The sequence below is a fragment of the Zosterops lateralis genome, assembly GCF_965231275.1.
Source record: "Zosterops lateralis genome assembly, chromosome: 4".
Lineage (NCBI taxonomy): Eukaryota > Metazoa > Chordata > Aves > Passeriformes > Zosteropidae > Zosterops > Zosterops lateralis.
The window spans coordinates 34,683,103-34,971,460 of NC_139765.1; the positions used below are offsets into that span (position 1 = coordinate 34,683,103).

Sequence of the window (288,358 nt, forward strand, 5' to 3'; positions counted from 1 at the left end):
ATTAAATAGCAGTAATGACCTTGAATATTGTATCCTGTTGTTACGGAAACTTGTTGCACAGCTGCAAAACTGTTTTAGGCTGTGAAGGTCACTCAGTTATTCATCTGTGTGACATTTAAGGTACATGGTGATGTACAAGGTTGGTTACCTGTAGTCTGACCCTCCAAGAAATACAGAGGTCTGTACTGTACTCCTTTGCCTCTGTATTCTGTTTGTGTCTCATAATTTCATTTAATAACTTCTCCATGTTTATTTGCTAAGATTTCATTTGATTTGGTATATCTGAAGGCTCAAAAGCATGTTATTTAAGATACACTCGAATCTAGATGTTTTAACATCGTTTCTTGAATGTGCCATGGGTATGTGGCACAAAAAAAAAAAAATCTGCAAAATAATTTTTTTTTGAGATTTTTGAAATAAGTAAATGGCTCTGATGACTACTTCTTAACCATGTTAAAATACCCTGGTGATGTTCCAAAATCCAAAGCAGTCTAATGGTCCTTCTTAAAAGAGAACATGACATTTCTCAAGGTATGGAAAGAACCTTGGCTCAGCTGATACTCTTCCTTCCCCATGCAGTTCAACTGGCAGATACGAAAAAAGACAGGAATGAAAGCAGGATAGTATTCAGAGATTCTGTATGACAAAATGGGTCTTACTCTTCTTATTCTAGTCAGATTTCAAAAAAGCATGCCAAAAAAAAGTTTGAATTTAGTTTTTCACTGGACTACTCTGGATAACATTACAGAGAAACTGCATAGACTAAAAGATTGCCATATGCTCCCTTGGCCTGCAAAATATCATCCAAAATAAGGCTTCACCTGAATTGATGTAAGCATGTGGATTTTTTGAGAAAGTGTATTGATTGTGTTTTTTGGAGATATTATTTGAAAATTAAACACTGAGGAAAAGTTTAGAACAAGAAACATAATCTACTCTGATTAGATGAACAATCCCTGAAAAAGTTATTTTAGATCTGTGTTTTGAAACTGGTAACTGACAACTTATATCTATGCTTAGACTCTGAGAAAATAGTAAGAAAAGAAAAAAAATTGTGAAGTGTAAACCAGCTGGCTTATAACAGAATCTGTCAACCTGTAGTCTCATTATTTGTGAACAACATTCATGTATTAGAGCAGCCTAATAGAAGTGTTTTCCTGGAAGTGTAAGCTTTACAGTTATTACTTTGAAGTATTATTGACTACTCTAATAACTAAGAAATAGAATGTGCTTAAATTATTGTGCACTAGCAGTTCCTAAATAAGCTCCTCATGACCAATAATAAATTAATTCTATTTTGATAGTTCCAAACATAGTGGCCTGGTCATGCTCTGTTCAATGGGAGCTGCTGAGTGCTTTGGACTTCTAAAAAGCCCACTGTACAAATGAGATGAGGTTCTATCTTTTATCTCTTTTAAGCTGTGAAATCCATCCTGCACAATATACAACCCTCAAGGACATTGTGGCAAAGAAACTGACATTATGAGGAGCCTTAGAGAGACTTTTTCTACAGTGTCTTTTTTCTTTTTTTCCAAGGAAATCACTTTATTAGTACAAGAGAATTAGAAATCAGCATCCAAGGTTTCAATGTCATTAATGAAGAATTACCAAGAAAGACTTCCAATGCATTAATCAATAGTTAATTAATTGAAATTTCTTTTGGAGAAGAGAGAACCTGAAGGTTCTGGATCTCTAGGATTGTTCCATTTGGAGCTCTAGGATCCAGCAATCCAGCTCTAGGATCGCTCCAAAAGGCATGTCATATATATATATGTATGTATATACTCTTGATCCAGCTGATTCTAGGCCTGAGTATTTCATGGAATAAGGAGTTATTAAATGATCACACAAGTGGCATCATCATTACAAACTGCATTAGTCATTATACTAAAAGTGTGTGAGCACACTCAAGCAGCATCAATGCCTCATGGGTACTGATATTTAGCTGTCTTTCCAGGCAGAGGATGTGTCTCCTGAAGTTGATTTTATACAGGCAGCAGCAACAGTTTATAAACAATAGAGAATCTGCAGAGGCTTGGATTATCACCTCTCATTGTGGAGCTTTCTCAGTCAAGCATCTCAAATTTGGCATTTCCATGGCCCCAGGAATTTTGTGACACTTCACATAAAATATTTTCCAGAATCCCAGCTGTTCAGTATTGTATTTATGTCCTGATTTAGTTAACAGTGAACTTGCTTAGCATTTTTTGGAACTTCTAAGCTGTTTGTGAAGTCATGTATCTGAAGTAAGAGAAGAAAATACAAGGCTAGAAAAAACAATGTCACTTTCTTGAGACATATGGTATTCTCTGACAGAAGATAAATATGTGCTCACAATGTCCCTGAACTGAAAGTCAGGCAAGAATCTTACAATCAGCAGAGAAACTGCCTTACGTGATCAAATAATTCTCTTTTTCCTGACCAACATGAGCTGTCTAATAAAGAAGAAATTACAGCTGCATTTTTATTTCTGAAAAAGGTCACTGAGTCACCTCTAGTTATAGCACATTCAAGAACTGCATACATGCACAGAACAATAGTCATGCCTGTGACTCAAACTGACATATATCGAGAGTTGTAAATGAGGCTAGAGTTAGTCAAACTTCTTGATGTGACTTTTCCAATGCCCCAAAAACTCTAAGTAAGCCATGATCCAGAATGGTCTTATCACCTGTACCAGGTTCTTGCAAGGAATTAGCTTTCTGATTGTGATAGCTTTTGGTTTTAAGAATTTTAAGATTATTTTAATCAAAAAAATCTGGGGCAGAAATATGAAATCTTTGTGATTTATTTGCAACTTTATTGTAACTGATAACAGAAATTATTTTCATTTGAAGAGTCCAAGTTAGACCAACAGCTTTTTCACTTGAGTTGTCAGTGCACACTGCTGAACCCAACAGTTGTGCTGAACTGTGGTGAAGACAAGAAATGCATAACAGATATTTCTGAAAGAGATTGCATCATAAGACTTGTGAAGTTCTCATTGCATATCACTTCTTGATCATTTACTACCATTGGTTCAGCATGGTGGCAATCCTAGGTCAGAGCCTCATGATCTTAACTCTGCTGTAACTGAGAAAATGCAGTACTAGGAAGAACCGATTGGATTAATCTCAGCCGTCCTTACATTCCTTTTTGCCATAAGAATTAATAATCCATGATAGCAACTATTGACCTGAACCAAATGGCTTTGAGACATAGATTTGAAAAATCCCAGCAGATCCTTTATAGTAGATTTAAGAACATATACTGTATGATAGAATGTGTTCCAAGGAGTACTTTAGAATATATGAGATCGTATTTTAGGAGACTTTTAGTGAACACTGAATGCTGTGACTGTTAACCTTTTGCATATTTTTAAGCACTACAAGTACTGGGAGCCTTGGCAATAGTCAGAAGAAGAACTAGCCTAAACAGCAAAGTAACAGGGCTAAGGGTGCAGATAAAGAAAAGAACACAGACTCTAAGATGGTGTGTTCCCTTGAAAACGTGCCAAGAGGGCCAAAACACACATGGGAGAGATAAAGGTGAAGAGGTGAGAGACCACCACCACAGCCCAGAGACCACCATCACAATGAACTGAGCATGCCCAGAAGGGCGTGGAGTTAATTACCATACCAAGCGAGGACAGGCAGGGTCAGGGAATGAATATGTATGATGTCATGCATATGTAAGACCTCAGGGAATAATAAGGGGGGCAAGTTCCCTGGTGAGATGCGTGTCTTTGGTGAAATTATTCCCCACACATCTTGATGTTGATAAACACATACCGCTCTAACGACTATTAGTTGTAGAGTTCTTTCTGTGGCGTTTCAGCTTCTTTTAACAAATATGACACAGACATCACACCAGTTAGGCATAGCCTGTGTCCATGACATGTAGTCATGTATAGTCTGTATCCACCATCCACATACTTGCTCTTGGACACAGTGAGCCTACAGAAATAATTAATGGATAAGTGTGACTCTTCCAACTTTCTGTGTTACAGAGCACATCCTTGCCTACTTCAGTTAGTATCCGTTTACAGACCTGTTGCCCATCAATTTATCTAATCCCTTTCTGAGCATCCCAAAAGTGTCGCACCTCCCAAAGTATTTTTTGCAATTACTTACATCTGATAGGGATTGCAGGATCAAGTCCCAAAGGACAAGCCAGCGAAGGGAAATCTAGATAGATAATCCTTCTTGTACTAACCATGAGAAGGGTCTCAGAGCTGCCAAGAGACTTGAGGCAGTGCATAGGTTAGCACATGCCAATTAGCACTAATGCCATCAAGGGCCTGATTCCATATGGGATTTATGTACCTGTGTCCCAATTTGAATGCCTAAATTCACATGCAGTTTCAGGCCTTGCTGTTGCAAGACCTTAGAGATTCTGGAAAAGTATATGTGCTGCATTTTTCATCAGTAAATTTCTAGAGGTATCTAAACGTGATCTGGATGTCTGCAGAAATCACTCACTGCTGGCTCGGGAGAGCAGCTAGGGGCAATATTTTTCATGTGCTGACATATTGACAGGACCTAGAACAGATGGAGTCAGAATACACTTTCTAGATTGAACCTCAAACACAACTTAGCCAAGGGCATTTTATGTGGCGGTTCAGGAGTTACTTGTCATTCTTGATGAGACTGTAACTGCCTCTTAGTGAAGCCACAAGATAAATGGCCATCTTGACATACCAAGGCCCTGAGTAACCTGATCAAACTGTGAAGTTGGACCTGGGTTAGATGACCTCCACAGGTCCTTTCCAGCCTAAATTACTTGAATACTCTTGTTCTAAAGCTGAGGAAGAGCAGTCGTAAATAACACAGGGAAAAAAAATGGTTGGGAAAGAAAGGATAGCATAGACATATTAGGACAGAATCAGAAAGGCAAGGGACAAATCAAGAAATCAATATCAAAACTCATAAAAATTTAGAAGAAACTTCTATTAGGGTCTGCAGTATCAAGAGAATAAAGTGGACCTAAACAGACAGAAAGCCATTAACAGATGAGATGATGCTGTGCTTAATCTCTGTCAATTCAAAATGCAATTAAAAAATTAAGTGCAATTTGCTGGTTAACAAAATTATTAGCATTAATAGCAAAAGTAGAAAGAGTCAGGACAGGACCAAAAAACCAAGAGGTAAAATTATTAGATTAACTTACATGTTAAAACTGGTTTGGCCTCAGTGTAATTAGAGAATTGCCTGAAATTATCTTTGCCATTTTCTGACGTCTTTGAGAACGACTGGTGGATAAGTGAGCTTGCAGAGGAGTAGAGATGGGCAAATGTAAAGCAGAAACAGAAGGAACACAAGGGACTTGTAGATGAGGAGTTCAACCTAAGTTTCTCTGAAAATATTGGAAAATTATACAATATTTGTGTACACCTGTAAGAATACAAAGAGGTGGATAATGCCAACATGAAGTAGTTTTGTTCCTGTTAAAAAAATCTTCAAGATGAAGCTGTTCCAAAACAATTTTTCTGTCCTGCCATGATAGGTGCTATGGAATAAGCAGAAATATGGGAGGATATAAGGAGAATAAGGAGAAAACTCTTACTTGAATTAAATGAAGCTTTTTCTCCATTTTCACATGCCATCCTCATATGAACACTATGAAAATGAAGACTATAAAATGAAACTCATATGCATATTCAACTCCTTGCAAACTCATCAAAGCAGAACTCTTAAATGAAGGACTTCCCAGAGTTCTGCTCTAGGAACTTTCGTTTTAATTAATAACTCATCTGGCTGAATTGAAAATATGCTCATCAAGTTTGCAGATATCACAGAGACATCTTGAATTATCACCTTTTGAAGGACTTGATTTGTCCCTTGTAGATTTCAAATTGTTGATGACCTCAATTCAATGAGGACAAGGGCACAAATGAGCACTTCAGGGAGGCAGATCACTGCAGAAATTCAAACTGAGTAACTGGCTAGGTGGTAATTCTACAGAAGAAGGAAACTGATAGTTACAGTGAGTTGTAAGATGAACATACATCATGCTGTTTAGAAAAGAACCCCACACATCCCACTAGGACATACAAACAGCACAGAGGCACATGAGGTAGTCCTTCCCTCCTGTTCCAGCCTGGGAAGACTTAGCTGCATTCCATGTCCATTTTCAGGGACTGCACTGCATCTCAAAACTGATACAGCTGGTACAACTATCAAAAGCACAGAATGGGAAGACAAAATTCTAACAAGAATGATGAGGTGCTTGGAAACATTGTGTAAATGTTGAATGAATGTGGTGATAAAGGGAATAGAAAAGTCAAAGGAAAATGCTGGCAGTGATCAAGCAAACAGTAAAGATGCTGCAAAGAGGAACAGAGTAAACTGATTCTGGTGTTTATGTGGATGGAAACAAATAGATACAATTAGTTATAGAAAGGCAAATTTATGTCAGTGTCCTGATAGAAAGAAAAGCCCAGATAGCTTGGCTGCAGAGAAGCAGCAAGTCAACTTCTGCTAGAAGTGATGTTGCCTTCAAGCAAATATGCAGACTATGGCACAATAAATTCCTTTTGTTGCCGTATTTTGCTATATAATATGTTATGACTGTTCCTTATTATGAAGGAGTCTACTTTTTTTTGGGATAACCAAAGAGCATTAAAGGTAGAAGAAGAAAAGCAGTCAAGGTATCAATGCTCTTGCAAGGAGGGAGAAGATCCAGCCAGGCTCCTGTAATTTTTTTATTACTGTACTTCAGGTTTTGAAAACTTGCCTTCCACATTTCAGGTAAGAGCCTGCTCCCCTCAGGGTACATCCCTTTCTGAAGGAATATCTGAATATTTTTGAAAATGGCACTACTGGGATAAGACAGATAATGCATGTGTGATTCCCTGGTGTGATGATTCCCTGAGATGTGATTAACAGGGATAAACAGTTCCCTGTTCTGAATCAAGAAGAGGATGAAAGTAAATCAGTGCTTAAAATTTGAGTGCTTAAAATAAAAGCCTAGAGGTTTACTTCTGGATTTTTTTTAGAAGCAGAATTCAGAATTGGCAATTCCAGTTGAATTAGCTAACAATTTTTATCTACATCATCCGTCCTTTTTTCCCCCTAAGTCTCATTCATAATTTCTGAGAATGCCTTTCTTAAGTTGCTGGTTTTCTGTGTGCTTTGAGTTTGAGCACTTACCTGTCAGCTGAGGATTCTGCCTAAGAGCTAAGCACTGTAACATTTAAATGTCCTTGAAATTCTCTGACACAACCCAACCCCTATTTTGTGTCATTGCTCCTTTCTTAATACCTTCCTTTTTGATCTTCAGACAGAAAAAAAAAAAAAAAAAAAAAAAAAAAAGTCCATTGAATGTGAAGCAGATTGTAATCTACCTGGTCTGTATACTGAAAACTTCCTGTGCCCAAGAGCCACCAGTGTTTCTGGTACACAGAGGAGCGGGAGAAGAGCACTCATTTGGAAAGGCTGGAATGCAGGAGATTGCTTTGGTTGCGCTGTGAGCTCACTGCTTCATTGTGGAACATGACTGGGCTGAGTGCCTGGGCTATTCTGATGTTGTTGGCATCATCAGCTTCCCCTGACTCACTTCCTCCCAAAGGCAGGTTTGGATTACCCAGCAATACCAGCAGACCCTCACTGCCAGTCATGTGCTATGTCTTTGGCATGGATCTTTATTTGAATTGTGTTGACCTGTGTGCAGGACAAGGCTAGGCTCTGCTGAAATATAGAGCCTAAAATTATTCTTGCAGTCCTTCTCCAGAAAGAACTGTTCATTGTTCTTCTACAGTATATACTGAATTGATTTCCTAAATGTGATTGCAAATATCCTACAAAGATTACAAAGACTTGTTTTAAAATAGGAATTGCAATAGAAAACCTAATTTAATTTGATTTATATTCTCTTAGAAATGACACCATAAAGTCTTGCTCATAGATTTACATATTTGAAAGGGGGACTTTTTAGCCAAGTTCATCAAAACACTGAACTCTGATTTTTATTTGGAATTTCTCTTTCAGGAAAATGCAAAACACCTCATATGATGCTGGATATAAATGGAATATAGTATTTCTGTATTTAATTAATACAGTATTCTTTTCTCCTAAGGATTTTAACACACATATTTCAAACACATCATTCAAGGTACTTTTGCTAAGCACAAAGTTCTTTTCATACAGATATTGGCTCAGTTAACATGTTTTTATCAAGCTCATGTCTAAGTTTTAAATCTTTCTGGAATTGACACCAGCTGTCCATTCTGACACTTTTTTGTTAGTTTTACCTCAATGGAAACTTTCTCCTTCTTTCAGCTGTTGGAGAAATTTTGTTTCACAAGGTCTGCTTAAAGACACTGCTGAACATTCTTCCTGGTTTTGGAGAACCAGATAATATGACAGCCCAAAGTTTATTTTTAAAATCAGAATCAATTACTTCTGTAGATTCAAGACTTAATAGTCACAAAACAAGCAAGTCACACCTGACATGACTGATTTACGTGTGCTTTTAGTTTCAAGAGCTTGAGTAGCTGCTTGTGCATGCATACATAATAAAGGATGTGGGGATGTGATATATCGTAACAATGACCACAAGCTAGAAAAAGTGATCTTCAGTTAATTCTTGTTGTTTTTGTCATTTTTCTAGTACTCCAGACACAGAGCTCGGAGATTTTTTCCCAAAGAATGAAAAAGAAAGAAGATGCCTTGGTTGACAACTTCCTGCTGTACTCCTGAAGTGCTGATTTGGAATCTGTCCAGAAAGATGAAGTTAGTTCATCTGTTCATGAAGAACATTCAGTCACACTCTTGGTGTACAGGATATTTAGTAGATATGTGTTCTCACAATACTGGCCTTATCACAGGCTGTAGGTGTATTTTTTAGGAATTATAATAATCTGGCCATTATTATAGAACGTTTTTTATCAAAGAGTCCTCCTAGTGACTGTTTTATCAGGACAGCTCGCTATTTTCCTAAGATAACCTGTAACTATTTAAAAGTCATATCTCCAAATCCCCACTTTGAAAGAGAAAAAGAAAGATATAAAGGACAGAAAAGTGTCAAAATTTAAGTGTACTTTAACTGCAAACCATGAAGAAGACAGTAAGTCTTTATAAGTTAAAAGCACTATTAAAAGCAGTTAAACAAGAGGTTTGCTTCTTGGTGACCTAAGCAGCCAAGATGGGTTGCTGACAATGACCTGAATTTTCTTGTTTATCCTTAGCAGAGAAAGGTTCAGATTAAACTCCTACATATAAATGTCAGACAGCTTTGAGAACATTTTCTGGACTTCTTGAATGGGACACTGCATCGTCAGATAACTATCTTGTTCTCAAAGGGAGTAGGATTACATGGTAGGCAGCCACTCTCCTCAGGTCAATTCCTTGCCCAGGCCTGGAGTGCAGTATTGTATCAGTGCAGCTCAGTAAAGAATGCTGTGCACAATATTCAAGCCCAGATTCTCACTCTCTGTATTGTCTCTGTAATACTAACTGAGAATTAGTAGAATTCTGTAAGAAAAATAGTTAGATGGGGCTATTGTGAATCCAAACAGAAGGCACATGAAAAGGCACAGTTCTGTAACTGCTTTATGCTGGATTCTGAGAAAGGGATTACCAATGCAGGAATCAAATTAAAAGTGAATTATTGTTATTTTTTAAATTAATATTATTCCCAGCTGGTGAGCACATGCACATAGCAGACTGAGGAGAAGAGAGGGACATACAGGTTTAATTAGTTTTATGCTTGTGCCTCCACTAGTGGAAGAAAATCTTCCTTGTTTATATACTGTCTGTCCATGTTCTACACTTGTGGTGTCCAAGTATTTGTTTCTGTAGTTACAATTACTGAAAGAATTGACTAAATAGAGTCTTTTGGTTCCTAGCACTAAGCTGAATCACAAAGGGTGTAACCAGCTGTCATAATAGGTGTTACCTGCATCTGTGTTTTCCAAGTAAACCAGGGATATTTTATGGTAAAGCTTATTTAAGTTCAGTCCTGCATGGATAGCAAGAGTTTCCTGCACCGCACATTACCCAGCTCAAAGGTGTTATATTGTCCCAAATATGCTCTGTGTGTTCCAAGACACACCCCCTGCTCAGCAGGCTTCACAAAATGCAACTGTGAATGGTACAGCTTTAGCTGCATATTAGGTTTCCAGTATCCAAGTATTCTTTTTATATCATTCAGAACTCCATCTCCTCCAAAATATTTTGGGAACATCCTTGTAGAACTTCCCCCAGCTCTCACAGTATTGACTGTAAAGAGTACTGGAATGGTTTATTCATGATTACAGTGGATAGCTGGCTGCAGCTGTCATCCTACAAAAAGATTACCCTGGTAACACCAATCAACAAGCAGAGTAAGATGATCCAAATATATCTGAAACCTTCTAAATGTTGTCTTTCAACTGAAATACAGACTCGTAACTTCATTGCAAGCTGCCTGATGGTGTGGGATCTATGAAATTTGTCATACACTGTTACTCAGTGGTGAAAAGCCATTGATTTTCAGTTTTGTTTACATAGAATCTGAGAAAGGGCCTACATGATAAGGGAGCTGTGAGAAGAAACAATTAAAATAAGTAATTAGTTCAGCATTGTTTGGGAAAGGTTATTGGGAAAAGAGAATCTCCATGTAAAATATCAAACACTGAATTCATCCCACTTTATTCAACTCACACTGAATAATGACTAAAATTTAAATACTAAAATTTAAATACTAAAATTTATACCAGAATTATAGCAGTGAGAGGAACTTCTGGATAGGAAGGCAGCTTACCCTTACAATTGTATACAGAGCTGATGCTGCAAAGACATGCCACTGGTAACATAGCCCAGCTCTGGAACCACAGAAATAGCTTTGCACTTGCATGGTAATCATAGCCACAGAGAGGACAGGGCAGAAAATGTATTGAACAGGAGTCAGAGCAAAAATGCGTCTGGTATTCCATGATGCCATCTGGAAATCAACTCATAGGAAAGAGACAGAGAGAAGGTTTGCAGTAAGACCACTACCCACCTGTAAGACCATTAACTGCAGATCAGGCCTGCAGTACTGGAATTCAGATGAGCCATATTACTGCTTGTAATTCCTTCTAAGACAGTCACATACAGATAAGAAACACAACATTAGAAGAGAAGAAAACATGGAGAACCGTGTTGGGAGGACGTTGGGTTTTTTGACACCATACATAGAGTGGTGACACAACAGTCACAGAGAAATCGTTGAAACAGCATCAGCTTTCAGCATATTTTCTCTCACTCATTTCCTTAAAATCAAACCCAACAAAGACATGTTCAGTGCTATGTGTCCGTGGTTTCCAGCTACAGTCTACTGTAGTCAATGTATTGCAGATATTGCAGCACTGAATAGGCACATACCTTAGTTATAAAACAGCCTTGAATTCATTATTACCATGCGAATATCCTCTAAACCAGGGGCTAATTAAATACTTTTTATATGTCTTAAAAGAAAAATTATTTTGGATCTATTTTTACTGTATATTTCTATGGACAGACAATAATCTTGTGTTATGCTTAACACATATGTAACCCTCTGAAACAGGTATGCTTCTCAAATTTTATTTTAAACTGCTGTCAAAACATTTTTTTTTTAAATCTCCTTTGTTCACAGACATCACAAGGCTTTGTATCCTGAATCTCAGCAAATTCATATCCACATCTAGTTTGCTTTTCAGTTTCTGTATGCAACCAAGAAAGCTCCCTGTCATGCTACCTCAGTATGAAATATGATCAACTCATTGTTCTTTGCTGCTTTTTCTTAGTAACTGTTAACTGTATTGCAGCAATATATAGATGGTACTACACAGATTTTAATCAATTTTTTTCACAGTATAAGAAGTGCTTTAAATTCAACAGGAACTTAATATTCTGCTGTCTTTCTGTCACCTTTGTCAACAGAATAAGTCAGTATTTTAAGTGCACTGACAGTAGTCTCTTGTAAGGATGTCCAGCAGAACTGGCTATAAACATATATATATATATATATGCACACACACATATACTGCTTATTCTCTGTATGGAGAAATATCTAGAAATTTCCCAGATAATTTAATACAGTGTGACATAATTTCAGTAATCCTGTAGAATTTCTGCATTTTGTCTCCAATTTTTATTCAGTCCTTTTCTAATTTTGGCAGAGTACACTCTTGCTATATTAGTGGTGCCAAGAATTTGTAGAAAATTGAGTGGTGACATTAAAAATGAATGGATGGGCTGCTTCATATATATAAATATATTCTTAAAATAGCAATTGGACAAATTCTGCTTGACTCCAGCTCTGCAGTGCTGTCAGTAGCAGCACCATAGGTGTCATTTCATAAGGGAAGGAGGGGTGGGAGACAGAAGACTATGTGGAAATTCTTACTTCATCACTGAACTGAGATCTGGAGGAATTTATTAATATATGGATTCTACCCTATCCCTGTAAAGCATTGGCAGACACACAGGACTGTTCAAACTACTGCTGTGTTTGTACTAAAAAACCAGTATTGGAAAGAATTGCTTGGGGATACTTCTTTCCCTTACCTTGTACCTTATGAGTTGTGGCCAGTTTATGCTGAATATTGTCTTTTAAAGGGGAGACAATACAAAATGTGTCAAGGTGGCATATATCAGATTGCTTATGTCAAATTATAATTCAAGTAAAGTACTTGAATTACTTTTCATAGAGAAAAGGAGTCACATTTTCTAGTCTCTTACTAAGTTGTCAGGCAAGCAGGTTACTGCCTGCAATGTAACCTGCAGTGTAACCATAAGCAGGTTCCCTAAAGGAGTGTATAGAATCTTCACCATTAAGTATTTTATAAAAGCCAGAGAACACTTAAGCATGTTTAGAACTTCTGGAGTTCATCTCTAAGTGGCATAAGGCTTAGCTTTTTCCTCCAGATATTCCACCATTGTGGATATAAGTCTATACAAGATTATGACTCTGTAATGTCAATTTATCACAGTGCTCCCTGTACTGCTACCAAGTACAACCACAAATCATGAAAAACATCTGTAAGTCCCTATAAGCAATTTGTCAGAATACTTTAAAGTGCATGTATAATAAATGAAGAACACATGTTTCATAGGAACCAAATGAAACTAGAGCTGTTACCGAATGCTTTGCCAGGGACTTGAACAGCTGTGGACATCACCTCTCTCTCCCCCTACGAAGCTTTAAAAGGCATTGTTTTCTTTTTAGCCTGACAGGTGATGTTTACAATAGCGTTGATCTTCCTAAAAGACAGATTGCCCAAATATCTCTGTAGACCACTTCTACCTCCTTAAATGTTGTCTTTTGATTTTCATTTTAGGTATTTGGCACTTTCTATGAAATTACAAAGGGTCTTCACTGTACCATCCTTGCCAGTTTCTAAAAACACCATCATTTAGTTGTGAAAAAGCACCCCGTTACCTTCAGCATAGCATTTTCTGTCTGGAAGCTACAGTGAAGAAATGGAAATTTTTGTTCATTGGCTATTCTATCCAGAGTGTGCACACACAAGAACAGCCCTTCACACACATATTTCAAGGTTCTAAAGAGTTTTGTATGACTTTCTTGAGCTTCAGATCTCAACAAGACAGCTTGGATTTCTTCTGTCTAAACACAATATGATGGCAATTCCAAAGTCTCTTTACTATTATGTTTTGCATCTCAGATTAAGGTTACAGCTTTATTGTTATTCAGAATGATGATACATTTCTTTACCTGAGAAAAGCTTAGCAATCCTTATAATATCAACTGAATATTGTCACTTCCACGTAAAACCAGGGCACACAGTTTCACTATCTCTCTAGAGTTCCTACTCCACTGATTTTTGCTTTTCTTCTCAGATACAAACTTACTGCTTCTCTCATTCCTGTTTCAGAGGTATTTCCAATAATAATAATAATAATCATCATCATCATTGTCAGGAGTGGAAGACATTTTCTTTTATTAAACCTCTAGATGCTCGCATAATTTTCAGTGTCTGCAGTGATTTGCCAAACCTGAGGAAGGTGCAAAAACTTTTTTGCTTGACAACTGTGTTATAAAATACATTCATATTAAATTTTGAGCAACCTTTCAAAATGCTGAAGAATATTATATTCAAAAAAGGTAAATGAATTCTAAACATTCTATTAAATAAGTAAATCTAACATTAATTATTACAGGTAATAGATTTATAGTTTTACTTTGTTTTATCTGCTTGAAAAAGTAGCAGGAATGTAAACCACTTTTTTCTGCACTGAACATATGCAATCATCATTATGTATTTAAAAAACTCAACCTGCTGATTATAAAATAGTTTAAATAGCCCCAAGTGTCCCTGAAGAGCTACTGTGTGCTGTGTAAAAGCTGAATAATCCTCCCCATGTCAGAAGGTGACTCTTCAGCTGTTCAGGATCATGAGCTGATGTACTACCACTTGTTAAAAAAATATTCAAAACACAAGAACATACACTTAGGTAAAGATCATTGTGATGGTCTTGGAATTAATCTGCAAGAACTGACAACATTGAAGCCAATCTATCAAAAATGAGTAAAGGAACCTTAGCTTTTACTTGAAACCAAAACACACACAACACAGCAAATTCACATCAAAATAGGTTCAATGGAAATACGAAATTTTTACATCCTATTTGGCTCATTTTTCTTTTACAAAGATAGTTTGAAAAAAAGGAATTTATTCAAATACACCTTAAGTACTTTCTGAATGCACTATTTATATAACACCAGAAGTGCAGTCTGTGCAAAAGTACTCCAAACCATTATTGCTTGGTGCTCTGAATAAAATACTTTAACTTATTTATGAAGGCACATTGATAGAAGAAAAGATGTCTCAATCATCTGTGTTTCCTTTAGTCAACAAAATAGGGGAATGCGGTTTGGCCCCTGTGCTTAGAAAAATATGACTTTGCTTTTCAAAATCTCCTTTTCTGCAATATTTACTCCTAGTATTTACATGGTTGTTTCTTCCCATTCAAGCTCCACATCACCTGCAGAAGAAACAGATACATTAAATTATCCTGATTGTAAACAAATAGTAACTAAAGGCAGATAACTGTTTTTTGCTGAATTTAAAAAATCATGCATGGAAAAAAATGGGGAAAGCTTGAGGAATGACCATTATTGTGAAGGGGAAGAAAGAGCAGCAAAAGGCTAGGTATTTATACTTTTAAAGCAAAAAATGCATGTCAAAGAACTTTTTTTTTCTGTCTGCACAAGTCATTGCACCTGCTGTGAAAAAATAATTTTGACACAGTCTGTATCTCCTTACCTTCCATGGCATCCAGGGAGTCCATCTTTTGCAGTGCTGAATAATTTACAAAACATAAGGGCTGACTACTTCCCTTGGTTGTTAACAGATCCAATACACATTGATGTAAAAATATATATTGTGCCTGTAAGATGTGAATTTAAAGATGCTTGATTAAAAGAAAAATGTACTTGTAATATTAAAAAACCCCTTTTTTCATTTTTCGATAACACCTAGAAAATCTCAAAGTAACTGCAGTTTAACTCAGCAATCTCAGTACCTCTGTGATCATATAATGTATGCCTGATCTGATTTCAATTATTATGAAATGTAATGCTTTCAATCTGTCAAAACATATTAATCCTTATGAACAGTGAGATATATGAAATTAGGCTAACCATTACTGAGATTAATAGGCTACTCCACAATTTTCTGTATATGTTCCATGAAAGGACATTTTGCCATGAGATGCAGACTCAAGAGACTGAACCACATGAATGTAGTATCTATATAAGAATTTTTTCCTCTTTCTACCATCGAGAAAACCAGCAGGGTGCACTCATATGCAGAAGTTCAAGTAAATCTAAACCTATATGTTCTAGGAGCTTGCACCAGTGCTAGGAGCAAATTAACCCAGTATTTTGAGCAATACTTCTCAAGCTGTAGCCTCATTTTTTTAACATATGATAGCAGAAAGAATAGGCAACTAAAGTTAATTTGACATATTCAAGGACATCAAGTATGAAAAGAGGGAAACAAAATAAGGCAATGTAAGAATGAAATAAAGGAATGAAAACAGATAGAAATACAATAAATGAATCAAGCATATATTCACATAGGAGAAATATTGAATATGTAGATGCAGAAAATAAGCCCAGTACATTTAGATTGGAAGAGACCTCATGAGACCACCTGGTGCAACTACCCACTACTCAAGCTGGGTCAGCTAGAACATGTTGCCCAGGACCTTATTGAGATGGATTTGGAATATCTGCACAAATACTCTTACCCTTGACTTCTACACAGGTAAAAATATTTATGCATTTTTTTTACTCAATAATTGCTATTTTGTTTCAGAACTGCCATCAGTTTGCTATTCAAGTGTCTCAGATATATGAGAGAAATTTGCTTACATGGATAAGTTTTACTGTCACAGCTCCAGAACTGTGGGTAATTAAAGCAGCTTGTCAGAGGCCCCCTGAAGCCTGCAGCACCATAACACTTTTCAATAATTTTCTTACTGAAATAATAGCATGACATTACTTCAAACTAGCCCTTGTACTTGGCAAGAAGATAAACTTTGATCTATCTGCTGAAAAAACATGGATTTCTAGAATGAAGGTCTTAAATTTTGGTGGAGTTTAGATTGGTTATTCCAGTTCAGAATGCAGGCTCTGTAATCTCTGTAGCTGCACTCATGCAGCTACATCTGATAATGTAGCAATGGAAACATTTCTGGGTTTGCCAGGTGAGAGGGAAGCAGGCTACCTGGGCAATTTATGTGTAACTAGTTATTTTCCCAGTTAGATTCAATGAAAATCTTAACTATTCTCATCCATTGGTTACAGTAACAGATCATGCTTCTGTTAGCAAAAAGGAACATTATTTTGAAGCTCTAAACAAGCAAAATACAGGTCTGAGAGGAATAAGCTTTTATTTATTTTACTCCTAGCTCTTACAGACAGTTTGACTGAGGGATTTCTGTACTGAGTTCTGGGAGGGAATTGCTCCTCTCTTTTATATGTTCTGTGCTGATCACATAAAATCTGATTAATAGGCAACTCAACAGTGTTTTATAACAGAACTCTCAGCTTGACTTTTGAATCTACCATAAAACTTTACAAGATTGATTCCCTTTGGTCAAGTTTTGTTGCTGATCCGACTTTTGTAGTCTTGCAAATATGAGCTAGAAAAGACCTGGACAGAGAACAGGCTATCTCAGAATTTTGCAGCTAGCATAGAGATGGATACTTAATTTGTTAGGAAGTCTGAACTCTGACACCATCATCTTGTATTGCATTTTGGCACACCTTTTCCTAGCCCCTGCCAAAACATTCAAATGAAGAGATACACAAAAATTATGCATATTTTAAAAAACATACAATAATATTATCAAATGTCTCACTGTTTTGAGATTTTATTTTGGGAGTGCTTCCATTAAATTGCCTTCAAACCTTTGATTTATTTCTAGATGATTCTACTTCTAGTCAAAAATGTAAAACAAGAACCAAAAAAGTATTCCCAGAATTCATCATCACAAGAAAGTACTGGCAATTGTTTAGCTGGATCAAGACTTCAAAAGGAAAAAAATCGAGCACATGGTATCCAGACTGCACCTTACAAGATACATCATGTCAGAATATCCCCAGAAAGTCCCATAAAATCTTCTGAAGAAGGGTTAATTGCTTTGTTTATTCTGACACACTTTTTACATATTCTGATGAGATATGGAATAGCAGAATTTCATTCCAAATGGAGCAAGTCTCCTTACATTAAAAACAATTTAAATCCATCAGTCATGTGAAAGTTCATCCTGAAGCTACTCATCCATACTGAGAAGTTGCTAAGTCATGCTGTAGACTCAAAGGATACTCAGGCTGCCCTGGGTTAGATATGGCCTGCAGGAGACTTATGCCAGAAGCCTTATCCAAATAAAGCTGGTTTCTGTTCCACTGGGCATTTAGGATCAGCTTTAAATTCTTCTGTTATTCCTTTACATATACTAAGAATTCCAGATAGAGCAGAAGGAGGTCTTCCTCACCAACAGGTCATCACTGACTTATATCCATACAAAGAACGTCTGTCAGAAATGTATTTTTTTAGACCCAAAACCCAGGATTGATTTTGAACAGTTTGAAATCTGTGATTAAATCCATCCATATGTACTATTATATTGGAAGCAATTGAAAAAGAATCAAGGAATCAATGAGTTTAAAGGTAAACAAATATTTTAAAGTTTGGTGGGCTATGCCACATATGCATACACACACAAAAAAATACACTGAAATAGTATATAAAGTCAAATCAAGTAGTGAATAAGTGAATCCATTTTAAATCTATCAATTGTTCTGCACCCAAAACTTGAAATAAACTTTCTTAGAGACTGAGAAATCACTATTTAGGTTTAAAAGTAAATAGCACTCTTTTCAGCACTTGTCAAGACTTTTCTGGCTAAGTGTACTTAGGTGGAAACAGACAATATATTTCCACAATGCTTGAAATAAATAAAAGCAGGATTGGCAGAAAATGTATTATAAAGCTGATTGTTATGATCTTTCTAGTCTTGTTTTGTAGATCACATGAAGAGATGGCTAATTTTTCAACAACAGGAAAACAGAATAGATAAATCTTACCAGATTTTGTACCATACACATTCTTTCACTTCTTAGCTCAGCTACAAGTCCATAGATATCCACAAAATCATGGTCATTTATGTGTTGGGTTAAATGGTCAAGTGCAATATAAACACCTGTTCTTCCAACACCAGCACTGTAAACATGATAAACAAGATAAAATAAAGCTTTTATGTTAATGTTTTTATCATTTTCTTAGAATATTCTGGATAAATTGTTTATTGTGAAAAGAAAAACTTTTGAAGCAAAACCTAAATCTTTTTTTCAGTATTTACATCTTGTGAATTCCTTTCTGAATTGGATCAAGTGAAATCTGGATTTGAGCCATTTTCTAATTTTGATTTCACATTTTCAAAGTTTTTGATTTCTCATTTTCATCAGATAAATGAGATATTACTCAGATGACCCAAACCTGTTTGAGTGGAAAAAAAGATCTTATAGATTTCCTGTGAGCTTTCTAGAGCTCATTAACTGAGAGAAAAAAAAAAAATCACAAGATTTTATGAAATCACACTGGTATTCTGTGATTCTTTTGGTATTTGAGACAAAACAACATGGGATCTAGCAAAAAAATTATAAGAAAACACTTTTTAAAGGAGGATGAGTGTCCAAGATGTGCTGTTAGTCAGTGTTTTATTTCAAGGTCTTATAATGAATAGACTCATGTCCAAATGACTATCAGACTTCTCTGCAATTGGTGTAATAAATGCAGGGTATATCACTGCAGATAATCAAGAGAGATATAGCAGAACTCTTGAGCTTGCCATATCTAATGAGCAATAAGTAATGAATGAGTTTTCTGGATATGAGAATACACAGTAATGCTTTACACCATCAGGAACTGGAGCACAGGTGGAGTATCAGGTCCATGCTGGCCTCTTTATACATCTCCCTTCTGAAAAGAATATTGGGTTCCTTGCAGGGTTGCTACAGAATACAAGTGTCCTGAAAACATGAAGACCGTGTTGTTCTCTACTGTCGAAGTCTCTCTGGCCCTTGCAGTAGAGGGAAATGTTCATCACAGACAGCAGTATTAAATAAGGCTTTTACTAGCCTTTGTGGGTGGCACCCATAGGATGCTGAGGACAAATAAAAAGAACTCCCATGCATGATAAATTGGTTTGGGAAAATATTTGTAGCATCAAAGCCATCTTTTCCTTCCACTTATTTCCAGAGTCATGCCAAGTGAGAATGAGGCAAAGACTCAGTAGCAGACCTATGAGTACAGATCCCTTTTATGGAGCAAGCCTACTCAGTCAGTGGGAGCACTGACCTGCACAAAAAATGCAAACACACTCATTGGTTTCCTTAAGACTTAGGCCTCCCCACCCACCTCCTCTTTGAAATAGAAGTTTAAGGTTATTAATGAAATCAGTGGAAACTGTGACAGCTGAACACCTCTAACCACCAGACCATTTATTCAAGAGCCTAAATATAGGTTTTGCTGTTTACTGGCATCCAAGTTTGAAATCTAGCCCTTATGCAAACCCTTACTTCCATTTGCCATTCTCTGTGACTTCAAATAGTTTCTTCCTTATGATGTGTGACATGTACATTTTAAATATATTTTTAATACTTGTTTCTTAAGAAGAGCACTAATTATAATAGAAGTCATTTAAACCAACACACGTCATTTGCTATTCCTCTTCTTATGATTAGGTAGGAAAATTGAGAAAAATCCACCAGTACTTTTTGGTAATTGTTGAAACTATTATTTTCCTGACATGACCTTAACGGATTTCTATAAATGGAAGACCAGCCATTGGCATTTTACCTCCTAGAAAGAAGTAAGAAGGACTTCTAGAGAAACTTTCATCACTGTCCATCACTAGAACCATACCTGTGCACTCAGTCTTCATGGCTGTTCTTTTGGCAACTTCCCGTGCATTATTATGCACTTGAAATTTGAAGCTACTAGACTTCTATGGTGAATATACTTACCTGCAGTGTACCACCATTGGTGTGTTATCATGTGCTCGACTCGCACGGATAAGTTTTACAAAATGGATAATTGGGGCAGTTGTTTCAGGGACTCCATGTTCTGGCCAAGAAGTAAAGTTACACTGCCTCACCATCATGCAGTCTCCATGCTGAAAAAATACACAGAAATGCAGTTTTTACAGAAGAAATGCTACAGAAGGTTCAGTAAGGTACATGTAAACTTCTCTGTAATTTCATCTAAAAAATAAAGTTAGAACAGCATAATAATTATCAGATTACTGGAATGAAGGGATAATTTGTTGTGCACAGAACTTCTGGCAGGTTTTTTGAGGGATGAAATCAAGTCCATCTTTCAGGAAATACTAATGACTTTAGTAGTGACTCTTTATTTGACTTTAGTCATTATATCTGTAATTTGTAGATTACAGGTTGAAGTTTTTATGGCTCATTTAGACGTTTAATGAGCTGGGATGACAAATTTGTTCAGGAAGAAGCAACCACTCTAAGAATGTTCCAATGTGGTACAAGCAAACACACGTCCACTGGTAAACACAGATATACTTTCTTTCATGCTCTCTCAATAAGAGCAGCAACAGTAATCTCAAAAAGGAGGTTATTATCTAATACCCAGATTACTTTTGGAGGATGTAAAAATGAAAGAACAGGATCATGCAAAAGACCTGTCTACATCAATATGCTGTTTCCAACAGTGGTCAAGAAAAAATGTTAGGGAACATTATAAAACATGACAACAATGATTCTATAGTTCCCCAGAATATTCTTTCCATTCTTAACAGTTTGTGGCTTGTGAACTGCCTTAGTGAGAGATAGTAAATGGAAATTTAATATTATTCAATAGTATTTTCTTCTACTAATTTATGCAGATTTTTTTTAATCCCTGTAAGTTTTTAGCATTCACAACATCCTGCAGCAAGAAGTACCAGAGTTTAATCAACTGTTGTGTAATGAACCAGTTGGGTTTTTTTAATCTCTTTTTAACCAATCATTTAGTTCTTTCATATTGCAAGAAATATTGAACAATGGTGAACAATTATGTGTAGCAGCTATTTTGTAGTTGTACTATTTTTTTTAAAAGCTGATCAATGTAAAAATGGAAGAGAAATTACTTTGGATGCACAATGGCAATGATTTTGAGTTATTTGGTTCACATACCTTTTTATCTTCACTGGAAGATCATCAAGCATCCACTCACTTGTGAATGGACATACAATCTTAAAACCAGCAATACAGCACATTTAATGACATGCTTATAAAGGGCATAGCTTCTTGTGAAGGGTAGTTCAGCTACCGTAGATGGCTCAATTCAGATTATCTTCTTTTCAGTCTCACCCTCATTAACACAAGTGACTTGGTATTTTGCTGGCAGTCATTTTTATTCTAAATAGTCCTTTTTCCAGTCTTGTTTCTCTACGTTCTATTTTTAGCTGAAAAAAGGTTTGTCTTCTCTCAATCATTTTTAAATATTCAGTTTCTCTGTACTGTGTGCACAACATATCCCTGTGGAGTGACCACTGAGATCAGCCCCTTCCTGCTGTGTGCCCTTTGTCACATGCACATGCTACAGGATGGTAATGCCTGCATTAGGACATGGCTGCACTATGTACAACACAGATCAATGCTGGGAGTGCAAAAGAAAGCTGACTTAATTTTTTGGTTTTATTCGCAGATTGCTTTTTGAGCACTTGACTTAATGCTGGGTTATAATTCTTCCAAAGCATGGAAACTGCAGTTGTGGGTCATAACGAAGGTGAAGATCTCTGCCGCACCCCTACTCCTCCTTCCCAGCACAAAGAGTAGGAGTAGTACTGATGATTCTCATTTATATTACGTGAATCTCCTGGGGGTGGAGGCCAATGGCTGGTACAATGCAAAACAGCTGCACCAGAGAACCTTGCCCTTTAATCTGAGAGGGATACATTCAAAGGGATTTGTCTGATCCCAAAACGGTTAGGATTACTCCTTTCTAGAACAGACACCAAGGTGTCCAAGCAGAAACTTCACCTCCCACCAGACCAGAAGTTCAGTAACCTTAGTAGGCCCTTCATAGCATATTGGATGAATATCTGAGCTACTTGTGACAGAAATTCTCAGGAAATAAAACATGGATGAAAATAAAATGCAGGACAACTAGGCGGTATGATGCATATGCACTAAAAGATTAAAAGAAGAATATCAAGGGAGTAGTTGGGCAGGATATAGCATATCTGATGTTCTTTGGAGTGTTAGATGAATCTTTTTTTATCAACTTATAGTGCTGGCTTACCCTTTCAATTTTTAGATCTCTGATAGTCCAGTCTATTTGAATATCTTCCATCAATTTAGTAATCACTATATCCCCAAACACAGTGACAGGTTTATTATCTTCTGGCCAGTACTGATGACATCTTATCTGCAGGGAGATGATTACTAATTAATTAACAACTATCATATTATAATCTTGACAGAAACTACATATAGAATTTCCAATTACATCAAATGCTTTAAATCATTTCACTGGTAACTTACACGTCCTTTTTCAAAACATTGTGTGAGCATCACAAGTGTTTTAGCTCTTGTCTCCCACACCATTCTCCAGAAATCACCCACTGTTCCTGGTAATGGTCCCTGAGTTGCAATAAACTCGTTTGGACATAAATAGCCCTAAGAAAGAGAAAATATTTAATACATAATAGTTGGCAAGGAAACAAAAGAGTTTGCCTGTGACTCATAGTTGTGCCTGTATCTGCCATGCCTAAGGCTAAAACCTTGTCAGATGTACTAAACAAATTGGCATATGCCTGGATAGTCACTGCATGGCAGGCCGCCTTGGAAAACTAAGAAAGAAATGGCTTTTTTTAAAGTCCAGTTATGAACCAATACTCTACTCAAGTATGGGAAGGGCCATGGTAATAGAAATGCATTTAGCCAATGTTAATGCATTACTTTTAAATGGTCATCAATTCCCATTTAAAAGTATCTAAGCCTTTGTATTATATTTACTGCAGATCCAGCCAAATGCCACCAAGAGCTAAATCAAGAGCTGGCCAACAAAGTATAATCAAATACTGCTAAGGAGCAGTGGAGCCAGGGAAACAACTAAGGAGCAGTCTGAGAGCCAGTGCAAGCAATACACACAATAATGACCTTGTTCTTTGGTCATTTGGTCTGGGATCTTCTGTAACATGGGGCTGAAGCTTACTGAAATAAATGGTTTCTGATGAAAGATCTTCAAGAAAACTACTGGAAGTGTTGAGTTTTATTTTAGTGTTGGCTTCTGCTCTTTGGTTAATTTATAAATTGGTGAAAAAGTTAGGAAGAAGGAAGTCTATTGAAAAAAATCTACAGATGCTCTGAGTGCATGGTTTCACATGGATCTGGTTCCTCCTAGAAAAGAAGTGCACCTACAGGAACTATTATGTACTGCAGAAAATCTAAAACAATAACAATAGCAATAATAACAATAAATTTATGCCATAGAACTAGCAGTTTATAATATCACAGTGTTCTGCTTATTGCTCGAAACAAATGACACAGTGGCTTATAGCACTACCAAAGCTTCTTGTTGGAATTATAGCCCTATAATTCACAGCTGCCTGTTACTTACTCCATCTATAATATAAAGAACAGGTGGCAGTGGGAAACTATGTTAATCCTCCTTAGTTTAAGAGTGAGGTGAGAAACTATAATTCAGGGATGCAAAGCTCAGTTTAGTAACTTGGTTTAACCAAGGAAAGTCAAAGTAGCAGCAGAGTTCCCATTTGTTAAAACTGTGCACAAGACTTCTCTTTTCCTTTCTTTACAAGCCTGCATATGTAAATAGGCCTAGGTAAATACACATACACATTGCATGTTTATGGCAATATGCATTTATATATTTATACATCAAAAAACATGGAAAGTGAGAGCATATGAAGGGCAAAACTTTAGCCTTGAGAAACCATAACACTGGAATTGTCTGTTCATTGATAGTCATCCAAAATCACACACACAAGCAAAATCTCAGCAGGGAATACTCCGTAGCTAGCTTTTGCTGCAAATTTTTGGAAGTTGCTGTTAGTGTTCCCTTCCTAAGGCTTGGCCTGTCAGTGACAAGAAAGGTAAAGACTAGACCATGGTCCAAGATGCTTCTGCTTTCCTTCTCAATCATTCTGTGTATAGTCCCAGCATCAGATGGCATGGTTCTTCCCATCTGCTAACCCTCTGAGCAAAGGCATAATGGGAATAAATACCATTTGCTAATAAGAGAGGAAGCTCTATCTCCTATCAGCTCTACTGCTTATTCTCTGTAATGTCTCTTAGTTACCTGCAAATAACTATTTCTACTTTCCTTTATGTCATCTTTTTTGACTGCACTCTGCATTGTCTTGCTGTGTTTGAAATGTACTTAATGTACTTTTCATTCAAGTCTTGACCTCATGTAAGATCACCAGCCACTGCTAGAAGAGATTAGACACATAACTATAATTCACGCTTTGAGCTTTAACAGGACAAAAATGAAATTAGAATATAGATGAAGAATTTACTGAGCACACAATAAGAAAATGGGAAAGTCCGTGAAGAAAGCTGAGAATGAAAAATATAGCATTACTTTCTTCTTTAGGAACCCTACTTTCATTTTCCTCCATCATAACTTTCAAAAAATAGTAAGGAGCATGCCACAACTGTTAGCCATTTCTGTGAAATTTTTCAGTTCAGTTATCTTTGCATTGTCCTATTCATATACAACAACTTCAACTCCTGAATCAAGAGGCCAAATAACACCTATCTAAACAATTGACCTCAGTGGGAGTTCCACTATTGGCCTTTATGATAATAGTATGAGATAATTTATAAAAAACAATTTCCTGGACACCGTTTTGATTATTACTGGAAATCATTGCTTAGCAATGAAATGGGATATCTATATTTTTAACTTGTCATGCTTAGTGCCACAAGGGTCACTTGAACAATGTCATGGCAACAGTGGCTGTAGTGAATGAAAGAAAAATTAGAATACTGTTTTTGTTGCAAGTTATCTTTTTATTCTTCTACCAGAAAACAATAAAGTAAAAACGTGAGAGACCTTCTACTTACAGACACATAGCTGGCATTAATGTAGTCAGATCCAGGAATACCAGCATCAGGCATCAGCTTTACTCTGTTGTTATTATCTATCATGGAAGTAAAGTCCAGTTAACTAAAAGATTGGTTCAAAACCCATTAAACATGTAAAAAGTGTTTCTGGAGTGCTAAGAAATCAAAAATACTGTTATTAACAGTAACAATATTTGACAGAGTAGAACAATAATTATAAAGGCAATTTAACCTTTTTCTATTACTGTATGGTCTTCAGTGTTCCAGACATGTTGCATATAATACATTTTAATTTAATTTAAATGGTGAATGAGGCAAAACCTCCAATTTGATGTATATGTGGGAGGATTCTGTACCTAAAAGGAGCCTGTGTACTTCAAGCTATGTTGTTCTAGTACACACAGCTTCTGTGTGAATCAGAGGGCAGAGGCAGGGACTTGATAGTTTTTTCTATATAGTTGCTGCCCAGGCCACTGAGCCAGATTCTGGCACTTTTCTATAGTTTTACTTCTTTACATAAGGCTAAGTCATTATTTAAAACAAACAAACAAACAAACAAACAAAAAAAAAAAAAAAAAAAAAAAAAAAAAAAAGCTAGGGTTTCAGGTTTGGTCCCACAGTATATATGCAGAAATTACAAAATCCAAGAAACATATTATGTGTGTAACACCAGAATTTTGGTGTTTGGTTCTCAACTTAGTACAGAACATTAGAATACAGAGTTAAATATTTATTAAACATATTTATTTATATTTTATTGTCTGTCATGAAGATAAATTTTTAGTGACTGAAACTTAGAATATGTCTTGAACAAGGCAATAGATTGCAGGAACAGCTGCTCTGAAAAGTTAATAGCACAGAATGTAGCATTATTAACCAGGAATGCCATGCACTCCATCTCACATCACAGCTAATGCCTAAAATAATAATGACATTTCTTGTCTTATTAACTGAAAAATGAAGCAGTGTTGAGTATAGAGAGACAGACTCCTGTCTCCTGTGATAATATCTAGCCTGGGCTTACAAGTTATCATACAGTCACTCTGATCTTCTGTGGAGCCTTTGTAGCACATGTACACATATCCACAAGAAAGCATATCCAGACTCCTGAGGTAGCTGAACGCACAAACATGTGGATTTTATATGTTTAAAAAATTGCTTCTTACTAAAGGGGGAAAAAAAAATAATGAGGAAGAATTTTAAAGAGTTTGCTACATGGCTTGAATTACAAAGCCAAGAAACTATTGAGGGTACAGTTTCTTGCACCTGCATATTAAAGCTTGTGAGAGCAAGTTGAAAGCTTCTTGCAAATAAAACTGGGTCTTTAAAAAAACCCACAAAGTAAAGACGGATTACTTGACAGAAAATTATTTCATAATGTGGACATGATTGTACTGCTATTTCAAAGACAGATCAAACAAAAATACGCTTGTATTCCAAATATCTGTTACACTATTGAAAGTAAAGAGCAAAATGGAGGATTTGGTCAGTAAACACACGTACATGGCTTTATGTTTGGGAAACGATTCTTAGACCTGTTCCAAGGCAGATCAGCATCCGTTGAAGCAAGATCTTCAAGAAACTTGGGGAGTTCCTGCAGAGGAATAAATGCTTTTTGGAAACATTTTCCACTTGAATTTAAAATATGACACGATCATCCAGGAAGAGGAAAAACTCTACAGTTCTGCAACAGTGCATTTCTAAGAACAGCTGGAAGCATTACAGAGCTTCCCACCTCACTGTCAACCCCAGTTACACCAGCAATGTTAGATACAGCACTGCAGACAATGCTGTCAATTAGAACAATTAAGCTTACTTGAACTTTCACCTCTAAAAGCCTGGATAAAGCCAATCTATCACCTTTTGCAGTTTTCTGGTTTTTTTCATGAAGTCACATACTTGACTCAGACTTAGTCTTGAATAATGCCTTTTCCTGACTCCTGTAGCTTGGGAGAGTTTGTGGTACAGCATGAGAACTGATGAGAATTTAATTAAGTTGAGAGAACTGGCAATTAGTTATTGTTCATGATACTGTTTGTGAAAAGGGTAGGAAGAGTTATTTTAGATTGTACTGCAGTTTCATAACTGGTTGTTCATTCTGTTACTGGAGGACAGAGATGAACAAGTCATTCATGCTGAGGAACTTATTTGATGGGGATGTTTGTGTGCATAACCAGGTATAATTTACACAGTGGATTAAAAGAGTGGAGACAATTCCAGGACTTGTTAATGGAGAAAATTATGACCTTGGTGTTAAGAGAATAGAAAACACAGAAAATACAGAATTCAAAACATCACACACATTGTTAACTTCAATAGAATTTTGCTTTGTTTAACAAATGTTATACACAAGTTTGTTTTTTATATCTAAGATATAAATTAAGAGGTCTATTTATTGCTTTGAATGAGTACAATAAAAAATTTTGCTGCTTATGCAGAGTAAACCCTTCAAATTTTTCTTTTAGTATTAGCAGTTACTGTCTCCATGGGCTACTTCCAAAAGCTGGGTAGATAGTCTTACTATCAGGCTCAATATTAATTGTGCCCTTTTGCCCAGGTATTTGAGACAGTCTGTCTTTTATGAATAACATTTAATGGGAATCTCCTAGCAAATAAATAAATAAATACATGAGAGATGTAATTTTAAAAATGGAAAACCAGGACTAGTTTATTACAGTGATTTTTTTTCATTGTTAATTCATATGTTTTGTCAGCCTTGTGTGTAAAACACAGTTAAAGGAGGACATGTTAAAATTCCTCTCATTCAGAAAGCTAAAACTCTCCCACAAATTTTCTGTCATTGAATATTTTCATGAAGGAAAGAAATACACAAAATGCCTATTTTGCAAGTGTTTTGGGCCCACAATCATGTGAACTTTAACTTGCCTCATTTGCCTCACTCCTCTGAGTTTTAGCCTGCCAGTTAACTGCTGTAGGAGTAGCACCATTATACAGCACTTTGTAGTGGAGAGGCTATAGAGAAGCAGATGTTGTTATTTTCATAAGGATGCTTCCATAACTGAACAAGTGCTCAAAAGCCCTGTACCAACTCTCTGCAATAGTAGGGATTTCAGTTTTATCTATTATTTTCAGATTTGGGGAAAGACTATTTGGGTTCTAAGACTCAGTAAAAACTTGTTACAGAAACCATGTTTCTTTGCAAACTCAAAAAAAAAAAAAAAGGAAATGAACAATTTGCATTTTGTTTATTGTAGTACTTTTGTGACACTGGTGACACTTTGAAAGATTTCATTTTTTTTTATTCATGAGCAGAACTTAACATAAAACAAGTATTATGCAAGTATTTTTGTCTCAGTAATTTGCCAGTTACTAGAAAAGCATAGGTCTCCAAATGTATTGAGAGACTCAGGAATCAGCTGGAAAGCTGGAAGTTTGAATAGCGGTGAGGTGACACCTGTCATCAGTTACTTTGGCTCCCTATGGTTTCTTTAAACTTGTCTTTTCTGACAAGAAATGGATACATATCCATTCTGAGGTCCAGATTCCCTTCTTATCACATTTACACACAGGCCATGTTCACCTGAACCGAGATTGGCCCCTGAAGATGTCCTGGCACTGCAGTTTGGTCAGTCAAGCACATTAGATGAAACTAGGAGTGTCCATGGATTACAAGAGTAAGTGAAATGGAAAGACTCACATTTATGCTGGAAAACTCCAAACCATATTTGTTGTCCACAAACTGCCTACGGTAAATTATCCCTAGACTACTTTACCTACCAAAGCATATCTTGGAATTGTCCAGGAAGACTGCTAGGTGAAACAGTCCAAATCCAACTCAGGGAATATACTAGCTGTCTATTAATGTAAATTATCATATTCTCATATTCCATTCCCAGTAAACTTGAATTTACTCATCCAGGGACAGACTGAGAGCCCAAGCAAGCTCAGCACTATGCTTTTCATAGAACCAAAGAACAGTTTGAGTTGGAAGGGAAATTAACATAATCTAGTCCAACTCCATGCTGCCATGGCAGGGACACTTTCCACGAGACCTGGTTGCTCAAAGCCCTGTCCAACCTGGCCTTGGACACTTCCAGGGATTGAGCATTCACAGCTTCTACAAGCAACCTGTTCCAGTGTTTCACTACTTAGTTATGTGCTGCAGATATGGGTTTACATCATATTCAAAGGTTTGTATCTTGAGCTAATCTTTCCTACACACGTTGCAGGACTTTCAAGTCATTTATGTAAAAGTAGAATTGTGTGTGAATAAAAACAATGCAGATCATGAGGTCTGCTTGTTTATTAGGTGCATTCCCTGTTTCTGAGCATTGTCATTACCAACATCATTTCAAGTGTGCTGTCAATCCTATTGTTTACCTGTTAAGACATGCTGCAAATAGTACAGATACACTCGGATTGAGGGATGGAATCTACCTCAAAATTCTGCCTGCCTTGGACAAGTCATCTGGGAAAATATCACTACACTCTGAAACATGGAAGTTGAAGTTCAGAGAGAAAAAACACTGAGAACCTAAATGACATATAAATATGTCTATTATAGTTTGACTATAATTTGACTTCAGCTTCTTGTATTTCTCTAAATTTTATGCAGGTTGCCAAGATTTTGGTTTGATAAAACATTGTTGTTTAAGAATTACAATGCTGTAAGGCTTAGCCAGTGTGAGTCACACCTAAAGAAAGTAGTAGTAGAGACTTTCCAGTAATGAATGTTAACTGTGAAAGTGTTATTGATATTAAAACTTTTCATCTTCAGTTCAGTCATGCATAATTTAACTATAATCATTTTTTGCTCAAGTGAAATAACACTTCTGGTTTTAGGAAAAAATATTCTTACTCTATTGCTCTGAGAATTTTATGGTGCTTTTTATTATGAAATCCAGACCAATTTTGCCTAATGAGCATAACAAAAAAATCTGTAGGAAATACCATTAATCTTTAAACACTTTTGTTAGTGTTCCCTTGGAAATTGAAGTATTATAATCTAGCAGAAGAAAAGCCAATTGTAAAGTCTTCATTTTTGTTAATCCAACTGTAAATTATTCATGGTAAATTTATAAATCCAAACTAATAAAGTCACTGGACAGTGACAAATTATTTTTGGGCAAACGACTGCATGTGTTAAGAAAGATAATGATGATAAAGATTCTGAAATAACAAGAAGTTATTGTTGAGAAAAAAATATGATAGCCATAAAATATTACTTAATGAAAATAATGAAAACGTTGAAATTTAAATTTGAAACTATGCATTCATTATATTATTGGTAATGTATATTTTGAGAACTAGGCTCTTTCCAGAAAGAAAGACAGTCTTGCTGTGTTCATCTGCTCATGTAAGGAAATGGAGGCTATTCACATGGAAGCTATTCTCAAGGGCATGAGAAATATGACCTATTACTTGTAGAGGAAGAAAAACCAAAGTACCATGTGCAAACCCTTGACTTTCTGCCCCAAAATCTATGAAAGAAAAACATTTCTGAGTTTCACAGTAGTATGACTGGGGCCTGAAAATTTTACGGAGTGAATATTAACTCTGCTTTTGGAGTCATCATCAGGAAAACAAACATCAGGAAAACAAACATATTTATAGCAGTTAAATATACCTGTGTACATGTTAGAAAACTCTAAATAACATCTTTTTCGATAACCTACATATGCAACACTAGATACATAAAACATAAATATGGTGCTCTTGAAATGTTGGAGATTCTCTAAAGATTCTCTTTGGCTGACACTAAGGTGAATAAATCTGACCAGGTTGTAGTATAGGCTGCAGAATCCAAATCAGTGTACTGTTACATTCTAAACAATCAACCTGGTAATTGGGTATTGATTATCAAGGCCAGAGTCCTTCATGGCCTTGCCTGCTTAAAATGGACATGAAATGTGACACATGAAACGACTGAAGGCCTTGCGATGTTGTGACAACTGCTAGCAACATACCGAAAATTCTTCCTGAAACTTTAGGTTGTTGTTTGTGCAAAGCTCTTCAACATGTTGTAGAAAGGATTTCTTGTTTATTGGCCTGAAAGTAAGGACAGAAAAATTAGAAACCCATAGAGAATATCTTTGTCATTCTTGTTATTTTCCTGTAGTTTATTAATAAACAATATTTTCCAGTTCAATGGAAACTGATACTTATAGGTAGAAAATTATAAATTGCTTACACTGTGCTTATTTGATTTCTTTTCAATCACTTAAAAGAGAGACATTTTACTCCCTTGTTGTTCCCCCCACAAAATATTTAAGGCTGCTAATGTTAACAGTACTGTAGGCTATGATTGTTTTTATAGGTAACACCATTTCAAGGTGAGGTTTTGACATTAAAGTAAATTTGTAAGCCTATTATTGCATTCTAAGGTACATAATACTTCTTTGTCAGACAGAAAACATTTTACACATTGCAAGGTTTTAGATGCATAAAATATTGCAGTGACCTCATTCTCATAATGACATGGTTTTTAAGTCCTGAGGAGTTTAAATAACCCTGTATTACTTCTCAAGCTAAAACACAGACATGCAGGCTTCACCCCAGAGAGAGAGAAAGCTTTTCTCCAGTTACCATGCAATTAGTCATGCTTTTATGATTTATACGTAGCTTGGAGTTTTTTTCTAATAAACATAGAGGAAGGAACCACACATTGAGACTCGGTGATGAACACAACATAAAAATTTTTAATAAACTTACTTGATGGATTTTCTATAACTAAGTAACCTGAAATAGAAATTTTTGTTAAATGTAGCAAGCTGAGAGTTAAGAAATATTGTGCATTTTAATAGGTTCTAGATTAAATACCATGTACCTAAAGATTGGTTTCCCTTATGGATTCAAAATGACATACCTTGGGTGATTGTCTTTATTAGTTTTTATCTCAGGTATCAGAAGATATGGAAAACATAGTTACAGTTTCTATCATTTTCTTTAGATCACTTTACAGTGCTCTGGGCTCATATGGCCCTGGGAAACTCATACATGCTGCACACCACTACATACACATTGAAAGGCTTAATTTTGCATTCTTTACCGAATATCATTCTTCTAAGCACCATTTCAGAGCATCAGGATAGGATCAACCTGACTGAACACAGACACCTATTTCTCAGTCACTCTAGATTTCTTTTAAAATCAATGAGGAGAAATAGGTGTAATTTCATCTCATTTGAAGCAGATATCTAAAATGAGTCACAGATGAATCACGATACTGGTGATATCTTCAGAAACCAAAGCTGCGGTTGTTCTTCTAAAGGTTTTAAGAATTAGTGTCTTTTCACATGCTCATGGCTGTTTCTGTATATGTCAATTTTAAAACCTATGATACATATTTAGTCTTTAACTGGATCTCACGGCAGGTTTCATGAAGATAGTACATGAGCATCTGTACTCAGGGGACTTTCAGATAGCCTTGAAACTTGGTCACAATTGCCTCTGAATAGATTTAGAAACCAAATTTTGAGCCCTCAGAAAGTTTGTCTGAAGGACCAAAGAAGTTTGTAATAATTTAGTTTAAAAGACAAACTGGTCCTTCAAAAATCTTCAAGTACCTCTTTTATGTGTCTGTTCCTCCAAATATACATTCTTACAGAAAATATTACAAAAATTATTCTATAATACAAATTTCTACTGTGTTGCTGTCATAATTCTAGTAGAAAAGGAAAAAAATTGCTTTTAAATTAGTCGGCTTAATAAATTATTCTTAATTATTTAAATTTAATTGAGATAATAAAATGAGATTAATACAACTATTAAATAATTTATTATTAAGCATCAGAGAAGTTAATTTTAAAGCTACGAAGGATGCCTTTGCTGTACATACTTTTTTAGAACATTATCCTAAACCAAAGCAAACTAGCTATGAAAGCCTCACTGGATCAGTCTCACTGGAGTTAAAATTACTCACAGAAATAAAGGCGCTTACCAAGAACAACTGAAGGACAGCTTCAGAGCGAAAAAAGAGGCAATAAGATAAGAAAGCATTCCACTCTATTTATTCAGAATGTTTAGACATGTAGCTTATGCTTATTGTATCACATAAGTTGTTTCCATTATGTGGCAGATGAAACTACCTTCTAGTAATATTGGCAACATTACAAAATGAAAGTTTTCTAATAAAAATAGGATTTTTAATAGCTGTACCAAAGTATGGCACACAAATATATATTTGTCTTTGACTAGAACAGAAACTTTTTTGTAGGCTTTTTTTTTTCAGGTCAAAATTATAAGCAGACTTTGAAGGTAAGTTACACTTCTTTTTACATTGAATTCACCTATCCTCACCATAGAACAACAGAAAAAAGTCGTGTCCCAGTTGACATTCCAGTAATTTTTCAAATACTCTCCTCTCAAATTTTTAGCAATGAGGGTCTTAATGCTATGAGGGACATAATAAGTAGTAAGAAAATATAGTTTGGTCATTAGGGAGTAAAAATTACTTCTGTGCTGTACATAAGCAATCCAGGTAGGCCATTTAGTGTTTCAGTGCTGAAGATACACAGATCCAGTAGTATAAGTTTATTTTAAGAAGTGAGGCACCTATGAGTTGACACTTTAACCTTTATCTGTAGGAATTTAAGTGATTTTTAGAACTACTGAACTGTCACACTTTGGTTAGCAGCAAGTGCACATAGCAGTGGCTTGGCACCTCAGAAAATAAGTTGATTTACTTCAAAGTGCTTATAGGAAAGTTAATGTCTAGCTTGTCTAACCGTGGCAAAGGTGTTGGCTTTGTTGTGTAAGGATCTTGAGAAGGGATGAATTTTGTGTTCTCACTAAAGTCTTAGCAATTCACAGTTTCAGCATCCTTAGGCTTAAAAAAATAGGTTTTTTCTGTGTCTCTTGACTTGAAATACATAGTAATAATCTTACAGTATTTTGTCAATGAACAAATACTCACCTACCTGTAATCTTGTTCTCCACATTTCCCACTGTTTTGTATAAAACTTAAAAATATAAATATCTAGATCTTGATGAGCACAATTTAAAATCAAGCCATGAAGATGAAAATTTCCCTATTTCAGCTGGACCATTTCAGATTCCTACTTGTCTGACTTTGAAATGAGGAAAGAAAAACATTCTCTAAGATAAAGAATGTTTTATAGCCTTAAATCTGATTTTCTTTTAAAACAGTGTATTGTTTCATGTGTGGGGTTTTTTTTTGAAGACTATCAAAACTCTGAATCCCACTCAGATTACTTATGATAGAGCTAGAAAGAAGCCATTTATTTGTGTTGGCAGAGATAACTGAAGACGTATTGTCACACAGACTCAGCTTTCTCTCTGGGTCAATCATCTAAAATCCACAGGGAATTAAAACTTTGTCCAACCAGAAAACTACAGAAGTTACTATGTAGGCAAAAAGCTTAACTCATAAGCACAACTGACACTTCCTAGGACCAACAGAGGAACTAATTTTTAACAAGTTAATTGAGAGCAATATTGGGCTTAACCCTTCCTACATATTAAAGGCCTAAGGAAAGAGAATACATGGTCATTTTTTCCATTGTATCAGGACATATACATTCATAAACCTTGTTCTCCTGGAACACAAACTTCAGGAAGCTATTTTTGAATAGCTGACTACTAAAGGGAAACTTGTTGAAGAAAAAGGCAAGGCAGAACCCATGCCTATCTCTACTCAAAGGAAGACAGGTCTGTCTACACAAAGAAAGTATTAGGCTGGTCTATAGAAATAAACATGTGTGCAAAATTGTTACCTCAAATATAGACACCCACTGAATGCGTAGTGTATTGGAAATATAAGATCAGACAATAATTTTCTATACAATACTTTTCCATAAGGAATTATAATTATCTGGTATTTGCAGGGGCTACAATGTCTGTAAAGCAGAAATATTTCTTTTGACCCCACTGTCTTGACAAGCTGCCAAGAAGTGAAACAAAAGCCTCAAAGGATCAACCACAAGGTTCAACTTCTCAAGGAAAGATTGGAAACAAAACGGGGATCTAAATGGCTTTGTTCTTGCTGCGGAAACCACTGCAAAAGTAGGATGCCAGAGAAGTTCTTTCCTAGGTAATCACCCGGAACAGGGAAGAGTTACTTGTATCTCACCAAACCTGGTGCACACTGAAAATTTAAGGATAGAATCTATTCACAGAAGATTAATGTCTGCTTTGAAAAGCAACTTGGCAAACCCTGTGGATCTGTTGTAAATAAGGCAAATAATGAGACCATCCAGCATATGTATATTCAGTGCGCCTAATGAAACGGTGTTTAATCCAATTTAGATTGATGGGCTATATGTGTTTTGAACAAGGTTGTTTTCTACTATTGTCTCACACCATCTCCACCATCATGGAATGCAATGTACATCCCAAACATTCAAAATTAGCATTTTGGATTCATAAATATTGCATTTTCCACCAGATTCAGGGCAACTCAATTCCCAGCATGCCCTCTGAAACTACATCCAATTGATTAAATGCTTAACAAAGACTTGTTGAAAGTGAGTGTATACATACTAGCTAGTATTAGTAATTTTAGCCACTGAAGTTTGTCAATAATTTTTTAAATGATTTTTATTATAGTTAAAAGACTACCACTGGAACTGGGATTTCCCTTTAATTTCCTGGTCCAAAAAAAACCACGTGTTACCCACAAAAGAGCTTCAAAATTTTCAAAACTGAATGGCTGGCACTTTTAAATTTCTCTTTTCCTACTAAAACTGACTTTTGCAGTGCAAAACAATATTAAAAAAGTTATAAAAATGTATGAAATATAATGTTTTGATTAACCTAAACTGAATATTTGCTGAGCTTTAAGCTGTCGAATTTTTAATCTAAGAATGACGAAAAATATTTCTAGTCATATTCATACAGAACAGAAAATTTTTTTCTAATTTATTGCTTTTCTCATGAGATACCAGCTGTAAAATTTTTCTGAGAATATGAGCCAAGACCATAAGCTGCGATCCACTAAGTATGAGAGAATGTCTGAAGAGACAACGAATAAGAGACAGGCAAGAAGGATCTCATGGAGCAGGCTAGAGTGTTTTGATTCTGTGGATGAAGTCTGTCAGCTGCAAGTGTGTGCCTTTATTGATTTATAGTAGCTAAATAACATAATGTCAGAGAAGTGACAAAAAACCCCTGTTTTCCAAAATACCCCCTTCAAATGAGCGCTGAATGGGATAATTAGTAGGTAGAGGGAATAAATCTATATTGTTCTGTTCTCACCTAGAATTTTCACACAAACTTCCCATTGCCCTTTCAGGGTAGGAAGCTGGACCAGATTTCAGTTGATTTACTGCTATCCAAAAAATACAAACATGCCAGTGTGATAAAGGAATCTGCCCATCTCTGCCCTCCTCATACACTTGCAAGATGCCACAAACTGTAACATGACAAGCATTGCAAACACAGCTGAGATAGCTGCCTAAATGCAGCCAATGTAGATTGTGCAGATGCAGCGATGCCCATTCCAAATGTGTGGGAAATTTGTGAAGGTTAGACTGTAGTTATCAACATTAAGTACCATAATTAAACATGCTAACATGTCACTACTTTAGCCACAAATCATGAGAATGATAGGGTTGACACAAGAACTGGGACTGTGATTGACTTTAGCATAGCTGTTCCCCAGTGGCAACAGGTACAAAAGTTCTTTCATGGTGCAAATGTGGAAGTCTAAAAACAGGAAACAAAAACATTTTAGTAATTGGGTTTTGCAGTAAGCTGTCTTGGTATATGCTGCCATGCTTCTGCCAGCTCCCTGGTATAACTCATCATTACCAGGAAGGATGAACTGTATTAAAGACAGCACTGGAGACACCTAAAATGTCCCTTTTTGCCACTGACTTTACCAAAAGTGAAAGATTCTTCGAGGCTTAAAAAAAAAAAAAAAAAAAAGGCAAAAAAACCTAAAATTTTGAACAGATAAAGGACATCCTGCCCCTCATTACTATATGTATGTTATCTAGGAGAATACCTTGGGATAATTTCTGTCTTCCAGATGAAAAGATGTAATGAATCATGTCCTGAGGAGCTCTCAATAAGTGCCTGCACTTCAAGAGTTTGTCATAACATTCAACAAAGTACCTGGGCAAGGAGCCTGCTGTACCTTCAGTGACACTATGGTTTGAAAAATAATAATCTAAAATTTTAACAGCTGTATCCTGAACATTACAATGACAGAAGCAGAAAGTCTTTGGTTTTGGCCATTAAAGGACAGTTGGAAGGAGGGAAGAGGAAAAATACAGATAGAAGGACATGACAAATTTCAAATCAAAAAGTGAGACTGACTCAATAAAATAAGTGTAATGTAACTAAAACTGCTGAAGCACTGTTCAGTAAAGTTCTTGTTGTGCATAAATCACATAATGAAGTGTATATAAGTATGAAATATTATAATATTCAATTACCCTTTAGAGTTTGAGACTGTAAAAATTTTAAATACACATCATTTAGACAGAAAAGTGGCAAAATGGTACCTGCAAACCAACAAAAGATTTGACTGCATGGATATGTTGCTGAGATTGTAGAGGCATAGTATGAAAAAACTGCAGTCTGAGTACAAACGACAGTTGAGGAAAAAAAAGAATTTCTTTTAAATATATATATATCCTAGATTGCAAAGGAAAGAAACAGCATTTACACTACCTTTGTTTCAAGGATAGGTTGTATAATCAGGGCTATATTGCCACAGTGTGTTATAATTTCTATTTAAAAATCACCCTGATTTATTTCCAAATACTTGTGGACTTCCTACAACTCCACATTAGGGACCAAAAATATGCATGATTTCATGATGAAAAATACCATTGTTTGTCATTAGAATATCTGCAAAGATTGAAATTTCATTTTGATTAATTATATCATCCAATATAGTACAGTAACACACAGGTTAAGAGAACAGAATGGAAAACACACCATGTTGCTTGAATAATACAAAAACTTACTGGATGACAAAAATCTCCTTGCGTCTAAAGAAAAATGAAGAGTATCTGGAAGTAAAATCCATTAACACTTTAGTACATAAACAACATTAGCACTATTTTTATTTAGCTAACAATGTGGAAACAAGGTAATTTTGAAAATCCATCAAGATCATTTATTTGAGGCACAGTTACTGCAGTGCATTGGCAATGGTTCTGCCTTCAGAGGATGCTTTGCACTGTTATTAGCAGGTACTAAATTCTGCCCTCTGAACAAGTGCCCTGCACAGGACATACCCCAGCCGTTACGTCAATGAATTCCAGATGATTCCCAGTATGTTTTCTCATCTGTTACAAGCAGCCATTCTTGTGTGCTCTATTTTGAACAGGTTTGTACATGCAATTAACTTACTCTGTACCACACACAGACATACACAAAAACCCCAGGTCAACAGCTACAACCTTTCATCTTCCAGCTATTCCTAGTCTGTAACAGTAGGATATTTGGCTACTAGGGCAAGACTATTTTAGCCTTCTCATCTTTAAGGAGACTGCCTACCACAGTGTTTCATCTGTGATACAGCCGGGAAAATACAGGCAGGTGAAGAATGTTCACCAAATATTTCTAACACAGTTGGATGTCACATATTTATTGATAATCATCATTATATTTATTTGTTGAATAATACCAATATTTCTGGCAGTCAAAATGCAGTTCTCTTTCTGATAAATATTTCTTGTAAGATACAAAATATGGATTGCTGCATGAACCTTAAATGAGTAGATATTAGGATAGCCAGTGTGCTGAGCTCCACAGAAACCCAGATGTTATGCCAATCCCTTTTTTAAAAAAAGAAAAATGTTTTCAAAATGTCAATTGAACAATGACAGATTTGTTCTTGAGCTAGTTGATTTGTTCTTGAATTAGTTGACATGGACGTCTAGGAGTCTGGCTTTTTCAGAAAGCTTCTGTAAGTTTGCAGCCTACACAAGAAATTGGGCCATTAAAAATTTCAGAAATTCTGCAGGTTTTAAATATATAGCCCTTCTTTGGCTAATACAATTAAATAGTGATTTGCACTAAGTTTTTTATCTTGTTGTAAAAAGAGTTAAGATGAAGTGGTTTTCTAAAAGCTAGTGAGAAGTGTCTTGAGGATGGAGGTCACTCTTTGAAAAAGGATCTCAGTGACCTGTGTAAATAAGAACAGCACAAACACTTCCAAACAAGCAAAGGTCAGAAAGGGGTCATGGCTACAGACCCTTTGGACTACTGTTTTGCCTAAGGAGTACGCTTACCGTGTAAATCTCTCATCCTTCAGCTCCAGGTCTGCCACTGTGATCAGCTGATCCAGTTTGAATTTCGTGTCAATAATTTCAGCATCTCGTGGGGAGTATGTGCCTCCCTCTTTTTGCTTTTGCCGAATTCTAAATGGAAAATAATAGTGAAAAATACACATGCAAAAGATTTAAGATTTATATGTCAATACTTTGATTTGACAGGCTGAAACTGAAAAATGGTTGCCAGGAATCCTTCCTTGGCCTTTATTCTTGTCCCTCTTCTAACAGCGTATTTTAGTCAAATACTGAATTTATGTTGTCTGAAGTTGAGAAGAAAGGATCTACACGCTGTATTCTTTTAGTTTTTCTACAAAAACTCTTTGGTAATGCCTGAATAATGCAGCTAAGAACAGAACTGATGAATGAGCAAACTAGCATCATGTGAGCAGTACACAGCCTGCTTCTTTATATGGGCATTTTGTTCACTATTTGAATTAAAACTCGATTTGTGTTCCCCATGTGAGAGGTCAATGTATTTAATGAATAAATTTATTAGGAAGACAGAAAATAGAATTGAGAGTATTTACATCATATTTAGCTGTAGATAGTATAAGCCATCATGATAACTACAACCAGCTGACACTCTGATCTGTCAATAGAAAAGTGGCTCTGAAAGGTTAAGGAAGGCTACCCCTCTGATTTACCCTCTGGAGAAGTTGGATTTTCTTCATCTGTGGAGGTTACCCTCACTCAGCTAAATTCTTTTGTGAATCTCTCCCTAAATTTCTACATAAAAACCGACAAAAATCAAGACATTTTGAAATTACAGCTTAGTTCCACTTACGGGACTTTTTCAACTCTTCTTTAAACCCTTTTTCAGTGTTTTCAAATGTGCTATGGCAAGGATATATAAATCTCACCTTGCAAAAGCATATACTGCAGCCACCAAAAGAACAACTGAAAGTATACACAAGGTAACAGCAAGAACAACTTCTACAGATCTTCCTGTCGGTCCTTCACCTGCAACAGAAAGTGGAAAGCTAATATATCATAGATTTTTCAGAATTTTTAAATTTCTGACAGAATGAAATTAGGGAATAATGAAAGACAGACCCTTTTAGTCTTTGTGTAACTGCACCCATTTTATATTTGTTGAAGAGCTGCTTCAGAAAGAAAAGTATAACAAAACCAGAAACAGTTTATGTAAGGGTTCCTAAGCACTCTGATCTATCCAATACATAATTATAACACAGCTATATGTGCAGGTGTTGCCTGCTGTTTTTCAGCAGTTTTGCCTGCTAAACAGTTTAGGGTCAATCTATACTGCAGTAACATCAGTCTGAACACTGGCCTGTGTTCAGCTCCTGCTTCAGTCTCCGCAGGACTACTCCAGCTCCTCAGGTGGAAAAGGAGGAGCACTACTCTAGAGCAATGAGACCTGCAGCTGCCACTCACAGACACGAAGTAAAACACATTACTTTTAGAGGTAGTCTAAGGGTGCTGAAAGAACTGAACTAGTGATAAGATCTGAACTTTCTGGATTATTCTGTCTCACTGACCATTAACTCATGTTCCTGGTTTATATGAGTATTGGTGATATTGTTAGGAATAACCATCAGTCGGTCAAAATTAATCATAAAGGCCTCTATGATAGAAAAGTGAAGGTGCTGGTATTCTAATCAGTCCTTCCAGGTGAGAATGAAAGCTCAGTCAGAAACTGATGAACTATTTATATTAGTAATTTCTAGGCCTCTTTTTGAACTTCTATAATTTCTGGGATTCATTTAATTTTCCACCCTTCCTGTAATCCTGTACCTAAAACAAAATTCACCAACTTTTTCTCTTAGGCAACAGTGAAAATAAGAAAAGCTAGGGAATATTACTGCTGGTACAGTTCCCACGGGACTCCCCAATAATTCCCAATTACCACAGTTATCCAAGGAGTGGGAGAGGAGTGACCAAAGGAACTTCTGGTATTGTTCCCTTTTGTTGACATTCACCTCCACTTGCTGATCCACTGTAGAAAAACTTAGCTCCTGCTTAGCCTCAAGGAGAAGGAGAAAATGTGCTGCTTCCTGCCATATGAAACTATCTCCCAGACAAGGGATGGCATCCTCCCAAGGAAACACTAGGAAGCACCACAGTCTTGGCTTTATGATTTTTGGATTTGAGAGTATATTGCAGATGATCTGAACTGATGTACACAGTCCAGATGTGATAAAAAAATTCAAAATTATCCTGATTTATCTGAAGAAGTCACTCTAAAGCAGTGGGATGAAATTTTGTAAGAACAAGTGCATGGTTCCACATGTAGACAGGAATAATCAGCTACAATAGCACAGCACAGGAAACAGTAGGCTAGGTAGAAATTTATCAGAAGTGTGAGATTATTGTAGATTGACATCAACATGAATAAGCAATATCAGGTCTGTATGAAGTGACAGACAATAGAACTCAGTATAGTTTGAAAACTACCTGAAAAATCCTTCCTCTGCATTAGTAAAATTTTAGATGCAACACTGGACATTACAAGGTAAGAAGTAATTTAACTTGAGGTAAAGATAATAGAATAGAAAAGCAAGTACATACAAAAATGTTTCAATGAGAAAATGAATGAAAAAGTTCCTGCCACTCACTTTTCTCTGTGATAGGGCAAAAGTATTAGCAATCTGAAAGAACAGAAGAACAGCCAAAGAAACCCCTACAGAAGTCCTATCTATTTTGCACTGAACAGTGAGTTCTCTGTTAAAATGTACAATTAACATTAATCCAAAAATGCAGATGTTAGTAAACAAAACAGTGCTGCTAAAATGCCAACCGAGATTTAAAAAACATTTTCTCATGCTTCTTTACATACAACAGGGGAGGACTAAACATATCTCTGTAGACATGTCCATAGAGATAATCATGGGCGTGGGAAAGGAGACAAAATAGAGAATATCATGATGTATAATTCTGAAGTGCCTCACTCAGTACATGATGATATCAAACTGGAATAATAAAATACCATAAGGTTGGTTTCTATGCAAAAGACAGTGTCAGGAAAGCCCATTTTGATTATTTCCTCATCAGATTTACATTTAACATGGAAAAGATACGCTTACACAGGACTACCAGTTGCTCCACAGTCCAGATGCCCTGAACTAGCCATCAGTTCACAAAAAGGTTACAAGCTGCCTTAATATATTACAAGTTTAAACAGTATTTATCACTATATCTTAATTATCTCACGGAAAAATTGTGATCTTTCATTGTAGCATGAACATTAACTCTGCAATGACAGTCATGGATTGGAAGGAAGAAACTCCACCGCTCGAACTCAAGAGGAAGGTTGTGGTACACCAAATATGATTGGGTGGGTGTGCTCTATTAATATGTATCCTTTACTACAATTAAAAAACATTATTGCAGCTGTATATTCCCATAACTCCTGCTTCAGTGTTCCTCCCGAACAAGTATTATTTGTTGTTATTACTATTATTTACAAGAGTATCTGACATGTCTTACAAAATGATTTATCAAGGTTTTCCATACTTTTTTCTGCTTCGAACATGTAATATTAAATTGCATTGAAAGGTTAAATTGCTAATTTTCCAGATCAAAAACCTTTTATATCAGTAGATTTAGAAACCAGAATAATGTAGGGGTTTTTGAACTGTTATGAATACCTCTGCCAGAATTCAGATTAAGGTTTTAGCTAATAAAATGAAAGTGTAGTGTTGGAAACCCACAAATTTCAGAGATTATTACTAAAGAAGCTAAGTGATTTAAAATCAAATTGCAATTTGTATTTCAGGCAGCATAAGTTTCTCCTGGAGAGCAGTTGATGTTATGTGTGCAGTAGGAGTAATTGGGTTGGAAAGATTCATAAAAGCTGACTTTTTGGCATATTTTCTGAGTTATATTTCTAGAGCAAGCAGAATGTTCTTATAACTAAGCATGTTCTATAAGGAAACTTTTGGGCAAGGTTCCTCATGCAATGTGTCTCAAGAGAGTGCTCTATCTTCAGGACCATTTAACTGCAGTACCTAAATCACTTGTGATGTATCAATTTGATATTGATTTCCTAGCTCTTGTAAGAAAGCATGCAAAGAGCTTTTGATTATCTATTCCATGTAAGATGAAATTACTCTGAAATTTAGTAGCTAAGATCCGACAAAAGTATGCTGTAGTCTGGCCTTAAAAAGCAGTGCTTGATGTTAAAGTTCCACACAGAAGGCATTGGATGGGATGAGGAGACATGGATATCTGAGGAATTTATCCCTGTTTTGGTTTTTTCCCCTCTTACATTTTATTCAGCAAACAGATCTTGCTTATTTATTGTGTACAAGTTAACAAATGTCACAAGCTTCCAGTAAAAATATGTAAGGCAACAAATTACACTATCTGCCTGCCACTAAATATTGCAGATTTTTCTGTTAGAAAGGAGAAAATTGCCCAGAGGACTAGATATAGTTGGACTCATTTCCAGATTTTTTTTCCCTGATTGGACACACTTTATTTCCCTTACTGGGAAAAATATTTGCTTTATTTGCTAAAACCTTTAAAACTCAGAACATATAAAGACAACTTTTATGTTGCACTTTCCATAGTGTTCTGGGCTGGAGAAATAGTGCCAGATCCTTTTAGAATATTCAGGTAGTGAATTAGCATTTCAGGGTCTTCAGTATCAGATCATGTAACAAATTCCTAAAATTCATTAGATGAATAAGGGAGCTCATATCACAGAAGAAGAATGCCAAATGAAAAATATGTGCTCACTAAAATTCTTCTGGGTACTCATCCAGTTGTCTTGATATCCATTTTCAGACAGTCAGGGCTAAAGCTTAGCTAAGTGTTTTTGACTTACAAATATATTAAAGGAACTTACAGAACTTACTGCAATCTGCTACAAGAGATGTCATTCCCAATTTTGGGGGTATGTCAACATGGCCACAAAGGATTTATGCTTGATTTCAGGCCAAATAACTGTTGGTCTATTGGCTAGTGACTTTAGAACCAGATGGATTCTATTAGACAATATTTATTTATTTATTAATTAATTAATTTATTTATTTATTTATTAATTCATATGGAGCTTTGTCTATATCTAAAGGATGAAGGGGCTAAAGGGTCATGCCCTCAGATGACCTGCCATTAAGATCACTGGAACATAATCATAGAATGATTTAGGTTGGAAAAGGACTTTAGGATCATCAAGTCCTACTGCTAACCCAGCACGGCCAAGGCCACCACTAAATCCTGTCCCTAAGTGCCACATCTACACATCTTTTAAATAGCAAATTACAGTCTTCTTACCCAATGTTTTGACAGGGTCAGAATAGTCAGAATCTGTAAACTGCCCTTTAATATTAGTTGCTCTGAACTTAAATCTGAAAAAAAAAAAAACAAACAGGAAAACTAATGAAATAAAGTTTATGTGCATTTTATTAAATATGGTCTCACTTACAAACTAAAAATAAGTTTAGTATAATATAATTTAAAATCATTATTCACCTGCAAAAGTGACATTATGACAGACATCAAGAACTCAGCGTCAAAATCTTAAATGTATAAAAAATCCTGATGTGAATTACTTATCTTGAATTTGGATTTATTTAATTTAAGAACTCAGTAAGTGTCTTCTTTTGCTTGAAAATTTTTGTAAAAAATTCGTCTCCCATATCTATGCTCAGCCAAAACCAAAAAAATTAGATACTTATGATGATCAGTTCAACCTCCTCCTTTTCTAATTTAACTATATATTTTGAATGTTTGCATAAATCTGTCTTGGACTTTAATCTTCCTATTGGACAAACATGGAGATGAATGTACTTACAGATACTGTTTTCTTGGTTTCAGTGGGCCATTACATATTTTGTCGTGACTGCCTGGTATCAGACATGTAGTATCAGCACCTATGACATATATCTCTTCTCTCCCACTCAGATCTTCTTTTCCTTCTGTGCATGGTGGGTTTGGAAAGCCTTCATTTGTAAAATATGGCCTTGGTCTGTTGAAGTAGGCATCATACCACTTGGTAACATTCCCATCATGCTGAGCTATTGTCAAGAGAAGAAATAATAGGTACAAATTACATTCTAACCAGACTGCAATTAAAGAAGTTACATAGGAAATTATTTTTTAAGAGCTTAGCATGCTCTTGGTGCCCTTAACCCAAATTTCCTTACTATCCACACCATTCATGTTTTGTTAACTCTGAGTAAGCCAACTAAATCACATCTACAAAACTTGAGGGGCAATTTCACACAGCAGTTCTGCCTGCAGAGTAAATTACTTGTGCAAGACACTTGACTTTGAAGCTGAGCATGGCTAGCTAGCAAAGCCAGCAAAAACTCCTTAGTCTGAATACAGTAAGGATTGTTTCATAAATCAAATTACTAGATTTCCATGCATGCATGCTACCCAGCAGCTCATGAGAAAGATCTTCACAATGTTGCTTAGTGTGGTATTTTTTATGTTTCAGTTCAAGAGAATCATCACAGCAATAGCTATGAAGTAAATGTCATTAGGATTAGTGCTAAAATGCAAAATTCAGCAAAAGGCGAGACACTTAAGGTGAGTTCACTCAAGGTGCATACTTTACTGCTATACTTTGAAACCAAGTAAAATAAGGTATTTAAATACTTGGAGTTTATGCTTCTTAGATAAAGTAAGCCTGACCATATGATGTCCTATCATAAAACTCCCACTCGCATTGGTGACCAATTACTCAAAAGGTTTCCTAGAGCTGTTCATACAAGTAAATGTTCATCAGCCCATACAAGGGAATAAACATTCCTACCCACAGTCTACAAAAGGGATTTATATAACTCCTGCTGCCCCCGTAATGAAATGGAAATATCAACTGCACGTGGCTGCATTCTTTTACAGGCAGCACTAATAGCAACAGAAAAATAACCTTGACAAACCCCCAAAGTTTCACCTTCATTTATACTCACAAATGTTGAGACATTTTCCAAGGAAACAGAAAATAAAGAACTATAGTGATAAAATTAGGGATAATATTGGTGGCTTCAAGCAGCATGGAAGACACTTCACTGGAAAGCATTCCCAGAATCCGGTACCCAGCCCACAGTTATTGTGTGCCCTTAGGGCTGTTGCCATAGCAGAAGTGACTTTGTCGTCTGTCTTCTGAAATGAAATTACCAAAACCCAACAAAACCCAAATGAAAAAGACAGACAGCCTGAACCTGAAAACAATTTTCAAGGGAACTTGTTAAATTCTACCTCCAGCTTCCGCAACAAGAACTTGTATCTTCTTGATAGGGCCATGATCATCACTGTAATAACATATTGGCATTCTGATTGTAATTGTTGTAGCTGTGACGAGTAATGCTCCATTGGTATCATAAACTGGTGCTGGTTTCTTTTTGGGCCTTGGTGGTTCTGTTTTTAAGCAAAGATATACCACAGGGTTCTGTTTTACAACATTTTCACTGCAGGTACATTGTTCAGGCACACAGCTGAGTTATGCAAAAAAAATCTCCAGCATATTTTCAGGGATAACTCAATGTTCTTCTACTTATTGTCTTAAGCTTCCAAAAGCTATATTTTGATAAATGCCTATATATATAATTTTCAATTAAAAGGAAAAACAATAAAATGAATGAGTTTTAATTTTTCAATTAATATAAATCAATTACTTTGTCTATTTTGACAACTGTGGTACTGCATACTTAGCTATTCCTATGTCATATTCTAAGCTGTTTGCTAATGGTAACTAAAACAGTGAACTTGATATGATTACTTCAGTGAGTCTGCATGTGCTTACAGCATGATTCTGACACAAATAGCAAATGATCAGCAAAACTGAACACTACAATTCAAGGAGATCAATGATAAATTGCTGTTCCTACATTACGCGGCTTCTAAATAATAGCTCAAGGCACACAGCTGTGTACTCATAACAATTTCTTCAGAATTTATAGAGATTTTAGATACAGCATACTTTATGGGACATACCTTTGATATCCATGGTTATTTTCAATTGAATTTTTGGCCCTGCACCAGCACCATTAATTGCATACACCTTAAAAAACACCAAAGATTTGTTTTAATGAGTATTGTAATAGATTCATATTGGCCAATCCTGGATATATCTGTAGCAACAATGACTGCCAAAATAATCCTTTTGTCATTCACACCAGGCTAGAACTTACTTTATATTGCTTTGAAATTCTAAGTGTGGTAACACTTCATTGCTTATAATGTAGGTCTTAAAAAAGGAGTAAGCAAGCTCATTTAAAGAAGGATCTTTCCTCCTCTCATGTCCCAGTCTCTGACTATCTGAAAGTATTTTATGCACATACAAGCTCCCCTTCCAGAACTGGACCTTTCACGTCCAGAGAGCAATGCCAATTAAGAGAGAAATTTAGTCTTGTGCTTGTGACTATGTGTCACAAATTGCTTTGCTAAGCACATGAACTGATCATGCAGACTAGTGATACATCGTGCTCCCACTCATTCTATCCTGTTCATTGCCTCCCTTATTCCTCAGACTTGCCTCTCCTTGCACCCCAGCTAACATTCTTGGCATGAAAATCTTATATTCAGCCAAAGCTTAAAAATAATCTCACATATATATCAAAGAAAAAAAATATCCTCCCCCAAAAAATGTATCAGTTCTTACGCTGACATTATAGGTATGTCCTCCTTTTAGTCCTTCTATCATGGCAGTGACTGACTGATCTTTTTTTTCAATTACACTAAGGTTGTGGATCTGGATGGCAGCAGGGTCATCTTCATTGTAAACCATAGCCTGGTACACTTGAATATTTCCATTTGGTTCAGATGGTGGCACAAACGTTACTTGGAATTTTGTTACTTCATCTGGTATCTTCTGAAAAGTTATGTTGTTAGGTGGGTCTTCAGGCACTGAAATAAATATTTCAATGACCCACTTAATCAGTTTACTACTACTACTATTAGAGTAAAACCTGAAAAATTTAAATTATATTTTTTAAATGTCAGTATTATTTCACTGATATTTTCTGTTTTTTATTAAGAATTCTCAAATACTTAATGCATATGCACATATTCATAAGCACAATACAATGTCAAATATCTACTGAAATCCTTTTCTTAATGATGGGACTGAATGCCACAAATTTTTAAAATAATGATAACAGTCAGTAGTCTCTTCTCAGAATTTTTTTTTTTTTGTTTGTTTCTTTATCTACTCAAAAAGCCTGAAAACATCATTATACCTTGAAACACATCTGGGGTAGACAAATCCTTGCACAGGCTGACAAGCAAGAAGCAAGAGTCAGTGAGCATTCCTTTCTAAAAACAGCAGAGTATTCCTCTGTTAACAGCAAGCTTCCCCCCAACATATAAACAAGCTACTGTGCTCCTAAGAGTCTCTGCTTATCATAACTAAATCTTTAAGAAAATTTTTTCCACTAACTGATGCCCAGACACAAGCACAACATGCATTTTTCCTGGAGGCAGTTCCTTGTCAAATGCTGATTCCAGTAGCTTATTCTCAAGACAGCAAAGGTATAAATCATTTTCCCAATGTCCCTATCTGAAGGGAAAGGCTGTAACATTCTTTCCAGGCAGCTAAATATTTATTGCTCTACCTGAGCAGACAAGTATGTAGCGTGACCTCTAAATAGTGAAATCAAACGACGGAAGGTAAACACATTCCCTTGGCTGAGGATTTAGATGCAGTTGTCCTATTTCCCAGGATTTTTATACCATACCATAACAAATGCTTACTGAGGCTTCTCCGGAGGAAGTCTGTGTCAACTGGTCCTAACTAAGCCTTAAGCTAAGCTGTACAAACCAGATGAAACTAGATGAGATGAAAAAAAAAAACTGTTCCTCTCTAAAGTTACTGACCTCCTAATGTATCACATATTTACATAAGGAAAAGGGCTTCCAGAAAAGGTACCACAGGATGCTGCCTGTCCCAGAATAGACTCAGCTACCATATAGTTTAATCTTTTTCCACAGCAAAAGAGCATCTTCCAGGGATAGAAATAAGTAATGAAATCTTTAGAATTTAACTTATTTAAAGCACTGGGGATACATATACACATACACACATACACATATATATACACATGCATATATACATATTGTATCATATCAGTAGGGACCTTGGATTTTCATACATCAAAGGAAAGATATATGATAAATAAAGTCATTGTGTAGTATATTTGAATCTGACATTAACCTGAATATGTAACTAAAAAAGCTGTTCTGCAGCAGACCTCACTAGAGATAATATAATTATGCTTTATGTATAGGTGATAATTAGTTTGAATGAAACAGAACTTTCATAACTCTTGAGAAAGTATTTTTACTGTTTTGCTTGTTTGTTTTTTTAAACAATGGAAAACAATTCAAAACCAGCAAAGACAGTAGACAGAACATAACCATGATCTGTGTATGTAAAGTTAGGACTGTATTTTCCCCATGTACATATTTATATTTTTGTACTATTTATAGTTTTCTTAGAAATGCAAATGTTATCTACTTTTCTGTAATGTCTCATTTCTCAGTTTTACTTCTCTGACTTATTTAACAACAACATCTACTTTTATCACCTTAATATCTAGTTCATTCTCCAGATTGTTTAGAATCTGTGGAACAGCTGACTCAAACAAGAATTTCCTATTGGCCTTCACTAGCAACTTCCTCCCACTGAGAGCACACAGATAATGTCCTCAGGTCTGCACAGATACCATTTGTAAATGTAGGATTCACTTCACCTAATTTTTTAAGTTTAAATTTTGCACCAAACCAAGGATGTTGTACAGAGTCTCCCATAGTCTCTTAACAGGTACCTCCACAAGAGAGTCATCCCTGCCTAAGACAGGTATCTCATATAAACATGCTAATGTATAGATAGAACCTCTCTCTTCATTGGCTATAGAAGTAATCTAGTTGGCTGTGTTCCACATATCTAAATTTTACATGGAGCAAGGTAGCAACCCAGCATAACTAAAGGTAAATCTCAGTATTTATAACCATCCCTTTTTTGTTGTCTGACACCTTTTTAAATATTAAAGAAAAAATATCATGAGGATAAATCTGCATTAAAAGCCCACTTCATGTTCAAAGTCCTCATGTATTTGTCAAATTAAAGAAAAACTGTGATTTTCAATCTGTATAAAGTAGAAAAAAACTACAAACCTGCTTCAAAAGTGGAGACAATTACTGGGGAACTAGCCTTGCCTTCTAAGAGTGCAGCATTAACATCCCCCGTAAAGGCGATGATCACTACAGAATACCTCGTAAATGCTTTCAAATCAGAAATTTCTAAGACTTTGTCCTCTTCATTTTCCTTCAAAAACTGAGCTTTATAGTTGTCATTATCCACCTATTAAAAAAAATAAAATAAGTTGTTACAAGGCTTGAAACAGCAAAATAAGGAAATTATTATTTGAACATCCAATTTAACTGTTATTCTTCTACTTTCCTAACTAGTTTTATAGAAGCATTCACAAGAAGTCTCTGGACACCAAGAGCATAAAGCCATGCTGGGGAATGCACTCCCATCTAACCCATGTGTTGCCTTTCTGGCCCCTCATGTAGTTTGTGGTTAAGGGAATGGGCTCTTGGTTGGTGCTGTCTCACACCAAGCAAACGTGAAACAATTTGGCCAGGGCAATCATACTGACCTGAAATAGACATCAAACTAGGCAAAGATCCAGAAGATGAGCAACTATATAGCAGGAGATTGTTTGGAATACAATCAGAAATTTGGGCAGCAATAAATAATGTTGATACAACAGCAAAAAGTGTTTTCTTCTTTGAATATGTTAATAGAAATTATTTTTTATGAGAGAGTTGGGAAGGATTAGTTCTCCCACTCCGAAAGCTGGAAAGCTTTAAGATTCAATCTAAAAAAGGGAGGATTATAGGAGACCTATTAAAAATTTTAAAATATGAAAAAGGCTGTTAATGAATTGAAAATAACCCACTGTTTGCAATGTTCACAAAAATACAAATAGAAATTTTACTTACACAAAAACCAGCTAGAATTAAAAATTGTACAATCTGCAATGATATACCTAAAAACATAACTAAAACCATGACTAATGATTTAGTTATAAACAAAAATAATCTATTGAGGGTGGCTGGCAATTTTCAGCACTGGATATTATATGAAAAAACAATGAATAATTTTGGAAGAATACTTTAGGTACACTTGTCTCTGTGTTAGAGCAGGCTACGGGTTGGATTGTGGATACATTGTGGATACCTCTCACCCTTACATCTCAAATAATCTGTAGTCCTGCAGAAAAATTTCCAGTGTTGGACTTTATCTCCAATTAATCACTTCTAATGGTAGCATCAAAAACAAGAAAAAGGAAAAAACTGGATGCTTTTCTGATGTTTGAAATATCATTTCCAAAACTGTATTTATGTATATTCCCACTGCTTCAGTTAATAATGTTTTTATTATTGTTTTTTCAGTGTAATTTGAAAAGAGAATTAGGTAGCCATACAGTAGTTTTCCCACTGAAAAAAACCTGTATTAAATGCAGCTGATAAAACATTAGAATAGCTCAAGCATACCATTTGTTTGACAGATAGGCATATATCCCCACTGAGAATTAACCTGAACTAAACTTTCTGATGAATTCAACAGACATTCATTTCCTGGGATGGCCATTAAGAACTAAAACATTTTCTTTTTTCTGACTATCAAAAATCTGGCAAATAAATATTTATGTAACAGCTCAAGTACAATCATAGCACTACATCATTAAATCTATTTCTATTCTTTATGGAGTTTAATGGTTAACTTCCATTTTCCTTACCCATTTCCAGGAATATTTTATTCAGAAGTACTTCTAATTATAGTAGACAGTAAGACAAACTAAAACATGGCTTCGAAAAATAATTAGTTTTTAGCTTTTCTGATCTTTAAAACAGCAAGGGGCATCCTAGTAATTTAAGCAGACTCCTAATACATTCAGTTATGAATAGTAACTAATGACTTTGAGTTTATAATGGAGGAGTCCTGAATTATTCTGTTCAATGATGCCACTTTTATAAATAGTTAAAGATACTCAGTTGAGAATAAAAATGAGTAAAGTTATACATACTGGAAGTTTGTGGAATTTGGAATCTTCACAAAAATTCCCCACTGGGACAATTAAATATATTACTAAAAAATTCACTGAAAAAGATTGTGCTTTTATGGTTTTTAAGAAGGAATAGATTTGTCTACTAAAGTTCTACAGAACTGGCACCTGTAGTTACTGATCATTAGTCCAACAACATCTAATTACAAGGAGTCCATAAATATAAAGCTGGTTATCTGAAATATACTCGGAAAAAAAAAAAAAAACCCACCAAAAAATCACTTTGTAAAAACAAAACTGGTCTTCCAAACTGAAGATCTGAAACAGTTTTTAAATTCCTTTCAAATTCTGGCAAGTTTTATTATAACTTATAAGGTATTTATAATATTTTCAAAGTGTAGATTGAGATTATATAATTTATAATTTTGAAATTATCAGAAAGAGAGGAAATTGTTTCAATGCAAATTGATGAAATATTAAACCACAAAAAATCAAGCTTTGAAAACTGAATTTTTAAGTTTTATAAAAATCATGAAATGTTTTCCTACTGATGCACTAGATTGTGGTTTAGTCAAACATGAGAGGAATTTTTCATAAGGAAGAAGTCTTCTCTAACTTTATTAGAGAGGAAATAAAACTTGCTGTGTAGTTTTTAGTAACCTACCCGTTGGGCCAAGCAATCACCCCTGCAAGTCCTGCCCTTGTACATCTTTCATCCTGCCATTTTACTGCTGCAGTAAGCACATTCAGAAATGAGCAGATTTCACTCTACATGCTGTTCAATGAACTTAGGAGAAACTTACAGGACTACACATTACTCTCTTATAACTTCTCTGAGTAGCTTAAAAATACTTGGGTTTTTTTACTGATCTCCTTAGATGTTTTAACTGCAGAAATATCTCAACACTAATATATTAGCAGATCTATAATTATTATGACAGATTCAGCAAAATTAAATATACATAAATAGACTTTCTTCTCAGAAAACTTTCTGTTTAAAGGCCTTAAATACTTTGAAGTAGACTTTAATTTTTTTCCCACTACCTAACAGACTGATTCAAAATTTTTGAAACTGCAAACAGCAACTTTTCCTAGGTAATGTCTGGTAAACTACTTCCTGTCTTCACTTATAGCCCTGTCTATGTAATTCCTGGCAGAACACGGAACCTACATCCTACAGCTCATGTGCTTGAACTTAGAAAGATGCCTATCTTGCCACAGGGCAGGAAATGGGGTTTATTAATGGTGGTTTTAAAGAGTTTTGTAAGTGCAATAGAGGATGAAAAGAGAAAAGCCACTAGAGTTTTTCTCTTACATCAGTTTTTTTTTGGTTATATACATCAAGGAGAAAGAAGTGTTATTACTGTACTACCAAAATACAATTGATCTGATGGACAGAGCATCAAGTGCAAAGTGGGAAATCTAGTTTGACTTTAAAATTTGCCCTCTGGTGCCATGTAACTTTGTACAAGTAATTTCCTTTTGCTAGGCTCTCCACTTTGGTTTGTAAAATCACTGTGATGAACTTTTCCTTCCTTTGAAGAAGAAAAACTCATTATGGTTAAAAAGAGGTCCACTTCCACAAAACTCAACTACTGTTTTCCTGTGTACATTTATAGATACATGTTTTTTCCCTCCAAGACCTCTTACTAGCACATGCTTTTTTAATATGAAGCAATTAATTTATCTCCCATTAATAAACTAATAAATGAACAATTAAATCTTATGTGGAATTTATGTGGAAATACACACAATCATATGGTTTTCAATCCAGTTATGTCTGTCCTGCAATTTCCTTAAGAACATCTGCTGTGGTATTGATATCTCCAAACATCTCTATAACCACTAAGAGTAAAACAGAGTTGCCTTACTGAAGTAACATCTATGAGGTAGCTCATTGGTCCTGTAATGACGGCAGGTTCACTCCAGCTGACATTAATACTGTGAGGAGATGTAGCTAAAACAGTCACATTTTCTGGAGGACCTTCTGGAGCTGTAGGAAAAAAAATCTGTATGTGAATCATGGCCAAGGAAGTAAAAAAAAAAACAAAAAAAACCAACCCCAGTATAATTTTAATGGCCAGTACACATTTGAAAATAAAACTTTGTCACACAACTAAGATTACACACTACTTAAATAACTATATACTATATATATAACTATATTTCTCTTTTTTTCATATGTAAGATACACCATGTGATTTAGAAATACATCTTTCATTGCAACGACAATTTTTCTAGAGTATGGACTGCCTACGACTTCAACTTAAATTGAGATTATAGGCTTATTTAATTAAAGTTTTTTATAAGTAATTCACATGACAATAGAAAAATATAGGTGAATATTTATACAATTAAAAATGTATAATATATTTGTTTATGTCAAATGAATCATTCAAAGAACAAGAAAATGTGAAAAGACATCATATTCTCCATGCTAGAAAAAAATCCCAGCAGTATCAGAAAGTAAAAGTAGAAATAATTTTCTACATTGCTTTTCAATTTATTCTTAATTTGTTGAGAAACTACAGAAAACCCAAACAAAAGAAGTGATAAGAATTGAAAGAGGGCAAGAATATTCACATTAAGAAATGAGATTTCTCTAAAATTTCCATTTGTTGAGGTGATATGTGAATTAACCTTGTTAATTCTTATTAATGAGTAAAAATCTAATGAAATCTTAATAACAACTCAGCAATTCTCAGTAAATGCTATTATTTTTTCAAAATAATTATTTAAATTTCAGGAAAATAAAATTTGGAATAGAATGTCAACAGATTCATAGATAATCACAGAACTTGGCTCCAGGGTGCCTTGTTTTTGGATCTATTACTACAAAAAAAGACAACTGTAATAAGTATTACTAAATAGCCTGTTAAAAAACAACATATTTCCAGAACTTGACTTCATGCTGTCTTCTTTCCAATCTACCACAAAAATCTACATGTCAGTTACCAGTGTATTATAAAAAATTATTAAAGCCGCCTATGCTAATCAGGACATGCAGTCTCTTTTCTCAAACAAGATTAACACATGAATACGTAGTTTGCCACCATTAATCATTAGGTAAGAGGGATAAATGAGGAAAAAAAATTAGAGGATATACAAGGCTACTTAGGAAGAAAAAACTGGAGGGTATACAAGTCTACTGTTCTTCTTCAGGAAGAACACAGAGTAGGAAAAGGAAAAGAGCACAGAATGAAGTATGTAGCTGCTGCAGTTGTGTGTGGAAGATTAATGAGGAAAATAAAAATTTTGCACTGTGGAGGTGAAAATTTGGCACCATTGTTGCAGAACAAAACAGAAATATTTGGGATTAGATAAGGTGCTATGATGAGTTTAAGGCGTTGGATATAGGAATTAGATTCCTGTGCCGGGATTAGCAGGAATATACAAGACTTTATAGGCAGGATCAAATTCAATCATTGGAAGCAGTCTCCAAAAATATTGAATAGCATGGAACAACTGAAGAGTGTAACTGAATGAACTGTGAGTGCATATGAGGGCTGATAAAAGAGCAGAGTGCTCAGAGAAGGCTGGCTGTCAAGTGGGAAGCTACAACAGATAAAACAAAATACAAGGGCAAGCAAGTTCCCTGAAAATTAGAATAAGCACAAATTTTATTTTTCAGGTAATGCATGTCAGGCTTGTTACCAAACACTAAGCAATGCTTCCAGTAACTATGGCAATAAATATTATATTGGCTTTTTGCAAGATGAAATTTCTGAGTAACAGTATAAAATTACATATGTATAGCTTCTTGAGCCTTAGTTTTCAAACCAACCAAGTTTCCGAAGACAATTTTCCATTGTTTTCTTATAGAAATAACGGACTCTGCAGTTATGCATTAGATGATGTGAAATAATTTTAAAGCATAATCTTATCTACAAATTATCCAGTCTGCAGTTACTTGTATGGTTGATTTCCATATACAGTTTATACTCAATGTATTTGTAGATATTTGAAAGAAATTTCTGATTGAGTATGCTATATTTAAGTTACTTATCTAAAGTATGTCTGAACATTAATATCTGGTTTATTTTCATTATGAAAAGTAAAATTCCAGACATTAACCAAATCATAACGAAATGTAGGAAATTTTTCTGAAATAGCATGTATCATTGGGGAGAAAACCACAACATAGAAAGTATCTGACATGTCTCATGTCTTACAAAAAACATCTTTTTTAAAACTATGTTTGATTCAGTGGATAACTGCCGCATTCTGATTTAGGTTTGTTTGTGAAATGAATCTGGTCAATATGAAGCCGTGATATCACTACCCCCTTTCTCTTATAAATCACAGCAATTTACTCTGGAGAAACGACCTAGTCTTATTCTCTCATTCCCCTATAATCCAATCACTTCCTCTCATAAGCACTTTTCTCCTGGTTTTCACAATAATGCATTTTCTGTAACTAATAACCATCATTTCCTGATTATCATGCTTCTATCCTTGCACAGGAATGTGGGTCTTATGGAGGTCAGGGTCATCTTTCCCATCCATCTGTGTCCTGATGCTAAGGCAGCAGTTAAGTGAGTTAGTTTGAAGATAAGTCTGGGTAGCCCATCATTTTGTATAATCCTCAAAAATAAGACTGAATACTCCAGTTTTCTAACAGAAATTCATGCTTGCCAGCTTGTTTAGGATCAGCTCCTTTTTTCCCTTTCCTAGCAAAAATTAAGTGTGTGCTTCAGTTATTTAATTTTTAATTATCTAGGTTATTTTTACATAATTTTAAACAGTTACATCTTATATTACTACATAATTATTTTCAAATGTTTGCTTTTGGAAACTTAACAAACAACGAAAAAACAAGTTCTCCCAGGCAAAGCTTTCCAGAACAAAGTACACATAACTAGACATGAAATTCATTACTTTTCATCACACAGAAACATTTCTTTAATAGTACCAAGCAACTGGGTATCAGCAGGGATGGGGAAAGAAGGCACTGAAAGGTACTGAAAAGAGAAGGCACGCTCTGCCCCACACTTCTATGTCCTAGCCTTCATGGGACATTTGAACATCTGGGATTTTCCTTTGTACCTCAGTATACCCTGGCATTAGGAGACTTGGCTGTTTACCAAAAAGCACTGCATTGTGTAACTGTATGAGATCCAAAATGAGGCCAGTGATCTCACTGTTATTTGTTTTCCATCTAACACTGACCCTCCACGATTATTTTTCTCTCAGAAAACCTAAGTTCAGCCAATCTTATTCTCATAAATGTAATAGTGAAAATTGGGATGAGTGCAGGTGTGAGGGAACAAAATTTCCATAGCTAAGTAAAACATTTTTTGCCCTTTCCCTTACTGTGACACAACATTGTGATCTTCTGTGCTGGTAACTATATAAATCTAAGTTACGATGAAAATATTTAATTTTGTAGAATAGATTTGGCTCTTGGGCAATCAATCAGCTAAGTAATAATGGTGCCATCACTCTGCTTTATGGGAGAGTTAGACAATTCCTGTGAGGATAATCTGGAAGACAGAAGGTTGAATAGTTTATCTGTGTGATGTGAGAACTGGGCTGTACTAACAATCCATATTATTTTCATGAAGTAACTGTATAACCACTCTCAGTACAGAACACTGCCATAATTTTTGTCTGAAACTTGCAAATGAGTTAAAGAATCTTGAAAATAATTCCTGTGGCCTTACATTTGTCTTTATAATGAACAACTGAAATAAACAGCTAAGATCCTCACCTTATTCACTGGATAGTCAGAATTATTAGGTATGTCAGCTTTAGCACAACAATCAAATCCTCAGAACTTGTAAAAAAAATTGGTATTTTTTTAATGTAATTTTTGCTGCTCTTGAGGTTTATTCTCTTTATATTCTGGGCAATGAGTCTAACAGTTTTCACCTTAAATGCTCCTCCTGAATATGATAATAAATAACCTCCTGAATATGATAGCTTAATATTTTCTCTAAGATTGAGAGAAACACAAATTTCTGAGAATCCAATGAATTATGAAGAAAAAAACCTTTTACTATTATTTTACAACAAAGATAACTTTACCTTTGGTAGAGGCAAGGTCTTACAGAGGCAACTCCTGAAAATTAAGTAAAACACTGCCTAACTTCTGCCCTCAAATGTGCAAACACAGCTCCCATTGATTTTATGGGCTAAGTACTCAGGGTATTTTACATAGCAGCTAAGTACTCTTAAGCCCTAACAGACCATGTATATTGGCTGGGTATCAGCAGGCTAATCCAGAGGATGCTTGGCCCTGTCCATGAGGGCAAGGAGAGGGAGATCAACACCTGTTTTCTGCATACACTTTGCAAGGCTGCCCATTGCCAAATCTGCTTGGTGCATTCTGAATTTATATTTCCTTAAACAGGTTGTATCTTTTGCAAAAGGGCATTTTAAACAATAATTCTAAAAACTAGGCTTTCAAAAGTATGAGGTACCTAGAAACCTGGACTTGCTAAAGATCAGCCACTGCTCATGGAGGCTCCCAGCACTGCTGAAGCATGACAGAGCTGCCAGCTGGCTACCCAGATGTGTTGTGTCACCTTTATCTTTTTTTCCTCCTCAGCTGATTGCCATTCCCCCAGGAAAAAGACGAATGCCCAGACATGACATTTGGAATAATGCCCATGCCTCTTCAACTCCACAGCGGTGTGTTTTATAGGCAGCTTATCTCCTGATGTGTTATCAGTTTAACTCACAGATACAGGGCAGCAGCCTCAGCCCTTGGGCTGGAAGAACTGGTGGAACTTTCATACCTTTGACTCCACCACTTTTAAACTATCTAACACACCAAGGACCGGCTGCTGAGAGGGACACTGAATTGGCATAGGGCTTGTGCAGTCTATTGAGATGTTTATACTTTTAACTACCATCTTCTCAGTGGGACTGGACAGGAAACTAGCTCTCTCTTAATCCAAATCATCACTGTCAAAAGAGGAAATCATAAAAAGCATCCTAAACTTATGCAATTACATGTGCTTTCATTATCTGCTTCTCCATCCAGTTTAAATCCCTAACTTTTAAACTCAGCAACAATTTTTTGAAAAGTATTTGCATTCATCAGCAGCTGAGTTCTATCAATTTAATAGTAAGAAATCTCCCCAGAGCTTCTGCCTCAAGAGTTGCAGAATTTCTATTATCTATTTTGTGCTCCATCTGGGTTAGTTTTTTTTCCTTCTCCTTAATTTAAAATGTTGCATTGATTTACAGGCAGAGCTTCCCCATGAGAGTCACAGAAGAAAGTGCATGTGAGAATGACTCTGCAGCTGATTCCAGTCCCAATCAAAAGGACTACTTCTGAGCTTTATAAAAAATCAGGGTGTTATGATGTTTACTATCACAATGTCTAAAGCCTCCTGTGTTCACATCAGATGATTTTAAAAACATGAGTGGGACAAGGTGAACATCTGGACCACTGAGTAGTCTTTGGTATACAGCTGTTTAAGTGCTTGGTACCTCTATTATCATAAGTTTGTAAGGAGAAATGATGAAAAGAGCTATGATTAAGTCAGGCAACTCATGGTGATTCTCACTTGTTCTACAGAGTCTACAGGCCAAATCTCAGATATTCTCTACCCTAGGATGGCCGCAAACTGGTAGGCAAGGCCATATATCCCCATGGCAACTGCCTAAATAATTTATATTTCATGTCCCCTTCTCTCAAATATTTATTTATGAAAACTACCTTTTCTCTTACTTGGAAACTTAAATCCTCAGCTGAGGCATGCGAGTTCTATGTGTCACAGCAATCCTGTACATGTTACATGGCTATTCTGATTAGTAAACTCTGTAGGTAGATATGGTTTACGAAAGAAACTATTGCTTAAATTCCATTGCCAAAAACACACAACAGAATTTCAGGAAAGTTTTACAGTGTTAATGAACAGACTTTTAATCAAAGAATTAAAAAAATATTTTTTTCATTGGCACACCCCACAGGTGAAATTGTATTGAAAAATGGTATATCAACTCAAGCAAAAATTCAGACTTACCAAGTCTACACGTGCAGTACAGCTGAGGATTAAAATTGTTGTTGAGTAAGCAGTAAATATAAAAGGGTATACAGAATACATTGAAATATTTATCAGTGTTAGGAATGTATATTTACCACATGATTTATGTAATATAAAATATGTATAAATATAGATATCATAGGTCAAGAGTTGCTATAAATCCTTGTTGACTTCACCAGTATTGTAAGTCCTTGAAGAAATAACTACTACCAAGAATTCTTGTGTATTTAGATGAACATCACATTGTTATAGCATTATGAGACATGGCAGACATCCTTACTTACAGCCAGGAAGGGTTTGAGTTGAAATCCAAGGTGAAGAACTGCCATAACCAACATTCGTACTGGCAGCAACAGCAAATCTGTACCATCTGTATTTTTTCAGTCCATACACTGTGTCTTCTATCCAGTCATCCATGACATTTTCATATAAATACTGATGCATCTCATATTCAATACATTCTATAGCTTCCCAGTCACTGCAGTGGATGGATTGTAGCTGTGTGGTAATCTTGTAGTTTTGAAAGTAGCCAAGGATAGATTTTGGTGATCTCCAATGCAAGGTCACACTTGTTGATTGCACATTGGAAAAAACAATATCCCTGGGAGCACTAGGAACTACAGATAAAAATACTTGTAAGATACCTTAATTTGAAAGAAAAGTGATTGCAACTATACTACTTTTATTCACTGTTGAAAAAATATTTAAATAAGCATATCTAAAGACCGAGATTCAACTTCATGTATTTAATAAGCAACATTTCCAATGGCCTAAATAACACCGCACATTGTTAGATGGCATACATTTACTATAGTTTTTGAAATAAAGAAAAATTCTTTCAGCTGTGGCATGTAGGACCAGCTTTGAGATGTGTGATGTTTCTATTGCTACTTTGGGGACTATGTCTCAACTAATGGACGGAATATTTCACTGAGTTATTTTTGGCCTACCCACAGCATCTTTTACTGTGGGTTCTAACTGGGATTCTTCACCTCTCATTTAGAAATACTCATGTGTCTCCCTCTCTCTTGCTAGCATATGAAATCCTCAAACAACACATCGAGGTAAGTTTCATTAGTCTCCTGTTTCACCTTCTGAATAAAGAGTGTTCGTACACACAATACGTTTGTCTAGCAGTACAAGAAGAGTGCTTTACAAGAGCACGAAGAGAAAGAGCTGAATAAAAGATAAAAAATAAACTTTCCACAAACTTTTATTTCATTTATTTAAATGCAGGTTAGATTCATGTCCATGAGACAGAAGCGGCACCTATATGTACATATATATACATGTACACACATTTACTCAGTCTATATTGAGTTGGCAGTGTACTCCCAGATTTCACAGACTAGTGGCAACATATGGTTTTGTGCTATATCACATAGTCATAGAGAAAGCTAATATTATCTCTAAGACTCTGTAAGGTAATACTAATACTCTCTATGCAAAAACTGTGCAGAAAAATCAGCTCAGAAATCATTGTGAGCACATAGCTTTAAAAAGTGCTTTAGAGTCTTTGGGGGAAGAGGTATCACTGGTAAAAGAAAAACACACGATACATCCTCAAACTGAAACTGAAGAAGTCCCAAGGCTTACATAAAGAAGAAAGGGATCTCAGGCCAACATTACTGGAGAAGAAAGAAAAAACACTCCTTTTTCTTTTCTTTCAGCCTTATGGGAATATCTGATCTTTGCTTTTGTCTGCAACAATTTGTTTATTAAAATCATCACTATATAATAAGCTGAAACTTCTCCACTAAATATGGATGTTTTACAAGGAATGTAAATTCTGAATCAGACAAAGCTGTGCTGATGAAAAGGTTGAGAAATTAAAATCCCTTCAAATGAACCCAAAACAGGCGGAGTCTGCAGCAGGGAAAAAGAACCACGGGCCTTCCCCTGTACTTACACTGAGCTCTCACACACAAGTACACAACATCACAGCATGGAACAGTCCCAAAGGCCCCCTACTTGCTACACACTAACCAGACACAGAACAAGAGCGAATTATATAAAAAAGCCCTTTGCTAAAGACAGCTTCCATCATTGTACTCCATGCTATCAAAATTAAAGTTGCTTTTCTCTGTTGTTATTAGCATGAAGATAAGTACAGAAAATAGTTAAAAACCTCAAAACATGCAGTACCATTCTTAATTGCTCAGATTGGGAGATGTAATACTTAGTTTATTCACTTACAAAAAGTAAAGCACTGCAATATTTTCATAAAAATTCTATAAACTGTACTATTTGTGTAAATTACAAGAAATGTCCAAGTTTGACTACTAGTTTATGGAAAATAAAGGCAGAGAAATGTCACATGGTTAGTAGAAAATACTTGCATTTTTCCTCCTTCTAACTCTATTAATATCTGTTAAGATACTGCAAAAAATATGAACTCTTACAAACCCAAATATGACAATGATAGAATGTGGGATAAAATAGAAAACTAACTATTGTGCTATATTCCAATACAGAAACTAGAGTTTGCCATAAGGCAGACAGTAACTGGTACTTGCTGGGTGTTAGTAGGAAGGTGGAAATATATACCTTCACTTGCTCAAATGTGCAGCTGGTTGAGCCCTGTCTGGCACAACTGCAGTCTCTGCACCTAAAACAAGGCAGTTTAAAGAGGCTGATCACAGATACAGGAAGAGCAGTGCCCATGGTCTCTACACCATGATGGCCTTTCCTTCTTAAGCAGAGTACCTTGCTCCCTTATTTTCAACACGGATGATGACACCAAAAATAACTGAGAGTTAGAAATTTTGTAGTAAAGAAGAAAAGGACACTTGACTTTCATAGAACTAGAAATTATATCAGGCAAAATTATGGTGGCTCTGATTTGTGGGGTCTTCCACAGACTAACAAAATTCTAATAAATCCAGCCTCCATGAGCTTTTCTTGTATTTGGAGAGACAAACTCACTGTAAGTGGGGGAAGAATGGAGAGTGGAGAAATGTTTCTCTTTGTATCTGTCTTTTTCCCCACTGACTGCTGAGGGTGCCCATACACAGTATCTTCACAAGGCTGAAGGTAACATCTGTGATTAGCCCAGTAAGTAGCACTACATGAAAACCACCATTTTTAAAGATAAACTTGCAGGTATCCTGGTAGCAGACAATCAGACCAGCATTTATTCTTTCACACAAAAGCTTTTATAACTATTTTTGTTGTAATTTTTCCAGTTTATGAAGATCCATATAAACAAAATATTTTGAACCTAAAAATCAAGGATCAGTCAGCAGAATTCAGAGTAAAATTTTCTCTGTCATTGCCTAGACCTTTAAACCAGACCTTTAAATTGAGTCAGGGCCCTAAATGTTAGTCAGTTTAAAATCAAGGTAATTTTGTCTACTTCTTTACATACACAAATCAAATATAAATGTAATCACTTATTAGAACAAATGAAAAGATGTGACCTGAAACTGGAGCAGATCAAAGAGGTTTGGTCCTAGGGCCACCGTGAAGAGCAGTGACACCCAGTGGCACAGTATCTCTTGGGCTTGGTGATTCTGTTCAGAGACAATTTCAAGACAGCTATGCTATTGGGTTACAGATACAAAGAGGATTACAATTACTCTAGCATGGAGAATCAGATTTCCATTCCTCAAGAATGACTAAAATTCCCCTAACTTTTTCTGTCCACAGATGGTACTGATTTGAACAAACCATTCCATGCTTCCTAGAGTAATCATGCAGCTTGTCTAAATTTTCTAAACATGACTTAACAATGATGAAGTGATCACTGTTCACACTAAAAATTACGGAAGCTAGAAAATACATATTTTTCAATTATTATTTCAGGTTACATTGGAACTGTATAAAGACTTATTATTGATTCTTACACACTGACAATTCGATTTGTAACTAATGGCAATTGTATTATTAATCCAAATTTCCAGAAAGGTGCACTGAAAGAAAGGCATGAAAAAGGTTGTGACTGTGGTATTGTAAGATACTAATTGCAGAGGACTGTGCTCTGATAAGCTTGTGGGAATTCTCATACTAATCCCAAGTTTAAATTTCCCAAGAATCATACATAGGATCCCTTAAGTCTCATTACATATCTCACGGTTTTCCCCTATTGTATTATCTTTGCTATAATTCAACTGCTCTCTGGGAGTAGGGAGTTTTTCTAAGTCTGAAACATTTGGTGCAATGCACTCTACCTAATTTTCCATTTAATAGCTTCTAATTCAGCTTCTAAAAGCCAGCCAGGGAGGTGGCAGAGAGGCTAACCATGAAATACTGGTGAATTCAGTTTCTGGACTGGAAGAGGAATGAGGCATTTTCAGGTTCATCTACTGTTGTTCATATGATGCCTAAATTTCAATGAAAAGTAACTGATATCAGATTCACATAGGATTTTAATCTCCTAAAGCTTTTTTACATGCCTGAGCTCTCACTAAAGTTGACAGAAAGTTAAACACCTAAACAGAAGTTAGTTTGGCAGATCTAGGCCCTATGCTTGTCTGGGTACAATGCTAATCAGCCCTTCCAAAGCTGGTGAACTGCTCTGGCATTAAGTTTTTATTTGCTAACATAAATTAAAGGAAATTTTTGGTAGAAAAAGCACTAGCACGGCACAAAGATTCATATAAAGTTGAAATTCAGCCACAGAGCTGGTTTAAACTAACAAAAACACGTGGTAGAAAAAACCTTATTCACAATGCAAAGATAACCTAAGGGCAGCAAAGGACACACACACACAAATCTACTGAAGGAAGAGAGGTTATGGCTTTCTGTGGAGACTTTTGTGGAAAGCAACAACTACAGCTGCACGGGCCGCGAACAGAAGAGGGTAATATGATATGGCATAGTTCCTAACAAAGTTAATAAAAAAAAAGCCTGCCTACAGAACAGCTGCTTGTAGCTGGAGTTTGGATTAAAAGAATTGCGGCAGCCTAGAAGTCTGTTGGGCGGTATTAAGAGCATCAATAGGAGGAAAGTGAAGAACAAAGTAGAACCGACAGCAGTGGGCACACACCAAAAAAAGTCTTCAGAAAACAGAAATAATTGAAAAGAAAAGAAATATGCCGTATTGATTATCTCTATTAAATTTTGAAAGCTTAGTTGCACAAATGAGTTCCATGGGTTAAGCTGATAACCTTGATCATACTAAATACTAATCAAGTATAGAATGCTAACTTCAGGAGGACTCATCATGATATAAAGTCCTCCTCAGTATGAATAAATACATCATGAATAGGACCCAAATTATTTTGCTAACATAAAAATGTAAAAAACTGTAGACTATTTTTCCCATGACTTGGGACTGACATTATCAGACATGCTTTAAAGGAAATTGCACAGCTGAGTGCATGTCTTAAAAGAGCCTCTCTGGACCATGTTTCTTAGTCCTCAGCACATTAGAAAATTCAGTCTCCAACTTTGGGATCTAAGTACTGAAAAATCCAATCATGCAAATCTAGAGAGAAATGCAACTCTTTAAGCTAAAAAGAGAAGTGGTGAAAAGCTGCCTGTACTCAAGTCTTAAATGTTCAGCTTTCTATTAAACTTAAACACTGTCTACTTTTCAGTAAATATTGTATTTGACCTGTAGAGGCTATCCATGTCAGCTTTGTAGATGAATGACACCACCATTTCTTATATATTAATGCAGAGTTGACCTAGTCCCTATAAAAAAGACAAAATTTCCTTTTTCCTATACTATATGAATAATCTATTTTTATCAATCTTCTTGTAAAAAACAACACCAGCACAATTTCATTGGCAGCAACAAAGTGATGTTGCATTTTTCTAGTGAAGATTTGCCACCAACCTCAAAGCCATTTACTTAACTTTGGACCAAACAATTAATCAGAAGATGTAAAGAAATTCATATTACATAAAGAAAATTACATCTGGGAAAAATATCAGTCCTCTTGGAAGTGTTTCAAAGATTCTTATTCCTAATTCAGTCTGAAATTTTTGGATGATTCTCTTTAATACTATTTCAAAAGGTGAACTTGCACCAGGGATTGAACATTGTGAAACACATAAAGTTTTTCTGCACAGGGGACACTGAAGCTCTGCCATTTCCAATACAGTGGCTCTGCAGGAGGCTGATTCCCTAGGATAACTAGAGCAACACATCTGCATTGCACATCTTACTTGCAGCCCTAAGAACCACTTGAGGGCATGGGTTTAAATATTCTTCCAGTGCATCATGGTCATCTGTCATTTTCATCACTACTTAATGAGGAAAACCATGTAACTCCAGCTCAGAGCTGTCATGAACTGCCAGATCCTGAGAAAAGGATTTATGGTGAAGCAAAAAACATTTCCTTGGATGTGAAGACGGCTTTAAACTCTTGCTATGTTTTGTGCTTCTCAAAGGTCTTGATTTTAAAAAAGCCCACATTTTCCAGTGAAAGCCTCCATACTGGAGATACAAGGAACCTTTAAAGTGTTCCTTGTGCAGAGAGTAAAGACATTTTGTGCACTTGTAACAAAAAATGATGCTAATTTGCAACCTCCACACCAAAAGACCTGAGAAACTTTCCCATCGCCAATTCTTTTAGGCACTACTCTTTTTTATTCACAAGGCATACTTCTGTGAATAGCTACAAGTTGTTAATGGCCTGGAAAATGAAGCCCAGATTAGATGCAAAAATGCTTCTTGGACACATTTCTAGTCATATTTCTTTTAAATGTAAGATATGAATGAATTTCTGTTTAGCATAAAATAAATAGCAAGGAGTGTCACCAGAGTGCAGTGGGAGCCTCAACCTCTTCTAAGATTGTGTTCAGGTATATCAGGTATGACTAGTAGTAAGGGCGAGAAGTAGGGGAATTACTCTGTGTGCCTTAATACTGCAATCAATATGATTAATATTCTCCAAAAACAATGAAAAGTCTATAAAGAAAAATCTAAATAAAAAATAAACAGAAGCAGTTTTATTTTTTATAATTCATGCTTTGGCCACGCCCAAGTGGCTTTTTAATTGTTCTGTTTTTATTGTAAACTGAATGACTGTTACACTTGTCCCAGATTTGTGAGTTAACTGAATATTCAGCTTTAGTGTGACTTTTGGAGAAGTTTCCTACTATTTTATGGCTGTTTCTTTCTTCTAAAAATTCACTCAGCCTTAATGAAATTTCATTTTAGCATGTGCATTATCTTGAAAACAATCCAAAGATATCTATTCAGCCATAAAATCCTAACTCATTTATGCATGTGTATGTATACTATATTATCTTTCGTATCCCTTATAATGTATTTAATCACAAACTAATACTACCACTACAAAACTGACAGCTTTTATAACATACTGCAGCCTGGCAGAGGTGGTTTACCGTGACAATGGAGCTAGATTAGACACAAAACACTACTAATCTCCTCATAAATTTAGGCTTCATGATTCATGTTTAATTGTACCCCGATATGAACAAATTTACCTTAAAAAATGGCAAATAATCTTGCCAAGAATTTAAAGGTCAAATGCTATGCAGTGAGGCACTGAGCAAAATTCGATTTCACTTTATGTCAGAAATAAATGCATTGCAAGTGACTCAGTGCTGGCTACATATTCTGTGACTAATCTTAGACCACCATAAATAAGAAGCTGACAACAGCTATAAAACTGTTTCCATTCCCATCCATGGATCTCCAATTCCTAGTATCCAGTCACTACAAAACTATCCATGCAAACACGCAGCTAAGGAAATGTCCTAATAATAACTAGTTTGTTGTAAATATGACTAAGCAACAACAAAGCAAGAAAGGGTCAGTGCAGAGCTTGTGGCAAAAAGTACATGTGTAGTATAATTCCTTCACCTAGGAAAAATCCCAGTGTTAAGACACATAGAACAAATGTTGTTACAAAATAAAGAGTGGTTTGGGCTCTTTTCCCTGCTAGCACAACTCTTTGTAACATGGAGACACTACCAGTCGCTCCCTAAAGTCCAGGCTTAATCCACAGCTTTTTAAGACTTTCCTCAAGGACTAATTAATAGCCAATCCCAAATTTCTCAGAAATCCCAACAATTAACTTTCTCAGGTGTCAGGCTTCTTTAGCACTGCTAGAAGCCTTTCCCCCATCCTCCAAGATGAGAAGCACCTGGGAAGTCTCCTGTGCCCCTCTGTTACCAGAGAGCAACATGCCTCCTGTGCAACTATCTCCAAGTCTGAACTCCACCCCCAAGTTCAGTCTTGCACTAGCACTGAGGCTTGCCCGTTCAGCAGCCACGGTGTAAAAGAAAGCTTTGAGTGTTCTGACTGCATTTGAGAAATGTCCAGAAATGCAGGAGCACACTCATCTATGTTGAGCACAGCAGCTCAGCTCATTACATTATTTCCAGTCAACACTGTAAAATGTTAAGAGTATGCTTGTGTCTAATACTTAAACAATGCCTTTGCCTTTTCAAAGTTGGATTTTGAGCCTCCCTGATGAACAGAAATTTCTGAACAAACAAGAGGAGAGATGAACTAGTCTTAAACTGCCAAGGTTCTGGACAGAAGGGGACCAGCAGGGATCACTGGCAGCATTTGTAGGGGAACTGTTGATGAGGAAGCCAATTTAGACAGAAAATGTCATCAGAAATGTGTATGAATGTGCCACGTCATAGTTCAAATAACAGATGTGAGCAGGCTTTAGTGGGATAGACTGTATCATGAGGAGGGGTAGTCATCAAAGTACTACCCTGGCTATTTTCACAGTGTTGGCCAAAATATGCCAGCAAGGGGCTTGTCCTCATTTGGAGCTCATCCAATTGATCTGGAACCAAAGCAGCAGTAGCTCAGCTGGCAACACAGACATGGTCTAGATTCATTCAGATATGCACATCCACAAATCTAATTTTAAGAAGTGTGGAAATCAAAGCTCATAATGGAGACCAAGGCTTTGTGGACAGGAGGGATCTGGTGGAGGTGCGTGCCACTCAGGGACCTAGCAACTGGAGGTCTAAGAGTAAGGGTCAGTCTGACCTCCTCTAAGTTCAATGTCTGATCTCCTCCAAGCTCAGGTCTGCATAGCCAAGCTGCTCCCCTCCATTTGTCATTCTGAACCAAAAACTTGCTGCTGACACAGATTATTGTGTTTATTATTTGACAGATCTGAGAAAATTCACTCTTTCAGTAGAAGTATATATGAGAATGAGTGTTGCAATTCATCCTTTAAGTTATTCAAAAACTTAGTAATAAAGCATTACAAAAGCTAGGTTTGATTTTTAAGCCTCATGGGGTACAGTTGTGCTTCCCCATCCCACTCCTGTTTTCTAATTATCCAGCTTTTCTGAAATAAAGATCTCCTCAATTCCATTGCGCAAATTGATGTTACTTAAGAGAACACAAAAAATAGAGCTAAATGCAGTAATTTTTCTTGCAATTTAGTAGAAAAGTGAAATCTAATCTGGATGTTTCTTACTTATTATTATATTTAATTATCACCAAAGAAGAAAAAGATCCCAATAAATAGTCCTAAAAGTAAAAATTGTCCCTGACTGGAGGACTGAAGCAGGCCTTTGCTTCCTGGATTCAGATATGAGTGAGCTCCTCTCCACTTTCAGTTTAGAAGATAGGTACACAGCTATTCACACAGAACTGACTCTATTTTGCACATAATATCATCTCCATGTTTCACATGTCAAGTGAAAGCACTGGCAAGATTAGGTGAAGTGTGAAGTGGTTTTGTGGAGAGAAAAACCAAGATAGACTTTGGGTAACAATTTTTAATTTCAGTGCCAGAAAACCAGTCTAGAGTTCTCTTTGAAATTAGCTCACAATTTTCTTTCCAGTTTTATAAAAAATAATCTATGAAAAGTTATGACAAAGTTTGCTTGTAGATGCTAAATTATTCTCAATTTCCTGAATTCTGAACAGCTTTATTGTCAATGAATTCATACCACTGTCAGTCATTAAAAGCAAAACAACAAAAATTTCGCTCTCCAAATGTTTTTCAGACATAGTCTCAAATATGCTAAATACATTAGGAACAAGGCAGACATTATAAGACAAAAAATAACAGGTGATCATAAATTAATAAAATAACTATTCAAACTTACATAGAAAAATCTGTTTTCACTGTGCTTTTAAAAATGGAAATTTATTCTCATCACTAGGTGTGTTCTAAAACAGGAGAAAGAAGAAGCCCTGTTTCTCTTCATTCACTGTTAGCAAGAAATTTAAACAACAGAATGATTTACCTGCCTGTATTGAAGCAGTTTTTTCATGTCTGCTTGTTTCATAAGTCATCATTTAAATGAAACAAAAAATTAACTTGAATAATTATTTACCTTTTTCTGGAAGGGTACTGGCATTGCATATCTGTTCTTCACCATCACCAGCAGATGTTGCAGCTTTTATTTTAATTTTATAAGTAGCGTTGGAAAGCAGATTTCTAAAAGTATGCAGTGTATCATAAGATGACAAATTTGTAGAATTTCCTTCGAGTGCTATGATGTAATGTGTAATTACACCATTGGCTGAAGCAGGAGGGTCCCACTGCACCAGGATCGATTGCCAGCTCGTTGCAATACAATGAATGTTCTGTACAGCATCTGGCACTTAAAGGATACACAAGGACCAAAGATTAACTTACACACACAATTAAAATTGTAATCACAGAACAATATCACTAGAGAAGCAAACCCAGCATTCATAGCAAGAGTCAAACACTGCAGTGTCAAATTAATAAAGAAACACATTGAAAGAACAAAAATAGGACTTTGTCTTTATTAGACTGCTCATTTACAACTACTATGAATGCAACTGATGTTAGTACTTGAGACAGAGAAGGCCATCTGTCTGACTTCTTCCTAATAGTATGCTTCAGTTTTGTTTTCCCAACAAAATTTTGGCTCATATTTTCTCATTTTTTTTAAAATATACACAATATACCTACTCCATATACCTATTCCATATGCACAGCAACAACATCAACAGCAGAAGTTCCTTATTTATCTGTTTCCTTATTTATCTGTTAGTCTTATTTCTTTCAAGCGCTATATCACACTTGTCCGTACAGAAATCACTGGGCATGTTTCAGAGCTGTCATATCAATTCTTTTAATTTACTGTTCCCCATTTATTTGCTGGTTCCAGCAGAAGAATTTTTTTAAATGCTCATTAAAAAACTTAATGAAGGTAGAAAGATTATAATCATGTTGAAAATAGAGCAATTATTTATGAACAATTGGTTAAAGAGAACTGGAGAAAGTACTACAAGTATGGAATGTCAGTCATGAAATGAAACAACTGATGGATGACCATGGCTCTTGAGGAGGACCACCCTCAGCTGCAGGGGTCCAACAGCCAAACTGAACCAGCTCAGTGATGCTCCAGATTTCTGATGGTGTTGTAACTCTCTGGTACAATAAACAGCATAACTTCTTACGACCTGCTTTACAGGTTCTGGAAAGAATCTTTCACTTGAAGTGTGATCTTAGCAAACCTGTGGATCCCATCATATGGGATCTTTTTATTTTGGGGTCTGCTCCCTTTGCTAACCATGTAAAGGAACCTGGGAGCATGCTAACCCATGTTTGTCCCCTGGCACTGGCAGCACTTGCAGAGCCTGGGGGTTGCTCTGACCTGGCAAAGGAGCTACAGTTTTATACAACAGACAGTTTGACAAACCCATAGGCTCTCTTTAGTGAGTGTTAAGTATTTCATTTTTAGTGACTAGCTTCCTTCCTAAAATAAATTATAAAAAAGAAGTTAAAAAATTCTATTTGTCTAATATAATTTCCACTACATTTGCCAATCTTTTGTCCAGCTGCTTTTGATACTGCTAATGTTTCAGTTATTTCCACTGGGATCTGAAATACTGCTTTGATCTGCAAAGACTGATACCTATCTAATTTTCCTCCCTTTATCTTTGTTGCTATTAAAAGATTTATAGTAGCCATATAAGCCTCTCATTTCAGATGAGGACATTTTTAATTCTACACTTCCGAAATCAGACTTCAAACCCAGTCTACAATAGGAATGTGAATCAGTGCTACACAGGCAAGAGACAATGAGATAGTGTTAGGGTATGTTTTCTTTGCAGAGAAGAGGAAGACTTTTGTTCAACCATACAAGGAAAATAAATATAAATATGTTGAAAACTGTCAGAACTGCAGCTTAGAAAAAATAACATCTAACCTGATTCCCTTGTTGTAAATTGGACATCATTACTGAATTGATTGCCATTCCCAAGCTTGGTAAATGCAGAGACACTGATAAAATAGGGGCTGTATGGTTCCAATCCCACAAGGTTTGTCTCATGGTTTGAACCTGAAATGTTCTTAAGGAAGGAAATATTATTAGTACACAATCTCTAGAAACATTGTGGCCTTCACCTTGAACCTACTGAAATGGACAGGAGATTTACAGCCATAATTTTGCATCTTCCACTCTGAGTAGCTTTCAGTCAAATACTGAAAACTATTTCCAGCTTCACATCAATCCCTCTCACCTTTTACTTCTTTACTACACCATTGCAGTGGAAGAGGTCATGAGGTCATGGGTCATAGCCTCTACATAGATTATTGAAGAGTTAAAAAAAACCCCCACCACTCCCCCCCCAAAAAACCAAAAAAACCCCAAACAAACAAACAAAAAATAATATAAAAAAAATCCACCCAAAAAAATCCTAAAACCCACATCTCAATTCCTTGGGTCTGTTTTTCCCAGACCATGCAAGGCTTAATTGTTTAAATGCTGAGAAGACTGTAACAGCAGGGAAAGAGCTGAATTTCAGCAAAAAAAAAATCTGGTAAACATCTTGTGGGATCCAAGTTATAAGAGAACTATGGTACCTAAATACAGTATTCCTATATAAATTTCTTTCTCTGCCTTGCTGCCACCATCTAATTTCTTGAACATAAGACACTACAAAACATGAAGAAATGGAGGGCATAGATGACACATTCAAGTGCTTCAGCCAGTTTTCTGTATTCTAATTTATTTTGAGACTGGCTCAGATGGACAGATCTTTGGTGGTTTCGATGAATACCCAAAAAATGTATTTCCAAAAGATAGCTGGCTTTAGAATCCACAGTTCCTCTTTTGTATGTGCATTGTGGCCTTTCAAGCATTATGGAAGAACTGGGATGATGCCAGCACTTCCTTCCATGATGGGGAATAACAGCAGACCTCACTGCATCAATGTCTTTTCCTACAGCTTTTGCAAGCATTTCAGATGAACAAGGCTCGCTATATATAGTTTCTAAGCTTGAGATGCAATCCTGACCTCAGCTTGCTGCCTTTGCATTTCATGGAGCATTCTTGAGGCCACTCAAGCAATCAGATTTAAGCCTTGATCAAATTTTGTATTTCATCAAATTAGATTCAGAGAATGGTTTGGGTTGGAAGGAACCTTAAAGACCACTCAGTTCCAACCCCCATACTGTGAGCAGGGAATCTTCCATCTCAGAGCTGCAGCCAACCTGGCCCTGAACATTTATACAGCACCTATTGCAGTTACAATTTACTCAGTCCTTATTCAGCTTTTTTTTTTTTTTTTTTTTTTTTTTTTTTTTTTTTAAATGAAGACTCAAACTCTGAACATTTTTTACTATTTTTTAAGATGACTAGGAATTGCTGCCTTTTTTGAATCTTGAAAGTCCATGGGTACTAAATAATTAAACAAAGGTAGTCACAAAGCAAGTATCTTCTGTCATTTTCTAACATCAAGCTTACACTAAAATACAAACTAAGATTAATAAATCTCACTGTTAATGAACCATTAGAAACTCAAAGCACATTAAAAACTAACAAATTTTCCTGTTTAATTTGAAAAAATTGGATTACAGGTATGGTGAGAAGGAAAATAAACTGTCTTAGCAAATAGGAACTTTTAGGAACATCTTAATTCTAGGAGCACAGCAGACATTAAAAATATTTGGCATTTTAAAAGATTATACACTCTTAATTATAAACATACCCAAAAAAATAGTTTTTCACTGTTGTTTTGATAAATCTTAAAATTATATCTCACAATAACACCATTTGACTGGGGACTTGGATCCCATTTTAGCCACACAGAATCTGCAGTGTAGTTGATAATGGTCAAATTCTGGGGTGGAGCTAATGGCACTGCAAAAGAGAAATCCCATTGAGTTCCAAATCACAAATAATCCAAACAAAGCATTACACTTTGGACATGCAGGAGAACATAGGTGCTTTTGTTAACATTTGCATCTGAACTCAATCTACCAGTACTTCATTGCTATTTCAATCTTTTTCTTTCTCTTTGACATGAAATGAATTCCATTAATCCAGAATACATGTTTAGACAGCAAAGGATCTTCTTAGAGATCTAACAAATCTATTAATCACTTAGACATCCCTACTGTCAGAACTAAGACATTTAACAGAAGTCATATTACATATATAACTGGAATGCGATATATTTTGCTTCTTACACCATATATGGAGCCAAGTCATCATATATTTAAAAGATGTGTAATTTACCATGCAGGGGAGAGGAGGTCCATGTAAAAGAGAACTGTGTGAATGTGTAAGAAATATTTCCATGTTTTATCATTTTTCAATTACACGGCTGGAGGAAGAGAAAGGTACTGTTGCTTGCTTCAAAATCACTGACACTTTGCAAACCATAACACATTCCAAAGGCAAAAGATATTTCTTCATGGAGTTATTTTTGTAATCCTATGCAGAATGTGACCTCCTCTGGCACATTGTGGCATGAGGAGGAGCACTCAAGAAACACTTGCCTTGCAAATGTTTCCTTCTTCTGAAAGCTCTTCACTCACAGATTAATGGAAAATAAATCATTCATATCAACAGGTCTGATGATCAGATCTAAGATGCAGTAGCATAGGGTAATTTTTTGAAGTTGGTTACACCTGAATTTGCTCACCTGATTCATCTGTGTAGAACTGAAGCACAGCAGATGGACCACATCCTTTTATTGTTCTGGCAGCTACATAAATGTTGTACAATGTGAATGGCAGAAGGTCTTCCAAAATTATAAAATTATTTGTGGTAGAGAATGAGTTATTCCTTTCTGGCCCAAATAGATTTAAATCATAAAGTATTATAATACCATTTGGCTTAACAGGAGGGTCCCATGAAAGCATAACTGAGGTAGTTGAGAGATTTGAAAATGTTTTGATTACAGGCGCTGATTCTGGGACTATATGAAGAAATAAGAAAGAGAAAAACAAGGATAATCTCAGAAAAATATGAGTCACAATGAAGAATTCTATTTCATGGTTTTTGAAATGTGCAGCAGTTGTTGGTGTCACTGTATAACAAAAACATTCAAGTGAAACAAGAAAAATAAACACTTTTTTTTCTTTTAGAAAGTTATTTGGGTTTTTTTATGCATTTCCTTAGGAATTAATAAAATATCTTAATCTTACCATCTTCATCAGTTTTTATATGAAGACTTAGAGCGTGCTGTTCAGAAGATCCTTTATCGGTGGCTGGTATGATTGTCAGAAGGTAATCAGTATATTTCTCCAGATCATCAAAAAATATGCTTGTGTTGTAAGTAAGGAAAGATAATATCTTACTGGTTCCCAGTTGCATTGAACTTAGAGAAACATGAAAGAAGACTAAGCCATTTGGCTGGGATGGTGGAAGCCAGCTTACATTTACAGAAGATGAGGAAATGTTTTGATAGACCAGATTTTCAACAAAACCTTCTGGGACTATGAGAGATAATAAGCAAAAAATTAAATGCATGGATTACAGTAATAAAACATCCACACCCTAACCAGAAATAATTGTCCAAAATGTAATTAGACTGAAAATGTCAGTTGTAATATTTTTACAACTTTTAAAAATATTTTATGTTTCAATATCAAATGCAAAATAGTTGAAGGCAAATATGAATAATCATTTCTGTTAAATTTGTTTAGGAAAAGAGTCTTAATGATACCTTAAGACAATAATTTTATTGCTTGTATCCACAGAGGCTTGTACTCTATGTTCTTAGTACTTCAAAGACTCAGATCAAAATGCCTTCCTTGCAAAGATAAATATCACAGCATTGAAAACCACAGTTAATAGTATTTTTTTAACTTTGCCATCATAACAGTAAAATAATTTCTAAGTTAGAGAATATTTAATAAATATTTAATAAAAGCAATGATATGAGCACTAAAAAAGTTATTAACTTACTATCCTGATCTGTATACACCTCTATTTTTTCACTGGTTTTGTTTCCATCTCCAAATGCTGTGTTTGCAGTTAACCACAAAGTATAATGGCTGTATTTTGCCAAGTCATCCAGCACTACAAATGGAGACACACTGACGTTGCTGTCATTACCATAACTTGTGAAATTCTATAGATAGAAAAAAAGAGAAAATGTTACCACTTAAAAATATTTATTTGTTGATTTCTCTGTCTAGTTACCCATTTAGCCATCACCACCACCAGCAGATATGATTCACCTTAGTACTCAGAAGACATAAACCTATGCTTTGACTCTTAATGAGTACTGAGTTTTTCTGAAATACTTGATTGTATGTCTACTGTTACTCCTTGTAAGTACCACAGAGTACATAAATGGCTTGCTCTGATGTTTGTAATTGTTGAATGCCAATTAAGAGATTAAAACTGTAATATTGTATTGTGTTTATCCATATTTCATCAAAAAAGCAACATCTTCTACTTGCTCATAGATTACATGAATCACATATGCCTTGGCTGATCATTGTCAATCAAATCAAAGGACTTCTCTCTCTTTAATCTATTTTTATGAGAGTAGATTTTCAACTTAAAACTTTCAGTGGCAGAGATCTCACTGCATCACTTGATAAGCTGTTCCTTTTGCTAGTTGTCCCTTGCAATAACACCATGCCACCATCTCTAAGGCAATGTCTATAGTGAGTGGACAATGTTAAACTGAAGGTATCAACAGAACTATTTTCCTTTGTGCAGTTACTTGATAATGAAAGGATAGCAGCAGAATCTAGTCCCACTGTCTTTTGAACTATATAAAAAAAGTAATTAAAACTGTGACTACAGCAATAAGTTAGTCCTTCAGATCAGCACCTCTAAGGAGGCTGTTCCTGTTTAGAATCAACCATTTTGGAAGATGAAAAGAAAAAATATAAAGCATATTATTTATGTATGTTCAGCTGTACCACATAAGTGAATGTGTTGCATCATCCAAACTTTACAGGAACCTGACTTAGATGATCCAACACAGTTTGGTTCATGGTTTGTAAATTGTTGAAATGTTATTTGGCCCATAAGTATATTCAGCTCAAGCACTGGGTAGGAAGTCAAATCTTCGCTGCTGATTCAAAGAGCCAGTAGCATTTCCCTCTGGCACCCACATTGTCCCATTGAGCAGATGGCATGGACAGCATTCTCAGAACAATAGAAGTTCTAATTTTTCTACATAGCAATATTTTCAGGGTGAGCTGTGTTTTGCCCAACCCCCTGATGAATTCCAGATATTTGGCCTGCCCCCTATTCTTGGTGTTAGATCAAATCCACACATTCCACTTCTTTAAAATCCAAGTTAGTTTTCAAGTAAACGTTTTTCTGAAAAAGAGAGGCTATGAGAGCAAACTCACTAAAGCAGGAGAAAGGCAACAGAAATATTTGGATATTAAAATTTAGAAATGCCACATACAAGCACAAGCATGCTAAAACTGCATACTGAAAAACTGATTATATTTCTCATGAGGAAAGTTCCTACTGAAGTCACTGTGATATGCTCTATCATACACTTGAATCAGTACTGTGCAAACTGATAGTTCAGTATGCAATCCTGATGTCTGTCACCAATACATATCAATTTATATATCTAATACAACACTTCAACTTTTTGCATGGGCAAGATATTTTATTTTTGCAGAAAATAGGTGTCACTCTCATTTATTTTCCTGAGATTTTTATACCTGTATCTGAAGACCTAGTTTTGCCTGCAGTCACTAGTACTGACATAACATAAGTAAACAGTTTGTTTGGCAATGAAAACTTAAGCCTTTATTTTGAATGCAGAGCAGAAGCTGCACAAATTTTAAGTATAATTTTTTCATATCCACTCTTATTAACTGACTATAATCACACTGTTAGTTTTGCCCAATAGATTAGTTTAAGTCAACATCAACAAAAAAAAAATCACCTTAATATATTACTTTCTTCTAGAAGTAGTTTGGATTTCATACTAGCTTCATATTTAACTGAAAAAAGGCTGCAAAGCTTTGTGTTACATTTGGTAAGTTAAAACACAGGAAAGAGTTGATCAAATTCTAACGTATTTAATTAATTTTTCTGATACCCAAGCAGGGTATGACAGAAAATGTCATCTGGCCCAGAAGAAGCATTCTAATACCCTCTTGTTGTTACTATTACTATTATTATTATTGCTAGCAATAATTAGTAATTTATAACAACATCCAGTAACCATAATTTTTTTCAAATAAGACCTTAAATAATTACATGAGTTTTCAAGGTAAAAATATCAAGGCTACCACATCAAGTTTTGAGCCTAGATTTAAAGGGAGCTTATTGGTATGAACAGCTAAAAGTTCAACTCTTCGTTTAAAAAGACCTTTACAATTTAGCCAGCTGTTTGGCAGTTAAGGACTCAGTGAAGCAAAGTGAGTATTAACAGGGTCAACAAAAACTATTTTAAGAGGTAGTTTCTTTACTAGGAACTAGTACGATGAGGAGCCCAAGGAGTGGAGATATCTCAAAGTACTGACACGACAAATATTAGGAAAAGAAAAAGAACACATAATTAAGAGTAACAGTGAACAGGAAGAACTGTGTGGGTACAAACTGAGAAAAGATGAAACTTGTACTAATTGTACCCTGGGGATAGAACACTATAGGAAGTTTTACAATTAACTGTGGTTGCAGATGAAAGCAAACAGCTTAGGATCTTTGGCTGTAGCTGAAGAAATTCTTCCTTCTATCCCTTTCTTCATCCATACATGAAAGAAGTTTTGACATAGCAAAGTATCAGATTATTAAAAGCAGCTAAGTGTAAGCAATACACTCAAGCCCTGAAAGTGTCAGCAGAAACTAGTATCTTCCTCAGTTCAGGAAGTGGCAGATATTTCCAGTGGCATAAAGCTGTAATTAGCTATATGTGGAAAACATGGTGATGCTCTTCTTCACCGTCAGCCTTCTACCCCTGTTCTGTTTTCTTCTTTAGGTTCATTGTATTGCATTCTTGTTTTGAGTCAGAGGATCACATACCTGACTCTGGGAATCAGGTGAGAATGGTGACACTGTGAAGGCTAATCCAAACCATCCTTTAAGGAGCATAACATTGACTGTTCCAGTGGAAACCTAAGTGAAGTTATTTCCTTTTTGTCTGCTGTATCATTCTGAGACCACCTTTTATAAAATTTGCAGTGTATTGTAAGGAAGTTCCCTTTTTTATCCCTACTTTAGTCATACTGGTGAAATGTTTGATTGTTAAGTAATATAGCACATATTTTGCATCCCTTGTCTGGATCCCAAGGTAAATTTCACTCTGAACTGTATCCAGTCATATTCATTCTGCTTGGCTTGAGGGATGGTTTGGGGCTGGCTATTCAGTAGCTAGAAGGTTCATAGGCATTTTTTCAGTTGTTGCCCTGGTTCCCCTGTCTGGTTTGTCAGAGCAGAACTGTTTTCATCTGTACTGGGGAAATCTATTGAATCATGTATTTCTGTTTGTAATTAGCACTTTTCCCACTCTCTTGCTAATCAAAACACAAGTATATAGAGATTGAATAACAGAGTTCATTCAAGCCAATGATATCTATCATAGATTGATACTTAGCCATGAGGCAAATACTTCTATAGAGTCTTTGATTTATTTCCTTGATAGGACAGAGAATATGGGCAGTATGATTGCTTCAACACCAGGCAAGACATCGTGGAGCATAACTTGCAAAGCTGCTATTGCAAACAGTGAAAGCTTGAACTGTAGATGCTCAGCAGTGTCACAGAGAAGTGATGGGAAGAAGAGGTACAGTATCATGTCATCTGTGAAGGAAGTACTCTTTGTCAGCTTACATGTCATGTATTTACTGTACTGAGACAGGGTATATACACCAAGTAGCATTTTCCCTAGACCTACAAAAAAAGAAGATTAAAGACAAAGCTGAACTGGAACCTAGGCTACTGCAGGTGATGGTTTCTTCTAGTTGGCTACCAGTCATTCCTCCTTCTCTGACACATTTTCTTTTACAACTGTCAGCATCCCCATAGAAACAGCCCACTCATCTACCAAAATCCTTAAATCTAATCTCCATCACTAAATATTTCCTTCTGCTATTCTGGCCTTGAACCTCAGGTCTGAGCATCCCAGGCTTTCTGACTGGACAGCTGCAGTGTTATTTTTCATGTAGACTGGTAAAGCGAAGAAACTGTACATTATTTTTCTGACTGATGAAGGTACATAAATTTTCCCTTTTTGATGGAAAATTCAAGTTTCTGCATCATGCCAAGGAGTAAACTGTATGTATCTTTTATATCAGGTCCTTTTTTATATTTGGGCTTTTTTTTCCCTAAACAAAATGCTTCACTCTACAGCTACTAACTTCCTAGTTTTAACATATTAATAGTCAGTGGTTTATATTAATTAGGTTTTAATATGCCTGAGCATTTTGAGAATGTGTGAGAAGTGAGAAATTGAGACAATAGAATAGCACCAGTTTTAGTATGGCTTTTGTATCTATTTTAGATTATGAGAGCATTGGGAGATGTTAATTTGCTTGATATTCTTCAGCAGAGGTGTTTATTCAGGCATCTAGAAGATATGCTTTAAGACTTGGACCTCTGGCATTATGTCCTGACAAAGAAGCAGAGGAAAAACTGATAGAGAATGGTTGCCCACAAGGTGAAAATGTGAAATGTGGAAAGATGACCCACTTTTTCAATTCTCCTGTATAATTTCTTAAACTGAAACTACAGTTTGGTTCAACATAAGCAGAATGGTGACCTCGATGCAGAGTATTTCAACTGAGAATTCTTTCTTTCCAAATGTGTGCAATACAAAACTTAGCAACAGACCCTGCAATTACATGGTTATACTTCTAAGTTACAGATAGTTGTAAGCTACATGTATGCATATTCATACAGCTTAAAATGGTCTGCATATATCAAACACTAAACACACACATACACACACACACACACACACACACACACACACACGTATATATATATATAGTCACATGCATTTCTCTTTTGTAAAAAGAGTAATATAAAATATCTGACAGAAATTATTTGGCTTTTTTTGCCTGCTTGAAATCTGTTTTGCATCCACAGGAATTCCAAGGTACAGGTTGGGACTGTGGTGTAGATATGGTAGTTGCCATGCTAAACAGTGAGCAGAGAGGATGTAAAGGGCAGAAGGAGTTAAAGGGAGCAGACAGATTAAGATTTGACCATGGTTCAAGAGATTAATGTTCATATCCCATGGGTAGTAAGAGACAGATGTAACAGCAGCTGAAACCTATCTTCTGATGGCAGAGGGATGGGATAAAAATCAAAGTCAAAAAGATGACAATGGTAGTTTCTACCCACAAAGGTAGAACTACTGTCAGCACTTTTCTCCTGACAGTGCATAATATGCAAAAGCAGCATGAATTTCCACTTGCGCCACCATCCTTTCCAGGCCTAACTACATCACACGATAATAAAACTGGACCCTCACCTTGCTGGGCCAATGCTACTGTGCTCCATCTTCCCTATCTTCATACTTTATTTCCAAAATCCTGGGCACATCTTGGGAGTGGGGGTTATCTCTCTCTCAGTGTGTCACCTTTGCCTTACGCATTCATCTCAGAGTTGCACCTTCCTAAAGGCAGGAATATTCCAAGTCCATAGTCCTCTAAAATTGCCTGAGATGTCCTTCACAGGATGGGCTAGTTCAAGTGATGCACTGATGTAAAGGTTTGTCCAGAGATTTAAGAAAAAAGCTGTTGCTGTAGCAGTGTGTGCAAACAGGGTCTACGTTTTGAACTCTAGCCCTGATTTCAGTCTCATTAGAATGTGAATTCATGGCACAGTCCTGCTTGCACCTGAAACTATGCAGAGCTCAGCAACTACATACCTTCATAGAAGTCAGAGAAGTGTATGCACTGAAGTATGTCAGCAATTATTTGCTCACGGTTATTTGTAACTTTTGTGAATACTTTTTCTAATTATTCTCAAAAACGTGCCTACCTCACCCTAGACATATCTTCATCATAAATTTATGCAATTAGGGTTATTTTACACACATAATTTTCTAAATGAATTTAGAAAATCATATACACACACACATATGTATATATATAGATATAGATAGATATAGATAGATATAGATATAGATATATAGATATAGATATAGATATAGATATAGATATAGATATAGATATACATATACATATACATATACATATGTGTGTGTATATACACATATATATATGTACTCACATGTAAATATAAACCTTGCATAATGGAATAGTACACAAAATCCATTGGCTTTAATGCATATGATATGAATGCTCAGTGAGCTGCACAATGTAACATATATGATTACAAGATGTGTTTCTGTCTTTGTAAGTTTAAAAACGATGTCATAATAAAGGAAGTATGAAAAACCAATTTATTGATTATGATAAAACTGATTTAATCTTCAAGTAATTATTAGAACATTTAATTGACCTCTATAAAAGAATGTAAAAAAACCTTACCTGTATGAATATTCCTGAATTGTTTTTGAAATAAACTGAGTAGTAGAGTATATTTCCATTAGGCTTTTGAGGAGGAGACCAGAAGAGCATTATTGATGTGGAAGTAAGGTTTCTGTATGTAACATCTTTTGGTGGATCACTTGGTGCTGTAAAAAGGTAAAGTTTTAGCCTTCCTAAAGCTTTTGTACCTCAATGTTTTATACACTTTTGTGCCTAAGGAACATCCACTATAGTAGATTTTGCAACATCCTATGGTAAATTAAATGCATTTCTAATTATGGTATAGGAACTGCTTCACAAAATAATGAAATAAAACTGTACATGTAAAAATGAATTTTTAAAACGCTTTTTCAACTATATTTGTATTTAGCTGCATTTGTAAACAGCTAGAGTGTTCTTACAGAATTGGTTCTGTACTTACTGCTTTGTGCACATAGAAAACCTGATTTGCAGACATGGAAGTTGACTGAGTTAGCTGTCTATACTCCAAATACAGTTAGTAGGGGAAAAAAAATATTTGTTTCACAAAACCTAAATTTAAAGCCTTCTTCTCTCTGATTATAAACAGAATTTAGGCTCCCAACTCATGTAGGTAAACCAGATACTTAATCTTGGACAGTATGATAATTTCTCTTTTTCCTTCTTTTCTCAGCCTATTAAATGTGCAGGAAGACCTCTGTAAGGCTTCTTCCATTAGTCTCTCCTCCTATTTTACAAGGAATAGCAACATTTGGTTCTTCTCAGTAACACAGTGATGTAGGAAAAGTAAATTCAATTCCTTCAGTCAACTTAGGAGAATTTAAATCCATATTTCTCACCATCCAAGAAAGTGCTCTACTGAACATGCAGTAGAGGGCTGAACACTGTGATTTATGCATCTCTCTTGCTTTGTGCTGCTCTAGTTCGTGTAAAATATTAACTGGAGGGGGGAACCCCAGGACCAGATCCTTAAAGTGTGTCCCTATAGAGTTAATTCATATTTCCATACCAGCTTCAGTAGCAACTGTGAATATCTACAGCCTGATGATGTAGACAGACTTTGGAGGAATGGCTCAGATGGATGCTAATCCTGCCAGTGGTTGTGCATTGGGGAATTGTTTATATCTATGCACAATGATTCTGAAGTATGCCTGCATACTTTCTATTTTGGAACAGATTACAGCAATATGATTGATGGAAAGCCAGGAAAAAAAATTAAACTCAAGAACTTTCAAGGCACAGTATATAGTATGATCATATAAAAGTCACTTTCCGTGTTGGAAGTATAAAATAATTCAAATAGAATAAACAAACTTACAAAGTTCATTTTCAAATTAGAAATATTTCAGACTTGAGAGGGATACTCTAAGTATTTTCCCTATCAGAAGTTGTGTCACAGATGCTTAAAATAAGGGTCTATTAAAATATATTACAAAAATCATTTAATTTGTTTCAAACTTTAGAATTAAATTATTTGGATCTTATATGTCCTGAAGAGAAATTACAATTTTTTTCTCAGTAAATTCATAGAAATACCTATCATAATTTTATAGAACCATAGATACAGGTATACACAAAGAGAGAGCCACACAGACAGGTAGAATGTCTATTCTTTAAAAGTCAAATGTCACTTCTACTTCAGTGGCTTTATTAACTCAAATGAGACTGACGGAATTTTAAGGCTGAATGACAATAAGGGTTCATCGTGTATATAAGCTTACCTCCTTCAGAAGTTCTGAATGTTATGGTATCACTTTTTATGTTCCCATCTCCAAACCTTGTACTTGCTGTTAGGTAAGCACTATACTCAGAGTTATATTCTAGGTCAGTGAATTCCAGTGATGTTTCTGTTACATTTACACTCCTCTTTGACATTTTATTCCTAAAAAAAAAGTATTTTATTTATTATACACCCACACCATTTCTCTTTATATATATAATTATGGCATATGTTGCAAAAATGAAAAGTGCAATATTGTGTTAAATACAAGTAGTTTAGGTTTTTAAAAGAGGCTAGGATAACTTCTTGTCTTTTACAGTGAAGAGCTAACTTTTTTACTGTGGCATTGCAGTAGGGTTCTTCATTTTGTTTCTTAAAAAACAAATAACACCCCAAAACCCCACAGAAATATGTTTGCAAATTACATCAACAAAGACAATAGTTATATGAAATCTTAAGGAGACGTATTTCTATTTATTAACTTCTTTCAAATGGTTATGTGGTACCCTTGGGAAGGACACAGTAGGACATAACTAAACTGTCTCCCTGGACAGGAATAGCGAAATATAAAAAGATTATAGCTGGGAGCATGCCCTACTGTGACTCTGTGAAATTGGTCAGAAGGCTGAAGTTATAAATGGAATAATAGAAGATGATATGGAACAGGAATTAGCTGGTGCTGAGTTAATTCTGGTGGAATGTAGCAGAGGATCAGAATGGAACTCGAGTCAGGTCAAAACCCGCCTAGAAAGACTGTAAGATGTAACATTAATAAAACACTGGTATTAGCATAGGTATGAAATGATTATCAGAAAGTAAAATAAGGTACAGAAATAACTAACTTGAATTCAAAAAGTCTTATACTTCTTGCAAAGTTAACATAATCTTTGAAGAAAAAAAAATCAGGAAAATAAAAAAACTAACATTCCATCCCTTCAAAGATTTTTTTTTGTGAGTAGGTGTCCTGTGTCTCTAATAGGATTTCATACAGAGATGATAATTTGATAAGTAAAACCAAATATCTTGCCCCAGGAGTCACCGTTAATCTTCACAAATGATAATGGGTTCTAATACTAAAAAAAGGAAAAAAGTATTAAAATTACTATATTTTCATCTTTTGATGAAAATTATCAAAGTTACTAGATTTTCATCTTTTGATAGCTGAATGACTGTCCCATTAGCAAAGATCACCATCTAATATATCTGAAATTAACAAACAACTGGAATGAGAAAATGCATGAGAATGAAAAAAAAAACCTCTCTAACCCTCAGATTTTGAGTGGAATGTCACTTGACATGGGAAACACTCTTGGTAACACAGAAAGTTAGCATTTACATTTTTCCCAAACTTTTGACATTTTTAATAGTCAGTAAAATTTACAAGAGATTGCAGCTGCAGTTATCGAACTCTATACAAAGATATTTTTTCCTGGATCTTTGCCCAAGGTATTCTTAGTATGGAAATACGTATCTGGTTATAATTTAAGTAAGAAGAAAATCCACAGCTTAGTGTTGCTTTCTAAGCAACTGAGTAACTCTGAGTAACTGCATTCTTACATCTGAGCTGCCAAAAAACATTTCCACAACCAGGCACAGAGAGAAGAACAAAAGCTTGAGGTATTTCAAGACAAGTCGATTTTCTGTTTAGAAATAACAGAAATTGCAATAAAAATAAGAAAACACTGATCAAAGTGAGTGCAGCCTTCAAAGACAGTGTGAAAGTACCTAGAAGAATAAGTTAGGCCAAGAAGTTTTACTGAAGAAAAATAATATAAGGTTTTCAATCACATTGCAGAAGACACAGATTCTAAGAGATTGCATAATTCCACTTGACAAAGACAGGTGCTATGGTACCATATTTTCTCAAAAATCTGTACCTCAAAATAGACCTAGTCAAGACGTATCTCACTAAAAATTTGCAGAAAAGGATAATGCCAAAAAAGAATAGCTACATAAAAGTTCAGCAATTTTGTTAATTGCACCTTTAATATGCTAACATTACGTTTAGGGAGTATGAGTTTTTAGGCTCAAGGAAGGAAGTTGCTTTACTACCTGCTAGCATTTAAAACCACCTTGTCCTCTGACAAATTCCATGAAATATAACTAAAAACATTGCAAATACCACCTTTTCTATTCTATTTATTGTGGATTCTTGTTCCAAACCAGCTAAAGAAAGGTTACCAAATTCTCTAACTGTTGCAAAATATTTAAGTGAAGTGAAGGAACATTTATTTAACAACTGTAATAACCTTCCTCTTTCTGCTTTATTAAGAAGCACTGGGATTAACTATCTCCTCCAAAATATATTGAATACCTCCCAAGAGCAGCAACTATATGGCACTACAATTTGCCTTGTCAAATCTCCCCCTGCAAATGGATTTGATGAAACTGTATAGAAAACTCTTTTAAATACTTAAAATTACCCTCCTTCCTCCACACCCCTCCCTCCCCACCAAGGAAGGAGTGAAGTTATGACCCCTTTGAAGGCAAAGGGAGTTTTTCTCTGATGTCCTTGCCTTAACATGATACCTAAAGCCTCTCTAAATTTAGGTATGGCACAGTAAGGACAGACAAGACAGGACAAAAAGAATGTGGGGCAAGGCTTACAGCAAGAAGTTGTGTAGTTTCTTAATTGCAATATTTAGAAAGATGGATCATGTAAGAGTTTTTTTTAAAAATAATTCTGGCTGAAACTTTTCTCACAGTAACAAAAGCAGTAAGTTATAAAGGAATATAAGGATGAAAAGTTGCATAACCTCCAGTCTTGAACACAGCATGCATCAAAACCCCTATCATGCAGTATGCATCATAGCCCTTATCATGAAGTAACTCTTCCCTAGGTTGAGGACAGTCGTATTTTAAAGAGCAACAGACATTCCCAGTAGAGTAGAACTAAAAAGAGAAGATAAATTCAACTTTTCTAGAAAGAAGAGCTTGCTCCTCTTCACTTCATCATCAATTAACTAGAAATTATAATTAGAAAAAAAAAAGCAGTAGTGACCGAGGCCAAACCCTACCCCCAAAATGTCAAATAATAATAAAATAATGTAAGCTCAAAGTAGTATGCCCATAAAAACTGAGGATTTTCACGTCTGGTTCACATCCTATAACATGCACTTTAGTATTTGCTTCCTACACCTTAGTAGTGGCAATAAAATGGCAAAGTATAAATGCAGTATATTAAAAGTGATCAATAAAAAATGTTTTCATTCCCAGTAGAAGTTACAGGTCTTTGAAGAGATGCCCATCACTAGACCAAACTACATTTTGCAAGGAATAGGACAGAAGCTGTAAGTTTTAAAGTAACAAAACTCCTTTGTAAAGGTGAAAAAATATCACCGGAGGATGTCAGGGGAAAAAAAATTTAAAAGCTTAGATAGAAAAAACTAGAACACAATAAACAAAAAGTATCTGTTAAAAATACCTGTGTGCTATGAATGTAATAAATACAAAATATAACAGTGGACATAATTGATAGCACATACAAAAACTCTGAATATGGCTTTTACACACTGTCTTTAAGAGGAGGCAATAGTTCTCTATTTTAAGCCTATTTCAAATCTCCTTGACAATTCTGCATGGGTTTGTGCCCTGCCTTGCAGCAGGCCTAATCGGCATATAATGAAAATAGGCACCATGCTCTAGTTTAAATCTGAATTGACTTACCATAGCATAACCTTTGGAAAAATTGTTGAAAATGCTTACAAAATGTTGAAATTGTTTCTCCAGTTTTTGGCTACCCTGAATTTGCATATAAAAAAAACTCCAGTATCTTAAGTGCTGGATGAATATTTGTTCTCCCAAAACATGTAATCAAAACCTAACATTCCTGATAGGTTACAGATTAACATTTATCCTCAGAAGTACTTCCAGCAAAATCTTACCAGACGTAAACTGTGTAATAGAGGATAATTCCATTTGGCTCCAGCGGAGGTTTCCATGACAACTTCACAGTGACACCCAACAACTGTTTTACAGAGAGGGCTTGTGGAGGAGAACTTGGAGCTATAAAATGAGAGAACAGGACACAACATCTTGTTAAACAGCTAAGATTGGTGGGATACACAGCATCCTTAAATAGGCTTTGAATTATCTGTGGTAGAAAGTTAACCTTGTACCACACTGGTAGAGTATGCATCAGCTAATGTTAAGAGACAGCTTCTTTTCCTTTTTCTGACAGATGATAAAAGAAGATTTTGCATGGTGGTGTTAGAACATCTGTTTCTGTGATTCAATGGAAAAAGTACTTCATGAGAAAACAGAGCAATGGCTAGGTCACAGCGATTCACCTACTGCCCAAGTACATTGCTGTAACTTTTTTTCCCTTCTAATAAAAGCAAGAACTTTATAGATATGAACACATGTAAAATACAGCATAATAGTTCCCCTGAGGAAAAAAAGGTACTGTAAAGAATTATACAAAGTGCCAAAAGGTGGAAAAGTGAATAAGCATGCCACTGAGAGATGATAAAATTGTGGGATACTAGACAGCGATAAAATCTATTCCCTCTGTCAAATAAGGACCACGTTCGTACATTTAACAAGTCACGAGGGCAAAAGAAAAGATAGACATTCATTGACATCCTTAAAATTAATTTTAAGATGATCCCTAGATGACACCGTATCCCCACTCTGTAGGGAACCATTGTAAATAAATGAAAATGTTAGACCACGTTTGATTTTGTTCTATGGTTCTTATTAATTTTACTGAGGAAAAATAACTAATGTATGCATAAATGATACTGCTTTATTATCAGCATGTTACTGAGAAATGAATCTTTAGCTGCATGTTGATTCATGGACCTATGTATCACTATGAAGTAATATTAGAATTACATTTGTTTTTCTCAAATTAAACCAAAGAGCATCATGCACTAAAAATTCAGGTCATAGCTGTAGTCATGCATGAAAATTGAGAATATGAGCATAACTATTAGCAAATCTATGAAACATTTGGTCTGAACCTTGGAACACTGTGTTCCTGTGGATACAGAACATTTGGTGCATTAAAAATATTGTTGTTTTTCACTTCTTGTTCCTTTCACTATCTTGAAAGTCAGCATAAGGGGTTTATAACTCTTTATATTTAGAGAAAATGATTTTATATTTTTTATTAACAAATATTCACTGAGTGTATTTACCAGTGAAAAATGTTGACAGCTGTATTTTGTGTTTTACTTGTTATATTATCCTCAGTGGCTATACAATAAAAGATCTGTCATACAGTGAATGTCATCTTTTTGATATATCTAGTCCATTCCACAATTCTTATTCAGAGAATGTTTAGGGGTTTTTGCTAAATAATAGAAAACACATAGCTCTAAATAAAAATAGTCTCTGCAAAAAAAATGGATTTATCCAATCTAGCTCTTTTCAGTTGGCTCCAGCAACAGAACTCTTGGGCAATTTTTTTTTTTTACTGACTGTGTGGCTGGTGGGTTGCTTGTGTCAATGCAACTTTAGATAGGTTCCCAGAGATTTCCTCCTGAAGCAAAGGAGAGGAACAGACAGAGCCTTTTCTAAAATGTGACTCAGAGCACCTAAGTTAAGATTATTGCTATGATTTTTTTTTTCAGGATTCCTCTGAAGAATCTAGATAACTAGATAATGATAACTTTGCACAACAACAGTGTGTACTGAAAGTACAGCTATAATTGTTCTACCCTCAGGCTGTACATGCCCCAGCTCAATTTGGAAATCCAGTGCTACAGATGACAGACTTTTCATATTATCAATAATTTCATGTCTATCTATGTGTACCTGTACATGCATCTGTTTAGACTAATACAAAAAATCTCCCCCCAAGAAACCCCACAGAAATATCCCTGGACCATTCAAATTGCCTTTTTGTGGTTTTCCCTTTCCCCAGCTCTCACATGACTGAAAAACCAAATACAATATTTAATTCTACCATGTCATGTATTAGATTAAAATAGTATGAGTAAATTAAGATTCTTCAGAGTAATAAGATATTGGTAAGATCAAAAATCCTTGCACAAAAATGGCAAAATTTCATACAGCTTGTACTGGTAAATATATTGGTAGATAGATGGATAAAGAGATAAATATGTTTGTGTGTAGATACATAGATACAGATAGAAATGGAGAGATGTAACTTCCAACAAAAGTGCATCAAACTTAGAAACATCTGACATGAAGTGTAAGAGTAAATTAATAAAGCAGGTAGAAAATAATGCACTGAAACTTCTGTTCTGACTTACCATCTTCATCAGTTAGTATATGCAGAGGTGAACTATGAACACCCTCCCCCATTCTGGTACTAGCAGACACTTCTACAGTATATTCTGTATATTTATTTAAATCTAAACAAAAAAAAGAATAATTCAATAAAAAAACCATTCAATAGGACAAATTATTTTTTTTAATGGACTGTAAGTATTTTTGAAACAGTGAATAAGCCTACCATACTGATCTGTGTCATTAGAGACTGAAATAAGCATCGGGAGAGCTTGAAACACAAAACATTTTGCAAAAGAAGGGGCAAACCCTAATTACCAGTTTATACTTCACATTCCTAGAATGCTTTGCAGTTTGTCCTTGGCTGTACTCTGAAAAAGTAGCAGTGAAAGTACTGAGCTCCCAGCATTAATTGCTGTGCCATGCCCCAGCAATAATGACAGAACTTAGGAAAAGATGCAAAGGTGAATGGAAAAAGAAATTTTTTTATCTAGAATAAGATCAGAAACATACACAGGTGACTTGAGGGCTTACTTTGTTATAATGATAGGTCTGCAAAGATATCTATTGCAGTTTCTTGTACTTTAAACATCTAAAATACAGTGAGATATATGTTAGAGGCTCTACCATTCAACCATTTCACCACATTATGACAGGTCACAAGTTATTTCTCAGGACAGGGAGTAAAAAACTTTCTGTAATGGCAAGAAGGATCAGGTCCAACCAATGAACTAATATATCTGTCTGTCTGTCACATGCTTCTCAGAAAATCTCACAGTTGCCATAAGTTCCAGATCATTATATACTGGCCTGTAATACGTAGTGTCAGAAGAGTAGTGTTTATAACTCTTTGCTCAGTCCCATTAGTCCTCATGAGATATATTGTGTAGGTCTGTATGATTCCATTGGGAATGGATGGTGGAAAAAATGATAATTCAATTTCCATGGATGAGATGTTTCTATAGGTTATGTTTTCTGGTGCAGAATCAGGAACTAGAAGAAAAAAATGATAGAAGATTTCAGTCAGCTTCATTGATTTTGAAAGAAATTTTATAAACCGGTTTCAATGAAACATATTGTAAACATTTGGATTTTTATCTTATGTTTTTATGAGATGCATTTTAAAAGAGGCTGAATTTGAAGATCAAAATCACTTAGACACACACAGTACCAACAAGGTAATTAAAAAAAAAATTATAGAAATCATCTTAATTCAGCTTCATTGTTCTCATGGCTGTGCTTGGCCATGGACCCACTTGCATCCAGTCCCTTCCTGACATGGCAGCCCAGCCTCAGCTTGGCTCCCCCACTGCAGGCCTGTAAGCAAATACTTCTAAAACTATTAAAACTTATCTCCCAGCCATCAAAAGTTATAATAAAGGAACTTCTTGTCAAAAATTTTCATTTTTTAAAAGATACTCACCTGTTTCAGAAGTTCTGACCAGAAGCGGAAAGGACGACTGATTCCCATAGCCAAGTCTGGTGAATGCCCTTACTGAGATACTGTAGAGAGTATATGGCTTCATTTCACTTAGTGATATACTTGTAGATGAGGCATTTTTAATAAAAATATCGTTGGAATAGCTGTACAGAACTTCATAGTGAGTTATGAGACCATTAGGCTGCTCAGGTGGTAACCATCTCAGATTTATTTCTGTTGCAGTTACATTAATTAATTCTAAGTTTTGAGGTGGCGAATCTGGTTCTGTAACACAGAAATCAGGAAAAAAACCTTTCCAAATAATTGAATACAGGACAGAGATCATAAACCTATTGGATCCTGGCATTGGATCCTAGCTGTACCAAATGGGCTACACTCATTTCCTCATTCACCTTCTCAAAAAGCCTTACCTGTTTTTATCTCAGTTCATTTTGGTATGTGTCTTTTCCATTCGTAAAACTAGGCATCTTTTTGTATTATGACACTAACTTTTCTGGAATTTCTTCTAACTCTATCTGCACTTATTAAGAAAAAAAATACTTCTCTCTACCAATCTCATTCAGACTGAGCCCTCAAATCCTCTCATTGTCTTCCTCATAGTGAGTTCTTTAAATTTGGAATAATGTCCTCTTACTGTTTTCTATGTAAATAACTACCCTTGGTGCTTCAGTCAATCAACAATTGAACCAAGAAAGGGACTGTATGCACGGTAACTAAATTTCCTTTAGTGAACCCTGTGTAAATCTTGTGTACTCTGGTGTGAAGGTCAAGCACAAAACAAGTCCATCTCCAGGGTGGTGCATGCCTAAATCTACTGGCAATGTATGAGTTCATGTGACTCCAGGGAGCTAATAAGGGATGGAAGTGTTGAAGGACTGAGTGGGCTGCACTTATGAATAAAATCAGCTCTGAATGTCAACTTTGATTCCTCTGATGGCTTCACCACTTCACCCCTGAAATAATCTGTAAAATCACGATAAATATACACTACCTACTCAGGATCCTATGATTCAGTTTGTGTACAAATATCCACTTGCAGATATTTCAGAATTCATTATGAATTTTTTTGCCTAGAAGGTCTCACAAATAATTTTCATTTCTGATTTCTGAGCACATGAAAGTGTTAACTGTAACAGATCACTGCTCTCTGGATGACAGGACTACCCACACGAATATTTCCCATGTGAAGAAGTTTAATTTTTAATTGAAATGCATTTTGCCATTTATCTTGCATGGTAAAATATTTAAATGCAACAGCCTAGTTTCTTCCATCCTAATGCAAGTTATCTAAGACAGTTGTAGTGAATCTTTTATTTGGAGATATCTGTCTTTTCAAGAGTCAAACACATTTCTGTTCTGAGGTTGGCTAAAATTAGGACACATGAATCTCAGCCTGAATTACTTCAGGAAAGCTAAAAAACAAGAAGGAAAAGATAAACAATTATGCATAGCCTTATAAAAAGGCAAGAATTTTTGGTGGGTTTCTCACTAGTTTCCTCAAGCCTTACATAGCTCTTTTATGAATGAATGATCAATTGACTGTTGGCTCTGAACAGAGAAACTCAACTCTGAAAAATTTCTTTAACATTCACGAGCAAGGGATTGTAAGCTTTCAGAGAAAAGAATATTTATATAAGAAATTTTCTGTTCTTGTGATATGCCTTTCTTCTGTAAAAAAATAACAGCATAGGAGAATGAAAATTTTAAAAATATTTGCAACTATTTTAAGTTTCACCACTTAACTGATATTTTGTGTGGTTATTCAAATCACCTAAGCTTCATAAATACCCATGATTTATAATCCTGTAGTTCTTTTTTCTGCTTTATTGACACTCGATTATGTTTCTTCTATTGTAGTACATTTGAAAATGAGAGAGATAAACAACAATTGGCCAATCACCCTCTGTATTATTTCAGTAAACCTGGAAATAACTTTGCTGAAACCAGTGAAAATACAAACTTGCTACAAACAAGAAAAGACTAATATTCATGGCTCTAGTCTGCAAATGAAATTCCATGTTTTCATTGCAGAAGCCAATGACAACTCCAGCTCTTGCCCCAATACCTTATTGGGTTAAAACTGCCTTGCAAGTAAGAAAATAAGACTAAAAACCTTCATGATGTAGTATTATACCTGACATTAAAATTATTGACCAGTCTTAAAATTAATAAAACTTATACAAAAACAACTGCTTATTATATTCAGCATTAAAAAAACACTTCACTTTATCAGCATCTTTGCCTACAAATTGAAATATGGCCTCTGAATTGTTGAAATGTCCATATGCTTCAAAACCAACCTAATTTGCACATGATAACAAAAATAAAGAAGATAAAATAGAGTCACAAAGGTTATGATTTAGATGAGTGCAAGGGACATATTGTTTAGAGAGAGAGAGCTGCAGGTCTGCAGCTTTCTTTCCATTTGTCTATCGCATTTGAAATTAGTTGATTGCAGGTCATGCCGCAGCTTTCATTATTATTTTTTTAGCACTTACCAAAAAATGGTCTGAATGAAGTCACTGACTGATAGAAGACTAATAATTTCAACATTGGTTTTATTTATACACTCTGTTCCCTCTTTTTCGTATGTGCCAGCCTTCTTTTTGAACAAACACAAACTTCAGTACAGAAAATAAATCATCATTGCAAACAACATATTACCGTCCTCAGGGGTTCGCACAAAAACATCATTCTCTTCAGACAAAGCACTTTCTCCAACTGCAGTGGAGGCTGTCACTCTCATTTTATAATTTGTGTACTTTTTTAAACCTGAAAAAATTAATTTAAAAAATCTTGACTCTTAACATCATAAACAAGACTGTTGACTTCTTTTGTCATAGCTACTTATAAAACTATAGTACTGGATACTGTGCTGAGAGTTTTTTATACACCCTTGTCCCCAAAAAGAATATGTACAATACCATTTATTTGATGGCAGTCAAACAGGCATGCAGTTAAATCAGCAGATTTTGAAGTAAGTCAACTGGCTTCAACACTGTAAATAGCTTAAAGAATTTGTCAAGGACATCAAATGATGTCATATATAAACATCCAAATATGGGGGTTTAGTCTGTATGTATTATTCTGATTAACATCAATTAATAAGGGAAACTCCATTATTATTGTGTTTGCTTCAATTACTATAAAAAATTACCACCTTAAAATAAGAAAATTTTATTAATGTCAGACAAATACTGTGAAAAAAATTCAATTGTGAAAAAAAACTTGACAATTTAGGAATATTTTCCTATGGGGACACAGGAGACTGAGGCATATATTCCAAGGAGAAATTCATTTCACTAACTACTTCTTGTACCATTTCAAAAATTACTGTTTATCTTAACCAGTTCTCTTCTCCCATCTCACATATCCTACATATTCCTCCACAGTAAACAAGTCTGAGTAGTGTCCCAACCTTGTTTTCACATGCAGTTTTGTTGTGTGCTTGTGGACATGTGAATGTGTGAGATTTGATCTAAATACATATCAAATGGCAACATCATATAAAATTGGGGGGGAAAAAGTTTCTAAAATGTACAAGCTTAAATTTTTGCATTTTTTTTTAATCAAATGACATTGTACCTGTCATGAGTAAGCTGTTGTTTGAAGTTGTTTCATGAAATGTTCTTTTTGTATCCAGTTCCATTGCATAAACAGTATAATGAATGATTTTCCCATTGGGATTTGCTGGAGGATCCCAATACAGCAAGATAGAGGAAGAGCTAATATTCTTGTAAGATATATTTTCTACTGAGCTTGGGACTTAAACAAAAATATAAAAACATAACAGTAAGTAAATATAATTAGTAAAACAGTTCAAACATTCAGTGAACTAAGTCATGTATGTTAACTTTGATAATACCAGATTTACAATTTACCTTGTTCATGTGTCCTGACTGTAAGAACTGATGGTGGTCCTTCTCCAACATCAGTGAACGCGGACACACTAATTGTGTAATCTGTGAAAGGTGTGAGGCCCTTTATAGCATATGACAGTTCTTCAGCCAATATGTCAATGTTGTACTGATTATCTGTGAGTAAATAGAGAGAAACAGCTACTTACTCATAAAGTCATTTTATTTCTTATGCATTCTAAACTCACTTTGGCATGGCAACCTGGAATTATTTTATTCTAAAGTAATTAATTTTCATGTCAATTATAAAAATATAAAGAAAAGTCTACATTCTACCTCTTAACTCCCTAAAGGAGAGTGTATTATAGGTCCATTTTCATGTGTACAATAGATAGATTGGCCTAAGTGAAAAAATGAATGAGCAACAAGTAGAATTGTGAGGTTTTGTGAATAATCCCCTAGAAGCTAGAAAAGGGTACTTTTGTATAAGCCCTAATCTCTTCAGTGATTTCAGAACAATGGCTCCTAGACTGATGGAGCTTTTAAAGAGTTTTAAATATTTTTATTTGAGAAAGACAGATTCCCTCTTCCAAGCCCTCCCAGTGGTGCTAGAACAATAGTACTTGGAAAGGCTGCCTTCACAGATCCCTTCATGCTGGTATTTTTAGTAGAAGAGTTGTGGCCAGTAGAATGATGAAACCATGACCACAAAGAGATTTTGGTGCACTTACAATGAAATTCGAAGTCAGCCTGTGTTAGCCAAAGCCGTGTTAGCTAACACAATTCAACCTGTGTTAGCCAAAACCGTCTGCTATAAAGCAGTCATTATGCCAATGCAACATGAAAAGGTGTGTGTTCTTCACATACCTGAATATCAAGCTCAGAGCTCAGTGAGAAGGGCATTAAAATGAAGGCATTGAAAAATCAGCAGAACCTGTCAAAAATTTGGCTGTCAACAGCTTTAACTACTATAATAACTCCTATAAAATAATACTTGTATGGTAGACCACAACAAACACTGGCTGAAATAAATTTTCAGCAGCACAGACTTCTTTTAGCACTCAATACCTCAAACTGAATGAGACCATAAAAAGAAGATTTACATTTAAAACATTGTACATTTCTTGTGTATGACAAAGAAGATCTTTCAGGATTAACATAGCACAGAAAATATCCACTGTCATTTAAAATAATGGATTAAAATGTGAGGTTTAAATACTAGTGCATATACATTAATTCAGTGACTTATTTAAATCATTAAAAAAAACCCCAAAAAACAAAAACAACAACATTATTTTCTCCCCACCATAAAAACACTGTAAAAATTTAGAGTGATATTTGAAATCCCTGCCTGTCAGCTGAGGGCTGCTTAATGATTTGTAAATATCCATACATGGTAAAGAAACAGTGGTCCATTGATAATACAGAACAAGTGTACTCACTAATGACATCACCATGTCATGGGGTCATCTCCACCTGTTTGTAACCCATATAGCAAAGTTGTAACTTTTTGACCTATTTACCTTCACTGACATTTGAAAACCTATTAGTCAAAAGGCTTAGAGAAATCAAGGTCTCTGAAGGGCTTGGAGATATGTTAATCCCTGACAATCACACCTGCTTTGGCAACTGTAATAACTGATTGTCTATGCAGCTTGGCTGATGGCTTTCGGGGGCTCCTTTCACTAGGAAGAAGGTCAGCTGGGTGACAAGGGGCTAGTTCCTGCCTGTGTGGCATTCCCATTTGCTTCAGAAGGTTATTTGGTAGTAAAAAAAATCTGACTCCAGCAAATGACCCATTTATAATTTGCTTGAACCATGTGCTAAAGATCATATCTGGGACAGTGATGGGGGTCCTTCAGAACAAAGAAGCAGGTAGAAAGATACCCTAAAATATCTTACCCAAAGCAGAATGTAGTTCTGCAGCTCCATTTATATCAGGCAAATTATCACCAGATACACTTGTAAATGTTACTGGAGAAGTTGTCTGAATGCTGGAAAACATTTCAGCTGAACCTTCATACAAATCGTCTGCTTCCATTGAATTCCAAAGGGGAGAAGTTGTTTTGATATTTTCATTTATTGTGTATGGTTCCAAAGAATCAATCAGATACTATAAATAAGAAATATAAAAAGAATTACAAACCTAGTAATCACTAAATTATATAATTAAATTTCTATATAATATAGATATAATGCTTGAATGTTTGTGCATGCATAGAGGTAGTATATAAATGTTGGCATACAAACATTTTTGGTCATTAGAATAATTTAAAAATATAATCTTTGTCATAAAAATGTTCAGCTGCCAGTAGCCTACAACATTTTATTCTGCTTACTGTTTAACCAAACACCTCTTCTTCAAAAAAAAATTTAAAATACATATTTTATATTAAGGTGGTGATTTTAAAGTAAGGCCTTTCATTTTAAAGCTATATCTTTGGAGCTATATTGAATAGATACAAATTTGAACTTGGGAGATTTTATTGTACTAACTATATCCTGAAAGAAATTAGCAAGCACTGAAAACAAGAGGCCCTTCCAGTCCCTCAAGAAAAGGATTAGCAGGCTGACTAGAACTCTGAGAGGGAATAAGAGGAGAGGGAGAAAACCAGAAGCTAATTAAATAAAGGGGAGATAGAAATAAGGGGATATATATGTGAAAAGGAAGAGTGAAAGGGAGGTAAGTGACATGGGGCCCGTAGGACAGAAAACGCAAAGAACAAACATTGGAAAGGGGTGGCGGCAGATATAAGCGGAGCAAGAACAACAACGAGAGGAGAAACGAAAGCAGAAAAGAGAAGAGAGGCTAGAGCATTGGTACAAAATGGTGTGCTAGCACCAGATCTTCACGCCCCTTCAAAATCTGAGACCAAATCCAGGACTCAAGTATCTCTGAATTGTTCTGCTGTCATCGGGAACACTCCCCACTCACACATATGGCCCATCTCATTGCCAGAAAGAGATGATTTTATAGTGGTGTAACTAATGCACATTAGTCCTCTCTCTATGGACTCTGGGTAGAGAAAGGGCAAAACCACTTTTTTAGTCCTTTAACATGAGGTACATTAGCCACAGGCACAGATAGAGCATCAATCTCACCTGGAGTACCAAGAAGTAAAACCTGTGTATGACTCATATTCACCAGCATTTTACAGAAAAATAGTAGGCCACATGGAAATACTTTTTGCTTAGGATTTTCCACATGTAAGACAACAGCTTTTTATTGCTACTGGTTATTGAGTACCATTAGCACTGTGGGTCTGCCAGTTCAAGTCCTGTAGCTGCTCTAAGCTGTGGTCAATGCAGTTCTAGAAAAAGCAGGATTCTTTATGATTTGCTTTGGTTTTTAATTAGAAAATTACATTCAATAAATTATAATAAAGCAGCAATGATACTACAGTAAGAACTCAAAAATTACAAAATTCCATAACTAAAACATTTTTGTGCAGACTACTTTAACTTTTTTGTGTCTGGACGATGATACAATCTTTAATTACAGATTTATATACTTTTTTTTTCCAAGGATGCCTGCCTGGTCTAATGAATGGATCCTTATCCTAACTTTTTTTCCCCTTGCTCCTTATTTAACATTTGACTCCAGGGCTCTATTTAATATATATCGCTCAACTTGAAAGTGAGCTCCTTCCTTGAGCTCTACATCAAAAACTTAGATTCCAATTCAGATCCAGTGAAAGACATCACTGAAAAAATAAAAAAAATATGCAGACTTTGGACACCTGTTTTCAAAATTCAGCCCAAAAAGCCCTACCTCAGAAAGAATTCAATCCTGAGCTGAATGTTTGACGTCTACAGTTGGGGTCTACAGTTTCGTGCTGCATACTCAGAGCTGCTCCTCTAAGCATATAAAGCACATCAGCACACAAAATGCAGAAGCTAGACTGACAGTCGAAGTCCCCTAAGAGATTTGATCCCATAGATGTGCAAAGATATCCTTAGTATGTAACCACAGCATGGAGTTAAGCATGTAGCATCTCACATGTGAACCTAAGGATACAAAAGGAGGCAGGAAGTCTAAGCCTGTCTGCCTTGCTAGTAGAACACTTAACCAGCCTTTGGATATTTCTGCTGAATTCACAGGGTTCATACCCACGTCTTCTAGAGATTTGACAGAGTGGCTGTGTATCAATCTAGGCACCCAAATCTTTACTCTTAATAGTCTGGCCACTCTATGCTGAAAAGAAGTCAAGGACTCAGAAGGACAAAACTGTGGGCTGTGGCTTCCTGCCTTCAGCAGCTGGATCATTCCATCAGAATGATTTATTTTTTCATGTTGTGGAAACAACATTATTGGAATCTTTTTGAAAGCCAGTCAGAGAAAGAGAGTGGACTGAGGAAGCTGGCTTTTAAAAATATTGACAAATCCTCCGTGGGAGCTAGTTCCACATTCTGTAAATGTCAGATAAGGCAGAGAGCAAATTCAATCTAACATAAAATACATATTAAAAAAAAAGAAAATAATACCTTATTTTTATCTGTAAGAATAGTGTTTTCCAGAGTGACAAGTGTTTCCTGCACATCTACTTTAACTCTGTACTGGGTAATGATTCCATTCGGTTGTTGTGGCTTCCTCCAAATGATTTTTATGTATGTGGCTTCCACTTCTGCCACTTGTAGATCTGATACAGCACCTGGGACTAAATATTCAAGAAGAAATTTGAGTTCATTAAACGTTTATGATTATTACAAAGTTTTTCAGCACTGTATAAAAAGTACAATAGACAATCAAATTTCATATCCTTATCTTCTCAGTTGACCCTGTGCAGGGTAGAGACTTACTTCACATGTTTTCTTAGCAAACAAGTTACAGTTCTAAAAATATGTACACTTCTTTTAACGCATAAGATGTTTATGAGTATGGTCAGAGACTAAGATGATGTAAACCAGGACAGCTCTACTGAGGATTGAATCTACTCTTGATTGGAATCAAGCAGACCTTTGCTATTTTCCTATATAGAATCTTAAGTATACTTGAAAGGTTAGCTCGAAAATCATCAAATCCATACTAGAATGAAGTAAAGAGCTCGGAAAAACAATTAATATGATACAGCTTATTAATGTCCCTTTTACAAAAGGCTTCTTTAATCTTATTTAGGTTTACATAATTTTATTTATATTATATATATTTCTATGTGTGTGTAATTATAGATATAATATATATATCTATAGCAATTATAGATAGAAATTATATCGTTTATATAATTTCCTCTTTAAACATCCAGTCTTTATTATATTATCATTTCCATAGGACCACCAGAGATAAAATGCATTTATATTCAATAGAATGACATTCAGATTTGATACAAAAAAGAGGTTTTTTTCCTAATACACTTCAATAAAAGACAATTTTGAAATTACTTGCATGACAAGGATTTTTGGATTTGGCATTAAAATAAAACCCTCTATATTATGCTGAAAAAAAACCCCAAACACACCAAAATTCCCTTTGGCTTCTAACAGTGCATTTCAACACAAGATGAGAATGAGTGACTGTATTTAGGTAGGTCATCTCTGGAAACTGTCTCTGAGAGCTGCCAAAAGCAGATCATTCGGGAAAGAATGCAATAAATAAAGATAGGTTTTCCTCCCAGTGCTACACCTTGACAACAAACACTGCCAACGTCCCTGAGGCAGAGATTCTCTAAGTTTGTACTGTATGGCATAAGACAGAAATAACCATCTTGAAACTGCCTCTCTATTGCACACCAAAATCAGTTTTTCTTGCTTGCATCCTCAAATGATGACCAAGAATCCCATACAATCTCATACACATGTAAGACTAATCCACGCAGCCGGGGACTCTGACCTGGTGAGACGACTATTTGGGACCCCAAAGCCCAGAGCACAGAACCGAAGGTCTCAGAGGCAGAACCGAGCACTTGGCTGTACTGGGACAAGAGCCACGGTGGCTGGTGAGGGTGGCTCCATCAGAGGCGGGGATGGCCCTCGGGTGTGGTGGGAATGAGTCAAAGGAGAGGCTCCATGAGGACCGTGGGGCTGAACGAGGCAGCAGCGCCAACCTGCGCTGCTCTTCCTTTCCTCTTGCTGCCATCTAACGGGGGACAGGGGGCCCTGCCACTCGATTACTGTGTCTGAAATTAACTACTTTCATTGAGAAAGAAACTACATTTCTTTCACAATCTCTGAAGGCCTATGATAGCAGACAAATATACCGACAGAGTATGAACTTGACAAAAACAAAGAAATAAATTACATAGTGATATTCAGCTGAATTCTTTTCTATTTGTCATCTTTTTCATCTCTCGTAGTGCTCTTATATCCATTCTCTCCTTTGTGAAGTACCTTAAAGGCTCTGAAGGGAAAGCTGAAGCCCTTTATCACTTTCAATGCCTTTGTTTTGCCCCTCTGAGCTTACTCACCATCTGCAGGAGTGAAAACAGTGAGGTTGGTCTTTGGCCCCAGCCCAGCACTTGTCTCAGCGCTGACATACACCTCGTATGTCGCAAACGGCACAAGGTTACTGAACACAAACTTATGGTCTTTTGTACTGTTATCCAGAACGTGACCTGGAATTAAAGCCAGAGATTTTAGGTCTAAAACAGAAACACTCTATGGCTACTTTCCAGTATGATGAACCAATGAAAGGACCAATTTGTTTGGGGAAAAGGTAACCGGGAATCAGCTTCAGTGGAATAATGCTGAATATATGGGGAATGAAACAACAAACCAACCAACCAAACAAGCCACTGCAAGGAGGTGTGAGTTTTAAGAGGAAGAGATTAAAAAAAAAAGGTGTCTGATTTTTCCTGTGTGGGCCCATAAAAACATTAGAATACAGCTTATGTCTTACTTAACTACAGGCATTTCTATAACTTCTGTATATATACATGTCTGAGCCCAAAAAAAATTGCAAAAAAAATCAAAACAGACTTAAGAGTTTATTGTATACTGCATGAGAAGTAAAATTCTCCAGAAATCTTTAACAGAAAGAGAAAAAATAAAGGTACAGAATGATTTGGATATATAAGCACAGCCATTCAGCTGTGCTTAACCTGTCATCTCCTGAAAGACTGAGGAGAAGTTGATTTTCTACATTCTTAGGAATATCTAATGTGAATTTACTTTATACTCTTCCTTGTGATAGACTGACTTTTACCTTAAAATTAATCTACAAACCATTAAAACATGTAATAGTAAATAGGGATACATAACACTGCTTTTGAAAATGTATTTTTGATTGGCAGGCCCAGAAGAATGTGTAAGGAAATAATCACAAAAAAAAATCAAACAAAATGGCAACATCAACTCTGACTTACCAGATGGTCCATACAGCTCAACTCTGTAACTAAATTTCCCTGTTACTATGGCTGGTGGGTCCCACATTACAGAGAAAGACTTTGCTGTAATGTTGCTCTTGGCAAAATTCTGTGGTGGGTCTTCTGGAACTTAAACAATATTGAAAAACTCTTTGAACATAAAATACTTTACATTAGGATGTCCAAGAACACCATATCAGGCAAATAATTTTAAACATAAACATGAAATATTCTGAAGGGAAGCCATAAAAACATGTCATGAAAATTACTTGATTTCTGTTTTAAGGTAATTCTCAGCAAAGGTATCAAGATTGTTGATAGCATTAAAATAATCTCTAAGAGACAAAGGTCAAAAATAAATTGGAAATTAGCCCTGAAATCATTAGAAAGGAAATGGACCAAAATTTCATTAACCCTAGACACAGCAGCAGACTAAGGCTATTGAAATTCTATCAATAACTGAACATTTCTAGGAAGAAATATAATTTCTTTTTATCTGAACAGTGCCATCTATTTAGTATGAATGGGAACCAAGTAACATCAAACCACGTCAAGCAAAAGAATTACGTACTAGAAAAAGCCAGAAAGCCAGAATAATATTCCTCTGGAATGCCTTTTTTCTGTAGCTCTATTAACAGTGTTCCCACTACCTAAGCCATTATAAAAGTGCTACTCATGGACCATTGTTTCCAATTCCAATTTGTCAGTGCATTGCAAGTAATCAAAAATCAACTTCACCTAGTGCCTCAAGATTTCTTCAGCACTGAAGATCTTTCTGCAATAGGTGCAGATTGGCAACATAAGTACAGGAGTTTTCTTTATTATTCTTATTTCTCTACAAAGGCAAAACTTTAAGCACATTTCTATGTCCACAAACCTCATAATTTTAGAATATTGTTCCTGACAGCTATCCCCTTCATCTTTATTTTCAATTCTTCTACCATTATTCTATTATATGCAGTTCTTAAATTGTCCTCAGTTTTTCATAAACTTTGATCTATCCTGAGCATAATTTTGGTATCTTTGACTCCTAACAATAAGTGAACTCTCACTCACTGTGCAATATTAGATACATAAATATATATATATACATTTTCAATTGATTCCATCAGGTAAAATTAAATGATCATGAAAATACAAAAGCATGATGCAGATAAAGACAGATTAGGATAAAAGTATCTTGCAGCAGAAAATCACACCTGTATTTTGAAGTTTTTCACAAAAATCTGAGAACTTTATTGCCATTTTAAAGCCATATTTATTTAATGCACCTGATTCTGGTGTCCGGACAATTGCACTGTCGATGTAGCCTGCTTCAGTGGTAACTGCAGAGACTTCAAAAAGGTAGGTGGTGTATGGCCTGAGGTTGGTTACAACAAAACTGATTGGTTCACTCCAAACAGAGCTCATTTGACTTGGTGCCTCTGTACTCGGTGTCACTGTAGTCTGTGAAAAAATTGTAGATTTCCCAGAAGTACTTGAAGGAGTGGTAGTACTCCACAAAAAAGATTCACTCTTATCCTGTAAATAGAAAATATGAAACATAATAAGGTGCATCTATAACCAATAATTGTAAGTATAAGTAGATAAAAAAGGCAGACCATCTTTGAAAAAATTACCCTAAATTGATTCTCCTTTTTGTACCTCAGTTTCCAAATTTAGGCAGACTGGTAACGCATCCTGTTAGAGACAGTGTTATAATGTCCTGCCTTATTCAAAAAGATCTCAAATTTGACTGAACAGAAGCATCTCTCTAGGTTCCATTTAATTATTCCCAGTTTCCACTTTCAGCTTTCAGTCTCTTGAAAAGAAGTTCCCTAGCGAGGTCCTTTTGCATCACATATGTTGTAGGTATGTGAACACACATGTACAACATATACATATCCAAACATCACAGATAAAAGCAGACCAGAGTTTTTTAATCCATCATGTCAGGAGATAACCCTGAAAAACTGGTAGGCATTGTGGTGACCAATGCTTATGGTTCAGTAGGTGACAGCCTGCCTCCTCAGTGCTGAATTAAATCAGCCTGGTGTCAGGGACTTTTGCAATGCCTAAGATGATTTTCTAAATAAAAACCGAAACCAGAGTTATGATAATTCATGTCATTTAAAACTTCACTTTTTACTAAAACACTAAGTGTAGGAAATTGGGGGGGGTAAAAAGATAAAAGGAAAAAAAGTTTGGTTACTTGATGTTTTAACATTTGAGTAATTGCAAAGCTGTGCTCAAAGTAAGAAGGAAAAAGAGAAAAGAATACTAGAAGAGAGAATTTTCTTCAAGAAATTGCAAAAGGATACAATGGTTACAGGTATGAATTCAACTATAAGAAGAATTCAGACTACAACCATATTTTTGAAAATCACTCTGTTAATCATGTTTGGTTTTTATTTTCATATGAGAAGTATTTAAAAAATATTAAAATGTGGTACATAGAATAAAGCATACTTTTAAAATACAAAAAAGCATTATCATACTACATAGAAAATAAGACATTAGCAATACTATATGTCTGCACTGACAAAAAAACCCAAACTCGTAAGTTCTTGGTTTTTTCTAATTGAATAGTGTGAAAAACAAAAATCCAAACAAACAAACAAAAAATTGACAGCTGAAAACCCCAGAAATTTTCTATTTCATGATTTTCTGTTAAAAGGGTGCCAAACTTAACTTTTCATAGTATTTTTACTTTGATTAAACTGAACTTTTCAAGCAAAGAATTTAATTTAAACTTTTTTGAACAGAAAGGTTTTTCTTCGTCCATTTTATCCTGTCTTGGGACTAAGCTTGTAAGGTTTTTGGAATTTTTCTGAAAAGCAAGCCTCTACATTTTTATGTCTCAAATTTTAAATGTAAATCTATATTCTGTGGGTTGAGTCTATTTCTAATTTAAAAGGTTTATAGCACTTACATTACATTCTGGTAACCTCGCAGACAGAAGGTCCTCTACTTTAGCCAAGACATCTTTCACTACAATTCCACTTCTTGCATGTTTCACACTAATCTTGAAACTAGTTATCTTTCCATTTGGTTGCCGAGGGAGAAACCAGATCAGATTTACAGCTGAAGAATTTAAGGCTTCAACTGTGAGATTCACTACTTTGCCTGGAGCTTGAAAACAAAACAAACAAAAGTGTTGAGATAAACTTTTCTTCTCAGCACTGAAAAATAGCAAATTCTTTTTCTTTTAATGCCATTTCTAGCTTCCAAATTCTGAAGCAAACACATAGAAATCATTCACAAACACATGTAAAGTAGCTGATATACAACCAGCTATTTTTCAATCTGGTTTGAGTGAAAAATATAATTATCCATGTGGCAAGTTTACTACTCCTCCTTATACTGGGTCATTATTTATTGCATTATTTGTGCAGAGTGATGATTACTGCCATTAATTATCATATCTCACTCTGTAGTTTGCATAGAAACAGAAAGCAGCCCAAACACAGATAGACAGTCACTGCCTTGACAAGTTCTGTATTCCACTGAGACTTGTTCCCAAGTGGAGCTTGTCAGCCAAGGCACAACTGCTCCTGGAGCACGAGCAAGATCACAAACACCAACTAGTACAGATTGTGCAAAATCACTACATTTTTTAATCTTCAAAACCACCAACTCAGATTTTCATTTCAGACTTTTTACCTTTAGAACTAATACATAAAATTTTAATAAAATATATTCTGTTCTGAGCTTCTTAGAATCCATCACTAAACAAATACAGATTGATGTAGGCAGACAATGGCAGAGATGATCCCACAACAAAATCTGTCTCCTAGAACTGTTGCAGGCAACAGCAGATGGATCCACTTGATAGGTATCTCTGCTCTGCTGTGACCTTGCTTTCTGGAAGCTGGCTACCTAGAAACTGGCATAAGAAAACTCCAAGAAAAACAGACTTTGTGTACAACAAATACCCCTATGGGCACACCCTAAGTGCTGCTGTTAGCAAATAGAATAAAACAAAGTTTTGTCACTGAGTGACAGAATAAGGATTTTGATCTAAATGCGTTGGAATTTGTTCAAGCATGAAATTTATCATGGAAATTTATTTGAACAAATTAGAGCAGCTTTAATCAAAATAATTAACAGCTTTATTAAGTTTACCACTTTCTGCAGTCTGAAAAAGGAAAGGATCACTAAACACTCCAATACCAGCACTGTTCTCAGCAGCAACCTACAGGAAAAAAAAAGAGAATCTACATTAGAAAATCTACAGAATATACAGTTTCAGGGAATATGAAAATCCCAAGGATACACTGAGATACAGCTTTTAGCTTTTAAACTATAAATAAACAAATGAATATGCCCTTTATAATTGTATTGTATAACCTATACTCAATGTTTACATATAAAAAAATAAAAGGGAAAAGTATGTAACAGCATAGGAAACTGAGATGCACTGTATGATGGAGATGCTTCAGTGCTCACCATCATGAATGAGTCTTCACACAGAAGAGCAATATATCAAGACTTTGCTAGAATTTATGGAGATAAATAAAACAACAATGCCATTTGCTCTGCCATATAGGATGTGGTGACAATTCAACTCAGTGATGGGCCATGGCATCCAGTAGTTACAAAGAAGGAGGAAGAAAGTTTAACTTCTTATTTAGAAAATAAGTAAAACGGAAAACAAAAGGTAAACATACGTAAAATTCCAGCAGTGTCTGTGAGAGGTGTGGGAAAGAAGAAGCAGAGTGAAAAGCTCTCCAGCAAGGTTAAAGCTGGTAGTGTCAGACAACAAAGGTGTGGCCACGGGGTTTAGGGAGCTGACAGTGCAGACTGTGGGGAATGCAGGGTGGGAAGGGGTAAAAACTAAGTGTGGATCACTGTAGAAGTGACAGACAGCACACAGAGGGTAACAAAGAGCAAAAATGGCCTCAGGCCAGAAAGGTAAACTTGTTCTAATCATTTCTTGGCACTAAACTGTATGTTTTTCAAAGACTGTAAAAATTAAACAAATGGACAAAGCTACAACAGACAAACACAGTAAAGGAATACAAGGTAGCATCAAAGACTTAATCTAGGATGCCAAAAAGAACCTGTGTGACTGGCTAGCTCCTTCCTAAGCCACACAAACACAAGCACACCCACCTCATGACTACAGCCAACCCTACCTACTTTTGCTTCACGGGGACAATGACTTGAAACATCTTTAGGCATTGATGAATTCTATGGTAATTGCAATGGCTGAGGAAATTGACTGGAGATCTTCAGGGACTTGACATGCAGTCAGGAAATCTGACAGTATTTAAATTACACTGTATAAATCTTAAGCTATGTCCCCACCCAAATATTTTTTTTGTTACCTCATCTCAAGATACATATTGTAGAAAGACCACAGAAACAAAATTAGCATTAAGATAAACATGGAAACTCCTACCACATATGTGCAGATTCAAGGCAACTGAATGGAATGAAGCAAATCAACACATAGTTTCATTTAATTCCTGGTATTTAAAAGAGGTACCTCTACAAGGTTTTCATGAAAGACTAAAGCAGACAAAGAGTTGCTTGACAAATATTGCCAATAGAGTAGCAGTTAATTTCTGTCCACCTGAAGTCATCTATAGTCAAAGAGTTCAGAGATGGATCACGAGTGCCTAATCTCAATGCAAACAAGTTCCATATATGGAAGACATGCTTTTTTGGATATGGCTGAGATGATTTAGTAATCTACATGTAATATGCAAAGCACATCAGTAATTTGAAAGATAGAATCTCAATGAAGATAAGGTAGGATTTAGACATTTCCAAAAATGCTACCCTTTGCTTTTTATGTTTTACCACATAACGTCATATGTCAATACGAATATCAGTAGAAGATAGTACATTTCAGTGCAAGTTTGACTGGAACATTTTAAAGCGGATTTTAAAAACAGTACTCATATAAACTCAAGTAAACAGATATCTCACTAATATACTTAGGTATATGGCAACATTAAATAACTTGGTTCCTCAGAAAACTCTAAAGGAATCTACTATAAACTCACAAAAATTCACAAAAAATCAGAATTCAAAATACTGAGAGGCATTTCTAAAGCTTTTACCATAATTTCATAAGTTGTTCCAGGGTTAAGACTGGTGAGAAGAACTTCCAAACTATCTGGCTTTGTTGTGACCTGTGTATAAGCTGTTTGCATCCATGGGCAGACTTCTTTATATTTAACAATATAGGAGAGAATTCTCCCATTTGGATAGAGTGGTGTGTTCCATGACAGCAGAATCCCAGCAGAACCCACTCTTTCACCTGCAAGGAACACAGGTGGCCCAGGATCTAAAAAAAAAAAAAAAAAAAAAAAAAAAAAAAAAGGTTAAAAATTATAAATATATATGCACATTCACATACTTACACACACAACACACACAACACATACAAGCAAAAAAAAAATTAACTAAGATTCATAAGAGTGGAGACATTCAAAAAATGCTATAGAGAAACTGATTCATCTGCCACCATAATCTCATAAATCTACTGAAAACTGATGTACTTCTGAATAAAAAGCTTTTTTCCTGGCTAGAGTTCTGTTAGAAATTATTAGATAATTTTGGAACACCAGAAACATTCTTTTATAAGAATGTAAAAAATATATTGCTCACTATCTTTGTTAAAAAACAGAGCTTAATGCAAATTTGACATCTGATGTATTCTAGCACTCAATTAAAGTGTACTCTCTTAAAAAGCACATCTGCTTTGTCTACATTTTTTTGGAAATAGCTCTGAACATTTCTTTATGTAATACTATAGATATAAATCAGAGTCTGGATATGATTACATGACACAATAGCAAATTTTTCAAAAGTTTATAAATTCTTAAGCTTTCATAGAACACTTCAGATTCAGTGTATTTTTAAATGGTTAAAGAAGATGAAAAATTTTAATGATTGTTCAAAACTGATTATAATTTCTTGGACAGTACTGTGCACATAACAAACATAAGAAAGCACAGTTTAAAAAATGAACAAAATTTCATCAGTCATTTTTAACTCACTTGTCACATTTGTTGTCACTGTTCTACTTGCAGGTGAACTATAGACGGAAGAAGAAACTGCAGAAACTGTAACACTGTATGTTGTTCCAGGAATAGTATTAGAAAAATCAGCCTGAAATAGGACATAGGACATTTAAGCCTTTTACAAAGAATCACAAAAATTAAGCCCCTCCCCTCAAAAAAAAAAAAAAAAAAAAAAAAAAAAAAAAAAAAAAAAAAAACCAACAACAACAAAACATAAAATGCCCTTAAAAACAAAGCACAAAAACCTCACAGAAAATTCTGAGTAATTCATTACTAAAAATAATTGTTTATATTTGTTAGCTACAATATTTTGCTGTCAACTACCCTTCATAAGATTCAATATTAAGAACAACAAAGTTAACTATTAATTTTATCCCAGAGTCCCCTATCAATGTATCTATAGAGGTTTTTCTGTATTATCATCATCAAAGTAAATATGAAGCATTATAAAACTCCTTTTTGAAAGAAAGAACAAAAAAGCAACCCGAAAAACAAGTTTTTGACCTTTAAACTAACTCATCCTCTTCATTAAACATAATTATTAACTTTTTGAACAAGAAATTATATAAAATACCTGTATCTTTGCAGTTCCAATGAAAAAGAAAAGCAAGATTTCCAGAACAACCATTATTTCTGTTAATATTATATGTTCCAGACAGCAGAATCAAAAAGTGCTCCTATATCTTTTTGATGGCTTAGCAGTGAAATGTTGCCTGCATTAATGATTTAAGCAGAGATCTTCCTGGCAAGTGCACAATTAATGAGTCTGTACTACTCAATAGCTCTGCCCTTCCCTTGTTAAACTATTCATGAACGCTTGGATGACGGTCTGTCTCCTTCTAGTAGACTTTAAAAAAGGAGTGAGTTCACTACCTGTTGTTAGGTAGCAAACTGTGGATGCTGAAATTTTTTCCCATCCCACCAATTTTTCGTAAATACTTTCATATTCATATATGCATTAAACAGTAAAGAGGAAAGCATGAATTCCTCATCAGCACAGTGCATAAGGAAAAGCCAGCCCTGCTAGTCCTGTAATGAAAGCACTTACTTGATACTCCCTAAGTCCAAGATCTAGGATAACAACAGAAGCCTGATTAGGAACAAGATCCACATGAAATCTGTCTACAAGTCCATACGGTAGTCTCCAATACAGTGAAAAAAAATATGATGAAACATTGAAGAATTTAAGACCTTCTGGCTTTGCAGGTTCTGAAAGAGAATTGTGGAATAAAAGACATTAATGTAAATAACTCAATTTAAAATATATTAGTAGTTGAAACTGAATAGAAAAGCATCCAAGAAGAGTTTACTTGCTATACAAAGGATTAGTCTGGATACGGCAGCATGTGATCCTGCACTTGCTACACTACTTCTGGGATTTGGTTGATGGCCTCCCAACTGTGCTGGGATGCTTGTTCACTTGAGCAAGCTCAAGTGTCTCTGCACAGTGTTCAGTTAACAACAAAATCTCTGCACAGTCCTGGGGTTTTTGCTGTCCTCAGCCTTAAAGTTAGCGCTACTGCTGACGTTATTACTGCTACAGTTGAAAATCATGATATAGTTTGGCTGCTAGCCACAGGGTTGGTAACTGTTTCATACATTTCATGTATTTGGAATTTCAGTAATTACATGAACTCTAGTCAGTTAAGATTCCAAAATTTGGGTAGTCTACTCCTTTTATTAAAGCCAGATTTCCACCTCCTCATATCACATCTCATTTTCTTCTTCCGTTAAAGCCACCTTTATATGTCTATTATTCACTCTAAGCCTAATAATGAATCAAATTTTAAATTCTTCGGTAGTTCATTAAAATATTATCTACATGTAAGACTGTATAATTTGTTCACCTGTACAATCTCTAGCCATGTTCATCTGTTTTCTTTCCACTTTGGAATTCATGTACAACTATCAGCTTTCCCTAATCTCACCTCTCAGTGCAAGCCCAGTCAGTGATGCTCTTTGTCTCATTTCAGATTCACCTTTGCACTCAGTCCTCTGTCTGCCTTTCTAACATGGTTCCTCCAAATTCAGACTAAATCTTCTGGTAGTTTATACAATCGTATCATACTGTGCAGTCTGAAAAATGCATAGCTTCAACTCTGAAAGTTTTCCTTTCCTTTCTTATTTGCTATAAATCTGCTAAGATTATATATCTTTGATGAACTCTTTACACAGACTATGCAAAGTTGCAGAATTGTTTCAAACAGATTGTTCCAGTTCTGCCATCAAATAATCTGAAATAGTAACATATTCAAATATAAACTTTAGATTTAATATTCCATCTGCATTTGTCTCATACATATGATTTTTAACTCATGGTTTTATTTTGACACTAACAGAACAAAAATATATATTAATAATATGTGTGGAGGCGCAAGTTTAACTGAGAGCATAGGTTCTCTTACAGGTTTTGAGTCCTACTGCTCTCATTGGTATTGGTCTTATTAATTGCATGGATCTCAACTTCCATTAAAGTTGGATTTTATGTTTATAGAGGTCTTCTTGACTAGACCCATAATTAATTTCTGAGTGTAGTTTACAATTCAAAGCCTTAATTCTACAAACATTTCTAAACCTATTTAACTTCCCTCACTGTACAAAAAAAAACCCAAAACCCAAACCCTACTGAAATAATTGTAAGGTAAAATTCAGCTTGTGTGTAACTCTTTGCAGGATAAGATCTGAAATACTAAAAATGGACAAAAGAAATGCAGCACAGCTAAAGACATGTTTCTGACTAATGTTTAATTCTGTTTCAGGTATTACTACATGCAGGTTGAATGGGGTATAAGTAATACATGCCCACAATGACAACAAACTGTTACATATAAGATCTCTTGAAATTTCGGGGTTATTCTACAAAGTTGGATGTACATAGATAAACATGAACTGTTAGGGACGGCTACCATACACTGGCAGAAGAATCAGGAAACCACACTGACCTGTTACAAATTCAAGGAAAGAAGAAGCTCCTTCAATATTTCCTTTTAGTCTTTTCAGTGTGAAATTATAAATGCCCCCAGCAGTCAGGTCTGTAACACTGAAGTCAGTCATTGTTCCTGGAATTCTGAACTTTTTAATGAAGGTGTTGTTTGACAAAGATGCTTTATAAGAAGTGAAGTTAGTCTTGGTTGGATTCCACATTACAGTTGCAGATGAAGTATTCACCTTTTTTAATGTCAGACCACATATCCTAGAAGGTTCTACGATAAAAATGAATAAGGATATTAATAAAGAAAAAAATAATGCCTAGCACTTAAAACATAAGAAAATAACAGCTTTTATAAATAAATGGTTGTTACTTAAATGAATGTTTCGAGACTTCAAAACATCATGAAACATGGATACAAATTTTAGAAATCTTTGTATGGATATACAGAAAACAGTGCCATTATGTTGCACAGAGTAGATATAACCTGGGGATGTACCTCCTGTGTGCATTATGAAATTTATGGAAGAAAATTTCAATTCTATCAGGTCTTCCCTAAGAACAATAACATTACTCACAAGGACAACAGGATGAGAATGGAATACTTCATAAGCAGAAGTAAAGAGTTTAGTCACTCTAAAGTTTTCTAAAATATATTAGATGCCACGTAACTTTAGAAAACTTCATCTGCTCACTTAGGGACACAGTAAGTAGCACAGTCACTGTGATTATACTTTTTTTTTTACTTTTTAAATAGTATTTTTTATTATATCAAGATTCTTAAAATCCAGATAATTCCCTACACTCCTATTAATCTGTGCAGCACAGCTGCTTGGGAAAGAAAAATGTTTCCCTTCCTCCTAAAATGTGAATCTCCCACATAGTTGGTTTATGTTGCTTGAAGTTTTATGAAAAATACTAGTTAACATATGCCTATTACTCAGTATGAAAAAAATCCTAAGAGTTTACGATTAAAATTATAGAGTAAACTTTCTGTAATCTGAGCAAACTCAGGACCCATCCACAGTTCTCTTGAAAATATTTACCTGAGGAAATAAAGCATCTTCAGGAACATGATAATGAATATTTTGTTGCACATTTCATTCACAAGAATCTGCAGGACTTCTATCTTTCTTTTTTTCCAGAGATTCACTTATCTTTGAATAACTAAGTGCAGAGCCTCCCTGATTATTAACTATTAAGGAGTTATAGTCCAAACAAGCCATAGAATATCCATCAAAGAAGAGAGGAGATCTATGACATGCATGTGTACAAACCTGGGAGTTGATTAATTTTCTAATTACAACCAACTACTCTTTATCTGCTTTGGCAGTCCAGAATCAATATAAATCTTCAAATTTATGCTGCAAATAAATTTCCCTCTATTTTATGTTGCATCACAGGAGCATTGGAAAATACATGTTTGCTCAGAGACAGAAAATGAGTGCAAGATACTGGTTTCTGGACCTTGTTAAGCTCTCTGAAGCACAATTCCTTCTACTGTCTTAAACATTTTGTGTCCTTGCACAGGAGCAATGCTCCAATCTGAGACCATGGGACTGCAAGAACTTAGGAGATACAGAAATAATTGTAAACAAAATTACAAGGTAATTGTAAACAAAATTCTAGGTAAGATCTGGCAAGATCTTATTTTTTTAGATCTGGAAGCTTTTTTCAAAGTGCTATTTTCAGCATGTCTAGACTCCTAAACCTAAATCCAGTGAGTTATGTACAAGGCTCCGATTTAAGCAACTATGACAAGAAGAAGCACAACTCTCCTCCCAAAGTTGAAGTTTCATTTTGAACTCTGTGACCTTTTTGAGCTACTTACAAACAATGATTTAAATGACTCTGAATATTTACTGGTTTTCAAAAAGACAATTTATAAGGTATTTCCTTACTTGTGATAACTTTTTTCTCCGCAGCCACAGAGGAATCTGAGCCTTTAATTGTCCTTAAGTGAAAAATGTATTCTGTCCCAGGGGTCAGATTTTTCACTACAGCTCTGGTGTCATAAATAGTTCTGGTAAGCACCTTTTCATTATTCATCAGACAATATGAAAGCTATCAAAGCAAAATAATTCCTTATATTAGACTATGTAAGTTCATAAAAGTAATGCTCAGAGATCTTATACTACCTGTTAGTATAAAAATATTTAGAATGTTTTCCACATTTTAAATACAAAAAGAATCAAGGAGATTTATATTATGCTCTATCAATGTGAAACTCCAGCATTCCTTAATACCCCGGTAGTGAAAGCAGTGAGTTTAATATCTAAAAGTAGATGGAAGAAGAGAAGTGAAATCGAGGCTTACAGGTTTTTGCTCTTGAAGGATAATAAAGTGTACTCAGACTGTTCAGTCTCACAGCTATGCTGATGAACTGTACAATTAAGTAACTCTGTACCTTTCTGGCCAAAAAAACTCAAATCAAAACAAAAAAGTAAAACATAGCAAAACAAAGAAAAAACGCCACAGTTAAAACTATTCCACCAAAAAATCCACCCACACATTGTTCAGAGCTGAGATTCTGAAAAGACTCCCAAGGAATCAGTCACTCTGCTCACTGTTATACTTTGAAAATTCATCTGTTAAGAGGCACCACAGAGAATAAAAGGGCTGGAGATATCAAGACTTAACTTATGGGGACTTAACAGAGGGACTTAACAGGGACTTAACAGAGGCTATGAGGATTCCTTCTGACCTTCCAGACAATTTTATGGTGACAATTTCCTGCACCACTTCTTTCTGAGGATATAGAAAAGTGTCCCTTTTCTGGGACTGATTCCTATCTGCAGTAGTAAGAGGCAAGATGCAGGCTGTGCCTGCCCTGCAGAGGAGGGCACTGGGCCAGCACCTCCAATAAACAACACACATTTCTCAGTCAGGCCTCTTAATACTGAGACCAAGTAGGGTTGCAGCTGCCTGCAGTGCGTCCTCTCCCGCCCCTGGTCATTTCCTCCAGCAGAAGGGGGATGTTATACTCATGGCAGTGACCTGAAAGCACTGGCATTGGCTGCTATTCATCAGGGGAGGGATTTAGCTGCTATTCATCTGGGGAGGAATGACCCTTTTCCCCTCTGTCTATTTTACCAGCACAGCGCCTCTTTATACAAACAAAATCTTGGAAACTGTCATCACCTTATTAGAATTACAGCACTGCAAGATGCTAGAAGCAAAGCTATAGATTAAAGATTTACATCTAGTATAAAGAAGTTAGGAAAGTACCTTTTGTGCACTCTTTGCTTTACAAACTACAATATATTGCATAGAAAGTTGGTCAGCAGGGATGATTAATTTTAAATGATTAGTAAAATGATCCCTTTTATGCATGTGCACCTTACTAAGCAGTCTACGAAAGCCTTGCTCATTAAAGATTTAAGGATAAGCTCATTTATACAGACAAAGCACTGTCTAATGTGGCTGCTTGCTCTATGAGATGCTGAACAATACTGTGGCATAAAGATCAGTATTACAGATGACAAATATTTTCCACAGGGTGGCAAAATAGCATTATCATATTCAAAAGTGTATCTGAACAGGTTCAAAATATGAACAGGATAATTAAATTTAATTTTAAAATTTGTAAATATGCTCCAGGTTGCACCAGTGAATAGCGTGAGACGTTAACGACTGCTCATATCCATTGAGATCAATGCGGCTTTACAATAATGGAGAGAGAAGAAATGTCAAGGAATTTTCCTAAGGATACTCAAATTTCAAAATTTAGGTAAGGATATAATTGAAACCATGGAAGAGCAGAAGGAAAAGAATTGGGCACTGTAATATTGGGGTAAAAACCATGTAGATCATTGAAACAAAGTACTTTGTCTCATGATACCAATTTTGTACATGTACCAAAGAATATCCCATTCAAGTAAGTTAATTGTGAAAGATTTCACCTAGAAATACATATTGATTCAAGTGACATGTTAAAACAGCGGTATACTAAGTTTTGTTGACCACATTTTGATACATTTTTGTGGCTACATGACAGGCTGGAAAAACCAGGATACATAAGAGAGACTGGTTGCATGTCATAGTAAAATATGATCCATGCTACTTAAATAATATTGTGGGTCATTCTTGACAGAGAACTGAAATAATTAATGATGAGAAATTGAAAAAAATGAAGTTTATAAAATCACAAAATATATGGGTATGCTGAACAGGGAAGTACTAGCTATTTCTAATGCATCAAGAACCTAAAGAATAACAGGTTTAAATAAAGAAGTGTACCTTTTTTAAACAGGGCATAACAAAATTGTGAAGTAAAAATAATGAAAAGGAAAACAGGAATAGCCCCTGTTTTTCTTTATGTATATCCAATTTCACTCAGGAAATCCCTAAACTGATTACTGCCCAAGGCCAGAAGAGCAGTATCTGAGGTTTGCTGTTTAGTCTAATAAATTGCTATATTTAAAAAAAAAGCCACACAGTTATTCTGTAATTTTCTAAACAAAACATTTACATTCTTCCTTAAGGAAGGTGCTTTTTATTTTTCACTTCAGTTAAATTAATTTGCATTTCAAATTAGAAAAGCTAAGAAAAAATGTCATATTGCAGTCATATTCAACCCTTGACCTGTGATCTTTCTTGTTTCATACTAGTTGAAAAATTAATTTTAAAAGTATAATTTTTAAATAAATTTTAACACTTTTATGTAATAGGAAGTACATATTTAGCTGGCCTTTTACAATAGCATTATTCCTTCCAATACCTACATGAGTTATAAAAATAAATATTTATTACTGGGTTGCAGCACATACAGAATAATAATTTAATTGAGAAATTACAAAAAAAAAAAAAAATGCATCCACTTCTTCTCATTCCCATCTCACTTGAAACATATCAAATTCTCCTCTTGGTAGTTTCCAAGAAAAATAGACTGTATTTTCTTCTTGTCCAAACACTTGTATATCTGATGGCGGATCAGGATCTGAGGATGTAAAATTAAATTTAAAATAATCTATATTTATTTCAAGGAAATTGACACCTACAGAATGCATAGCTTTAATTCATTATTTCATAGTTCCATCTAGAAAGAAATTTCATTTTGTACTTAAAAAGAATTCCAAATAAATGAAAATAATCTCTAGCATTAGAAACAGAATCAGAAATAAAGTCAACGTCTGTCAACATTTATGGAAAATTTTTATCATCCTAACACTACTGTTGATTCACTTAATTGTAAAATCCCATTTAATGCAGAGGAAACTTTTAAAAACATTTAAAAAGCTTTTATATGCTTAGCCACTTTCAAAGATGTTTAGATTTAAAAGAAAATCTTAAAAGCATTCATTCAGTCACTGTCAAGAGGCATGGATTTAATAAGGAACAGCTTTTCTTAGAAAACACCTTAAAATATAAAAATCTTAATTATCTGTAACCATGAAAAGTCTGAAAATTTAATAAACTGAACCTACAGGTGCTGAGCTTGAGGACAGTAGGGCGACTTCTTTTTAATCCGTTGGTTGTCACAATATTGATCAGGAATTCAGTGCCTGGCAGAAGATGCTCAAATTTGTGCGTTCTACAAAGATTTAAAGAAGAGATTATGTCCTTTGCAATTCTAAAAAGAGCATGTATGTTCATATGTTAAACTTTATAGTTTTATGGATATTATTTACACATGATGTGTATACATGTTGATATCTTGTGAGTCAAAAAATATTATAGTACTATAAAATCTTAAATAGGGTTCATTACACTGTGGTTCACAGCAAGTTCCAGTACTAAAAAGTTTTAAAGTATTGATTTAAATATCCAGAGTGGCACACAGGTTCTACTGGTGCTCACCTGAATGCAGTATTTTGTTTGCTTTTCTTTGCATAAACACATCATATGAGAACTGCAATTTGATTAACAAATTTCTTAAAGTACATGGGCAACTAAACCATCAAATACATATAACACAAACATAACAGCACAGGCTACTTATTTTAAACATCCAGGGAAACAGCTGCTTTGAGTTCATGTCAGTTATTTTTAAAATTTAATCATCATACCTCACACCAGAAGGTAGCATTTTCTTCTCATTGAAGACCTTACTGTTTATTGAAAGAACATATCCATCAAACACACTTTGGGCTGGTGGCCAGGTAACAGTTATTGATTCAGAATCTCTGCTACCGTTCAGATATTTGACTGCACTTGGTACTGTGTGGCAACAAAACAAAATGCATTGATTCAAAAATATATTTTAAACATTTTTCTTTATGACAGAACTCTCATCATCAGAATGAATAAAAACTCCACACCAATGATGTCATGTTTTTCCCTATCTCAACGACATACAGACTACTACCATTGCAGAAACATGTACAGTGATTTTTGTTATCCAGGAAATCCAGAGCCAAGCTCTGTAATGCTGCTTAGCGCAGTTTTGACATCACTGATGTGGATTTCCTCAAAAATGGACAATTTCTCAAGAAAAGAAATGTCAGTATAAGTGGTAACATACTATGCAGACACCTAAGTCCTGACTAGCACATTATCTTTTATTCAACAGTGCCCAAAAGGAAATATCTGCAGAAAAAACCAAAAATTGCATAGAGTGATAATTCCTTTCAGTAGTCCCCCAGACTGCAGTTTGCAGCCCAAGGATTTAATGAACGAAAGGTGATTTTTATTTCTATGTAATAAATCTCAGCAGATTTTTCTTTTATGAATGTCCACTTGAACCTCTGATCACAATCATCAGACAAAATACCTTGTGGCAAGAAGTTCTGCAATTTATCTATAAATTAATAAACAACCATCTGCTTTTGCTTCTTTTCTACTTTATGTATTTGCTCTCTCACAAATGATTTTACATTGTTCCTCTGTCAGTTTTAAGCCAGTAGTTCCTTAAATGCAAAACATTACATATCTTTGATATCATATGCTGAACCTTTTCAATCACATGTACTATGCTTGATTTTTTCACATTAGTGGCCTTTAGAGGAAACTATAACATGCCAGATCTAATAGCCTGAGAGGCTATGTCAACCAGCTAGAAGTACTAGAGCAGAGGAAAACTACACTACTTGAGAATCAAATGTCCTAACCCAAAGTAAAACTAAATGTAGTAAAGCCCAAAATTACTCGTGATGTAAGGGGAGGCCAATGAGAAAACACAATAAAATTAATTTAATTCTGGTCATGTAAGTATGTTCAAAGTCATAAATGAAGAGAAAAATTAAAGCATTAAAGAGAAGTATGAGAAAAAAATAATTGTTTTCTCTAATATTGATAGCCAGACACTATGCAAGTATCAGTTACTGGACTGTAGAACTTCTTTAATCAACATTAAATTAATCTTGGTATCTCATTGTACACAGGAGCCATATTGATATTCTTAATGGTCCCTTGCAGTTAAAGAAAAAGAAGAAAATTACAAAGATAGTTGAATTACTCTTTTTAGTTTGAGAAAAAATAAAATTTAAGAAGAAAGCAAGAGATATGGATGGAGTAAAACAAACACTGAATTTGACAACATTGTGGTCTTACCTGTCTCTATTTCTATTGTCACAAAAATACTGTCTCTGAAACCTTCCTTCTCTGTCCTAATTGAAAAACTGTACAGCTTACCAGGACTAAGGTTGGAAAACATTGCTGTTTCTTGCTTGACCTTCTGGACCTAGAAAACCAAATACAGCTTTCACAGAACTGCTTACAAAACTCGTTTATTGAATGTAAACCACGCATCCAACTATTTTAATGGGGAATAAAGCTTTTCATTCAGCCTCTGACTACATAATAGAGGACTGAAAAACAGCAGCAGTGTGTATCCAGAGGTGGTGCTCTACACATCATACCTTGAAAGCACTCGCACAATTAGTACAGGTAACCTCGTACTGCTCAAAATCGCCACCAGCGCGGTCCCAAGTGACCTGTATGGAAGTGTCAGTGACATCACCCTCTCGTACATTCAGGGGGGCTGCCAGACCTGCAGGTGGACATAAAACACATCTCTGTTCAATCCCAGGCATTGTTCAGTCTAACACTTTTCATATCTCCTGGGGATACATAAAAGTGAAGATAATCACTAACAGAGTAACAGAGGGCAAAATCTGATTTCAGGTGTGCAGACACACAGCAATTCCAAAATAGAGAAGGAAAAAATAGAAAAAGAAAAAAGATAGAATAAAGACACTACTTAAGAAAAATTACTTGCATTTTTTCTTAAAATTACTTGAGTTTGAAATTACATGTGGTTGAAATTACATGAGGTTGAAATTACATTGCTCTCTGAGGACAGAGCTGGCACTCCTGGGTGGGAAAGTTCTCTAGGATGAAACTAATCCCTCCAATAGCACCACCACAGTGGTCAGAATGTACCTAAATAAAGGTAATAAAGGCTTAGCAAAACTGGGTAGATCAGGCTAGACAAATATACTTTAACCCTTACTAGTATAGTCTTGTTAGGTACAATTCAGATCACATTAAGAGGAGAATTTACAGTCTTCTCTTCATCTCTTTCACCCCCATCACAGCCATTTCTGTCTGGAATGTATCAAAATTTACACTTTTTCTAAGGAAAACCTGTATACATGTGAGGTATCAGGATTTCTATTTCTTTCAAATTTTTGAGGCTCCAGAAGAGTCAGAACAAGACTAGGTTTTGTGAGGCAGTTTCCCACTTGATTTAGGAAATGCTCTCAGAAGATTGATTAAACTCCAAATTTTCATTAAAATTATATTGTAAGAAATATCAGCTTTCAAGACTTTCCTTCAAGGGGACAATTTTTTCTGCTTTGCCCTCATTCTCTTCTTCTTTCTTCCTTATTTCTTTAGATCCTATCTTTAACTTTTGTTTTTACAATATTTCTACCCTGAAAGAAACAGAGAAGGAAAAGAATTTCAAAGGAAAATGATAAAATGGAAAAAAAAAAAAAAGCTTACGGAAGTATAAATACAATAAAAAATAGGAAAGTAAAACCACAGACTTTCAGCAGACATTTTTAAACATTTTTTAAGTTTCTATTAAAATTCTGCTTTCAAAGGCCTTGTTAAAAGTTGTCCGGTCCACTACAATTATTTTAACCTCTTTGTGAATTAATTTATTACCTTGGAGTACCTGAACACTTTTATTATTTGATTAAAGATGCACTAGGAGGAATAAACTTAATAATTTCAAGGCACAGGAGTAACTTCATTGACATTCATCTACTTGTTTAAAATAAGTGGTCAAAATGTGTCTTGTCTCCCACAAGGACAATAATTTAATACAGCCTAAATTCCTGAAATGCTTGCTAGACATTTTATACACAATATAAAAAACACAATTTAGCAAGTTTAGAAATTATAATGGATTCCTATAGTCTTGTTTAAAAATCACCCAATGTTAGTACAACCGCAAATTGCTTACATAAATATATCAAGATTATTTTTGAATAGCATGTCTTTTCTATTCCATTGAAATAAAAGTAAAGTTAAAAAGTTTCAGGAATCAAGATTTTATGTTGTACAATTTTATAAGAACTTCAAATACTCACATGTTTTTACACCATTTATATGGTAAAAGGAGCTCAACATTTTTCCACTTTTTGTGGACACACGGAAATCATATTCTCTTCCTGCAGTAAGGTTTTCAATTGTTATTTTCCCATCACTTTTTAAAAGGAAAGTTGCATTGGGTCCTTCTTTGCTTGTAACATATATGCCATCAAATACTCCAATATCAGGCATGCCAACAAATAGCACCACAGCATTGCTGTAGAGCACATAAGGAACTACAATCTGAACAGGCTTGGGCTCTAGAAGAAAAAAAATTGCCACATGTTAAACCAATTGAAAATAAATTAAGTGAAAACCACATAATGCATCTGAAGCAACTGCCCTAAGAAATACTCTTGCCGAGTGCAAATTAACAGCTACCATAGCATGTCGTTGTTCAGAAAAAATAAATCTGAACTTTTGACTATTTATTACTGGAATTTCCTTCTCAACCACAACTGCACCTAGAAGATAAACAGGGTAACTGGAAAACTATACAGAAATGTAGATGTGGACAGGGAGATAACCATGGAGAATGAGATGCATTTGATGGATACAACAGTGATGTGTTTAGTTTGCCTCCCTTACAGTAGGCTCTGACAGCTGTGAAATATCATACCTAGAATTTTGTCATCTGTGTTGTGAAAGAGGTATTAAATCTAATCCCATGTAAAAAATTCTGGAAAAGACTTAAGACTGTTACCCTCTAGAATACTCAAATCATTTACAAGGAAATGACAACGCAGCATTTCATGAATCTATAAGCTGACAGCTGCAGCCTTTATGTACTACATGTATGAGTGAATCCTGCCCACTCCTTACACATAAGCAAAAAATTTATACTGCACCAAAAGCATTTCAACATTTTGGTAAACTAAGAGCCTCCAATAAGGGAAAGATGGGAAATACACTTCGACAAACAATGCAAAGCTTTTATTTTCAGCTATTATAACATTTAATTCTTTCCTAGCAGCCTCTCACTAATGGTAAGGCAATTCTTTCTCACAGTTCTCAGAACAACAATGTATCTCCAAAAATCAATAATCTGCTTCAACCATTCCATTATTTTCCTATTTCAATGCAAATCAACGATTCACCCAGCTTCTTCTGCCAGTGGGAACAGGATTTCCAGCTATTGTCCCCATCACAGTTCTTACTAGTACCAATACGTTTTCCAAGGCTGCACTGTTCTTCACAAAAATTGTTAAATTTGCTATTAACAATTAGGGTTGGATTTCTATATTTCACATTTAACTTTTGATCCTCGGCTATTTAGCAAATTGTCTTGATTGACAAAATTCATTAGGTGATAGCAACAAGAGTGAGACTGAAGTGTGTATTATTGTCTGTAGTTTCCACCATAAATAATGTCTTACTTAAAGTGCATTGAATGGTCTTCAGTTCGCTCATAGTTCCATTTTTCACACTGGCCACTGCTATTTCATAAGCCATTCCAGGAGTTAGGTCATCAACCTTTAATTCTTCTTTATTGCTTAATAAAAACTTTTTCGTTTCACCTATGCCGGCGTTAGGTTTCACTTCAATGTAGGATTCCTGACACTCTTGTGGCAGCTTCCAGTGAAGGATTACACTCTCTTCTTCTACATCCTCGGGGTGAATATAAACAGCTGTAGGTGGACTGACAGCTTGATCAAAGAAAAAGATGTCAGTATAAAACCATACATCAAACTTACTATCACTTTACAATCACTTTCCAATAATGTCTCTCAGTTTGTTTTTTCTTCTAAAATGTCACAATTTTATACCTACTGATTCATTTGATTATTTCTTAAAATAATTTGCATGGAAACTACCTGTTACAGGCAGATTTTATTTTCTGTTTTCTCATAACAAATAAGAACTCATTTTACAAACATATTCAATTCCACTGGATATATATGGAGTAAAAAGCTAACACAGTCTGCCCTAAAAAATTGAGAAATAATGGTAATGTTTTACCTTTGCTAAAATTAGAGATACAAACTGTAAATCAGAATTTATCAAGCAGGATATCACTTCTTTCATTCATACTAATATGCTGTAAGTAGACAAATGATTAAAAAATAAATAAAGAGATTGGTACTTTCACAATTTTGGAAGGTTCTGAAGAGTATCACAATGACCATGATCTGACATGGCTTTAAAAATACCTTTATGCTTGTATTGTCAATTTAAACTCCATATAGTGAAATAAAACAATTAGCAAATGGATACATCACCTGTTGTGATTAATATAGGCTTCTCGTGGCAGCTTACAGTGCCTTTCTCTGCTACATTCTGTAAATATAACTGATACTGATGATAAGGTTTTAGATTTCCTATGACTACTGAGGTCTTGGTTTTTTCAACTGGTAACTGCTCCCAGATGTTAGTTTCAGTATCCAATATGTTGACCAGGTAGTAATGAAAAGAAACACCATATGAATGCTGTGGAGGCTTCCATTTTAAATGTATTTCTGAAGATGAAACATACGTAGCCTCTAACTTCTGGGAGTGCAACGGCCCTGTTGAGTAAGATTAGGAACAGAAATATGATATTAGCTTCTCATGCCTTTCATCAATAACTGTGGGGTATTTTGTTGCGCCTGTTTGTTTGTTTGTTTGTTTGTTTTAAATAGAGCCTTAAAACCTTACAATGCATAATTACACACAAGCTAAATATTATTTGGGCAAATCTAACAAATTACCCTTGACAGTGAATATTGATAAACAGAGAACACAGGAAACAGTGCAATTAAATGGAAAATATATTAAAAAATATGGTTATCTGGTTATTACTGTTATTTATTTTTGTAACTTACTTGTTTCTACCTTCAGAATTGGACTTAAGCTAGTCTGTGCTCCTTCTGGGTTCCTTGCTGCTAATAAGAAACTATAGCGAAGGCCTGGAGACAGCTGTTCAATTTTTGTTTGGTTTGTATTCACAGGCAAGTTCAGAATGTATGGTTTCCACTGATCTAAATAGTACTTCAGTATAAGTGAAAAGCCTGACTTAAGCCATGTGTCCATACTGCGCCACACAAATACAGCCTCAGTTGTCTTGACATCACGCACATCAAACATGAAGTCTTCTGGTACCAGAGGTACTGAAAAAGAACATCAAAAATGGAAAAAAAAATCATTAAAACCCTTTTATTTTTATATTTTTATAAATATAAACCCCTTATATTTGTATATCTTTAAATCTAAATGTAAACAGTGCAAGGATTGTAAGAATAATTGCAAAAGATTGAAAAAAATTAGTTACATTCATATTCACAAATATATGGTAGCTGTACATAGCAGAAAAATCCTGTGAAGAAGTAATCTGGGCCAGTGGGATCTCTCTGAAGGGCATAGCAATCAGTTTGATTTTCTGGTATCATTGATAGAGATGAGATACTGTCTTTTAGAAGATAAGGAGATCCATCTGTCCACAAGAGCCGACCTTCTTCCTAGATTGAAATAAATGGAATTAAAACCCAGATATTTTTAGATTATATTTATAAATAATTCAGGTTCCCCTCATTGCAAGTTTATTCCTAAATATCCAAAATTTAAGTACTTCATTTATACAAGTTAATTATATAGGTCTATTTTTAATAAAGGTTTCAGCCTAGAATTCCATCCCTTCTATTACAAAAGATTACAAGATAAAAATAGAACATAACATAATACAATATAAGCCACATGAGTATGTTTTGTCATTACAAACAAGCCTTTAAAAATCATTATTAATCAAATAATTTAATAATCCTGTATAGATAATTTTCAAAAAATTCTATTCACTTAAAAAAATCACTCAGTCAAGAAAACTCATAAACTGAATCTGAAAACAAAAATACTTATCTGAAAAAAAACATGGCTAGATTCACAATCAATGAGGAAAAGCTATCTTGCTATCTTTCACCCTTCTCCTCTTTGCTGCTTTCTCAGCTATTAGGACACTCACTCACACCTCACTCCAGGTTTCTAACCTTTGAGGGACTTTCTGGTTTTCCAGCAGAGCTCCACAAACACTAGGGTGGGGCAACATGACATTTGGGAGGAAAGATGCTTGCAGAATCTGCTTAGAGCGTCGAAAGCCAGAGCCCTCCAGAGGGACACAGGCTTCAATCTGCACTGCACTAACATATTCTAACATCTAGGAACCCTAATAGAAATCCCAGAACATTTAGGCATGGCATTGGGGCACTCTCTAGAGGTAAAAGAGCCTAAGTGCTTTCAGACATTGCAAGTCTGTGGTCCTACAGGCTAAGTGAACACTTTGAGGACTCCAATGGAGAAAAGTTCAGGTACCACCATCATTTTAAGGCTTCTGTTAATTCTTTTATTAGAGATGCTCAGAAGAAGGGAGAGGGGGGGAAAAAACTTCATTTTTTTTTCATTTCCCTGAGAAAATGATAAATCATGATTGTTGAGAATAAGCCTATCTTTTCAATTACTTGGTTGTGTTGAAAAAATGAAATAAAATACTGCGATATTTTTCACTTTCTATAGAGCAAAGTATATCTTCAATAGTATGAAATACTTGAACTTGTCTTTCAAAAGGACTTGTGCATATAAGGTTTTGGGGTTTTTTTTTAAATGTACCGGTCTTCCTAGACACTAGAGTTAATGAGCATTATATTATTACGCCTGCTATTCTTAAAACATGGTTCTCATCTAGTTCATTTAACTGACTGACTCCCACAAACATCAAAATGCATGTAATGATTAAACAGTTGGCTAACAGTCAAATTCCAAACTGGAAATTGACTCTTTTCTGTGTAATCAAAGCTTTAAAAAAACAGCTTTCTAGTACATTTTCCTACTTGCAAAAATTGTAAAGCTTCTGACAGCATCTTACAAATTCTACCTTACTTCTAAAATACCCAGTTGATTACAAGGAATATCACTACAGTAAAATTTAAAGCAATTTGAGAAGTGACTTTGGAGTCCTATTAACAAAATAATATTACATGTAAAGTGCATTTATTCCTGGTGCTTTGTTAACCAGGATGGTTACAGTGCTTCTCTAACCTAGACAGATTTGTGTTTTCCCAGTCTGCATGATATCCCACTCTGACTTGTTTGTGTAGCCCCAATATTTAACAGTCTGCAAAAAGGAATTTTTCTCTCTATATAACATGTAGTGTGACACTTACCACTCCTACTCTGACATAAAATTTGCTTTGGTTTTACTATTTTCACAGTAAAAGAATTTAAAAATAACTTTACCAAAACAATATTGAAATTAAATTTCAGTGTGCAGACTTTTTAAAAACAAAAACCACTGGCTTTCTCCCAATCTTCTACACTCAACACAAAGTAAGCTTCCACTAAACCAAATCACAGAAGCCTGGGTCCCACATTTCTAGCCAGTGCCTCCATCTTTCCAAGAGCTTTCCCAATACTTTCATTTAGGTCTATAGTTCTTCCCAAACCACACACCACCACACCACACTGAATCATTTTGTAACAGCAGATGTGGGATTAAGAACTTTCATATCCCAAATACAAGGAACAGGAAATATTTTAGAAGAAACACCTATGCTCATCTATACTGGATAGACCTCACTAAGCTCAACACTCAACATTTCAGACTTGCATCAAAATTGAGAAAGCCAACCCCAGACTTAGATATCCATAATAACAAGTGTGTACTCTGAGATTTAAAATTTGGTAATGCAGCACCACCTACAGGCAAAGTAATATCCCTGGGAAATAACACACACAAAATTACAGGTAAAGTATACACTGTGGGAGTTTTTTTCCCTAGTTATGGCCATCTAAATATTTTCAGTATTTCTAAATAGAAAGAAACAATGATTCTTTGTCTAATTACTAATACCTATATGAACAAATAACCAATGTACTGTTTAGCAATTTTTATTCCAAAGGATTGGCTCTTCTATTTCAAAATTTTCTTGTTTCCATATGTGTGTATATATATATATATAACAAAATAATATAACAAAAATATACTGACCTTTAGGTCATTAAGACCTGTCCATAACATGATTATTCGACTAATTTTCTGGAGATACGACAACACAAACCCATGTTCTTCTTCACTCCCTATGTCAAGAAGATGTGCCCCTTGTGAAGAGGTTTCACAGGTTTGTTGTGCCACCTTCCATGGCTTGCTCTCCTTACTCATCTGGTAGCAGCTGCTCTGGAATGCCACCCACCCTGGGGAACAGGTGCCTGTCGGTGAACAAGGACAGGGTTTTAAAGATATGTTGTATTGCTCATGGCACTGGTGCTGATTTCTTACAATTACACAAATATTTTGAGGACAATGGCATTTAATTAAGTCATTATTTCAACCCCTAAATTATTCAGTGATTATAAAACAACACTCCTTCAAAGTCCTGAGTGTTTTAAAATAATCTGGTTGACTGAATTAAAAGCTACAACTGCAACACAGTGAAGGAAAAAAAAAAAAAAGAGATCCATTAATCTTTGTCATACTCTAGAAAATAAGTGATTTTTTACATTTAGTTTCTGATTATTCAATTTTTTCAATTATAAAAATGAAATTAACAAATCATTTGTTTTTAATATCTTCTTGAGTTTAGGAAAATAATCATCAATTTGTTGCATATTATCCTTTCTTTTGCATATCTAATTTTAAAGATTCTAAGTTGCATTATGAGAGTAGCACATTTAAAGGAATGAGGATACATGACCAAGCCATAATATCCTCAGAATCACAGGACTTCTAAGAAAACAGCCCAGCTAAGCTTACCACTCAACAATAAAAATCCCATCATTTTGAATGCTTCAGAAAGTGTTCCAAATCCTTATCAAACTCAGGATTTTCTTTGCCTTTTCATTGAAACTACATAGCAAATTCAACGCACACACTTCAATAATTGCAAGGCTTAACTTCAACATTGACTTCACTCTATATTAGAGTGCAAAAATATAGTTCAAATATCTGCACATGCATATTTGAAATCTTGATCCTAAAACGCTAAGTATTAATTAGAAATAACCTTATTTCCTATGCTATTAACATTCAATTTATTTCCTCTTTCTGGAAATAACATCCATATATATTAAAATATGTAAAATGGAATACAGCATTTTACAAATCTTTTTAACCCTTCTAGAAAATATGCAGTACTAACTTGCATTCACTGTGACTATAAGAAACTCTAATAGATACCTGTTTCAGCTTGAATATCCAGTGATTGAGACACATTTACATATTCAGGATTTAATTGTTCAAATATAAACTTAAATGTATAAATGGTGGCAGGTGTCAAATTTCTCCATATGAAGAATCCACTGGGTCTTTTTATAATCTGAGAAGTACCATTCAGGAAAAGAGAAACTGAAAATTCTTTGATCATCATACTCCAATTAAAAGACACTGTAGTAGCTGTCACAAATGTTTTGATGTCATTTTCTGAAATTCCACCTAGTAGACAATGAAAAAAAATACTGTGTTTGCCACAATTAAATAATTAACCCAAAATTTTATTTCATCAATATTATTAATTTTTTCTTTTGAGAAGAGATGAGGGATAGCCCCAGTAGAGAAGGAAATGCAATGTCATTTAAGAAAGTCACGATTTCCTTATTTTCATGGTATGTTAACTTATGTCTGAAGCAAGCAGAGATAAAAGTGCACACTTTCAGGAGTGTTTTAACAGTAAAAATACATATTTGGATAGAATATCAGTTAAGTAATAGACACTAAGTGCAGTAACACATTAGCAGCATGATCATTTTCTGTAGCTTGCTGAATGATCAGCTGATGGCTCCTGAACTCCTTTCAACTTACTATGTTTTTTTCCCAACTATGTTGTTTGAATTCAGATAAAAGTCTATATTCCAAAGCTATGTAATAGTAGGAGCTTGCAATGTGTACAAAGGCAATGCTATAAACTATTTCAATTGACAAAGGTAAGATTGGAAAGCCCCTTCACTCTGGTAACTGGTGGGACTTGTGGTCCTGAACGGATTTACAGCTATAAATGATGCTTTTATAAATTCAGTGGCTAAACTCATATATTCTAATACTGAAAGTCTGTCCCATTAGTCCCATTAGTCACAATGCTACGATCCTCAAGATTTTTAAGGAGGGACTGTTATAAAGCTGAAAGAATTTTTTTAAAATTTATTTAGGACAATGACTCAATGTTATTATGAAATTGCAAGGCTTTAAGTAACTTTTTCCATGGTCCTCTTTTAAAAATTTCTGCTCCTAGAATTACCATAGTATAGCAAACCCTGGAATATTTAAAAATCTCAGAAACATTTACATCAGTCCCATATTTTAGAATTGTTACACTAACCAAACACATTATATTAAATTATTCCTTTAACACTTCATGGCTGAAAACATACATCAATGCAAAGTTTCTAAATACATGAGTAACCTCAGGATCTGAACCCCTACTTTTTAATCTTCAGTATTAGACTAACTATAAAGATACTAAAATATTTTTGTGCTACTCGACTTACGTGTTTTAAATGATTTTACACTTAAGATTTGGTCATTTTTCAGGGATTCTATTGTAATATCATACTTCCTATTTTCTTCAAGCAGAACTGTAGTACTGACAGGTTTCCGTTCAAGTTTAGAAATGTTTCTTACATTCTGCAAGTTAAAAGAATTTCTAAATATAGTGAAAGTAATAAAAATACAGTTTATAAGTGATCTATGAAGCTTTTAGAAGGAGAGCTTGTATGCTTTATGTCAAACTTGAGGCTGCAGTTACACTGCAAAATATCCAATGCATTTGAAACAAAGCCTTTTTGAAAACACATTAATAACAAACACCTTCATATTAAAATCTCCATATTTTCTTTAAATTCCAGAACATCCTGCGTTCAAAATAAGAACAATACCTTCCCACTGAGATCTAGGGGTAGTGTCTGTGCATCTCCTGGAGAAGTTAAACTCCTTCTTCAAAGCATAGTACCGTGAAGAACTTGCATATTCTTAACTATGAGCATATGACTATTCATTCTTATTCAACAGGATACTCAGGGGTCTTTTGAGTCCTACTGGCTTCAGTAGGACTCTGTAAGAGTATATATAAATGACATGAATTTAAAAATACAGTACATTTTTTCCAAATTTTCTCTTTATTTGGAATTTTACTTTCTTTTTAGAAATAAACTAACAAACCAAATAAACTTGTGGTGCTATTAATTACTGCTACCTACAGCTTAAATAACATGGAACACCTTATGGCTTAGATGGATAAAAAAAATATATACTTTTTGACTGAAAGCATCTTCTTGCTGATATGTCAGAATGTAATAGTCTGGATCCTCTCCTTTAGGCAGTTCAGCCCACTCCATCAAAACTATTCTAGCAGGCTTCTTTGCTTGGTCACAGTCTACACACTGTGCACTCTGTAACACAAACACACATGAATGCAAATTAGTACAAAATGTAGCAAACACACCTCTAACTACATAATTAAACTCTGTTAATTTTAATTAATTTTACCCAAGAGTTTTTCAGCTAGCAATTTTTTGTACATGGACCAGTATAACCAGCTCTACTGTGAGACACACAGAGACTTCCTAATATTTTACACGTTCTGCAGGTACAGGTTCTAGTTTTCTTTCTCTCTCCAGAGGTGGAAAAATCACATCAGTTGACCTAAATAAACCTGTCATCATTTTATATTAGAAACTATGTCAGAAATTTCACTTGCAATGTTCATACTGCAACCAGAGTTACAGGCAGTTGGGAGCTGGAGGTCTCAGTCCTATTCTTATATTACAGTTTAAAAACTTTAGTGGCATCACTTCCAAATTTTTCAACTATTTCAGCATAATGAACAACCACTTTCAAGAGGTAAAGAAAGAATTTATTAAATACCTCCCTAGCAATCTAATTTAGCCATGGCAATGCAAATTTCATTCAGCCCTTCAGCTTCTTGAAGAGAACTTATTCTAGACACAAGTCTTCGGCATTTTTGACGCTAATTTTACCTGCCTTTGAAGGACTTTGGCTTAACACTTCAGAGAAGCAGCTTCCTTCTCTGAATTTCATTTTGAACCAGAAATGTATGGGCTGCTTTGATCTAGTTTAAGATTAACCTGAATGATATCTGACATTCAAAGAAATGCGATGCCCATCCCTATCACAAAACATTTATAAAATACTGCAGTTCTGTCTTTTGTGGTCCATTTTGTCTTTCTTAATGAATTGAGATGACAAATAAATGCCATTTTGGCAATGATCTTAAAACCTAGTTCAAAAAACTAAACCAAAATAAAAATCAAATACAAACCCCTAAGACGCTAAAATAAAAGTTAGGAGCTTTATTATTGTTATTATTGTATTACTTTGTGTTGTCATGTAAAGCAATGTACCATGCACAAAAAAACCCCTAATCAAACCAAAACCATATAAAGAAAAAAAAAATGTTTTTTTAGTGTACAACTTACTCTGAAATTCAGTTTGATTTAACATAACTTCCTTTAACTAATGAATAACTAACATAACTATAAATCTATCAATATCTCTTCAGAGTTTAGATTATGCATTGGGAAGTATAAATTTTGTAAAGCTTATAAAGCCTTTAAACTCTATTAATCTGCTTGTATAAATAAAAGATGGTATATACCACCTCTGGTATGAACTGACACAATGGACTTATTGAAGACATACACAAAATTGTTTAAGGAATATTTTTCCAGGAAATTTTGCAGATTTTTAATCCTGTATATTGGGTTTATAGTTTGCTTGCATTCCCTGAAAACAAAATCTGTCCAGTCCAGACAATACAAAGGGTAGGGAAATCTGATTTTAAAAATTAAAAAAAAAAAAAAAAAAAAAAAAATCGCAATAATTTTTAATAATTTTCCACTGGCAGCAATTGAATGCCATTTTACTATACATAAATACATCCTACTTAGACCTAAAAAACAAGAAATGCATTTTCAAGTGTACATAAAAATTGTTCCATGGTTATGCCTAATGAGAGGGATTTAGAATGTCCCCTTTTGTTGCCAGCACCTTGCCATCACTTTTTAGATCCTAATCTGAAGACTGAAGCAATTTTAAAAATAAAGACAAAATTATTAAATTGATCATAAAGACATAAGGTTCAATTCTATCTTCAGGCTCGCTACACAGGAGCCAGGGAGATCTAAACAACAAACAACAACTTATTATGACTTTGGTCATCAACTGTGTCTCAACATAAGACTCAAGTAGGTTTCTCAGTCTGAAAAAAAGGCACTTCAGGAAAAATACAGCAGAGATCGATTCAATCTTAAGTAGGCAAAAGTGTGCAGAGATTGATTTTCATTTTCTCTTCAAGTACAAGCACTGTGATGGATGAAACAAAGCTGGTGTGCTCCAGATTTAGAGGGAAAAAATACAGTTATTCACAAAATAAGTAGTTTCTTGGACAAAGCTAAAAATGAGCACTAAAAGTTTCAAGAGGTCTCAGAGGAGGCCCATGCATGTTTGCAGATGATCAAGCTCATAGAAGAGAACTACAATGAAGCTCACAAATGGCACTGCAAATACACCCATCTCAAAAAGTCCTTAAGACACAAATGGTGGGAAACTGACACAGGGTAGGTAATTTTCTTTTGCTATTTTTGCAGTCCTCCCCAAGGGTCTGCTTTTTAACACTCTCAGAAATATGATAATGAACTCATTCAAGCTTTTAATTCATACCATACCTGTCTAAGAGGTAACTTAAAGATGCTGCAATCTCTTACTTCTGTGGAACAACATTAAACCAAAAGAAGCAGGCAAAAAAAGCAGATAAAAGATCTCAAAAGAGCCTCCAACTGTTTAAGTAGAAAGAAGACTGGGAATGTTCAGTAGCACTAAATGAGAGCTCCCTGTGAACAGGGAGTGAAAACATGAGGAAAAAAACCCAGTCCAAATCACACACCATCAATTTTCAACATTCACTTTGATTAGTTATCCACCCCCAAAAAACAGAGTATTTTCCTTACCTTGAATAAATATTTTAATAAAAGCAGAAGAAGAATTTGTTGATCCATAGAAAAAGAAATGTCCCAGTATAGTCCCAGTATCTGTTAAGCACTTGTATCACCACAGCTTCAAAGCAAAATCATGTCAGAATATCCTAAGAAGGGAATACACATTTATATCCACATGGATACAGAGGCAGCCAATGGTGCACCCAAGAGGTGTATCTTTGCTCTGGCCCTGCCTCTTCCCAAGCCTCATATCAAGTTTCCTAAGACTCTTTAATTTCAGTGAACCCTGGATGTGCCTGTTGTTCACTAGTCATTTAAAAAACACATCAATGTAAAAAATTATTTTTAGTTTCTATGTGATTACCAGATCAAAATTCATTGCAATGACTTAACCATTTTCTTTCAGACTCTGGTTGTTTTCTACAGTACACATTTCTATCCATATGTTTTGTGTTCAGTGTACAAAATAAGCCTGAAAACACTTCTATGAAGTACTAAGTACTAAGCACTGCTGCAGAACTATTGGTATGTCTTATGACCTTACAGAGGTCCAACACAAAGTCACCATTATAAGCAACTATAAATAAAGAATAGACAAGGATTCATAGCATAGGACCACTGATTTATTTCCCAAAGGTTGCTGAACAAGAACTTGGTTCAGAAAAAATATGCTGGGTGACATCCATCTTTGGCCAGATCTGAAGCTGCAATTTCAGAGTTGAACTCAACTCAATATAATTCCCAGTGCCCTAACCTGTCCCCAAATAACATTTTGAATTAAAAAAATTAGAGTTCCACTGTGTTCTTTGAAATTAAATCAGTTTAATGAGACAATAAAAATTGTTTACACATTATAAAATAAATAAAAATCAATGCCATAGTATATGTGTACCATAAAAAAAGAGCAACAACCATATTATATGCTTAGTATTTTCTCAGATGCTATGATCACATCATACTTCTGTCTTGAGACAATAACTTGTTTTGCAGTGGGCTGTTCCTAATTTTTACTAGAACCTGTATCCCACTGAACTGTGAATCCTGAAATAAGGAATAAAATTTTCAACTAAAGCTTTATTTAGTACTTGTAGTAAACAAGGCAGGCTTACTCTCACCAGAAAAATACCATTTTGGAGCTTTTATGTTATCCAGACTCAAAGACCCATATAGTAAAACTAAAGTTGCTGCAATGAAACCCCTGAACTCAAACACTGAGTCAATCACCCTCTCAGAGCAGCAGAGCACATGGATGTAATCACCTGAATGCTATTTTACCATCATCAAAAATAAGCTACTGCCTATTCAGCTGTTTTGCAAAGCAGACATGCTCAATCGTTTTTTCCAGAGCAATTTGTAATCATCAGGCACAAAGGGAGAGTTTATTAACAAAGTGATTTTCAAGACACCAGCAGGAGCCCTCTCTGTTAACCCCAATAAATTAACTGTGCATGGCACATTCCACCTTAATCAAAAGAACACTCCCCAAAACATAAGCACATTCCTTTATTCAGCATTTCTAGTGATTAAGTCATGACACCATTCACTATTGGTTTTCTCCAGTGTGACACCAGTACAGAACCAACTCTTCAAGCCTCCCGTACAAAAACTACTCATAAAACTAGAAACTACATGTACACACATTTTTTTTCAAACTATCTCAATGAAGAAAGATTCACAAATCTCTGATTTCAGGGAATCATTTACCAGTGATTCCAGGAGATACAGGATCACCTAATTTGTCTACATATTGAATTATTTTCCCAAATAGGCAAAAATGACTGTTCTTAAATGATCAGTACATGGATACCAAGGTCTAGTCAATGTATCTTATTGCTACAGTCCACTGCTCTTGAGCTCTGAAAATACCCTTCCTCCCTAAACTCTAGTGACCTGTTAATGGAGAGATAATGTTTTAAATTTTATTATTCTATAGGCAGCTTGGACATTTCACTTGGAATTTAAAGAAAGTTTAGGCAAAATTTAGTACACAATGTTATGCACAAACCATCTCCACTATAACCTTTTCTCAATAAAACCCTTTTTTTCTCTTGCATTAATGTGCTGAAGTCTAGCCCTCAAAAGATTTTTTTCCTTACATGCTGTGAATGTTTTTTTAAAATATGTTCCAGAGAATAGCTGGGGGAGTGTAGCTGTACAAATGTTTCTGCTGATGGCCCTCATGCTTTCTCTTCCATGATGGTTATATTGCTATGGTCTTGTGTGTGTCATTTATGTTTTGTTCCCTACAACACACTCCTATGGAATTCTTCCTTTGGACATATACCCATACATGATTACAGCAGCAGCAGCATCTCAAGGTAACATTTGAAAAAGGTTTTGATGAGACAGACTTGGAAAAATTATTTCAAGTCAATGTTTTCCATTGCCGTAGTATTCCTGAGTGGTTTATTTGGCAGTAAGTTTTTACACAAAGGTGAATCTCTGTAGCATATGGAAATTGGATTTGTCCTTTAAATTCTTGTAAAAGTCAAGATGGAAGAAAAAGAGATGGAAAGAATTATACAGAAGTAATTAACAATAATAGAATAGTTATAAAAAATAATTACAGTTGCTGTAAGCTGAGTTTATTAGCAGGGCAGAAGTTCAAGAGAAAAAAAATAGGTTCAGGGAAAATGGATTGTGAAAGAAGAGGGAAAGGAGCCACATCCGAAACAGAATTTTGTCACTGCTGAAGCACTGTGAACAGCACAGTGACCATTTGTAATCCCAGAGTGGGTTGCTCTAAATGTCTCTGCCTCTCAGTTTATTATGTGGCTTGTAACTATGTTCAAACACCAAACCTCAGGCCTGATCCTGCCCTAAAATTCCACCAATATACAGGAACATGTATTTAGGAAGAGCTCTGTCTGCAATTTGGAAATAAATTATGCAAATGAATTACACTTTACTTTTTATTTGTAGTATACAGATTTGGCTGGCTAAAACCCAGAATATTAGCTGGCAGTAAATCAGTACTCTCAGATTTTATTAATGAAAACACACAGTAAGTGGCTTATACCTAATATTAAAAGCTGTGCTTCAAATTCTATTTGTATATTGGGGCTATAGTTGGCCTTAACAAACTATCTGGTAAAAGGCAATGGAATTATAAAAGTCTAAAATAAATAATATGTCGAAGACTTACCATTTTATAGAAGCATATTCATGTACAATCTGATTCAAAGTGTAGAGATATTTTTATGCTCATCTCTAAAATAACTGCATAGTTTTATGGTTGAGTCTTTATATTGTATGAATTCTTTCCAAGCACAGGTAGGAGAACAGAACAGAGGAAGAAATGGGAGAAATGACAAGGCATGGTGGGACTGCAGCACACGGCCTCACTCCATTGTGCACAGTTCCTTGCATTTTTCAATAACAGTGTGGGAGTTTCAGGAGAATGACTTCCCAGCCTTCCTTTTAGGGGAGTAGAAATTATGCTAGCCTCAGTTTCAGAGTGGGTAGAAGGGAGGGAGCTCTGGGGGTGTAAAAGCTCTCTTGGTCAACAATAAGCAAACTAATTAATTTTGGTATTTAACTAAATAAGATTTGAGTTAGATCAGCTTTCCAAAGCAGCTCAAAAAACACACGTGCAGACTGTTACACAAAATTTGAGGACGGGGCTTGAGGCAGGATTGCAGAGTTGAGACATGAGAAAGCCAAGACAGAACCATAAACTGCATATGTGGTTTTGTGTAGGTTGCAGACAGAGGAAACTGGAGCAGAACTGCCACACTGCAGGCTCATTCAAACCTCTCTGGTGCAAGGCCTCAAGGGCTAGATCATGTTATATAAAACACACCACACTCTGCCAGAGTCACCCCCCTGGAGATAAAAGGGCTGGGTGGGCTGTCCAGGAAATGTTCATGGGATTTAAGAGATGCTCCCTTTCTGACAAGGCCAAAGCAGCCTGAGTTTGAAGTTTAACTGTAAAATGAAAGACAATCTTTCATTTCAGAGCCACCCTATCCAGCTCCACTGAAGATGTAAGATTTTGCTGTAGGCTTCAGAGAGAATCCTGACACTATTTCTACTGATTGTTTGCTTAAAAAAGCAAATTTTCTAAGTGGGAAAAAAAATAGTTTAACATAAATTATCTTATTGCAGGCTGTCATGAAGTTAATTTTAAACATAACTTTTTTAATAATTTCTAGGCTTTCCTAAAGTTTTGCATTAGTATTCCTCTTAGTGGCAAAGCTTAATTAATTGCATCAACGCTGATTTATTATCACTCTGCAAAATAATGTTTATTAAATGCTTTTGAATTACAAACACAATTATAAATCTTAGAAAAGCAAATGGCTTGCATACTTTATAAAAGGCCACAGCTGTTCAAAGAAAATGTTTGCTGATTATATTGAAAAACACTATATTTTGAGAGCTTCCTTTTTATCAAATGCTACATTCATTAAGTAGATTTGGGCCGAACTCTTTTAATGCAAGTGTAGGATACCTACCTTTATCTCAAAAATCAAAAGTATGATGGGGTTTTTTTTAAAGTTGTCCTTTAATTTGCTGTACAATTACACCAACATTACAGGTATGACTGTGATTTAACTTCTATTTCTTGCCTGCATGAAAAGCTTCTGTGCACAAATTCTGACAGCAGTATCAGAGAATATTTTGGTTTTAGGCTCTGGTCTATAATACAACTTGAAATATCTGCCTTAAAAATCATAACAACATGCAGATGAAGTATAGGCTTTCTCAAAGTGTCACTTTATTTTGATAACTAGTTGCTCATTATTTCTTTATAATGGTTAAATATTTTGCTGATATTTTACAATGGATTGCTATTTAATTTTTCAAGCAAGTCACTATTTTTAAAGATATGGATGAGTAGATAAGTCTTGTTAATAACAGCAGATTTCTCTGTATAAGCTATTTTTCTTTGTAAGCCATCAAACAGAATGTAGCAAACAAAGATTTGTCACACAAAGAAAAATAGCCTTGGATTTTAAGGCAGTTTTAATTGCTTATATTTCATTGTAATAACCCATACGAAAATCCAACCTTTTTGTAATTAAACAATGACAGCTTGAAATCAAAACTGTCATAAGATTTTCAAACTTTGAGACAAGAATTTCAATTTTGAAATTGAATTGTAAAAATTGAATTGTAAAAATTGTTAAAATCATTGAATTGTTAACAGTTAAAACGGAAGGTTGATAAGGAAAATACTGTCATGATTAATATAATTTTCATATAGTGAGTTTATAAAGCAAAGTAATCTAAAAACAAGCTTAAATTTGCATCCTTTATTTTTAAAAGCAGATTATGTAGTATGTTGAGTAAAAGGGAGATGATATTCACCTTAAGGTGCTGAATCATGGATATTTACAACTTGATTGGACATGAATAACCCACCTAAGTCCTTGGAAACATTTATTTTAACTGACCTGTTTTTCCTGGACTCAAAAACTATGAATCCTAAATTCAGGCAATAGTCTAAATATTCTGTATTGAAAAAAAATAAAAATATATTGAACACAAATCTTCAGACTAGAAGACAAAGACAAAACCCAATATGAATATTTAAAATGTACAATATTGTGGGGTTTTATAATAAATATATATACATATAATCTTATTCTATACTAGCAAACAGCCAATTTCTTATCTGGGAAAAGTGAAAAAATGGATATAAAATGGAAACCTTTGTAGCAGAAATGGCTTTAAGGTATTCTTAAGGTACAAAAGCTGTAACTCTTCAGCCTTTGTGTAGTCATGCTTCATATTTATAATATACATAAAAATTGAATACATGTCTAAGGTTGCAAGATACTATGATTCTGTTATGTACTCTGGAGATTTCCTACAAGTACTTACAGATCACAGTCATGTTGTTTCTCAGTGACTTACAGTGTAATCCAATCATTGACAACAGCTTAATGGACAAAAGATAGATTTTTGAGCAAGGTAAAAAATGTTACATTTGAAACCGCTATTTTAAAATAAGTTAATTCAGTCATTTTCAAAATCCTAATATGCTTCTTTTCTGTTTAAAATGGGACTGGTGAAGGTTTTAAATTGGAGGCCTCAAAGTAAATGAACCACTGAGAAATTCTTTGAGAAATTCTCCACTTTGACAGGTAGCCACGATTCAAAATGTTAAAACACTGGATATACTATCCATATTAACCAGATTTTTTCATCACCTCATCAGAAAGCCACTGGGTAGAAATAAATGATAGATGGACTACACATTGTTCAAAAGGATTTATGTTTTTCTTTTTACTCTTGCCAATACTTTAAAAGATAATTTGAAGAACAACAGACAACATCGTTGCTAAATTTCAGAAAAGTTACATCATAAAGCATAACTGATGCCTTTTTTTTATTTCCCTGCAGAATACTATACCCATCCATGCCCAAAAAACTGTGTCTGGTGAAAGGTAAACCATATGCACAGTAGTGTTCAGTTCCATTGGCATGAGCAGTCTATAGGCTCTTGAATGACGTACATAATTTCGGTGCCGTTTCCTGAGCAGCGCAAGGGCACAGTCAGGACTCGTGTTCCAACTTCTCGACAACATTTACAGAATCTTAGATGGCTATCAATATTGACATTGAAAATTGTTGCAGACGGGCATTTTCCATCACAAGAAGCCACATTTATCTATGAGTAACATAAAAGAAAATAAGAATAAGAATTAAAACTAGATATCTCAAGTTTTATTATAAAAATATTACATTTCAAACTTCCTTGTGATTAAAATCCATTTTTACATTTGAAAATGACTCTGGTCTTAAATATTATTTTATCTTCTAAAATTCATGCATTCTAAGTTTAGCCACATTTAATTTTTTTTTAATCAAACTTTTTGTTATTGTTTAATCAAGTGTTTTGTTTCAACCTTGTACCATGGATACCAAAATTGAATCTCCATTTACAAATTAATAACTTTGGAACAGCACAGCTGAATCTGTGTCCTTTTCATGTTCATTGATAAAAAGTCAAATTCTTCTAAGTAAAATGAAGGGAAGTTTATCTTTCTCCTTGAAAGAGGAAAAGCACATCAGTGCAAAAGCTTTTCCCTTTCTTATTTATACTGTTTGTGACTGAGGGCTGTGTTATCACACAAAGAAATATATCCAAAAAGTAAATGCAGTAACAAACCAGCTAAGGCACATACTAGCTAGAAAATTATTTGTGCTGTAGACTTCAGCAGAGAAACACTTTTTCTCACTGTTACATTATGTGAAGAATTTTCTTAGCTGATATGTTGACAGATAAAAAACCCTATACTTTTTAATTAAACTTAAGCAGAGTTGAAATGCTGAGAAATCAAGGATAGCTAGTTCCCTTTGTAACACCCTTAAATCGGATTTCTTCTGCAAGTGGGGCATATGAAAGATGCTGGAGCTATTCCCTTCCAAGCCTGTGATGAAATGCTCCATACCCATACAAATAAGACTAAAAGATTACTCTTATAACTTTGAAATTTTCTGAGATTTGACAGGAGCAATAAACAACTTTGTCCTAAGCACTAGTAATCCCAGTTATTAATTAATTAAATGTAGTCATGCTCAGCCCTATCCAAAATTGGACAGCAGTAATCTGGCCAAGAACACACATGTAGTTCTCAGCCAGTCACAGCAGATACCACCATTTGTTGGGCCAAAATCACATGATGAAAAAAGAGTGCCAGTGGGAGAGCTGGAGAGCAAAGGAAGGGGAATTTAGGGTATGAGGACACGAAAATCTGGACATGCTTTGTGTGAAGGGTAAGAGAACCTGGACTGTGTAGAGGATGGGCAGCCACCAAGGAACTTGAGAGCAAAGAGATACTGGGAAAAGGGGCTCTAATACAGATAGAGGTGGGATGGTGGTAGGTCTTTTTGGAAGGTGGGTAAAGAAGGAAGAAAAGATGAAGAGTTTACAACAGAAAGAGGAAAAGGAAGGCTTCGTTTTTGTGCCATTCAAGACATGACCTGGCCAACATTCTTGTTGCCCCTCTATGCATGCTTTAGTTTTGCAGCAATGTAGAGGGACCACAGCTGAACAGAGCCCTCTCTTGTACTGCAGCAATGATTCATATAAGACACTAGAAAGAGTTTGTTTCCACTGCCTATCCATTTGTCTAAATGCCATAGCTCTTAGTTAGTCTTTTTATCTGCAGGAGAGCAGAGATTTTCACAGAACTGAGTGAAAGGGCAAGGATCTTTTCACCTGGCATAAAAAACCTATGAGGTTTCACTAAATCTTTCATTTTAGTGTTATTTACTTAGTCAATATCATGTCTTTATTTTTGTTATATTGCTGTCTCTTACCCTAGGTTGCTGAAGTAACTCTGAGGCTCTCCAGACTATAGCAAATTACTCAAATTTCCTCTATATATTTACACTCCCTCATCATGAATCCTTCTAAAACTAAATAAATATGCCATGCACTCCTACAATTTAAATTTGAACATGTCACTATTGACCTTCTATCAGGATGGCTTTTAACATGTGATGCCATTATGCCTCTTCCCTGATGATTGCTTAGGTTCTCCAACAGAATCTTGCCAGAGGTCTTTAGGAAGTCTCGAGATACTTTGTCAATTGCTTCCCTTTCAAGTGCTTCCTTTTGTGTCAATTGCTTCCCTTTCCCTAAGAAGCACATTTTCTGCTCAGAAATTTCCTGGGGTCTGTAGATGGGGCTACACCAAAGCTGAGAAATAAGATGTCTTAAGCAGACCCATAAATTAATAGGATCGTGAATAGATGATATGGAAACCCATGCTGTGTGAGGGAGAAGACAGAGAGCAAAAAGGTTTTCTTTCTTAATGCTTGGCTTGGCATGCCATGGGCCCAGCACTGAAATGTTATGCTTACCGGGCTTTGACTTATACAGTCATTTTTTCTTATGGTTGTCCTGATTGTCATTTTCTGGCAAATCCTTTCTTCCTTTTTGCCTGATAAAATACAAAAAAATGCATACTGACTCAATATATCTTCTGTAATGTATTTATTTCTTTTAAAAGAATAAATATTAACATAATTTAAATAATTATACTTTGTTTTCATAAATATATGCACAGAAACTATTGCTTCCATAATTTTCTTTTTAAATCTAATATATTAATATACAGTTCCTGTGCAGTATTACCTATTTTTAGGTTACATAGATGAACATCAAATGCCCCAAATAAGCTACACAACTTTTTAAAATATTAAACTATGAATATTTTTATTTACACATATGACAAGAAAAATATAAGCAATTAGAAAAAATTTATTGAGTGATTTTAATTAGTATTAGAATTAATTCTGTTTTATTGGGAATGTTGAATGGAAATAGGATTTTTGATCCTGCCTTCTATAAAATTTTCAGAACTCAGCATTTGAGAAGGTGAAGGTATGAATGTTTCATGCTATTGAAGGTATGAAAGCTTCATGCTATTTTGCATTATTAAAAAATTAAATATAATTATATTATTTCAATACATTTTTGAGAAATATGTCCTTCAAGTAGCCTTGGAAGAGAGACACACATTTGCTAAATACGGTGCACTTTTTATCACCAGATCTGAAGCATGTAGCACATGCAGTCAGCATAGAGATCTAGGATGAGGGAAATACTGAATTTTTATGTTCAGTCTTGGAGATATTGATAAGAGTGTTTGGGAGTTTGTTTATTGAAAAATAAAGCTGTACAGTGAAAAACCATTTTTTAACATAGTAAAAGTCATTATATAATACTGAAACAATTAAACATATAATTTTTCATGCTTCACTCTGTATCAGACCATTATCACTATCTGTGTAACAGCAGTTATTTAGATCTCCTGATCCACTACCCATCAAAATGATCTGTTGGTTTTGCTGTGTAACCATTCTGGACATACATCATATAAAATCAGAAGCACTATTCAGTAGTTTCTTGACCTTCCTTCACGGTTGGGAGTACAGAAAAACAACACTTCTGTTCCCCAGAAGCTTGAGAGCACTTTTATAAGATAAATGATCTCTGAGTAACCAAGATATTCTGTAACCACACTCTATTGAGTACTGAAAAATTAGGTTGGCTGCAGAGTACAGCTAGATTTTAACCTGTGCATTGCAGAATCAAACAAAATTCTGTTACTGAATTAGCAGATCACTGTATGAGCGAAGTTTTTAGGCTATAACATCTCGCTTTTCCTTCCCAATGAAGTTGTTAGACTAAAACATCTCACTTTTCCTTCCTCAGAAACACTGAAAAATTTTTCTGTGATGTTTCAATCTGAAAGCGTTTGCCAGCTTGAGTATGTGTAGACTGTGCAATCTTTGTACTGCTACAAGTCACATAGAGATGTATATTTAACATTTCAGCCTATAAAGTGCTGATGTCCTATGAAAGCACTGCTGCTACACATTCTCCAACCTTGAACTGTAAAAGATCTGCATTTCAGTATCAAACGTGCTTTGTTTACTCACTCCTTATTTGAGGAAGGAGTTTCTGTTACTCACCTATCCTAAAACAAAGAATTATGAGTGTAGTGCAACGGTTTGTAACATTCTGTAATTTCTGGTATAAAAAGTGTATATTGCTGTGGGATTGTAATGGGGTGTGTTGTGTCCCCCTTCCCGCCCCTGCCCTCAATATTTTGTAACTTTGTAAAACATTATTTGTGACAAAGAAGAAATACAGCATAAATCCATATCTGCAAAGGTGAGATCAGAGAGTAACATAACACTCTTGCTCGATTTTAAGGCCAAAAGATTTCCATCATTAAATTAAGAGACCTAGGATCAGATTTAGAATCTCTTGATAACAGTATTCAGAATTAGGATTGTTTTAAAGCGATATTTCTTCTTAAAACTACCCTGTACAATAAGTTGCTGTGATAAAAAACAATTTCTACAATGAGCAGCAGAGATAACCATCAACAGCATATACCAGAAATGGATGAACCTAATTCTGACAGGTGCTGAGCAGTGAATCTTAACCAGGCTTTAGAAAACCACTGATCTGGGAGACAAGCAGAGGATCAGCACCTCTCAGTATCAGGCCCAGAGCCATTAACTGCATGGTAACATCCAATGACGATGACAGCTATGACACATATATCAAGCAGTGCTTATATTTTCAAAATAATAAAGGAAATACATTATAAAAAATAATACCTGGTTCACAATTAATACTATCAGTAGGCACTACTGGACTAATGGCAAAGGGTAATAGACCCAATCCAGAACCTGGCAGAATCATTAGGAATAGAAGATTCTCATGAAATAAAAACATTTCTGTATAAATGACACTTCATTAATTCTTACACTGCCAACTGCAATTTTTCTTTTAGCAAAAGATGATGAACTTTCCTGTTAGTCTTCTACAATTTAGAAATTCTGCAGCTCTTCAAGTCTCACTAAAGACGGCCTATACTTTATTACTCTCCTGGTTAGCACACAACTGGGATGCTTACTTTTAAACCAAACTTTTGGAATTAGTCTGTCTATGGCAAGGTAAGAATTAAATATATGCACTCACTTTGCATGCATTAAACCAAGCTCTTTTAGAAAAGTTATTTTTTCCCATTAAAAACCCAATGTGTCGCAAGCTCTATTTATAAGTACTCAACTGCTTCACCACAGGGCACATGCTTTTAGTTAAAAATAAAACAAAATAAAAACAAAATAACATATAATTGTATGAACAATGTCTGGGAGTGTTAGCAGCCACCTCAGCAGGTATTTCTGAAGTATAACAATGACTTTCCTGAGGCCACAGAATATGGCCAAAATTATAATTATATAAAAATTTAAAAATAAAATTATATCTTCCTGGTCAACAGAGAACCAGCAGTCAATAATTTTAAAGACTAATTTTCTAAAAAATGCCAACTTAATTTTTTTTTTCTTTCTTTCTTTTTTTTTTTTTTTGAGGGGATGAGGGGCAGATTTATTTTTTTCACACAACTTATCTCATGAGAGAAACATTATTGATTAGGAAGATTTTAGCACAATTCTGGTGTGTTACTTCTTTATGGTGATTCTCAATAAAAAACTATATTCTGTTGTATTAAAATACCTTTCATTTTCCATGTTTTGTTTACAATGGAACAACAATATTTGCAGTTTCCTTTCCAAGACTCACATAGCTTGGAAACTTGGTATTGTTCTGTATTTTATAAATATCACTACTTCTTATTTCTCCAAATTATATTCAGTACATTGCACTTCTGTTTTATATAATAACTGTGCAATATATGGTTATAAGTCTGCAACTTGCTATTCAATAATATTAAGTAAAGATTTTTATAAAATAATTCCAAAGACTAATTATCTTTTACTATAATGTTGAACACAAAAACAGCCAAAAAAAGGTAAAGGTTTTCTGTAATGTTGAACATGTCCTTGCTCTACACAATTAGCTTTACAGAACAGTGTTTTTTATATATATATACACACACACATACATAATTATATAAGTAGATAATAAGAATTTTTCTAGTCAAAATTGAAAAGAAAACCAGTTTTTCTCAATTTATTTTAAAATTGCATAAATTGTGAAACCTTTATGTCAGCTTGAGTCACATTTAATCATATTTTAAAGTTACACACAGAAAATGTGAATGTTTTACCAGATATTAAAAGGCTGATTTTATATAATCAGTATTATTCTAATTTTTGCTCATTTGGGATTGAAGAAAAAACATTCCAGTATTTTAAACTTAGAAAATATATATTAAGGATACAGAATAAATGGCTAAGTTTGAAAATGCATTGCAAATGTCATTGAATCAGGAATCACTCTTAAGAGGAAAAATGCTTGTCTTTTAAGGTGAAGATCATGTAGGCGGTATTTGAGAGCCAACTTAATGATAAAGATAATGTTTTAATTGTTTTAATTGAGACAGTTTCAATCTTCCATGGGTTATATTTGGAGAGATTTGGTTATACTCCAGAACAATAAAGTTAAAAATCACCAAGTCAGCAGCCAAATGAAGCAAGCTCTTGTAATGAGAGTAGTTAGGTAACTACAACAATTTTACGTGATTTTTAGGGAGAACTGCATGCTTTTTCCCTCTTTGTATCCCAGCAACTGAGGTTAAAAAATAAGCCCTCCAAAATGAAAGCCAGACTAGCACATATTGCAGCCTTCATCACTTACAGGTCTTGCAGCAGCCATCATTATACGTCTGCACAATTCCTCCATTCTAGGAAAATAAAAGAAGAATATAGCAAAAAAGTCTGGGCCCAATGCAAAGTGAAATTGTATCTCAAGATATTCCAAAGACATCAAATAATAAAAAGTAGTGCCACCGAAATCAACAGAATTACACAGATATGTATCAGCTGAAAGTTTGTTTCACAAATTCTTTACAGCCGTTGAAACTGAAAATGAACTCATCACTGATGGCAAGTTCAGTCGTGTTCAGCTGACATCTGATCTAGTTTCCTTTGAAGAAGTCACTTAGTTTCTATAAGCATAATTATATAATTATATATGCATATCTATATATCATATATATTATATATTTATATCTTCTATTGTCATCCATTTCCCCACAATGGAGATTCATTAGGATAGTTTCAAAAATTCATGTGAGTAGCCCAGATCTGTGTATCAAGCAGACTACGGAACATAAATAGAGCTCTTAGGATAACAACAGACAAAAGACAGAAATTTTCAGCTTCTGTCTCTTCATGTGAGCACATATTTTTTACCCCATTACATTGAATAAGTTGTTCAAGAACTTCTTAAAAGAGAACTTAAACTCAGATATTCCTGAATTATTCTTAACTGCCTGTGAGAAAAGCTTTCTTAGCTACTGGTTCAAGCCTATCCTCAGCATCTCAAAAACAGGTCAGACTGATTCAGAAAGTTAATTTTAGGGCTACATTCTTTAAAATCTTAACCTAATTGATGGTGTCAGAATGGTTCCAAAGAAGAAACTCAAACATTACCTCAAAGTAGTACAGGCATTATTTTTAAATAGAATACCTTCTTCAGGACTGGAAGAAATAGGAACTTTTTTTTTAAAAATGGAAGGGATAAGTAGGACTGATACTAAATTTATAATCTGTAGTCAAGGCAGCAATGGTACTTACCCTCTCTACATATATATTTATTATAATTTCCAGCTCATATTAAATATAGAATGTACTGCAAGTGAAAATTTTACAAGTATTATAAAATTAGAGCATTATTAGATTAGAAATCAAACTGTAAACAAATATGCAATCTTTGTGAAGAATACATGTTGTTCAAAGCAATTTATATGGATATTCCACCTTTATATTTTTAAATATATGATGTAGGTAGATACCCTGGATATTTTTGGTTATGTTACACAAATTTTAGTTTAAGAGATAATAAAGTTTATATATACTCTGTCATCTCCCTGATCATTGCACAACTTAAGGAATTTTTAATACAACTGACTTTTATATGGAGCATTTTTTGGATTTCTTGATCTGATTTATGTATTGTGTGTATTCTATGAACTTGGCAAAGTATTATTCCAAACTCAAGTAAGACATAGTGATTAGCACTTTATATAGTAGTATGTCAAGCATGATTCCAATTCCACCATATTCTAAAAGCAAACATCAACAAGACCCAAGCCAAATTCTTACACTCCACACAGATATTTTGTCAGTCAGAAAGAAAACAGGAGTATAGGAAATCACTGCAAATTGCTCATTTACATGCTTTTACTTACCACTTTTTTAGTGTAAAGGAATTGCATGAAGTTTGCATGCGTTGTGGAGTATAAGCCAGAGCAATTATTGTCACTTACCTTACCCAAAATACAAACCTTTGTACACTCAGTGTCATTAAACGGGGGGCAGACAACACTTGACCCCAGTACAATAGCCCCTGCAGCAGTCTTTACACATTTGTAGTTGGTACAATTGGAGGTCCAGGTGCTTCCTTCCTGGATATAGAAAACAAGGCCATTGTTAGGCAAGCCACAACACTTCATCTCCAGCCTGAAATGTCTATAAAAGTAGTGCCTTCATGCTGTAGCATCTTCTGGAGTGGAAAGTCTGCTGCAGACCACCCACAGGTAACAAAAGGGAAAGACCATCCTCTGACTACCAAAGGCTACTCCTCCCTGGAGCCATGGCTCTACTCTCCAGCATGCAGCTGAGCAAGGGTGTCCTACTGCAGAATGAAAGGAGACTGTGCCAGTTCAATTGTTTCTTTTACTCTGAAATCAATTGAAAATTTGAACCAACTCATGGCCATATCTAAATTTCTATGGATGTGGATGATGGAGCACACCATCAAGATCTTGAACCCTAGAGCCTCAATTTGCACTTTTCCTCTCTGTAGTAACCAGCATGAAGAGAGTGGCCCTGAGGGAAGGGGGGAATAGAAGTCCTGACGTAGGCTCAGAAACTCTCAACACATCTAAATCACAGTATATAATTTAGAGTTACAATTTGAACCCTGCTCTGCAGTTGGAGCATATCCAGCCTTAAGTAAATTATGACATTTGAATATCTTTGCAGAAAATATTACAAGCAACAAGATATTTACATGTGTGAAATGGCAGGTCTTTAGATAAACACGCTCATTTCCAATCATACATCATAAATAGTCTCCAAGTGTGTAACCAGCAGTAAGGAGGTTATGAAGCAAGAATGACAGTATGAGTTAACTAAAAATGCCTGTCAGACTCCTGTCTATTGTATCATTACAGTTACTTCCTATCTCTGTTCAGAGTGTTCAGAGGCACTTACCTCATACACAATCAGTGTTCCATTCTCTGTATGAAAAGAGCAGGACACGTTTTGACATGTACCACAACATGTGTGGTGACTGAAGGAAGGAATATATACTTGATTCTGGAAAGAAAGGAAAGGAAAAAGACAAACTAGTACTTTTTAAACCTACATTATATGGAAATTCTTTGATTTCTGAAAATAAAAACACCAAAGAAAATGATAGATGGATGGATGGATGGATGGATGGATGGATGGATGGATGGATGGACTGACAGATAGATGTATTTACATAGGCTGCTAGAAACTGCCTCTCAAAATAATCATGAGACACAAGATACACATCATCACTGCTAAGTTCTCAAGTTCTTGCTGAGTAAAAAGGACTAGCAAAAGTCTTCACTAAAACTTTTATCCTCATTGTGCTGTTGTGCTCACAAATTGCATCATTCCTGTATTTTAAGAATACTCACAGCTTCACATTGCTGGGAACAGTTCATCATTGTGAAATGCATGGCATTGTAGCCTGTGTTCTGATCTTTTTCTTGTAAACATTGTACAGTATAACAAAGGTCTCCATCCAAGTACTGAATCACTGACTGTCCAGGACTCAGTACTGTAACCTCTTGGAAGATGCACACATCATCCTTCTCTAAAAACAAAAAAAAGAAATGTTACCAGAGGGAAAAAAAAAAAAAAAAAAAAAAAAAAAAAAAAAAAAAAAAAAAAAAAAAAAAAAAAAAAACAAGAAACAAATTAACAGAACCACTAGTAAGACAAAAGTAGGGCAAATTCCTATCCACTGCAAAAGTATTCTATCTTTTAGACTTGATTGGTTTGTGGTTTTAATTACAAAACAAGAGTGGAAGGAATGATAATTCTGTTTTAGAAAATGCTACAAAATGCCAAACTGCCTAAAACTGATAGTATTTCTACTATGGAAGTAAAAAAAGTCTGTTGTTCTTTTTTACAAGTGTTCTAATATTTAACATTCAGCTATTCTGTGCATCACAAAAGGTAGCCTTTCTGTCAGTTAAACTACTCAGTCTGCAAATAGCCATGGTCCAGCAATCTGCCCAGGCTGTACCATAAATGTATGTTGGCTCTTGGAAGCAGTTTAGCCTGGACTGCTGCCAGGACTGGAGCTTGCCTCAGCACCCTTATGCACAGTGAAGCTGAAATCTCCTCTACATGCGTCACTGAGCGAGGGAAGGGAGCAGAGCTCTGATCTTAAGCCTGGCTACCTCCTCTTGTGCTGGCTGAACAGGTCTGCTGCTCTGTGTGAGATGTTGCCTTGCCTGTGTTGAAAGCAGACTAGGAGCAGCTGCCCTGCTCACACTCAGCTACCATTCACAGCCTGTTTCCCACTTGCCTTTCACCAGAGAGACTGCACCTGACTCTGAAAGCATGGGCAGTTCTACAACACTCCCACACTCTGCCAGAAGAGACACAAAATGGATGGGTTAGCAGGCAAAGCATCATATTTAGAAAAGAGAGTGTCACTGCAGAACTAGATAGACATACATCAAATTAAGATAAAAGAGTGTTTACATTTGAGAAGGTTACAATTACCTTATTTCTGCTTTCTTTGCACACCCTTTTAGCTAAAAACTAAAACATAACAATAAGAAATATGAAAAAGTTACCACAAATGTAGTGAGTGCATCCACAAGCACTGGAAACACTGCTATCTATTTTTTTAACTTCTCCCTGAGTATAGAAAGATAAAAGTTTGCAAATTCATGCACAATTAAATGTAGTGCTACACAGACAATTCTCTAAAAAGTGTAAAATACTACTTTCATCACTGCCACCCCTGGTTTCATAAAAGAGAAAAATTGCAATGTATTCAAGAAAGAGCAGCACATTCAGAGTTACTCAGTGTATCTATCTCTTAAAACAGAAAACAGCACTTCATTTTCTGTAGGGGTGCATAGAATAGCAGAGTCAATAAACAGCATTCTTTCCTGAGATACTAAGTTATTTCAGTAATAAATATTTTAACAAAAGATTGCCTCCTAGGAATTTTCTTCTGAAAGATAGGTGAAAGCTATTTAAATCTAAAATTCCTTAATAGACTTGACATTATGCCATCTTCACAGAAGGAAAAAAACTTCAGGCATTGGATAAGAAAAATATGGTCATTATGATATTAATGGGAGTTTGAACATTCACTCATAATTATTTTCCAGATCACAGTCCCTATTATGACAAACTACATGAGGAGCAAAATATTTATAACTTCTCAAATCAGCTAATTCAATAATGTTAAATCATTTTAATCAAAAGCATAAATGATTAACAAAATAACACATTTCTTCAGATGATACATATAATCATAAAGCTCATACCTCATTAATTAATTTTTTTAATGTGAATTATTTTTTTGGAAAGCCTAGCTAGCATAGCTATGTTTCTATGCTTACTGGCATATTGCTTCATGTCAACACTGAACAGAATAAAATTACAGTTGTTTTTTTTCTTTTTCTACCTTACAACACACAAAGTGAAATTTCTCCAAGGAATGGTTGACAACACTACACAGACACTTGGAATTACATGCTTGAGCTGGTACTGGAAGGCAATCCCACCATGTCCCTGTTCACTCTTTGCAACTAACTGAAACAAGGAGTGTAAAAGGGAGGAGTAAAACAGTTCAACACCATTACTAACAATATTTAAAAGACACTACTTACCAATTTACAGGTCAGCATAGTAGCATTTTCACAACTACATTCTGAGGAGATAAGGAAAGCTGTGTTAATCAATTAGCTAACTGTTTGCTTTGGGCAATAGCTGTGACTAAGGAATAAAGCAATAATTACCACAGTGCCATTCTGGACAACATTGCCCAAGTATTTTTTCCTTCACAGGTGTCATGTCATCTGTGCAAATCATAGGAGGCTCAGAACAAAGATTTTCATCACAAACTAAATGAGGGGAAAAGACATACAATAATTTACTCAGCTTTCCTTCACGTTTTCCAGCTTACGTTATTTTTGATAAAATAGTTTAAAAATAAAATTATTTTATATAATTATTAATTTGTTTCTCAAGCATCTGAATTATACTGAGAATGAAAAACTAAACAAAGATTTTCAAAAGTGATTTTAGTTGTCTTAGAACATGTTTAAATTTTCAAAGAACATCAAACAGGAATAATTTAATATTCTTCCTACTTCAGAGTTACTCAAAATTGCAACCAGTATCAAAGACAACTAAAACTATTATCTTTGGGAAACGTGGGCTTGAAAAGTACTGTAAAGTGCACTTCTGGAAGATAACAGGGAGCAATTGCCCTCCAGGTATGCTGCTCATAAGAAAATACTGCCTTCCTTTATCAGAAATTACTTACTCAGACTGTGAAAGAATATCATGCACTAAGATCTAACTTTCTCCCAGCCAGAATTGGGGAAAAAAATGCCAAAGTCCTTTGCAGAAAATTTCACCTGGGTAAAAGTGCCAGGAAAAGGAAAGGACAAAAATACAGAAACAACTGAAGTAAAAATTACTAAACTCCAAACTTCATGGAAGTCAATTTAATTATTTGAAATGACCCTGAAAGACTGCAATTGGATGAAAGTTAATCTAAATTAAGCAGTTATACTTGTAGATGTTACTTTAAAATGTATAGGCACAATTTATATGTTTTATGAGGCTATGAAAAGGACTAAGTTACACTGCAAATATTTTTCTTCTACCTGCTCATTGTTTGAATAGTAGTCAACCCAGAAGTATTTGAAACCCTTGGTCTACTCCTTCCCCCAGGAGCTAAAAGTGCAAAGAAACTGCCTAAACATTACTGAATGGTACAACAGAGGAAAAACAACATGCTGTTTTATTAAATGTGTTTTAATATATGAACAATTGTATATTTATACCCCAAGGATGGGATTCAGTGCCACATTAATATACTGGTATTTAGACCACTGTGAAGATAACCATATTCTGTCTGATGAACTAAATAACCTCTCCAGACTCCGCTGACTAGGTTTGTTCAACCACCACTGGGCATACCAAGAACTTTGAATCTATGTCAAATTTGGTACCTCTACACCCTCATCTGGAACTCTTAGTCTGGACCTGACGCCCACCCTTATTGCCAAACCTAAACAAATCCTTGCACACCCACACACTGTCATTTTTACTGAATTTGGTGATATCGAACTCACAGCAGTTACACTCACCACAGAAGTAATGAGGACAACAGTAGTGTATGGTATTAAGGTCTACAGTGAGAATTTCCCCTTCACTACACAAAGGAACAGGTTCAATACAGGATTCACACACTAAATTAAAAAAAAAAAAAAAAAAAAAAAAAACACAACAAAAAAAACAGACATGTACAAAGTTTTAAATACTAAAAAGTCAGCATATGTGAATTCCATCCAATAGACTATGTAACAAGCAGTACTGTGTTTGTTACTCAGATAATAGAACTGTTAAAGATTTTATGGATATAAAAGCTAAACAAAGTTCAAATATGATTTTCAAAATTACATTGGAAAGAAAAGATCCCCAAACCCAAGAATAATTATGCTCAAGTCAGCCAGATCTGTGTGAAATCTCACTCCAAGAATTCCTGCCTTGAGTTTTTAAATTTAGAATTATAGTCTGTTCTTGTAAATACTTGAATATTCCTTAGCTCTCCATAAAAATATTAGAGGCTTCTTACCACAGAGATGAGAGAAACAACAGGGATCTTCCTGTTTTGCTTCAACAATAAATTGATCTTCTCTGCAGCTGGGCTGGGAGGCATTAAAACAAACTGAAGGATCACATTCTGTAGGGAACAAACACTGTTTTAAAAGGAGTCATTGAAACAAAAAAGATAAAGACAAATATAAAGAAAATATATTCTTTGTAAGCTAAGTAAAATAAAACACCCCAAACTGACTGTAAATCAGAAGTAACACAAAACACAAGCTCAAGAAAATATCAGAGAATATTTTTTAAAAATACATTGTCTGGTGTTAATTACAGTGTCCCATTCTGTTAACAATCAAGACAAATTGTAATGCAATTTTTTTTCCACCATATAATACAAGTATGGAAAACTTTCAACTAACTGTGGTTTTGTATTTCCCTTACCACATCGGTACTGTGGACAGCAGGACAGGGGATGGTAGCCTACCACTAATTTTTCATTGGGTTTGCATGTTGGAATAATGGCATCACATAATGACATGTTACATTCTGTGGGATAAAAAACAATTTTGATGTCTTTAAACAGATACAAGTGCAAGTCCTATAGTTTAGGCTATTTATACCATCTAATACAGAGATCCACAAAACAAGAGCAGCCCAACTCAGCTTAAAGTTCACTCGATACCATCATGTAGACCTTTGAGATCAACCCAAGCAAGCAGTTATACCCGTCTTAAAACTGGTATTTACTTGCTCAGCTCCCTATGCATGAAGCCAGCTGTAATGTCTCACTGACATTCCTTGAGCAAATTGACAATACAGCATTAGTTATAGGCATCTAATAAGCAAAAGCACCATATCAGCTGGACCATATGTTCTCATTTTCCTTGTGGATCTTCTGAAGAAATTAGTCTATTTTGCTTAATGTTTTAGGAGTAATAAGCTTATTCTTTTTCTTAATAACCATGGCTAGGCAGAATATTAGTATTCATGCTCCCAAAAAGTGGCTTCTGGGAAACAGCAGTAGATCAGAGGATACTGCTTTTCACCCAAAGCATTAGAAAGAAAAGCAATCTCTGATGACATCCCCAAATACCAAGGTACTTCTATCATTATGTATATATATCAATTTATTATTAAATTCCATGCAAGAGCTTAAAAAATAATTTTTAACAGAAGTTTTGTTTAACTGGTGGACTTCTAAGGAAAAAATTGTTTCTATGAATAATTCTTATTATACTTCGTTTTACAGAAAACAAGTGTGGTATGTACCACAAACTTTCTTGGGACAGCAAGCTCTCTCTTCAATTACATAGAGTAGAACTTCCCCTTCTCTTTCACAGACTGGTGGTGGATCTTCACTGCATTCAGGTTCTACAGCAATAATGCTTCCATTTTCTAAACAGCCATACATGCAGCACCCTCTCACGGACCCATTCCAGATCTCCCCAGCAGAGTGGGGTTGTCCTTTGTTATCTGTACATGCTGGAAGAAAAGAAAAACATTATATCCCTTCAACAAGCAGACAGCTCCCATTTCCTGCAAGCAACTACAATTTGCATAAAATTATGTGTAAAATAATATGGCTGTGCAGCATTATGATAAAAGAATCCAAGAAAGGATGGTGACCTTAAAAGCCCCAAAGGAACAAATGCTTTGGGGGCAAATGGGTGAAAATGGATGAGGGCAAGCGACAGAACCTGCCCATGTTATTCCTTTCTAAGTTCTTAAGGGATGAAAGCCTGGGAGCTATAGAAGCATGAACATCACTTTTCTCCCAGCAGAGGTACATCAGCACTGGTTCTTAAAGACAGGTTAACAGAAAGCACAAAGTGCTTTAGCTTGAGAAAAAGGTAGGCTCTGTTGAAGGGACCTTTACCAGATTCATATTTACTGAGAACTGACACAGAACTTAAGCTTATCTCTTACCATGAACTGTTAATATAACTGTGGTTAACATTATGATAACTGCAAAACTACTCTGTCCTACTGTACTTACTACATTTTTCTTCCGGTATACAGAGGTCAGAGTCTGTTCTATGCAGAATGGTGCCATTTTTACACACACAATCTTCTCTTAAATAGGAGCAGGGAGAATCTTCATAGAACCATTTATTCAAGCATGTCTTGGCTTCACAGGGTTGCACACAAGGCTGGTATTGCTTGCCCTCAGGACAGCTCAGTGCTGCAAGGAATAAAAAAGGACATTGAGTACTTCCATATTCTTTCAGCATTTCATTGGTTAAATAGGTAAGAATAACAAGTGAAAACACACAGAAAGCATGCATTTATACTTTTAATGGTACCTTAGGTAAGCAGCTAATTCAATGGAGATTAAAATTCATTCATGACTAAATGATGTATTCTCGTCTTAAGAATTTTTACTCTGATTTACCAATGCTATGATAAAATGAGACATTACATACAAGAATAATAGAAGGAAATATATTTTTAACTTATCACTAAACACTTAATCACTAAAAAACCTCATCACTAAAGCCACATAAGGGTACAGAATATGGCTATCTGCTTACAACAGTAATCAGGTGTCCTCCATTTAATGCAGATGTTGTGCTTGTTACATAAAGCCACATACGCAGAAAGTGCATCACACTCATAATTCCAAAAATTAGTACTGTTGATCCACATCTTCTCACAAAATTCCTGTGGTGACACCTAGGAACATATTGAAATTGGGGATTAACAAGCATAAGGACTTCCTGTAACTAAAATAAATCAGTAATTAAGAGAAACGATACAGCCACAAGGGGGAAAAAATATGACTACCAGTGTCTAAATTTAAAAATATCTTTTTTGTCAGAACACTCATTCTGCAAAACTTAAACTGACAGAATTTTTATGCTGATCAGTAGGCAGAAAATGCAGTCCTAATGAGATTGTCACAGCACTTTAAAGAACTTTTCAGTATAGCTCTGTCAACTAAAAGTGAACAATCTCAGCTAAACACTGCTGCTACATCTTCCGTACAATCCTGCTGTGAATGAATTACTTATTCCTCTGTTTCTGTGTCTGTAGGACCTGATAGCCTATTTTAGTGAGCCTAAATGCAGGTGGTGCAACCTATCTTATTTCTGTTGGGTTTGTGTGCATAAATTTGTAACAAGATGTAAAAGTCAGATTTTATTTCATTCTGCCTCTTCACTAATGTGTTGCACCCAAGTTCTCCCTGTGATTTCAGCAAATCTTCAAGTAGTGTCTCACTTCTACCCAGAAGTTCATCACACTGATGGCTCTGTCACCTATCCTTGACCAGCTGCTTCATGCCAGCAAGTGCACAATACACTCCATCCACTCTGGCTCTGCCACCATCATGTACATGAAAGAAAACAGATTTCATAATGGATGAACCAACCACCTGAAAATCTTGATGATATGTCATTTTTTGTTTTAAACCAGGAAAAGATGCACTATCAGAGGTCTCCTGGGAACATATATGCAGTACGCATTTTGACTCTTTCTTAAATTATTATAAACTGAGATACGTTAAAACAATTATGCAAAACCTCCCACTACTCACTCATGCTACTCTATACTCTTGATTCCAAACTGCCACCACCACTCCTTCCCTAAGTTTCTGTAGCAAATACCTATTAATTTTTGTATATAAAAAAACTACATTAGTGTCTTCCTTTCAGAAGAACTCCCTGCATTTTTTTCTACCTCAGGAAAGTGAGGAGAGGTCTTAGGAATTTGAAAGAAGGGACTCAGCTGCATGCAGTACTTTTAACAACATTTGTCTGTGATGAAAATAGAAGTATAACACAATAAAAACAAAGGGTAGAAAGGCAACAAGAAGAAGCGAATCAGAAATTTGAACACATCTATCTCTCAGAAGGAAAGGGCTACTTGAGTAATTAATCCTTTTTATTTTTAATTAAATTGGAAAGTCAGTTAGATCTCAGAGATTTGGGGCTTCCTCATTTTCTGTTCTGGAAAGCAGCTGTGCTGCACTGCCCACCTCTGGTGACTGATAGAGGTCTACTCGCCTCTATAGCTACATGCCACATCTATATCCCCATTAGAAAGTACAATTTGTAGAAAAAAATTATAATGATTTCTGTAAGAAATGCTACAAAATTGTCAACGTAATATTGACTATGTCAAATTCTTTTAACAGGAAATTTCTTTGGTCCAATAAGTCTGCCACTGCATGAATCACTGTTGTTTGCAGCAGAAGCATGAGGCTTTCTGTTCTAGTGATCCACGTCAAGCATTTAAAAAAAAATAACATCTCTGGAATGTATTTATCTTGACGTGATGATCCAGTGTGTCATCTTTGAGAAATGCCCATTAAGTAATTTCAAAAAACAGCATAATAGAACAGGAATCAATATTTACAATGGACAACTTGACAGGGGTATTAAAGCCACCCATTCCATTGTCAAATCATAAAAATAGGCAAAACATGAAAAATGTGCATGTATCAGTCACTCTTTTCTTAATTATACAACTATTATTTGATTTGGTCCTGCAGTTTTTCTGATTCTCATACTTACTTTCTTGTGACAAGGGATGAAAATGCTTCTGTTTAACAGCTCCATACAGTATGTGCAGTTATCTTCAATACAGTTTCTTGCTGGCCTTCTGGTTGTTACATCAAGGGATTTCTCAATTTCCCAACTCTTAATGAACATTTCAATTTCCTCCATATTTGTAATTATGGTCATGTTTTGCATTTTCAGGTCATCACTAGGATCTCCGTTACACACCCCTATGTATATGAGACAGAGCATCATATTCAAGGCATAAACATGCCATATACCTTCATTTGGGAAAGAAAAGCACACTTGATAAGTTATGATCAACATTGCATCAGGTTGACCTTAGTCAGTGAAGCTTAGTCACTGGAGTTCATAAATTAAAGCAGCTGTATGGCCAAGATAGTTCCAACTTCCTGCTTGTAATTCCAGTTCTCAGCTCAACGGCTTAGTAAAACAGGTAGATCATAGAATACTATGATCTTTCACAACAACTAACTTTTTAGAAAATCTGCTACCAAAATGTGCTGTTGAGTGTATCAAATTCACTAACACAGCACTATATTCTGATCTTATTCTACTGAATGGCAGTCAGCTCCTGGGGAATAATAGTAGATGGTTTTAAAATTAATTGCTCATCACAAATGATTTTACACTGTATTGAGATTTAGTTGAAAATTCTAAGTGCAAGAATTTATGAAAATAGTCTTCTGATGAACAAATTACTTTATCTAGAGAAAATATTGCTCTTACTCAAGTTATCCATACAAAACCACTGTAAAAAACAGCGTTCTCAGACCCCTGCCATTCATGGTCTACCTGAGTTCATTATTCTATTGATTCATCAATTAAAATTCATTATCTCTTTAAGCATATAACAATTGAGTTATGCCAAAACTTTAATCTTCATACTAGTTTTACATCTCGGGAACTGATCAGGAAAAGTTCCTCTCTTGTTTCACTTTCCTTCTGCACTGTTAAACACAGCCTATGCCCTTGCTCTCTTGTTTTCAGCTCTGCAGTCTGGTGCTCTCCAGGGTCCTTTGTAAGAACTGGACTAGCTTGGTGTGGCAGGTTCAGACAGCATGGAGAAATACAAAAAATGGCATTTAAATAAGAGGTATTTTACAATAGCACCACTTTCCAGTATTCTTAACTCTTCTGCCTCTTGCTGCAGATCACAAACTGCTGGCATTAGAATTTGTGGAGCCATGCTACAGAACTTCAGAATCAGTACAGCTTTAAAAATAAAGCGAATTTAGCACATAGTCCCACAACTTTTTCTAGTATGAGAGGAAGAGGGTTGCAGAATCCGAGACAGAAATAAACAGCAGAAGACAGGAAAGAAGCATTAAAGAAAACTTCAGATTTTACTGCAAAATATCAGTTAGAGCAACATTTTAAGCTAAGTTTAGATTTGTCTGCATAGTCTTCCTCTTTTTATCTTCTCATGACACAAAGAGGAACTATTCTATAATTCTTTCTACATTTGTCATCTCATCTTGTCCCACTCGCTCGGCATGGATAGAGAAGATGGCATGAGACTGGGAAAAGATGCAGGGCTACCTTTCACCTTCTCTCACTAGATTTAGAAGAACTTTTCTTTTGTTCAAGCAGAAGACAGCAATTGATTTTAAAGACTTGATTTGTTTATATTTATACTTGAAGGATATCTGAATTTCTGTTTGCTTTCAAAACTAAAGGCAGTTTAAATATTATAAGCTCATTTTCCTTTTTAATATGAAGTAGATTATGTAAAATTACAAACCACAAGAAAATGAACATTTATGATAAAATTAAAGTGATTTTTTAATCACCTGCTTACTCTTTTCCATATAATTCATACTGACAAAGTTATAAAAAGGCTTCAGAGAAGCTTGAAACATGCTACATTTACTATCATTGTAATTCAAGACTGAGACACCTCAGCACAATTTTGGACCCTAGACCCAGCCTCAAGAGGTCTGAATTCAGATTCTTAATTCATTGTCCTCAAAAGACTTGGACCCTTCCCAAGATACTTTTGTCATACTTCTCAACTTTTGTCAGTATTTTCATAGCAATAAGCTGCCAGTGCTAACATCAGACAATTATTCTTTTCTCCATAACCACTGAAACATACTAGCACTACCTGAACTTCTTTAGCAGCCACTTCTTCACTAAAAATTTTCTTTTTCTTTACTTGGCTTCAGCAAAACTCTTAAAACAGGCAGAAATAAGTAAAAGAAATAAGTAATTTTTTAAAAAGCTATTTAGATACAAAGTGCTGATCACTACTTGTTCTGCAAAGTACTTTATTAGCACACAGTGCTTTCAAACAGAATGATTTGTTTATTATTAATTAATTGATAGTATTTCACAGACCCTCACATAGGATTGTCAGCATAGTTCATGAGGGTCACAACGAGAGCTCTAGGGACCGCTGGTCACAGACACAAAAGGGAGTTGCAAATTTCAACTGGGAAGTTATTGAATAAGAAAAAACTTGCCACCACAGCCTCACCACAAAGTCCTTCTGTCTTCCTCATTGTGTTAGAGTGTGATCCATAGTGTATATCAATGATGCCTGTAACATGAGCCCACTTGATGCTAATACCAGCTGGGGTATTAACAACGTACATTGCACCAGTATCCTGAATACTCAGCCCTTCTTTTGAAAATGGTAATGGTTGAATTACAGAATCCACGACTACCTAAAACAAACCAAACACATTTTACAGATAAAGCCAGAATGCAATGATGTATTTTATATGTATTTGTATTTTATATGTATTTGTATTTTACAAGAACATTTTTTTCACAGCCTCTGCCACATATAACACTGACAGTGCTTAAATTAGAGAGCTTCCCACCCATGCCACTTCCAAAAACTGCAAATGAAGTAGGTATGACAAAAAAAAAAAAACTTTTCTAATTAGGGAAGGATGAATCTTATTTATCACATATCATACGATGAAACAGAGCCTCATTCCAAGTATTCAGTCATCTGTTCTGACTTGTTACTGACTAGCAAGAAAAGCAGCCTTTGTATTTATCACTTCTAGGGTTCTAGGGTTTCTGGAACTATAGTCTCAGGCATAACTGCTTTTGCAGCTTCATTAAAATCTCAAAAGAGTGAGAAATGCCATTTTTTTGAGAAATGCCATTTAAGTGAAGCATGGTACCAGAAATGTAAATTGTTTGTTTTGCCTCTAGTATACCATGAATTATTGGGAATCTGATCTGCAAAAGTAATCCTAATCCTGTCATGTTTTGTTTTAAATCTGATTTATCACTTTCTACAACAGAATAGTTCTCCAGCTATTTTTTAGGAGTACACGCGATATATACTTACTTTTCTTGCTAAACGATTGATAAGTATTTGGCAAGTGTGTGTTGTGACATTTAACTTCTTAAAACAAAGCCCTGAAGTGTTTGCCGGTGGCACCTTGAAAGAAAAGTGACAAGAAAATTTAGATACTATTATTTTTCTAATTCTGTGCCATGCTATTGGAATTTTTTATATTAATTGAATAATGTTTTTATATTAACACATTTTAAAATCAGCAAAAAAAGCAAGTACTTACTAGTTTTCTTATTGAATTTGCACTCTGGAAAATATTAAAAATAAATTAGAAGTGCAATAATAATCAGCAGCAATTTTATTTAGAAAAAATATATTACTATTTTCTTGGTCTTTAATGTTCTTCTACAATCAGCTAAATAATTAAACTAGTTTCATATATTCCCTACAAATAAATAAAAAATACAGACTTTTGAGCTAATTTAGTGTATATGGTGAAAGATGCTTTCAAATCATATTTCTTAGAGAACTAAAACTACAAACTTCTAAAGCTCATCTGCGTGTGTGTTCTGCATTCCCACCTCTAGAGTGCAACCAGGAACCGAGAGAGAAATTTAACACAAAACATCTGAAGCAACGCAAGGCTGGTGCCTTTAACAGCCTCAAAGCTGAAGTGTACAGTTGCCCTGTGAGAGTAAATAAGAGATGGGAAGGAAAGAAGGCTGTTGAGGTCCCTCATCACTGACTGGTTTATCCACAAACTGAAGATGGACTCGATCCAGTTGCTCATGGTCTGCATAAATTAGGACTACAGACAATGCAAAGGAAATGTTTGTACAGACTCTAAGGATGAGACTGACCTGACCTAAACTGGTAATCAAAAAATAAAGTGATTGGATCCCCTCTGTGGACAATGCAGAGAGTTAGACAACTAAAAAGAGCAACTCATCACAAAGTCATTAGTACTTTCCTAAAATAACTACAAAATATATATATGTTGTGACTATTAAAAATATTTTACTATTTTGACAATATTGTAAAGTATAAATTCAAGGTTACAAGAACACATCTGTGTGGAGAGCTTGAAAGGAGACATGTATATTGAGAAGTTATATCACCTCTGATAATTTAAAAGGAACCAACATTTGAATTTCCTTATAACACAAAAATTACTATTTCGCGCAAGATAAAATTCTTTTATCTATATAGCATTATTAAGCAGCCTTCTTGAAAATTAAATAATTTGGCATTTTTCCTTGAGTGTGGCTTTTATGTATAAGTTTTAATTGACATATTTTTGCATAATTTCAAACCTATAACACAAAAAACTTCAAGGAACAGTTATAATTATTGCATAAATGCAAGAACCTTACCTGATTAGCAGGACATTTCTCAATATGAGCAACAATGATTTCTCCTGGTAACTTGACTAAAACGTAGGAAGCCATATTACAGAGGGCTATGTTGTTTCCATCAAAGGTAATAACACTCAGTTCAGACAGTACAGAACACTGACCTAAAAAAGAACTGTCATTAGCCTTTTTGTTCCCTTGGCAGGCTCATCCACCATTTTCTGCAGTTTCTAAGCATGAATAAAAAACTGCAGTTAGAGCTAAATGAAATATGGGGTTCTGTCTTTCAGAAAAGCTGGTGTTTAATTTCTTTTTTTTAATAAAATGTTGAAATCTTAACATCTCTCCTGATAAAACTTCTGAAAAGTCTCAGCTGAAAAATATTGGAGTTCATGCTGCAGATATCATTTCAATGATACCATTAAAAAAAAAAAAAAAATTGATTCCCCAGGATGTCAATTCAAAGGTACCAAAACGTTCAATATATTTCATTCTGCTTTGCTGATGAATAGCCCTTTTTAATTCAATCCAGCATTTAACCTCTTATTCCCATTGAAATAAACCTTTAATTTATTACTTGACATTTACAGATCAAGGCTCCATATTTTATTTAAAAATCAAAGAGTGACTTACAGGGACATTCCCATTCAGGACAACAGCTATCAGTGTTAACTTGAATAGGCATTCCTCGAAAACCACAGTCTGGCTTCTGCACATCCTTAGGGCAGTTCCTTGAAAGATTGTATAACATCCATCCCGTATTAACACATACATACTGGCTACATTTGTCAACAGGTTCAAGGTATCTTGGCTGTCATATAAGGAAAAAACAACCAGAGTCAACTTTAATCTTCATTGGCCATATGAAGTGCAAGTGATTTACTTGTCCATTCCCCAGCTCTGAGAATCAGCACATCTACCTGCCCCTCATCAGTTATTTCAGAATGACTTGCATTTGTGTGGTTGTAACCAGTGACAATAATGCATGTCCATTCATCCATACCCTTCCTGTTCCATCCAGCTTTGGTGAAATATCCTATGTAAAGCATTATGCATTGGGGGATATAACCTGAAGCATTTTAAAAAACACAAAATCATGCGTTCCCATAATTTTAAACCCCATGACAAATAAACAAGTGAAAAAAGGAAAGCCAGGGTAAGATTATGCAGAAACATCAAAATTGCAAGGATTATGGCTTTTTCTGCACCTCAGAAATACATTTAGCTATCTAGAAAACTTTAAAGCCTGTTTTAATCAGAGCAATTCATTCAAGTTCCAGAATATACCAGGGCAATGTGAGAGCAGCAAAAAAAACTATCCTCTAAGAATAACTGAGAATTGTAAAACAAGTAAATTAAATAGAAAATAGGAACTATTTTAAATCTCTGGTATTACATATGTATAATAAAAGAATGGACTGAAAAGTAATATGTATTTTAACATAGAGGGGAAAGTAAGGCTGATCATACCACACACTCAGAAGATGTAGATATCAGTGTATGCATCATTGTGCCAAAGTAAGCCTTGTCAGCTACAGCAGTCGTTCCTGAAGAAGAAGGCAGAACCATTCCACCACTAGAATGAGATAAATCTATTATAGCTCTGGTTTGCAGCTCTGTGGCCTCTGATACACTAAAATAAGGTGTAATAGGTTTCTGTGTTGGGATTTTGGACCTATCTGATGTCATTACATCCAGGACTCCAGAAACAGAGATATTTTTGACTGAGGTTGTATTTCTTGAAACAAGCAGACTCTGAGCTGCAGTTACTGGCAAATAAGGTGGGGAAGATTCGTCAGTTGTGGTTGCCTTTATCCTGGTAGCATTTTTTTGCCCATGTGAAGTCTGACCATCTTCTGAAATATCCACAGATTTTTCAAATGAGGTAGTGTATTTAACTTCTGATGCTATGTATGAGGTACTCTTCATCTGTGATAATGGACTTGTAGTAACAGTTGTTTTCATTATATTAATCTTTGGAGTTTCTCTACTGCTCTGTGAAGCTTGAATTACTGCACTTGTAAATAAAGATTTGTGTGTTTCTATGGTGGTAGGAACTGAAGCTGAAGCCATATAGAAATCCAAACTGACAACAAAAGAATCAGTGGTTTTTGTAGTAATCCTAGAGGCTAGGGTAGTGCCTGAAGTAACTAATAAACTGGCCGAAGAACTAGGCATCATTTTTGCAAAAATATAAGGTGCATTTGAGGATGTAGCATTCACTGTTGTGTTGGCGATCATTGGCGTGGTGGATTGAGTGGAGATTCCAGCTGGTATGGCTGATATTGTTCCATCTTCTGAAGAACTTACCGAAGAACTCTGTTTTCCTAGAGAAACATTAGAGATATGAGTGGTCATAGGAGGAGGTGAAGGCATAGAGGGCTGGCTTTCTATAGTGATTTCAGAGGCTCTAAGCATTAGTAAAGAGGGCATTACAATGGATGTTTTTAGTGCTGCTGAAAAATTAGTAGAGAGATTTATTTTTAAAGTGAATTTAGAGAAATCCACAGAAGTTGTAAGGTCTGTAATTGGAATTTTTGAAGTTCCTTGTGTATCTAGAGATGAAACTGATGTTTGGCTAGCACTTATATTTTGTGTTAGTGATGATGTGCTACTGACTATGGGAATCAATGAAAAACTTGTAGTCTGAAATGTCACATAAGATGGTATTGATGTTGATAACAAGGTTGTAGATAAAGGTAATGACCTTGTAAAAGAAGGATCTTTGGAAATGAAAGTACCTGAACTTTGAGCCACAGGGTCAGTTTTCAATTCTGTATCTGAACTTTTTGGGTACTCTGTAAGTTCTGAAGTGGTTATTAATGTAGCATTTAGAGGGAATACCAATGTCCTAAGAGGGAAGTGTGTAGACATAATGGATTTCATTGGCTTTTTAGAAATGGATAGCCATGAAAAGAAATCAGTGTGCATTATATGATTATTTTCTGTTGAGGCTTTACTTACTACACACCTATGAAAGATTGTTGAATTGACTAGAGGAGTGGAAGCACCAGAAGACACTGTATAAAGACTTTGGGGGGCAACAGTGGCACCTGCCATAGCTTTGAGCTTCAGGCAGGTAAACAGAGAACACGCTGGTGAAGATACTGTGCATGTTACAGAAGGACTCAAAGAAGTGTTTTTAGGGATTTGAGAAACAACTTGAGGTGAAGATACAGTCATTATTGGCAGAGCAGCAGAAATACTGCCATTTTTTAATGGAGATGTCTGCTCAAGAACAGTCATTGAAGTTTGCACTGAAGGTGAAAATGGCTTTGGAGAAAAACTGGTTGAAGAACTACCACTTAATGATATCAGAGGAGTTTTAGATAAGGGTTTTGCTGTTTTGAAATATGAATCTGTGATTAATTGAAGAACACTTGTCTCAGACCAGAAAATCTAGTAGTCAGAGGAATTTGAGGAGCAGTTGAAGCCAGTGCAGAAATGGGTGTTGGATAAACTGCAGTTTGACTAATTCCAGACCTAGTTCTGACAGACAAAGTAGATATAGGAGAAGTAGATGTGCTTAGTGTCAATTGTGGACCTAGAAGATACACAGGTCTTGTGAAAATTTCTCTATCAGCCCGCAAGGCATACAAAGGCACTTCAGAGTACATTTCTGCTCCCTTAGAATGACTTACTGAAGGACTCCTACTCTTCCCAATCCCTGCAGACAGCTCAGAAGTGACAAAAGATAGCTTGGAGGCTAAAGTTGTTAGTGCTGAGGAAGGTTCCTAGCCGAGTGGTTGATGTTTCAAGTGAAAATGGAACTACCACTAGGAAAGTGGGTGTTAATAATGCAGAATGTGTTGAAAGAGGACTTGGACTAAACAGGGTTGTTGGAGGTTTTATTGTAAAAGATAAAGTTATAGATGCATTAGAGTGGGCAGTATGTGGTGTGACTGCTGAGGCTTGAAGAAAAATTGGAAAATCTGTTGAAGGGATGGGTTTGGAAAGGACAGTAGGGCTGGCTGTGCTGTAAAGTACATCAGAAGGCTCCACTGTACTTGGTAATGAAAATGTTGAATAGGTGGCTGCATTAGATGCTTCCAATGAATAAAAGTCTGTAATGGACTGTGCCGACATATTCATTCCCCTTGAAGCTGTGTTTGCATTCATGGTTATTTTGTCTGTCACACTGATGAGAGTTGTTTTATTCCCTGAAGTAACAAGTGCAGGAGGTGTCTGAGGAAATCTCTCTGTGGTAGGACTCATGTGAGAGATTAACAGTGAAGGTTTCAGTCCAATTTCTGATTCTGTAGGTGTCACAGGTATGCCTAAAAGGAAAAATGTGTGTTTAACTGTCATTTATGGGTTATTATTAAAGAAAAATAGCAAATCTACCTCTACTCAAATCCCATTTAAATATTTGCAAATCAGATCTTGTCAATGGTTCCAGGTCACCTGATGACTTTGAGGAACTCAGCTGACTCAAAATGTTTTCCAATTTTCTCTTCAAATGAAATAATTAATTTTTATTCTTTTTATTATTTTTATATTATTGTTCATTATTATTTTTATTATTCTTTTATTATTGGTGAAAACCTTTATTTTGCAAGGCAATTTTGAAGCAACAAGGCAATTCCATAGAAAATTCAGTAAATCCGAAATAGTATGAGATAACTTTGTACTAGCAAATATTAAGCAAAATGTATTTAATTCAAAATTTGTACAATAAAATACATATTAAAATTAAATTTTAATGTTAAAATAACAGTTTGCCCCACAAAATAGGCAAATAATGTGGTATCTTTACACACTAGAAATTATGAAATAGATGAGCTGAATTTGTTAGTGTGTCATTCTCTGAAAAGACTGAAGTTTTTGCCACAGCTGTATTTCTTTCATATGGGATCTCTCCCTTACAGATGTGTAGTATAGTAGCACTATATAGTCAAATATAGTTGCTCTGAGTATAACATAATCACAAAAGGTTATATATAACTCACTATTAGAGAAATATGAGAATTAAACTTAAAAATATAACTTGTTTGAAAGAAGAAGCTGTATTTTGGTGACTGGGAATGGAGTCTATGTCCCAGACACACAATGTGTGTCTGGAAAGATGTTCTGAGAAAGCATTTAATTAAAAAAAAAATTGCATTTGAGTAATCCTTTCCTGGGATCTCTGGAACAATTTATAAGAGTAGATCAATATCATAAAGTATACTTACAGTCTTCTGGATAAACACATCTAAGTGTGATCTCATCAAGGATCATGTTTTTGGGACAGTATGGCATGCATCCTTCGACCCTTTAAAATATTGCATAGTCAATTCTAGAGCCACAGTAGAAGTATAAGTTAATTTTAAATTATTTTACATTGGCTACACAAACCATTAGAATGTCTTATCAGAGTTTTAATAACTTTCCAGTGAAATTATGAATATAGCATTTTGAGGCATTTCAAGGTCAAAAGGTTATTGAGCAGCACAATTCTATTTCTAAACTGTTAGTGATTATTTGCATAGGCTGATGAACATGATAGCTTTGGACCATTCTGCTTCCACAACCAGGTGGAAGTTTAGATCCCTAAGCAGAAAAGTTTTTCACAGAATGATGAACTTGTCTACAAGACTTTTGTTTTATCCATATATGTTCATTTGAGATATTAAAATATTTAGATTGACTCCATAAAGCCTTTTTCTTGTGTCCTTTCAACATAGGAAAATGCAGACGAATCACTATATTCCTGTGTCTTTTTTTCTGGGGAGACTTTTCAATAAGAAAATCATGACAATAACAACCAGTGTTTCCATAAGTAAAAGCTAAGAATATTAACAGAGAAAATTAGTCATATTAGTAGTATTACTAATCATAAATTGAATATGCCTAGGGAGTCTGAAATCTAAAATTTCTTTTCTTTTCCACCACATTGTGCCTTGAGCTTTTAGGCATTTTTCCTTTTAGTTTACTGTGGTTTCAGAGAGGCCAGGGAAGAACCATGGAAACAGCAAATCCGTTAACTAAATCCCAAGCTATCACCCCTCTGAAATCCCTCCCTTCACGCCAATGGGCATCTCCCAGTATAAAAGTTCCCTCTTCTTACAGGAGAGGGCGTATTCCTCCCTTACTATTCCTACAATTTTTGATCTCTGTCATATAAACACCAGAGAGTTGTAGTCGTTTTAGCACCATGGTGTGCTGGTTTAGGATGTGACTATAAATCCATAGAAGGAAATACCCTTCATTTAATTTAATAACTTTCTACTTAACCACTACAGAAGTTAATCCTCTGGGCTAAATACAAACCCTCTTATTCTTGTGTTGGAAAAGCACACATAAATTGGAATACAAACTGTGGGAAACGAGAGGCTTGGTACAAATGTTTTCATATGACTCATGAGAGTTTTTTATAAGAATGATATTGAAATCTGGATAGTAAAACTAAATGGATATTGCAGCAGCAATAATTTTCAGAAAGCAAATGGTATGGTTATTACAAAAAACAATACAGTAGCAATATGAGATTAATTTTACTTACAGAGGAAGAAATTTACATGTTATTCCTTCAGGATCACTACATGTCTTAAAACAAGGATTAGCACAGGATTCATATCGCCATTCACACATCCTTCTGTAAGGCACAGAAGCACTGAGTTCTGAGAAGGAAATAAAGGGGGTTTTTATTGATTCAATAGTCAATAAACAATAAATTTACAACCTTTTCTATAACATAATTTGAGAATTTAAAATAAATGAAAAAAATGGAAACCAAATGGACGAATTTTTCAGAACTTTCCAGTAGGTGAGGTTTCTTCAGCTTCAAGCATTTTAAGTTTGTTCAAGCTAAAAGACACTTCAAGCTTTGAAAATAAAAGCAGTTATTCATTTTTACAATTTACTCTCTTTCAAAACCTCAAAGGTCAGTTAAACATAGTGAAGATACTGTTGGTTTCAGATGCAATACAATTACCCAATTCATTTAAAAGAATAGATATCTATAGATTACTAATGAGACATTAATGTACATCATTTTGTGACATGACACTTCGATTTTGAAAGAGTAAGCCAATGAAAACATAATTCAAAGAGAAAGTGATCCTCCTATCTGCAAATTTAGAAAATAATAGCATTTTGAGATGGAATGGAAAACAAAGATGGAAGTTAAAAATAGGATAAAATATTTGTTACTATTGCTGATGAAATACAAGAAAGAAAGTGCCCTGAAGGCAAGCAGAAAAGGAATGCTTATCCCTGGAGATTGTGCATGCAAAATTTACCTTCAATACTAAAGCTACTGAAATGTTTGAATTCTTCTGAATCATCATACTTTCCCACTTTAACACTTGATGAGGTGAGAATGATGAAAAAGCCTTTTTTACTGTGCAGCTCAAAGGCACTGAGCCCTGGACTCCAGAGACCCTGGTGGTGGAAGAAGGTGGCTCGTCTCTGAAAGAAGGCACTTGCCTGCCACTGCTCCAACCCAATGGTTTCATTGTCATGTACATACAGAAAGTAGTTTGGTCTTTCAGCAGATTCAAGTGAAACAAGGGGCAGAGCTTCCACAAAAGAAAAAAAAAAATAAAAATGGTGTTATTTTCACAGGAAACAACTTAATAATTGAAATTAAATCCTATATATTGGCCATTAAGCGGCTCCTTTTAAAAAACTACTTTTCACAACAACAACAACAACAACAACCACCTTCAGTTTTATGTTGCACAAAAGAGAGTTAGAAATGCACTGCAGAGTCTAAAAGAGACTTCAAATGATCATATAATCCAGAACCACCAGGGAACTTACTGGTTAGACCAAAATTGCATTCAGCCTACTGCTACTAATCCTCAAAAATGATTCCTACTCAGACTCAGACTGGAGCTTGTATATCTTGGGAGTTTCTCAAGTTTGGACACATCAAACTGACAGTTTAGCAGTGCCAAAATTTCATTAGTAAATAATATCACATTGTAAGAACATTGAGGTCAGGCTTTTTTTATATGCAGTCATATCCAGAAATACAGTAAGAAAATCTATGGCCCAATAAGAGATTTGACCTCTATTAGGTCTATCCATGCCACAAATCAAAAGTGAAAAAATCCTCTGAAAATTTAAGAATTTATAAGAAAAGTGACTTCATACTTGATTTTCAACTTGAATGCGGTCCTGAAGTTCTTCAATTTAGAGGAATACTAGCTTATCCCCTATTTCCATATGAAAGACATCTGTGTACTGCACAGATATAATGAATTATTTACTTCCACTGTACATGGGGATTTGACAAGACCGAATTAATTCTTCTGTTGTATGTATTTTTAATTTCAATATCACATCTAAAAATCTAATTTTCCCATGGAAATAAACATTCAAATGTTTGTAAACTTAGTTCAAAAATTTTCTGTGGAGAGATACCTTCTTTAAGTTGATTTTTGAGAGTCTTGGATTTTTTCAACAAATTAAATTATTTGAGAAAGCAATGACAAAATCTTTATTGATTTAATTGGCACAACCTTCACATATGTGTAGAAAGAAAAATAGATACAGAAAGAAAAATATTTACACATGCGCTTTTTTTTTTTTTGTGTAGTTTAGGTAAGTCTCTGATAGGTGTAAAATAGAGCATAGGATTAGCCGTTCACCTAAGAAACTACCTTCTACATTACACAGAGATGTTGTTTATTAATAATGCAGAAATGGATTGACCATTCTGAGCTGCACATTTTTCTAGGCCAAGAAAAGTAACAAATAAGGTGAAAACCTAAAGTAGAACCAAGTTTACTGGAGACAAAAATATCCTGCATTGACCTTCAGTATTGACATTTGCTAGATCCTTGTGTAAAATTCACCAGTTTCCAGTTATAAAATCTAACTGAATTTTTTCACAGAGTTATTCTATTCACTTTTATTTTGTAATATTTCTAAAACAATTTTTGAAAAGTCAACTTTAAAACTGGAAGTGAGGTTTTCTAATATTAAAAAAATTTAAATTTAAATCCCTCCTTGATTTTGAAACTGGCCACTTATTCCAATAGCTAAAAATATCTAGGCTACTTTAGGATATTTAGAAGATGCAACAAAAATCATTCCTATAGTTTGAGATACATATCTCACCATTAGCAAAACTGCTGAGAACACTTACATAAATCTTTATCTTTGAAAAGACCTGGAGTTATCATGAAACTGAAAATTACATTTCCATGTGCTCCAGTTCTAGGGAGGGGAAATATCTTTCTGCTGGATACATTAGCCCCTATAATTGTGTCATTCACTCCAAAACTTGCCAAAATATAGGGCCCTTCACCAAGACCTAAGGGAATAAAAATCAATTAGAAAAAGAAAAATTTTCATCACATAATATACAAAACTTAAATCTTAACTTTCCACTTGGTTCCACTTGGTAGTGAAAACACGCATAAAGCTATCCTTGACTTTAAACATGGCACCACACACCTGGTCACTCACCCCACACCTCACAAAAGAATCAGGAGGAACTGAAAAAACTCATGGGTGGAGATAAAGACAGTTAAGTCGTGGTTTGAGTTTTGTTTATAGAGAAATAAGGAAAAGAAAAGGAAACCAAAGAAAACAATTGCAAGAAAAAAAATGAAAAAGCCAAAATTCTTCAGCATCAGCTGACCAACATCTAGATGAACCCTAAGCAATGCCAGTCCCAGAAAACTTCCCCTCCAATTTCTACTGCTGAATTCAACATCATGTGTTCTGCAACATCCCTTTTGTCAGCTGAGGTCAGCTGTCCCTAACCTCCTGTGGCTCTAACCTCCTGTGCAGCCCCAGCTTGCTTACTGGCAGATCAGCATGAGAACTGGGAAAAGCCTTGATCTGTGTAAGCAGTAGCTAAAACACCACTGCCATCACAAATACAAAATATATTACTAAATTCATGTAAATTATATGAAGAAAATTAGCCAAATCCAGGACTCCTTCCCTCCTTTTTCATAGAATCATAGAATAATTATGGTCAGAAAAGGCCTTTAAGATGACTGTCTTGATGTTTACCATTAAAGCCATGTCCTCAAACCTTCTTGAGTAAAATTCCCAATTAGAAAGTAATTGTGGGAAGTCAGCTATACCTCGCAAGACCTACATGCTACTACTGTAGTTGGCCAGACAGGAGGAGAAAAAAATTATCTCTACAATGATCCTCATTATAGAATGCAAGTCATCCTAGTCATCAAAAAGATACATTAAAAGTCAGATTCATATCATTGCAATTGGTCAAGTTGCCCTTTTCAATATCTATTACTCCCTATAAAGTATGTGCACAGTATCCAAATATTAGAGCGGATGACACAGGAATTAATTCTGTTAAATAAATACCACTCTCATTCTAAGGTACTGTTCTTTTTACAGTACAGTATTGTGAGACTTTTGCATAAAATCCCATAGCCTATCAATGTCCAAACATTGTAGGTCATAGCCTATCAATGTCCAAACATTGTAGGTCCTAGATCTGAAGTTTACAGTACAAACACAAGGGAATGTCCTTCTAGAGCTTCTCCCTGACTGCTACCATATGTTGTAGGATGAGGGATCAATCCACTCCCCATACTGAACATTCTGAAATTATTAATGGAGGTATTAGGGATTACTAGGATCATTCAACACAACTGAGCCACTAACTGTTGCAAGAGGACACAAAATGAAGGACACACATGCAGTCAGTAGTCAGGGCAAAAAGGAAGGGGAGTTTTATTTTCGACCTCGATTTATATAGATTCTGGACAAAGACCAGGGATTGGACAAACGAGGTTGACACCTCTCCAACCACACTGGTCAAACTAGAAGTCTATCAGTTGTCCCTCCTTCAGAGAGGAATGTAAACAGAAAGAACAGCTTGTAAAACATTACTTTTGTTGACATAAAAATTTATAAGAAACTTTACTTCAAAAATGTAAACATCGGAAGGTTGAAAAAGATCAAAACTACAACTAACCTTCACTCATTAAAAATAAAAGCAATGTTAAAACTACATACATCAAATCAAAGAAAAAGTCCATAAATTAATTGAGTTTTTGAACTCAAATATCAAATAGTACATCAATATCAAGAATATCAATTAGTACATACCTTGGTTGTAATATTCACAGTCATAAGCTAAGATAAAAAGAAAACAAGATGATGATGATTATTACTGTTGCTGTTGTTATTACTATTACTATTACTATTATTATTATTATTACAAAGTAACAAGAGAAGCCATCCATATCTGCATCTTAAAAATGTAAAGCTTACTTCCAAGTGAGTAAGTTTCATGTCCCACAGGATATTTCAATCAGTGATTTTATTTTCTTAGCCTTTCATTCAGCAACAGGAGATCTGAAGCGGGAATTATTCTACAGCTCTACATTCTCTATACATTCTCTATTCTACTGAGAATCCTTTTTGCTGTCAGTGAAAAGAGCAGACTGGGTCTCTTTGCAGCCCTACACAGAAAGTTGGACATCCACCAGTGCCTTTCCCACAGTCTCTACATTAAGACACCCTGGGCACAGCCAGCCCTTTTCATCAAGACAGTGAATTTGGGTGTATAAGGATGACACAGCCAACACAGCTTGAGAGATGTGAACTATGTTTATTATCCACCTGCTTCTGTCATACTTGTATAGTTGGGCAGAAAAAATTCAGAGATGCGTGTGAAATGAGCTCTGGTGCATGGCCAGCCCAGGTACATACCACAGAGCAAAGGAGATCGCCAGTGAATCGCTGCTCCTTGCTGGCAGCACTTGTGGGCATAAGCTGCAATACTGGTGCACAAGCACTCACAGTCCCCACCAAGATTGCAGTTGCATGTATCTGTGTGACAATTTTTGATAAAAGAAGTCACATCAATCTAGGGGGGAAAAGAAGAGAAATAGGTGAATTGCATGAGCTGTACAAATTCCAGTTGCAGCAGGAGTTTTACTTCTGGACTGACTGAAAGAAGTAAACACAAAAAATAAGGTATTTTCCAAAGTTTGGGCATATTCCTACACAAAATGTACACTTCAAATGATCAGCTTACACCTAAGTTAAAGGTCAAAAGAAAAATTCCATCAGTGATTACTAAAAACGTGCTTGTCCACACACTTGCTGTTCATCAACTTTAAAGAATTATTGAAGCTGGCAGTTCTGCTTTTATAAGGCAAATACTGCCACCTGTAGTCATCCTGTCAGTTTTGCATGAACAACAACAAAATCAGAGCTGCAACTCTGATTACCAAGTTATTAAAGTAATCATTTGTAGAGGGGGGTTTTCCCAGAGGAAGAAAGCTTAAGACCACCTGTGACACTGTGCAGAAAAAAAACATTCTGCACTTACCAAGATTTTAATAAAATTTGCCCACAAAACTTCATTAGATCAGAAACCCACACTCTCTAAAATCCCGTCACAATATTTCTTGGTTTTACATGATGCATTATTTCTTGAGTTTAAATCATCTTTTTTTGTAATGTTGAGCAACATTTCCAAAACAGTGTTCTTACTCAACATGTGGAATGTTTTAAGCAATGCTTCTCTTCAGTTTAGTCTCTGGTCTAGCCCAGTTGTAAAGCACTCAACTGGCACACGTCAGATTACAGAAATACCACCACAGTAACAAAGCAGTACTTATCTAACACGAAGACAGCTTCTCAGCTGGCAGTTGCTAGAAGCTGGCAGGGATTGGATCAAGGGCAGAGAGATGTCATTGTGCTTTCATTCTTTTTCCTGTTTTGAAAACAGGAGTACCACTGGGGACGTGGGGGACACACATGAGAACTAGCTCCATTGAAAGTGGCAGTAGTAGCTTTGTAGAAATCACCAAATAGCAAACTGGCTCCAAAGATCTCAACCTGTCTCTCATGCCTGCAGGACAGCATCACTCCATGGGTCAGCAATATCCTGCTCTTGTGATAAACTGGGAGCCTTGGGCCAAAGTTCCTGCTGAGTTCAGGAATTATGAGGAAGATCCCTTTTTCTCCAAGTGTTCAGGTTCCTCAGACCCTGTTAAATTCAGTGCTTATCTGGGCAACTGCAATCCATCAGTTGCTGCCAAGCAGAGATGAAAGATTTTGTCTCCCTGAAACCTGGTATTGCAGTCTGGGTTGAACTGCAAGGCCACCGGTCCCACAGACAGGAGCTTGCCTGTACGCACTGCAGGATCTTCCACCCACATAGCAGGAGCAACAATAAGCACATTTGAAACCCCCATCTGTGTTTTCTGTTCTTTCCATGCCCCCAGTTTCAGTCTCTGCTCAGGCTTTTTTCTTGGCACCCTGTAGCCCACCCAGAAGTCATCTGCATTTACCCTTGATAGGAGGTCACTTCACATTACATTTGCAGAAGCTGTACTTTCACATGCTGATTAATAGGTTCTAAAAACACATGAAAGATATTTGCTTTACAGACACTTCCATACAAGACAGATACATACATGTGGGAATATTTGACTACTAATTAAATTACATGTTTTGCACCTGGCACAGATTTCTAAATGTAATTATGCTAAATTTTTGGCATAACATTTTCAAATTCTAATCACAACAGGGATAAGGTATAGAAAATGAATGTTCAAGAGAAAAGATCTTTCCAAGTTATTATAATAATACAGTTTCTTAAAAACTCTCAAAACTTCCATTTTTAATAATTTGCCACTTTGAAAATACACTCATCACTATGTTCTCAGGCACATGCTCAAAAATTCTTCACATAGTAACTTAAGTCAACATTAATAAATCTCTTGGGTTAAGCTACTGCAACCTCCTTCACAGGCAAATTCCTAACCATGTTCACATCCAGCTTCAGTTCTAAAAGTCAGGAGGTTCAGCTGAGACAGCTGATCTCAGTTAGTATTAATAATCATGAAGAAATTAAGGGACTGAGATGAGATGTTGTAGTGGTTGTTGCTTGCTCAGGCATAAAGAAGCACCTAAATACCATTGGGAGGCTAATATCAGAAACAGGGGGAAATGTAGAAAGCATGTCTTGCATTGATAATGGGTGGATTAAAATGGAATAAAAGATTACCACACAAAATAGGGTTGTCCCCATCTTGTCTAGACTGAACTGAAGGATGTTCTTGTAACTCAAGTCCCAGGTTCAGCCAGGTATTGGGAAAACAAGGATACCAAACCTCAGAGTTTTGATAAAACCAGATGATAAACTGCCAAACAAAAATACCAATAGCTCTGAAGCTGAAATCTTGCCTCTCATATTTCTTTCTATATAGAGCAGGACGCTTAACAAAATAAAACCATTTGAGCTAAGCCATAGGTGTATTACACATACACTTATTTTAGAGTCCCTCAATTGATACAAATTTCCAGTTTATAAAACTTATCTACCTATATAGATAAAAGATATAAATAAAACTTAAAGAGAATAGAACCTTGATTATCCAGTCGACTAACTCACGACTCTGTTACCATTTTTATGTTTAGATTCCAGTCTTGAAAGGAACAAGGAGCTCTGCACAAATATAGCCCACCCACACAGAGATACTCTCAGGGCTTTACTCTGTATCCTCACATTCAGACTGAGGGTATTGGCAAGAAGAAATTAATTACTGGGATTCTATTATTTTCATTACAGCAATCTTGGATCTTTAATAAACTTACCACATTGCGACAAGGTGCAAAAAGATCACTGTATAAAATTGAGCATTCCTTTTTGGCATAAGGGAACTTGCTCTGATGTACTTCACATGGTCTCAGTGTTTCATTTGGGCTCTTGCACTTGAAAACAAGCAAAAAACCCACAAATATTTTATAGGTAGCTGTGTTTATCACAAACATCATAGTATCATATAATTCAATACTTGCATAATCAGAAAATTAAAAAATTAAATGCTATCTTCTTCATCTTCTTTCCTTGATTTGTTTTTATAATAGAAAACATTTGCACAAAAAAGAATCTTTTTGTTTTGTTCTAAAGCACTAAAATGTTCCTGCTGTCTGCTCAGTGCATAAAGACAAAATGTTTTCTTTGTGACACATTATAATCATTACCAGAGCAACCAACTGTAACATCACAAACAAATACACGGTCCAAATCCATCCTGGGTGGTTTTCACTGACTTTAAATGGAGTCATAATACAGATGGCTTTAGCCCTGTAAGCTCAAAATAAAGAAGCAGTGGTAGGAAGGGAGCAACTCATTAAAAAAAAATAGAGTTAAAGGTCATCATGATAACTCAAACATGGGTGAGTTACAACTACATGGCTTATAGGATCTCTTCAAAAAGAAAAAAAAAAAAAGAACAGAAAAATATAGGAAAGGGACACAGAGCTCAGAGCACATATGTTCATCTGAAACCATGCTGTCAGTGCAGCAGGGAAGGTGAGTGTAATGCACCAGGAGGGTCTGACAATGAATGTAAAGGCATCATTGGGCTGTCCCACAGCAGCCTTAGCTGCAGTGCAGTCACCCACCTATGCTGCCCTCCTGTTCAGGTGCTCACACACTGCTGTGAGGATATGTGCTGCCACTCCCAGGAAGGAGAAGCCCTGGAAGCATCAAATGCTCCACAGTGCTAATACAAGCACATTTCCCAGCAGCAGAGCTGGATTCTAGGCCTCCAGCTATCAAGTACTCCTTTACAGCATTAAGATGGTTCAGAAGTGGTGGATACATCTCTACAAAGACCAAAGGTCCTTTCTGAAAAAATCCCCAAGGCCTGCTGCAGGAGCAGACAAAGTGTCAAGCCTCTCTGTGCAGAGCTGACCAGCAAGATCAAGACTGAACTTAGATTCTGAGTGCTCTGGCACACATAGAGATCTGGAGGTTACACGAGGTTTTACAGACGCGTATCTTCATCAAAAAGTAAGGTGCAAGTCTGAGATGCATAAGCAAAAGCAAAACATTCTACAAGTTCATGTGCTATGCAAACACTGTACACCTTTTTATGGGAGCTGCGGAATCGATAAACTGATAAAGAAAAATTGAATTGCTTCATACAAAGTATTCACACATTTGTTTATGTACAACCTCCTAGATGAGCAGTATAACTCTACATATTTGCCTTGCTTGCTTATGAAATTTAAACATTTTATGTAGAATAAAATATATCCAAAGGGAGATATTGAGGCAAAGAAGCCTTAAAATCTTTATTCCAAAGCATTCTTCCATGAGGTGAGAGATATTTTGTCAATTTCCTGCTGTGTCAAGGATAGAACATATTAAAAATCGGTCCTGACAGACGTCCAAAGGAGTGTGTTACAAATAATGATTTTTCAGGAGGTCCACAAGGCTATAAAATTTTACATCTTCTCAGCACAAATTAATGAAATACCTATTCTCCTGTGTTATAAACCAGAGTTGCGGTCATCCACTCCCTACAGCGTCCTCCTACCTTCTCCTCAGAAACCAAGTTTCCATACTGGGTTGTGCCTGCTGATGTTCTGAGCCTTTTCTGCCCATCCCTTCACCACCTCTGCTTTGTCAGCTTACTCTGTTTACAAAGTGCCACTAAAATAAATCTTCATTCTATTTTCGGTGTTCAGAAAGAAACTCTTCCAGGCCTCTTTTTTTCCAGCATTCAGATTCTGTTTACTTCCAGTATCCTGATGCTTCCAACCCCAGAGAAATTACAATTGCTTTTATAATTGGGATGGATCAAAAATACCAGAAGCAGTGTACCTAACTTTGCAGAGCACAGAAATGTAGACAGTTAAAATTATCTTACACAGGGGACAACATATCCTTCCCTGTAGTGGTTTTATGTTTGATAGAATACTGTTGGATAAATTTAGTGTAGTGGTCTAAATGCCTTTTTTTGCTGTGAGATAGGATTGAGAGAAAAAAGGCAGGTAGGCCTAACTTAAAGTTAAATAGAGATTTATTAACATATATAAAAGAAGAAAATAAGAATTAAAATGAAACTTTTAAACCCCTTTTTTCATTTATAATTTTTTTACTTTTTTATAAACAAAATAAAGAGACAATAATTTTTAGTTAGTTTAATTATCTGAAAATAATCTCTTATTAGTTTTTTAGGGAGAAGAGTCTCAGTTTATTATGGAATTTTTTTTACTGACAGCAGGGTTTTTGTGGGTTTTAACTGTTACAAATACAGCTGCTTGGGGAAAACTTGTTTCTGTGACATTTTCTTTTATTAGTAGTTCCTTAGGATTTCTTGATATTTAACTTTGTAGGTTTACAGAGATGAATTCCATTCTAATTAGTTTGTCAAAATATAACTTTTTGAAAAATCACTTCCTGGCCAAACCACTACACCCTAAAGAGATTGTTTGGTTTCATTTAAATTTGATATCTATTTGCTATGATATAAGACACTATCAACCCTACAGACACAAAAATTAAAACATCCTCTTATACTGTGACCATAATTTTAGAAAATACCTGTACATCATGTGCTTATAATGTGCTCATTTACAAATTAAAATTATAATCCTTTTTCTCTACATTTTTATTGGACATGGGACTTACCTGTCCTAACACCCAGCTGTCTCCAAACACCTGTGCATTTCTCACCTCCATGTTGTTTGATGTAGTCAGATCATTTGAAGTGTATTTGTCAAAATTTCCACACAAGCCTGCCAGTTTGCCCTGAAAGAGAAAATTCTTTTTCATAAACTTGCAGTCAATATTTGGCACAAATGGCGCACATGGAATATAAAAACTTGTAAGTGAAAATGATGAATGTAAATTTGATTTATCCTTTGAAAGTATCTGACACTCTGCTAGGCCTGCAGTTCCATATCGGAAATATATTTTAACAGAAATCAGTGGTTTTCTTCTTATTCTGCAGAACTACTTCTTACTACCTGCCTGTGAAAACAGACTGGAATCTAGTATTTTTTTTCTGAAAGTTCAGTAGTGAATCCATCCAAAAGTCAAAAGTTCAGGTGAATCACCTCATGATTGTGAAGCCTGACTAGTTATTGTCATTAAAACTTGCTGCCTCTAAATTTAGTTCACAATAGCTAGAACATTTGTAATAGCAATTATAAAAGAGACAGCTGCAACTTTCTTTTCTTGGGCGTGTGCTGCTGATGGAAAAATTATGCACGCACTATGTATATATGTATACATATATAAATATATAGGAAAATAGACATTCTTGCACAACAATAAAAAGTAGAGTTGGATTTTTCAGGTGTTGTGGCTCACACTACTGAGTTCTCTTTTTTTAAGGTCTGCTGCAGACAGCTTACTGAACTGGAGCCTCTGGAAGAAACAGTCATTGGAAACAGAAAGAACTGGAAGCATTTATGTTCCTAAATGCAACCTGTAGAACTCAGCTTCCTGCTAACTTACTCAAAAACAGAAGAATTTTTTTTTTCTCTATGTGTATTGATGGCTGATAAATCAACTTGTATATGAATTAATTATTTTACGGCTATTTGGACAGAAGTCTATAATAATTTTGCTTTAAAACCACATCAGGTGGTCATTATAGCTTTGACTCACACTTAAAAAAATCTGGTACTGCATTCTAGCCTAGCATGCTTTCTTTTGCTGAATGAGCTCCATCTAACACATGTGTTCATGTTTGAAACAAAGAGAAATGTAATTCTGAATTGTGCTGATATGGTTACTCTGCCAGCACCCAAAGACTGAGTTGCGGAGACACCAAGGTAGATGATGATACAGGAATGGAAAAGAGAAGAGCAACTGGCAAAAAAAGAAGCTTTGAATTCTTCCTTGCACCATTACTGCACACTGTCATGATATATCCATTAGGTTTAAATATAAGTTTTTGTCTAGATCTTTTTCTGTATTTTGTCTTTTTAAATTCAACCCAAGAGTTGACTCCATCTGTTCATCTCAGAAGCCTCTACTATATCACAGGTTGCAGTTTCATCATCAGTCTCATGCAATCTGTAAAACAAACTTGCCATCTTCCATGTCACTGGGCATGGAAGCTTATTTTCCATTGACTTTAGCCAATGAAAACATAAACTGAGTAACTCAAAAACTGCCCCTTCCTTCCAGTCCCCAAAGCATTTTTGAGTCAGAGCTGAATTTATACATTTCTTTGAAAGTATCTTTGAGTCAGAGTTGAATCACTGCATATCTCCAAGGCTGCAGTGAATTGAGCAACAGAGTAAGCATACATGTACAAATCACTCCTCCTCTTCAGGAGCTGCATTCTCCATCTCTTTTTACCTGAGAATGCTAGCAGCTGAACACCACAGTAAACAGCTGTATCACTGGGAAAGCTAGTCTTGAAGAAAAGACTATCACAATTATTCAATCAAAGATCACACTAGCAATATAGAGAAGCTACATAAAATTTTATATTTTGGCTCACCTTCCATCGAGGTCCAACTTTAACATGCATCATTGTCTTCTTATCCCACAGAATTGTAATGTCCTGTTCTGGAAAGTGTATCACAGTATAATATCCAGCCTTCCAGAGCTGATAGTTAGATTTGTTTTCCTGTGCCCCTAGGGTCTTCTGACACAAATGAATATTTATTAAGATCTACTAAAGTATTCCTACCAAGGTATACAGCCAGATAACAATAAAGTGTATATTGAAGAATATTTTGGCATATAGCTGAATCAATAATATTAGTAGAACTGTTGTTTAAGACTTCAATATTTTGTCTTTTTAGTCATTCAAATTTGCTTCATACTTTGGTTTCTCTTTCAAAACCAACTGGAAAGAAACTCATAAATGCCAATATGTTTCAACTCCTTGAGACTTTTGGCAATCTTCTCTGTATGACAAGTAGGACTTGAAAAAAAACACAATGGAGAAAAAAAAAGTGGAAAAGTCTGTCCTGAGACCTGCTGCTTTATCCAGGCCTAAACACTTGTACTATATTAACTCAGACGGAGAGACGCTTTCCAAAAACATGCTCCTTTAGAGCTGTAAATTTGCAGTGCTTATCTTAAAGGGCAACCCAAAAAGGAAAGAAAATAACTAACCTGCTTCTCAGAAGGTTCACTAAAATAAATCTCAGTGTCTCCAACAGTGATGAAAACATTCTTTGAGCAAACAATATCATTGTCAAAGCACTTTTTGTTCTGAGCAATTATAGATATATTTGAGTTATCTGTGCTCTGCAAAATTAAGAAGAAATCATTTTACTTATATATTTGATTGCATTTCACTCCTGCAGATTTATTCTTTGCTTACTATCACAAAAGAATATCGGATACTTTAGAATTTACACACATTTGAAATTAAATTTAAGGAAGTTACCAAATCAGGAAATGCATTTCTAAATTCAAAGCTGAACCCACAAACTTTGGAGTTAAACACGAAGAACCATTATGCTCAGCTGTGACTCCCCTCGCTGAAGACTTCACAAACTCAGAGGATCAGGCTACCCCTAAAATAAGAGTCTGGATGAGGCTTTTAAAATATGCATATACTTGGAATCCAGTATTTACAGCACAGTGTGGTTGTCGAAATTGAGACATGCTATAAAAAGAGCTTTATTTTTAAACCAAGGTACATGAGATCAAGCTGTTTTTGTATTTTAAAGACCAAGAAACCTACCATCTGCTGGTAGTAGATAGAACAGTTTCTGTCCCACCACACATCAAAATTCACAAAACTATGAGTCATGCTCAGTGTTATTGGAGGGGGTAAAGGTCTCTGCCAATATTTTTGTTTGTAGGTTAGGTTTATTTTAATATTTAGAAGATTTGAATACTTTGTTGTCCTGATTTACTGGTATTTTAGTACTTTAAATTCAAATGTACTGCCTTCCCAATCCCACACCTTTTGGCTCTACAGCCTTTTCATTAATTTTCCATTCTAGGTACAAAAAATCAGCTTTGCACTTTGGCTCAACATGTCTGTTTATTAACCTTCAGCTTCTGTGGTTCTTCCTGAGGGAAACACACATGCATCCATGCTAAGATTTTTATTTGAACAAAGGAGATGAACTGTCTTTTCAGAGTTGCTGACACTACCAAATGCAAAAAAAAAAAAAAAATAGTTGAGCTATTCCTATTATTTCCTATTTTAATTTGCCTTCCGGATCATTTCTGTACCAATACTTGCAAATCAACAAGCAGGCATAACTATAGACATTAACTTCTTAACATTAATATGAGCCAATAACACTGTTTCTGGATGAATCTGATCCAATTTTTGATCAAATTCAGTCCTACAGTCATCACAAACCTGAGACAGACATTAAATAAAAATCTTGGAAGCAGCAAGTAGCACCTACTGAGCAATCTAGTCTTATATGGGACACTTGGGAAGTGCTGGGAACAAAAAGGTTCTCTTTTTACTAAAACATTTCTTGCTTCCACCCTCTATTGAACATAGATTCTGAGATGATGATTAGATGAAACTAATTGCAGGTGCTAATGGGCATGATGTGCAAGATGGAAATGGTGGCTCTCAGCATCTCCCCAGTCCTGGGAATGAGACTTGGCTCCCAGGAATGCTCTTGAAGAGCTCCACTTGGCCACAACGGGGGGCATCCCTCACCTCGGTTTCTGCCCATAGCATCCCTCCCCAGAGCTTCACTCCCTCCTGTGCTCAATGTACCACTGCCTTGGTCAGTGTACCCCAAAAGTTGCTGGCTACTTGCTCCTAACTACTTCTTGCCTGTCTCACATTTGTACACTTATTTATTGTGTGCTCATCAGAATTCAAGTATTTAAAAAAAAAAAAAAAATCAGTAATTTTTCCTCATCAGTGAGAAATACAGCATGCAGAAAACATAGGTGCTATAGGAATCAGTTTGTGTAGTTTTTTCTTCATAAAAGTCATAGTGACCAAACTCTTTAAAGAACACTCTCAATCTAAAATCAAGAACAAACCCAACCCCAACCCCAGATGATGGAAAGTATTGAGGAACTTTTTTGCCACACGGAAGAGGTGCTATCACTTTGCTACCCTTAGCCTAGCATGACCCACAAGTGAGAGAATGCTGCTACCTGGCATAGAAAACACTCTACAGCAAGAGCGTGCCTGTGAATGCAATGAACACAAGTTGTAGGAGCTTTTCTTCAAGCTCTATGTTACCCTAATGCCAGGCCTTAGGAAACAGATGGCATTTGTCAGCAGTTAGCTGGAAGACAAGAGTTACAGTGGGTAAAGTTATTCACCAACTGCTTAGTGGTGAGGGGGTGTAGGGAATCAGATCTCCATGATTTAGCAAGGGAATCAGTTTAAAAGTATCAAAAGCTTCAATGTAAAGCAAAGTTCATCGATTCCATTCTGTTGTAAAGTTGTTTTAAGTTGCACTCAAAATAAAATTGGTCACTACCTTATTGGGAAATACACTATGTTTTAATTAAACCAGGCCTGCTGCTGGAGTGAGTACAACAATTATTCCCCTCCAAGTCAGATAACAGCCCAGAGCATTTCTTGATTTATTGGATGTGATGTGGTAAATTCAAAAGGAGACAATCTCATTAGTTTGGTAGATAGGACGCAAGCTGATACATTCTGTGCTGGCCAACTGAAAAGTGAGAAAGGCAGTTACCTCCCCACCATGGCTCAGTGCAGAGAAGGACTTTGCTTGCATTCTCTGAGTCCATTTGATGCCTAAGACACTGTGGGCTCGTTTCATTGCACAGTTCATTCCTCTTCAGTTAGCTTAGTCTCAGCAAAAAAGGACACTGAGCTAATAGGGAAGCAATGTCTTCCCTGTAAGAAAAGAAATGAAGAGCTTGATTTTAAATAAGGATAGTTAAATCAGGCTAATTATCCCACAGTACAAATACACCTTTTTTGGCAATGAAGAAAGTCCTTGAGGCAGCAGTGGGTAGCTATATTAACTCTGCTAATTGAAGCTGCTGCCTATGCCCTCTGACAGTCCAGGCCAATCCCTTCAGCTGAACAGCATCAAGTCAGAAGTTTTTGTGTATGGTTGGGATTTGAGCCAAGGGCACAAATTGAGTTATATTTCAAGTTAACTCTGCAGTACAGAGAAGCCTGGAGCCAGGAAGTGTTTTGCTGACCAAAGCCAGAACAGGGAGTCCTGAAGACATGTGAAGTACTTCCCTACTTGTAGGACTGCATAATGGTGTTAAATTACTAGAAATTATGCAGGATGGATATGCAGAGACACTGTAGTAGTAGTTCAGTAGAGTTATTAGTAAACCAGAGATTTAAGAAAAAGGGGCTTTGCGTTAAATCCTGAATCTTCTGTGCTCTCTCGTTTTCTAATTAAATCTTAGACCTAAATCCAAACATAAAAATATAATTATTGATTACGTGTCTCTTATGACTCTAAGCTTTCACAAAACTATTTGCTTTACATACATACTCTTGCCATTCTCTCCATATAGCTCAGTAGGCACCTTTCCAAGCCATACAGTACTAGACAAATTTAAACTTGAATGACAGTTTCTATCCCAGTCTTCAAATTATTCTGTAGCTGCTGCACATGCAGTGTCTTCTTTCAATAAAGAAGAAATAAAGTGCAATTGAAACTTAGCACTCAACTATTACCAATGGAAAAGAAAAGACTATTCAGGTAAAGTGAAGATCATCTTCTGATATTTATATTAGACAGAGAGGTCTCAGGCAAATCTCAAGAGTTCTTAGGGAATGTGACAGTATAAATGATAATGATCGAGTTCCAGCTCTCTAATCTGCACTAAATCCACACAAATATGAAAACAAGCCTTTGTTGCTACCACTGGAAGAAATGTCCAAGTAGACATTAGGAGCAGGTCTAATGAATAACAAGGTAGGGGTTTTTTTTGGTTTTGTTTTTTCTGCACAGCCTCTTTCCAAGGCAGAGTTACTCTTTACCTTTTTAGGTAAAATGCACCCAGCAGGGGATGTACTACAGTTCATCATGTGAAGCCTACTTACGCTGACAGAAACTAGAAATAAAATGGTTTTCCCACTGCAAGAGTATCTTCCCACGTAAATTACCATATGCAGCCTGTTCCAACTTAATATCAGTTTCTTTGTGATAACATGGAGTTGCCAAGCAACAGAAAAGACAGAGTCACAGCTCTGGGCAGTCAGTCAAAAGCTCATTGTCAGTCCCACTTCTCAGGACATTCTTTTTCTAGACTTCACTGCACTTTTTTCCATATTTCTTCCTAGTCAAAAAAGCAAAGCACTGCTTTCCTTTTTCTGGTTTGGTCTTGGTTTTGGGGTTTTTTTTTTAGCAGTGCTTGGGAATGCTAGAGTTTATTTTTGTTAGAAATTTTCTATTTCAATATCCTGTTAGAAATTTTCTATCCCTTTTAACCAATAACAATGCTGCATAGTATGCTTACATTCGTCAAAATGCAGCCTGGGAGAAGACAATTTGATTGGCTGTATTCATTTCTTTTAAAGTTTCATAAAAATCTCTCTAACTGGTCAGTGTAAAGACTCATTCTTTTCCATTCTCAGTACCCTTTGGTTTGTTCCCTACAAAATTGCAAACTAGGGTGGCTATAAAGGCACGTAAGGATATCCTGGGAGTGGGGTAGAGATAGATTAGGCCTATCTTCCTTTTCCTTCAATGATGTTTTAGATGTTTTCATATATAGCCACAAAAAGAAGTGCAAAAAGCTCTAAAAATACTGAAAAAAATATACAATGGCTTAAGAAGTAGAATTTGCTTTCTCTTTCCTGCATATTTTCAGAGAGATTCCTTAGCTCTGTTCAGATCTAATATTTCAGGAGATTTTATGGAAAGTCAGCTTGGTTGTGGTTTATTGGCTCTGAGTTTCTTCTGAAGGAACTTGACATTTGAAACTATTACTTCTAGTGAGCTTTATCTAGGAGAAGTAAAACATCTTAGCCCAGATTTAGTGAACATTTGGGTATAAATATATGTTATTTTGGAGAGCAGACAAATGCCTTGGCATCTAACTTGTTCTTGCTCTATTAGTTTCCTGTGCCATTTTACTATGGCCTTGATCTCCAGATAATCAGTAAAAACACATTAATTAAGCAAAGCTCATGTTAATATACACTAAGAAGCATCTCTTATTGAAACACTTCCTTTGTTTTGCTGGTGCACTAATTTTTTTCTACACCTTTCCAGAGTTATATATACAGTCCATGTAACTTTATTTGATCCCTGTTTTTGTATCCTGTACTAATTTGTAAAATGTTCTTCCACCAGAGCTATTAAAACAATGGAGCAATATTGCTTGGAGTCAACAGATGGCACTGAAACACACTCTCTCAGTTTGGGAAGAAATCCACATGAAAGTTGGGGAAAAAATATTATGGGAAAGATAGTGGGTAATCCTCTTACACGAGAGAGAAAAGAGAGGAAAGGAATAGTAATAGCACTTTTTTTTCCCCCCATGGATGTTATTTTTATACAACTATTGAAAAGAAAAGAACCAAAAAACACATTTAGGAACTAAGAACCAGAGAGCCAAATTGTTTACACAAATGCATTACATTAATTTTCCTTTCCTTCATATCTTCTACATGGCTGCAGATTATTTTCACTCAAAATACGGCAAAGAAGCTTGCAGTACACTTGTAAGATATGAGATATTTATAGCCTTGAAGCACAGTTGAGCAGAAATGGAGGAGAGCAACGACTGAGTAGATTCACTGATGAAAATTCAAGAGGAGTGAGATTATTCCAACTACTGACTTATTCTTAAACAACTTCCAGATGTTTGCTAATGCATCCATGATAACTCTTTCCTATTTCTTTAAAAGTGACTTCTGCAAAGGAGATATCCCAGGCAGAATAAACTCTCAAAAACTCCAGAAAGATGTATGACAAGTATGTATATGTACATGTATGCATATATACAAGCAACAGGGAACATTATATAATTATATAATATTTTCTTTATATATAGGGTTCTTTCTAGCAGATTTTACTGCAATATTGAGCTGTTGGGTGTTATGAAGAGAATTACAGTAAAAGGTTTGAGAAAAAAATAATTTAAAGCAGATTCCTTGTGGTTTCATTTACTTAACTTGGCCTGCCTGTGTATCAGATTTAGCTTTTGCACAGGTCATATTACTGCAATCCCTTTCTAATTAAAAATGAGACCTTCTTAAGACAGAAGATTTGGGAACATTAGAATATTTGTTTCCAAGAGACATATTCTGTAATATGAATTATTCTGAATTACAAATCAGCAGCACAGTTGGTGGTCTTAGTTTTAGTATCTAAGCATGTATTTATATGCATTTACATGAAAACTGTTAGTGTTTCATTAATAAGTACATGATAAGTATTAATATAATATAGTTGGTTGCAATGATATAGTGCGACAGGAAAATAAAGGACAAGAGTTCCACAAAATTATTTCAGAAGCTAAAAAGCTGGAACTTGCACAAAACTTTTATGGTTTTCAATATAAAAAAAATGTTAAGTGTGTTAATTTACAATGCTGAATTTTATTTTTTATATATTCAGAAAAAAACCCAAATCCTCATGTCCTGACCTAAATTAGAATAAATTTGATTCACAGTTCTCATAGTTCACCAGCACCTGGAGTCAGAGGCCATAAACTAAGCAGCACCTGCAGGTGACTGGCCTGAGCATCCCACCCATTCAAACACAGAAGGGCTGGGTGTTACTGCTGCACACACAGCTCTGAAACAGCAGCACATCATGCTGGGTTTTGCTCATCTTTTACTGTGCTGTATCATCAGCAGTCCAGGAAGCTCTACCCACCAGATGCACTCAAACTCAGGCAGCCATTCTTACAGTGAACTGCCTTTTCAGGCAACCATAAGAGTAAAATATTCTGAAGTCAGTATAGCCAAAGGGCTTTTGGATGATGAACAGTAACCCAAAATTAGAAATACAAGGCAATAGGTCACTAAATAGGACAGTCCTCAGAAAAGGAATCCAACTTCTGAATCACACTATGCACACATCACCTCCAAACTGCCTTTCTCATCATAAGAACCTTTCCCCCAAACCTTTCCTGGAAGCCCTCCATGCTAATCTGCACAAATTGAAAGAAATCTTTCCTTTGTTGAAGAATAAAAGTGATTCATTCACTGCATAATTTAATGGTCTGGAGAATCAGGTGGTGGAGGCGGAAAGGCATGTAGAGGTAATTGAGTCTGAAATCATTGATCTGAAGAAAATGGAACCAGAGCATAAATCCATTGCCAAGTGTAATCAGATCTTTTGGTCACAGAAGGAATAGAACAAATAGAAAAACAGGTACAGCTGAAGACAGGATGGAAAGGGATGTCCCCCAGAGGGAGCTTGCTATTGACCCTTACAGGACTTCCTGAGACCCAGAAAAAAAGGGGCATCCAGAAAGGTTTTCTCTGAAATCATGGAACTGATGAAAAGCAAACTGTTGGTATTCTTTGCAAGTAGAGCAGGGCAAGTTATTAACGGAAACAGCTTTTTCACTGAAATGTAGCGTCTTTCTTTTTTGGACACAAATTTTCACACAACACATCATTATTTCTTGCACAGTTACTGCTGCTATAAATTATTTGACAAGAGTTGTAGGTGGAAATATTTTGGTAAATCAGTTACTCATGAAATTACATGCTGGAATGTGGTTTGAGGATTAGATATGCTAATTAAAATTTAAAGGCACTCTGATTGAAACCCCATGTACAGTTTTATTCCCTGACAAAATGAAAATTATTTTTAGAGTCTGGTGTCCAATTTTAAACATTTGTAATTTCAAATTCAACATTATTTACTTTCCCATTAAAATCTGCATAATATATTAAAAGAAACTATTTGTCTTAACTATGAATAATCAGCTTGACAATGTTGATTAACCATGAACCTGCAGCTTTAATCCTCTATAGGGTAATGGACAGCAAGAGGAATGTATTTATTTTACAAATAGTCTATGAGAGAGACCATGCCAAATATTTAAATTCTACAGATTTGCCAATTTCATGGATTTATAGTTGAGAAAGAGCTGCAGCAAAAATTACAGATATTTAATAAGGAAGAATAGAATAAATCCTACTTCTGACTCTTCAGATGTCTCAAATGAGTAATTGAAAAATTGTTGCTGTGTGATTGCTCCAGCTTATGCCCAGTCATCACCTAAAAAATTTACCACTCAAGATAAATATGTCAGCAAATAATGGCTAAAAGATTATCAGTACATTAAACAACCTCTGTATTAAGCACTCTAATAAAAGTATAATTTACTAAGAACTTTGAACTTGCTTCAGGTTACAAAAGAAGGGGATTGCAAGAAAATAATTCCCTGGCTATATTCCCCCAAGCAGTCCAGGTATGTAGGTCTGGGGACTGCTCAGTCATAGGAGGATCATTTGGGAAACTATAGTGCTGGTTCCTGAGACGATGCATATTTTGTTAAATGGCCTTAACAAATGGGCTCATAGGTAATGTCTGCTGACCCAAAAGAGTTACATCTGCACTTCTAATTGGCATAATGGTTTGATTACTTGATCAAATAGCTCAAAATGGTTGTTGCTTTCATAATCTTCCAACTTTGGCTTTAAAAGAGTTTTCATGATTGCATCAAAAAAGCTTAAAAAGGTGACTTTAAAATGCTCAAAACCCCAATGGCAGGTGAAGAGAAGTGAAAATATTTTTAACATATACTTTGAATTCAAAACTCATCTATTAAATAGGAATACTTGAGGTTGAGGTCTTAGTTATGCTGACCTTCATCTTTCAGGATTTGGGAACAAAACAGTCCATCCCTTTCTGTGCTTTAGGACCTTCTTGACAACCTAAGGTTAGTGGAAATACTTCAGTGGGGGGGTTAGGGTGTTTTTCAAAAGGCAGATGAGCATTGCAGCAGAGCTCCCTCTCATTTGAGAGTATTCTGATGGGTAGTTTGTCCCTCTGAGCTCCTGCTTGAAATCTGCCCCAAAGCAGAGAGAATAGTTTTTCTGAGAAATGCTACTGATAATTTTTTGGAGAATATTTTTTTCTGAGAAAAAATTTTCTTCTGTTTCACAGAAGAGAACATGTCTGAGGGGCTCCAAGTGCACTGATCCTACAAGCCTTAATAAAAATGCTGAGCTGCAGGACTGAAAAACCACCACTAGAAATAAAAAAGGCAAACATGTGTCATAGAAAGACATCAATTTTACCATAAAAGAAGAACTCTATGAAACAGGTAAATGGAAGAAACAAACTGCAACTAGTAAAAAGCTTGCCAGAAAAATAATCCCATTTCTTGGAGGAAAGAATGAAGCATCATCAAAGATAGTACAATAAGACAATAAGCAAGAATATGAAAGAAAAATACCATTTAAATATTTTCAAGTAAGAAACTGTTTGACTTTAAATTTGTAGTTCTTATTTAGATTAGCAAAATGAAGTGTTTACATGGTCTACACTGATAAACTAATCTGCTAAGATTATTTTTGAACCTTCGAAATAACAGATTTTAAAATGTTAAAAACAAATATTGATGTCTTCTCTGTGAATGTCATTTATCTATACAGGGAGCTTACATCTCAGTGTGTAATTAACTCTTAATTACTTGCGAAAAGTGAAGTTATCATTTCATGAAACTTTATTGCCCTAAAATTCTTAATTGCTGATCTAAATATTTTATGTTATTTTCTGCCCAATTGACAAATCTGTTGAACTAGTTATAAAGGGCTTTTTTATACACTTACAGTCACCTTAAACAAAAAGGCCTGACAGGAGACACTGATGCTGAAAACAAGTAAGTTTCATAATTGGCTGAAAGCTTATACTTGATTTTTCTCCCACAAGAGCACAAGGGCTCCTTATTAAAAACATAATAAAGGTAAGGATGGGTTCTTTGTTTGGTACAGTGGAATATGATGACAAATTAAAGAGTTGTTGAAACAGATCAGATTTAGAAAGGCCAAAAGCCACATCAGTGAAAGCTGGTAGCATGGATGGGAACAGCACATTATCATGTCTCTAGGGGATGATGGATTCAGATTATAATTCTTGCACTCAGTTCTATATCTGGGAAGAGCTCATATGCCAACAAACTGATTGTAGCTATAACTTCCCTTATTGCCCTGCTACAAGATCTTTAGGGCACTTCTGTCAGTGGAAACAAAGCAGTCCACTGCTTATGGGAAAAAGATTAAAGGATAAAAGATAAAAGATAAAAGGTAAAGGACAAACTTATTACAGTTTTGTATATACAATACTACAACCACTTTAGCTGCTTCAGTTTCAGGAGTCTGGTGAGCATTTCATGTTATCCATAAAAATCAGCCTCGCAACAGCACAGCAAACTAGATTAAATGAATGGAATGTGTATTAGCAGCTGTGAAATCTGTGATCTGCGATACCTTACAGGCAGGAAATTTGAAGCACACAGCATACATCCCCCTGGCAGGGGGTTTGAACTAGAAGACCTTTAAATATCCCTTCCAACCCAAATCATTCTATGATTCCATGATTGTGTGAAAAAAAAAAATGGTTTGTAAAACAGGTAGCATGGTTTAGGTGCTACTGCCTTGGATAGCTGTGCCTGCCAAGATGTTGGGAAAGGAATTAAAATTTTGCATTTGTATATAAATTTTTTCCACCTTTCATGTGGTTATTTGGATAACTGGCTAAAGAGACAGGGTTCTCTTCCATATCTTCTCAACAAATAATAACTCAAGGTAGACTGATACTACTTGGATACTACTACTTAAAATGTCACAATATAGGGGAAGAGGATTATACAGATAGAGAGACATGGAAACCTCTGCTCTAGGAACAAAAAAGAATACTTCAAACAAGCAGCTTCATCATGTCTGCATATATAATGCAGCTTAACCTCATCAGGATGTGGTACAAGTGTAGTGTAATTGTGTACATGCAAATAAAAGCATATGTAATTATCAGTCAGGCTGCCACTATGAAGATATCCATTACATGTGTTTAATTTCTTTTTCTCATTTAAAATTCCATTCCTGCATCATAGTAGCTAATTTAGTGCCTAACTTCATGGTAATGTAGTTACAGGGTTGTTGGTTTTTTTCTTTTCATTGATTTGTATTTGTTTACAATTTTTTACAATTTTTTTACAAGATTTTCCTGTTTTATTTTATTATGCAGTGTTTCCTTCCATAAGATCTCCTGAAGCTTTTGTTTCAGATGTTCAGCCTGAATTTTCATCATCAGAATACTCTACCTCAATCCTCACCTTTTCAAATTTGTTTCTGATGCTGAGTGCAGGTCTCAGCATGGATCCCCTTAAGATTTCACCAGGATTTGTCCTTTACAACAACAATAACCACAACAACAACAACAAAGAGCCACTTATTCCTGTGTTTTAACTTTTGACTTATAATAATTTCAGCAGAGGGCAACAAAGATGATGAAGGGACTGGAGCATCTGGAGCATCTCTCTGGAGCATGCCTCTTACAAGGAAAGGCTGAGGAAGCTGGGCCTGCTCAGCCTCCAGAAGAGATAACTGACTGGGGACATCATCAAACTTTATGAATATCTAAGGGAGGGTGTCAAGAGATCTGAACCAGGTTCTTCTCAGCCAAGCAACAGGACAAGAGGCAATGGGCATAAAGAGATGCACAGGAAGTCCTGCAAAATATAAGGAAGAACTTCACTGTGGAGGTGACTGAGCATTGGACCAGATTGCTCAGAGAGGGTGTGGAGATAGTGAAGAAGTGTCTGGACACAATCCTGTTCCATGTGGTCTGGGATGACCCGGCCTGAGCAGGGAGGTTGGATGAGATTATCCACTGTGGTCCATTCCAACCTGACCCATTCTGTGATTTCATGAATTTGTGTCTCAAAGAATATTCATTCTCATCCTATATGAGAGTAGTTTCTAAAAAATATTTTTGAAATCTTTCTCCAAAAGGTCTTTGAGCTAAAATACACACACATTAACTTAATCATGCTTATCCATATATTTATTGCCTTCACAGAATAACTCAGAAAACTCATCATACATGAATCTTCTTTATGAAAAAAAAAAAAAAAATAAAAAAAGGGGTGGTTCAACTCTTCCCCTATTGCAATTTCTCTTTATTAAAATTTCTATTAAGTTCCTTCATATATAAAACATACATATTGCTCTGTTCCTCTCAAATTCAGCCATTTAGTCCTTTTAAAATATTTGGTTATCCTGCCATCTTCCATTCCTCTGATTCCAGGGTTACACATCACATAGTTCATCAGTTCTGTGGTTTAGTTCCCTCAAAACTCTGGGGCATCTGCCATACAATTTCATCTTTTGTTTCTTTTTCTATTTTTTCCCCCCTTAAAAATTCTCTAAACATTTCCCAGTCAAAAATCAGCCCACAGATACATCTGTTCCAGACATAATTATGCAGTGCCTAATATGTACTAGAATCCTTCAATACAGGTCATGAAAGATTTCCATATACTAAAGAAAGAAAAATTGTGAACAAATTCGGCTATACTTTCTCACATTAGCTGAGTTTGGGAAAAAAAAGCTTGAAAAGCTGAAAAAAATCAGAGAAGTCTGAAAAGCAGATCTGTGTAGGCAGCATTTTCATCATTTGTGTCATGTTCACCTGAAGAATGGCCCACTGGCAGTGTGCCATGTGTCTCAATTATCCGGCTGCCAACTTTATTCTTGGATGTCAAATGCTCCTCATGGTTTGTTTCCAGATAGGTTCTTTCTTACACAGTAGAGTGACAGGTGATATTTGATTGTAAAAGCCAAACATTCCAGAATCATACTAAAGTTTGAAAAAGGACCATAGATTTGTCTTACAAATCTCTCAGAATGAATGGCACAAGAATTAAGAAATGACAACCTACCTTTCCATATCATCGTACAGGCAATATGATTTTACAGGTAAAGTAACTTTTATTTTTTCATCTTAAAAGGAGAAAGGCTTGTACAAAGGTTCATATATCTCTAGGAGTTAGAGCTCTTTTATCATAATTGATACATGAGAGGAATTTCCTATGAGGTATTACTATCTTTTTCAAATCTCTCTTTTTTCTTTTTAAACACACACAAAAAATCTGAAACCGATGTATTTTATTTCACAGCTGTGAATACTCTACTAAAGCATACTTGAAATAAATTGTTTGCAATAGTCTTTGTTGAGAAACTATGCTTTATTCTCAAGGTTAGACAGTCAGGAAAGTGAGTATTCTTCTAAACATATTACTGTAACTGAGAACACAGACACTTAAAATAGCAACAATTATAATAAACAATAGTGGTTTTAGTAATAGACTATATTTTTAAATGTCAGTAATGGTATTTTTAAACAAAAAGCTAGCAATGTGCTCTAAATGTGTGCTATGAGAGACATTAGCATGTAGCTGCCAGACAAACTCAGTGAATGATTTCACTGTTGAATTATGAAATCATTGTGTTTGATATTATTATACACATACAATCCAGATCTGATGCAGATCATGTTCAACCAGAATTCCAAGCAGCCTGAGCTCATCACTAACCTCAGGCCAAACAAGGTTTATAGATAAATATTAAATAAATCTATGGATTATACCTAGTTCTAACAGTTTCTATAGTGTTATTCTTTGCTGACAAAAGCATGGTTGAGGCAGAACAGAAAACATTGATTTTTCTTTTTCTGTAAACCATAGAGATATGCAAGAACACACCCACATATCATTTTCAAACAGATGAGCACAAAATAGCCATGTACAGGTTCTTCTTTCACATCTGTTCTGCAACTGTTTTCCTAATGTTTGTTTCTATAGATCAACTCCTGATGTTCAAAATACTTGTTTTCTCATGGACACAAAAAAAAAAAAACAACATATGACCAATCCTCTTACCTTTAGCAGGTAAGTTTGGCAGTCACTGACATAATCATACTCCAGTCCATCAAAGGTGTAATAATGTCTGTCTCCATAAATGGTGCAGACAGCAGGGCAGGGGTAGCTGGTGCAGTTGAAGACGCCTCTCCTACAAACACTGCAAGGAAAACCAACCAAATCAGTACCTCTTCATAATAGCAGTCATTTGCTGTATATTTTCAAGAAAAATCTTCCTTGCGTTCTTTATTTCAAATCATACAGAATTTCATGAATGGAATAAAATTCTCAGACCTTGAAACAGAGACCTATACTATGAATTACTTCTGAAGATACTGGTGATGCCATGGAAAGAAAGTGTTGAGCATTTTGCTGTCAGGCCATATGTAAAATAAAAATGCATTTTAAAAAATGCAAAATCTCAGATTTGTACTGCTTATGCGAATATTTCCATCACTGCCTCCAGTATAGATAAGGCACAATGCCACAACATGCTCATTCATAAGGCATCAGCAGTCTATTTTTTCTAAATTTTGATAAAGGTCTGCAAATTTTCAAAGGAAAATACTTCCAGTTGCTACCTGTAAGATTTCAAGGTATCAGACAAATATGGAATGAGTTTAAGAAATCAATGCTGATATTTTACAAGATTACTTTCCTGTCAGGTACATTCAGTGGCTTACACAAATTTGTATGAAAGTAGTACTGGTATCTTCTATTTTTGCTTGTGTAAGTGTAAATCCTCAGTTGATTTGCCAGTGCAGTTTTTAACTGATTAAAAGCTGCCATGGCAATTTTTTTCTCTTTATTAAATATACACTTAGCTGAATATAGATATTTTGGCTAGAAAATTAACATATCTCTCTTTTTCTCCTTGGCTGTCTTTCATTATATTCTATTCTGTAAAATGCCATGTCTTCATTTAGGAGACTAAGAAATATGTGTGGAATTAGGTATTTGTTCTTGACTGCTTTTTAACTTGGATATCTATCAGTAAGCCTAATAAAAGATACATCCTGTAACTATCTATAAACAAGCATATATTTTTTTGATTTTCAAAGTACTCAACACATTTTCTGTATCAGTTTTACTTTGGGTCTAGATCCAGATGATTTGAAAGTATGCAAAATGAACTCACCAGGTGTAACATGGAGTAGCTATCACTTCTCCTGACAGAAATTCTCTGTCTTTCCAGGTGCATGGACAACTCTCAGGAATATAACATTTCCCTCTGTGCTCAGCCATCCTTCAAAATAAAAGAATTATTAAGATGAAAGAGTAAATTCAAAAGAAGATCAATCTAACTGAATGTGTAGTGTACTGTTGAAACTCCATCAAGAGCAATCACTCTTCCATCCAGCCAAGAAAAATTGTTTCATCAGCAAAAGCTGTCCAAATCAAATGATCTGAACCCGCAGTGCACAGCTTGAGACCTTTCCAAGCTCACAGCTGCAGCTCTCCTATCTAGAAAGGGATATGTTGGTGTGGGCTGCAGTTTCCAAGCAGGAGTGTATGCAGTGTAGGTATTCCTCTGAAAACTCCAGAGCATCTGGGTACCACGGGAGCTGCTGAGGCTGTGACCGAACTGCCCCTCCCTCCCTGCTGCTCTCTTGTCCTGCTGTGCCAGGAAAGCAGCTGGACTGGAGTGCCTGCTCCTCTGCATAGACAGGCCTGCCCTGTCCTGAGTGCAAAACAGTGAGCTGCCCTATGGCACCTGCTGCACAGTTTATGAAGAGCAGTGGTGGAGGTTAATTGCCTACACAAGGGAGGCTGGATCAGCTAACGTTAAGACAAAACAGGCACTTGATGCAAAAAAGGTCAAATCAAATTGGATCAAAAAGCGACCCAGATACATGGTCAATCACGTTTGCTATCTCATTTCCACCTATTTAGCAATTTTAACTTTCTTAAAAAGAAATGTTACTGACACTCAGTGGGCTCGGGAAGGTACGTAGTCTCTGTCAGTAGAAGCCAAATGTTTCCCAAGAATAACATCGGTATTGCTGGTAGTGCCTAAAGGCAGGAGATTAACTTAGCCCCATGAAGTCCCTTTCCACAGTACCCTGTGCTTCTGCAACTCAGTTCAGCCTCATATCTCCAGCTCAGTGTAAGGATGACTTTCAATGTATCTTTGGGTGATGAATTTACTGTCATCCTCAGCTCATTTCCTCATGAAAATTTGGGCTGTTACATTATTCAACTTCTAAAGTATATCAGAGACCCCCAGTGTTTCTAATTCTTTGTCACTTCTTCAACTACTGACTAAAAGAACAACAAGCTGTTGTGCAAGAGCTTTAACAATAAAATATGTAAACCATTTTTACTTTAGGAAAACCATTTTTTTTTGCACACTAGAGTCCATCTTTTCATGGTTTTCCAAAGGAAAAGGTTTCAACACCACGCACAAACTGCTCTAATTTACAAGCACCATCAATATCCAGGATACTAGAATAAGGTGCCAGCCTCCAGGGGAGTTCATGATTCCACCCCAAAAGCTTAGGTCATTCAGCTAAACAATGGGTAGTGGTAGAAATAAGGTGGGAAAGGAGAATCAAAGAGAAGAACAGCAACTGAGGAGAATTTTAAAAACTACATTACACTAGAACATCTCACAATAAGCTTTTAATGACTTGTCAACTTAGCAGAAAATATATGTTTAACATTTTCTTGTATTAAAAAGAGACCTTTTGAAACTAATTTTTAAGATAATACAGCTGCCCCTTCCTAGTTAAAAGCCATACTCTCTTTTTGGAACCATGAGGCTGAAAAGCATAATTAAGTACAATTTAACAACAAGCACGTTAGTAAATGCACTGAGTGTTATGCACTTACTTTTCAACCTAATAGTAAAAGAGTGTTTATTCTCTTATATAATAAAAATAATTCATGCATTTTACTCTATTATTTGACAGACAGTTAGGACTTTGCTTGTCTGTTCTCCTGTTACAGTTATACTTCAGAAAATAATCAATACTCAATTTGAAATGGTATGACTGTGAGACCAAGGCTTTAGCTCTGCTCTTAAACTTTTATTTTCATTTCTTCAAATTTTCAAATGAACTTTCAAGTCAATACTGCTAGTTTAATTTCATGCAAATATCATGGTAATTTTTTAGTTTATTACTGGTTTATTACTTTTACAGATTCGTGCATTTCTATGCTAAAAATAATTGTTTATTCCCATAACACTAATGGTCCCAAAAGCTAAGTTCTCAGTTGAGGCAGAGGTTTTAGAGGACTACAGAATACCAGGCAAGAACTAGTGAAATCTTAAATAGCTATGCCTGAAATCTGTACATTCACCAGTGCTTAATCATCTATGAACATTACAAGGTGCTGGAAGAGGAATGGTGACAGTCTCACCTATACCCTGATCTGTGCACAACTGATACACTGTCAGGAGAACACTGGCTACACACAGTGAAATAAAATGGAAAGCTGAAGAAAAAAAGGGAGCCTTCAATCTGAGATGAGAAGAAATTACAGCAATTTGCCCAGCATATTTGACTCCTCAATCTGAATATGCACACAGGAGGCACCAGGGGAGGAAATGCAAACAAATGGGGGGAGTGGTGACTGATCCTGATATAAACTACAATAGAAGTTTTTAGATTTTATACTGGATTTCACTGACCCCTGCCAAGTTCAGCAGACTGTTTCTGGGTACCAAAAACAAGTACAGGAGCTGAGAAAACAAAAACAAAAACAAAAACAAAACAAAACAAAACAAAACAAAAAACAAAACAAAAAAAACCCCAACAACAAACAAACAAACAAAAAAAAAAGGGGCAGAGAGAACAAAGAGAAATAGGGCAGAAACCAGTCCATATCTCTGCCCTCCCTGCTCCAGGCTGGGCATTGACATCATAAGCCTGAGTAGAAATTTAAATGAGGCAAATACTTGGGCAGCAATAAACAGGAGCACAAATGGTTTACATCAAACTTTTTTGTCATGTTTGCTTTTACATTCAAACAAACTATACTGTGCAAGTGGTGGAAGCCATCTCCTGTCCAGACAGTCCCAAATACCAGCCAACTGGAATGGTAGTAAGCTGGATATCTGATGGCCTTTCAGCCATTACTGCGTGTCTGCAACAATTTATAGAACAATAGTTTCAAAATTAGAAGTGTGATACCACTGGAATTTAAAAAGCAAAAACAAATTTGCAGAGTTGAAATGTGGAAAATATGCATTTGGCTTGTGCTCCAGGTTGTTCCATCAAAGCTTACCCAGGGGGGCAAATGCAGCCACTTGCACAGGGTGGTGAGGGGACACAGGAGAAGTTCATGGCAAGGTTTGCACAAGAGATCCCACAGTTCACACCTGCTGCTGGTAACCCAGGCACAGGAGATCTGCAGTCATAGTAGATTTTTCCTTCAGGGCATACGTGAACTTCAAATGCAAAATTAAGGTTAAATAAGATCAACTAAGATCAACTGTTCTTTTACACTGAAGGTTTTCTATTTATTTTTGTTGACAATCTATTTATTTGGATACAAAGGGAGATTAGGTTACAGTTCATATAAGAATGCAATAGGAATAACAGCCTATAACATAATCTATATTACAGACATATAGAATTAATATATGATGTTCTAATGTAAAAAAGCCAATAATATTAAGCTTATGGATGTATGCATCTTGGATCTCACACAGTCCATTCTAAATGATGGAATCATTATATCTTCCCTTCCCTTACATTATATTATACCTTAGCCAGAAAAAACCCTTAGAAGTGGCCTAACTTTCAAGGTACTTCTAAATCCATTAGAAAAGCATTAAAAATTTACTTTCTAGAAATCAAGATCTTAAAGCTTCCTAGTGAGCCTAATTATAGGTATTCCCATGAGAATACATGGACTTAGATGTCACATGCAATTATTTATTTCTTTTAATTTCCCAAGTGACTGAGTAGTACAATTTGTGCTACAGAAAAATAGGGGGAAAAACCATAAGACTATTTGTGCTTCTAACTTCTTATTTTAACTGTTGCAATAAAAAGTACCCCATAATTTACATACGTATGAGGAGAAAACCAAATTACTATTCAATATCAAATTCTTTATATGTGCAACTTATATATAGGAAAAGACTGTAAATTACCTGTGTTTTCTGTAGTGGCTTCAATACATTTAACTGTTCCATTCAAACATTGACTAGAAAAGAAAAGGAAACCTGTGTTTATTCAAGGAAAAATGCTCTGTAGCCACTATGTTAAAAAAGATTATACAATTCAACCTAATTTAAACAACAGAAATTAGGAGGAGAAAGAGGATTAAAATCCAAAAGCTTGAGTTCTGCTCAATATTTTGTTGGTATTTTCTAATTCCTGATCTGTAGAGAAGACATAAATTCATTGTGTATTTACTATGCAATTTCCTAATTTCCACTGAAATTAAAAAAAAGCTGAGTATGTCAACCCCTGTAAGAATGGAGGGCTAGATGATTTAGGATGCAGGCAGTATAGCATGAAACCTTATCCACCATGGCTTACAGAATTTTGCAGGTACTTTGTTAAAATAATCAGGTACATAATCCAATTTATACTAGGCTCCCTTTTACTAAGTGTGCAAAAAAAAAAAAACAAACCAACAACCTTGATACAATAAAATTTCAATCTACATGAGGAAAAATTCTCAAACCACTTAAAGTAGAGTCCAAAGTGTGATATAAAGAAGATAAAACTCTTGCACTCAAACCTACCAAGAGCCTGTTGGCGTAGGAAGGATTTCTCCAGGCTGTAGGGCTTTGCCTTTGTAATGACAGTGACAGCCAGATCTGTTAAAAGAAGAGTCTTGCATTTAGGTAGAAAAGCAAGATGAAATGGGATTTAAGGGCCCTCTATTTATTGAGCTACTATGATATGCAGGTCTCAACATTAACTTAATTCATTAACTCAATTGTTGTATGTACAATATTCTTTGAAAGACAAAACTTAAAGATGACACTCAGACTATATTGAAGTCAGTGCCAGTGCTATGATAACATAGCAAAATCCATTAAGTCTGTGAAAATTGCCAGGTGGGTTAGAAATAGCAACAGAATTACCTAGAAACCATGATAAAATATGCAAATAAGGAGTTTATTCACACTCTTGAATAGTTTAAAACAGTCTTTATCCCTACAGTATGAACTGTACTGATCTTTTCAAAATATATGTTGCAATGAACAGAAATAACTCTGTAACTACCCATGGTGGTAAGCTGTAAAATTTTGGGTATGCAACATACAAAAACTGTTTCCTCTCATTGACCATTTCCTCCCATTTAACTGAAAAGGTTTGCATTGTGGGACAAAAAAAAAGACACTTATAGCCACTCTTCCCATAATATCCCTTACTTCATGGATTGTTGCTCTATAGATTCCTTCTCGGGTTTTTTTTCAAGCACTAAAAACAAGGTTTTTGCATGAAAATGCTATTCCATTAATTTAAAAAGTTTCACTACCCTTCTCTAAAGCAGGTTGACACATCTGCTCTAAAGTGAAGCAGATGTATGTAAGAGATGAGGTCTTACTATTGATTAGTAAGACAGAACATTAAATCTCCACATATTGCTTGCTATCTTCTCTAGGAAGTCTAGGTCTTGAGGGATACAGCAAAAAAGCTACTTTAAGTCTTGCTGGAAAGAGGAAAATGTGCCCATACATATATTCCATTTTTTTTATTACTTACATTGATACACAAAAGTTGACTGACTCTTCAAAGTACTTCCCATCAGGACAATTACATCCTTCTGCACAGTCATCAGCACAGATATTTGCCACAGAAAGTGAAGCACAAGAATGTTTACAAAAAGAAGAGCACTGATGATAAAGCATACCACTGTGACACATCACAGCTGGAGGAAAGAGGGAGAAAAAGAGAGAACAGCATACTCTTAAAATGTGAAAAATAGAAAACATAGCAGTGTATCATGAAAGTTCAAAAATATCAAAGCAAAGTGATGTCTTGTTGCACTGGGTTTAGTTGAAAAGCATGAGAAAAATATGCTGTTTTACCAATTTCTTAAGTTAGAAATATTTAGATTAAGGTGAGTTTGTGTTAAAATAATTCTTTGATGGAATCATCTGTTTTGTAAACAATATCTCTCTATTCTTTCCATATGTTAAACTAGGCATTCATCTAATAATTCAAGCTTCCAAGAGAGAAGAATGGTCCAGCTCAGGCTGAAGCATTGCTGTATGGCTTAGAAACAGAAATACAGGAGTTGAACTTCAATAACCCCTGTGGGTCCCTTCCAACTCATGGTACTCTTAAGATTCTGTGAAATGCTTTGCTTTAAATCATTACTGTATCCTACTTGTCCAATCACTGCCCACTCTGCTCTGCCCTCCCTAGGGAGCCCCTGCCAGCCCAGCTTGCCTTCCCTTAGGGAATGGCTCCACTCCAGTCACTCCCTGACTACTTTATCCTAATAGCAGCTTCCATTTGACTCACAGCTTCAAAGAAAGAATTCCATTTCTCTCTGTGGCCAATAGAAAAAGCAGACATGCCCTGTGAGGTAGCTCAGGGGCCCCAGTGTAAAGGCTGTTATCATTCTCCCCCAGTGCATCATTACACCATGGTGCAATTCTAGTTTCCAGGAAGAAGCAGCAAATATGTCCCCTGTATTTTGTGGAGTGAATGAAATTCGCAGAGTTTTACACCTTTCTAAAAGATATTCCATTATGGAAATGTTACTCACCACAGTGAGAAACATGAGATCTGAAGTCAATGACGACGCCGTGCTTGCCACAGACATAAGCATAGTGTGCCAAAGCGTTGCACAAACAGCTGCTTCCACATTTGCACGCGTCAAAGCGGCAGAGCTGATAGTACAGCCCTGGACTGATGTAGGCATGGCAGGGAGCAAAAACGTCTTGGTTGATGATATCACAGTGAGAGGCATACCCAGCTAAGAGAAGATGACATTGTTTTAGCCAGATCCATTTAAATATAACAGTTAGTCAAATGAATAGCACAGAATATTTAAAACCAAACATAGTCAGCTGTGCAATAAACACTTGCGTACAATGTCTTTCTGTAAAATTCTATAGTTTAAAATTGATAGTGCAAGCAACTGCCTTAACAGCAAACTCCACTTAAGATAAAAATAACTGTACTAAAACAGTTAAGCCTTCCTCTTATACCACAGGAAATTCAAATTCCAAAATAATATATTTCAAAAGAATAGTTAAAAGAGTCCCTCAAAGCTTTGAGTATGGTTTTCCTACTTGACATTCATTTAGCTTTAACATCAACAACGGCCATGTACTTCCTGGCATGTGGTCTCAGGAAGTATTACAAAGCAGACCTTGAGGGCATGCAAATCCCAAGCTGCCATAAACCCTCTAGCAGCAACAAACCCTCCTCCAACCACTGAAGCAGACTACCACCACAAGAGGTAGAAAAGCTAAGGAACACTGTGAAGTGGATTATATTTAAGACATTTTTACTGCTAAAAGAATGCATTTCCCCTTCAACCTCCATTTCCACGTACACACATTGACAGAAGAATTTCACATTATATGGACTCTCTCAGTAAACTAGATTCAAGGACTGAACTTGACTCTATTTAAATTAACCTGACAAAATAAGTAATCAAACAAACAATCTTATCTTTTAGTTTAGTTTAATCAGGTCAATAGCATCGTCAGACAGAAAAGATGCCTGTGCTCGTAGCATGGTGTGGATCACTTCACTCCCCACTGCTTTTTCACAGTGATTATTAGAGGACCATAGGGAAATTCAGGTGGAAAGGACCCTCAGAAAGTCATGTCCACCCTCCTGCTCTAAAGCAGCTCACATTTATGTCAAACTCCACCTTCACTGAGCTAGCACAGAACTGAGGATGAGGCATGAAGGCTCTGAGCTGATCTGGCTGAGAGATTTTGCTGTCTTTAGAAGACAGACAACAATAAAGGCATAAAAACGCCTAGAATGTCCCACATTGTTCAAGATTTATTGTTATTCTAGGCTTGCTTCAAACAGGCTTTAAATATGGATAATTCCCACATCCTTAGTGAGATCTGATGTCTGAAATATTAAAAATATTAGACTACATTCTGTCAGAATTGGCAACTGCAGTCTACCCATTGTCTTCATTAATTGAAAAGAAAAGCAATGCAAAAAGGAGACAGTGAAAGTTCAACACAAACCATAGGCATGCCAACCAGCCAAAACTAAATCTTTGCTCAGGAATTTAAACAAATTCAAGGCTCTCAGATTGTCTGCACCAGTTTTTGTCAGAGAACATAGATGGAGGAAAAAGAAATTTTCAATGCAATAAACATGGAGAAGCCAGATACAGGACTTTTGATCTCAATACTCTCAATACTCTTTACCAATCTACAAATATGTATCACACTTTTCCTCTCAACCAGGACAATTTACAGGATCAGAGATAGCTAAAAATCTGCATGTATAATGTACTGCAAAATTTAATACTCATAGCCAGTACATCCAGTACTAAATAACCAACTAGCTTTTATTTATCAAGTACTTATTTCAATTAACATGCTAAATGTATGGAAAAAGGGGGGAGGGGAGGGGAGGGGAGGGGAGGGGAGGGGAGGGGAGGGGAGGGGAGGGGAGGGGAGGGGAGGGGAGGGGAGGGGAGGGGAGGGGAGGGGAGGGAAGGGAAGGGAAGGGAAGGGAAGGGAAGGGAAGGGAAGGGAAGGGAAGGGAAGGGAAGGGAAGGGAAGGGAAGGGAAGGGAAGGGAAGGGAAGGGAAGGGAAGGGAAGGGAAGGGAAGGGAAGGGAAGGGAAGGGAAGGGAAGGGAAGGGAAGGGAAGGGAAGGGAAGGGAAGGGAAGGGAAGGGAAGGGAAGGGAAGGGAAGGGAAATCTGAAGCTGAAATACATGTATGTGCAACTTTTTCACAGAGAAAAGGAAAATGGTCCCATAATAATAAGACACAGCTAAGTCAAGACTCCCATGTAAAAACATACCATTTTGCTGATTCACATTGCAGGGATCAACCACAGGAACATTGATAGGCATGGAGCAAGCTGAGGAAACCTTCCATGCATTGGCATGAAGTTGTGGGGTCCCTTCTATCATCCCTGCTGGAGATCTGAAAAGGAAAATATCAGCACTGCAAGCATCCTGCTGACCTTAGGGTCTACATGGATGAGGATTCAAGGTCATTAAAAAGGCTTAGATGCATAGTCACATTGAACAGTCAACGTGCCAAAAGAATTTCCATCTCTGAGGTCTAAAAGAAAGGAGGGCATGTAAAACTTTTTCTTCAATATTTTTTTCATGTGAAAATGTTCCTATACTCCAAGTCTGTTGTGCAAACAAGTTTTGTGACATTATAGCTTGAGGAACTTTGGAGGAAATAAAGTTAAAAAGTAAGGAAAGTGTGCCCTTCTAATTAAAATATTCCTGTGGTTCAGAATTACATTTTTTTACATTTAAATTTGATGTGGGGAGGAAAATCAAGTAGTAGTAAATGTCAGCCATGTGAGGATGACACAAGTATTATCACCCACTCTTTTTCTCAGTGCTCATATATTTGCTCTGAAGATAAGGGAGCAACAAGAAAGGGAAAAGTGCATTCAAATAATATCATCATCTAGTAACTTCTACAAATAATATGGTAGCTTTCTATAATTACTTAGCAAAGCATTTTAGAATGCCTAAATTTTTGACTTTCATATTTATAGAAGTAACTACCATTTTAATTAAGACATTTTAAATTGGTTAGTTTAATAAAGTTTGAGCATGTTAATGAAATTAAATAATCAGATGATTATGTTTAACAAAACTTTCAATTTTTATTAAACAAGATATAAATGTACAATGTGCAACTTACAGAAAATCATCTCTTAAATTTCCATTGAATGTTCCACATAGTCCTAATGTTCTTCTCTTCCACCTGACATCAACTTGAACATAGATCCTCTCTCCATCTTTAGCAAACAGTATCTTCAAACCAAAACTAGTTTTCAGTTGAACAAATAAAGAAGATATATTCTGAATTTCAATAGCCCCTGAACATAGCAAGAGAAGAAGAAAAACAAAGTCACTGAAACCCATCTTCCAGGTTGTACTGCTTTACCATTAAACAAAAAAAAAAAATTGAAAACTCAGAAATAAAATTAAAAATTATGCACAACCTCACCATCAGCCAAATATTTTCTCCATCTGAGCTTATTTCCAGTAACAACACAAATCGGGAATTCCAGCTACTGCCGACAGTAAAAAAATCTCCCACCTTTCTGTACCTGTGAGTTACCTAGAAACCATGCTTGCATCTCTCTTTGGATTTTTTAAATTTATTTATTTTAGAAGAAAGCAATGCAACTGCAAGCCTCTGGAAATGAGAAAGCAAGACAAGAAACCCCTTCTTTCTTAATCTCCAGTGATATTATAAAAGTAAGTAACAGGTGTCTGTAAAGTGTATTGAATCTTTAGATAGAAGGTTCTCTCTTACCACTATTGACATGACATCAGTATAGCGCCTTTCTTGGACTGTATGTGAACTGAGCCCCTGTCAAATTCCCAGCTTTCCTTCCCAGCAAATCCATTATGTGAGGAAATGGAAATTTTACAGTTACAGCATTAATTTGCTATACATTGTTGAGCTACATGCAGCTGAAGGCCTAAAGTAAATCTACCTTCATAAGCAGCCTCTACACATGCACATACACACAGACTCAGGTGAATAAACTGAGAGAGGAAGGTAAAATCCTTAAAGACGTCCTTAGGGGATCAAACTTACTAGATACACACAATTATCAAGAATGTGAACCAAAATATTTTTCATGGAGTGTATTTGTTGCAGACTGTGGAAAGAGACAAAAAAGTGAATAGGGACTAATTTAAATGAAATAAAATGAAGTTACCAATCAAATTATAAAGCAGACCTGTCAACACAGAGCATAACTGAGCTATGAAGCTCACTGTCATAGGAAGCTGTGAATGCCAAAAGTAGTACTGTGACTGGACAAATTTAATGAAGAAAAGACATAACTGCAATCACCAACACAGGACTCCCTAAACTCTGTTTTGCTGAAGCCTGGGTAAGAACTTTACTGTTGCTTTACTCTTTTAGAAAGAGACTAAAATTCTGGTACCTGTTCACTGTAAATTTCAAAATTTAGCAATAACATTTCTACCTTCAGTACTTAATTCTATAATATGCTTTTGAGGCTGGTTTATTTTACTGTCCTTTTCAAAAATGTGAAGTAATCTGTCTGAAATCAAAACATAAGTCAGCAGTGAAATCAGTATAGATCCCATGAAGCACATGGATTCTATTCCATTCTATTTAGTCTAAAAAGCTTTAAACAAGCTAGACCTTAGCATCAAGGTCTTTTCACCTCCTTTCTTTTCCTTACCTCTCTCCCCCTAAACACAAACAAAATGAGTGGAATTTCTAGGTACTCTGTAAGATAAGAAATGCAAAGAAATGAGGGCATAATGAAGAACTGTTTCACAGACGATAAAAGTAAATTTCTATAACTATTACTAATATTCTAAGAAATAAGTGATTGTATGTTTAAAGAAATTACTTTTTCATAGATTGATATTATTAAAAAGTTTTGGAGCATATAAAAGACAGAATGTGAACTCTGGTCATATTCTTCTCCATGCACTTCTTACCATTGAGGTTAAAAACGTGGTTAGGGACAGTTTGGATTTGACCATATCTTGTGAGAGTTACTTGTTTCTTCACATCATCTTCAAGAACTAGTGTTAGAGACTCAATGCAGGCGTGGTCAAAGTTCTAAGTAGAAACAAGTTTCACCATCAGAAGCAGGCAATGACATTAATAATACCATGGAAAACAAAACCAAATGAACGGGGGGGAAAATATATAGAAGGGAAATATCAGAACTGTCTTCAGGTAAATCAGTTGTAAAGTATCCCTCAAAGCGTTAAACAAAGCACTCAAAATTGTATGTACAACATAATAAAACATTGCTTATGCATGATCTTCATATGCTAGGAGAATGCATTTTAGCTATTATGGCAGCCTTATAGTAAGTGGACAGAGGTCACCAGATACCGATATAGGGTTCAAAATCCCATATTTGCATGGCCACCCTGGGCACTACTCATAGATGGGTTAACCATTGGTAGAGCTAGAGTCAGACCCTATCTAAATCAAGCTGATGCAACCAGAGCACAAATGCAGCAATGCATGATAAAGAAACTTTGGCACACATGGAGGTGTTTCTCACCTTGAAATGGAGTGATGATCTCTGATAACAGACAAAAAGGACATAAATTCTCCAGTATTATATTACAATAATTTATAAATATCTGACTATTGAAAAATCGTGGCCTATAAACTGTGTCAAACGCATGATTTTAGTGTACAATCCAGGCAGAATTTATGAACCTAAATAATGGACAAGAGCCAATACATAATTAGCTGAAACCAATGCTCCCTGGGGGCCCTGTTGTTTTAATCCTGAAACTTTTCAAGGTGCCTAGAGTCGTACAGAGGGTAATTACCAGTGGCAACCTTGTTTCTCAGTGGCTACCTAACCAACCATTTCATGCCTGAGGCCACCTGAAATGCAGAAACAGCTGTCTCAACACCCACCCAGGAGAAGGAGGTGCTTACAAGAAAGGCAGACAGGCATCAGCTCATAATCAAGCTTTTGAAAGGAGGACATGAAAGAGTCCCAGAATAGGGCATTGCTCCCTGCTGAGGTGTTTAGACATCCCTGTCCTCAGCACACGGTCAGCTGTGAGTCAGTCTCGAAGTCCCTTCTCCTGAGAGCCAAACAGCATCATTAAATCCACTCTCACAGGTAAGTACTCTTTATAAGCACTTTTATTCCTAAAGCCTGTTGTTGAATGTCTGCCAAAATATTTTCAAACAAGTATGTGTGGCGCCTAGTCTCATAGATGGTTTTCTAAAAGGCATTGTTCCAACAAATTAAACAAGCTATATCCAATAAAAATGTAAAGCTACCAAAAAAAAAAAAAAAAAAAAAAAAAAAAAAAAAAAAAAAAAAAAAACCTTGCCTAAATAGTGATGTATTAAACCTACAGTGCTGCCAACAGCAGCTTTTCCAACGCCTGACATCTGTTGGTACTATAACTAAAGGTGCTAAAGGTGTTTATACAACTTTAATGTGAATAAATTAGTAACTCTTTAGACTTGATCCCTCTAAAGTTGCAATAGCTTTTACAAAGGGCAATATAAGATCTAGCAACACAATTACCAAAAAAAGCTGTAAGATGGTTTCAGTTTATATTTTCTATTTAACATAACCAAGTAGTTTACAGCAGAACATATAGAAGATGTGGAATATGGATAGACTTGATTGCTTCAATATTTAAAAAAAATGTGGCTTACCTGTCCACAAGGTGCTTTTTGTAAAGTGATTGTGAATTTGTTATTTCCAGTGCCTTTTACCAAAATGTACTGGCAAATCCCAAGAAAGGTAAAATGACGTCCATCAAACGTTGTGAAATGAGAGCTGCCTGTGATGGAGCATTCAGCTTGAAAGAAAAAGTATAAAGAATGTGCACTTGTATAAGAATGTATCATTATTCTGTAAATTATGTAAGAGAGGGGAAAAAAAGAAACTTTCTCCTGATTTCTAGGTATATAACCCTAACTTTAATCTATCTAACAATAATGGCATTTAGAAAAAAATTAAGCTAGAAACATCTATTTCCACAAATACCAAGTCATAAAGAACACATCCATGTGCAGCTTCTTTCAGTTCTAACTGAGATGCCTATGACTAAAATACAAAATATTTTCTGTTTATTACAATTCAGAAGTATCCTAGAATCCTTTTTTCTTCCTTTTCCATGACTCAGTATGAAAGAGGACAAGCTTCTTTCTCCATCCTTCCAGGTATTATGAAGCTGCTTGTTACCACGGGTATAAAGGGGATGCAGGTGCCATCAGGGCACACATTTTGGTTTTTTTTTTTCAGTTCAAATCAGGAATGCACTGCTGAAGCAAGTCTCCAGCTCATCCTCACTTATTGCACTTTCATTCATATCATGGGGTAGCATCAGAGCACATGAACTAGATCCATTTTGGCTGCAGGAGGTGCACTCTGAGAGTACATGTAACCTGTTCCCACTGCTAACAGCAACTCAGTCCCTAGGATCAAACCATAGTTGTAATGAACCCCCCATGTGCACATGCAACACACACAGGACATAGAGAGGCATTTCTCAATGGCAATTGTTTTACATTACAGATCCATGCTGTCAAGCCTTGCTTGGCAACTGTTAAGCCTCATTACCTCATTCAATGAGGGTTCCTTAATTTGTAAAAAATCTCTCATAAGCTACATAATATAATCCTGTTTGAGGTACAGAACTATCACCACCTGCCTGCTGCATGTTCCTCTGTGTAACTCATTACAGACACATGCTATCTTTAAAGATAAGGATCGTTATTAAAACATGAACTGCTATTACAAAAGAGAAAATCCAGCCCACAGCATCAGAATGATGGTTTTATTATTACTTACAATAAAGTTGCACCTATAAGTGAGGAGATCCTTATGCCTGGCCTAGGTACTGAACAGGCAGTAAAAATACGCCATCTGTGGCAAATAACATTGACTATAAACAAGAGACAGAAAATAAGAAGTGGATGTATCACACCAGGGTAGGGGGTCAAGTGGGAAAAGGCAGGATGAGTATCATCAAGCAAATAACAGCTTCATTCCAGCTGGCCTATAGGTACTGTCAATGTCCACCTGCTTAATCTTTCTCCTAAATTAGCAGCCAAAAGCCTTGGATCATAAATGGTTCTATTGTCTTCAGAAAAGTTTACCTTTTTTGTTATGAAGTGAGAAAAGAGTAATGGAATACAAATACCTGGACAATCATGATCAGTGCAGTTCCAAATGCCACCAACACAAATACTAAAAAGAAAAATCACAAAACAGAGAAAGAGTGTTCTGATCTTTAGCAAAATAAGTAGCTTTGAATTAATGAATGTGCCTTGAATTCACACAGAATAGGCTGTATATTTTAATGATACACAGGCCTCAGACTGTAAAACATAGACAGTAACTATTATTTAAAATCTAAGTTAGACTACGATGTTAAACTAACTATGGACAGTAGTCCTAGAGAGATTAAGCACACAGGCTTTCACATACCAGTTGCTACATTCTTGTTCAATTTTTGAGCCTACAGGGAAAGCAGTTCCATGATAAATACAAGGACAATTTGACAAAGAGATACAAGTTCCGTTTTCCATAATGAGACCTATTGGGAAAGAAGTTAATAGATGAGATACAGAACAAATTAACAAACCCCAGATTATTGCTCTTCCCCCATCTGACTCAAACATTCCAATTTGCCAGAAGGTGATGTCATCAGTCTAAAACAAGGACCAGCAAAAACAGTTGCCCAGTTAGTGCAGAGACCTCAGAGCTCAGCTCCCTAATAAGAAGTTGTCACTCTGAATTGTTGCTTTATGAAAAGTATCTGCCTTAAGCATGTAAAACTGCAAAGACTCAAAACCGAAAAGATTCTGAAATCTCATTATCCTTAGTCTGTCTAGAACTTGGATGGTTCGTAGTCCAGTCAATAATTTTTGTCCAATACAGGTCTCAGAAACTCTGGTTTCTTGTATGGAACATGACACATTCTGTTTAAACAAAATTTCTACAGATTTTTTAATAATACAAATAAAGGAGATTAAATCTGTGCAATATCTTATCGTAGGAAGCACTAGTAACAGCTCCAGATTTTAACTGATATTGCATGCTGAGACACCTTTGTATTCTAGATAAATGTTTATCACACAATAAAGGGCAGAATCACAGTGACAATAACAACAGCTAGGACAGAATTTACAATATTAATAATTTTCAGGTTTTAATTTTAACCACAGTCTATTTAGACATCATTATGATGTTGGATACTAGCTTCACACATATTTTTTGACATAACATTGACAATATTTACCATCTGGACAGTAACAGCCATCTAAGCAGTGCAGATTGCTGCCAAGACAATCTTTTTCAAATGTGCAAGTTGGTGGACAACAACTGATACAGTCACGGTGAACAAAAGTGTCTTCACACTTCTCAGCTAAAAAAAAAACATTGTATATTGAACATTCATGCAATTTCTCCTTCCATGCTAGGAAACCTATTTCTATCAAATAAACATTGTGCAGCTCTTCTGGTATTGATAGGTAATCAGACCAAGTAAAATGGATGTTTTGGAGGAGTTCTAACTGATGAACTATGGTGAAGCTCTTGTCAATATTTAAGTCTTTCTTTAGCAAATCCTTATATCATCACTCAAAAATAAGTTATAGCTTCTGTGACAGGGAAATGTGTTCATATCTCAGCTAGTTCTAAGCCTTGTGCATGAGACTGAGCTGCACTTGATGGGTGGTAGTGATAATAAAGAGTTGGATTAACTACATTAATTCTGTTATAGGGCCAGTAGAGGCTGAAGGGTCTTATGGGACAAGGAACAACAGACCTCCACAGATACTTGCTCCTTCTCCTAGAATATGATCAGCACACATGATGTTTCAAGAAATCCACAGAATCATGAATTTTTTATGAATCTAAATCATAGCAAAATGCAATTAAAATATTCCTCTAGCAAATCGTTGACTTTATTGTTTGCCAGGAGGAGTGAAACTGGCTGATCAGCTTGAGTATCAGGTTTGAGTTCTACAAGGAAAAATGCGGTCAAGATGGAATATTTGAACTGAATACATGGGATATTTCAAAGGTCACATAGTATGCTTTATCAAAGAGTCTTACTACAGGCAGGAAAGTCATCCCTCCAGTCCCGCACCGGGGACCCAGCGTGAGAACATGCTCTAGCGTACTCTGTCACTGCCCTGCAGTATGTTTCATCATCATCCACTCTGAAATGATAAAATAAGAGAATCCTCAAGGAACACAAATCTCACCTAAAAATTTCTGCCATGTGACACAGCACAGGATATTTCACACATAGCTGACACCACTCGGTGATAAAGGCACACAGGGAAAACATAAAAAGGAATGAGCTATACTGAATACACCATTCTGGTTTTATCGTTTGATCTCACAAAAAGTTAATAATTTTAATATTACAACAATGAATAAAACCACTAATCTATTATTTTTAAAAATATCTGCTTGAAGTGAAACAGGACCTTTTCTTGAAGACAATGGACAACTCAACAGTTTCAAGATCCTTATTTCAGGCCTCTCCCTCCTGCATGATGTAGAAACTCTGACCTACACTGATAAAAGGCATTCTGGTTCAAGTGGGAACTTCAAGTCTCCAATTGCCTTGAACTTAGATGAGAAGAACCTTATTAGTGGACTCCTGACCTTGTACTGAGGTTCTCAGAGACAGAAGTATTATCCACTGAATACTGTGGACAGGTTCAGGGATTTACAGCACAGCCTTGGGTAAAGACAAGATTTCTGCCTTAGTCTATACAGAAGACACTGTACAGTGCATTTTTACTAGAATCAAGTAAAAAGGCATTCATTAATGTTTAGGCAAATTCAAAGTTTACTCAGATGTAAGTGAAATACCACCAAACTTCTGTTACTGTGAAAGTTGAACAACTCACAACATTAGCTGTGAAAGATTTGATGCCAAAATAAACTAGTCATAATGTGACATTTCTATTATGAGCATGTTTATGACAGATCAAGTGAGTTTGCCTTTCAGCACATAGGATCATGCTTCCAAAATTAATCGTCTTAAGAATATGTTATATTCTGCTTGTATTCTGCTTTCAACACATCTATTATCAAATCAAACACCACTATACTCTTTGTTACAGTGATCAGAGTCTCTCCAACTCTCCTTATCTAATCCAATTAAATGGGTCTTAACAGAAAGAATACTTGGCCTATACTATGGCCACACAAAAAAACCCTTCATAAACTGACAGTAAGTCACAAAAAGAGAGGTTTCTTTTATAAACAAAATAAGCCTAAATTAATGAAGTTCTGAGAAACAGAAACTTAGCGGTTTTTAACATTCACAAAACTCACATCAACACATATCAGATTATTCACAAAAAATCTAACCCTTCTCCTTAACACCATAGCACTGATTCAATATCCTACCTGAAAAAAATGGTTTTCATTATTCTTCAAAAGTCACAGTAAATTCCTGAGTTACACAGAGATCATACAGAGGAAACTCATCTCTTTTCTGAGCAACATCAATGTTTGCCTACAAACACAAATTCTTCCATCTTGACTCTATGGTAAATCAGAACACTAAATATTCATCAAAAATTGAACTAACAAGTTGTAATGGATTATACTGAGTGATCCTTATGTTTAGTCTTGTGATCCTTTCTGTGTGTTGTTGATTAAACTGGTGATACTCTGAGAATTATATACTCTGGAAAAAATCCTCCTATTTCTGATAATTACTTCTTCATTTGAAAACCTCACTAAAAACAAAGTAGTACATTGCCCAATTATCTCTTCAATTAATGGAGTACAAGTTTAACTTGAATGACAAGAACTAATCAGGAGTCTGGAGAGCTAAGGGAAAAATACCAGGTTGCCTACAATGCCAGCAGCTGAAGGAATGTGACTCCCACCAAAGCAAATTAGTTGAATTTCTTTTGGCAGCTCTGAATTTAACTAAATGGCACCATTTTGTACAAATTCTACTAATTTGAATGATAGTGGTTACTCATAAAAAACAGTCCAGCTGTGTCTGACAAATGGCCCAGTTCCTCCAGTATTGTTGAGATTTCTTCCTAGTATCATCTCTATGTAGTTCTGTTTCAGGGCTTCCAGATACAAGTTTCATGGGGGTTTTTGTGATTAGCAACTCATCTTTTGTCATGAGTGATTCTCCATGAATTTACCTTGTCTAATGTTTCCTTGAATCTATATAAGCCCTTAGCAATCAAAATATCCCTTCTCAGGCTCGTTCTGCATCCTTTGTTCCCACACAAATCACCCCCTGAGAAACCCCATCTCTTTCATTTTGAACTTGGTTCTTCCCAACTTCCCTCAGTGTTCCTTCATTCTAGTTCCACAAAAAAGACTGAGCATTCATTTCATGTGTCAAGATCAAAACCACAAGAATTCCAGTACGTACCTGCAAAGATCATTCATACAGCTTGAAATATAAGAATAAGGATCTATACTTTCATGACAGCTGAGAAAAGGAAACTGTAGGAATATTTGGCACTTGAAGAATATGTCCTGTGCATTAAGGAGAATCAGTAAATGGAAGTTAGCCAACATGTTCTGAACAGGCATCATTCTCTTTAGCTTTGTTTCCCTAGTCTAAGGTCCTTTATATCCTCATTAAAATTTGAGCATGGTGCAGTCTCAATTTACTATTATATGTCTTTCATTATTCTTCCTAAAATTTTCCCTCTGTGCCTAGGCCTGCTTGACTGCATGCTGGTCCTGAACCACGTGGGATGAAAAAGTGCGAAATGACAAAGAAAAGCATTTTGTGTCAATGCAGTAGCTGACCTGCAACTATTTCACAATCATTAAAATAATGAGGTGTAAGATGCCAGACCTGGGAAATGAACCCAAGTTTAATGCAGTAATGAAGAGCTCTGCCAGCAGACTGGTGCCACTTGGCACATCCAATCTGAGCCTTTGTACTTTTAAGCTAAATGTATGAAGAACTTCAGGCACTCCCTAGCAACAGCTCTGATCTGAATCTTTCCCAAAGCCTCAATGCATTTAAGGCTTTTTCAACATTGTGTATATTGTTAGATTCTTGTACCATCAGTAGGCAGTGAGGATTAAGAAAATACATGTATACATATGCATGTTTCTATGTATATACATAAAATATAATTAATGTACCTCAGTGGATTCTGCATTGGCTGAGCAAGGACTGGAAAAATCTGAGGCAGTAGGGACACAAACTATATCATCTGAGGCTTGCACAGCCCAGCTATTTGCAAATTCAGCAATGTCTTCTGTATATTCACCTACTGCATAAAAACATTGGGAAAACAATAAAAAAATTGTCAACACAAACACGTAAGACAGCTTTGAAAATTTTAGTTATTTTTCAATGTGTTCATTACCTCGATAACAAAAGATTTCAGAGTACAAGTCATAAAGAAAAGTAATATCTTTCTTTTTTTATTTCAGGTTGTATTTTAAACCACATTTAAATAAAAATATTGAAAAAATACATGATAGGTGTTGACTTGGGATATTTTAAGTGCAATCACTGATAATTTCATTAAAAATATACAAATAATGACAAGTGTAAGGCATTGAATACTTAAGAAAAAATACATTTCTTTGAAGCACTTGAATTCTTTCATGATGTTTCACAAAGGTCAGTTAGTACTATTATCTCCCTCCTTTTCCCTTATTGCAGAAAAGCCCAACAACACACACCCCCGAGATGCCCAGCTCTCCTTACAGCAGGAGCACTGGAGAATTAACAAGATGCATGGCTGGAAGTCATGGCAACAGGCTTAGATACACGAACATACAAGAAGGTTGGCAGTAAAAAAACAGACACAAAATTCCCATATACTTGCAGCAAGAACTAAATATTGCATTTTCTCTACATTCTTAATTAGGTTAAAAAGGGTATATTGCCTCCACTTTGAAGAACTTGATGGTCATTGCCTATGCTATGGTTATCTGTATCTACAGGGCTAGGAGACAAGATATAAATGAAATCAGCTAGAGGGTTAGGTTTTTTTTTCACAGAGCTATACTATAGAAAACTTAATCTAACTTCTACCACAAGAGGTATGAAGTTGGACACTGCAGTGTGGAAAGCCACAAAACACGCTAATAGATCTCCACAAATAAATGACTATAAGATCCTAATCATCAATCTGTTTTACTTAAGAGTAAGAAAGAGTTAAAATATTTCTTCCTGTCTGACAGAATAGTTCTTTATACAGAAAACCGTTCCTAAACATAAAAGGCTGGTGTCTGATCTAGAGGTGAACCTGCTGATATAACTCTGCTTCTACAAAAATATTATAAATACTTTATGTACATTTTGACATGGCTTGAAAAAAAACTCTAAGTCTTTCAAAAAATGCCACAAAATAAAATCATTGTCATTGAAACAGTTCTATACATAGATATGGTCTTGCATATTAAAGCAATACAAAGATGGCATTAAAGATGAAGATAAGGAAATAGAAAATGAGTTCGTTTTTAGACTGTACTTTGAAATGGAATATTATATGCCTCTCAGTTGCTTATTTATTTAAGCATTACAAATAATGAGCATTTGGACTCTGGAAGACTCAGGATAGATATAAGAGCTACTACCTTTACACTATTCAGGAAAGTAGTTCAGCTGGGAGAGAGAAATAATCATATCAAATGATTGATAAGATTTAGAAATTCTTAGGAAAATGTTGCAGCTTGGAAGGGATCTGAATTAGCAATCTATTCTTGTGAAGATTTCAGAATTTCATCCTTTGTATTTGCTGAGTCAAGGCACCATTTATACAACTGGTTCAGGATTAAGGTGATTCATTTGGCTCTCACTTGTACACTGCACTAATGCTATCATTTCTGACAAAGAAAAATGCTAGATGAAATGATCATGTTGAAAAAATTTAGCTCTGAAAATGAAGACAGGTATGAGCTGGAAATCTTTTATAACAAATAATACATTTAAAGATACTGAAATTACTGGATATCTTTTATAACAGATAATACAGCTAAAGATACTGAAATTACTGAATTTTAGAGATCACGTGAATTCATTATTTCCTCCAAATGTTATTTTTCTCTATTATTACACATCAGCAGACTAAACTGGTTATTAAACATACTCTACTCTGGTGTGCAGAAGTTACTGCACAAAACTTACTGCTCTCATGGCAGAAAAGGCATGAAAAATTTATATTAAGGTAGATTTTTAAAGAGTCTGTAAAGATAGGTACAGTGAGCATTCCATCCCTAAGGAAGTTTTAAAGCTCCACTACCAATCATAAAAAGCAGGGAACAAAGTTATTGTGGGATACCTTTGTGATGCAAGAACATGCAGAGCCATGGGACTAGATTCTCTCAGCAGTTAATGGTAACAGTAAGATAATCTTATTTTGTTTGTATAAGAGAGTGAGAAAAATCCTCATATTTTCAAGCTTGTTCTTGTTCCACTTTTGGGTTTGTTTTTTTTTTTTTTCACATTAGTTGCAAGTAGTGCAAAAGTCCCCATAGAGTAGTCCCTACCTAGGCTACAGAACACTAGTTTAAAAACTCATCTCTGCCTCAGACACAGCACAAAGCAGCTCCTCATCCTAGAGGGTAGTCAGAGGCCCATAGTCCATCACACCAACAAGGGACTCCCAGAAAACAGCTTGGAAATTTATTTGTTTCAACTTGGATTTTTATGATTCTGCTATTAAAAAATAGACTCGAGATGGTGCTCTTCCCTCCATCTTTCAACACAGAGAAAACCATAAATATTTATGTATTTATTGTTTGAAGGCATTTCATCAGCTAGTATAAACATTCTCCAAGTGCTTTGCTGATCAAGAGGCTTAAATGCACACATATAAATACTTTCTTGAACTAGGACCTTTTCCCTTTGCATGTTCAATGATGAGGAGAAGCAAAAGTTGAGCAGATTTACTATTTTATTGAAATAACTGAAACAGGAATGCCTTTTTACAGCATTGTATCTAAAGTGAATATGGAAACTGTTCACACAAAGTAAGGTTAAGCTGTTTACTTACTATTTTGGAGTATCAGGTCATCATATTTATTGCCATTAAAATTTCCACAAAGGCCACAAGGTTTTCCCTTATGATCTTCTGTCAGCTTAATATAAATACCAGAGCTTCCATCCCAAGCAAGAGAAAAACCAAACGTAGTCTTCACCAGAATATAGTCAGCCAGTCTCTCAATGAAAGCATTTCCAACTGTCTGAGGCAATACTAGTCTGGAAAAATATAGTCTACATCAAAGCTCTCAGATGAGATTAGGTTCATGCTAGAAAAATACCACATAAAACATCACCTTTCAACTCAACAAACACTTTTGCCTGGGTGTACACAGTCACTCCAATTTCCCATCATGGTTTTACTATCTAATGTTTACTTCTTATATCAACCATCAAAAATGAGTGTTTTCTGTTGTATACACCTATCAGTTGTCCCAATTATAGGCTTGAAAGAAGAACGTATCTTTACTTTCAAAGCTGGGCACACTGCATTGAGGAATACTTGAGCTCACGAGCACGCTGCATTGGGCAAGGAGCTGCATGGTGCTATGATCACCAGCAGCCCTTCTGGACACTGGGTTAGAGATCTAACTGCAAATGGAGGAACTTGCAGTACAGAAAACATCACTGACAAAACAGTTGCAACTCTTCCTCCTTTGCTGAAAGACCACTGGGCAATAATAAGCACAGATCTAATCCTAGTCTTCCAAAGTTGTTTCTGTTGCTTCTGTTATCACCCTAGGTACCATTCTCAGATACTAAAGGCATTACAAAAGGGATGGCTAAAGCACCTCAACAACTTTCTTAAAATTCCTGTACTTTATCAACCAGTAAAATATACTTTTGAGAGCCTTGGGCACATAATCTTACTTACAAAAAGAAAGGTAAATTTGAAGGTTAAATGTACCTCAGAGATATTTTGTGCAGTTTTTGCCCCAAAGGGGCTAAAGATCTTTGTTTTAACCAATTCAGTCTCATCTAGAAGAAGATCATGTCTTACATTAGCTATAGCTACCAAGAATAAATAATGATTGCCTTGTTCAAAATGCTATCAGGATGCACCATGGATTAGCTAGGACTGCCTGACACAGACTTTGTAAAAAGAAGGAATGAGTAATGGTTAGGTTATAGCTGAGAAGTTGAACACAGTAAATGCAGGGAGTGTATTCTATCCTCACTTGGGTATTACACTAGTACTGTTACAGCTGCTCACACTAGAGCACTATCAGCCTCAATACAGAACAGCAAGGGATCAGTAAAGGTACAGATTAAATTAATTTATCTGGATTGTGTAAGAAGCATCACTTTCCCAAACTCCACATTATCTTTTTGCAATAGAATATTAAAACTCACTATTAAAACACTTACCTGACTCCATTTTTTCTTACTTCATGTCCTGAAATCATAATTTCTTCCCGGTTTGAAAAAAATAAACTGATGGACCTATGACAAGTATATACTGAACCATAACAGTGAGGACTGTTATGAACCTTTGAGGGGAAAAATAGACAACAATAAGAATAAATGCTTGTCCTCAATAATTTTGCACCATTTTTATTAAACTCATATATGAAATTTAACATTTTTATGCTCTAGTTACTCAAAGAGCTTCACAAATAAATACCTAGAATGTTACAAAGTCACATTCTAGTCACAAAATCAAAGTCACAATTACAAAGATATGCAAAACTCAAAGTTCACGCTACACAATACTACTGAGAAATACAGCAACTGTTTAATAGTGCATAGCATCACAGGCCAGTGGTCCAAATACTGGAAGAAAGAGTCAGGTATTTTACACTGACAAACTTCAGAGACACTGTAGTGAGCTAGATTATAGAGGCCAAGGTAGGAGCTTGTTAAATGCACTGAAGAGATACCTCTATTTCTCTGTTTCTAGAAACCTGATCTATAAAACAGGATTACAAAGCAATACAGAACCTCAGTGTAATAGCAACATTCTCCCTGCCACCTGACTGATCTTATGATAATATGGAGCATGTCCTCCTCAACCACTCAGGATTTATTGAGACTTTGAAATGCTCCCACAGATTACAGAAGGCATCTAAATTACATGGATCTGTTAAAATCCATTTTGCACTGACTTTCCAGCCCTGCTAATGGAGAAGGGTAGATTTCTCTGGAGTGTGCTTCTCTCCATTATACATACACAGCATAATGAGCCAGGGGATTGGTTTAGTCGCATATCAACTTATCTTGCTTGACTACAGTACTCTCAGGACATTAAAACTGTGGGCATGTGCTTGAGCAAAATTTACAGAGTTTTCATTAATCTCAGTGGGAATGAGCCACTCAAATCTGTAGGATGTCCTATAGTGCTTCAAAAGCCTATGAGCTCATTTTAGACACCACTGAAGAGAGAGGGAATGTGTTTTGAATCTTAGATGCCTCTCATTACCCAGATTAAAATATAGACAGAGTTCAGATAGCTCAAATATGACTTTTGTTACTCTGTGTGTCGTCATTCTCTGAGAAGGATGGGAATTTCATTACCAGTTTACTTGACACTGCTGTGAAACTAAATAAACTTGTAATTGGGAACATTTTACCAACATAATGATGGAGGCTGTAAATGTAACTGTTTTGAAGAAAATATCTGTGAGTAAATACATACAGGGCTCATGAATACTTGAATTAATCTTCCCTGACTGACACTAAATCTGGAAGTAAAAAACAGTTACTGTTTCTTTGGGTGAAATAAACTAGACCAGGAAAAGCATTAGGAGTCTTTACATGTAAAAAAATAATCATAATTAAAGACAACAGAAAAGTTATTAGTGCTGGCAGATGGCTTCTATGTAAAGCTATCCCAGGACAGAAACACAATAAAGGAAAATCAAAATAATTCTTATGTGTTCTTCTCCTCTTTAGGGGTGGATTATTAAATCCAGAAGGACTATAATGCTAGGATTTGGCAAGGTTTTTGTCTCTCCATTGCCCAGTCTGTCTACAGTCTCACATTACTTATGACTTTGCTGAGTAAACATTTTCAGTTTTTAGTAAAACATGACATTTGTTCCAGCAATTGAATAGAACCTTCTCTCCTTCAGAGCCACTGGAATCCACTGGCATATTGATTCCAGATTTTCATATAATCCTGGACTTTGCTACAGCACTTTCTGAAAACCTTTAAGAGGTCACAGCTTCATATAGAGTACAAATAATTAAAATGAAATTGTGAAAGGAAGGTGTAACAGCACCTCTCTGTAATTGAGTAGGTAAAAATGGCAGTTTTAATGATAGATTTCTCTTCACTAAGTGCTGTTATCTGAAGTAAGAGGTCATCTATTTATAAATGAAAAACAGTCTTCAGAGCAGAAATCAGCATCTAGATCTGCCCTCATGCCTACGACCACAAGAAGGAGCCCTCTTGTCCCTTCTTCCCTGCCCAATTAACACCAAATCCCAACCACTGTGAATAAGGTCATATAATGATCTTGTATCCTCTCCCCACCGTAACCACCAGCCTGACAAATAGGGCATGTCTCTACAAAGAGGGTATAGGCCTGAACTCTCCCTGACCCACAGTCATTAACCACAGTCACAGTCATGGATACTCAGCAATTTGAAGAAATTACTAAAAGGAGTGCCTTCCATACTTAGGTCAAGATATAAGCTTTTGAGCTGTTAATCCTCTCTGCAGGACATAGAGGTTCCAAAATTAGAATGCAAATCCCTAGAGAGGACAAGATGAGGAGCAAATCCCATTGGCCAGGGAGGCAGATCCTCATAGCGTGCCAATAGCTGTGAATTAGGGCCCAGCACATTCGTGTTCCTCGCTATTAGGCAAGTGATAGCTGCTTGCACTTTACTCAGCCACTCAATAGTTTTTTACAAGCTGATAGCTGAAGTTTATTGACATTTCTGGGGTCTAGTTTAAGACCCACTTTTGCTCCAGAAAGGAGAGAGCAGAAATCCCATTTAGGATCAGAGGAGTAAGAAATACTATTTTTAATATACTAACTCTTTTGATTATAATTTCATCAATATTTGAGTTACTGTATGTAGGTTTAGGCTTTTCCAGAAGTTTTCACATTTCCACAGTTTTATATTTAAGTAATTAATGCCCAGTTTGGTACATTTATTGTCTCTCTACTTATTTTACTTACTTACTTACTTACTTTCATATTTACTTACACACTTATCTCTAGTGTATGTTTACATACTTACCCAAACAGTGTATTGGGGTTCCAGAGTACTGCAGTCTTTTGCAAATATATAGGAGCAATTTCCTGGGAAGTAGTAGTAGATGCCATCAAACGTTTCAAAATTATATTGTCCCCACGATTTGCAAATCCCATCTCGGTCCTTACCAGTGTTAGGTACTGGAAAGAACACACTGAGCTTACAAGAAGCATGGTCATCAAAAATTAGCAAGTACAAAAGATAAATTTAAATAAAGTCAGCACTCTTATTTAATCTTAAGTCTGCAGTTTTAGCCATGTGCAATCATCATTAAGTTTTTTATTTGTGTCAGTGGAGACATTTTAATTACAAGTAGAGGCAACGGATTTAGATATTCTGCAGATCCTGCAAGACAGTTCTTGTTGATACCTACATACAGCAGATTGCAGAAACTAGTGTATTTAAATAGTGGGTAATTTAAATTGCAATAAGCCACTGCTTGTTAAAAGAAATGTAGTGGTTTTTTGGTTATTCAGCTAACTTTAAAAAAAGCTGTCTGTCTACTGATATACTAGGCAATGGTCTATCTGTTATGGTATCTATATATCATTACAGCCTAAGTGCTAAAATATGGGCATTTCTGATGTTACTTTCTATATGTCCATAATGCATATAATTTTAACCCTCGTAGCTACTGGCCCACTGAGAGTCCTGCTACAGAATAATCACAAACAAGCTGGTAACAGTATTTTTTTCAAAATCTGTATCCTAAATCTTCCTGAAAGCTGTCACTAAACTATTTTGGCCCAAAAAACTTACCAATTTGGCACCTGCTTCCTTGAGCCTGAAATAACTGACAGTCACAGTCACCTGCCTCTGTGCAGGTTGCTCCATTAAGGCACTCCTGATGGCATGAACCTGTAAGCAAGCGTTCCAGCCTTTTACTAGATACAGTATTTTGCAAACAGGCTGAGTTTAATCTCAACCCAGTTAAAATCCACTTTAAAAACTCAGTTAAAATTTTTTACTGTTAAATCATGAGCTGCTATATTAGCTGAGAAAATTAACCAACAACTATCTCCACTTTTTACCATATGCTTCATTTTGCAGAATACTTTGTGTTCCTTGGTTAAAAGAGAAGTAAGGTTCTCGTTTGGTTTGAGACTTATAAACTAACAAAGGAGCAAAAGGTCAACCTCCTCCAAGCAAACAAAAGGTCAAGTTCCCATGTAAAGAAATCAAATCTCAGTCCTGCCGATCTCAAAATATACAGGACACAGATTCATTCTAATTCACTAAATTCAGCATAATTTATACATATACTCAGCTTCTCCCTCCTAAACATTACTGCAAAGGGCACATTTAGTTTATGACCAAGGCAGAATATATATTTTAGAGAGTCAAAACCAGTCCTAAACAACCTTCCCCAAATGCTAAAAAAAAGTCAGCTAAAAGGTTATTTCTGCTTCAGTGGTGACTGGAGTCAGAGACTTTAGATTCCATGGGAATGGCTTGTTTTATGTTATAATTAGTAATTTTTTCCAAAAGCAGTTACATTAAATGGTTTTATAGTTTGTTTGAAAGCTAAGACCTCTTTGTGATTTACTAATCATCCATTGAGGTGGGTCTAAATCATCATTCCCCAAAAGTGGAGAAGAAAGCTAGTCTCAAAGAAAAACATCAGTTTTTGCAGATAGTTGCTTGCCTTCTTGGAGTAGGATTAAAACTCTACATTACATACAAAACTTCCAATGTTGCTGATGGAGATTAAAAAAGCATTGCAAAAGGCGGGAAGTAAATGAAATAAACAGGCCCTTCCGCTCCCAATGAGGCACAGGAAAGCTGCTAGTGACATTAAATGGGAAAAAAAAATGGAATCTTTATAGTAAAGGTACACAGAAGCTACCAGTGTTTAGGAATATCATCTGTCATTGTGAAAATTCCTTTCCATGCTTAGTTTTGATTTTTTTCCATTTAAGAACTGCTTTCCAAATATACATAGATACTCTGAAAATACCAACAAGGCAAAACTATTGTTTCTATAACAGCATTAACAGGGAAATCTTTTGCTGTCCTTAGAATTTTGAGTTGTAAAATTGCATATATTAATTTACATAGAAAAATGTAAAAGAAGGCGCCTGCCCAGGTGTTTTCCAATGATACCAAAATTCCAGCCAAAGTTGCATGCAGTGAACTTTTCTGCAAAACAATTTCTGTAAACTGAGCTGGCTTCCCATGTTTGTCCAATGCTTAAATTCCTACAGGAGCAGCTTCATGCTCATTGCCTGAGTACTCCTTTCCTTTTGCACAGCCAGTTATAAGCCTCTCTGACATCCTCTGACAAGGCCAGAAAAAAAGTGGCAAAAATGAAAATTTGTAAAAGAACTAAATTTTTTTAAAAAATTAAAATAATAATTAAAAAACCTCAAAAGATTTGCTTCATTAGCTGTTTGGATTTAGTTGAAAGGTCTTTTTTTGAAAGAACAATTTTAACAGATTTTTTTTTTCCATATTTAACATTGATAAAACCAGATAATGAGACAGGACAGAGTTTTGTAGGGGCATGAAGCAGAGGGCTTCCACAGCCTATGGTAACCCAGGGGAAGAAGGCAGCATTTTCAGGGCTCTCTTCTCCTGCAGGTGAGGGGCACAGCACTGACCTCCTGGTGGACTCCGCATCAGGGCCCCATGATGGTGCAACCGAGAGGCAGCTTGAACCTGTCAGAAATATAAAAGCAAAATCAGGGGTTTGGTGGTTTACCAATCAATTGATAAAAGCCTGAAGCCTTGTACTCAAACATTTGGTTGGGACTTTTAATACAGAAGAGTAATTTGCATCTCAAGTGCATGGCACAGTCGTGGGTGCTGCTGGAGGGATTGGCAGCCTGGGAAGGAGAAGCGCTGTCATTTTTGAGGAGATTGGGAAAAGATACAGCTGCTATGTGAGCTCACTACTGGCTTCTCAGCCATGCCCTCTAGTCCCAGTGAGTCACCGAGGTTCCACATAGGAAGTTTTGCATTTACATTTGGAAGGAAAAGGATGGAGAGAGAGTGCAATCTGCCTTTTCATTTCCCTCAAATACCCATAGTTGAAGAGTTGCCTCTATTGCTTCTGCTCCCCTGACTCATGCTCCGTGCCACACCCCGAACATCCCACTATGGCCAGTCTACTGCAGTGGATTTTGTGTTCTCCTTGACATCCTTCAGAATTGCATTTTGGTTCATTCCAAACAAAAGAGAAAGCAGATCTGCCTCACCTGCTTCCTGTTTGGGAACAGGGAGCCCCACACTAGGAGGAAGCCCTGCATCTGGGCCAGCACTCTGATACTGCAGCTTGTCACATCACATTTTCCCTTCCAAGAACTGATCCCAGTCCAGACTGAAAGTACTCTGGGGGTTTTGCCCCCACTAGTCTGACTGGAAAGTTTACCAGGACGAAGTGCTGAGTACTTAAATATTTCCCACTTACATTTATTCATGGCCAGTTTAAATCCCTTACTTTATAGATCTGATCCTTTTTGCTTAAGTAGCTCTTATTCCCTCTGTTTTTAACTTATATCTTACCTGATATTCTATGAAAAAACAGTTACGTTTCTGCAGTCCTCCACAGACGTAAGTGCCAGCCTTTAGCCACACAACTAAGTGAAGGAATTATTTTATTCTTTGCTTGTAAGCTAATTTCTTTCTTCCCTCCTGACTCCACTCATTCTTCACATCTTGAGTTGGAACTGATGGATCTCAAACACTCATTCAACAAACATTCCTTGCTCAACACCATGCAAGGAACATTTTAGGGTTAGTCTTGCCAATGCCCCTTACAGTGACAGAGAAACTTTCATTTTCTAAATGGAAATATATTGTGGGATGCTTCCAAGTAGTACAATCTGTTTAAAATCAACCTGAAATAGATTTCATTGAATCACCACCTGGAAGGCCCCCTGCACCAAAATTATTCCTGGTGCCCATGGTCCATTGCTAGCTGCAGAGGGCCCCTTTCCTCCCTGCACAACAGGACCCATTTCCATTTTTTCTGATAGCGACTCCAAGCCGCTCGCCTCAGAAAAGCTTCTTTTGGCCTTTGCATCATTTCGCGTCCTTGGTGCAACAGCACTTCCCTGCTGAGGCCCCTCCAAGGACACCGCCAGTCCTGCTTCTCTCAGAGGCTTGTTATCCTCAGTGTAGTGTTTCACACCAGCTGCATTCTGACTCGGCAGCAGCACACAGATCTCAAAGGGTCTTGGAGAAAGTCACCCCTGGTTCGGGTGCAGGCTCCCTGAAACCCCCTGAGGCGGGACCATCTCTGGCTGCCTGCCTATCTCCTTCAGAGAGGTTATAACCCTTGGCTGGGCTCCTCAGCCAAGTGTGTACAAGCGGGGGAACAAGATTCCTCCATTTAGGATTGAATTTCAGCACAACATTGCTGGGATGCAGTGCTGAGGCAGCGTGGGGCCGGGGCGATGGGAACCAGGACTGGGCCGGAGCCGCCAGGGCACCGTGTCCAGGGGGAAGCCTTGCCAGTGGCACCCCACGGTGCCTCTCACAAACACAAACAGCTTTCCAGCTTCTGTTCACCCCCACAAAAGACAGCGGTGCCCCGGGTTTATTTCCCATGGTGTGTGTCAGTTGGCACGGCAGGGTGGGTTGCCCACTGGGTGCTTTGCAGGGGGAGAACAAAGGCATTAGGCCACAGCTCAGGCGGGGTGAGCAGGTGGGGAGTAGCTGCTCCTCCTCACTGTCCTCCTATTACCACAGCCCATCTCCCCACAAAGGGTCATTTGTAAGGATGGCAAAGGCCCAGAGCAGAAAAGGGAGGAGGGTTTCCCCACCCTCCTGCTTTTGGAGGTATAACCTACCTCGGCTGTTACAAGATCTCTTTTCTGTCGAGTTGCATTAGACTCATTTCTGGAAGAAAACAAAAAGGATCTTGTATTATCAAAGGTCTCTGAAGCAACCTGAATAAGCAAGTCCCCAGAGAGAAGTGTTTCTCTCTGATTACCATCACTTTGTCAAAGAGGTCTTTCTTGGGTTAACATTTAAAAAGGTGATTCTTTTTTTTTCTTTTTTTTTTTTTTTCTTTTTCTTTTTTTTTCTTTTTTTTTTTCTTTTTTTTTTTTACATTGTCTCATTTTACAGAATTGGGCAGCAGTCCAATCTCTGCTTGGACAAGGAGGTACCTGGATCTTTGGGGAGACATAAATAGGCAAAACAGACTTACACAACAGGATACAAAACTGTAAACCAGCTTCATATTTACTTCATGCTGCATGTCAGTGGCTACAAGTTCCCCAGAGCGTTGCTTGAATATACTCTGATGGTACTTTTGATAGCAAGAGACGACTCTCCAGCTGGAGCCGACTTTAATTTGTGATTAAGTTTAGAACGAAGGACATCAGACTATAAAACACACTTAGTTCTTTCAACACTCCATGATGGCATATTATTTGACATGCCTGTGTGTCCGCTAGATGTATTAGAAGTCATAAGACACACAAAGCTACATCCAACTTGATGCTTCCATTGAAATTGATGGCATAGATCCCATTTAATTCAATGGGATCAGGAACATTGCCTAGTTTGGGTTTTGTTTGGATTTCAGCTTCTATGTGAAAATTTGTATTGAAAATGTTTATTTTAAGGCTGTATAGCACTTACTTCTCTGTGCTTCAAATAGCAACTAGGATTTTATCATGCAGTTAAAACTGTAGATGGATACTCATTTAATGTATTTTTCCAGTCATGAAATCATGATCTCATGCTGTTTTCATTCCATTATTTCTCTAAGCTTTCTTGAGACCATAGAAGTATCATTTTTCATAAGGATCTCCATTTTTCAGAGGACCCATGCCCATTGCATAAATACTTGGAAGAGACTTGTAAACATTCTGAAAGTGTGTTCTACATCCAACCTACATGTAGATGACATTTTACACGTTGAATTCAAGGCTATATTTTACTTTCTAACTTGCACTGCATTGCACTTGCTCGTTCTTGTTCTGTTTGTAGGACTTGACAAATAAGGAATAAAAAACGTACCTCAAAGTTCTTCTCAAAAGAGAAAGTTTGCAATAAGATCCTGTAGATTAAAAAATTATGAAGTTAATAATTTTTTTTCTACAGCATCACTTTGCCCTTGGCAAGCAATGTCAAGTTTAAAACAACATTATTGAATTTCAGGGTTTAACAATTCTGAGTTTTCCAGGGCACCTTTGTACAAACTCTGTATTCAAGGAATGTATGCACTCCCTCCTAAGAATTTGATTCTCCCACACAGTCTTCACCTGCAGGTTTTCATGGTTGTAGTTCTGGTACATGCTACCATGAAGAAGTGAAAAGAGTTCATACTTCTTTAGAGGCTCAGAACAAAAAAATAGAACAGGTAAACAGGTAAAATAGAACACTCAGAGCTTTCTAGAATCAAACCTCCAGGGTTATAATACTTTTCTGACTTGTTGCCTGTAAGACTTAATTGTAAATAATTTTAAATTAGTCCATGCTTAAAACAAGCCAGCAAATGAACAAAATCAAACAAAACCACAAAAAAACTTTTTATATTACATTAGAAATCTTTATAATTGTAGCAAGGAAACGATCTATAAGATCCAGTTGCATTACATAGAAAATAAGACAATTTCTATAACTAGAAGAGCAATTATTTACCTTAGCAGTCTAAAAATGCTTCTGACAATAATAGCAAGAAGGACAAGAAAGTTAGACTTTGTTCATAAAAAACTGTTTTCTAACAAATTCAGATATAAAAAACTACTCTTAAAATTTTATATTTTAGTTTCTACAACTGTGAGAGAGAATTATGATATATACTTGCTTAAATTGCATTTACAAATTCCAGCAAGGTCAAAAAAATATAATGCTTGAAAGAGAACTAGCTGTAATATAAAAATATTTAGAAAAATATTTGTAAATATTAGTATTACTACAAAAAAAAGAAATAAAATTCTTACCTTGCAAAGTGGACAGCAGTGAATGAAGCAAGAATATACTCCATGGTATCATTAAACTGAGCTTTCCTACAATGTTCATTTCAGTATAAGTTAGAAAAATGGAATTTATCCAAATTAATAGCTTTGATTATATGGCATCTTACAACCATTAATTTCCACAGTGTGCTTAAATCCTTTAGCGGTTAGATAATTGGACTCATTACTTAAAGTAACGCAATGCAAAAGTGGAAAAGAGCAGGGGACATCAAGCTTGGTAGCTACATACAGCTTCAGGAGCTTTGCGAGTGTTGCGTACAACTTCCTGGCTGCATGTCTCTCATTAGCAATGCATGGTAGCTCCTCAGCACAGTCTGTATTAGTTACACTTCCACCAGACCTGAGAGTATTACTCCCCTGTTGAATTGAATCGGCCCTTTATAACACAGCAGACAATGACAGAAATGTTGCCATGTCATGGTGGTTTGAGAGATCCTTCTGTCGTCACACACCTTTGTGTGCATTGAGGCTTGAGCTGAGGGCTATTCTCTACTCTTTAGTATGGCAAAATATTTTTGCAAGACCATGAAATAATACCACTGTATAAATTATAACTACATGGCTTTACATATTAACATACTAATGCTTTTTCTCTGTCCTGAAAGGAGAGAGATGAACTTCTATTAAATAATACATCCAGCTTTTAAAGAATATTCTGGATGCCTTTCTGGGTCTAGTTTGCTTATAGCACAAAAGAAGGCTTCTCAGAGGATAATTATATTTTGGTTTTAATAAATCAGGTAATGAAGACTTTGTATTAAGAAAAAGGAGAAAAAAGTCAACAGAGCCAAAGGGTTTTATTTATAATTTTTAATAAAATATAAAAACATAGTTTTACCAAAATTAAAAATTATAATTTTTAAAATAAAGGTCTCTTACCTGATTTACCATAATGTAAACAGAATCATTGAAAAGCACAGCTTTAAAGACACATATAATGCTACTCAAAATTGCTGCTGCTCATTTTATTTTGGAAAGCCTATATTTTGCCTACCCTCCATTCTTCCTAGGAGGTGCTTTGTGAGACCCTCTGAGCATGCTACAGAAGGTGTGGTTGGACCCAACTGAAATTTAGAAGTTAATGTCCTCTCTTGGGTAAAAAGTTCTCCCATCCTTTCTTCTAGCCCTCTTTCCTAGATGGACAAGAGAAAGCAAATGAAAACTTGGCTTCTCCAAGCATGGACAAGGACAAAAACGTGTCCACACAGCAGCCAACAGCGCTAGTGAAGGTTTGGGATCACTGATGGCACAAGGGTACTTATTGCAAACTGATTTGTAGCACTACACTCTGTGTGGAGTATTTAAGAACTATTTTTATTACTGTTGGATCTGAGACGCTGACATTCCCGTAGTTGCATTTCAAGAGCTTTTTGCTTTGCTTTTACTCCTAACTAGCTATGGGCTGCTCCATGGATTGGCTGTTTGTCTGCAGCTGGACTGCATCTCTCAGCTCAGTTGCACCATCTCATAAACCTACTCTCTTTTTGAGACTGCTCTCAAGATCAGATGAAACCAAGCATTACATCTTCCAAATTCTATCACCAGTCTCTCTGTTATCTTACTGTCAAGCTAAGTCTGGTTTAGAAACTGTTGGAAACTCAAGCTCCTTTGAGAAATCTGATCTGGGATTCCTTCCTTTCTCAAGACTGTATTTTTCACCATGCTTCATATGCAGTTTCACAACTAAATTAATGTAATATTAATAGAAATGAACTCTTTTGGTTTAACAGAAAAAAAAAAAAAAAAAAAAAAAAAAAACAAACAAACAAAAAAAAACCACTATCCAAAATAGCTTTTGTGTGAGTTTTGTTTGGTCTGGTTAAAAATTAACAATTTTTCTATAGCAAAATAGGTATATGTAGTATTTCACAGTTGTTTAACTTCTAGTATTTAAAAATAGGTCAAGCCTTATTTGCTGCAAAGGAACTTTGCAAGAGTTAAAGCAATAGGCTTCATAAAGTTTGGACATCTCAGCCCAAGGCAAGGTAGGAAATAGCAAAGTCCCAAGCACATTAAGGATGTCAACTAAGGAAAAATAATTATTCAGCCAAGTACTCTGAACCGTAACTCAGAGGACTATATTAAGAAAGATATTAAAATATCAAATCAAATTAAATCAAGGCAACAACACATATCACCTAGACAAGTATTAGAATAGTGCCAGACTGGCACTTCTGAAAAACTTGAACAGAAAAAAATGCACTAGAAAATAACTGATTTTATAAGAAAACAAGCACAATACAGAACACGCTTGTCCACACTTTAAAAATGCCAGTGTTAGATTTTTAAGTTACAGATTTTTTTCTTCAAAAATAAAATTTAAACATTTCAGTGGTAGTATATTTGTACATTGAAGTCAAAATAAATTGTCTACAAATTTTCAAACATAATGTTTGAGAGGACTTAAATTTATAGACAGGTCACAATGTCTATCATGATTATAAACAATGACTGCCTTCTGTGCCATGGCCACAAGCTTACCCTGGTTTGAAAGTGGGTCCACTGTCATTGTTAACAAAACATGGTATTTTCAATGAAGAACTCAAGTGAGGCAGCATTTTGTTGTGCACAGATGATCTGCCTAAGGATTAGCACTGGTGAAACTAATGAAAGAGATGGAGGATACTAGGTTAGGGGCATTTCCTCTCTTCTGAGAACCATCTACCCAGCTGCTCAAGAACCTTCCTAATGGTTTGAAGATCAAACTCTTACTGTTTATCTGGGGATGAGTTTCTCTGGCCAGACTGGATGCTCAATGACAAGTGCCTGATTACCATCCCTGCAAAATCAGGACATGAGGAGACATTTTTACCAACATCTTCAAACTTTACAGTGGTTACAGTTTCCCAATGAAGTTAAGCCCTCTAGTGGGTGATCAGTAAGCAACCTCTCAGAATAAAAATCTTCAGCCATCCAGGCAGACAGCAGCCCAATTCTACAAACATTTCTCATTTAGAGCACAAGCGTGTGGGAATGACATTACTGCAGGATTAACGGGGCATTTTTATAGGATCAGAGTTCAGTTCAGGAAGCATTTTTATTAAGAGTCTTCTGGTTGAAGAAATGATATGCAGATATGATCTCTGAATATATTAGTAGAAATGCAAGTTTTATTTTCAGCCATTCCACAAAAGAACAGCAAAACAATAATCCCCAATTGTTACAAGCTGTTCTATGAGCAGAAAAATAGATCCATCAGGCTTCCTCAGAACTGTGAAATCCACCCCTAAGGTTACTACCTCATCTCCCCCTGCCTCATTAAGTTTCACACCATCACAACTTTGCATCATCTCTTTTCCCCTCCATCCCACAGATCCAACAGCCAGACAAGAATCAGTTTTGGACAAGCCACAGCACAGGGTATATATGTGCCAACTGGCAGGCCAGGAAGCATTTCCTAAGCAATGAGTGAGCCACTGCTTTTCAGTCACGCAGGGAAACAACCAGAGACTTTATTTTCCCTCAGCTGAAGCTAATTAACATCAAGACACAGGTTTTCACAAAACTCGGGAATTCAAGCGATCAAAGTCAAAAGTTAGCTCTGCATAGCATCTTTTCCTTGGAAAACCAAGCTAGGAGGCTGAGCATGTTTTCAGCAGCCCAAGAGCTTAGAGAGCTTTTCTACAGGAAAAGGAGACTGAGGAAAGCAGACCATGCCTTTTGCCAAAGACAAGAGTTTGGGATGGAGTATCCCATTTGCTTTGTGTAAAATAAATAATCCTGGTATGTAAATTGGTGATAGAACATGCATCAGCCCCCTTCCCCTCAACAGGAGCATGAGTGGTTTGAATACAAGCATTGCACTTCCATTCAACCATGGAATGTAGTTATTTTGTGGCAGAAACTGACAGCTAAAATGGGGAGATGGATAGAGAGTTACTTTTTTAGAATGAATTTGTTTGGTGCACATTTAACTCTTGAGTAACTGTGAGTATACCTTTAATACTCTTCTACTGAAAAAAACAGAGGCCTCATGACAAATGCTTAACATAAAGCTGTAAGCACCTGTTTAATTAAACTAGAGCAGAAGGGTGGATTTTACTGTTCTTTCCAGTTCCCCACCACACAAGAGAAGCTGGTTTGTGTTGACTGAGTACATTGAGAAAAACTCCCATTAAGTCAATAACACGCCAAGAGAAAGCCCAACAAAAATCTCAAGCACCAAGACGCCCCTCTGACAATTCCAGTACTGCCATACAAGCAGACATTAAAATACCAGGCTTGGAGAGCAATACAGCAGTAACTGGGCTCTCAGCACCTTAGTCTCCATTATTTCTTCCAGTTCCACTCCAAACTGGTTTACAAACACAAGTAACAGCTCAGGGCTGTACTCACACCAGCTGGCCAGCTTGTATCCACAGCCTCACTCTTTAACTTGTATCTCTTCCAAAGGACAGAATGAGTCTTTATAAAACCTTCTTGGCCCATCTCACATTTACTCAGAATTTACTTTTTGTCCCTGGGTAAACAGACAGAAACTTCTACATTTGATATATCCTGTAGCCAAATTTTTGAAAATTACTTTTCAACTCACTTTTTTCCCCCCTTTCTTCTTCCAAGGCTTTCAAATTGCCTCACCTAGCTCATAAGCAGTTGTACTGCTTGTACTGTGTGAACATGTGGCTGAAGGATTAATCACTCACACCTAATCTTAAAAAACAAAATCCTTGATTTACTTTTACAAAATACTCTATTTAAGTATTTTAAGTTTCCTACATTTAGATGTACTAGTCCAAGACTCTGTCTCTTCATTATCTGGTAATGCAAGACTTCAACACACCTCCCTTCCCTGCCCCCTTAATTACTCTGGTTTTGACGATCTTAACTACCAAAAAGGTGAAGACTGAAATTGTCCATGAATCACAGCGTTGTTGCATGTGCCTGTAAAATTCAGGATGTGAGCCTTCTTTATGCTTGGATAACCACACAGGCCTCAACAGAGGAAAGATTTTCTTTACTCCTAAAACCCTACCTATCCAGAATTACTATGAAAGGATAAAAAAAAGAATTGCCATCAACCCTCTGGTCCTACTGTAATGCAAATCCCTTTGTGTATCAATCTTAACACACAGTGAAAAAATTTATTTAATCCACCCAAGAAAAGGCAATTTAGAAACATGAAAATTATCAAATTCTTTCTGTTTATTGACTGCCACACGATTAGAGACCAATTTTAACGGTAAGACTTCTGGTAGCGCGCACGAGCACCAGGTCCTCCAAATTTCTTGGATTCACAACGGCGAGGATCTGCAACAAGCAGAGTCCTATCATACTGGATTAGAATATCCTTGATCTCTTTCTTGGAAGCTTCATCAACATCTGTTTAAAAAAGAAGAATCTTTAATTTAAGCCGTTTCACATGGAACAAATCCATATTAATGCTTTTTGCAATAAAACAACCAAAAGCCATGCACTTCCACTTAAAGCTAATAAAACAATCAAAGGTACTCACATTTTTGATAATAAGCCACCAAAGCTTTGGAAATAGCTTGACGGATAGCTGTTAAAAACACAAAAGATCAGTAAAGATTGCAAATCTATTTAAAATTTAAACACAAAATGCCAGTTATCTGAGAAATGGGCTATTTTGTTCACTGCCAAATTGTCCTTTCTCTCCTTAATATCCTCTCCCACATATTCCACGTGACCCTTATTTTGGCAAATCTTAAGAACACCCACAGCTCATGTTTTGATTTGACATCTGCCAGCCTGCCAAGAAATTGCACAAGGGCTGTCTGATCACCTTCTCTCCCAAGTACTAAAGTAGGTTCATCTTCTATCTACAAGCAGTCAACTTTCAAACTCTCCAGAAAACACAGTTCCCCGAAATGTCTACACTTCTCAACAAAGATAAAATTGATTGTGTGTTGAAAGACTAAGGAGGCAAAAGGGACAACAGGATGGTCTGAGTGCTAGAACATGGCAATACAAAAAACTAGCACAGTAACAGTAATCAGAACTTAAACCAGGAGGATGGGAGTAACTGTTAGGATGTTGTTACATTTGTCTGTCAAAATACTAACATCAGGATTTTGATGAAAATTTAAATGTTCTGAAAAACAAATGGTATTGAGTTTGGGCCTAAAATTTGCCTCTGCTTTTTATGCAGCCTTAGTTCCCCTTCACTAACTACATTCTAATTAAGAGCAGAACAAATCTGTCTTTTTTAAAGATGAACTCGTATCAACAGCTAATGTAAATACAGTCCCAGTCTTCTCTGCAAAGGGAAAACTGCCTAGCTTTGCTAATATCGGAAAAATGCTTCTGAACACGGAAATGCACAACTAAGGATATAGTTTCTGAAGCTAAACCCCTCCTAAAATTCTTGTGCTTAAGCTACATTTGAACTATCCTGTCACTGCACAATGTAAAGGTAGTTCCCGTGCATTTTGTCAGAACTTTATTTTGAACAGTTTGGCAAGTCACTATTCCAAACTTAGGCCTCTCAAATATGTGGCTGCAATGGGTCTGGCTGAGATGATTTTCCTGTGACAGTTCTCACCTGGTTTGTGCTCTGGCTACAACTGAGCAGTGCCTGGACAGCACCAAAGCTGTGCCTACAACATGTCTCCATCAGCATTAGGCTGGGAGTGGGCAAGATCTTGGAGCAAACACAGGCAGAACAGCTGATACCCAAACTGACCAGAGGCGATATTCCACATCAGGGGATGTCTGCTCAGCAGTAAAAGCAAAGGAAGAGCAACTGCTATAGATACTGAGGCCCCACTTCCTGGGAAGTGGCTGAACATTGCTTGCTGATGGAAGACTTTTGTTTTCCTTTGGTTCAGTGCACAGTCTTTGCTTTTGCCTTATTTATCTGCCTTCATCTTAACCCACAAGGTTTTTCCATCTTATTTTCTCCCTCTGCCCATCAAGATAAGAAGAGTGATACAGCAGCTTGGTGGGCACCAGGCATCCAGCCAGTGTCAGCTCACCACAGTGGCTTTACCCATTCCAGCCCACACCAGAAATCCCACAAAATCCTTACCATAGATCTGTGCTACGTGGCCACCACCCTTCACACGGACTCTGATGTCAACAGCAGCAAACCGTTCCTTCCCCAGGAGGAGGACAGGTTCAAGCAGCTGGGAAACAAAACACAAAGAGAATTTATTTGTAATGAGGATCAGGGCTTGTAGCAGCCGCATCAAACGTGATGTTATTGAATCTTCCAAAAAATGGAGCCTTTTAAAAGCACACACCCAGGTCAAGTTCATCTCCTGCAGAGTTCTCTGGCATCTACCAGTGCTGTCATAAGACACATTTACTGAAGCCTTTTGTTTATTGAAGTTTCAAATATCTTAATAGCAAAGCACATGTTCATGGGAATTAAGAACAAGAGAACAGTTTAACTAGAATGCCATAACTACATACAAAATTAAGTTCATTAAAACTGAACATCCAAAGTAATTTATAGGTCGTTTTCTTCACTATTTATTGTACTTTACAGTTATCTAGACCATTTCAGATTTTGTCAGCATTTTTCACCAGCTACTGTATAAAGTTCTAAACAACTTCTAAATGGGGGCTTTAAGTCACCCATTTCAGTTTACAAAGTGGATAAGAAGTGTAGAAAATACTTGAATACTTCACATTAACTGAAACCTATTAAGCAAAACCCCCCTCACAGAAGCGCAACATACTGAATTTTCATGACAGCATCTATATTTTAGGTTAACAATCAAAAATTTGGTACTTTCAGTAGGACAAGCCACTTGTCTCCAGTGTGAAGCAATTACACACATAAAGGGTAAGCAGGGCAGAGGCCGAGTGGATGCTTACTTTATACTGCAGAGTTCTGGGCTCGATCATTTCCAGAGGTCTTCCATTAACTTTAATGAGGCCATTCCCTCTCTTGCAGTGGGCAACAGCAGTCGCAGTTTTCTAAAAATCCAAATGTGTATTAACACAGCGTTTCATTTTTGCACAAGCAGCAGGAACTTCAATTTAGTTTTAACACTCGAGCAGTCTTAGTCTGAGCCCCAGACTAATATTGTGCACTAAACGAAACAGTATCTCCCATTACACCTCCAGGAATAATCACAGTATTAAAAACAGTCTTAATAAAAGTTCCAGTATTTGATTTACAGTTACAGCATTCAGTTGCCTACGAAGGAAAGACCCCTCCATTCCACAATACTATCGTTTTGTGGCTCATTTTCTCACAAGAGATTAGCACCGTGCCTTATTCGAGATGCTGCATTCCGGCCAACAGGGACAATTTTACCTTTCCGCCCCCACCTCACAACGTGGCCCTCGGATACCGGCAATGGTAAGGCGGGCCGCTGTGGACTGGGGCGACAGCGGCGGCCACTCCCCAGGACTCCGGTGAGAGGCGGCGCAGCCCCATTCCCGAGGGGAGCCAACCCTTCCCCGGAGCTCCGCGGCGCCCCGTGCACATGGCGGAGCGGGGCACGTGTGTGCCCGGCGGGACTCGGCCCGGGGGGACTCAGCATGGCGGGACTCACCCCGGCGGCCCAGCCCCGCCGCACGGCCCCGCCGGAGGAGCTGCGGCCGAGACGCGCCGAGCGCGAACAGCCCGAAAGCGCGGCCCAGCCCGGCCCGGGAGCGAGGAGCAGAGCGGTCGGGCCGCCACGCCTGCGCCTCACCTTTCGTCCGAAGACCTGGACGCTCTGCAGGGGGCCCTTGGCCGGCATGGCTGCTCCTGCAAGAGAGAGGGAGCGGCGTGAGCGCGGGCGGGAGCGGGGGAGCGGGGGCGCGGCAGGAGCGGCCCAGCACTCACCCGTCCTCGGCGGCGGCTCCGCGGAAAGGCCGCACGGGGCTTCCCGGCCTCGGATCAGGGGCGCCGCGCCGCAAAGCACAACGCCATCACTTCCGGCAGCGCGACAGAGAGCACGCCCGCCTCCGGCCCGCCCGGCGCGCTTTGCGGCAGCGCGGGGCCGAGCCCGGCCAGGGCGGCGGGGAGGGGGTGGGGCGTGGGGCCGCTGCCAGGGGCGTGCTTCCTCTGTGCAGTCCGCACACGGGAGCCCTGGGCACTGCCAGGGGCGTGCTTCCTCCGTGCGGGTCGCACACGGGAGCCCCGGGCCCTGCCAGGGGCGTGCTTCCTCCGTGCGGGCCGCACACGGGAGCCCCGGGCCCTGCCAGGGGCGTGCTTCCTCTGTGCGGGCCGCACACAGCACCTGTTGTGTCCCAGCCACACAGCAGAACCCATGTCGGCTTCTGTAAAGACCACAGAATGATGCCGTGCCCCACAGGTTTACAGTCGCTTTGTGAACCTCCTTGAGAGGCAACAATACAAACTTCGTAGCTTTTATAATGTTGAACTCTGGTTAACTGCAGAAGATGAAGCATTAAATCCTGTATTCGTTCTAGTATTTCCTAGCACTGTACATTGATACTCAGGCAATGCCTTATACCCACTTAAATACTCAGTGATGGCTCTATTTAAGATCAAATCAGAGTTCTCTTTAGATTTATTGCCCCCAGGGAACCCCATCAAATTTATCTTCTGTCTCCGTTTTTTCTGTTGAATATCTGTCATAAAGCATGGGATTTAAGTCACTTTCAGACTGAAAATATTTTACTTCTAATGCGGTAGTATTTAGTATGCAACATGTTCTAGAATGATAAAAGGAGAATCTGTTGAACTGAGGCTACTCTTCTTAGATATTTTACATGTTGAGATATTTAAATTACTGTGATGAATTAGAAAGTTGACTGCTCCAATGAAACAATCAGTTCCTTTGTCTTCGGACAGGATTTTAAATACTGAACATTAGTCATCAGTCATGTGAGGATTTAAACAAGCACTTAGCTTTATGCAATTTGAGTGATTAGTTCTATTCAAGTGAATAGGACTGTGCAGAATGTGTAAGATTTAGCACATCTCAAACCCTCAATTGTAAAAAGCTTTAACATGTGATCCAATAAGTGATTTTTTTGGGTTTTTTAAGGCCGTTTCCTAAGGAGCAGTGTTTATGCAGTCACACGAGTCTATCATCCAGTCTTTCCCTATCATCGAAGGAAGGGGAATGGTAACCTCCTTGTTGGCCAGTTTCAGTTCTTGAAGATGAGTGGAAATTTCAGAACCAATTTAGGTTTTACAGATTTGGTGAAAATAGGTGGCTCAGCATAAGAGGGAACTGTAACTTGTGCAATGAAAGCAGCTGCAGGAGCAGAAATATTAAGACATTATAAAACCTTTATTTAGGTGAAAAAGAGAAAACATAATACCCAATTAACCCAGTTAGACAAAAAGGTTCATCTAAGACTTATGATCAACCCAAAGGTGAGCCATTAGTAATTCAGTTTTGTTGGGTGTCCAGAGAACTTTTAAAGAAAAAGAAAGCAATTATCTAAGGTCTGCTACTGAACACTTGTATTTCAAGAGGAAGTATACCATTAAATAGGTATTTTTAAAATGTATAAAACTGACATTTTGGGACCGTGCTTTCTTAGGTCCTTTAAATTCATCCTCATTTGGATGTTCATCTGCTGCATGTCCTTCCTGGAACTGAAAACAATCATCCTAGAGGAGCCTGTGTGAAAACCAGGGATATGCCTACAAAAATGTGTCTTTCTGCCTTCTATTACCAAAAGACAATAATTAACATATAGTGATAAGTTTGCCTGGAGGATAAGGTTAAAGGCTTTGCGCTGCCTGTTTCCTTTACTTTCTAGCATCAAAACAGGAATAAGAGCTAAGAGGTTGTAGGCTGTAACATTGTAGGAGTTAATTGGAACATGAATAGCACAAAAAAAAAAAAATCCCTCAGGCAATATATATACTTTTACAAAAAGTCCTAGCACTAACAATATCCCTATTTAGTTTTACTGAGCACAGAGTACTTCAAAATGGTAACGTATCTCAGATTTCAAAAGGAATACATGGTAAGGATCTCCAAGCACCATCTACAAACTCTTGTGTTCACTTCCTTTTTATTTGTGAAATAATTGCACCTGTGGAATGTAAGGCATTTGTTTGGTGGCTTTTTTTTTTTTTTTTTAAAACCTGATTTTGCACCAGTGTGAGGACTTGTATAGGGAATAATCAGATGCAAAGAAATTAAAGCATGTTTGCTGGTAAACCACTCTTAGTAGAAAGAGCATCTCATTAAAAAGCTGGCAGGTTTGGACTCATCTAGATATAGGGCATTTTATTATTTTCTAGTAGAAAGAAAACTATTTGGATTTTCCTCAAATGTAAGTACTTTATTTTGCAGTCATTCTGCATTCTACTGATGGATGATGTGTTGTGTATCTTTGTAGCAACAAGAGTCTTACAACTACTAAGTCTTTTACATGTGCATTTAGTGAGGCTTTAAGGGATTGAGGGTCTCACTACCTGACCTCCTCCACTGGGGCTGCTTTGACCTCATTGCAGGCTATGATGTAAGGTGCTGCTGTGACCAGCCCCATGCAGTGCTGCTCTCCCAGTTTTCTGGGAACAGTGAGGGTATGGCAGCAGGATGGAGCACTGTCAGGAATGTCTCTGGCAACATCTCCAGTTGTTTATTCGGTTTGTGAGAGGAGCACAAACCTTGTGTATATAGCATGGCTCCACAGGGAGGAGGGCTGGAAGGGAGTGGCAGGAGGTGGACAAAGCTGAGCAGAGCCGGTGAGTTGGGCTGAGAAGAGCAGCACTGAATATGTCTCTGGAAATTTGCCGGTGCGGAGCATATGGAAAACTGCAGTACAAAACCTGTGTGTCAGTCCACTGCCCAGACAATCAGGCTGATGCAGTGCAACCAATGAATTTTAAATTTGTATGTATTTGTTGCTTAGTTTATTTGGCAACACAGGAGTCAAATATATTGAAGATTTTTGTGACTTACATGCTTGTGTGGGGTTTGTTTTTTCTGGGATTTTTTGTAGTTTGGAATTTAAAACAGCACACGGTTGGACTTCCATGTGAAATCATGATGTTGGTTTTCCACTCAGATCTTGTCATCTTAATATCAAATTCACATGGAAGTTCAGAAGGTAAACATTCAAAGAGGACGGCATTTTAGCCTCAGCTTATCACAGAATTATGTAGCTGCCAAGAGTGTAAGGCAACAAAGAGTCAAGGTCAATATGTTAACAAGGCCAGCTGTAATGTGACTCTAAATTTCCTTCTGTTTAAAAAGGAGAGAAAATGCTCTCAGTGGAAAAATAATGGGAGAAATAGTGAGATAATAAATCTTCCTCATGTATTACCTGAAACATTGATAGAAAGGTAAGAGCTGTGGCAAAATAGAATCAGTTATTTCTACATATATTGTCATAGGAAATAAAATTATTGTGAAAGTAAAGGAACATTTAGGGGAACTACAAAGAAACATTCTCCTACACAGTCCATAATCATGTTTAAAAAGATCCACGCCTTCTACCAAAATGTCCCAATTTGCAATTGATTGTACTTGGTAGGGTTTTGTGTGGTTTTTTAGTAGAGTGGATAATTTTAATCAGGGAACAGATTTGTCAGATTTCATGCATGATAAACAAAGAAAATTCTCTGAAGTTTTTACTTCACACAGCAAAATCATCTCTTCAGAAGGCAAAGTTGGTCTTGTACAGTTTTGTATCTTTTGAAAATTAGTGGATTCCTTCACTAGGAAGTATGAAGTATTTCAAGAAAGAAGATACTGACAACCCTTTTTGATGGCAGATCTTATAATCTGAAAGGTCTGGGATACCAGAATATAGTTCTCATATTACAGTTTGCAAGTGATCCATGTTTGATGATAAAGTGTAATTAGCTAATGGATCCCATTATTTCTGAGGCTTGCTTTTCACAGATCATATTCATCCAGGCAGCAGCTGAAAAATTTTCTAAACTCAATTAGTGCAAGAATGCTGTGGCCAATGGAAAAATGTTTGATGCATGCCAGAAAACAAATCTTCCCAGCTCTTGGAAATATGTTCTGAAAACAAATATGGATCACACAAGATTTTTATAGCAATAAATATTTTTTTTCCTAAAAATATATTTTAAATCTAAAGCAAAATTTTTGATTTAATTATCCTTCTCAAATGAAGCTCTGTAGCATAAGCTCTGGAATTTAAGGCTATGGGTTATCCTGATTGGTGTGAATACTGACTCCCATTTTCAGGTTAAAAATGTTAATGTCACACTGAGATTGAAAACATGAGGCAATTTCTAATGTAGAAATTCACACTGTGATAGGCTCATTCACACTGAAATTCAATGCATGTAAATAATTAGCAATACAATAGTTTACTTAGGACCATTGCTACTTCAGAAAAAATCACAATTGATGATTGTCTTGACTTTCATTTTGAATGAATAGGCTAGCTCTTTCAGTACAATAAACAATAGAAATACAAAGCTCATGTTGTATCTGAACATACAGACAAAGATTAAGGCTCATTGTTTCAGCTCTGTTACCTGGCTTGTTGCTGAAATCTGAAAAAAGTTGTGACTTAAATTTGCAAAGTGCATCCTATTTACAATGGCTGGAAGTTTGTATAATCAGTTAACATACTAACTTTCCAGCCAGAAAGTTATGACTCATTTTAGAATCTGTCTGTATTAAAGGCTAAAATTTAATGATCTAGAATTTAGACTTGGAATGTACGGTCCATCTCCCCTGCAGCATACAAGGCTTTAGTGAAATCTATTGACAGCAATTTAGAATTACTTAAAACTATTCTCTGCATTCACAGAAGCTGCTTTTAAGTATTGTGTGCGTGAGCTCACACACTCACACTTTTGTATGTCAACAGGAATCAAAGCTGCAAGAAGCTGACCTGGCAACAACCCAGTACCCCTAAGCTACACTAATAAGCAAAGAAGTAAATAGAATCACGTACATGAAACAATTTATTTTTTAGAACAGAACGGCATCTCCAAGCTTCCTGCTGTATTTTGCTGCCCCTGGAGGCTGCTTCTCAGTTTAGTTCCCATTTTTAGAAACTAAACACAGCAGGGTCCAGTGGGATCCAGCTGCCCTCTCTCAACTCTGCTGCAGAAAGAGAAGTCCTGGGTCTTAACTTCTGCAGGGAATTTGGACCCTTTCTACTTTCTTACATTAAAGAAATATGAGGAAGAGTGACTGTAGAAATAGACACCTATTTCACACTTAAAATACAGCCTTTTGCTCCAGTTGGCCTAATTATGTTCAGATTGCAAATACAATACTGCACTCCATGATCCATGGGTCTACACTTCTCTTTAAATCACACGTTTGATGTAACACATACAGAAAGTTGCTGACTTCTAGTAGATAAAAAGAAAAGCAGAAAAAGACTTAAATATGCACACACTTACTTTGCTGAAACATCAATCATGGTTTAGAGCAGAAAGAGATAGGTTCTGTGCAGTTATATTAATATCTACTGAGGTAATTTCTATTTCTGATTTTGAATGTTTGTTGTTTCAAGTTAAACATTTTCCATTGCCTGTGGTAAGAGAGCAGATTAGGCAGAAGCATCAGAGCTCGTGAACTGTTGTGTACTTACTGACCTACCAGAGAACTGAGACATTTTCTTCAGAAACTTGAGCAGCTGAACTCTAAAGGAGAATGAACCCTTTTGGCAAGGCTTTGTAAAGGCTCCGGATGGAAAATCTTGTGTTTATGAAACAGAGAGAGCAAGCAGAAATGTAGTGACTGTTCAGCTTGTAGAATTAAGGGAAAATAATAACACATTTTATTCACACAGAGCCGAACACAGCTATGTTATCTGGATGCTGCATGCTGTCAGGAATCATGGTACTGTCAAACACAGCAGAGTACCTGTCTGGTGTAGGATTGACCAAGTGGTTGTTACCTATTACTAGCTGTAGCTCTTGAACTGAAACAATTCTCAATGCCTTGTTACATGTTAATAGTTGATGCATTTTAAAGTAATCTATCCACCCTCACCTAGCGCTTTGTTCAGGGACTGCAGAGAAGAAGTTGTGGAGTCTGGTATCTCCAAATGACTCTTCCGTCATCCATTCCTCCACTGTTCCCAAGAGAATCTAGCCCATAATATCTACACACCAGGAGATCTGCACAGTTCACAGAAACACAAACACATGCAGTATTACAACACACGTATTACAGTGACATTTTTTTACAAGATCAAAAACAGATAGAAAAAATGAAGGGCTGTGGGAAAGCTTTTACCGAATAAAAATGTCTGTGGAGGCTTGATCATATGTGGGCCTGTGAATAACACTCAGGAGACTATAAACTTCAGACAAATCCAGATGGTTAGATAGCAAACCAGATGCTTTTATTTATGAAGACATAGTTCAGATTTTGTAAGGTACTTTGTTCTTCTATAGAAGGTTTCACACACAAAGTAAAAGAATTATATATGTGTTCTATGGTGGACGGGAACATTCATACAAATAGTCTCATTCAGTAGTCCATTGTTCTTTCAGTACCTGAAGGAATGACCTGAAGTTGTGTCAGGGGAGGTTTAGGTTGGATATTAGAAGAAGGTTTTTCACCCAGAAGGTGACTGGGCACTGTAACAGACTGCCCAGGGAACTGGCAGTGTCACTATCCCTGGAGGTATTTAGAAGAGGTGTAGATGTGGTACTTGGGAAATGTTTCAGTGTTGGATTTGGCACTATTTGGTTTATAGTTACACTCGATGATCTAAAGTGTCCTTTCTGACATGGAGGATTCTGTGATTTTGTGGCTGGTGCCTCTGGTTTTTACACATCAAAGACACTGTTTATGCAAGCTTACAAAGTCTTGTCAAATTAAGGAGTTTGGAGAGTAAGGTAAGTATAGATATACAGAATCTGGTGGGTTTATACCACACAAAAATCAGTGGTTAGATGTGAATGCCAGATTTCAAAAATATTTAAAATGTATATGAGATTTAGATGCCTAAATCTAAAAGGAATACAAAACTTCTGCCTTTAGGTGATTTAGGAGCCTGAGTTCTGTCTGTAGAATAATATAGATTCATAATTTATATCTAATTGAAAGTTAGTTAGATTAAGCTTTTTGGAGTACCTCTATCTTTTGTAATTAGGACTTCTGTTCATCATCATTTGAAATTTTTGGAACATTTACTTTTCATCTAGCATGCTGTCTGTATCAAGGGGAGTAAACCTTTCTGTTCTACCAATTCCATTATTTTGGGGTCTTTGAAAAGTAACAGGTTGAGTATCTCATAGACACACCAAGGTTGTGCTTGGGATAAATACATCAGGGTAGGTATTAAGGGTTTAAAAAATGTATTCCATTGGATTTAAAGATGCTTTGAACTGTTATTCTTAGTTATTCTTATAAAAGCACTTTTCCTTTTTTTTTTTTTTTTCCAAGATTGGGGTTAAAAGCTCTTCAAATCTGTTTATTATGCATTCTGGACTCAGTTGCTAGTTGTTTATTTTAAGAGTTAAAGTATTTTGAAAAAAAGGTCCCATATAATCTCTACCATGTAACTCCATTCCATGGTGAGGAGCATTTTAGATAGGTAAGCCACAAACAAAATTTTTCCCAATCTTCTGTCATCCCAAAATCTGTTTAATGGTAATTATATATTTTTGCCTCTTCATATAGAGCTGATAAAATACTTTTTTATCCATAGACAGCATCCCATTTCAGATCTTTTGATGTTCAATTTGAATGTACTTGATGTTTATACCTTTTTCACTAAAACCATAGAAAACTTGAAATTTTCTGTATTGTATTAATTTTTGAAATGTCATTCATACAGTTCATATGTAACAGAAATAATATTAATAGTGCTTTAATAAAATACTAAAATGTGATACAGAGATTTATCATTTTGAAGAAAATATTCTGCAGTTAGTTGTATGTTATGATCTTGACAGATAATTGCCTTTCAACAGCACAAAAGTCAAACCATCATTTGTGCAAAAAGAAAGAGACCGTCTCTGTGTGATCTCAGGCTGTGCATGCATGAATTTGCTCTATGCAGTGATCAAATCCTCTGAATGCAAAAACTTAAACAAACTAACCTATAGTTGTGACTGAACATGCACAGAGTCCTTGCCTTCAGCATCAGGATCTGCAGTTTTAATTTAACAGTTTCATTTAGTGCCTTTATTGATTGCTTACAATGAGGCCATTTGGAAACCGTAGCAACAGAAATCTTGCTCTATATAGAGCAATGTCAGTGCAGGCTTGCCTGCTTAGAGTTTGAAATGCATTTTATCTAAATTCTCCACGTTCCTGTTAACGTCTGCAAGTTTGGATTTCAAATTTGTTGGCATATGTCCCTGAATAATGATGTGATGACTATTCAATAGGTAGGTCTGATCCAAACAAAGTAACACTACTCTAAAGAATGTATGCAGTTATTCTTTCTCAAACGTCCACAAGAAACAACCACTTTATGGGGTGTTCTGAGAATGAAAAATTCATCTCAAAATGCATTTTCTTTCAGCTATTCCTGCATTAACTCTCCAGAGGAATGGCTGGGAAGAGGGTTTTACTGAGCTACACTGTAAGGACCAATTGATGATTTCACATGTGACTCTGGCATAACCATCTAGTGATCAGACCTCCAATTGTCCTAATCTGATCTAGATTTGAAATCAGTTCACTCAAAGGGGCCTTTGCAACTTCTGTCATCTGTTTGGAGTCCTGTAGAATGCTTTTTACTGAAGGCTTCCTCAAATACAACTGAAAACCAGTCAATGACCTATTCAAGTGTTTTCCACTCCACATACATATTCCTTCCATCTCTTCCCTCCTTGCTAATTCTCTCCTTTATCCCATTGCCTCTCTTTGTTTTGTCAGAGGGTTGTGACAAGCAGTCTGGAACAGACTGATCTAAATGTGCGAGGGCGGCAGGAGATGGGGAAGGCGAAGCTGGCCAGTGTGCAGCCCACCATAGCTGTGAGTGTCCTTGTGGTGTGGAGGGTGAGAGCACACCAGGTTGGCATTAATGCAGCTGCCATGGGGGTGAATGCTAATGTTCCTGAAGCTTTTCCATCACCAAGCAGGTCCTGCACCTCAAACACGGTGGACAAGCTACAATGAAGTGTTTTTGCACTAACTCAAATTTGTCACTACTTACCTGTACTAAAGAACTACCAGAAATCAGCTGATTTGTATTACCGTCATGGACTCAAAAATAATGCTTGAAAAAAGATTGCTATTTTTTTATCCATAGACAGCATCCAGTTTCAGATCTTTTGATGTTCAGTTTGAATGTACTTGCTGTTTATACCTTTTTCACTAAAACCATAGAAAACTGGAAATTTTCTGTACTGTATTAATTAAACTTCGACATGGATCTCAAAAGCAATGCTTTTCACGTGGGGTCTGAGCTGGGGGCTGGTGGTGGTGTCCATTTCACAATTTTATATTATTTTGGTTTTCCAAGCATGGCTTGCTTTTCGATTTGTCTGTTTCTGAAAATCCTGCAAGCCCTGCACAGCACCCACTTTCCAAAAGAAATACTTACTGGCTTGAACTGTTGACAGTTTAATATAAAAATAATAATTGGATTGATTAAGCCTTTGTGAGCTATAGCCCTTTTGAAATGTCCCATGGCTCCTCTGGTAGCTGTAGCTGGGAGTTTGAGCAGAACTGCTCTAGCCAAGAGTTGTTGTGACGTGGACAGGTGTTAAACTGCCACAACCCTCCTGAAGCATCTCCAGGAGGAGGGCATTCCATCAGCTGAACAGTAAACAACACCACACTCACACTGCTGATCACTCTCCAAGTGACAGAGGCAGGAAGGGCCTTTAATGGTATGGCAATCCAGCGGTAGCTTTATCTCACCTAAACACTGAAGGGGACCAGGGACGAAGGCAAAAACGGCTGGAGGGTCCAGGCTTATACATGGATGGAAGGGGTGGAGCCAACCATAGCAACCAATCGCCGAGAGGTATGAGTGGGGAAAAGGAGTACAATGACCAATAGGGAAGCACAAGCGTAAATGGACAGGGGTACAAACCAATGGGGTTACAAAGAACAAAGAAACTACTAGAAATCTGCTATATATGGTCAGCCAGGGGTGTAAGGGCCAATGGGCAGCAGGGGAGGGTGGTACCGGGTTTGACTGACGGCGTGTCAGGTGAACAGGGAGTCCATAGCAGAGGGTAAAGTCTAGGGGGCGCTCTTCCGAGGCATAGCCCCAGGCAGTCCCCTAGCGGGCCCACAGGCCTCCACAACTAGTTACTATTGTCAGCAAACTGCTTTGTTACTGAAAAAAATATATTAACCTGGAAGTAGGCAGGCATCTTTCTTGAACATTAAACCGCTTTTACCGAGATGCCTACTGGCATTAAGATAACCGAAGAATTTATTTGTAGAGAAATGGTCTCTAGAGGCCTCCACTACCCCAAAGTGTTTGCTGTCCTCCTTAGGCACGTGCATCCGGCGTCAACCACAACCAAGAGGCTTGAAAAGATACAGGAACCTGCCTGTGTGGGTGGGGAGAAAGGCCGTGGGGCTGCCAAAGGGAGGTGGTAAAGCACAAGCAGACCGTGAGAAGCAGAGCTGGTCTGAGCCCTCACCTACAGCTGCCTTCACTGAATTCCACTCTCCATGAGAGTTTAGATTCCTCCATTTCCAAATTGTCGTGGACCCTTATGTGCTTTTATTTTTTTTCTTTTCCTGTGCTTCGTTCACAGCAGGTTATTTCTGCTGCCCCAGGGGTGTGGAAGGAAGGCCCAGCTGCTGTTTTTCCCCTCCATCTCGCAGCCCGACAGAACCCTGGCTGCGCCAGCTTGACTTGCACTCTGGGGGCTCCCCGTGCCATCCTGTAAAGAGACTGGGGATTAGGGTTTGTGCTTGTAACTTGCTCCACAACACTGAAATATGTGTCTTCCTGTACAATCTATACCCACTTCTGTATTTAGGATACCTTAACTCACGTATTGAATATTTTTCTCACACACGCACACACACAAATATGTGTGTCTTGGTTTCAACACAATAATGATCCAGCTTCACTAGTTTGCTCAATCTGCTTTTTGGCACTCCAGCAACACAGAGCAACTGTAAAGCCTGCTTAATTGAGCAATTAAACTTTATGACCACTCTGCATCCCTGAAGCAGTAAAAGGCAGACAGAGTGCAGTGGGAAATCTTGCCCATCATTTGGAAAAACTAAGCACAAACCTCCTCAAACCAGCCCTCACCCCATGCAGAGGCACTGAGTATCACATCTGGCCCAGCAGGGCTGTGCTGGCAGCAGGGTGTCAAGAGGACAGGCATGTGCAGAGATTAGGCAGAGTTTACCTTTGCAAAAATGCAGGCATAGCCCCTAATTTTAAATGTGCTTTTCATTGTCTATAATGTAAGTCCACTAAAGATAATGGTGCTTGAGATGTAAAATTGCACCATGATCTCATTGAACCCTTGGACTATGCAATGAGCAAGAAATCTGTGTTTTTAGGATCAAATCTTACTTTTTAGGAGCACCACTGATGAAAAATTTTGTCTTTAATTCTGGTGACCTGTCTAGAAGAGTAACTACTGGTAGCAGTCTCATCACCATTCTGCTAGTCTTTCTTGGAGAGTGCTGCAGTCATTATTTTCTATGCAAAACCAACAGAAGTAGTCCAAGTACAGAGGCAGGACTGAAAGCGCTGCTGATTCCAGTATGTGCTCTGAGTCTACTCCTGACTCACTGGCTGACCTTGAACCAAAGTCCTAGATCTGAGCACTACCTCCTTTGGGAAAGCTGAGGTCTGGGTTTGATGCTTGCATTTTAGACCTACCCCTTCAAATGTTTTCTCTGGTTGAAACGGTTCTTCCAGAGGCAAGGTGTTAGATATTCCAGGAAAGGGTTAAGTGTGTCTGGCTGTTTGATTCCTTCAGGAAATGGGAACTACATTCTAGAGAAAGAAGGAACGTGGGCTATGCATGGTTCTGAACTTCTCACAGAAAGTCTCAGGATGAAATACACAGAGATTGTAACGAATATGAAGTAATTGCTAATATGTTTGTCAGCAGAAAACATCTCTAGGATGAAGAGCTTTTTATTCTTAAGCAGTAAGATTTCGTTTAAGATAATGTAAGTAAAGCACCCACACATACCTGCTATTTGTTTTTGTCATTCCATTCACATTAAAAAAATATACTTGTTCTATTATAAAAGTCTTGCTTTGCACTTACTCTTAGGAGCACAAGTAGCTGGAAATGTCCCTTTTAAATTTTGTGGCTGCTTAGTTACCACAGCTTCTTGCTATCCAAATAGACTCACTCTGTCAGGGCTGCGAGATGGGGAGAGATAAACACAAGGAGCAATTGTGGCTTCCTGCCACCAGCCCTGCTCAGAAAGCAAGAAAGCAATAGCAGATGAACCGTTGCTGCGGCAGCAGTGGGAAGCTGTGGCCTCAAAGGAATAGGGGAGAAAAAAATCCAACCAAATATCCCTAGAGCAGGATAAATAATGTCAAATAATGTTCTCTTTTCTGGTCCTACTTTGCTTAGTCAATAGTTTTAAGGCAGCCATTACTCTGCCAGGAAATAGTTCATGTAGATATGCTTAGAAAGTATTGAGTTTGAGGTCATGCAGTGGGATATTCTATATGCAAGACTTCCTATAGTGGCAGCCAAATTAAAAATTATGGTATAGTGGTATAGTTATTTATCAGCTGTAATTGTTGCATGTGTTTTGCCTAAATGTTATTGTCAGGTGTTGAGTTTTGTTACCTGACCATGTATTTTCCTTGTCTGTTCAGTTTTGGAAACTGACTAGAAAGAAACAAAGAAAACTGGCTGATGGGAGAGAAAATGAGACAAATGGGAAAAAATCCCAGACAAAAAGTTGAAGGTGAAAAGCTCTAAAAAGAGGCAAGATCCAAAATATGAACAGCTCTCAAGCAAACTGGCCTTTCCATTTCCTCTGGTGGGATTGGAGCAGGCAGTTTTCCTATCAGAAACTGCAAGACTCCTTTCTGCTGTCATAGGGCTTTGTAGCAGAACTTTAATCAGACACACTTTTGCAGAGGGAGGGAAATAACAGCATTTGTTTGTTGTTTCTTTAACTTTGAGCAAGGTTGCATGGGGTGCAGCTAACTGCTGCTAGCAGGAGCTAAGCCCAGCGTGTTTCACACCAGAGGAAGGTTACACAATGCTGTGGGTGGCAGAGTATTTCTGGGAGGCCCACTTTGCTGCGGACTTTGCTTGCATCATTTCCTGAAATAGAGATTGACTGATGTGATATATTCTTACTTTTATTTGGGTTTTTTTTCTCAAACCACACTTTATACTTGCATGCTGTTTGCAGAGTTGCTTTTTGAAGAGAAAATCAAGGTGCACTGTATTCACGAGTTCCCTCTGATTCCTCTGGTTTTTTCTCTGTTCTTCTGGCATGTCAGAATGAAAACTCTGCCAAAGCACTGAATAAAAAAGGAATTATATTCTCTGCAATATTTGTCATAATTTTTATTCACTTTACTTTGGGCTGTTCTCAACTTGTGCTTTCTTAATGTGCTACAGATTTTGGAGTTGACAGTGGGTAACTAAGGAGCCAAGAGCTGGTCAGAATGCAACTAGGGTTTTAACTCTCAGGAAAGTGTAGGAGGTAGTTTAGAATTTAAGTTGTTTGGCTGGGTTTTTTTCCATGGGAAAAAGATACCTCTTCTCTGTCCCTTGTGCATGGGAGAAATGTGAAAGGAGGGAGGTCTGGCGATTTCCTGCTTTCCTACTTAGCAAACCCATGGCAGCCACTGTCAGTGTCCTCCCCTTTAGCCTACTATTTATCAGTCTGTATGTATTTTTGATAAAATTGTTACAGAAGTGAATTTAAATATGATATATTGCACACTCAAGTTTAATCTCTACCAGGACCTGAGTGGAATGCAACTCTAGGAAATAGTATTTTAATTTGTTTGTATGTTTCTGCATAACATTGTTTAATCAAAAGGCATTTGTTTCATCAAATTAGTCTTGATTATGTTTTTCACTATTAATGTGCACTAGGCAACAAGTTCAGCTTTGAGAATTAGAATTATTCTTTCTTGTGCTACAACAGGGAAGGGCACGGGATGACAAAACAGATATAGTTCATTACACAAAACAGCTCATCAACTGAATGGTATCAGTGCTCTTAAGTGTAATGAAGATACAAGTGTGCTTTTTCTGTAGTGGTTTCAGTATATTTAACTTCTTATTTTCAACTCATGTATAGCTTATGAAACTTCTCAGAATGCTATTTCCAGCATTAGGAAACAAACAAAAAAAAGTCAGTTAACTCTTCCTCCCATATAAACTGCACTTGGATTATCCTGTTTAATAGCCAGCATTGGACTTACACTCCATGATTTTATATCACCTATTTTTCTTAGCTCTTTTGAACTTTTAAGTCCGAAGTCTGCAGTTCAGTTAATTCTGCATTTTAAAAAAAGGAATAAATCTATTTGTTTCCAGTTTGCATTCTACTAATTTCATGTAATTCATCACCCTTATTGTAAGAAATAATTCTATTCACCTTTTTGATCCTAACCAAGGTTTTTTTCATAGATCCCCAGCATATCTTTTTCATGCATCTTTCAAATCTGAAAAGATTGATCCATAAGGTGTTACCAGACAGGAGCTGGCCAGTATCTGTTACTTCCTTCTAGGACATTCCTACCACTCCTTACAGTATTCACATTTGGATTGCGGTGGGGCACTCATAAATTTTTATTTCATTTGGCTTTTAATCATTGCAGGCATTTCTAGCTGAATATCTGCTATGTATTTTTTAGATTACCTTTAGCGATACATGCATCTCCCTGTGTCCTAAAGTGGATACCTGTCTTCTAGACATAGGTTTGTAATGCACACTGATGACTAGGTCCCAAATCTTACACTGCCTGCTCTGAAATGAGTATGCATTCAGAGGATGGAATAATGACCTTCAGTTTAGGAAACAATAGTCTAATAGAAAATTAATAGTCTTTCTGGCAGCAAAAACCCATTTGCACTAAGTTAACCTGCTCTGAGTCTTGTGCTCCTCTGCTTAATAATGTGTCATTTTCACAAAGGCTATGAGACATTGGAAAACATAGCTGGTAAGCTAAGATATGTATTAATTAAAATTATAACTTTAAAATTAATTCTTATGGCCTTTGATACCACTTTTGAGGCATATTTGAATGTTTAACATAGTGAAAGTTCCAGGTCTATAAACAAGGCATGCTAAGGTGCATTCTGGTTTTTAATGCTTGTGGTCGTCATTGACCCCTACTGGACTTACTATAAAATGAAACTCTAAATGAGCAGCACCTGGGAAGGTCAAAGAATGACTCTTTGAAAACCCTTGTTCAAATATGCCAAGAAGCAGGGGGAAGTTGCAGTAGCACTAGCAGAGGAATTCGTAAGAGGTAAGGAAGACTGGCTGTAGCCATATTAGGGCTGTAGAAAAGGCATGATTTCACTTCTTCAGTATATTTTATTATCTGAAAGATCTCAGTTCTATGTTTTATCTTCTTCCGTAGACTAGATACCTGTTACACTGAAAACGGGTTTTGTTATTACCTTAGCTCTTTGTTTATCCTGCACAATAACAGCTGCTAGAGAAAAACACAGGTTTCTTGCTTCTCTGCTCTGTAATTGTTGATGGAATCTTTATTATTCCAGTTAAAATGAAAAATCATGGGGCCGTGGCAAATTTCCCATGCTTTAACAGAGCTTTGCTGAGGCAGTTGTGTTGGGTTTGTTGTGCTGTGCGGGGCTCGTTACTCAATACCTCTCAGTTTAAGTGAAAGCTCCTTTTGTGCAGGAGCAAGAGCTGGAATGCCAACACACCGCACTGTGTCCCACAAGAATAGGTGCTGGGCTGCTCAGCCCCCAGCTTCCCTCTGCTTTAAATCAAGACCTGTTGAAATGAGCACACCTCTCTGGCATGCTTCATCGCTCTTCCATTTCTGAACAAAACCCTTATCAACCTGTCACTTTGCCTTTTAAAAATGCTTTGTCTCTTTCCAACAATGGAAGAACGGTTTTGTACAGCATCCCAGGGCCATAGTCTGCCTTATCTTTGCTGAGAATAGTTTCATCTGCAAAGTGCTCCCAAAAATAAACAAGCAAAAATTTGAAAATATTTACATCCTGCCACTGCACATCCACAGATGCGAGCAGTTTATGGTGTATTAGAAATAACTCTTGCTTCTACTCGGTGTTGTGATGTCAAGTATCTTCCTTTCATAAAAATACTGATGTAGTTTCATTTTCATCCAATTAGTCATTATGAAAAGTGTACTTTTGCACTTAAAAGTATTCACCCAAATTTTGCTCAGTTCTGGAGATGCCAATCCATATTTTGATTGTAATTCTTTTTTAGCCAAGAAAATGAAGAGCAGGAGATAAACTACTACTTTGTCTTCTCTTCTAAACATCTTTTCATGGTTTTCTACCTTTCCCATGAAGAGAGAAAAATAAATTAGACATAATAGTCCACTGCTTCCTGGGTTATATTTCATCTTTCCCTAGATCTGGACAATGCTTGAACAGGTTTGTTTACACCAATTGTTCTGTATTTAGTGATTATCATAATTTTTTACTTGATTTTTAACCTTTTAAAGCAGTATGGATTGCTCAAAAAGACAGTGATGCTAAATAAGGCTAATGCTATAAAACACTTACTTGGGGGTTAAAGGGATATTTTAGATAGTCTGCATTTTGCAAGATCCCTGCACATGATCATTAATAATGGGGCTTTTAAAAACACTCTCTGCTTCTTATAAAACCAATAAAATAAGACTTGGGGATCTTAAGCATAATAATGTTATGGTTATAAACAATTAAAAATATTCCTCCCAATGTTGGTTATTGAGATTTAACGTTAAACACTGAAGATCTCATTTTGCTCCATACTTGCAGCTGTAACTAAAATCCACCAATGAGTACAAGAAATTCTCTCTTGGTTTCATTGCAATATGGATGAGATCCTTCAGTATTAAATTGTTCTGCAGTTTTGGAGAGAGTCAAAATGAAACCACAAACAACTTCTTTAAAAGCTGTCTGCAGTTTTCACTTTTCCAGCAGATTGCTCAATTACACTACAAGTTGTGTTTATTTTTATCTGAGTATAGTATATCAGAGATGACTTATATTTTTTAAAAATAAAATTATTTTTCTGACCTCTTCATATGCTAACATATCAGTGAGGAACAGTTTCAGCTCAAAAAAGCAAGAGATGTGAAGGTTTTTTTATTTCTATATGCTTTTATATTTCTGCATTCAAAGCACAGGAGTGGTAATGAAGTCTTTTAACTACTTGGGAAAATAATACACAAGGATTAACTATTCAACAACTTTAGAGATCATGATGGGGACAGCCTGAGATATTTCTGAAGTTTTGGAGTTCTGTATTTTCTGTAGAGAGAAAGAGTGTGAGGCTATAGATACTCAAAATAAGCAGATTTCACCAGCCTCAAAAGGTGATAGGTAAAGTCAGAGGGAAACAAATAAGTTGGGAGACCAGAGGATGGGAGTGCAAGCCACTGCTGTGGAAGGCTCTGTTACTCACCTGGGTTCAGAAGGAGAGCACTAAAAACCCCAGCATGGCTGTAACAGCAAGAGGAAAACTGCTAGAGAGGAGCAGCAGAAAGGCTGTGCCTGTACAGAGTAAAAGGAAATCCTTCTGTAATTGCACTAATGGTAAGAGGAAGGCTGAGAAAACTTTGCTGCATTGAGGGGAGGAAAGATCTGAATAGATGATGCTGAAAAGGCTAAAGTGTTTAATGCCTTTTTACTGGAGAGCTCTGTGCAGAGGACATCTGCTACCACATGCCTGGCACAAATCACCCAAGTGACAGAGGACTAGGGTAAAGGAAACACAAGCACTTAAGAAAGTTTAAGATTCCCAAATCAGCTAGTGAGAATGTCTCCTGATTAATTTCATCCTGAACCTTTAGACACAATAAGCCTAGATCTGCAATGGAGGATTACCTCATTTAAATGTAACGAGCTAAAAGTTTGGCACCCATTGCAAACCATTTCTTTCTTTTAGGGGTCCCTGACTCCTTCCCAGGGCTCCTCCTGCGCTGCCCACAAGCCAGAATGCCATTTCAACCCCCTGGGACTACCAGTTCCTGCTCTGGTGACACTGCAGCCGGCCTCCAGATCCTCAGAGCCCTGCCTGCAGGAATACTTAAGATTAAAAATGTATTACCATGTGGTCTCACTCTTGTTTCAATAAATATGTGTAAATAAGGAAGGGAGATATCCACTGACCCCTGTAACAATGCAGATTAAATCTGTTCTCTTGCATGCTCCTTTCCAAAATATCTGTATCTGCCACCTGTTCTCTCTACATCCTGACTTCTATGCAAAATGACTTTGTTTTTCTAGCATGTCATTTCAATAAAGATATTTGCTCTGCACATATCTGCAATGCTTGTTCTGCTCTTAGAAATTGCAAGTATTCTGCACCTGACAGGTTGCATAATGTGGCTTGGTGAAAGAGAAATGTGGTCAGTAAGTGCTTAACATAACCCTTTCATCTCTCTTCTTACAGCAGCTTGTCTCTCTGCAGTTTCCTTTTACAGGGTGATTTGGAAGTTCCTTTTGAGTAGCTTACATTTTATCTCTGGTTGGACATGAAATAACTCCACACACTGTACTGGAGGGAACATGGTGTTCTAATATCACAGGCACAGCTGCTTGGGCAGAGGAGGCTATTAACAATGAGGCCTTCTGATAAACTAAGTAGATACCTACAAAAATGTTGCTACCTCATTAGAGATATTCTATCTTGCAGCACAGCTCTGTTTGAAAACCCATTTGGCTAGTGAAATATGAAATGAAAGGACAAATATGCAGATGATCTTTTTTAATCAGTTTGATTAAAAAGGAAGGTTAGTACTTACTTTTACTTCCTTTCCTTTTAATCAAGCAAAAAGTATAATGTAATTTGTGTACCACAGGCAGCCAAAATAGTAGGAAAAGCCTTGCTGCACAGTTTTATCAGCTTAATCTTTTTTCTCCTGAATGTCATTTGGCATTTGTGCTCAGAACTCATATGGACAAAAATCCTTAGAAAAATATCCACTGCCAGATCGGCTGGCTATGTCCTAGTTAAACTCTCTTTCCACTTTTAGCTTTGTATTGCCAATGAAAAATACCCAAACAAGACTCTTCATTGGTGGAAAGAATGCCAATTGCTGTGACAGTAAAGAGAGAACTGTGATTTGTTTGTGGTTTTTAATGGAAAAGTACAATCCCTCATCAAATGCTGTTCTTGTTTAGCAAAGGTGACTGTAGTGGCGACTGTAAAAGAACCACTGCAATCTCACTTTTCTGTTACCCCTGGGGCAGGGAAGAAGCCACTAGTACCAGTTCAGCTGTTTCCCAAGATCTCTGAGTCTGCAGCTGAGTAAGAAGCACAAGCTAGAAGCATCAAGGATATTTATATTTCTTTAGCTCTTCTAAGAGGACTTCTCTTGCTTCCTTATCACACTCCTTTCATGTGATTTTTGACTGGCAGTCTTTCCTGATCCAGATTGTTGCTGCTCAAAATGTGTCTTTTATAGATCCTCCTGCCCTCAAGAGAACTCCAAACAGTTAGCATTTTATCAACTTTTCCAAGTGTTTTTAAAGGTTATTTAATACAATCAGACCTTCTCATTTAGGTAAATTTGAATCCTAAATGAAAATTAATGTGGCAATCTACGTGCTTTTCAAAGTTTCTCCGGCATGATAAATAGACAGAGAGGGAGAGAGAATAAGTGAGGAAATGGGGCTACCTCACATCTTTGTTTACTAAGAGAAAAAAGAGAAACTTGGAAATTACTAAAAAGAGAAATATACTATCCATGAAAAAATAGAATGGAACTGGAAGAAACCTGCATGTGCAGCAGCTGTGTACTGGTGTAGCTGCCCTTCCAGGGCTGGTGGAGGGACAAGATCAGTAGAGATGAGGTCCTTCCAGGCAACAAATGTGGAAACCAAAAGATGGAGCTGAGCAGGGGGAACACCTCTGTGCAACAAGTAGTGGGTGGCAGCCTTTTAGGGATAAGAACAGCAAAGAACAGAGCCATACCAGATTAAATCAAATTGCCTTAATTTTTAAACAGTTAATTATATATTGGGGTGCTTTTTTCAGGGGTCCAGAAATTGCATGTGCTTCTATGAACTAAAAATTGTACATATTTAATGAAATCTCAGTGTGGCATGCATAGCACCTTAAAAGAACAAAGCCTATGTACAAAAGAATGCTCTAGAGCCAAGGTGTAAGGTCCATGAGGAAAAAGGAGCTTTGCCTGCTACATTACTTAAATACTGAATCATTTCCAGTATCATGTGCCAGGTAATGTAAGTGCATGTAAGCTGTACCAGTATGATCTGATACATCAAGAGGCAAGCAAGTTACATCACTTGTCTTGATCTTATCAGAACACAAAATCCATGTCTCTTTTTTTGTGTTCAGTGTATAATTTCCCGAAGTACTTTTTTTGTGTTTCCTTCCCAGATTAATTTTTCTATTCATTGCTTGCTAAATCCTTGATGCAATCTGCATGTCCCAGCTTAGTTCTTTAGTTCACTATCTGCTGCCTGAGCATCAACCCAGGATTTGTTTAGCTGTTGTTCTAGTAGCCTGAAGGCTATTTCAGTCACAGAAAGAGCATTTTAGTTGCCTAACTTGGGAGCCTGATGCTATTTGAGAAGCTCTGGAGTATCTAAGCCACCCATCAGAGCTGATAACACGAATTCCATGGGAGATCTACACTGTTTTCAAGTGGCAGGTAGGGAGATGCAGGACCTTTAGTTCATGTGAAGTGATGTTTGGGTAACTGGGTAAATCCTCAATAGCTGATCATAAATATATTATTGATCTTTGGAAGGTTCAGCTTGAATATAAGCCCATATTTTCATGGCTGTTAACTTTTCCTGGTGCTGTACATCTATTCTTGCAGTCTGTTCTCTGAAAAGCAATTAACAAGTAATTATGTTCTATCTCATCTCAGGCTCATGTACAGGAAACTCAAATACAGGAAGCTAGAATAATGTTCAGAATTACACTATTACACTGATATTTAGACTTTAATTCATTTGCCAAGTTAGACATATGCATCATTCAGTTTCTAAGCTTGGTTTTCAGTAGCCATAGAAACTAGAGAAGAGTGAAAATGGCATGACTTATTTCTTCTTTAGTTTACTGATCTTGTAAAGAATTCCTGGATCTGCAGAGCTGTGTTATATTTAATCATAATTTTGTCCAATCTAATTTTATGTCAAGAATTTTATCTAACTTAAAAATATTATCGGTACCTCATATTTTAGCATCAGGTATTAAAACTGCAGGGAAGATTCAGTGTGGTACAATTATTTTGTTTTATTACACTAAAACACAAAAATTGCTTCCCTTGGTGACAGCCCACCCTATAAGTAGATGTTTTCTTATACTGTGTTCCTACTTTATATTTCTGCCATTTCTCACTGCTGCTACGTACTCTGCTTGGCTCCTGCTGAGAATGATGTTTGCAGGAGGAAACAGATGGTGAAGTACTGATGCTAGAAAAATACTTAGCTCATCTAAGCTGTTCCTGTGGCCACTGAGGCTTATGGAAGGACTAGAACATATGTAAAACCTTACATAGTCTTCAAGCGTGGCATTTTTGCAAATGCTGATCATTATAAAAATAGCCTATAATCACAGAATAAGCTGAGTTGGAAGAGACCCACAAGGATTATTAAGTCCAACTCCTGGCCCTGCACAGGACCAGCCCCAAGAGTCACACCATGTACCTGGGAGCGTTGTCCAAACTCTTCTTGAACTCAGTCAGGCTGTAACTACTTCCCTGGGGAGTCTGTTCCCGTACTCAACCACCTTCTGGGTGAAGAACCTTTCTCCCTTGACTCAACTTCAGGGTCCTGTCACTGATGCCTTTTTATTTTTTCTTCTGTTAAGCTTCCTAGATGTACATGAAAATGTGGTTGGTATTTTTAGGAACAGACTTCTTTTGAAATCACAACTAAGTCATTACTCAGTTATGGCTTTGGGATGCCAATTGCCATATCCCATTAGTCCTGGATTTACAAATTTAGATCATATTTTAAAAATGAGATATTAATCCTACATATTTAAGTATGTTATCTTAAATAACTTAGGTAAGTTTTTTAGTTAAATTTGGCTGTAACTACCTAGGATTAAAAACCTCCCTTTTTAAAAATAGATTTATATTAGATTTATAAATACATAAATATTTATATAAATATAAAAATCTAGTTTGATAAATAACCTTTTATCTATTTGCTGGTGTGAATGCCTCCACTTTCTGAAAGCCACTGGAATACATTACAAAGTCCTGTTCTGGTCCAGGAGCCTGATGTGGAACTGGAGGTTTGGCACTGCCACTGGGCATAGGTGTGGCTGAGCTCACCCCTCTGCCCAGGCTGGTTTCAAGGCCCTGCACTGCCCGATGCCAAGAGTGCAGCCTGGTGCTCCTTGTGGGTCTGACCACTGCAACAGGACAAAGCAGTGCCTGCAAGGCCAGCAGCAGCTCTCCTTGGCACAGCAGAATCTTCCTTCCCTGACACACCTCCCTGCACACACAGCTTGTGAACATACAGAAAAATAAGCACGTGACAAACTGGATGAGCCATGCTAAGGGTGAGCAGTCCTTGCCCCAGCGGCAGCTGGGACCTTGTCGGCAGCACCTGTGGTGAGCACCCAGCTTTCCTGTAGATGAACCCCTGGAGCCTGCACACTTCTAGCCTGCAAGTCTGAGCCTGTTTTAACTAACTTATATGTGTGCAAGAGTATGACAGTATGGCCCAGTGATCAGCCCTACCATGATCCATCCGGACCCCACTATCTCACTCTGTATCAACCATCCAGTGGCATGCTCAGTGAGAGGTCCTTGTCTCAATTTTCTTCATGAATTCATCTCCAGAAGCATATTTCCCCTCTATGCTCTTGCAAGATGTGCATTTTTCCAGCAACCTTAGCTTTTCCATGCACCAAGCCTTTAAAATTTCTGCAAATTTTAAAAAAATAAAAATCTTATGTTTCAACTGAGCCCTGTCCCACGTTGTTTCTATCTCGAGAGCTGACTACTATAATTTAACATTTAAATTCTTCTTCCTGGGAGATACAGGCTTCAAAAGATGTTCCTCAAACTGAAATTATGAACTTTCAACAATTCATGTTTTAGAAAAATTCTCTTGCATCCAGTAGTCTTTTGGATCTCTTTTTGTGACTTTCTGAAAACTTAGTATAAATCCAGTAGCACGTTTATATGGGTATTCAAATTCCGTGGTATAAATGGCACTAAATCTGTTTTCTTTTATCCATATAGCAAACAGAGAGGACTCTGTGTCAAATGAATTAATTTATTTAAGAAATGTGTGAACACCAACGTCATGCATCAGCTTAAGAAATAGTGATAGGCAGTGTAGTGCCTTGCCAAGTGAGGGTATTCTGAGAGTCTGAAACAGGGTTCAAACAGGTCCAAACATAATATGTCTTATTTATTCAGATTTCCAGACTGATATTTCCTTTCTTTTTTTTTTTTTTTTTTTTTGAATATTCATCAGTTTGAGTCTCTTTTTCTCTGAATCCATATAACATTGTCACAGGTTCTGTCTGACTTCTTTTGTTTTGTTTTGTTTTATGTAAAGATGTGAGGGTGGACACTAAATTTTATCTCAATAACTTTAGTCACAGCATTAAAAAAAAAGGAAAGCGTACCTTCATTGGAGGCTTTATTGTAAAGTGTTAGTTCAGTTGAGAGTGTTAATTTTTAAACAACTGATACTTTATTTAAACCATTCATGGAAGTATCCAGCTGCATGAGCACACTGCTCACCTTGTCTTGTGAGTTTCTGGGTGCAATAATGTGATCAATTTTATTTGACACTTGTTTCCCCATTTTTTCCTCCTAAATATCCCAAAATGCTACTTAACAGGAATAGAAGTAGCAAGTAAAAATGATGGAGGAAAAAGCATTTGATGTACAGCAACAAAAAACATTTGCTCCAGTTTTGTTTGGGATGTGCAGATAAAGAAGTGCACACTTTACAGTGGGACATGCATACAGCTTGGCAGAGGTTTTATAGCTGACATTATGCTATTCCCTGGCTACAAAGAAGAGTCCTAAACAAATCTCTTAAAATTTCTTCTTGTGCCTTTTTGTATCAACATCGATTTCCAGGATTGCATCTAAGGAAACTATTGTACTAACATTTTTGCCAGCATTTACTGTGATAATTAATTCTATCGTATGGTCTGTTTTCCAACACATACAGTTTTTTTCCAACTTTTCTTTTTTCAATTATTATTATTATTTTCTGATAATATAATTATTCTGGCCTCCAAAAAAGCATTCTGCAATTTTCTCTGTTTAACGGGAATGACAAAGTGTTGGAAGTATTTGAAGCCCAAGAAGCTCCTGAAAAGATTTATAGAAGTTAATGCTATAACTGTCTAGCCCCGGAGATTTGCCACTTGGAAAGGCCCTGCTTAGACTTTGAATTTAATTTGTCAGCATCATGTCTTTAAAAAGTAATCTTCAGCACTTCAGTTGTGTCCCCAAAACTGTAACACCACTGCACTGGTAAGCCAGGGCAGACCTGCGTGAATCCAGGGTGCCAGAGGAATTTGTCACAAAGATATTCCCCAAGAACAGTGAAAACCTCCTATGCTCTAAGCATCTTCTGTCACTCCCTTGCTGTGTGTTACTGGCACAAGGTAGTCAGTGAGCAAGGGCTTTGTGGCTCCTTTATGCCCCAATAATCCTGGCTACTAAAATAGCCCTTTTGAGACTGCTGGCATGTACACTAGCCTTTAAACTCTTTGCTATACACCAGCCCCAACCGGATTCCACAACCAGGAGAAAATAAAGTTGCCCTAAAGCAAATTTTGCACAGCCTGGGTGCTGCACTGGGCACTCCCTTCATCACTTGGATGGTCTGAGCTTGCTTTTGTGCTGAAAAGTTTATGTAGAAATAGCAAGAATGTATTTTTACATAGTGAACTTGTATTATTTTCTTTTTGCCCCAGTTGAAAGCCTAATGGTAAGGGACATTGCGTTTGTGAAATACTGTGAATTATTACATAGTACACATAGGCTATAATATTTTTGGTGTAAGCTGCAGGTTTCTGGGTGAATTAAGAGGTTACTAATCTTCTTCCTGTCAAGGGACAACTGAATTTCTTCAGCTGAAAAGCACATCTGGACAGCTGTCACTGAAGAAACACATTGCTTTTTAATAAATCCTTGGCTAATGTATTCATATGTTTCATGAGGAAAAACATCTGCATGTTGTGCCATCCACAAAACATTATGCACGATGACCCATAACTTAATGTGTAACTCTCTAGTACACTTAGAAGGGCTTCTAAGACAACCAGCCTTTGATTTTGGCAGCGTAAGCCATCTACTCTAGACTGATGTATGGTCTAAAATAAATCACATCTGTGTCACAAGCTAAATATCTGGAGTCTGTTTCTCTCTTGGTAAAAACAAAATCTATTCTAGATGTGAATTGCTAAATTTTTAGCAGCAAGTAAAAGCTGTAACCAGTCTTAATTTAACTGCCTCTGGGTATTGACCAAATCATTTTACATAAAGATAGAAATGAATGCCTTGTGTACTTGTAAGCTGAGATTTCTCTCATTCGAATTTTTAACACAACATTTCAGATCTTCCCTAAAAAATGCTCATGGAGTAAAATCCTGATGCCTATTAATGTAATGGCAAACCTCCTACTGACATTTGGGGAGCAGAGATTTAACTCAGCCTGAAAGCTGATAGTGACTTTAACTCACTGGGCTGAAACCTGAGATCCAGAAGGAAGGGCATACATTAAATAGATAATTAGTTTATTTCTAGCCTGTATGCCAACAAGCAAGTAATAATGCACGTTTGTATCATTTCCAATGACACAAGGAAAACAACTACTCCCTAGAAGTAATACAAGATGCAGCAAACATTTGTCCCACCCAATTTTTTTCTATCTTCAGAAAGATAGCCTATACTCTAAAATATTTCATTGAGTTTCTGAACTGAGATCATAGCCACTGCTTTTAAGAAAAATAATTCCTTAGATTATACTTGTAGACAGTGCCCTTCATATTTAATGTGCAGATTTTTAAACCACACAAAATTCAGTAGGAGTTTTAGTTTGTTTATTATATTTATACACACACACACTACTTAAAAAGATTTGCCTGCTTTTGTGAGTACTTACAGATTACTCTTTGAGTGCAAATTATAGAAAAATTGATTTGTTACCAGCTAATAATTAAATGAAAGACAAACCAAGATATTTCTTAACAGTTTTAAAATTGACTGTAGATATATTGGGAGACATTCCATTATATTTTTTTAATGTTACACATGTCTTTCTGATGATATGGTCTGTCAAAGCAGCAAGGAAACAAATAATTTCAAGAGTTTTCCCAGATTCCCAAGTGCAATAAGCAACAAAAAGGTAGATAGCCAGACCTCTACAAGCAGTTAGAGATGAAATTACCTGTAGTGAACTGCAAGGGGAGAGCCTGCAGGAAGGCAGAGCTTGGACGCAGCACAGCCAGGCAAGTCGTGTGTATCTGATTTGCCAGCTCAGTGTCCTGGTAAATGAGGCTGTTAAGAGAGTTCAATTTTAGAAGCAGGGACTCCTCTTGTGCTGATGTACAGCATGTGGTACATGAAGCAGGGCAGTCATAGGAATGTTTCCAGAGTCCATTTGTTTCTTCACCAGACGAGCTTGGCAAAAGGAGCTCACGAACACACAAAACAGAGGCATTGCCTTGTTATAAAGAAGATCTCTGCTCTGAAGCTCAGAAAAGTGAAGTTCTTCAGAGGTATTTCCATCTTGAAAGTGGGGTACAAGAAGTGTAGGCCTGTAGATCTTTTGGGTGAGACATTGGCTCATCTCACATTAACATTTTTCTCCCCCAGTGCTCTGTTCCTATGAATAAGTCATATTTCACTTGGGAGAAGCCTTTCTCAGTCACTGCTCTTACCTCCGGGGCCCAGCTGCTGAAGAACAGTCTCTGGCAGACATCAGATCCAGTCAGACCTGCTGCAGAATGGTGGCTGAGTGCCAGAGGAGCCAGGGCCAAGGGTGGGAGAATGCTGTGTCTCCACCAAGAGAGGGAAAGAAGGAGGGATGGAAGGTAAAGGGTGTGGGACAGCCTGGCAAGGCATCGCAGGGGTGCTTTCTCTCATGGGTGACTGACTTTGTGTGCCGTGCTCCTCTCAAGCCAGGATAAGCAGGCAGTGGTCATCCTGAAAGAAAAAAAAGAAGAAGAAATGTCCAAATAGGTGAGCTGTATCAGAACAATTCTCTAACAGCTGAACCAGACAATTCTCTAACAAATATACGCTAGTCCTCAGCTGATAACCACAGTAAACAGGATAGGGAATGTTTAGATAACCCTGGTCTCTTTCTTCAACATTATGCTATAAACAAGGTTTTCATGGAAAGGAGCTTTTCAAGTAGAACAACACTTCCCTGTTTAATCTTAATATTAAAATTAGCCATAGGAATTTGAGTTCTGTCAAAATTTACTCCAACCTTGAACGAAAATGGAAAATTAAGTTTTAGTGCTGTAAAATGAAATGGTAACCAAAGATGTTCAAAGATCTGTGGTCAAAGAAAGTGTTTAAAAAGTAACTCCCAGTAGTTACTTTAATTAATGCACATCTTGAGCCATGGAAATAAATGGTAATATTGCCATTTGCTTGAGTGAAAAAGACATTCCTCAATTTGCCATGCAATTTCCTGGTCTAGGGATGGACCAAAATCTGTGGGCTTGACTATTCAATCTGGTAACCTTAGCAGATTTGCATTTAGTAGGTCTTGTCCTGTTGCAGCAACAAATAAAGATTTACTGGGGAAAGCCACTTCGGTAAACTTCCAAATCTCCTACACCAGCTCTTCCTACCTCCCTTACTCACTCCTCTCACCCCTTCACAGCTTCACAGCACATACTCCTACATCTGTTCCCTGCAAAGACCCTTTCAAATAAATCTGGCATATATTCAGCCCTGAATGCAAAGGCAAGCCATTGGTTATTGCTTCTCACTGGACAAAATATTTTATCTGAAATTACTCGATTTAAGGGAAAAAGCCAACAAAACTTCCCTTGTAGCTACAAGAAACAGTCTCTGCACTTGCTTGTCTTTTCTAGGGCTGGAAGCTGATAGGCTAATCTTTCTGCTTTCAGAATCTCCCACAACGTGTCTTTGTGCTTTTCTGTTCACTTCCAAATGATCTCACTGTTTTCTCTCCACCTTATAATTAACCAGCAACTTCTAATCATTGTCTTCCTCTGAGCACACAAACGTAGTCAATCAGTGGTTTAATGTCTCAATGGAGCCTCCTGAAAGGATTGCACAGAAAACATACCATGTTGCTTTTTACTTTAACTTTCCAATAACTTCCTCTTAAGGAGGATCTTATGTTCCCTTGCTATTCAGACACAAGTACACATAATGATGTATTACTATCTTTAGACTATTATGGCTCAGCTACATGTTGCTTTAATGACACACACGTAATTGCTTTCAGTCAGGATCACCAACCACTTCACTCTCAGAACTGCTGCAGTCATTTGTTACTCACTTGAAAGCTGGAGGAGCAAAGTTCATACTCAGAGTATCAGGGATGGTGTGAATATAGGTGTAGTCTTTGGGACCAGGCAAGAGAGCACCAAGTAGGATTCTGTTTGGGCAACACACACAGGGTTGTATTGACTTTCTAACATAGCACTGGAAAACAGTCCCAGCAGAGCTTGGGATTGTGAACTAAGCTGTAAAAGAAAGAAAAAGCTTTTTGAATATCCTTTACAATATTTAATTGATTCAAACAAATGAGTTGAATGCCATCATAGAGGGAATAATATCACCTTCATATTTAAGGTGAGTTTCTTCAGCTTGCATTACAATAACATTTGTGATTTCAAATGAGTAGCTGGAGTCAGAGGAAAAAAATGTGTCAGACAGAATTTATAGAATGTAAAGCAGATAAGACCTTTATGTTAGATTTTAAGTAGAAACATGTGATTCCAGCAGTACTGTTGATGTTAACAGAGTCAAGGTTATGAACAAAGGATAGAATGAGTAAAATAGGTTTATGGCATGAATCACACCACTGAGTTCACATTAAAAGGAAGCAGAGATGATATATTTATCATCATAATGTGCACTTCATGACTCACCCTAACTCAAAAAAATAAAGGAGGTGAATGATTAGGCAATGAAGATAGGTGTTAAGGAAGGAGGGACAATGGAAAATATTATTAAGCTTATAAAAACCACTTGACCTATTCATTAATTTAAAGATAATATGTTGCTCTTCCAATTATCCTAAAAATAAACAGAGGGGTGTTTTTCTGTGTGAAAGACAATTCCAGCAATTTGGATGACAGTCAAATATGTTTGAACGACAGGCTGTATAAAATGATTTAAGGCTTTATTTGGCACATACTTTTCATGTGAATCAGTATGCTTATTTTTATTATGATTCCTCACCTTCATGCTTGTAAAGCCATAAATCCTGTCTTTATAGTTCAGAAACTGGATGAAGAGTGGCAGCTGTAACATCTAAAGCATCAAGCCTAACTCATAGTGTAGAAGTTTTTTCTACCAGATCATTCTGGGTATTACAGTTTTTATTGATTTGGATTCTTTTTTTAAACTTTATGTCTAACTTACAAATTGCCATCTTAAAAAGGTCAAATGCTTGAAAACCATGCAACAGTACATAGTTTATTGGTACTTCTAGCTCTAAATATTTTTTGGGTTTTTTCTGTTTAGAGCTGGAATTGTGGTTTTCATCATCTTCCTATTTCAAATTTCCATTGTTTGCCACCAGTCTACATGGGGCAAGACTACTAAAGATCTTTCTGGCCAAATGTAAGTATCTCCAATAGGACTCTCAGTTGTTGAGCTGGTTATCTGGGTTTCCCTTCTAGTCAGAGGAGAGAAAGAAGGTCTTTCAAGGTTCAAGTAGTTTCATCCAGAAGTAGACATTTACAAAGCCCGAAATAAATCATGTCTCCAAGCACCTATTTCTTTCTTCTGTAAGGGAGAACCATGGGAAGCTGGCTCAGAGGTTCCTATCTGAAGCCAGGAGAGATGAGTTCCATACAGACAGTCAGATCTGTGACTGAGTAAGTGGGCAAAAGGGGCACAGGGAGGGCACAGTAAACACATCTCATGGTTACAGGGCAAGGCTATGTGATATGCATGGATTTGACAGGTCAAATCACTTGCCTGTTTCTTCCAATATTTAAAAAACCAGGATAAAAGTACTATGAGAGAGACTATCAGGAAGAAGGGAAATGATAGAAACCCACACATGGAAATGCAGAGGAGGAGATATATGAAAGGTAGGCTGGGAAAAAACATGATTGGGGACAGAAAATGTAAGGGAAGATCTTATTTGGTTGTCATCATACAGAGGCTGATAGTTTCATGGGGTCTTGTCACCCCAGTCACTTCAACAGATGGGCAGAGACGTAGCTGAAGGAATCACATTGCTAAGTATGGAGAAAGCAAGGTTGAATGATTCCATGTAGATAAGATCAGAGTTTCTCTGAACCAAAACCTCTCTGGCTGCTAGTATTTCTCACTTGCACAGCTCTCCTTACTCAGGGAGCCTGGGAATGGTAAAACTGAAGGGCCCAGGACTAGAGCAGTAAGAAATCTTTTTTATTTCTTCATAACCAAGAGAAACCAGAAATCACTCCTAAATACAGAAACACAGTTTTGGGAGATTTCTGAACCAGTAATGCCAAGATGCATGTCTTGGAAACATTTTTATCACTAGCTTGGAGATTGTTTACCATAAGGTTTCCAAATGGCTTCTCAGGACACTTCTCTTTCTTGCACTTAGCTTTGACAATATGCAGAACTGAATAAAAATGTGGTGACTTGGCTTTTTCAAAATAGGTTTGGTGTTGTTTGTTGGCATGGGATTAAACATCTGCTCTGTGCAGCAGCATGCATATTGATGTCCAGAAGCAAGAACGTGTTAAACCATAGCTGCCATATCCCTTGGAATTTATAAGCTTTGTTTACACTTATATAGTCTTAAATTGACATGTTTAGAAGTCTCCAGTTTGCTGGTGAATTCAACAGATCACAACTGCTTTTCTAACCCGGGTATAATTTGGATTAAATCATCTGGATAAGATAGAAATTTACCACATAAAAACAGAACCTAACTGTATTCTGCAACACTAATCATGCAGAATAACATGTCATTAGAACACTTTGCTACATTTTTGAGGATCAGTATTTGCAAGAGTCACAGGACAATAGGGACAAGAATAAATGTAATTTTTAATAAGCAACAATGTGGAATCTCTTCACCTAAAACCCTTACCTGGTCAGTATGAAAAAATCCTTATCCTGGGATATTAGGTTTAAAAAGATTCAAACTGAATTTCTTTTATGAACATTAAACTCTTCTATGCATTTCAGTTTCTAAAAAAAAAATTGAAAACAGAAATGGCAACACTTTAGGTCAGAGGAAAGGAATCCATTATACATAAAGTTTCACCTAGAGATCTAATTAGCATAAACTACTGATGAACTCAGCTGAAAACCTTTTACAAACTGCTGGGTTCTCCATTTAATATCACATTAATTAATTAATTAATTAATTAATAATTAATATTTTTGTATCATGGACTGGCTTCTGTTCACTAAAGTAAAAACAATAAATCATTCCAGAGGAAAAATACTAATGAGTTAGATTAACAAACAGTAGAGAACAGGGATGAGCTAGACAAAATTACTTTCTTTGCTTCTTTTAGGAAAATAATAATACTACTCAGTAGCATTAGCAGGAATGAATTCCTGTGCTGATTCACTGGCTTGAGAACTAAGGGACTGGTTTTAGTCCTGGGCTAAGTGCCCCAGACATCACATGTAATCTTCTGTGAATCTTTGCAAAAGTGGCTTTTTACTTCTAGTTCCTTGATTTCTGAGCAGTTGGCCCAAATTTCAGACCTGCTAGGTGCATACAGATCCTGTTGACTGTAATCAAAATGCATCACAGTTTTAAAAATGCGTTTTCAAGGTGTCTCAGTTTGGTTAATCAGAAGTTAAACAACTCAAAGAAAATGATTGCTTAGAAGTGTGGGCTCATGATGCTACCTCCATTTCTTCTTTTGCAAAACGGACATAACATTTTCCATTAATTGCTTAACAAGAAGCTTCTCACAAAATTACTTCATCCTATATATTTTAATGTGAAAATATCAACTAATAGCATGGCAGAGGAGTGATTTACAAACATTTTAGATAGGCAATTGCACATAGATTGCTGCATAAGGAGACTTATTCCTCCCAGATTTTGGTAATAAAAACAAAGTATGTGTGAAAAATTACTGTAGGGCTCTGCTAAATCATTTATCCACAGTGTTTCAATACCATTTCCCATAAAGGAACAGCAATATTGTCAGTCTTGTGACTAGAGTACTGAGGAAGGTGAAAGATAGCATCTTTGGAATGAAATTGGAGAAATATGACTCATCCTTTTTTGTAGCTTGCCAAGCTTACCTTGACATTTATTTCTTTGCTGGAGTGCAGAACTTGTTTACAGAAGTTTCCCCCATGCAAATGCATCTGGATTTCCTCTGAACTGTCATCATCCTGCAGGGATATTCAGTCTACCACCTCATGGAATTTTCTTTTCTCCTGACGGTAAGTTAAATGGCACCACGGGCCTGAATGTTGCCAGCACTCATGGCAGCCTTGTGTTTTGAAAACTTCATATCCCAGTGGGAACTCTGAGACCCCATCCTGACTTTAGAGGATAAAATCAAAACTTCGATGTGAGCTGGTTCAAACCTATCTGGGTGGCAGCTTTGCATCTCAGGATGTTCTCAAATGACAAAACATTGCTGAATTACTGAAAAAAATGTGATTGTTTAATGTGGTTTATAGGGTTTTATTATTTAGGTCATGTCAGCATGAGAAGGGCTGCAACCATGTATTCCTGATCCATTTCAATTCAAAGCAAATCACTACTGATTTTCTCTGTACAAGAAATACATAAGTGGTTAGGGACCACCTCCTTGGTGAAGGAGAGTAATTTTAATTTCTCTTTTACTGCAGTTCATGTGATGGTACAACCAAACCAAAACTTGATTCAGATTAATATGGTAGTGCACTGATACAAGTAAAACCAGCTTTAGCATTGTTTATACTTTCTGAACACAGGCTCATGAGGGGTTTATATTTCTAACCAGGCAAGCATCTTAAATGTAGGTAGATTTGTGCAGATTTTATAGTCCAGGCAAACTACCCTGGTGCCATACAAATGAAGGCAATTCTGTTCACCTCCACAGGCATTGTTGTGCAGTCACAAAGCAGTCACTGTCACAGTACAAAGGAAGCATGTCCATAGTCTAAAAGATAGGGATCTCTAAAATGCATTCCATTTAGATATCTACTTGTATTCAGAAGTACGTCTTTTTACTTCTTCACCGAGCACTTTTGTCTTGTGATCACATTGACAAACCAAACCATTTTAGGTTATTGCACATTATTGACAAAATAGGTAGTATTTCTCTCATTTAAACAGTTCACAATTCTCATGACAGAATCAAGGCATTAAGCAACATGCTTCACATAATAACGTTTTCTTCTTACTATGTTATGATGACGTCAGAAAAGTAACCCAATTTTTTCCACAGCCTCTGTATTACTTAGCAAAACTATTTACTCCTACCTATTTCACATTTATAAAATGAAAGAGGAGTAAAAGTAAGAACTGTATTATTGCAAGAGTGATCTTCAGTGACAGTATCATCAGAGGCACATTATATTTGTAATTAGTTTAAGGAGATCTGAAGCTGCTATAAGATATAATTTAAGTGAGATAATTGTAGCTTGGATTGTACCTCCAGTTATTTGTTGTGTTTGGAAAAGATGACTACGTATTTTTAATTTCTCTATTTTGTATACATCTGTTTGATTTTAATGTTGTCTGTAATTGACTACATAAGTTGCTCTTTATTTAGTACTTTTGTTGTATGGCTGTAAGCCAAACTGCACAAATAAGTAAACAAATGAGCCCAGAGGGTTGTGTGAATATATGTTATCTGACAGTCCTCAGAGACCCATGTTCCAAAAAGGATATGGGTTTTTTTCATTTTGTTTTGTTTTGCCTTTGTGAATAGTGGTACCAGGTTTCTTAAGTTTGAGCAGAACCACCCTCTTTGAAGAAAGTTATATGCATAATTTGGGTCAATTTTTTAATGCTTATCCAATGTTTCAACTTTGAGAAAGTTTATGGGGAATGATAAGGAGCTAGTTTAAGGTGTATTACTTCCTTAGAGTCATACCAACTAGTTTTTAGGTAAGGTTTGCTCCTATCTCTTTCTATGCTAAACTTCTCCCTGAATCTATGGACTATTTCTGATTTTTGTGTATAACAGCCTTCTGTCACTTTCAGCAGGTGATCAGAAAAACCTTACGGCTAGGGAACCAAAGACATTAAGGACTAATTCCCATTTCTGTTTTCTTCAAACCATGATTAGGTCTCCATCATCATGTAGCCTTTTCCTTTAAATAAACTGTTCAATACCAGAAATGTGAGGTATGTCAAAGTTCTGGCAAGACTCTTTCTACATTTCATCATTAAAATTTTCTATTCCGATTAAGCTTTTGGGGTGAAATAGTTCAGTGTGTGTACTGATGTACCTTGAGTTTCGGATATGGGATAAAACCAGCTATTCCATAACTATCCAGGCTTGGTTTGTACTCACTTAGGAAAACAGGAAAAAACTAAAAGGAGCTGGTGCATGCTGGGAGGGAGATTCCCACACGTGTGTGCCATGCAGTGCCATGCTTCCTCCCAGGAGTGCCAGCTACTGGATCCAGTGAGAGACCTGTCTGGGAGGAATGGTCAGCACCCAGACAAGACAAAGCAATAACAACAACCAAAAATTCATTTATGCACATTTGTGCGTGCTGTTTTGCTCATATGCATTAGGTACACATACCCTTACATCAAAGGAAAGGTACTGTTTGAAATTATTCCTGTGTACCATGGATGAGAGAAGCAAATCAGACAGTGAAGAAGGTCCTTTTACAGAGAGCCTAGCCATGATCCTTGACAAGGGATCTTCTTTGTTGCAAGAGCACTAGACCAGGGTATATATTACGTCACACAAGAGATTCTCTAACTTTGACTCAGCCAGTCCAAACAGAAATAAGTCAGAGTACTGTGCAGCAATAATTGCTAGCTGAGGCACTAATTGGAACAAATTTCTCTTAGGGGGGAAATTAAAAACAAAGGGATAAGCTTCCCATGATCTTTGCACTGCTGTATCCATTTACAACAGCAAGTTCTCCATCACAGTGGGCAGGAGCAGCAGTGGGCTCTGAATCAGCTATGAAATCTAATGGGTTGCAGCAGGAGCGAAGAGGTCACTCTTCAGGAGAGAGAGAACGAAACTGGCTTTAAGACTTGTGTTGTTCCAGGATTAAATAACTAAAGAAAAAAAATATTAAACCTTTAGGTTTCTCATTCAATATAGAGATGATAAACAGCCTGCCATAATAAAAGGACCTTTCGTTTGCAAGGAACAAACTCTGCTGAAGCAAGAAACATTGTTTGGTTTCTTATGTTCCCTGGAGCACTTGTAAAAAATATTTTTGCATCTTCTACTCATATAATTTCCCACTGCCAAAATGATTAACTGAGACTAAGAAATTGAATCTTCTTCTGACATGGTCCTAAAAACTCAGAAGTACACAGAGTATAACTTGTGGGGTTAAAATGTACTCTGGGAACTTCGGGCACAGTCAGCCTGCTACATTTCCATTTTGCTCTTTTTCAAGATCTATTTGAATAATGTTGCTGGGTGATTCTAGTCCACTGAATTGCCTGTGGACAATGCATTATATTTTTTGGGGGGAACAAGATCATTTTTTCTTTTATTTTCTGGGTTCTTTCTTGAATACATGCAAGTTTGTAATGACACTACATAGATAACTTAGCCTACACAGAGCTCCTGTATGTATGCAGTGATAGTTCCCATTCTTGTTTGTTTACTTTACCCTAAACAGCAAAGAATCAGCTACTAAAGTCAGTGAGATAATGTCGGTAAGAGAGAGTTCAAATTTGATTTTTTTTTTCCATTCTGAAGTCTGTTACCCCAGAGGTGCTACCACTGTTTATCTTGGGCTCAGCCTTGGCCAGCAGTGGGTCTATCTTGGAGCTGGCTGGAATTGGCTCTGTGGGACATGGGGGAAACTTCCAGCTGCTTCTGACAGAATCCATCCAGTAGCCCTCCTGCTGCCAAAATCTTGCCATGCAAACCTAATACAAGGCCATACTGAGGACATATCACTATGCATTTGCCCTGGTTTTACATTCTTACATAAACAACCGCTATGGCCATGACAGAGACGGGATACTGGGCTGAGTGGACTCTTTGGTCTGACCCAAACTCATTATTCCTCTTTCCTATATTATTCTGATTACTTGATTTTCTGCTTCATTGACTCAATCTCCAGTCTGCAGGGCCCATTAAGTTCTTATAAAGGAAATTAGATAGACAAATTATTCTTGACAATTCCTCAAGGGTTGCTACTCCTTACTTCTTTCTTTGTTATCCTCTCAGGATGCATAGAGACAGGCTGGGATACTTCTTATTTGCATTTGCTTTTGCCAAATCCTCATTTTTTTCCTATGACAAAAGTTAGTACTTTTCTTTGCAATAATTCTTATTTAGCTTCTAGATAAAAAGTTCTAAATTATTGCTTGAATGGCTGCTAAATTCAGTAAAGACAGATCTGAGGCCTCAGCGTTTAGTGACCTGTTTGGGTTGTTTATCTGAAAATGATAGTGTATGAGTTACACTGGAACACCTAAATTTACAGAGGAAATGTGAACAGTGTCTTTGATCATGGTGTATCAGAGCAGACTGTGACATTTGCTTCAGAAGAGAAAGTTACTAATGTTGCTGCTATCTTTTAACCCATCCTTTGACCTCCATTTCACAGTTAGTTGCAGCACTCTAAAAAATATTGCTTTCATCCACTTTCCTAACTGTTGCAGAAGAGGCAAATCAGGAATCATAAGACATGCACAGTACAACAGTCATGGATTTAGTTCTGATTGAAGGGTCAGAACATTTAGTTCTGACTATGGAGAAGCCAAATCTCACACTGCAAGTACCAGCGATACAACAAATTACTCCATTCATTGGTTATGCTGACATGGCCTTCTTGCAACTCAATCACTTTCATAGCTCAAATATATTTCTCATTCAAAGACAATATTAGGTCTTCAAAGTCCTCCTATTGACTGTTGTTTAGATTACTACAAGATTTTTAGATGTGTCTTGCAGCTATTTTAAATAAGCCATCAGTAACATTTTTTATTGGCTGTGTATAACTAAACTTGCTAGTTTTGTTTCTCTTAACATGGTAATTATGCAGCTTCTAAGAACACTTTGAGAGAAAAGGAATTTCAAAAAAGTCAAAGTCAATGAGAGTCTATTTTAAATTTTAAAGTTGTTTGTAATTCTCTGAAGCTCCAGCTAGATCTGTGTACCTTTCTTACATAATTTCACCATGTCTATATGTGGATGAGTATATGGCTCAACAAAATACAGGTGAAATGAATGAAATCATGGTGAAAATATGGTTTTATTCTATATCATTAAATTCCTTAAGCGTAATGTATTCCTAAGACTAGGCCCATGAGAGAAATCTCAAGGTGGTTCTGCCAAGAATCACAAATCGATGTGATTAACATCCCTTGCCACGTTTTTCTCTTTCATTATCATTTTTCCTATTCTTATCTTACAAACTTAAATGTACAGCTTGTTTATATCAACGTTGTTACTAATAGCTTGATGGTGCCATGTAGTGTATTGTCATGCCATAACTTATAAATTGCTATACAAATAATAAGAAAATCACGTAATTCATCAGAATATCTCAGATTCTGAATTGATCATTTCTCATTGTGTAGCTTTAATAAAATTGAAAAGTTTAAGTCTTTTCATTCAAAAGCAAAAATTGGCTGAAGGGGGAAATAATAAATGCTTGTTCTGTAAGTTAATGATTTAATTTAAAAGATTGAATTATAAAGTTATATATCCTTAAAATAACTTAATGAATCTCAGATGCTTGTAAAATAAATAAATAAATAAATGAAACCAAAGCAAACAACAAGAAAACAAACCAACTTCTGTACTGACCCAGAGTCCCGGTGTCAATTCATTGTTGGGAGGTTAATTAGTCAGTTCATTTTAACTTGTTTGTTGTTTCAGTTTTATTCAGTTTACCTGGAATTAGAAGTATACAATACAAAAAGCAGAATTGTCACTCTGTTTCTCTTTTGTTTGTGTCTGTTTTCTTTGTTGCTAGACAACATGTTATTTTTTAGTTGATTTCCCATAATTAAAAAAATACCGCTATAGCAGATAATATGAGAGAAAGTAAAACAACATACTGTCTCTTTTGTCCTAATAATGGGAAGGTATTTGTCTGGATAAGGTCACAGTTGCTTCTCAGTATAAATTACTTAATTGCTTTCAGAAAGGCTGTTGTGTGAGCTCCAGGACTAGGCAGTCTAATCTAAAGCAGAACTCTCCGTCTTTGAAAGAATGTTTCTGGGGATGATCTTTGCAGGACAGACTGCTAGGTCACCGGGGACTGGGCAGATTGGATTTTATTAGTTTATTATATTAGTACTTTTTGTTTTGTCTTAGAAGAAAATGTGGATAATAAAGAAACATAATTTTATGGACATTTTTTTCTATGACCACATACTTTTTATTCTTTGTATTTTTAGGCAGAGAAAAGGCCACTGCCAAAAAAAAAGGTAGTCTTCACAATAGCTGCATAAAAATTTCAGGCACAGTTAGTGAGATTTTTAATAACAGCCTGTTTCTTTAGCTGCAAAAAAGTATTTTATGCTATTAATGTAATCCATGTGGTGATAAATATCAATAATTTTTTTAGGTGTACATTCCAGTGATGCCTTTTCAATAGAAAATGGGAATAGTGGCACCCCATTAGTACCATCTAATGCAGCTGGAACCACGTTGTTGTGTACTCACAGGGCAGCTCCAACATCCTGGATAAAAATAAAATTCATTCCAGCCAAGTTTGTATATGGATGGACAAGCCTGTGTGCACGACTTTGCAAAGAGCTCTCCCTCTGCATAAACACTCTCTCAAAGCCAAAGCTGGAGGCCAGTTCAGTCAAGACATGTACTGGTTTAACAACAAATTGTACTTAAGATGTTGTTTTAATTGACATGTCTGTGGACAGTCAAACCCCTACTTTGATCTGGCTTGTATCAACCAATAAACTCACAACTTTTGTGGGAAAACAAGCCCTGGCCCTACCCAAATCTTGTTCCTCTGCACGGAGTTTATAGAAAACTATGCAGCAGGCTGCATTAGTTACAGTGCAATCAAGGATTCACTAGGAGAGAAGAAAAGGACTTGTCCTCATGTGAACTCTGCATAAAATCCCTGTAATTCCTTGTGGGGACTTTTGAGGTGACACAAACTGAGGTTATACTGGAGATGGATGTAGAATTATAACATAAATCTATGTAAGTTTTCAGAGCACATCTAAAATACTTAAATTAATTGCTTTTTTAAATATTCCTATTAGCCAATTGCTTGCAACAGTCCAAAGACGAGCAAATGCCAGTACAGCAAGAGTAAATTTAGCATCCACCACTATGCTAAAAAAAAGTTATCCAAAACATAAGGCACAAGGAAGGGTGATTTGTTGTTAGGGGTGTTTTTTTCAGATTTTCCTCTGGAAGGATAGAATGACCCTCTTGAGGAAAAAAGAGGGCTCACTTAGAAACTTTTTCCAGGGTAAGCCATACACTTATACAAAAGTGCAGGTACAAACACAGAGAGGTGTGTATCCTACATTGCCTCAGAGCCATTACGTCTGGCTCCAGCAGAAGAAGGCCTGTCGAAGGGGTCTTTCACTGGGCATGGAGGGAAAGCAGAAATAAGTATTTGAATAAATGTTCAAAGCCACACTGTTTGGCACTGATTTTCAAGTAGCTTACTTCCAAATGCTTGTTGCATGTTTGCATTAAAATGTTTTAGTTTCTTTTCTCATCTCTGTCTTGAATCATGTTCTGTCTTTCCCCTCTGCCTCTATTTATTTAGTTCTTACACACTTGCAGCTTTTTTTTGTAAACACCATAGTAAATTTTGATGTGGGAGCACCTATGACTTCAATTTATTAAACTTTTGGTTCTCAGCAATACTTGTATAAACATTTCTGGTTTTACATTTTTATCTCAATTGTTTAATCTGCTGTCTGTTTAAACTAGACACCAGCAGGGTTGCAGTCCTTAGCAGGCAATCCCATTCCTCCAGTGAGGACGCCTGTTTTGTATGAAGCATGTGATGTTAGAAAGGTTTGTTAGTATATACAACAATGAGACAGCTAGGATGCCATCTATGGTTTTTGTTGGAGTCTATTATCTTACACAGTAGCTACAACCTGATAAGTGTCATTTAAATGCCTAAAAGTTCTTCTTTACCGCGGTACAAGATATTTCTATATATGCAACTCCTGTTATTATCAGTAGGATGTACATCTACTCTGTGCCCTACTCCTAGCATGATACATTAACTTGAAATTTATAGCTGCACTCTAAAAGGGCAAAAATTTCTGTATAGGCACTGCTGAATATATACTGGGATATCCTGTTTTTACCAAGTTCCAGGGGAGAAAAGTTTGGCAAGTTTACATACCTTGATGTACAGCTTCAAGAGCAAAAAAGGAATAATGTATTGCTGAAATGCCTCACCATCACTGAAAGGCTCTGAAAAGCTGCAGCAGAACATAAATAAAGAGCAACCCACCACTCTGTGCCAACTACGACTTAGTTGGGAAACTATGCAATGATTAAACAATGAAATTAAACACATAGGACCTGGTACATTTAAATATTTAAATGCCACTTTTCATAACAAATCATACTAATGCATAACTACAAGGCTGACCTTGCTTTAGGATGGCCTATGACACTGCAAGCACGACACATAACTTTGTGCCTTCTTCTACATCTTCAGTTATGATCTGTGTTCTCCCATAAAGATAGAGCTACCCATACAAGATCTTGATCATGCAATTTCTTTGGTTTTTTTATATATTTCTCAGGGAAATGACAGTCATTTTAAAGTGAAAATAATCTGCTTTCATATAAGCATAAATCTCAAGTAAATCCCTTGACGGCAGGAATGCTACAGGAAAATGGAAGTCTAGCTTCTTAAGGGCTGCTACTTAAAAGTTTTTTCTTAATATTTTAACTACTACTCACATTATTTTATTGGTTAACTTCATGGCTTTTTTCAGTGGAATTATCTCCCCACTTTATTTGCTATTCAGGTAAACTTCACAGTGGAAAGTTCACTCAGATGTCCTTCAGGAAAAAGGGTTTACAGGCAGGAGAAGACCTCCAGCCAAAGGAAACCTTTAAGCCAGCTGTGTAACAAAGAAAAATATTGCTATGTGTTTCCAACAGAAGTTTATACTTCAAAATGGGAAGGTCAGAAGGAGTCCATTCAGAAGCATATGGAGTGGGAGTTCTCAATCTTTTTTCTGTCAGCAAAGAGCCGATTATAAGATGTTGGCCCCTCCTTGCTTCCATGTCAAAACTGTATTAAAAGATGCATGTAAACACATTAAGAGCTTTCCTAAAATTAATTTCCCATGAAAGCCATTGCATGACTGTAACAGCATTGTGCAGTCATTGAATAACTTGCTACTGTCTGTTTATGACACGTCTTCAGGGGAATTGGTAACAGCTAAGCTCACTTAACTAAGAGGTTAAAACAGCAAGGAAAACAAGGTAACTTGGGGTCTGACTCTGGATAATAGCTTGAGTTTAGATCCGCATTTTCCACAGATCTCAACCCCAGGTGCCAAGCAGAGCTAAACCAGACTTGCACTGTCACTGTCTTAGCCAAGGTTTTGTGTAGCAGGAAGGGGTGGGGAAAAAGCTCAGGCTGAGACTATGCTGCTCTAAAGGTCACTCTGCCTTGCAGAGGGAGCCTGCAGCAATGTGAATTCCTGAGTCAAGATTGTCAAGAAATGTTTTTTAGCTGAAAATACCTTTGAAACCACGTTTAAAAAAAAAAAAGTCAGTGATAATGGATGATTCCCACAGAAGTCCTTTATCACAACAGCATTTTCTCTCGGAGCAAATTTATCTTGATGCAAGTTTTTAAACCAGATTTAATCCTAAAAACATAGAGTTTGTGAAACAGACACGCAATATCCCTTGGGGATTATTATTGTAGCCCCACCCCTGACACCTGCACATCTTCTGTTTGTTCAGATATTGCCCCAGGGAAAACATTTGCCCCAGCATGCGAGCCTAAGAGTTTATAAGGATTTTCTATCACATATGTTCTGTCTCACAATTCCAACATTTTTTTCAGATCCATGTAAGTGTATACTAAGTGTGTGCTAGGGTCTACTGACACATCCAACATCATTTTCACCCTTCATTCTTTTTCAGTTACGCTTGTGGGGTGCTTTTATGTGTGTGCACATGTATGTGTGTATCTGGCCTGCCATCCAGCCATCCATCCATCCATCTATTCCTCCATCCATCCATCCATCCATCTGTTCCTCCATCCCTCCCTCCCTCCCTCTCACTGGGACTGTTGGGCAGCAAGAGCAGTGGGGACATGTGTCAGTGTGGCTCAGGCTGTGGCCCTCTCACTCCTAGGCTGAGAGGTCATGTTCAAATTTCATTTCCTGATGCTGTGGACAGAAGTCTAAACAGTTAGTAGCTTCATCTCTCGAACGAGATATTGACCTGGGGCTTCTGGATGTCAAAGATTTCAGGGAATATTTTGGAAAGAAAGGGGAATAACCCCAATGCCTTGGTCACCATCCCAGTTTTCAACAGAACTAGCATCAAAACAGAGTGTGATTAATGCTAAGCACATAATGGCTGCCACATTTGCCTTTGCAAGCAGAAGGTCTCTTGCAAACAAGCTTTTTTTTCTTTCTTTCTGAATCCAGTTAAAAGTTAAAAATTTTCTTGAACTGCAGGACAAGCATTGTAAAATACGTTGGTACGCTAGTGTTTTACAAAGATTACCTTGACTTATGAATATGTTGTGACTGCCAATTTTAAATTGGTGTAATTTAAATACTTTCAGATTTCCATTTCTCTCAAATAAGTCAGCAGTCTGTGGCCTGAACTCACTTTCTTCAAACTCAACACTACTGCTCTGATAATCTCTGTACAGACAGAATGGTACTTAGCATTCAAAGATGGCATTTTGAGTGCAATAATAAGCTTTTCTCATTCCTATTGCTCTTGAAATTGGATGTAGCTAATGCTGGAGAAGCATAAGTGACCAAGTTTAATTTTCAGAATTATACCCTCTCCCAAACTCTGTGTTTAGAAAATCACTATGTTTTTGCTAGCGAGCACACAAGAACTCAGACTGAGGCTCAGACAGTTCCCATACTGTTCACAAGTGCTTCAGACTTAATACAGAGAGAAACTCCATTAGAAGCAAATGTTGCCATAACAATGTATCTTAAGCCACACAAAACATTCGCTTTTCCAGGTGGTGAGTTTGGACTGTGGTAGCCATTTGGGGCAGTCAGCAGCAGCTGAGTTCCTGGATGGGGACAGGAACACTTTTTGAGATCGTAGAATATCCTGTATTGTAAGGGACCCACAAGGATCATCAGGTCTAACTCCTGACCCTGAATAGGACCACTCTAAGGGGTCACACTGTCTGCCTGAGAGACTTAGCCAAATGCTTCTTGGATTTTGGCAGGCGTGAGATCAGTGCCTGCCTCTCTGCTTGCCCTTGTAACAAAGCTGTAGACTACTAGGAGGTTTCCTCTCAATCTCCTCTTCTTGAAGCTGAACAATACCCACTAGCTTTGTCCTTGCAGGAATTGAGTTTCTAAAGAGGGGGAAAGGAATCATTTAAACGGCAGAAACTTGCTCTCCAAAACTGTAGGAAGTAGAGAGGTGAAATATATCCACTTCTGAGATGCAGCCTTAGCTCTGCCCTCAGGCCAGCTTGGCCAGCTCTGCATGCACTAGCAAGCTGCAGCTGCATCTTGAAGAGAAACCATATGAGCACTGCAGTAAAATACTTGCTGTAATACCTTCTCTTTGCCATGGCAGAGCTCAGCTTCTCAGACACATTTGTTGCTGGCTGATCTTCAAGTACTCGGGCTGTTGGCACGAGGTCATTTACCCACTGTGGTCGCTTCTGTCATTGCAGCTTGGCTAGACCAGGTGAACAGGCTGTGCTTCCCCAGGATCAGAGGCCACAGTGATCTGCACTAGAATGCCTGGTGTGCACTGCACCAGGGGGCTGTCAGCTCAAAATACCTTCTTTAGGTTTGTGGTGGGACTCATGGGGAAAATTCTTACATATCTGCTTGCATTTCCTATAATCTTCTCTTCTATTTTGCATTTTCTCTGTAAAGTCCATGATGCTTTTCATGTCGTAGTTCATTCTCTTCATTAATTTTTACAGAAATACAGGTGATATGCAGGTCAACATATGTTTTGTATCAGAGATGTATAACATCAGGTGATATGCATTGTTTTGGGTTTTCTTATTATTTGCATCATTTCAGCAGTAAAATTGTTGCATTTTCCTCCACATGACCAGGAGTTGGGCTTGATGATGCTGATGGGTCCCTTGCAACTCAGCATATTCTGTGATTCTGTGAAAGCATAGAGAATAACTGCAGTGGACAACAAACTAGTTTCTGAATGTTACTAGCATTTATGTAACACCTATACTTGGTAAGGCAAAGCTGCAGGAATTGCAAGACAAGCTGTGAGAAGTGAGGCTGAACATTCACATAAGCCTTGACAATCACCAGAGGAGAGGCTATAGGAGACAACTCTTGGAGAGTTCAGCACCAGCCTCCAACCTGACATCCAGTGAATGATGAGAGCTTTGATGAAGATAAAAGAGATGACACTGATGAAGGCTATTACCTGCCTTTTCAGTAACTCTTTGGAAGCTGGAAGACCTAAGGCATTTCTTCTAAGACTGCAAAGCTACCAAGTCTGCATATTGTGACCATGGGGAAAGTAGCAGAGGAACACAATGAATTTGCTTCCCTTTGCTTCCCTGTGATTTAGAAGGAAATAATGACACAATTTTTCCAGTCCCAGCCTCCTCCCTACTTTACCAATCGTAGAGAAAGAGCTAATTTTCCAGGGTTGGGAAAATGTCATTTCAACAATGGGGACACATCAATACTGTGAACACAACTGGTTAGGAAGATCCATGATAATTCTTCAGAACAAAACACTTTTCTCATTTAAAAATCCCAACTTTTAAAAAAACTTTAAAAAAACCACCAACTATCTTTTTAAACTTTTAAAAAGTTTTAAAGGGAACGTCCTCCTAGATTGGCACATGCACACTGGTGTTGCTGCCAGACCAACAACTATTTCAGGAACCACCTATTTTTCCTGTTCTTTGTGGAGCCACTGGGATGCAAAGGCAGATGTGAGCATAGCTTGAAGATTTTGCACTGCCTTGCAAACTGACTGTTTAATGTGTATTTGTAGACTGATGCTGGAAACACTTCATAATTAGTCTGTGTCTAAGTAAGCCAAAATATTTTTGTTGTGATATTTGAATGTTACATTTTACAGATGATTTGTAAAACAAAAAGGAAGATGTTACCAGGAAAGAGGGCAGGGACAAAAATATCTCTGCTGATTTTGAACTGCCAGACATAAAGGCAATTACCAGAACAGACTGTGGAGATGTGCACTCGAAGGAGGCCTTAAGGGCATGCTTTGATATTATGTCAGAATCAGAGGAATGTCTGCTTTGTGCTAATTTGTGTCAGTGTAGTTGGCTTGTATAAAGACTTTAAATGAACTGCTGATTTTAAACAAACATGCCAGTTTTGAAAGCCTGAGTAAATTGACATCTACATAGACATTTCTATGAAGATTTTATCCATGAAGAAGAAGATTCAAGGTGCTGTCCATTCTTACATGGATCACAGATTAGCAAGTATCATTACCTTTAGTGTACAATGTGGTCAGTATCCTGTGAGTACAAAGTGTACACACAAGTGAGAAGAGCTAGTTTGGCCATAAGATGTTATCATGTGGCAGAAGATGGCTGTAACCTAGATTATAAATACCTCCATACAGTACAGTAGAGCCTGGCAAATAAGTTTTAGGTTCTTCTGTGTCCTTACACTTCATAATACAGTCTTTTGATATTTGAAGGCTGCAAACATCTTGTATGCTTCCTGAATGAGCTTCTAGTCCTTCTGCCCTCTTTTGAAAAGTTACTGCCTTCAGTTCTTAGCTTCTGTACACTCAACCAAGTTAGGGGTTGTCCTCCTTTTTTCCTATTTCTTCTTTCTTCCAGTTAAGTTTCTATACTTGCTTTTCAAGCATAGCACAAGAGAGACACTGAGAAAGATCTGATGGGCAAGAAGAAAACTGTAAATGAGAAAACTCTTTAAAGTTTTTCCATAAGTATATAATTAGAAGTATTTAATTTGCTTTAGATGTCTTATTCAGGACAGTTCAGTAAATCCCAGTATTATGAACACATGAAGGACATGACCAAAGGACAGATGGGTGTCAACAGTGATGAGATAACTGCCTATACTTGTGATTCTGACTGATATTTGGCTTGTCAGGATGCCAAAGGATCAGTGGAATAAATTGAAATGGATCAAGGACCTGTGCAGTGGG

The 288,358-nt window shown here is 36.3% G+C and overlaps 3 protein-coding genes across 19 annotated transcripts; all 3 read right to left on the bottom strand.

The window, feature by feature from the left end:
* Positions 1–10,685: 10,685 nt before the first annotated feature.
* On the bottom strand, positions 10,686–135,296 carry PTPRQ (protein tyrosine phosphatase receptor type Q). Of its 8 annotated transcripts, XM_083859425.1 has the most exons (62): positions 135,183–135,296; positions 132,468–132,605; positions 131,706–131,841; positions 130,402–130,656; positions 129,217–129,434; positions 126,514–126,700; positions 126,068–126,352; positions 125,486–125,770; positions 124,643–124,912; positions 123,266–123,526; positions 121,586–121,716; positions 121,278–121,407; positions 119,795–119,945; positions 119,213–119,319; positions 118,628–118,725; positions 115,688–115,850; positions 113,800–114,060; positions 111,906–112,066; positions 110,834–110,945; positions 109,892–110,118; positions 107,946–108,015; positions 106,753–106,952; positions 105,113–105,362; positions 103,842–103,970; positions 102,945–103,091; positions 101,029–101,201; positions 98,446–98,656; positions 96,568–96,720; positions 96,272–96,451; positions 95,351–95,458; positions 92,669–92,950; positions 92,056–92,238; positions 91,269–91,370; positions 88,932–89,052; positions 85,049–85,209; positions 83,349–83,494; positions 76,828–76,993; positions 76,065–76,355; positions 75,560–75,835; positions 74,621–74,772; positions 72,838–72,979; positions 70,987–71,256; positions 61,035–61,367; positions 54,625–54,746; positions 50,853–51,039; positions 48,340–48,584; positions 47,673–47,739; positions 46,938–47,096; positions 45,526–45,748; positions 45,006–45,079; positions 40,628–40,727; positions 39,726–39,854; positions 38,454–38,498; positions 31,485–31,566; positions 27,061–27,151; positions 25,558–25,634; positions 23,011–23,145; positions 22,769–22,894; positions 20,485–20,633; positions 18,544–18,679; positions 15,212–15,335; positions 10,686–14,930 (listed from the first exon to the last, which is right to left on the bottom strand). In XM_083859425.1, the coding sequence occupies exons 1-62, from the start codon at positions 135,228–135,230 to the stop codon at positions 14,893–14,895; spliced, it is 10,179 nt and encodes a 3,392-aa protein (XP_083715551.1). In that variant the 5' UTR covers positions 135,231–135,296; the 3' UTR covers positions 10,686–14,892. The 8 variants fall into 8 exon arrangements, with proteins under 8 accessions (XP_083715551.1, XP_083715553.1, XP_083715552.1 ...); XM_083859427.1 differs by lacking the exon at positions 95,351–95,458; XM_083859426.1 differs by lacking the exon at positions 38,454–38,498.
* Positions 135,297–135,904: 608 nt separating this feature from the next.
* Positions 135,905–233,085, bottom strand: OTOGL (otogelin like). 10 transcript variants are annotated; one of them, XM_083859943.1, is made up of 59 exons: positions 232,788–233,085; positions 231,862–231,901; positions 230,682–230,730; positions 228,489–228,546; positions 226,648–226,746; positions 225,874–226,028; positions 223,051–223,172; positions 221,696–221,901; positions 218,829–218,956; positions 218,098–218,204; positions 215,787–215,893; positions 214,969–215,094; positions 214,155–214,263; positions 213,868–213,914; positions 212,375–212,520; positions 210,664–210,787; positions 208,871–209,048; positions 208,002–208,126; positions 205,758–205,967; positions 204,746–204,911; positions 203,776–203,850; positions 203,176–203,228; positions 202,302–202,464; positions 199,210–199,317; positions 198,093–198,231; positions 184,413–184,547; positions 183,790–183,936; positions 181,962–182,081; positions 179,132–179,248; positions 176,231–176,387; positions 175,625–175,651; positions 173,676–173,843; positions 171,820–172,098; positions 171,081–171,198; positions 169,771–169,850; positions 168,604–168,873; positions 166,067–166,923; positions 165,230–165,407; positions 164,618–164,760; positions 163,528–163,551; positions 163,296–163,388; positions 162,465–162,654; positions 159,980–160,245; positions 157,997–158,138; positions 157,462–157,647; positions 156,735–156,947; positions 155,907–156,011; positions 155,491–155,598; positions 155,003–155,104; positions 153,641–153,745; positions 153,512–153,552; positions 152,462–152,525; positions 151,289–151,467; positions 150,834–150,938; positions 149,903–150,022; positions 148,252–148,297; positions 146,265–146,336; positions 143,991–144,070; positions 135,905–141,789 (listed from the first exon to the last, which is right to left on the bottom strand). In XM_083859943.1, exons 1-59 carry the CDS (start codon positions 232,864–232,866, stop codon positions 141,589–141,591), a joined length of 8,157 nt encoding a protein of 2,718 aa, XP_083716069.1. In that variant the 5' UTR covers positions 232,867–233,085; the 3' UTR covers positions 135,905–141,588. The 10 variants fall into 10 exon arrangements, with proteins under 10 accessions (XP_083716069.1, XP_083716068.1, XP_083716071.1 ...); XM_083859942.1 differs by having other exon boundaries at positions 183,790–183,933; positions 218,829–218,959; XM_083859945.1 differs by having other exon boundaries at positions 159,980–160,194; positions 218,829–218,959.
* Positions 233,086–237,945: 4,860 nt separating this feature from the next.
* Positions 237,946–241,645, bottom strand: RPS16 (ribosomal protein S16). The gene is made up of 6 exons (XM_083859111.1): positions 241,567–241,645; positions 241,433–241,488; positions 240,606–240,707; positions 239,812–239,908; positions 238,276–238,323; positions 237,946–238,142 (listed from the first exon to the last, which is right to left on the bottom strand). Exons 2-6 carry the CDS (start codon positions 241,478–241,480, stop codon positions 237,997–237,999), a joined length of 441 nt encoding a protein of 146 aa, XP_083715237.1. The 5' UTR covers positions 241,481–241,488; positions 241,567–241,645; the 3' UTR covers positions 237,946–237,996.
* Positions 241,646–288,358: the final 46,713 nt, after the last annotated feature.

Bases quoted from the DNA above. Each gene is read 5' to 3' on its own strand.
- PTPRQ (XM_083859425.1), bottom strand. From the start codon at position 135,230: ATGGATCAACAAATTCTTCTTCTGCTTTTATTAAAATATTTATTCAAG. The intron at 124,913-125,485 runs GTGATGTATCCA...TCTTTGATCAAG, and splicing joins GCCTATATTAATCACAACAG to CTGTCAGTCCACCTACAGCT. The intron at 118,726-119,212 runs GTAGGTTCAGTT...TTACATCCTCAG, and splicing joins TGTCCTCAAGCTCAGCACCT to ATCCTGATCCGCCATCAGAT.
- OTOGL (XM_083859940.1), bottom strand. From the start codon at position 232,866: ATGAACATTGTAGGAAAGCTCAGTTTAATGATACCATGGAGTATATTC. The intron at 166,924-168,603 runs GTACAGTGGAGC...ATGTTTCTCTAG, and splicing joins TTCAACATTTTCATTACCAA to GAAAACAGAGTTCTTCGGTA. The intron at 155,105-155,490 runs GTAAGAAGCCTC...TTTTTAATTTAG, and splicing joins TTGTTTCTCTCATCTCTGTG to TGTGTGAATCCTGTATTGAA.
- RPS16 (XM_083859111.1), bottom strand. From the start codon at position 241,480: ATGCCGGCCAAGGGCCCCCTGCAGAGCGTCCAGGTCTTCGGACGAAAG. The intron at 240,708-241,432 runs GTGAGGCGCAGG...TTGGATTTTTAG, and splicing joins TCCAGGTCTTCGGACGAAAG to AAAACTGCGACTGCTGTTGC. The intron at 238,324-239,811 runs GTAAGGATTTTG...TGTTTTTAACAG, and splicing joins CCACGTAGCACAGATCTATG to CTATCCGTCAAGCTATTTCC.